Source organism: Muntiacus reevesi, chromosome 4 (assembly GCF_963930625.1).
Source record: "Muntiacus reevesi chromosome 4, mMunRee1.1, whole genome shotgun sequence".
In the NCBI taxonomy this organism is placed as follows: Eukaryota; Metazoa; Chordata; class Mammalia; order Artiodactyla; family Cervidae; genus Muntiacus; species Muntiacus reevesi.
The window spans coordinates 169,646,819-169,890,611 of NC_089252.1; the positions used below are offsets into that span (position 1 = coordinate 169,646,819).

General features: G+C 50.2%; 16 protein-coding genes across 46 annotated transcripts in view; 5 read left to right on the forward strand and 11 right to left on the reverse strand.

Annotated features, from left to right (window-relative positions):
- Positions 1-32,727, reverse strand: part of OS9 (OS9 endoplasmic reticulum lectin) — a 33,196-nt gene extending 469 nt beyond the window's left edge. Inside the window, exons 1-15 of one of the 3 annotated variants that reach the window (XM_065934756.1) lie at positions 32,532-32,727; positions 31,931-32,107; positions 31,024-31,087; positions 30,818-30,894; positions 30,538-30,636; positions 4,407-4,617; positions 4,204-4,305; positions 3,897-3,994; positions 3,646-3,697; positions 2,889-2,977; positions 2,395-2,670; positions 1,927-2,116; positions 894-1,058; positions 623-735; positions 1-298 (exon numbers count right to left, since the gene is read on the reverse strand). The exon at positions 1-298 is cut by the window's left edge and continues 469 nt beyond it. In XM_065934756.1, the coding sequence (XP_065790828.1) occupies positions 173-298; positions 623-735; positions 894-1,058; positions 1,927-2,116; positions 2,395-2,670; positions 2,889-2,977; positions 3,646-3,697; positions 3,897-3,994; positions 4,204-4,305; positions 4,407-4,617; positions 30,538-30,636; positions 30,818-30,894; positions 31,024-31,087; positions 31,931-32,107; positions 32,532-32,693 (2,001 nt within the window). In that variant the 5' untranslated portion in view covers positions 32,694-32,727 and the 3' untranslated portion in view covers positions 1-172. The remainder of the gene's footprint in view (positions 299-622; positions 736-893; positions 1,059-1,926; positions 2,117-2,394; positions 2,671-2,888; positions 2,978-3,645; positions 3,698-3,896; positions 3,995-4,203; positions 4,306-4,406; positions 4,618-30,537; positions 30,637-30,817; positions 30,895-31,023; positions 31,088-31,930; positions 32,108-32,531) is intronic. The other 2 variants (XM_065934757.1, XM_065934758.1) reach the window with 2 other exon arrangements.
- A 44,897-nt stretch (positions 32,728-77,624) lies between these two features.
- Positions 77,625-83,909, forward strand: B4GALNT1 (beta-1,4-N-acetyl-galactosaminyltransferase 1). Its single transcript, XM_065934771.1, has 11 exons — positions 77,625-77,915; positions 78,514-78,732; positions 79,241-79,405; positions 79,530-79,636; positions 80,099-80,139; positions 80,287-80,467; positions 81,453-81,560; positions 81,682-81,872; positions 82,504-82,644; positions 82,880-83,120; positions 83,692-83,909. Exons 2-11 carry the CDS (start codon positions 78,515-78,517, stop codon positions 83,907-83,909), a joined length of 1,611 nt encoding a protein of 536 aa, XP_065790843.1. The 5' UTR covers positions 77,625-77,915; position 78,514.
- On the reverse strand, positions 83,583-92,086 carry LOC136167279 (solute carrier family 26 member 10-like). Of its 8 annotated transcripts, none has more exons than XM_065934764.1 (18): positions 91,368-92,085; positions 90,794-90,904; positions 90,089-90,246; positions 89,718-89,882; positions 89,318-89,470; positions 88,464-88,546; positions 88,165-88,312; positions 87,938-88,082; positions 86,695-86,772; positions 86,511-86,567; positions 86,008-86,114; positions 85,827-85,889; positions 85,638-85,754; positions 85,464-85,497; positions 85,303-85,385; positions 85,144-85,198; positions 84,921-85,027; positions 83,583-84,615 (listed from the first exon to the last, which is right to left on the reverse strand). In XM_065934764.1, exons 1-18 carry the CDS (start codon positions 91,699-91,701, stop codon positions 84,577-84,579), a joined length of 2,037 nt encoding a protein of 678 aa, XP_065790836.1. In that variant the 5' UTR covers positions 91,702-92,085; the 3' UTR covers positions 83,583-84,576. The 8 variants fall into 8 exon arrangements, with proteins under 8 accessions (XP_065790836.1, XP_065790834.1, XP_065790837.1 ...); XM_065934762.1 differs by having other exon boundaries at positions 86,511-86,606; positions 91,368-92,084; XM_065934765.1 differs by having other exon boundaries at positions 85,827-85,896; positions 87,938-88,051; positions 91,368-92,080.
- Positions 92,087-93,848: 1,762 nt separating this feature from the next.
- Positions 93,849-100,749, reverse strand: ARHGEF25 (Rho guanine nucleotide exchange factor 25). 3 transcript variants are annotated; one of them, XM_065934770.1, is made up of 16 exons: positions 100,678-100,749; positions 100,185-100,299; positions 97,717-97,931; positions 97,493-97,588; positions 97,106-97,182; positions 96,867-96,933; positions 96,583-96,686; positions 96,326-96,395; positions 96,143-96,232; positions 95,953-96,045; positions 95,716-95,766; positions 95,473-95,550; positions 95,085-95,285; positions 94,773-94,953; positions 94,282-94,493; positions 93,849-93,987 (listed from the first exon to the last, which is right to left on the reverse strand). In XM_065934770.1, the coding sequence occupies exons 4-16, from the start codon at positions 97,580-97,582 to the stop codon at positions 93,877-93,879; spliced, it is 1,425 nt and encodes a 474-aa protein (XP_065790842.1). In that variant the 5' UTR covers positions 97,583-97,588; positions 97,717-97,931; positions 100,185-100,299; positions 100,678-100,749; the 3' UTR covers positions 93,849-93,876. The 3 variants fall into 3 exon arrangements, with proteins under 3 accessions (XP_065790842.1, XP_065790840.1, XP_065790841.1); XM_065934768.1 differs by having other exon boundaries at positions 100,566-100,748; XM_065934769.1 differs by lacking the exons at positions 100,185-100,299; positions 100,678-100,749 and adding an exon at positions 98,865-99,231.
- A 335-nt stretch (positions 100,750-101,084) lies between these two features.
- Positions 101,085-106,239, reverse strand: DTX3 (deltex E3 ubiquitin ligase 3). 3 transcript variants are annotated; one of them, XM_065934773.1, is made up of 7 exons: positions 105,940-106,239; positions 105,369-105,461; positions 104,553-104,614; positions 104,296-104,370; positions 103,206-103,935; positions 102,067-102,284; positions 101,085-101,743 (listed from the first exon to the last, which is right to left on the reverse strand). In XM_065934773.1, the coding sequence occupies exons 4-7, from the start codon at positions 104,322-104,324 to the stop codon at positions 101,668-101,670; spliced, it is 1,053 nt and encodes a 350-aa protein (XP_065790845.1). In that variant the 5' UTR covers positions 104,325-104,370; positions 104,553-104,614; positions 105,369-105,461; positions 105,940-106,239; the 3' UTR covers positions 101,085-101,667. The 3 variants fall into 3 exon arrangements, with proteins under 3 accessions (XP_065790845.1, XP_065790846.1, XP_065790844.1); XM_065934774.1 differs by having other exon boundaries at positions 103,206-103,954; positions 105,940-106,231; XM_065934772.1 differs by lacking the exon at positions 105,369-105,461 and having other exon boundaries at positions 105,940-106,238.
- A 1,114-nt stretch (positions 106,240-107,353) lies between these two features.
- Positions 107,354-119,151, reverse strand: PIP4K2C (phosphatidylinositol-5-phosphate 4-kinase type 2 gamma). Of its 2 annotated transcripts, XM_065934776.1 has the most exons (11): positions 118,886-119,151; positions 115,949-116,046; positions 115,177-115,273; positions 114,660-114,803; positions 111,516-111,662; positions 111,316-111,354; positions 110,635-110,748; positions 109,665-109,932; positions 109,397-109,500; positions 109,115-109,214; positions 107,354-108,795 (listed from the first exon to the last, which is right to left on the reverse strand). In XM_065934776.1, the coding sequence occupies exons 1-10, from the start codon at positions 119,057-119,059 to the stop codon at positions 109,134-109,136; spliced, it is 1,266 nt and encodes a 421-aa protein (XP_065790848.1). In that variant the 5' UTR covers positions 119,060-119,151; the 3' UTR covers positions 107,354-108,795; positions 109,115-109,133. The 2 variants fall into 2 exon arrangements, with proteins under 2 accessions (XP_065790848.1, XP_065790847.1); XM_065934775.1 differs by having other exon boundaries at positions 107,354-109,214; positions 118,886-119,150.
- A 5,141-nt stretch (positions 119,152-124,292) lies between these two features.
- KIF5A (kinesin family member 5A) lies at positions 124,293-149,786 on the reverse strand. 2 transcript variants are annotated; one of them, XM_065932193.1, is made up of 28 exons: positions 149,640-149,786; positions 139,559-139,646; positions 139,372-139,445; positions 138,881-138,985; positions 138,580-138,628; positions 138,083-138,138; positions 137,643-137,730; positions 137,229-137,353; positions 136,660-136,764; positions 136,041-136,189; positions 135,789-135,937; positions 135,343-135,518; positions 134,295-134,363; positions 133,713-133,919; positions 133,263-133,409; positions 132,477-132,665; positions 131,995-132,112; positions 131,573-131,637; positions 131,355-131,464; positions 130,876-130,977; positions 130,308-130,368; positions 129,973-130,044; positions 129,709-129,813; positions 126,887-127,103; positions 126,518-126,671; positions 126,124-126,206; positions 125,696-125,723; positions 124,293-125,253 (listed from the first exon to the last, which is right to left on the reverse strand). In XM_065932193.1, exons 1-28 carry the CDS (start codon positions 149,766-149,768, stop codon positions 125,175-125,177), a joined length of 3,099 nt encoding a protein of 1,032 aa, XP_065788265.1. In that variant the 5' UTR covers positions 149,769-149,786; the 3' UTR covers positions 124,293-125,174. The 2 variants fall into 2 exon arrangements, with proteins under 2 accessions (XP_065788265.1, XP_065788264.1); XM_065932192.1 differs by lacking the exons at positions 138,881-138,985; positions 139,372-139,445; positions 139,559-139,646 and having other exon boundaries at positions 149,640-149,768.
- A 3,329-nt stretch (positions 149,787-153,115) lies between these two features.
- On the forward strand, positions 153,116-166,698 carry DCTN2 (dynactin subunit 2). Its single transcript, XM_065934783.1, has 14 exons — positions 153,116-153,294; positions 154,184-154,252; positions 162,151-162,247; positions 162,407-162,468; positions 162,825-162,923; positions 163,195-163,355; positions 163,544-163,694; positions 164,001-164,066; positions 164,274-164,312; positions 164,491-164,568; positions 164,661-164,732; positions 164,920-165,022; positions 165,136-165,227; positions 166,256-166,698. Exons 1-14 carry the CDS (start codon positions 153,259-153,261, stop codon positions 166,340-166,342), a joined length of 1,212 nt encoding a protein of 403 aa, XP_065790855.1. The 5' UTR covers positions 153,116-153,258; the 3' UTR covers positions 166,343-166,698.
- A 152-nt stretch (positions 166,699-166,850) lies between these two features.
- On the reverse strand, positions 166,851-174,508 carry MBD6 (methyl-CpG binding domain protein 6). 6 transcript variants are annotated; one of them, XM_065934779.1, is made up of 14 exons: positions 173,445-173,531; positions 173,270-173,349; positions 172,726-172,789; positions 172,417-172,553; positions 172,076-172,178; positions 171,806-171,968; positions 170,539-171,591; positions 169,702-170,363; positions 169,268-169,421; positions 168,915-169,084; positions 168,379-168,792; positions 168,230-168,297; positions 167,958-168,027; positions 166,851-167,815 (listed from the first exon to the last, which is right to left on the reverse strand). In XM_065934779.1, exons 4-14 carry the CDS (start codon positions 172,527-172,529, stop codon positions 167,741-167,743), a joined length of 3,045 nt encoding a protein of 1,014 aa, XP_065790851.1. In that variant the 5' UTR covers positions 172,530-172,553; positions 172,726-172,789; positions 173,270-173,349; positions 173,445-173,531; the 3' UTR covers positions 166,851-167,740. The 6 variants fall into 6 exon arrangements, with proteins under 6 accessions (XP_065790851.1, XP_065790849.1, XP_065790853.1 ...); XM_065934777.1 differs by lacking the exons at positions 173,270-173,349; positions 173,445-173,531 and adding an exon at positions 173,803-174,508; XM_065934781.1 differs by lacking the exons at positions 173,270-173,349; positions 173,445-173,531 and adding an exon at positions 173,803-174,507 and having other exon boundaries at positions 168,230-168,282.
- A 1,304-nt stretch (positions 174,509-175,812) lies between these two features.
- LOC136167293 (DDIT3 upstream open reading frame protein) lies at positions 175,813-178,377 on the forward strand. The gene is made up of 2 exons (XM_065934794.1): positions 175,813-176,118; positions 178,336-178,377. The coding sequence occupies exons 1-2, from the start codon at positions 176,056-176,058 to the stop codon at positions 178,375-178,377; spliced, it is 105 nt and encodes a 34-aa protein (XP_065790866.1). The 5' UTR covers positions 175,813-176,055.
- A 746-nt stretch (positions 178,378-179,123) lies between these two features.
- On the forward strand, positions 179,124-179,933 carry DDIT3 (DNA damage inducible transcript 3). Its single transcript, XM_065934795.1, has 2 exons — positions 179,124-179,261; positions 179,354-179,933. The coding sequence occupies exons 1-2, from the start codon at positions 179,124-179,126 to the stop codon at positions 179,720-179,722; spliced, it is 507 nt and encodes a 168-aa protein (XP_065790867.1). The 3' UTR covers positions 179,723-179,933.
- On the reverse strand, positions 179,868-198,598 carry MARS1 (methionyl-tRNA synthetase 1). 2 transcript variants are annotated; one of them, XM_065934784.1, is made up of 22 exons: positions 198,426-198,598; positions 197,295-197,385; positions 197,071-197,149; positions 196,858-196,992; positions 196,454-196,529; positions 196,040-196,212; positions 195,770-195,876; positions 191,892-192,008; positions 191,549-191,752; positions 190,630-190,831; positions 188,637-188,711; positions 184,020-184,190; positions 183,761-183,856; positions 183,296-183,413; positions 182,728-182,941; positions 181,896-182,027; positions 181,685-181,789; positions 181,407-181,593; positions 180,497-180,568; positions 180,356-180,379; positions 180,178-180,264; positions 179,868-180,083 (listed from the first exon to the last, which is right to left on the reverse strand). In XM_065934784.1, exons 1-22 carry the CDS (start codon positions 198,532-198,534, stop codon positions 179,937-179,939), a joined length of 2,721 nt encoding a protein of 906 aa, XP_065790856.1. In that variant the 5' UTR covers positions 198,535-198,598; the 3' UTR covers positions 179,868-179,936. The 2 variants fall into 2 exon arrangements, with proteins under 2 accessions (XP_065790856.1, XP_065790857.1); XM_065934785.1 differs by lacking the exon at positions 180,356-180,379 and having other exon boundaries at positions 198,426-198,597.
- A 172-nt stretch (positions 198,599-198,770) lies between these two features.
- ARHGAP9 (Rho GTPase activating protein 9) lies at positions 198,771-211,461 on the forward strand. 8 transcript variants are annotated; one of them, XM_065934786.1, is made up of 19 exons: positions 198,771-199,197; positions 199,943-200,048; positions 204,304-204,708; positions 204,975-205,198; positions 206,140-206,364; positions 206,553-206,666; positions 206,868-206,969; positions 207,200-207,261; positions 207,364-207,454; positions 207,636-207,731; positions 207,887-207,985; positions 208,399-208,540; positions 208,625-208,732; positions 209,077-209,175; positions 209,315-209,392; positions 209,536-209,589; positions 209,831-209,965; positions 210,328-210,433; positions 211,054-211,461. In XM_065934786.1, the coding sequence occupies exons 2-19, from the start codon at positions 200,027-200,029 to the stop codon at positions 211,223-211,225; spliced, it is 2,334 nt and encodes a 777-aa protein (XP_065790858.1). In that variant the 5' UTR covers positions 198,771-199,197; positions 199,943-200,026; the 3' UTR covers positions 211,226-211,461. The 8 variants fall into 8 exon arrangements, with proteins under 8 accessions (XP_065790858.1, XP_065790862.1, XP_065790860.1 ...); XM_065934790.1 differs by having other exon boundaries at positions 206,248-206,364; XM_065934788.1 differs by having other exon boundaries at positions 204,376-204,708.
- Positions 211,462-211,532: 71 nt separating this feature from the next.
- GLI1 (GLI family zinc finger 1) lies at positions 211,533-221,788 on the reverse strand. Of its 3 annotated transcripts, none has more exons than XM_065932194.1 (13): positions 221,677-221,788; positions 218,948-219,172; positions 218,436-218,584; positions 218,134-218,217; positions 217,673-217,868; positions 217,267-217,411; positions 216,839-216,928; positions 216,612-216,749; positions 216,155-216,304; positions 215,296-215,460; positions 214,570-214,800; positions 213,786-214,053; positions 211,533-213,406 (listed from the first exon to the last, which is right to left on the reverse strand). In XM_065932194.1, the coding sequence occupies exons 3-13, from the start codon at positions 218,533-218,535 to the stop codon at positions 211,668-211,670; spliced, it is 3,306 nt and encodes a 1,101-aa protein (XP_065788266.1). In that variant the 5' UTR covers positions 218,536-218,584; positions 218,948-219,172; positions 221,677-221,788; the 3' UTR covers positions 211,533-211,667. The 3 variants fall into 3 exon arrangements, with proteins under 3 accessions (XP_065788266.1, XP_065788267.1, XP_065788268.1); XM_065932195.1 differs by having other exon boundaries at positions 218,948-219,175; positions 221,677-221,746; XM_065932196.1 differs by lacking the exon at positions 216,839-216,928.
- A 2,496-nt stretch (positions 221,789-224,284) lies between these two features.
- INHBE (inhibin subunit beta E) lies at positions 224,285-225,701 on the reverse strand. Its single transcript, XM_065932197.1, has 2 exons — positions 225,284-225,701; positions 224,285-225,033 (listed from the first exon to the last, which is right to left on the reverse strand). Exons 1-2 carry the CDS (start codon positions 225,579-225,581, stop codon positions 224,285-224,287), a joined length of 1,047 nt encoding a protein of 348 aa, XP_065788269.1. The 5' UTR covers positions 225,582-225,701.
- Positions 225,702-230,047: 4,346 nt separating this feature from the next.
- On the reverse strand, positions 230,048-240,346 carry INHBC (inhibin subunit beta C). Its single transcript, XM_065932198.1, has 2 exons — positions 240,034-240,346; positions 230,048-230,793 (listed from the first exon to the last, which is right to left on the reverse strand). The coding sequence occupies exons 1-2, from the start codon at positions 240,344-240,346 to the stop codon at positions 230,048-230,050; spliced, it is 1,059 nt and encodes a 352-aa protein (XP_065788270.1).
- Between the last annotated feature and the right edge of the window lie 3,447 nt (positions 240,347-243,793).

A 243,793-nucleotide genomic window follows, 5' to 3' on the forward strand; every position in this document is an offset into this window, starting at 1 on the left:
AGCAGCGGCGCCTGCCCCACGGCCCCTCCACACCCCAGGAGGGCCTCGGGGTCCACAGCTCACAGCTCAGCTCTCTGCTGTTTCGCCTTCAGGGCCCCGGGGGTTGTGGGGGACAGAGGCAGGGCCAGTCTAGGAAGACTCTGGACTCTTTGGTGAGCTGGCGGTGGCGGTCTCAGAAGTCAAACTCATCCAGGTCCCCGGTGCCCTCCCCGCCGGGGGAGCCCCACACCCGGCGGTAGTTGCTCTCCAGGTCTTTCTGCCGCTGCCGCTCCTTCTGGGCCTCTTCCGCTCCCTGCACCTGGGGGAAGGCCGCAGGGCGGGCTGGGGAGCGGGGATGAGCAGGCCGCAGCAGGCACTGGGGGACGGCGGTGGGGGGCGGGCGGGCAGGTGTTGGGGAGGGGAGGGCAGGAGCCAGCACTCATACGGATGACCTGTAGGGCTCTTGCTGAGGGCTCAACACCCAGAACTGATAGCCTCGTCTTACAGATGAGGAAACTGAGGCTTGGATAGAGGCGAGGCTGGGGGCTGCCTGGAGGACTCTAAACCTCACCCTCAACCCCTCAGCCTGCTGGGGCACAGGGAAGGCGGGAAGGCCAGGACTCAGGGGCGGGGTGCCTCTCACCAAGATATTGAAGAAGATCTCCTTGAGGTTTCTCGTGTCCTCATCAGTCAGCCAGCGTGCATCCTCCTCAGTCCCTTCTGTCCCTGGTCGGACAATTTTGATCTCAATTTTCCCTGGAAAGGAGTGGGATGGGCAGTGAGAGGAGAGGCCAGGGGGCAGCTCCAGTGCAGGTCCTCTGCCCCCTGGGTCCCCAGCCGAGGTCCCCAGCCCCTCCACTTCCGGCAGCAAGCCCTTCCAACAGCTCTGAATCCAGCCCGCCCCCAGGGCCCACCTTCGGCTGTGAGTCCCTCCCTCTCCAGCAGGTCTTTCACCAGCCCCTCGATTTGTTTCAGCTGTGGGTTTTCCCGTTTCATCTCGAGGACAGTCAGATCCTGATTGGGGCCTCCGTGACGGAGCTTGGTGACCCGGACCCGGACTCTGTGCTCAGGATCCTCCTCTTAGAGGGGGAGACACACAGGGAGACACAAAACAGCGCCGTGACCCCAGGGCTGGGGGCCGGGGTGCTCGCCCCTCTCTGGCCGTCAGTTGCTTTTGGCAAGTTATTCCCTCTCAAACAGGTATGTCGTCAGGCTTCAGAATAAATTAGGACCCATCACCCCCCCCACCCCATTCCAACCTATAAAGCTCCCTCCACCGACTGCAGTTTCCTTTCTTCCCTCTGGACCCTATAATTCTGCCCATCACCTACAGGGAAACTACTGTCTTCTGAAGCAAAAATCAGCGAAGTTGGGGCCTGCCTGCAGAGAAGGAGGCTGGAAGACTTTGGTTTGGACCCTATGTTGGGAGTTGAAAGACATTTCAGTGTTTATAATAGAGGTAGGAGGATGGAAGGATTGAAACTAGGACGTTAGACCTGGAACACCTGGTCTCCTGTCCCACAGGACCTGTGGGACAGACACTGGGCCACAACGGGAAGGGGTGACTCTGTCCAGGCGACTGGCTTCTGAGTAGCCGGGCTGGCCATGCCTCTCTGCCAGCTGAGGGCACGCCCTGTGCAGTCCTAGGTGACAGGAGCGTCTTGGGCCCGCACACAACGGTCACTCATTTAATATCTACTCATCGGTCACAAGGTGCCGCAAAGTGCTAGGCACTGGATGTACAGAGCAAGCCAGGGAACAGCCCTGCCAGCGAGCCACACAGGCTCTGAAAGCTGCCTCTCAAACGGGTCACTAGGAAGCAACCCGGCGAAGGGCTAGAGGTGTTGGGAAACAGAGTGGTGTTCCAGAAAGAGCGAGAGGGTGCGCGTTCTCAGCAGGGATACAGGCGATGGACCTGGCCATCTGTTCCTGTCTGACAGCCCTCACCTGTTGGTTGAGGGGGTGGGGGAGGCTTTTTGGGGACAACCCTCCTTTTTCGGTGCTTCTTCATCAGCTCTGGGCTCTGTCTTTCCTCCAGCCTTTTGATGAGTTTGCTGAGAGTAGACGTCAGGGCCAGCATGGCCCGCTCGCGCTCTGACTCCTCCTTCAGCCCGTCTGGGTCTAGCTCTTTCTCTGTCTGGGAGGCCCAAGGTGGGGGTGGAGAGTTAGGGATCTGGGGAGTGAGGGGTCGTCCAAGCTCTACAGGGGAGTAAAGACTAAGTCTCATTCTTCTCACAGATCCCCTTCCCCGCCGTCCCAGTTTTAGTTAAGCAACTAGCAGTTCAGGGCTCCTGGCTGAATGCCCCTGGCAGGCGAGGCGTGGCTCCGGTTCTCTCCCCGCCCCTCGACCGGTCCCGCCTACCGGCGCTGGCAGCTGAGGAAGCTGGAAGCCACAGGCGGGAGAGCAGAGCTCACCTCCTGGATGATGTTCTCCAGCTCCCGCTCCATGCCAGCCTTCACCTCCGCCCGGAGCCGCTCTCGGTCTGATGGGAGCAGTATACCTTCCAGTTCCTTCTCAAATTCTCCCAGCAACTGCCGTTCATCCTCATCTTCGTCTTCATCCTCATCATCCTCCTCCTCTTCCACCTCCTTCTGCTGTTCTGGGCCGCCCTTTTCCTTCACCTCTGGTTCCCTGGAAGGGACTTCTGTAGCACTCTCTCCAGGCTGCTCCTGGTCTGCGTTTGGCTTCCCCTGGATGGGTGAGGATCAGGAGAAAGAGAGATGGCAGATGGTTGGGGTTTCCATAGGGACACACAGTGGAGGGCGGGGCACACAGCAGGGATGTGGTTTAGCTGGGGACTCGTGAGGAGTAGAGAAGTTGAGCCAGCTCTTTGGGCCCAGTTCAGGGTGTTCTGATTGCCAACCGGAAGGGAGAAAGGTTCCATCCTTCCCGGGAGCAGGGCTCATACCTTCCTTGTTCCACCCTTCAGCTCCTCTATCAATCGAATCAAGTCTGCGGGACTCCGAATGACTTTGACCTGTACGTTGTTCTGAAAATCTGAGATGGAGGAATAGGAATAGATCATAAATTAATTCTACTTTGACTTCCTAAGAAGAGGAGTTGAGGAAGCCAAGGAAGGACATGGTCCCTGGCCCGAGCAACTACCTGTCTGGTCTGAGAAACAGCAGCCAACACACCCCTCCCAAGAGCACTTAGGGGCCTAAGGGGGCCTCACAGGTGAGAGAGAAGGATGTGAACAGGCTGCCGCATGCCCTGCTCCTCCCCGTGCCACCGAGGCCTCCCGGCAATCAGCCTGGCTTTTAGGTCCACAGGAGATTCTGGGGCCAAGGGCTCCTCCTCCCTGAATCCTGTTCTCCCCACAAATACAAACCCTGTTTTGTCTGCGCAGTTCCAGGGACTGTACTGTAAACTAGACTCATTCTCATTTAATCCTGTAACAGCCCTCTCACATAGGGGTTATTGCCCACATGTTATGGGTGAGGAAATTGGGCTTAAGTGAAATCATCCAGGACTATAGGGTCAGGCAAGCAGTGGAACCACTGTGTTCTGCTATCCTCCTAGAGAAGCACTGCTGTCTCTAAAAAGGAATCTGCTGCTGGCCCGGCTGCCCAGCCTCCCTCCGAGTGTCTAGGTCTATCCCCATGCCATGCTTGCCAACCTGAAAACACACACGCGCAGATAGGAGACATGGAGCGTTCACTCACCGTCGGGAGAGGTTGGCGGTGGGTCTGTGGCTTCAAGGTTTGGTTCCTGCTCCTGATGGGGAGAAAAGGGCAGAGTCAAGTACGCAGGCTTCTGCATGCCAAGCACACTCTTAAGGCACTGCCTCTGGGTATGTCCTTGCATCCCTAGGTAAAAAGAGGTCATCTCATAATGAACCTCAGCTTGAGTGGCCCTCCGACCCGAAGCCCATGTTCAGCCTCCTTAGAGAAATGGCCAGGAAGCCGGCTCTCACCTCGGCCTGGGTCTCCCTCTCTGGGGGCTGTTCCTCTGGCTCGTGAAGCATCTTCCAGAAATCTGATTCCTTACTGTTCTCCTTGGCTGGACTTGCACCTAGAATACAGAAAACAAGGAGGAACCTGAAAGGAGAGGGAGGGTATGTTTCCCTCTTCTATTGTAAGGTGTCAGGGCCTATAGTCCTCCTTCCCCCACCCCAGAAGTCAGGCTGTGGGGCTGCTGAGGACCACACATCCCTGGGTGCCCGGCAGTAACGCTGAGGAGGAAGTGGAGACGTGCGTCACGGCACAGGACTCAGGCCCTACCTGCTGTCCTTGGTGGCGCCAGCCCGGGCTCGGCCTCACTCCCCGCTGCAGGGGCCGGGGCCGGCCGGCCCTCGACGGCCCTGTCTCCGCGCTGCTTTGAGTCTACCGGGAGACAGCGCGTCGGCAGGACGGGGACGGAGCCTCAGCTCCTCCGCCTGCCCCTCCCTCCGTGTCTCCTTCCTCCCTTCCTCTCAGGCACTCACCAGCCTGCCTCTGGACGTAGGCCATGTACTCCTCAGGCTGCAGGGCGGGGTGGCAGAGAATGGCCTGGGGAGCAGCGCTGGGTGGCGGCCGGAGGAGGGGGTGAGGGCAGAGCCGAGGAGTTCGGATGGTCAGCACGTAAGAACAGGACAAGGGCTCGTCCACTCGGTCAATGTAGTCCCCAGAGATACCAGCGCCCTCGTCACAGAGGAACTGCCAGGACGGGAGGACGGACAGGGATCACCACCAGCCACCACTGTCAGTTCCCAGCACAACTGTCTGCTCTGAGGACTCACAGTCAAGCACGGGCTCCGTGCGCTGTGTATAGGGTGCTATAGATGCACTGTGATTGTTTCGTTGCTACGTTGGATCTGACTTTTTTGCAACCCTGTGGACTGTAGCCCGCCAGGCTCCTCCGTCCATGGGATTTCCCAGGCAAGAACACTAGAGTGGGTGGCCATTTCCTTCTGCAGGGGATCTTCCCGACCCAGGGATGGAACCCCCGTCTCCTGCACTGGCAGGCGGACTCTTTACCACTGAGCCAGCAGGGAAGCCCTTTACACGCATTGGCTCATTTAATTATCACGACAACCCAGTGAGGGAGGTCATAGTTATCTCAACTCTGTGGCTCAAGATACTGGGGTCTGATATAGTTGAGGGACTTGTTCAGGCTGACCAGCTGGTAAGTTGTAAAAATATGAATTGAACTTGGGCAACTTAACTGTAGGTAACCAGCTGATTCCTGTTTCATGTTCTTGCTTTATGTAAATACAGTATGTACATACTTACACATATTTGATATCGATTTTTATATGTATTTGAAATACGTATATTCCATGTGTGTGCATGTATGTGTGTATGATTTAAAAACAGCTTCAAACAGTTCTAAGGTCTTTATATTAATCAGAAAGAGAGTAAAGACATCAATTAATGTTAGCCTTTGCTAAGTTAGGATTCACCATTGTAATTTCTGGGGCTTCCCTGGAGGCTCAGCAGTAAAGGATCCGCCTGCCAATGCAAGAGATGTGGGTTCGATCCCTGAGTCAGGAAGATCCCCTGGAGAAGGAAATGGCAACCCACTCCAGTATTCTTGCCTGGAAATTTCATGGACAGAGGAGCCTGGCAGGGCTCCGTGGGGTGGCAAAGAGTTGGACATGACTGAGCACGCACACACACTCTGTAATTTCTAAAGTGACCATTACAAGTAGAAAACAGGTCCCACTTCTGAGTGGCAGGACAAGGAGTTCTGCAGGTCCACCCCTACTTAAAGTCCATAACTGGCGAACACTTTTTTTTTTAACTCAGGCATTTAAAATCCCTGGAAATTTTACTAAGGACATACAACAAATTAAGAAACATCTATTCAAGAAAATCCACTAAATCTTGAATAGCGGAAGCTTGCAGTACTTGGGCCATGACCCTCCTTTTTTTTCCGCAACCCTGACTTCACAGCTCAGACAGATGCTCCACTCCAGATGAGTAAGGTCCAAAAAAATGGGGCTTCTATCCCCTCAGCATCCAGTCAAGGGATATGGTATGTCACCAGAGGGGCAGGCCATCAATATTCCCCAAGCCTCTCTAGTTACAAGTTGCAGAGAATAAATTCCTGCTGAATATGGTTAAGAGACTGAGGACTCCCTTCCTCCATCAGCCCCACTCATAGGACAGTGGCTGCACCTCAGGTGCAGAAGGACAGGAATACTGGGCCTTGATCACCCTCCCCACAGATCACTAAAAGGGCAGAGGTTTCACAACAGAGATGAGAACTGAGAGGACCAGAGGCTATCACCCCTGCCCAGGTCTCTGCTCATAAAACAGGAGTGTCACTCTGACAGAACTGGGTCAGTGTCTCTGACATCAGCTCCAGAGCAGGGGCTTAGAGATTCTGCCGGGGGGAGAGGCAATCCATTAGAACAGAAAGCTCCAAAGCGCCTTCCAAATGAACTGACTTCTTGTAAAACAGTATGAGGAAGTTTAAGCCTAAGGGCACTTTCCAAAAAATGAAAAAATTGGTGGTAAGCACTAAAGAAGAAGCTGGTACCATCAAAAACAACCCTGGTACAGAAGCCCAAATTTAAGTGGATCAGATTATGGGGCAACTTATGCCCCACATGTCAAAAATTACAGAGCAACTGGCTAGCAATTAATGAGTACGAACAGCTGGGTATGCTTCCAGCAGAGGCAGACAGATCAGCACTTCAGCAAGGGAGACGGCCACAGGGGGCCCACGGTGGCGGTGGGCATGCCCGCGGCTGTGCCGTCAGAGGGGTGACATCAGTGGCTTCACACGGCAGGAGGAGTAGGCCTCATTAAAACAGCCCAGCCAAGTCATGAAAGGAACAAGCAAGTGACCACAACAAGTCTCATGGTGGAGGCCAAGAATCAGTATCCAGACTTGCCCCAATATGTTACCTAAAATGTATTTTAGGTATATTTTAATATATTTTTGTTCACTTTTCAATAAAAAAAAGATGAGATATGCAAAGAAACAAAGTGTGACCCATACACAGGAAAAAAGCAGGCAACAGAAGATGCCTGGGAGAGGATACAGATGTTAGATTTCAGAGAGAAACGTTCTGAAGTCACTATGAGAAATCCAAAGAGCCAAAAATTTAAATCATATAAAGTATGTTCTCCTATAATTAAAAAAGATACATGCACCCCCTATGTTCACAGCAACACTATTTACAAAAACCAAGACATGCAAACAACCTCAATGGCCATTGACAGACCACTGGATAAAGAAGGTGTGGTGCGTGTACACTGGGATCCTGCTCAGCTGTGAAAAAGAATGAAATAACGGCATCCGCAGCAACATGGATGGGCCTCTAGAGATTATCGTACTAAGTGAGGTAAGTCGGAGAGAGAAAGACAAATACCTTATTATGTCACTTACATCAGTCTAAAGTAGGATGCAAATGAACTTATCTATGAAACAGAAACTGACTCGCAGACATAGAGAACGGACTTGTGCTTGCCAAGGAGGAAGGGAGGTGGAGAAGAGGAGGACTGGAAGCTTGGGGTTAGCGGATGCGAAAGTGAAAGTTGATCAGTCATATCCGACTCTTTGTGACCCCATGGACTATACAGCCTGCCTGGCTCCTCTGCAAATGGAATTCTCCAGCCAGAATACTGGAGTGGGTAGCCATTCCCTTCTCCACGGGATCTTCCCAACTCAGGGATCGAACCCAGGTTTCCCACATTTCAGGTGGATTCTTTACTGTCTGAGCCACAAGGGAAGCCCAAGCAGATGCAAACTATTATATGTAGAATGGATAAATAAGGTCCTACTGTATAGCCCAGAACTATATTCAATATTGAACTATATTCAATATCCTGTGATAAACCATAATGGAAAAGAATACGAAAAAGAATGTATATATATGTATAACTGAATCACTTTATTGTATAGCAGAAATTAATACATTGTAAATCAATTATATTTCAATAAAATACATTTTTTAAAAAACAGGGACAAAGTATGTTCTCTAACCACAGTGTAATGATATTAGAAACTAATAACAAAGAAATCTGGGGAATTCATAAATATGTAGAAATTAATACACTCCTAAGTAACGAATGGCTCAAGGAAATAAAAAGAAAATTAGAAAATACTGAGATGAATGAAAACACAATGAAGACATAATTTATCAAAACTTATGGATGCAGCTAAAGCAGTGCTTAGAAGAAAACTTTTACCTGTAAAGTATAAAGAAGAAGAAAGATATCAAATCCATAACCTGAACTTCCACTTTGAAACTAGAAAAGGAAGAGCAAACTAAACCCAAAGCAAGCAGAGGGAAAGAAATAATACAGATTAGAAAAGAAACGAATGAAATAGAGAACAGAAAAATAATAGAGAAAATAAACTAAGAGTTAATTTTTGAAAAGATCAATAAAAGTGATGAAACTTTAGTTAGACTGATCAAGGAAAAATGAGAAGACTCAAGTTGGCACAATTGAAAATGAAGGAAGGAACATTGCTACCAGCCTTCCAGATGTAAAAAGGACTGGAAAGAATACCATGGTCACCTATGTACCGATAAATCAGGTAACTCAGATGAAATGGGCAAATTTATAGAAAGACACAAAACACAAAAACTGACTACAGAAGAAAAAATCTGAATTAGACCAGTAACAATTAAAGAGGTTAAATTAGTACTTAAAACAACTTCCCACACAGGGGAGCTTGGGTCAAATGGGTCTACTGATGAATTTTACCAAACATTTAAAACATAAAAATTCCAACTGGTCTCAAACTCGTCAAAAAATAGAAGCGGAGGGGCCTCCCTGGTGGCCCAGTGACTTGTACACCCCATGCAGGGGCACAGGCCTGATCGCTGGTCAAGGAGACAGACCCCACATGCCGCAGGTAAGAGTCTGCTTGCCACAACTAAACGTCCTGCACGCTGCAACTAGAAGATCCTGCATGCCTGGCACAGACAGACAGATAAATAATGCATTCCCTGGTGGCCCAGTGGTTAAGAACCCCTGCCAGTGCAAGGACATGGGTTCGACTCCTGGTCCGGGAGGATTCCACACGCTGCAGGGCAACTGAGCCCGTGTGCCACGACTCCTGCGACTGAGCTCGAGAGCTGATGCTCTGCAACAAGAGAAGTCCGGGCACCAAAACTAGAGGGGAGCTCCTGCTCTTTACAACTAGAGAAAGTCCACGCACAGCAACAAAGACAGTGCAACCAAAAATAAATAATGTTTTAAAATAAATAAATATTTTTTTAAAAAATCCAAAACACAAAAAATAGAAGAAGAGGGAACACTTCCCAACTCATTCTATGAGACCAGAGAATTCCCTAAACCAATGATGTTTCCATTTAAAAAATAAATTTAAAATGTAATGTTATAAAAACAATAGCTAACTATTAACATCCACTATTTCAAAGGCAAAAAACAAAACAAAAAACCCCAAAACTACAAAACATTGCTGAAAGAAATTAAAGATTTAAATGGAAAGATATCCAAGTTCACAGATTTTAAGACTTAATATTGTGAGGATGGCAATACTCCCCAAATTGATCTTCAGATTTAACTGCAATCTCCATCAAAATTTCAGGTGCTTTCTTTGCAGAAGTTATGTTCGTAAAATTCACATGAAAATTTAAGGAACTCCACATAGCCAAAACAATCTTGAAGAACAGGATTGGATTTCAAATCGTACTTATGGATTTCAAAGCTTGCTACAAAGCTACAATATTAAGACACTGTGGTACTAACGTTAAGTATACAGACCAATGAAACAGAACTGAGTCCAGAAATTAACCTTCACTATTATCATCTTTCAATAAGGTTACCAAGATGATTCAATGGGAATTGTCTTTTCAACAAATGATGCTACGTCAAAAGGATATCTACAAGCAAAACAATGAAGTTTGACTCCTACTTCATACCATACATAAAAATTAACTCCCATTGGATCAAAGACCTAAAGGTAAAACTATAAAACTCTTAGAAGGAAACATAAGTGTAAGTCTTCTTAGCCTTAAATGAGGCAATGATTTGTTAGATACAATATCAAGAGCACAAGTAACAAAAGGAAAAAAAAGATAAATTGGAATCCATCAAAATTAAAGGCCATTGTGTTGTAAAGGACACCATCAAGAATGTGAAATGGCAATCCACAGAATGGGAGAAAATATTTGCAAATCATGTATCTGATAAGGAACTTATATCTAGAATATACAAAGAAGTTTTACAACTCAATAATAAAATGACAATGCAATTTTCAAATGGGTGAAAGATCTGAATAGACATTTCTCTAAAGAAAAAAGACAAATTGCTAATACGCCCCTGAAAAGATGCTCCACATTGTTAACTATCAGGAAATGCAAATCAAAACTACAATGAGATGCCACCTCATAGTCGCTAGGAAGGCTACAGTCAAAAAGATGAAAAACAGGGCGTCACTGGTGGTCTAGTGGTTAAGAATCCACCTGCCAATGCCGAGGACACAGGTTCAGTCCCTGGTCTGGGAAGATCCCACATGCCGAGGAGCAACTAAGCCACAGCTACTGACCCAGCAATCTAGACCCCAAGAGCCACAATAACAGCCCATGTCCTGTAACTACTGACCCAGCAATCTAGAACCCAAGAGCCACAATAACAGCCCATGTCCTGTAACTACTGACCCAGCAATCTAGAACCCAAGAGCCACAATAACAGCCCATGTCCTGTAACTACTGACCCAGCAATCTAGAACCCAAGAGCCACAATAACAGCCCATGTCCTGTAACTACTGACCCAGCAATCTAGACCCCAAGAGCCACAATCATTGACCCACCTCCCGCAACGACTGAAGCCCTCCACAAGAGGAGTCACCTCAGTGAGGAGACCGCATACTGCTATGATGACCCAGCGTGGCCAAAAATAAAACAAAATTCATTAATTAATTTTTAAAAAGATGAAAAAACAAGTGTTGATGAGGATGTGGAGAAATTCAAACTCTCACCCACCACTTGTGGGATTATATAATAAAACAATTGGACTGTTTCAGAAAGAGTCTGGCAATTAAATATAGAATTTAATGAAAGTCTGGCAATCTAAAAATATTAAAGTCTGGCAATTTAATATAGAATTACCATATGATTCAGCAATTCTATTCCTTGGTATATACTGAAAGAAAAAACCACACAAAAACCTGTTCACATATGTTAAAAGCACTGTTGTTCATAATAGCCAAAAAGTGCAAACAACCCAAGTGTTCACCAACTGATGAATGATATCGATAGAATGTGGAATGTTATTTGGCAATAAAATGTAAAGCAGTACGGGTACATGCTACACACAGATGACTCTTGAACACATGGTAAATGAAAGAAGCCAGATACAAAGGTCACACGTTATACACATCCCATCTACAGGGTGAAAGAGGAGAGGTTGTCTGGAGCGGTGGATGGGGTGGGGAGTGGAGGTGGACTAGAAAGGAGCTGCTCAGGGGCAGAGGACTTCTTCCAGGGTGATGACAATGGTCTACAATTGACTGCTGATGGCGGCACACCTCTGAATACATGAAAAAACCACTGAGATACACCCTGAATTGTGTGCTCGGTGACTTATTTCTCCATAAATGTGTGATTTTAGGAAATAAAGAGAGCAAAACTTCCCACTGAGATGAGAGAAAAGTGTCATCATTAAGATAAACCAAAAGCAAGGAAGGAGAGAAAAAGTGGAACAAAGGAAAGCATAAAATAAAATGTTAGACTTAAGTCCAAATATATACACACACATATATAAATGGCTAAAAATGTTTTAAATACAAGTACGTGCTATTTGGGGACACACTTAAAACATAAGAATATAGAAAATGTAAAAACAAAAGGATGAAAAAAATCAGTAAACATAACTCACTGAAAGCCATTACCGCTGTGTTATTATCACACCGGAGACTTAAAATAAAAAAAATTACTAAGATAGAGGTCAATTCATAATGTGAAAACATTCAATTTATGAGGCATAATAATTTAAATTGTGTGTAATTCTTTATCTTCCTTGTCTGTCTCTCCCAAAGAGACGAGGCATTTTTGTCTCCTGTTCTCTTGAAATATGTCTAGCAACTAGAACAGTTCCTGGCACATAGAAGCACTTAATAAACATTTGCTGAATCAATTGATATGTAGCCCCAAGATACAAAAAGCAACAGCTGACAGAATAATGACGAATAAATTGAAAGAATAATAAGTGAAAACAGACAAATCCATAATTATAGTGGGAGAGAGATCAGTAAGGATACAAAAGATTTGAACAGCATGACCTAAAAGACATAGAGAAAACATCATGCCTCCCAGTAGAGGACATGTTCTTTTCAAACACAAAGAACCATTCATAGACACTGACATACACGTACTGTACCCATCTCACCAAATTTGAAAGGACTCTAATGGTATAACCATGAAAGTCTATGTAACTATGATATATATATATATATATATATATATATATATATGTAAGATAATCAGGGAAACTTGAAATGATTGACTATTTGGTGATAAGAAATGATGGTTAATTTTTTTAGTGTGATATAGTACTGTGGTTGTATTTTTAAAAGAGTGCTAGTCTTTTAGGGATAAGACAGAAATATTTAAGGATGAAGTGAGATGATGCCTGCAATCTGCTTTCAAATAAGCTGGGAGTGGAAGTATAGTGCATGGAGGTGGGCAAGGGGATAGATGAAACGAGACTGGCCATATTGGTTGAAGCCAGATGATGAACAGGGAAGTCACGGGACAATTCTGTTTTTATGTTTCTCATTTTCTATAACTGAAAGTTTTTACAGACAATCTTTAAATATATATCACCTGCACCCAGCAATTATACTTTTAAGATATAGTTACACATACACATATGTATAACAGAATTATCTTTTGTAATGACAAAAAGTAGGAGGGAAATGAGTTTAAGCATACAGTAACGGTGACAAAATGATAGAACATTCATATGATGGAATATTATGGAAACATGAAAACAAAGAATAAAGTTCTAGATGTACTGCCCCTGAAAGATCGCTAAGAATTATTGTCAAGATGTATAAAAATAAGGTGGTACAAAGAATTTTTAACATCCTGCGCATTGTATGTTTAAAAAACAGGGGGAACAGGAAATAAAAATCTCTAATCACAACTGCTTTTAAACACACAAAGAAAGGCTGGAAGGCTACGGAATGATACGAGCAGGGTTACTGAGTGCTGGGGGAGGGTGTGATGGGAAATGAGCAGGTGGCAGGTAAGTTTGGGAGGGGAAACTTATCACACACCTTTATACTTTCTGGGTTTTGAGTTATGGGAGAGTATTATCAATTTGAAAATTAGATTAAAAAACTTAAAATAGCCTCATAAAACTGTAACATATTTGGAGTAGTAACTGGAGAGAAATTTATAAGAGATGTAAAAGAGGAAAAGCTGGAAATGCGTTAAGTACTCAAGAAATCAGGGGAGGAAAGCAAATTAAAGCTGAAAAAAGTAGAAGGAAGGAAAAGAACGATTAGCCTGGAAATAAATACAGTGGAAAACAAACATGATACAGAAGCTCAACGGAGCTGAAATTAGTTCTTGGAAAAGTCTAATAAAACTGACCAGCCTCCCGAGACTGACCAGTACCAAAACCTGGTGCTGCTGTTAGTCACTCAGTCATGTCCAACTCTGAGACCCTATGGACTGTTGCCTGCCAGGCTCCTCTGTCCATGGGATTCTGCCATTTCCGTTTCCAGGGGATCTTCCCCACCCAGGGACTGAATCTGCATCTCCTGCTTGGCAGGTGGATTCTTTACCACTGGGCCACTTGGGAAGCCCCATACTTCCTTTAGCATTTTTCAAACTCATTACACTCCAGGGTTTTCCCTAAGTATGCATTCTGATGTGATATACTCTAATAGCTGTTTTATGGACAAAGGATTTCCACATTCATACATTCATAAGGTCTCTCCTCTGTGTGAATTCTCAGGTGTACTCCAAGAGCTGAATTTTGGGTAAAAGCCTTTCCACGTTCACTACACTCATAGGGTTTCTCTACTGTATAAATTCTCTGGTGTGCACTAAGATGTGACTTCTGGGGAGAAGGTCTTCCCACCCTCACTGCATTTTTAGTATTTTACACCTATGTGAATTCTCTGATGTACTCTGAGGACAGAATTACATGCAAAAGGAATAACCTGAAAAAAGGAACCTAATTACTGATGCTGCAACAGTTAGAACTGGACATGGAACAACAGATTGGTTCTAAATAGAAAAAGGAGTAAGTCAAGGCTGTATATTGTCACCCTGCTTATTTAACTTATATGCAGAGTACATCATGAGAAACGCTGGGCAGAATGAGGCACAGGTTGGAATCAAGATTGCTGGGAGAAATATCAATAACCTCAGATATGCAGATGACACCACCCTTATGGCAGAAAGTGAGGAACTAAAGAGCCTCTTGATGAAAGTGAAAGAAGAGAGTGGAAAAGCTGGCTTAAAGCTCAACATTCAGAAAACTAAGATCATGGCATCTGGTCCCATCACTTCATGGCAAATAGATGGGGAAACAGTGGAAACATTGGCTGATATTATTTTGCGGGACTCCAAAATCACTGCAGATGGTGACTGCAGTCATGAAATTAAAAGATGCTTACTCCTTGGAAGGAAAGTTATGACCAACCTAGACAGCATATTAAAAAGCAGAGACATCACTTTGCCAACAAAGGTCTGTCTAGTCAAGGCTACGGTTTTTCCAGTAGTCATGTATGGATGTGAGAGTTGGACTATAAAGAAAGGTGACTGCCGAAGAATTGATGCTTTTGAACTGCTGGAGAAGACTCTTGAGAGTCCCTTGGACTGCAAGGAGATCCAACCAGTCCATCCTAAAGGAGATCAGCCCTGGGTGTTCATTGGTAGGACTGATGTTGAAGCTGAAACTCCAATAGTTTGGCCACCTGATGCAAAGAGTTGACTTATCTGAAAAGACCCTGATGCTGGGAAAGATTGAGGGCAGGAGGAGAAGGGGACGACAGAGGATGAGATGGTTAGATGGCATCACCAACTCAGTGGACAAAGGTTTGGGTGAACTCCGGGAGTTGGTGATGGACAGGGAGGCCTGGTGTGCTGCAGTCCATGAGGTGGCAAAGAGTCGGACATGACTGAGCGACTGAACTGAACTGAACTGAACTAAACTGAACTGACAGAGATGAGAACAGAAGGAAATAGGCAACTTTATACCAAGAAATCGGGAAAATGAAACAAACTAGACAGATTCCTAGAAAATACACTAAAACTGACCCAAGTAGAAATGAAAAAGCTTTGAATATTCCTAAAACTAGTAAAATAAATGAATCATAAGTAAAAATCTTCCTACAAAGATAACCTAGACCAAGATGATTTTCCAGGTGAATTCAAGCAAACATGTAAGAATAAAAAATTACAGTCTTACACAATCTTCAGAATACAGTAAAAGTGAACATTTTTTAACTGATTTTTTGAAGCTAGCATAACCTCGTCTGAAGCATGATAAGGACAGTACTGGAAGGAAAAACTCAGGGCAGTCTCTCTTAGGAGATGTTTCCAAGATCCTTAAAAACGTCACAAACTGACTCCAACAAGATAAAAAAAGGATACTCAAAGATAACACATGTGAACTTCCCTGGTGGTCCAGTGGTTGGGAATCCACCCACCAACGCAGGGACAGGGGTCTGAGTCCTGGTCCAGGAAGACTCCACCTGCCCTGGGGTAACTGGGCCTGTGCTCCACTAGAGAGTCGCCCCGACTCCTCGAAATAGAGAAGAGCCAGCATGCAGCAACAAAGACCCAGTGCGTCCAAAAATAAATAACTAATAGTATTTTTTAAAAGATATTTTTAAAACTGGATGCATCTGAGAAAGCAAAATTGGTTTAACATTAGAAAATCAATAAATAACTTAATGTCAAATCACAGATACAGAGAACAAACTGGTGGTTATCAGTGGGGAGATGAAAGCGGCAGAACGATATAGGGGCAGAGGATTAAGAGGTACAAACTATAATGTATAAAATAAACCACAACAAAAATATTTAAAAAGTTAAAAAAAAAAAAAACCACAAGGATATCCTGAACAACACAGGGAATAGAGCCAATATTTTATAATAACTATAAATGGATATAACCTTTAAAAATTGTGAATCATTATACTGTACACTGTAATTTACATAATTCATAATCAACTATACTTCAATTAAAAATTTTGGGGGCCTGGGAGGGAGGCTCAAGAGGGAGGGGATATAGACACACATATAGCTGATTCGCTCTGCTTCACAGCAGAAATTAACACTGTAAAGCAATTATATTCCAATTAATTTTTTAAAATTTTTAAAAAATTAGAGCAAAAAAAAAATCTCTGAGTGTAGAAAAGAAGCTAACAAAGGTTACTTTTCTATGGGGATAGAAACAGAGTGATGAGGGGAAAGTGTGTTAAGACTTTTCTCCGTACACTTTCTAAAGCATTTCTATATTAGAGCTATGAAAATTCATACCTATCCAAATATTAAATATGAAATTTTCTAAGTGTGAAAAAAATCTAAGAAGTCAGAAAGAGAACAGAACTTAAAGGAAGAAGGAGGAAATAAATGATAAAATAATGCAGATGTTCCCCCGCATGGATCACTGCCTTGTCGTGGCGAAGGGGCCTCTGTAACTTGGATACGCCACGAGCCGATCCACACAGGGCCCCCAAGGGCACAGGTCATAGTGAGGGTTCTGACAAAATGTGCTCCGCTAGAGAAGGGAATGGCAACTCGTTCCAGCATTCTTGCCTGGAGAACCTCATGGACAGGATGAAAAGGCAGAAAGATGCAACACCGGAAGATGAGCCCTCCCCAGGTCGGAAGGTGTCCGATACGCTGCTGGGGAAGAGCAGAGGGCAATGAGCAATAGCTTCAGAAGAAGGAACAGCCGGGCCAAAGTGGGAATGACGCTCAGCTGTGGATGTGTCTGGTGGTGAGAGTCAAATCTGACGCTGTAAAGAACAATAGTGCATAGGAATCTGGAATGTCAGGCCATGAATCAAGGTAAACTGGATGTGATCTAGCAGGAGACAGCAAAATGGAGCACGGATGTCTTAGGGATCAGTGAACTAATATGGGCAGGAATGGAAGAATTTAATTCTGATGATACAGATGACCACTGTATCTACTAACTACTGTGGGGAGGAATTCTTAGAAGAACTGGAGTAGTCCTCATAATCAACAAGAGTCTGAAGTGCAGTACTTGGGTGTGGTCTTAAAAACAACAGAATAATCTCGGTTCATTTCCAAGGCAAACCATTCAACATCACAGTAATTCAAGCCAATGCACCAACCAATGATGCAAAAGAAGCTGAAGTTGACTGGTTCTAAGAAGACCCACTAAACCTTCTAGAACCAACACCAAAAAAGATGTCTTTTTCATCATAGGGGATTGGAAAGCAAAAGGAAGTTAAGAGATACCTGGAATAACAGGCAAGTTTGGCCTTGGAGTACAAAGTGAAGCAGGGTTAAAGCTAACAGAGTTTTGTCAAGAGAACATGCTGGTCACAGCAAATACCCTTTTCCAACAACACAAGACTCTACACATGGACATCGCCAGATGGTCAATACTGAAATCAGACTGATTATGTTCTTTGCAGCCAAAGACGGAGAAGCTCTCTATACAGTCAGCAAAAACAAAATCTGGAGCTGACTGTGGCTCACATCATGAGCTCCTTATTGCAAAATTCAGGCTTAAACTGAAGAAAGTAGGGAAAACCTCTAAGCCATTCAGGTATGACCTAAATCAAATGCCTTGTGATTTTACAGTGGAAGTGACAAATAGATTCAAGAAATTACACCTGATAAGAGAGCCTGAAGAAGTATGGACGGAGGTTTGCAACACTGTACAGGAGGTGGTGACCAAAACCATCCCGAGAAAAAGAAATTCAGGAAGGGAAAGTGGTGTCTGAGGAGGCTTTAGAAACCGCTGAGGAAAGAAGGGGAGGGAAAGGCAAGGGAGAGAGGGAAACTTACACCCAACTGGATGCAGACAAACAGCTGTGAAAAGAAGGGAAGCGGAAAACAAAGGAGAGAAGGAAAGATATTCCCATGTGAATGCAGAGTTCCAAAGAATAGCAAGGCGAGGAAGAAAGCCTTCCTTGATGATCAGTGCAAAGAAATAGAGGAAAACAATAGAATGGGAAAGACTAGAGATCTCTCCAAGAAAATTAGAGATGCTAAGGAATATTTCAGGCAAAGATGGGCACAATAAAGGACAGAAACGGTACGGACTTGACAGAAGCAGAAGGTATTAAGAAGAGGTGACAAGAATACACAGAAGAACGGTACAAAAAAGATCTTCACGACCCAGATAACCATGATGCTGTGATCACTCACCTAGAGCCAGACATCCTGGAATGTGAAGTCAAATGGGCCTTAGGAAGCATCACCACGAGCAAAGCTACTGAAAGTGATGGAATTCCAGTTGAGCTATTTCAAATCCTGAAAGATGATGCTGTGAAAGTGCTGCATTCACTATGTCAGCAAATTTGGAAAACTCAGCAGTGGCCACTGGACTGGAAAAGGTCAGTTTTCATTCCAATGCCAAATTGTGCAACTACCGCACAATTGCACTCATCTCACACACTAGTAAAGTAATGCTCAAAATTCTCCAAGCCAGGCTTCAACAATACATGAACTGTAAACTTCCAGATGTTCAAGCTGGTTTTAGAAAAGGCAGAGGAACCAGAGATCAAATTGCCAACATCCGATGGATCATCGAAAAAGCAAGAGAGTTCCAGAAAAACATCTATTTCTGCTTTATTGACTATGCCAAAGCCTTTGACTGTGTGGATCACAACAAACTGTGGAAAATTCTTCAAGAGAAGGGAATACCAGACCACCTGACCTGCCTCTTGAGAAATCTGTTTGCAGGTCAGGAAGCAACAGTTAGAACTGGACATGGAACAACACACTGGTTCCAAATAGGAAAAGGAGTATGTCAAGGCTGTATATTATCATCCTGCTTATTTAACTTATATGCAGAGTATTTAATGAGAAATGGTGGGCTGGATAAAGGACAAACTGAAATCAAGATTGCTGGGAAAAATATCAATAACCTCAGATATGCAGATGACTCCACCCTTACGGAAGAAAGTGAAGAGGAACTAAAGAGCCTCTTGATGAAAGTGAAAGAGGAGAGTGAAAAAGTTGGCTTAAAGCTCAACCTTCAGAAAACTAAGATCATGGCATCTGGTCCCATCACTTCATGGCAAATAGATGGGGAAACAGTGGAAACAGTGTCAGACTTTACTTTTGGGGGCTTCAAAAATCATTGCAGATGGTGACTGCAGCCATGAAATTAAAAGATGCTTACTCCTTGGAAGGAAAGTTATGACCAACCTAGACAGCATATTAAAAAGCAGAGACATCGCTTTGCCAACAAAGGTCCGTCTAGTCAAGGCTATGGTTTTTTCAGTAGTCATGTATGGATGTGAGAGTTGGACTATAAAGAAAGGTGAGTGCCGAAGAATTGATGCTTTTGAACTGTGGTGTTGGAGAAGACTCTTGAGAGTCCCTTGGACTGCAAGGAGATCCAACCAGTCCATCCTAAAGGAAATCAGTCCTGAATATTAATTGGAAGGACTGATGCTGAAGCTGAAACTCCAATACTTTGGCCACCTGATGCAAAGAACTGACTCATTTGAAAAGACCCTGATGCTGGGAAAGATGGAAGGCGGGAGGAGAAGGGGGTGACAGAGGGTGAGATGGTTGGATGGCATCACCGACTCAATGGACATGAGTTTGGGTAAACTCCAGGAGTTGGTGATGGACAGGGAAGCCTGGCGTGCTGCAGTCCATGGGGTGGCAAAGAGTCGGACACGACTGAGCGACTGAACTGAAGTGAACTGAATGCAGACTTGCAGAGAACAGCAAGGAGACATAAGAAGGCCTTCTTAAATGAACAGTGCAAAGAAACAGAGGAAAACAACTGTGGGAAAGACCAGAGATCTCTCCAAGAAAACTGGGGATATCAAGGGAACATTTTATGCAAGGACAGGCACAATAAAAGACAGAAATGTTAAGGACCTAATAGAAGCAGAAGAGATTAAGAAGAGGTGGCAAGAACGCACAGAAGAACTGTATGAAAAAGATCTTAATGACCCGGATAACTATGATGGTGTGGTCACCAACCTAGAGCCAGGCATCCCAGACTGTGAAGTCAAGTGGGCCTTAGGAAGCCTCACTGAACAAAGCTAGTGGAGGTGACAGCATTTCAGTTGAGCATTTCAAATCCTAAAAGATGATGCTGTTGAAGTGCTGCACTCAGTATGTCAGCAAATTTGGAAAACTCAGTAGTGGCCAAAGGACTGGAAACGGTCAGTTTTCATTCCAATCCTAAAGAAGGGCAATGCCAAAGAATGTTCCATTACCATACAATTGTGCTCATTTCATATGCTAGCATATGCTCAAAACCCTTCAATCTAGGTTTCAGCAGTATGTGAACCAAGAATTTACAGAAGCATAAGCTGGGTTTTGAAGAGGCAGGGAACCAGAGATCAAATCGCCAACATTTGCTGGGTCATGGAGAAAGCAAGGGAGTTCCATAAAAATATCTGCTTCTGCTTCAATGACTACACTAAAGCCTTTCACTGCTGGATCACAACAAACTGTGGAAAACTCTTAAAGAGATGGGAATACCAGACCACCTTATCTGTCTCCTGAGAAGCCTGTGTGTGGGTCAAGAAGCAATAGTTAGAACCAGACATAGAACAACTGGCTGAGTCTTAATTGGGAAAGGAGTACAAGGCTGTATATTGTCACCTTGCTTATTTAACTTATATCCAGAGTACATCATGCAAAATGCTGGGTTGGATGAATCATAAGCTAGAATCAAGACTGCTGGGAGAAATATCAACAACGTCAGATATGCAGATGATACCACTCTAACAGCAGAAAGTGAACAGGAAGTAAGGGTGAAATAGGACAGTGAAAAAGCTGGCTTGAAACTCAACATTAAAAAACACTAAGACCATGGCATCCAGTGCCATCACTTCATGGCAAACAGATGGGGGAGAAAATGGAAGCAGTGATAGCCATTTTTTTCCTGGGCTCCAAAATCACTGCAGACAGTGACTGAAGCCATGAAATTAAAAGACGTTTGCTCCTTGGAAGAAAAGCTATGACAGACCTAGACAGTGCCTTAAAAAGCAAAGACATCACTTTGCCAACAAAGGCCTGGATAATCAAAGCTATGGTTTTTCCAGCGGTCATGTATGGATGTGAGAGTTGGACCATAAAGAAGGCTCAATGCCAAAGAATCGATGCTTCTGAATTGTGGTGCTGGAGAAGACTCTTGAGAATCTCTTGGAGTGCAAGGAGATCAAACCAGTCAGTCCTAAAGGAAATCAACCCTGTATATTCACTGGAAGGACTGATGCTGAAGCTGAAGCTCCAATACTCTGGCCACCTGATGAGAAGAGCTGACTCATTGGAAAAGACCCTGATGCCGGGAGGGATTGGGGGCAGGAGTGGGCGACAGAGGATGAAGTGGGTGGATGGCGACACCGACTCAATGGACATGAATTTGAGCAAATTCTGGGAGATAGTGGAAGAGAGAGAAGCTTGGCATGCTGCAGTCCATGGGGTCACAAAGAGTCAGACACAGCTTAGTGAAGAAAAACAACAACAAAAGGAAGATGTTAATGAAATAGTACTCAGTGGTAACAGTTATTCAACATTGTCGATGTGCTTACTGCTACTGTATTGCACACTTAAAAATTGTTAAAATGGAAACTTTTAATGTCTGTGTTACTATAACTTAAAAAACAATAATTAAAAATAAAGGAAGAATGCCTTTATGTTAAAAAGACACTGAAAAAATGGGCAATGCACCAAATTCACCAATAACATCTGCATTCCCCATAACCCAGTGATTCTAGCAGGTATTTCCCTGGAGAAACTCTTCCCATTCACAGTGTGGTCTACATGCCAGCACTGTGTCAGAGCAGCAGAGCTGAAACCCGACTGCTCCTCAATAGACGATGGATAAGTAACCAATGAAACACGATGCAGCCATTAAAACCACTGAACTGGATCTCCACGTCATGCCACAGAATGGTAAATGCCTCCATTGGTGGAAAAGCAGAACTACGCTGACGCACAGCTTTGAAACACAAAACTATATGTATTGCCTGTGACACGTGTAGCACTAATAAAAGTACAAAGCAACCACAGAGATGGTTCTGGCTGTTTCTGGAGACAAGACAAAGAAACGAGATGGTGGGCTTTAACTATATCGTTAGCATTTTATTCCTTTTATTTAAAAAAAAAAAGAAAACAGATCCGAAGCAAATATGGCAAAATGTTAAACATCTGTTTAACTTGTCTATGACATTATTTCCTGTATGTCTGAAATGTTTCATAATTAAACATTTTAGTGGAAAAAAATCTTAGATCTCTCTGAAATCCTATTTAATATAGGAATTGAAACAGGGATCCAAATTTATTTAATTCCAGATGGCTAACCCACTGTTCCCAAACTCCATAGAAAACACACTTTTACCAAACTCTGTGCACACTGCTCCCACCAAGGAGGCATCTGGAAGATGCAACATCACCAGGCCGGCCCTGGAGTCGGGAATTCACTGAGTCACTAAAGCTATTAACTTGGGGGCCCATCAAAAGCTGAAAATGAGAAGCAGTCAGATAGGAATACTATCAATTTTCTGCCACCAAAACCTTCAGACTCCCCAGAAAGTATGCTGTCTTTGTGTTCTAGTTACAGTAACAGTTCCCTACTCAGATCCCAGCCCTGCCCACACTCTGTTCTCATTCCTTCTCCTGTACCTCAGCCTACCCTCCTTTCTACTAAGGCCACCGGCAGGTAAACCTGCTCCTACCTTAACACGAGAAACGACAAGCACCAAGTCCCACCCTCCCAAGCCCACAGGCGTCCCCTTCAAATCCAGACTTCTTCAAAGACTTCCACTTCCTCACCACGGTCCTCACCAGCTCAGCTTCACCAGCCCGCGGAAACTGCTCTGCAGGAACCCTCCAGCAACCTCTGGCACTGAGTCCAACCGAGGACTGGTCAGGGGAGGCTGGGAACAGACGACTGACCAATTTTCCTGTCCCTATCATCCAAATTTTTATTTCCATGTTTGTGTGTTGCTTTTATTAAAATAACAATTCCTATGATCGCTCACAAGCAGTTTTTAATTCTCCACTTCCTTGCAGGTTCAGACGCAGCCAACACCAGGGGCCAGTTCCTCCTCGAGACATGTCCTCCCTAGGTTCTGCGTCAGCACAGCCTCCTTTCTGGCCCCTTCTTCTTGGCAGAGACCCCTTCTGCCCAGGCTTTCAATGATGGCTTCCGTGAGCTCTGTCCCACTTTTCTCACAATATCCTGTCTCTTTGGGTGGGATTTTAACCATACCACAGCTCCAATTATAACCAGTAGGTTGATGGATCCAAGCACTCTGGGTTCAATTTAGATCTCTCTCCTGAGCTGCGAACCCAGAGATCCCACACCCCCCTCATATACCTACATGGATGCCTACAGCCACTAAAATCATCCTATTCAGAACCAAAACCAACACTTTCCTTTACCAAACCTACTGCTCTTCCCACCATACCCATCTTGGGAACGGAAACCACCATCTATCCAGTTGTTCAAGCCAGAGACCTGGGAATCTCACTCCGTTAATTTTGCCCCTTGAATCTCTCCAATAATTTAAATGTCTTTAAATCCCCGGGCCACCTTCTTTTCTCACCTGGATCACCATGACCACCTCCTCGCTGGTCTCCCGAGCATTTGCTTCGCTCCAGCCAGAGAACGTCGACATTGTAGGAATCAGCGAACTAAGATGGACTGGAAGAGGGGAATTTAACTCAGATGGCCATTATATCTACTACTGTGGGCAGGAATCCCTTAGAAGAAATGGAGTGGCCATCATGGTCAACAAAAGAGTCTGAAATGCAGTCCTTGGATGTGATCTCAAAAACGACAGAATGATCTCTGTTCGTTTCCAAGGCAAACCACTCATTATCACGGTTGTCCAAGTCTGTGCTCCAACCAGTAACACTGAAGAAGCTGAAGCTGAAGGGTTCTATGAGGACCTACAAGACCTTCTAGAACAAACACCCCAAAAAGAATGTCCTTTTCATATACGGGACTGGAATGCAAAAGTAGGAAGTCAAGAAACACCTGGAGTAACAGGTAAATTTGGCCTTGGAGTACACAATGAAGAAGGGCAAAGGCTAATAGAGTTCTGCCAAGAGAACGCACTGCTCATAGCAAACACCCTCTTCCAACAACACAAGAGAAGACTCTACAGATGAACATCACCAGATGGTCAAGACCGAAATCAGACTGATTATATGCTTTGCAGCCAAAGATGGAGAAGTTCTATACAGTCAGCAAAAACAAGATCAGGAGCTGACTGTGGCTCAGATCATGAACTCCTTATTGCCAAACTCAGATTTAAATTGAAGAAGGTGGGGAAAACCACTAGACCATTCAGGTACGACCTAAATCAAATCCCTTATGATTACACAGTGGAAGTGAGAAATAGATTTAAGGGGCTAGATCTGATAGACAGAGTGCCTGATGAACTATGGATGGAGATTCATGACATTGTACAGGAGACAGGAATCAAGACCATCCCCAAGAAAAAGAAATGTAAAAAAGCAAAATGGCTGTCTGAGGAGGCCTTACAAATAGCTGTGAAAAGAAGAGAAGCCAAAAGCAAAGGAGAAAAGAAAAGATATACCTATTTGAATGCAGACTTCCAAAGAATAGCAAGGAGAGATAAGAAAGCCTTCCTCAGCAATTAATGCAAAGAAATAGAGGAAAACAACAGAATGGGAAAGACTAGAGATCTCTCCAAGAAAATTAGGGATACCAAGGGAACATTTCATGCAAAGGTGGGCACAATAAAGGACAGAAATGGTATGGACCTGACAGAAGCAGAAGATATTAAGAAGAGGTGGCAAGAATACACAGAAGAACTGTACAAAAAAGATCTTCACAACCCAGATAATCACGATGGTGTGATCACTCACACTCACCTAGAGTCACACATCCTGGAATGTGAAGTCAAGTGGGCCTCAGGAAGCATCACCATGAACAAAGTTAGTGGAGGTGTTGGAATTCCAGTTGAGCTATTTCAAATCCTAAAAGATGATGCTGTGAACGTGCTGCACTCAATATGCCAGCAAATTTGGAAAACTCAGCAGCGGCCACCGTACTGGAAAAGGTCAGCTTTCATTCCAATTTCAAAGAAAGGCAATGCCAAAGAATGCTCAAACTAACGCACAATTGTACTCATCTCACACGCTAGTAAAGTAATGCTCAAAATTCTCCAAGCCAGGCTTCAACAGTATGTGAACCATGAAATTCCAGATGCTCAAGCTGGTTTTAGAAAAGGCAGAGGAACCAGAGATCAAACTGCCAACATCTGTTGGATCATCAAAAAAGCAAGAGAGTTCCAGAAAAACATCTACTTCTGCTTTATTGACTATGCCAAAGCCTTTGACTGTGTGGATCGTAATAAACTGAAAAATTCTGAAAGAGAAGGGAATACCAGACCATCTGACCTGCCCCTTGAGAAATCTGTATGCAGGTCAGGAAGCAACAGTTGGAACTGGAGATGGAACAACAGACTGTTTCCAAATAGGAAAAAGGAGCATGTCAAGGCTGTATATTGTCACCCTGCTTATTTAACTTGTATGCAGAGTACATCATGAGAAACTCTGGGGTGGAGGAAGCACAAGCTGGAATCAAGATTGCTGGGAGAAATATCAATAACCTCAGATATGCAGATGACACCACCCTTATGGCAGAAAGTGAAGAAGAACTAAAAAGCCTCTTGATGAAAGTGAAAGAGGAGAGTTGAAAAGTTGGCTTAAAGCTCAACATTCAGAAAACTAAGATCATGGCATCCAGTTCCATCACTGCATGGCAAATAGATGGGGATACAGTGGCTGACTTTATTTTTTGGGGCTCCAAAATCACTGCAGATGGTGACTGCAGCCATGAAATTAAAAGACACTTACTCCTTGGAAGGAAAGTTATGACCAACCTAAGACAGCATATTAAAAAGCAGAGACATTACTTTGTCAACAAACGTCCGTCTAGTCAAGTCTATGGTTTTTCCAGTGGTCATGTATGGATGTGAGAGTTGGACTATAAAGAAAGCTGAGCACTGAAGAATTGATGCTTTTGAAATGTGGTGTTGGAGAAGACTCTTGAGAGTCCATTGGACTGCAAGGAGATCCAACCAGTCCATCCTAGAGATCAGCCCTGGGTGTTCATTGGAGGGACTGATGCTGAAGCTGAAACTCCAATAGTTTGACCACCTGATGTGAAGAGCTAACTCCCAGACCCTGATGCTGGGAAAGATTGAGAGCAGGAGGATAAGGGGACAACAGATGAGATGGTTGGATGGCATCACCAACTTGATGGACGTGGGTTTGGGTGGACTCCAGGAGCTGGTGATGGACAGGGAGGCCTGGCCTGCTGCGGTTCATCGAGTCACAAAGAGTTGGACATGACTGAGCGACTGAACTGAACTGAGCCAGAGCAAGCCTCCAAAACCAACACTGAATTTGTCAGCATCTGCCTAAAAGATCAGGCTGGCAAAAAGTTCATTTGGGTTTTTCCTAGGACAGCTTATGGGAAAACCTGAATGAACTTTTTGGCCAACCCAATACTTCATCGGTTTCCCCTCACTTCTCAGATTGTCCAAACTCCTGCACACAGCTGCAGAGCTTCGTGTGACGTGTGACTTGTCCCCTAGCGACTGCCCAGCCTCACCTCCCATAGTTCCCTCCGGTCACCGTGCACAGCTATCCATCCCTGCCATCTCCAAGCCTTTTGAACTCAAAGTACCTTCCACCTGGAACACCCTCTCCTTCCCACTCCTCTGCGGCAGCTGGACGGACTCCTCATCCTTCTACTGCCAGTCCAAAGGTCACGTTCCCCAGAGGTCTCCCCTGGACCTGGCTTAGTTCTTTCACTGTGTGCTCCCCTGAAAAACACCCCCCCATCAGAGAGTGCGCCCACGCGCCGTGGCTGTTTGTACGATGTCTGTCTCCTGCCAGCAGGACTAGGGCTCTCAGTCAGCATTTCCTCTCCAGTTTCCATCACAGTGCTTGGCACAGGGGGTACTGTCAGCAACTATGAGGAAAATGAAGTCTTTGCCTTCAGTTCTCAGTGTTACTGAACATACGAACAAGAAATATATAGACTACAATGAAGTAAGTGCTATAATAGATTATGTGTGTGTGTGGGTGCTGTGGATTGCTGTCGTCTGAATGTCTGTGTCTCCCTAAAATCTGTAGGTTGAAATCCTAATGCCCACTGTGACAGTATCAGGAGAGGGTCCTGTCGGAGATGCTTAGGTCATGAGGATGGAACCCTCATGAATGGGATTAATGCTCTTATGAAAGAGACCCACAGAGCTCCTTTCTGAGGATACAAGAAGTCTATGACTGGAAGAGGGTCCTCACCCAACCTCACTGGCACCCCAATCTCAGACTTCCAGCTTCCAGAACTGTGAGAAATAAATTTCTGTTGTTTATAAGCTACCTAGCCTGTGGCAGTTTGTTATAGCAGCCCAAACAGGCTAAGATGTGGATATATGTGGACGCGGATGTGCTGATACATGAAGCTCTGAAACAACACAGTGAACGTTCCAGGCTAGCCCAGAAAGGTCACAAAAAATAAAGCGACATTTGAAATGGCTCATCATTCATTCCATTCATTCAGTGAATAACCTCTGGGCATCTACTTGGTGCCAGGCACTGTGGAAGACGCTGAGGATACAGCAGAAAATAAGACAGTCAGATATTGTCCCTGACTTCCTGGAGCTTATTCTAGTGAGGACAAAGAAATTAAACCCCAAAAATAAAGCTAATTTCAGGAAACGACACATGCTTTGAAGATATAAAACTCCATAGGTGTTTACCAGGATGAAGGCAGAAGGGGGTGTGTCTGTGGGCCCACGTCAGGTCTCCCTGCGGAGGTGTCACAGGGATACATAATCTGAATCAGAGGATGGGGACAGCCTTTCAGAGATCTCTAGGCAGGGGAAGTAGACTCAGTGGTTCAGAAGACAGGAAGAGGGACTTCCCTGTGGTCCAGTCACAAGACTCTGTGCTCCCAGTGCGGGGGGCCTGGGTTCAATCCCTGGTTGGGAAAACTAGATCCCACATGCCCCAACTAAGATCCAGTGCAGCCAAATAAACAAAGTTTTTAAAAAACAAACAAACAACAACAACAAAAAAATCAAAGGGCAGGAAGAAGAGCCGTGGGACAGAAATGCAGTAAGATTTTATATCTCTAACCCAGACCCTGTCCTGGAATTCCAGAGTTAGAGAGCCAACTACCAACTGACCATCACCACTGGGATATCTACTAGGCATTTTGACCTTCATGTGTCCACACCAGCCTACTTTCCTCCTCCACACCCGTTCCCTCCCACTTAACTAAATGACAATTCCATTTTTCCAGCTGGTCAAGCTAAAGGCCCTGGAATCATCGTATATTCCCCGTCACATCCAATCCTTCAACAAATCTTACTGGCGCTATCTTCAAAATCTATCCAGAATCTGGCTGCTTCCCACCTCTGCTGCTACCACCCCAGTCTGCTCTGAAGTATTTGGCTCTTATCATTTGTGCCAGGCAGAATTGTTGAAGGCTTTCCAGAACTCGGTAGAGAAGTAACACTTGCTCAGAGTGGTGTCAGAGCCCACTCAGGCCAGTTCACAAGAGCTGACTGGTCAGTTTTCAGGAATGTTGCACGATGATCGACGTTACAGTGATAGCATGCATTTGTCCACAGTGGGGATATTTATACCATGGATATTGGCAGACATTACACCTGGGCTCCCCCGCCACCACCCCACCCTACCTGGGCGATCCTCGTGTCCCACACTTACCACCACACAACTGCATGTGCAAATCTGTATTACATAAAGAGAACTGTTGTGTCCTGGCTCTCTACAGGTGTATATGTTTGTGAATTCACATTAGAATCACCTGAGGAACTTGGCCTACCAGACAGCTGCCTGCCTGAATTCCTTTAAGTACCATGATATCAGGAAACTTTGTTAAGAGGCTGCTGGAGGTGATGCAGGTGAGAGATGAAGGCATGAAGCATAGGAAAGAAGAGCACAGCTATGAGAGGAATGTAGAAGTAGAATGAAGGAGCTTTGTTATTGACTCTGATTCCTTTCCTTTCCATCACTTCCCAGCTTGTAATCACAGGCTCATTTTTGTGATTCTTTAACCTCTGCCTTCCTCTTCCGCCTGCAGTCCATGAGGGTAGGGGCTGCATGTCTGCCCACCACTGCATCTCCAGAGCGGAGCCCAATACCGACACCAGCACGACCTCAGTGCAAGTCAGCAAGTGAAGAAAGGAGAACAAAGTGAAGAGGAGTTAGTAATGAAACTCAGGTGTCCAGCTTAGGTGACAGAAGGGACAAATACAGATAAAAGTGTGGTTGGTTGGCGGGGATGGAAACTGATGCCACCACTATGGAGAACAGTATACGTGTGCGCTAAGCCGCTTCAGTCCTATCCCACTCTTTGTAACCCCATGGACTGTAGCCCACCAGGCTCCTCTATCTATGGGATTCTCCAGGCAAGAATACTGGACTGGGTTGCCATGTCCTCCTCCAGGGGATCGTCCCAACCCAGGATGGAATCCAAGTCTCTTACATCTCCTTCATCGACAGACAGGTTCTTTACCACTAGCACCACCTGGGAAGCCCGGAGAACCGTACAGAGCTTCCTTAAAAAACTAAAACTACCATATGATGCAGCAATCCCACCACGGGGTGTACACCCTGAGAAAACCATAATTCAAAAAGACATATGTACCCCAGTGCTCAGAGGAGCACTATTTACAATAGCCAGGACATGGAAGCAACTTAAACGTTCATCAACAGAAGAAAATATAAAGAAGATGTGGTACATATACACAATGGAACATTTGGCATAAAAAGGAACAAAACTGGGTCATTTGTGGTGATGTGGATGAACCTAGATTCTATCATATACAGTGAAGTCAGAAAGAGAAAAACAAATATCATATACTAATGTGTATATATGGAATCTAGAAAAATGGTACTGATGAACCTATGTGCAGAGCAGAAACAGAGATGCAGACATAAAGAATGGACTTTGGGCGCAGTGGGGTAAGGAGTGGGTGGGGTGAATTAACAGAGGAGCACTGACACGTATACATTTCCATGTGTAAACAGGCAGCTAGCGGGAAGCTTCTGCACAGCGCAAGGAGCTCAGTTCGGGGCTATGCGACCTTCTAGATGAGTGGGCCGTGCGGGCAGGGACACGGGAGGCCCCAGAGTGGGGCATATGTGTATGTACATATACATGTGTACATGCGTGTACAGGTACACAGCTGATTCATGTTGTCAGAGAGCAGAACCTAACACAACATTGTAAAGCAATTATACACCAATTTAAAAAAAAAACAGAAGTGCCTGTGAAAATGGAGGCAGGGACGCAAAGCTGGAAATACGAGTCTTAAACTGAGGGTCTAGAGCCTGGAAGAGGCACTCTTGCCTGTACCGCACCGCCCTGCGCCCTCCCGTAGACTCCGAGTTCTCTCTGTCGGAGTGTCAACGTCCCTCTCCCAAGACTCACCCGAACCTCGGCCTCCCGGGGCCTCCCGTTGAGGTCGCACTTGGACCCATTGCCATAGGTCTGGCTGTGGTAGCGTTTCAGGCGATGCTGCTTGGAGGCCTGGGGAGGACATCAGGCATGAGGGAGGGGTGTGAGAAAGACAGCAAGGAGGAAAAAAGAGCACTCTCTCCTAAGACGAAGCCCAGAGAAACAAGGCAGCTAACCCTGACCCTCCCCTTCTCGACAGGGCTCTCATCTGCAGCCCAGACCCCTCTCTCTCCCAGTCCCACACTCCCGTCACCTTTGCTGTTTCATCATCCCAGTCGAAGGCCGATTGGTAGTAGCCGAGATAGAGGACTTCACCTTTGATCTCTGAGTCTGCAAGGGAGAGCAGAGTGAAGCATGGTTACCCTGTTCTCAGAGGACTGGGCGGGAAGAGAACCGGGAGGCAGGTCACCTTCCATGACAGGCTTCTGAGGGCTTAGGGAAAACATAGGTGGAACTCACCTTCCATGTGGTACTGCTGGATGTGGCGACCATAACAGAATTCATATGTCCACCAGTCCTTGGTCTGACAGTAAAAGAAAAAAAGATCAGTCAGGGGGATGGAGTGCAGACATCTCATCTTAGAACCGAAATCTCTCCTGGCCCCAAAACACATAACCACTGATTTACTTCTCATCTCCCCCTTATTCTTAATCCTCCAGATTCTTCTTCTGTAACTTGGAGAGAGACCTCCACAGCCTAGTTGGTTTACTACTCTGCTCTTTCTATTTTTTAAATTTTTTTTCTTTGTAAATATTTTTTTAATCCTTCTTTGTTGTCCATAAAGATAAGAAATAATGATATCCTTGAAGCACTCAGACCAGGGAAACATGGAATATCAAAGTATTAATTGAACTTCCTTGTACTGTTCTAGCTACTGTGGATACAGCTGTGAACAAGATACATTCTCTTTCAAATTCTGATTTCACAGACTTACGTTCTAGTACTAGGACTCAGACCAAAAACAAATCACCTGATAATTCAGTTAATAATTTCAGATCATGAGAAGTGCCATGATGAAAATAAAACAGGACACTGGGCAGAGAGTGACGGGGAAGGGGTGACTTAACCAGGAAAGTTTCTCTAGGGAAGTACCCCGACTGCCCCAGCCTGGCCCCCTTTAAGCACCTCAGTATTGGTTTAATCTTTATTGTGAGATTTTCTAACACTCCTCTATAATCAGCAAAGCATCATCACTGGTTACAGCATTCTTTGTTTCTCTCCTGTCTGTACAATAGGCCTGCTCCTTCAATGGCCTTCTTAACTCCTTACAGATACCCCTCATTCACAGACACACTGTGGCTAGATAACTAGTTCCCAAACAGATAACTCGTTTCCACGCCCCTTCCCTTATCCCAGTTCCTTTCACCTTCAGCAGGCAGGGCGCATCTTTCATCGGGCTCAACAACTCAGGGATCCCAGGCCCTTGGTAGGCAGGTGCCTCCTCCTCCCTCTCACGCTGGAAGTGAATAGCTCCAGCTGGCAGGCGACATTCATAGCGCTGCTTGTACTTAGAGGAGACAATCACCACGTCCGAAGCCTGGTTCTGGGAAAGAAGTGGGGGTCGGGGGACAGGGCGGCAAAGAGAGGGTGGGGATCAGGGAGGACAACGAGGTCCCTCTTCACACAATGGGTAAGAGTCCAGTCCAGACAGAGCGAGCCACCCGTCCTCCAGCGGAGCTCGGCGGGTGAGGGGAGACGGCACGCCCACTTCTTCACGGGGAGGAGTCTGGGCGTTCCGATGAGGAACTGGGACCCGAGGTTGACAGGGGGAAGCCCCACCCCTCCCAGCCCCTGGCCCCGAGGGAATGGGTCTTTGACCACGCTCCTCAGGCGTCCTCATAAAGCCGCTGCTTACTCTGCCCGATTCTCCTCAGGCTTCCGCCACAGACTCCACAGGGGCCCTTCTTCCTCCACCTTCTCCTCCCTCCCTTCCTGCCCAGGTCCCTCGCCCCTCTACGCCTCCTCACCTGGCCTCCCATGACAGGCAACGGCAGTATCTCGATCCCATAACGCATCTCACTCAGCTCCTCCAGGTTCAGGCTCCCGACCCCGCCGGTCAGACTTGCGGGTAACAGGAGCCCCAGAAGTAGCAGCCCCAACAGACTGGACAGCAGCGTTTCCGCCGCCATCTTTCGTCCCCCTTCTCATCCAGAACAGCTCCTTCCGCCCTAAACCTGGCGGCGGCCTCATCCCGCCCCTAACGCCGCAAGGTCTTATTGGCCAAACGTTCTGTCCCTCCCACGTGCCGCCTTCCCATTTGTCAACGTAGCTCTAACGCCCACGGGGAGGTGTATCATGACAATTAGCGAAATCACCCGCTACGCGTGATTGGTTGAAGAGGCCAACCAATCACCAATGATATCCGACCCCCTCCTCCCGTCTCCCAGTTCCAGGGAGGCGCGGTCTACACGCCGGGCCCCGTGAAGCAGTTTTGGTTTTTTTTTCGGTTCTAGCCCAGCTGTTGTACGCATTTCTGATTGCTTTTAAGTCATCTTTTGTATTCTGTCTGGCCGCCGCCAAGCGGATGTTTGAGGTGGACGGGTGCGTGCACACAATACTCTTGAAAGCTACTTAATACTTGTTACAAAACAAGTTATTGTATCGTAGCATTCCTCTCTTCTTATATACATACAACTTTAGGGTGATCTGGTAATTTGTGTCAAAACCTTTCTGGACGATCCTGCAGTTGTCTTCCAATAAAATTATCCTAAAGAAATAATGGGAACTTACAGTTGAAAACTGGGAGCTAGAGAGCTGCGAGTAACTAACGTAGGTATTGTCCTCCAGGCCACGCAGGAACAAACGGGAAAGGAGGCAGCAGCAACGTTTCAGAAGCTAGAAAGCAAATGGAGGAATGGGAACTGATTAAGCAATCCTGAGAAACTGATTCCTAACCAACAAAAACAAGAGCATGACTATATCTTTGGAAAAACTTATCTGCAGACCCTGTCCCGCCCAACAGAGAAATCCCAAAGATATTTTCATCAGGGTTCTCTTAAAGAAATAAGATGAGTTAATCCTACATTTAAGTCCTTGGCCGAGAATCCTGCACTGCAGGCAGATTCTTCTCTGTGCCAGCCACCGGGGAAGCCCTCACGCCCGAGCCGACACACAATCCTTCCAACCAGCTTTTTGATAACCTCACTCCGAAATATAAGCGGACAGCCAAGGATCATAAAACATTTAAGGAATGTCTTTAATATACAAAGAAGAAAACAAAACAAGCAAGAAGAAGAAAAACAGCAACTCAGAGGAAACAAATTGCAAGGGAGAAAAAGCAACCGAAAATTAATTCAAACAAACAAAACCCATCAGTAAGAGCCTCAGAGAAATAATATATTGTGTGCATAAAATTACAGCAGAAGCAGGGCGGAGCGAGCACCGCAGACCTGGGACCCGCGATTGATCGCGCAGTTCTCACCGCCTTGTTTGGCGGGCCGAGGAGGGGACCCCCAACCGCGATCCCCGTGGCGGGGTGTTTTCCCTGTCCCACGGAGGCCGCGCCTCCCTCGCCGGACCTGGAAGAGAAAAGGGCAAAGCCTGCAGAGGATGCAGAGAGAAGACAGAAGGAGGCTGCATCTCGGAATATTCTGAATGTTCAGTTTGTGGAAGAAAAGAGAAAGAAAAAGGGATAAATAGAAAAAGAAATGGCTACATCTGAACCCCCACCAGAAAGTGGACTTAGACGGAGAGTTTTATAAAGCCTGAGTGTAAGAGTCCACTGCCAATAACTGTACCTGTAATCAGGCGGACATCCTCAATTTAATCTCTTCTCTTTGAATAAGTGAAGATTCAGACTTTGATTTTAGTGATCTTAAGTGCAGTGCTTTTTCAAAACTGAATATTGAAAATGCTTTTGATTGTCAGACTTGGAAAATGGCCAGACCTTTCAATAAATACTGATTTTCCCTACATGTGCTCTTCCGCAGACAGTGGGTGATTTGCCATTTTTCAGTAGTTAGAACATGGACGTAACTGTGAATATATATTTATATATTGCACGGAAAAACTTTACGTACATCTCAAATATTCAAATTTGCACTTGTATTTTCCCTCCTTTATAAGGTGATCTAGCTATTTTTAATTTGTCGCTTAACTTTATATCTCATTATTTCATTATATGTGAAGAGTTTTGCTAAGACACTCAGTGCCTTTTGAACTGATCATCAGGGAAATTCTTGAAAAATTATTTGAAGGGCTTATATGAAGGAACACTAAATTTTTAGAACTTATTAAGAAATTAATATTTCTAGAAAACATTAAACTTCTTATAATTTATTTTCTACCTCTGTAGCTTATAAAATTGACATACTCTGTATTACATTATAATAAAGTTTTTCTTTTGCTTGCTTAATTTAAAATTATATATTGGTGATGCCATCAGAGGGCAGTGATATACAATATACAGTATTAGATTCAACTCTATAAAGATCTTTGTAGTAATTGAATGAGTCAAACTAAGAATCTGGGTGGGTTATACTTAGTGCTAATGTTGTTTGTCCAAATTTCATAGGTGTTTTTATTCTTTTGTATTTATTAAAGAATGATTATAAGATTTTTATAGATGTGAAATTGCCAAAGCAAGTATGAATGTATGAAAGAAATATGTAAGTACTGTATTTAAAAAGTCTAAACAAAAATATTGCAAGGTAATTCTACGTGATGCATTGCCATGAACTTTTTAGATTTTTGTTCATTGGTAATACATATAAAATTTTTGGTCTTTTGAATTTTTAATATATAATAAGCTAAAGTAGAAGAATTACTGCATTTTTTTTAATTTGGTTGCTATTTTGGATGATAAGGCCAAAGTCTGAGCCCTAAATTAGAATTTTCAGGTATTAAGTGCAATAAGGATTATAAATTAAATAGACTTACTCACCTTATTTACAAAAAGGAAACTGAACTACTATCTTGCTCATTCCTCCTACAAATCTTGTGTTATATTGCAGTATATTACGTATTTTAATTTTAAAGAGTTTGAACTGTAATATAGATCTCTTGACTTCTCATTGGAAAAATCACTTTCTTTGATTATTGAATGAAATATTCTGTGACTATCCAGGCAAGATATGTAGTTATAGACAGGTTCAATTTTCCTTATCCTTTAGAGAATTGTTGGTATGTTTCTTCATGAAAGATCGTGAAGTCATTGGATTATATTTTAGAAATAAAATTTTTGGCTTAAAAAATTTACAACAGGAAGCTATTTTTTATTAAGGAAGTAATTTTTTTAAAGCAGCTACTATTCAGACAAGAAAAAAGAGCTCTTGGAAATAAAAATCAATAAAAATAAAAATAAATAGAAATTCAATAGAAAGACTAGAGGATAAAGTTGAAAACTAATGGTTGGGAATCTGCCTGCCAATGCAGGAGACACAGCTTCAATCCCTGATCCGGGAAGATCCCACAAGCCTGTGCACCGCTACTCCTGATCCATCGCTCTAGACCCTGGAGTCTGCAACAGGAGAAGCCCCTCCAGTGAGAAGCCTGAGCATCACAATGAAGAGATCCCTCTCTCCACAACTAGAGAAAGGCCATGCATGCAAAAGTGAAAACCCAGTGCAGCCATAAATAAGTCTTTGAAAGAAAGAAAGAAAATGAAATTTGTCCTACTTTAGGAGAAGATTAATAAAAAGCCAAGGATCAGTCCAGCAGGCCCAGCATCTGAATAGTGCGTACGTGCGTGCTCAGTTGTTTCAGTCATATCCAACTCCTTGCGACCCCCATGGACCACAGCCCAATCAGCTCCTCCGTCCAAGGAATTCTCCAGGCAAGAATACTAGAGCGGGTTGCCATTCCCTCGTCCAGGGGATCTTCCCGACCCAGAGGTTGAACCTGGGTCTCCTGAGTCACAGGTGGGTTCTTTTCCACTGAGCCACCGGGGGAGCCTCTCTGAATAGTGAGGGTTTCACAAAAAGGACAGAGAAGGGAAGAAATAACCACCAAAATTATTCTAAAGTATTGTGTTATCCTGAAATGAAGACAGTCTCTAAATTGGAAGGGCACACTGATAGCAAACCCACACCAAATCCTTCCTCATAGAATTTCAGAACATTGGACACAGACAAACAATTCTAAGAGCTTCCAGAGAAAAGGACAAGGTGCATACAAGACCAAGAATCAGAATAGCATTTGGCGTATCAAAACTCTGTAAGACAGAAGACAGTAAAGAATGGCTTCAAGATTTTGAAGGAAACTGTTTCCAATCTAGAATTCTATTAATACACACAGCCAAACTGTGATCTAACTATGAGTCCAGGATAAAGACAATTTCAGACACGCAATTCAAAATACAGATAGTCCATGCATTGTTCTTCAGAAAGTTAGGAGGGGATTTATTACATCAAGACAAATAAATTAGTCAAAAGAGAGAAAGGTATGAAATCCATGAAACAGAGCATCCACACAAAAGAGAAAAAGGAATCCACAAGGTGATGTTAAAGGGAGATTTCAAGTTGGAGGTCAGGACCAGAGTATCAATTCATCAAGATTAGAGAAATTCAGGATTCAGGAGTGATTTTTTTAAGAAATAAAATTTATAGAATACTTAAGACATTGGAACTTACTGAAAAGAGATTTGCTTAACCAGAGGAGAACTTGGGGATATATTAATGAAAAGTATGTACAGGAGCCTAGTGGGGCTACAGTTCGTGGCATGGCAGAGTCAGATATGACTGAATGAACCCCCCCACACACATGTAGAGAGTTAAGGGGAAAAAAACACATTAATTCTGATGAAGATAAAAATTGTGCCAGAAAAGTGAAACAGACTTCTGTTTTCTTCAACACAGATGGTTAACCTTGCACTAAAGATGATTTAAAATGCTGAGGGAAATATAGTTATCTTCCTTCTTAAAGCATGGATAAAGCCAACAAAACAGTAAAGAATTAACAGGCCAAAACCTAAATTAAGTCAGAAACCTAGAGAGGTATTCAAAACCCTGTAGTCACATTTGCTTGGAGGGCATTTGCCAAATTTGCAGAATTAAGCTTTGTTTTTTTAATGTATGTTTTGAACCCTTTTTAAATTGAAGTATAGGTGATATACTTCACCTATATCAGAGGAGGAGAAGGCAATGGCACCCCACTCCAGTACTCTTGCCTGGAAAATCCCATGGATGGAGGAGCCTGGTGGGCTGCAGTCCATGGGGTCGAGAAGAGTCAGACATGACTGAGCGACTGCACTTTCACTTTTCACTTTCATGCATTGGAGAAGGAAATGGCAGCCCACTCCAGTGTTCTTGCCTGGAGAATCCCAGGGACGGGGTGGCACAGAGTCGGACACGACTGAAGTGACTTCGCAGCAGCAGCATAGCAGAGGAGGAGCCTGGGAGGCTAGAGTCCACGGGGTCTCAGAGTCGGACACAGCCGAGCCACTTCACTTCACTTCACTTCACTTCATAGGTGATATACGAAAATTATGTAAGTTACAGGTGTACCGTATATCGACTCATAATTTTTAAAGGTTATACTCCACTTATAGTTATTATAAAATACTGGCCATCTTTCCTGTGCTGTACAACATACCCCTGTAGCTTATTTTATGCCCAACAGTTTGTACTTCTTAATCCACTACTCTCTATTGCCTCTCCTCCCTTCTGTCTCTGCACAGGTAATCACTAGCTTTTTTCTCTATACCTGTGAGTTTGCTTTTTTGTTGTTGTTATATTCTCTAGCTTGTTGTATTTTTTAGATCTGATATATGTGATATTATACAGTATTTGTCTTTCTTTGTCTGACATTTTACTTAGCATGATATGCTTCAAGTCCATCCATGTTGCTGCAAATGGCAGATTTTCATTATTTTTTATGGCCAAGTAGTATTCCATTGTATATATATACATATTGCTGGATCATATTGTAGCTCTATTTTTAGTTTTTTGAGAAACCATACTGTTTTCCACAGCGATGCACCAATTTACATTCCCACCAACGGTGTGCAAATGTGAGCTTTGCTCTCTTGAGAAAGGGAAAGAAGATCCATTGGGGGTGGAGTGTTTGAGGAAAGATTCTGCTGGTGGACCTGCCCCCAGCTCCGCAGCCCCAGAGACCTGCAAGGAAGGGAGCCTCAGTGCCAAACAGAGACGGAGAATGTGCGATTACAAGTAGGACTTTAAAAATTTTTACAGAACAATTTCACAACATTTAATTTTTTTTTTTTAATCCAAGCTATAAATTTAGATTTAAGTGGTCCCCAGGAGGAGAAAATGATGCTGTAGGCACTTAGCTGAAGTAAACGCAAATTCACTCTGGAAAAATGTCCCCTTCATCCCAGGCCCCAAAGAACTACAGATCATTTTCCAAGGGAAGTCAGTGACTCATAATGAAAAATAACTAAACCCCAAAGGAGATAAGACACTGTGAATGAGAACCAGAAGGAACAACAGCAGAAACTGAGCTTCGAAGACTTCAGATGTTGTAATTATCTGACACAGATTATAAAATAATTATGTTACTATACTTAAAGAAATACAAGAGAAACTTGAAAATATATCAGAAAACAGGAAGCTATAAAAATAATCTAACATTTAAAGTAGAGGTTCTAGAAATAAAATTATAAAGTTTTAAACTAAAAACTGAATAAAGTAACTAAGTAGTTTAAGAAGCAATTATTCTTCATGGAAAAATTCTAGCTAATAAGAGCAGAAGGAATTATATATCATCATCATTTTACAATCCTAATGAAATGATCTAGGCAATAGTCCTCAACGACTATCAGAAATATTAAGCAAGAGGCTTAAACATGAATCAAGCTGACACCATGTGCATATACTGATAAAACTAAACATTACGAAAAGAGGAGAATCCAGATAGTATGTGCTTCTTGATGGGATACAATAGGAAGTACAGAGCATTTTCTACAAAGGATTCTTGCCCAAAAAAACACAAGGCTATAAATATAATACCAGTTTTACAGGAAATATTAGAAACAGGACAATATGTTAAACACCATCAGAATGTAATCAAGAATAAAACAGGATCAGTGCTCCAGTTTCTTCAACAAATACATTGCAAGCAAAAAGGGGGGAAAGAATTGTTATAGTTTAAAAGAGGTTTGAGAAACCTATCTGTCAAATGCAACATATAACTCTTGTTTGGATCTTGAATCAAACTATTATAAAAAGATTTTTATGAGTCAGGGAGATTCAGACCCTGACTAGATATTATATGATATTAAGATACCATTGTTAATTTTGCTGATGTAAAGGGCATTATGGTTATGTTGAAAAGATAGTTCTTATCTCTTAGGGATTGCATACTCAAGTATTCACCAATGAAAGGGTGTAATGACTGCCATTTGCCTTAAAATAATCCTGTGGGAGTCTAGGAGAAGTGGTGGGAGCATAGATGAAACAAAATTGATCATATTTTTAGTTGAAGCAGCATGACAGTACATAGAGATTCATTATACTTAACTTTGTATTGTATTTGAAATTTTTTCATTTAAATTTTCTTTTTAAAATCTCAAAGAGCAGTTTAAACTTAGATGAAGATATGGTTAGTGAAGTAGAAAATATATTGGAAGATGTTACCCAGAATGAAACAGAACAACATATAAACATTCAGAAAACTAAGATCATGGCATCCGGTCCCATCACTTCATGGCAAATAGATGGAGAAACAATGGAAACAGTGAGAAACTTTATTTTCTTGGGCTCCAAAATCACTGTAGATGGTGACTGCAGCCATGAAATTAAAAGACGCTTGCTCCTTGGAAGAAAAGCTATGACAAACCTAGACAGCATATTAAAAAGCAGAGACATTACTTTGCCAACAAAGGTCTGTCTAGCCAAAGCTATGGTTTTCCCAGTAGTCAAGTGTAGATGTGAGAGTTGAATCATAAAGAAAGCTGAGCGCCAAAGAATTGATGCTTTTGAATTGTAGTATTGGAGAAGACTCTTGAGAGTCCCTTAGACTGCAAGGAGATCAAGCCAGTCCATCTGAAAGGAAGTCAGTCCTGAATATTCATTGGAAGGACTGATACTGAAGCTGAAGCTCTAATACTTTGGCCACCTGATGTGAAGAACTAATTAATTGGAAAAGACCCCGATGCTGGGAAAGATTGAAGGTGGGAGGAGAAGAGGATGCCAGAGGATGAGACGGTTGGATGGCATCACCAACTCAATGGACATGAGTCTGAGCAAGCTCCAGGAGTTGGTGATAGACAGAGAAGCCTGGCGTGCTGCAGTCCGCGGGGTCGCAGAGAGTCGGACACCACTGAGTTACCGAACTGAGTTGAACTGATCCCCTACCCCAGCCCCTGGCAACCACCATTATGCTTTTTGTCTTTCCCATTGTGACTACACTAAGTACCTCATAAAAGCAAAATTTGTATTTGTACTTTGGTGACTGACATTTCACTCAGTATAAAGGCCTCAAGTTTCATCTATGTGAAAGCATATTACAGAGTAATAGTTCATTGCCTGTATATGGCACATTTTGCTTATCCAGTCTTGTCTTGATGAACACTTGAGTTGCTTACATATTTTAGCTACTGAGAATAATGCTGCTATGAACATGAGTGTACAAATATCTTTTTTTGTTGATCCAGTGGCTAACACTCTGCATTCCCAATGCAGGGGGCCTGGATTAAATCCCTTGTCAGGAAGCTACATTTCATATGCTGCCACTAAGACTTTGCATGCTGCAACTAAAGATCCTGCATGTGGTCACGAAGATGGAGGATTCCAAGTGCTACAACTAAGACCTGGCGCAGCCAAATAAATGAATAAAAATAAATATTGAAAAATCTCTTTGAGGCTCTGCTTTTTTTTAAAAGATATTCTTTTTCATTATGGTTTATCATAGAATATTGAGTATAGTTCCCTGTGCTATAGAGTAGGACTCTGTTGTTTATTCATTATGTATAGAATAGTTCACATCTGCTAATCCCTAACTCCCCCTCATCCCTTCCCCAAATCCCCCCACCCCCTTGGCAAGCACCAGTCTGTTCTCTATGCCCATGATTCTACTGTTTCACAGAACATAGGTTCATTTGTCATGTTTTAGATTCCGCAGATAAGTGACACCGTATGTTACTTGTCTTTTTCTTTCTGACTTAGTTCACTTACTATGATCATCTCTAGCTGCATCCATGTGGCTGTAAGTGCGTTATTTTGTTCTTTGCAGGGCTGAGTAGTATCCCATTGTGCACATGTAGCACATCTTCCTTATCCATTCGTCTGCTGATGGACATTGAGGTTCCTTCCATGTCTTGGCTATTGTAAATAGTACTACTATAAACACAGGGGTGCATGTATCATTTTGAGTTACAGTTTTGCCTGGGTATATGCACAGAAGTGGGATCGCTGGGTCACATGATGGTTCTGTTTTCAGTTTTCTGAGGAACTTCCATAGAACCTCCATTCTGCAGGACTTAACCAACTTACATTCCCATCAGTGTAGGAGGGGTCCCTTTTCTCTACACCCTCTCCAGCAATCAGAAGCTTACTCTATATCAACAGAGGTGATTATGTGACCCCTTCCCTTCATTTTGTTAATGTGGCATATAACATTGATCAATTTTTTTATATTGAATCATTCTTGCATTCCAGGAATGAATCCCACTTAGTCATATGTATGATCCTTTTCATAAGCTGCTGAATTATTTTCTTTTTTTAATCCAACTTTGCTTTTGGGTGTGTGACTGCTTTTATTTTTTCCTTTTTGGTTGCGCTGCAAGGCGTGCGGGATCTTCGTTCCCTGACCAGTGGTAGAACTCACGCCCCCTGCCATGGAAGAATGGAGTCTTAACCACTGGACCAGCAGGGAAGCCCCTTCTGTTGTTGCTGAATTCTATTTGCTAAAATAGAAAGAATATAAATCTTTATTGAAGATTTTTGCATTACGTTCATTCATACGGGATACTTGTCTGTAGTTTTACTCTAGTTCTTTGTCTGGGTTAAGTATCAGGGTTACGGTAGTGGAAGTGAAGTGCTGCTAGAATTAAAACCAAACTATAAAGCACTAACATAGCAACCAGGCGGCTGCCAATGAGAAAATTATACTGGAGGCTCAAAGGATGGAGATTGATTTGTGTTAGCAAGCAAGATGGTAAACACTGTTCACTTAAGAAAACAGAAGCAATTCTGGGTATCAAATAGAGGTAATTTAATACAGAAAATCATTTACAAACTGTCACAAGGGATGGAGTAGGAAAAAAGGGGAAGATAAAACTATTCAAAGATTAGTAAGTCCAGGAAGTCACTAACTCCCAGAGGAGCAAAAGGGGAAATGGTGTTCCCTAGAAGCGACCACTGCTGAGCACTGAGGCTGCTGCTCTTGAAATCCAGCTGCCTGCACAGGGACTCAGGACCCCACTGCCTCCTCTGTCATCAATCCGGCTCCCTTCACTGCTGTCAGAACCTAACAGGAAACCACATGATGAGGAAAGTAGTCTTACTTGATATTAGAAAAGATGTTCTAAAAGGATAAGTATGAAGCTGAGAGACCAAAGACACTGTCTGGAATATCATGTTACATGGTGACAAAGTCCTTGGTAAAATGATGCCCGAAGTAATCGGGAAAACACACTCCATGCTACTGAGCTCAAAAGAAGGCGTTGAAAAGAATCAAATGGCCAGCATATATTGGAAGATTTTGGATGCATTACAAAAAAAAGATGAGTTCAGGGGAGAACTGGCCGTTTTTTTTGCAAGCAAATATTAAAGGGAAAAACATGTCCAGAAACATTAGGTCTTAAAAGTGTTGGGAAACTCTATTGCTTCAAGACTTAAAAGAGTGGGAAACAAAATTGAGAAGGCCTTGATCAAAAAGTCTCATGAGCATCCTGCCTTGTGGCAAAACACAGATTAATAATGTGTCCTGTCTTGAATTACAAAGGCATAAAAATCTCCTCTAAGTTTTTGCATCATTGCACCGCATAGAAAGCACAAACAGTCTCTGACGGTTCAAATGTAAAACCACTATAAGGTGTCCAAGTTTCTACATATAGGAAGTTGGCTATGAAACTTCTACAGCCCCAGGGAGAGAGTATTCTCCAAAGCACTTGGGATGCAATCAGGAGGATAGGGAAAAAAAGTAAGCTCCCACCCATGCCAAAGGCAGATCCATGGGTCATGGAGAATAAAGATGACAGCGTTTATTCAAATTACAGAACCAGAATATAATCAGAGAAATTGTCAGCCAGCCCCGCGGGATGCCTGTGTCACTAAGCTCCATTGGCCACAGCTGGTCTTCCTTCCATTCTTTCTTTTCCTTGTGTGAGTGTTTCAGTTCAGTTCAGTCACTCAGCCGTGTCCGACTCTTTGCGACTCATGGACTACAGCACGCCAGGCCTCCCTGTCCATCGCCAACTCCCAGGGTTTACTCAAACTCATGTCCATTGAGTAGGTGATGCCATCCAACCATCTCATCCTCAGTCGTCCCCTTCTCCTCCTGCCCTCAAGCTTTCCCAGCATCAGAGTCTTTTCAAATGAGTCAGCTCTTTGCATCAGGTGGCCAAAGTATTGGAGCTTCAGCTTCAGCATCAGTCCTTCCAATGAATATTCAGGACTGATTTCCTTTAGGATGGACTGGTTGGATCTCCTTGCAGTCCAAGGGACTCTCAAGAGTCCAGGTTCCAGGTTCAATGCATGAGACAGGGTGCTCAGGGCTGCTGCACTGGGATGACCCTGAGGGATGGGATGGGGAGGGAGGCGGGAGGGGGTTCAGGGTGGCGGGCACATGTGCACCCATGGCTGATTCATGTCAGTGTATGGCAAAAACCACTACAACATTGTAAAGTAAGTAGCCTCCAATTAAAATAAACAAACTAATTTTTTTTAAAGTCTTCTCCAACACCATAGTTCAAAAGCATCTATTCTTCAGTGCTCAGCTTTCTTTATGATCCAATTCCCACATCCATACATGACTACTGGAAAAATCATAGCTTTGACTAGATGGACCTTTGTTGGCAAAGTAATGTCTCTGCTTTTTAATATGCTGTCTAGGTTGGTCATAGCTTTTCCTCCAAGGAGAAAGCATCTTTTAATTTCATGGCTGCCATCACAATTTGCAGTGATTTTGGAGTCCAAGAAAACAAAGTCTCTCACTGTTTCCATTGTTTCCCCATCTATTTGTCATGAAGTGATGGGACTAGATGTCATGATCTTAGTTTTCTGAATGTTGAGTTTTAAGCCAACTTTTTCACTCTCCTCGTTCACTTTCATCAAGAAGCTCTTATATTGCAAATTTGAAGAGTAAATCTTAAAAGTTCTCACCACAAGAAAAAGTTTTGTAGCTATGTAGAGTAATAGGTATTAACTAGACTTATTATGGTGATCATTTTACAATATATACAAATATCAAATTATTATATTATACACCTGAAACTCATATAAGGTTATATTTGAATCATACTCAATTTAAAAAATAGCACAAACGCACACAAATTAGTAAACTGAATCAAGCAAGATATAAAAAGGATAGTCAAGGATAATACATAATGACCAAATTGGGTTCATTTCAGGAATACAAAATTGGTTTAACATTAAAATAAATAATATTTAATTTCATCCTAAAGTTTGACTTTAGCATATCAATTAAGTATGTTAGTTTAAATCAGTTTAATATTAGTCAATAAAAACTTGAAATATGATCATCTGTTAGGAATCAGTGAAATGCCAATTAAATTCACAATGAGATACCATTAAACACCCAGTAAATTATTAAAAAATTAATAGTGTGTCAATGCCAAGTATCGGCCAGGATATGAAATGCTGGGAACTCTAATACACTGTACGTGGAGTACAGTTTTGGAAACCAATTGGCATAGACAAATAAAGTGGATATAATACTAAAATAGGATACAGGCTCACCTTCATATCCTACACCCACCAAGGCACTACCAAATAAAATTCTCCTGAAGTAATTTTTGTACATAATATTAGGGGATACTTAAAACAATGCTGTTCATAGAAGCAATTTTTGGTAATAGCAGAAAAATGGAAACAATCCAAATTTCCATGAAAGGTAATTTGGGTGGAGAGATGACAATGAATTATACAAAAGAATATTATGACGGGCATGTTGTGAATGCACTGCAACTGTGGTCATCAACGTGTAGGAATCTCATTAACACAGTGAAGAAGCAAGTGCCGGAAGACTTCTGTATATAATATACTCTGCATGTCTTCATATAATATGATGCTACGTGTATAAAGTTCAGAAAAAGACCAAATTCAGTGAGATGCATACATAGATGGTAAAACTCTAGAGAAAAACAAAAGGATTATTCCCACAAAGTCAGGATAGTGGTTACTTCTGTGCTAGGGAGAAAGAAGGATGGGATGTGCAGAGCACAGAAGAGTTTTTAAGGTTCTGTTCTTGTTCTTCCATAGAGTGATTAAATGGGTATTTCTTTTATTATTATTCACTTTATTATATATATACCTTATTATGATATGTGCATGTTTTATACAATTTTATGTATTGTGATATATTTCATAATTTTTAAAAATGTGATTAGGAAAAAAATGATCAGAGCACTAAGATATAAGAGGAATAATGTACCTTGATGACACCACAATTCTGAATTCATATGCACTGAACACAATGTCAAATTTGTGAAGAAAAAAATTAACAAAACTGCCAAATGCACCATTAAAGTGACAATTTTAACACAACCTTTCAGTAATGTATTGGGACCTGGACAAAAAATTAGTAGAAAATCTGAACAACACAATCAGAATCTTGAACTGATTTTTTAGAGAAAACACATGCTTTTGAGCACACCCAGACTATTTTTCAAAGTTTATCACAAAGAAAGTCTCAACAATCACCAAAAAAATCACTGACAGAATGGCACAAAATAAGAAATCAATAGCAATCATATAAAAGCAGCAGAAACAAAACATATTTGCTTAGAAATAGAATAAGCCAGAATAAAGCCAAGTATGAATCATAAAGACAAGGGAACACTATATATCAAAACTTTAGAGATTCAACCGACACGGTCCTCGGAGTGCAGTGGGTAGCTTCATTTTATTTATTTATTTTTTGGCGGAGCCGCACAGCCTGTGGGATCTCAGTTCCTTCAACAGGGATCAAACCCAGGCCTTGGGCAGTGAAAGCAATGTGGAGTCCTAACCTCTGGCTGCTGTTGTTCAGCCATTAAGTCGTGTCCAACTCTTTGCATTCCCATGGACTGCAGCACGCCAGGCTTCCCTGTCCTTCACCGTCTCCCCAGAGTTTGCTCAGACTCACGTCCATTGAGTCAGTGATGCCGTCCAACCATCTCAACCTTTCTCACCCCCTTCTCCTGCCCTCAACCTCTCCCAGTGAAACAGGAGGGAGGGGGGAGGGCACAACCTTTGAAAGAATAAATTGATAAATTGATCAGAACCAAATGGGTCCAAGAGGGCAGACAAGTCAACTTGGCCAGACCCCGATCCTCAGAACAAGCTCACTGTAACATGTCAGCAAGCCGAATGACACACCCAGAGGCGCCACGGAAGTCCCGAGGTCAACCATCAAAGTGGGCATGGCCCAGGCCCTGGGAATCCCTGCCGCTTCCCCGAAAGAGCTGGAATAGTCCTCCAGCTCATTAGCCTAGGAGATTACCCAGCCATAATGGCTAACCACACTTCAAGGCAGCGTTCACCCTGTGACGGCCAACACTCTGTCTGTGGAGTGTGTTTCTCCCTGAATAAAACCCCCTTCTTACTTACACGCCGTTTCCCACTGAATTCTTTCAGCAAAGAGACACAAAGATCCTGAGCCTCAGTATGTCCAGATACCAGGTGAGTGATTCTAATTAAAAGATTGTGGGTTCAAGTCCCAAGCAGAGTTTTGGCTGGGTTTGAGCCCCGGCACATGGGATCAAGTCCTAATCTGAGGTTAACGTTTTCACCAGTATCAGGGTCTTTTCCAACAAGTCAGCTCATGGCATCAGGTGGCCAACGTATTGGAGCTTCAGCTTCAGCATCAGTCTTTCCAGTGAATATTCAAGACTGATTTCCTTTAGGATTGCCTGGTTTGATCTCTTTGCTGTCCAAGGGACTCCCAAGAGTTGTCTCTAGAACCACAATTCAAAAGCATCAGTTCTTCAGCATTCAGCCTTCTTCATGGTCTAACTCTCAAATCCATACATGACTACTGGAAAAACCATAGCTTTGACTATGCAGATTTGTTGGCAAAGTGATGTCCCTCCTTTTTAACACACTAAGTTTGACATAGCTTTTCTTCCAGTGAGGACGAGTCTTTTAATTTCGTGGCTGCAGCCACAATTCACAGTGATTTAGGAACCCAAGAAAATAAAATCTGCTACTGTTTCCACTTTCTCCCATTTATTTGGCATAAAGTGATGGGACTACACGTCATGATCTTCATTTTTTGAACGCTGAGTTTTAAGCCAGCTTTTTCACTCTCCTCTTTCACGTTCATCAAGAGGCTCTTCAGTTCCTCTTCACTTTTTGCCATTAGAGTGGTATCATCTGCATATCGGAGGTTATTGATATTTCTCCCAGCATTCTTGATTTCAGCTTGTGAATCATCCAGCCTGGCATTTCATATGATGTACTCTGATTATAAGTTAAATATGCAGGGTGACAATATACAGCCTTGACATACTGCTTTCCCAATTTTGAACCAGTTCATTGTTTCATGTCTGATTCTAAGTGCTGCTTCTTGTCCTGCATACAGGCTTCTCAGGAGATAGGCAAGGTGGTCCGGTGTTCTCATCTCTTTAAGAATTTTCAGTTTGTTGTGATCCACACAGTCAAAGGCTTTAGCCTAGCCAGTGAAGCAGAAGTCGATTTTTAAAAATTTCCTTCCTTTTCCTGTGTTCCAATGGATGTTGGCAATTTGACCTCTGGTTCCTCTGCCTTTTCTAAGTCCAGCATGAACGTCTGGAAGTTCTTGGTTCACATACTGTTGAAGCTGAGCTTGAAGGATTTTGAGCATTACCTTGCTTGCATGTGAAATTAGTACAATTGTACTGTAGTTTGAACATTCTTTGGCATTGCTTTTGTTTGGGATTGGAATGAAAACTGACCTTTTCCAGTCCTGTAGCCACTGCTGAGTTTTCCAAATTTGCTGACATATTTAGTGCAGCACTTTAACAGCATCATCTTTTAGGACTTGAAAAAGTTCAGCTGGAATTCCATCACCTCCACTTGCTTTGTTCATAGTAATGTTTTCTAAGGCCTACTTGACTTCACACTTCAAGACATCTGGCTATAGGTGAGTGACCATACCATCACGGTTATCCGGGTCATTAAGATCTTTTTCGTGTAGTTCTTCTGTGTATTCTTGCCACCTCTTCCTAATCTCTTCCATTTCTGTTAAGTCCTTGCTTTTTCTGACCTTTATTATGCCCATCTTTACATGAAAGTGCCATATGTAACTTTTCTACATATGTGATCTATATGAATGTAATGCCTATTAAAAAATTTAATACAGATTCTTTTTAGTGCTAAAAGTAACCCCAAGAATTCGGAAAGCAGAACAAAACATAGAGAAAGGAAAAGGAAAGAAATAATAATGCTAATGAAATGATAGATGATATACAGGATTAAAAAAAACCAAAGGTGGTTCTTAAACTAATAAAATACACAAGCCTCTGGTAAGACAGACCATCAAGAAGAGAAAAGGCAAAAGTCAGTATTAGGAATGGAAAAGGGGATAATCTACAAAAATAGTATTTAGAAAAAGAAAACATAAACAACTTTATGCTAACACATTTGAAAACTCAGACAACAGAAAAATGGTCTAAGGAATTATAATTTATTGAAACTTTTTGATGTACTAAACTTAAAATATTGCATAGCCATTAAATAAATTAAATCAGTAGTAAAAGCCATCCCCATGGGGTCATTTTATTTATTTATTTTATTTTTATTTTATTTTTTTTATTAGTTGGAGGCTAATTACTTCACAATATTGCAGTGGGTTTTGTCATACATTGACATGAATCAGCCATGGAGTTACACATATTCCCCATCCCGATCCCCCCGCCCCCCACCTCCCTCTCCACCCGATTCCTCTGGGTCCTCCCAGCGCACCTGGCCCGAGCACTTGTCTCATGCATCCCACCTGGGCTGGTGATCTGTTTCACCCTAGATAATATACATGCTGTTCTTTTGAAACATCCCACCCTCACCTTCTCCCACAGAGTTCAAAAGTCTGTTCTGTACTTCTGTGTCTCTTTCTCTTTTTTGCATATAGGGTTATCGTTACCATCTTTCTAAATTCCATATATATGCGTTAGTATGCTATAATGTTCTTTATCTTTCTGGCTTACTTCACTCTGTATAATGGGCTCCAGTTTCATCCATCTCATTAGAACTGATTCAAATGAATTCTTTTTAATGGCTGAGTAATATTCCATGGTGTATATGTACCACAGCTTCCTTATCCATTCATCTGCTGATGGGCATCTAAGAGTTCTATTAGTACCAAATCTCTAAAGAATAGATTAATGCCTATCTTAGCAAACTATTCCAGAAAACAGGAAAAGAGGGAAGCTCCTGAAGGCATTTTATGATGCCAAAATATGCTGACTCCAAAACAAATAAACAAAAAAAGGACAGTACCAAAAAAAAAAGTATGGCCTTATCTCATGTATGAAAGTAGTTGCAAAAATAAATTAAAACATTAGATACTGAATACAGCAATGTACTAAAAAAATACTTTATGACCATATTATCACAGAAAATTCAAAGATAAAAACCCTTAGAAGATTAATTAATTTAACTAGCCATACTTAAAAAATTAAAAAGGGGTGGAATGGTTATAGAGTTTCAGTTTTGCAAGATAAAAAAGTTCTGAAGATTCATTGCACAATAGTATACCTTAAATATAATTAATACTACTCAACTGTACACTTAAAATGGTTAAGATGACTTTTTTCCCATTTATTTTTATTAGTTGGAGGCTAATTACTTTACAATATTGTAGTGGTTTTTGCCATACATTGACATGAATCAGCCGTGGATTTACATGTGTTCCCCATCCTGAACCCCCCTCCCACCTCCCTCCCCATCCCATCCCTCTGGGTCATCCCAGTGCACCAGCCCCGAGCACTTGTCTCATGCATCCAACCTGGGCTGGCGATCTGTTTCACACTTGATAATATTCATGTTTCAATGCCGTTCTCTCTGATCATCCCACCCTCGCCTTCTCCCATAGAGTCCAAAAGTCTGTTAAGATGACTTTTTAATTTTAATTTAATTTTTAAATTTTTAAATGAAAAATCTAATGACCATCTCAGTAGATACAGAAAAATCTCTCCAACTCCTTCTGCTGCTACATCTTTTCTGCTCCAAACTGGAGAAAGTTCTCTGCTTTTAAGAGCTTATGTGACAGAATGTGGTCGACTGGAGAAGGGAATGGCAAACCACTTCAGTATTCTTGCCTTGAGAACCCCATGAACAGTATGAAAAGGCAAAATGATAGGATACTGAAAGAGGAACTCCCCAGGTCGGTAGGTGCCCAATATGCTACTGGAAATCAGTGGAGAAATAACTCCAGAAAGAATGAAGGGATGGAGCCAAAGCAAAGACAATACCCAGTTGTGGATGTGACTGGTGATACAAGCAAGGTCCGATGCTGTAAAGAGCAATATTGCATAGGAACCTGGAATGTTAGGTCCATGAATCAAGGCAAATTGGAAGTGGTCAAACAGGAGACGGCAAGAGTGAACATCGACATTCTAGGGATCAGCGAACTAAAATGGACTGGAATGGATGAATTTAACTCAGATGACCATTATATCTACTACTGTGGGCAGGAATCCCTTAGAAGAAATGGAGTAGCCATCATGGTCAACAAAAGAGTCCAAAATGCAGTACTTGGATGCAATCTCAAAAATGACAGAATGATCCCTGTTCGTTTCCAAGGCAAACCATTCAATATCATGCTAACCCAAGCCTATCCCCCAACCAGTAACGCTAAAGAGGCTGAAGTTGAAGGATTCTATGAGGACCTACAAGACCTTCTAGAACTAACACCCAAAAAGATGTCCTTTTCATTATAGGGGACTGGAATGCAACAGTAGGAAGTCAAGAAACACCTGGAGTGACAGGCAAATTTGGCCTTGGAGTACGGAATGACGCAGGGCAAAGGCTAATAGACTTTTGCCAAGAGAACACACTGGTCATAGCAAACACCCTTTTCCAACAACACAAGAGAAGACTCTACACATGGACATCACCAGATGGTCAAGAACGAAATCAGACTGATTATATGCTTTGCAGCCAAAGATGGAGAAGCTCTATACAGTCAGCAAAAACAAGGTCGAGAGCTGACTGTGGCTCGGATCATGAAATCCTTATTGCCAAATTCAGACTTAAATTGAAGAAAGTAGGGAAAACCACTAGACCATTCAGGTATGACCTAAATCAAACCCCTTATGATTACACAGTGGAAGTGAGAAATAGATTTAAGGGACTAAATCTGATAGACAGAGTGCCTGATGAACTATGGATGGAGGTTTGTGATATTGTACAGGAGACAGGGATTAAGACCATCCCCATGGAAAAGAAATGCAAAAAAGCAAAGTGGTTGTCTGAGGAGGCCTTACAAATAGCTGTGAAAAGAAGACAAGCCAAAAGCAAAGGAGAAAAGGACAGATATACCCATTTGAATGCAGACTTCCAAAGAATAGCAAGGAGAGATAAGAAAGCCTTCCTCAGTGATCAATGCAAAGAAATAGAGGAAAATAATAGAATGGGAAAGACTAGAGATCTCTTCAAGAAAATTAGATATACCAAGGGAACATTTCATGCAAAGATGGGCTCGATAAAGGACAGAAATGATATGGACATAACAGAAGCAGAAGATATTAAGAAGAGGTGGCAAGAATACCCAGAAGAACGGTACAAAAAAGATCTTCACAACCCAGATAATCACGATGGTGTGATCACTCACCGAGAGCCAGACATCCTGGAATGTGAAGTCAAGTGGGCCTTAGGAAGCATCACCACAAACAAAGCTAGTGGAGGTGATGGAATTCCAGTTGAGCTAATTCAAATCCTAAAAGATGATGCTGTGAAAGTGCTGCACTCAATATGTCAGCAAATTTGGAAAACTCAGCAGTGTCCAAGGACTGGAAAAGGTCAGTTTTCATTCCAATCCCAAAGAAAGGCAATGCCAAAGAATGCTCAAACTACCACACAATTGTACTCATCTCACATGCTAGTAAAGTAATGTCCAAAATTCTCCAAGCCAGGCTTCAGCAATATGTGAACCATGAACTTCCAGATGTTCAAGCTGGTTTTAGAAAAGGCAGAGGAATCAGACATCAAATTACCAACATCGGCTGGATCATTGAAAAAGCAAGAGAGTTCCAGAAAAACATCTATTTCTGCTTTATTGACTACACCAAAGCCTTTGACTATGTGGATCACAACAAACTGTGGAAAATTCTGAAAGAGATGGGAATACCAGACCACCTGACCTGCCTCTTGAGAAATGTGTATGCAGGTCAGGAAGCTACAGTTAGAACTGGACATGGAACAACAGACTGGCTCCAAATAGGAAAAAGGGTACATCAAGGCTGTATATTGTCACCCTGCTTATTTAACTTATGTGCAGAGTACGTCATGAAAAACACTGAGCTGGAAGAAGCACAAGCTGAAATCAAGATTGCCGGGAGAAATATCAATAACCTCAGATATGCAGATGACACCACCCTTATGGGAGAAAGTGAAGAGGAACTAAAAAGCCTCTTGATGAAAGTGAAAGAGGAGAGTGAAGAAGTTGGCTTAAAGCTCAACCTTCAGAAAACTAAGCTCATGGGATCTGGTTCCATCACTTCATGGCAAATAGATGGGGAAACAGTGGAAACAGTGTCAGACTTTATTTTTGGGGGCTCCAAAATGACTGCAGATGGTGACTGCAGCCATGAAATTAAAAGACGCTTACTCCTTGGAAAGAAAGTTATGACCAACCTAGACAGCATATTAAAAAGCAGAGACATTACTTTGCCAACAAAGGTCCGTCTAGTTAAGGCTATGGTTTTTCCAGTGGTCATGTATGGATGTGAGAGTTGGACTGTGAAGAGAGCTGAGCGAAGAAGAATTGATGCTTTTGAGCTGTGGTGTTGGAGAAGACTCTTGAGAGTCCCTTGGACTGCAAGGAGATCCAACCAGTCCATCCTAAAGGAGATCAGTCCTGGGTGTTCATTGGAAGGACTGATGTTGAAGCTGAAACTCCAATACTTTGACCACCTCATGCGAAGAGTTGACTCATTGGAAAAGACCCTGTTGCTGGGAGGGATTGGGGGCAGGAGGGGAAGGGGACGACAGAGGATGAGATGACTGGATGGCATTACCGACTCGATGGACATGAGTTTGAGTAAACCCCGGGAGTTTGTGATGGACAGGGAGGCCTGGCGTGCTGCGATTCATGGGGTCGCAAAGAGTCGGACACGACCAAGCGACTTAACTGAACTGAACTGATGACTATACTGGGCCCACCCAGATAATCCAAAATAATCTCCCTATTTTAAAGTCTGTAACCTTAATTATATCTACGAAGTTGCTTTTATTATGTAACAAAACATATCATAAGATTCTGGGGATCTGGGTGTGGATAACTTTGAGGGATTTTATTCTGCCTACCACAGCCTTGTTCTTTATTTTTTAGATAAGATTTTGGACTGTGTAAATATTTTGCAAAAAATAAGCCTAAATAGGTCTCCCAACCCCTCACAAGAAACTAATCCCTAAAATTAAAAAACAAAATTAAACAAATTAGCCTAACTATCTATCCATTTGGTGGCATAACTACATGGAAGAAACAACCCTAAGTGTCTTTCAAACACAATATGTACATTTGACCCACAAAATCTTTAACTGTTTTCAGTAATCACAGGATTAGAGTTATTTTACTTTTACCCTACTTTTTTGTGTATATTATATGATAAAGCAAATAAGTCATCATGCTGGCATTGTTGCAATAATTATAAAACCTTATATGGTGGGAAATGTTCAAATGTGTTAATAATTAATGGGTCAAAGTTGAAATCATAATGGAAATTATTTTAACTGAATAATAACAAAAGAACTGCATAACAAAACTTGTGTGATAAAAGTAAAATAGTCTGTAGAAAGACATTCATAGCCTTATGCATTTATTAATGCATATATTAATAAAGAAAAAATGTTGAAAATGAATGTGTTCAACTCCCATCTCCAGAAATCAGGAAAAAAGGCAGCAAAAATAAAAAGAAAGCCAAATATAAAAGATAAAACACAGTAGATTGAAGGCATTTCCCTGGTGGTCCAGTGGTTGAGGCTCCACAGTTCCAGTGCAGGGCCATAGGTTTGATCTCTAGTCTGGAAACTAAGATCCTACACACCACGTGGTATGGCCAAGAAAGAAAAAAAGAGTAGATTGAAATATAAAATAAACACTCAATAGAGAGGATCAACAAGTCAAAAGTTAATTAAATCCAAATTCTAATAGAAATAGAAACAATAGGTCTGGAAAATGGAACATGGCTAAAGGTGCTGCCAACATGAAAAAGATACTGTGAAACTCAAGTCATACACATTAAAATGCATAATAAATGTCAACCATTCCTCTTTAGTATAAATAAATTTTAGGAAATAAATTCATATATAAATATATATGAATATATAAATTTGTATGTAAATAAATCAGTATATATGCAAATTCCTAAAAAAACTGTCAAAACTGACTCAACTTTTAATTGATTTGTTTATTTATTCTTAAGTTTTGAGAGTTCTTTGTATATTTTGGATAACAGACCTTTAGCAGATATATCTTTTGCAAATTTTCCTCCCTGCGTGTGGTTTGCCTTCTCAGTCTTTTGAAAGACTCAATATGCTGACAATTCTTCCCAGATTGATGTATAGACTAAGTGTAATCCATAGCAAAATCCCAGCAGGATCTTTGGAGAAATTAGTAAGTCTGCCCTAAAAATGCATGTGGCAATGTAAACGCTCATAGTAATCAAAATAATTTTTAAAAAGAAGTTCAGAAGACTCAGCCCATTTCATTTTAAAACTTATTATAAAGCTACAATAATTGAAAGAGTATGGTTCTGGGGTAGAGGTAGGCATACAGATCAATCAAACAGATCTGAGAATTCTGAAAAAAAATCCTTATATTTATGGTCCACTGACTTTTGACAAAGATTCCAAGGCAGTTCAATGAGGGGGAGATAGTCTTAACAAATGGTGCTGAGACAATTCAATATCCACAAGCAAAAGATTCATTTAGACTTGCCACACTCAAAAATCAATTCAAAATGAATCACAGAGCTAAATGTAAAATATATACCTATAAAACTTCTAAGAAAAAGTATAGGAAAAATTCTTTATGGCCTTGAGATAAGCAAGAATTCTTAGACACGACACCAAAGCATTACCCATAAAATGAAAAATTGGTAAATTAGACTATATAAAAGTCATCATTAAGAAAATGAAAAAAAAAAGCCTGGGAGAGCATATTGATGCATATCAGAAAATATATAAAAACTGTGCTGTCAATAAGAAGAAGATAACTCAGTGTAAAAGTGGACTGGGGCCTTTCCTGGTTTTCCAATGACTAAGACTCTGAACTCCCAGTGCAGGTGGCCCTGGGTTGATCCCTGGTCAGGGACCTGAATCCCACATGCTGCAACTAAGACCCAGTGCAGCCAAGGAAATAAATAAATATTGTAAAATAAAAATTTAAAAAATTTAAGTGGACAGAAGATTTGAAAAGATACTTCACCAAAGAAAATAAACAAATGGATAATAATAAGCACTTGGAATTATGCTCAGTATCATGAGTCATTAGGGAAATGCAAATTCAAACCACAGTGAGACAGCACTACCTACCCACTAGAATAGTTACGGCTGTAAAGCTATCTAATGAGAAGGACACAGTAGCTAGTACTGGCAAGACACAGAGAAACCGGAACTCTCTTAAATGTCTGGAGGGAATGTAAACTGGTACAACCACTTTGGGAAGTGATGTTTTCTTGGAAAAGTAACGTAAACTTACCCTGCAAGCTCTCAATTCCTTTTTTCAGTATCTAGCCAGCGCTAATGAAAGCATGTGTTCAAAGACTTGAGAACCAATGTTTGTACCAGCGTTATTCATAGTGATTAAAAACAGGAAGGGCTTCCCTGATGGCTCAGCTGCTAAAAAATCTGCCGGCAATGCAGGACACCCATGTTTGATCCTTGGGTCGGGAAGATTCCCTGGAGAAAGGAATGGTAACCCACTCCAGTATTCTTGCCTAGAGAATCCCATGGACACAGGAGCCTGGAGGGCTACAGTTCACGGGGTCGCAGAGTCGGATGTGACTGAGCGACTAACAATAAAAACAGGAACCAACTCAAATGTCCGTCAAGTGATGGATAAACAAAATGTGATATATCCCTACAGTGGAATATCATTCAGTACTAAAAAGGAAAGAGCTGCTGACACATGCTGCATGAATGAATCTCAAAAATATTATGTGACATGAAAAAAGTCAGATGCAAAGGATTACACATTTTATTATTTCGTTTACATGAAATGCCAGAGAAAACAAATCTTGGAGAAAGAAAACAGATCAGGGGTACCTGGGCTGGGGGTAAAAGTGAGGGTTGACTGAAAATGGCGGGTGGGAACTTTTGGGGGTGATAGAAATGTCCTGAAACTGATTGGCCATGATGGTTGCACAACTATTACTAAGTAAAAATTATAATATTGTACACATATCATGGATGAATTTAATGGCATGTAAATTATATCTTAATATAACTGTTTAAAATGCTTGCCTATTTAAAAGTGACATGAAAGAAGGCTAAGACTGGGTCTTAGGCAAGTCTATCATGTTTAGGGAATCACATTTGGAAATTTAAACCATAACCATAGGGAGATGTAAGGAAACGGTTACTATAAAAATCAAGATAATGGTTTCCTTTAGTGGAGAATAAGGGCTGGAAAGGGGCACAAGGATGTCATCAGGGAATACCTGATAAACTTCTATTTCTTTACTGGGATGGTATTTACAAAGACTTTCACCTTAGAGTAAATCATGAAATTGTACCAATTTTTGGGGGGGAGATTTTTGCATTTGTATTTTATTTCATAAGAAATTAAAGGAAACTTTCTTTTCTTTTTTTTTTGGGGGGGGGGCATGCCACACAGCATGTGGGGTCTTAGTTCCCCTACCAGGGATCAAACCCACACCCCTTGCGTTTGAATCTTAGTGTCTTAACCACTGGACCACCAGGGAAATCCCTAAAGGAGACTTTAAAGAGGCTACTAGGACGAAATTGGTATACAGAAGTCAATCAAATTTCTATATACTACTAAAAAGTAATAAAATTAAATGTCTAAAACAAAGCTATTTACAAAGGCATACAAATATAAAGTGCCTAGTAAATCTAACAAAATTGTACAAAATCTCTGGGGAGAGAACTATAAAACCTCATTTTCAACCATTAACAAGACCTACTAAAAAGAAAAGGATACTCATTCCTTCTTTGACTTTTGAGTTACTAAGAACTATTTCTTTAATTTCTAAAGGTATGGTATTTTATGAGGCTCTTTCTGTTATTGGTTTATAACAATTGCTGATTAGGGAAGTTGGCTTTCTATGATACTAATAATTTGCCTATGCCCATGGATTGGAAAAGTAAATACTCAAAATATATTAGTTCTTAAACACATCCATAGATTAAAATGAAATCTCAGTTGCATCTCTATTTTGCATCACATACAAAAGTACATACCAGAGGATTAAACACACATGTATAGACACACAACCACACACACACACACACACACACACACACACACACAGTTTTGTTTAAAGTTTGAAGAAAATACAAAAAATTATTTTGAAATGTTGGGATGGGAAAAGCTTGCATCAGCATGACCCCGAACCTAGAAACCATAAAGGGAAAGGTTGAGTGATCTGACTACCTAAAAATGTAGATCATCTACAGAATAAGACACCATGAACAATGTTAATTGAGGTAAGAAATGCATGAAAAGTTGCACAACACATTTTAAGTGAAATGAAAAACAGAGAAAAGAAAGAAATATCAGTCAGACTTAAGTTATTTCTGTTGCTCCTGATGATCTGATTCTAAAATTTGTATGGCTGAGTAGCCATGAAGAATGACAAGATGGGAGAACTTACCCTACTAGGTATAAAGACAGTTTTAAAGCTATAGTAATTAAAACAGTATAATACCAGTGCAAGGAAACATAAGTGGAAGAACAGAAGACCAAGGAGAACCCAGAAACAGACCACACATACAGACATGATATGGCAGAGGAGCACTGCAGATAGACTTTTCAGTAATTGATATCGGGACAACTAGAAGTCCATAAAGAAAATAAATTATATCCCCTACCTCACATCATCCTCAAAAGTCAAGCCCAACAGGAATTACCAACATCCACTGGATTATAGAGAAAGTAAAGAAATTCCAGGAAAACATCTACTTCTTCTTCAATGACTATACTAAAGCCCCTGACCGTGTAGATCAAAACAAACTGTGGAAAATTCTTAAAGAAATGGGAATACCAGGCCACCTTACCTGTCTCCTGAGAAATCTGTATATGGATCAAGAAGCAACAGTTAAAAAAAAAAGTTAAAAAAAAAAGAAGCAACAGTTAGAACTGAACATGGAACAACTGACTGGTTCAAAATTGGGAAAGGAGTACGTCAAGGCTGTATATTATTACTCTGTTTATTTGACTTATATGCAAAATATGTCACATGCAAAATGCCAGGCTGGATAAATCACAAGCTGGGGTCAAGATTGCCAGGAAAAATATCAACAACCTCAGATATGCAGATAATGCCACTCAAATAGCAGAAAGTGAAGAGGAACTAAACAGCTTCTTGATGAGGGTAAAAGAATAGAGTAAAATAGCTGCCTTCAAACAAGACTGAAAAAGACTAAGATCATGGCAGTCCTACCAGATGGCCAACACCAAAATCAGATTGATTATATTCTTTGCAGCCAAAGATGGAGATACAGTCAGCAAAAACAAGACCGGGAGCTGACTGTGGCTCAGATCATGAACACCTTATCGCCAATTTCAGACTTAAATTGAAGAAAGTGGGGGAAACCATGAGACCATTCAGGTATGACCTAAATCAAATCCCTTATGATTATACACTGGAAGTGAGAAATAGATTTAAGGGGCTAGATCTGATAGACAGAGTGCCTGATGAATTATGGACAGAAGTTCATGACACTGTACAGGAGACAGGGAGCAAGACCATCCCCAAGAAAAAGAAATGCAAAATTGCTGTCTGAGGAGGCCTCACAAATAGCTGTGAAAAGAAGAGAAGCCAAAAGCAAAGGAGAAAAGGAAAGATATTCCCATTTGAATGCAGACTTCCAAAGAATAGCAAGGAGAGATAAGAAAGCCTTCCTCAGTGATCAATGCAAAGAAATAGAGGAAAACAACAGAATGGGAAAGACTAGAGATGTCTTCCAGAAAATTAGAGATACCAAGGGAACATTTCATGCAAAGGTGGGCACAATAAACGACAGAAATGGTATGGACCTAACAGAAGCAGAAGGTATTAAGAAGAGGTGGCAAGAATACACAGAAGAATTGTACAAAAAAGATCTCCACGACCCAGATAATCACAATGGTGTGATCATTCACCTAGAACCAGACATCCTGGAATGTGAAGTCAAGTGGGCTTTAGGAAGCATCACTACAAACAAAGCTAGTGGAGGTGATGGAATTCCAGTTGAGCTATTTCAAATCCTAAAAGATGATGCTGTGAACGTGCTGCACTCAATATGCCAGCAAATTTGGAAAACTCAGCAGTGGCCACAGGACTGGAAAAGGTTAGTTTTCATTCCAATCCCAAAGAAAGGCAGTGCCAAAGAATGCTCAAATTACCACACAATTGCACTCATCTCACATGCTAGTAAAGTAATGTTCAAAATTCTCCAAGCCAGCTTCAGCAATATGTGAACGGTGAATTTCCAGATGTTCAAGCTGGTTTTAGAAAAGGCAGAGGAACCAGAGATCAAATTGCCAACATTGGTTAGATCATCGAAAAAGCAAGAGAGTTCCAGAAAAACATCTATTTCTGCTTTATTGACTATGCCAAAGCCTTTGACTGTGTGGATCACAATAAACTGTGGAAAATTCTGAAAGAGATGGGAAGATCTGTATGAAGGTCAGGAAGCAACAGTTAGAACTGGACATGGAACAACACACTGGTTCCAAATAGGAAAAGGAGTACATCAAGGCTGTATATTGTCACCTTGCTTATTTAACTTATTTGCAGAGTACATCATGAGAAACACTGGGCTGGCTGAAGCACAAGTTGGAATCAAGATTGCCGGGAGAAATATCAATAACCTCAGATATGCAGATGACACCACCCTTATGGCAGAAAGTGAAGAAGAACTAAAAAACCTTGATGAAAGCGAAAGAAGAGAGTGAAAAAGTTGGCTTAAAGCTCAACATTCAGAAAACTAAGATCATGGCATCTGGTCCCATCACTTGATGGGAAATAGATGGGGAAACAGTGCCTGACTTTGTTTTTTTGGGCTCCCAAATCAATGCAGATGGTGACTGCAGCCATGAAATTAAAAGACACTTGCTCCTTGGAAGGAAAGTCATGACCAACCTAGTCAGCATATTAAAAAGCAGACATTACTTTTCCAACAAAGGTCCGTCTAGTCAAGGCTGTGGTTTTTCCAGTGGTAATATATGGATGTGAGAGTTGGACTATAAAGAAGGCTGAGCCACTGAAGAATTCACACTTTGGGATTGTGGTGCTGGAGAAGACTCTTGAGAGTCGTTTGGAGAGTGAGGAGATCAAACCAATCAATCCTAAAGGAAATCAACACTGAATATTCATTAGAAAGACTGATGCTGAAGCTGAAGCTCCAAATCTTTGGCGACCTGATGTGAAGAGCCAACTTTCAATCTGGAAAAGACCCTGATTGAAAGATTGAAAGGCAAAAGGGGAAGATTGAAGAGGCAAAAGGAGAAGCGGGTGGCAGAGGATAAGATTAGAGAGAATCACTGACTCAGTGGACATAAAACTGAGAAAACTCTTGAAACTCCAACACTTTGGCCACCTGATGCAAAGAGCTGACTCATTGGAAAAGATCCTGATGCTGGGAAAGACTGAGGACAGGAGAGAAGGGGACGACAGATGATGAGATGGCTGGATGGCATAACCGACTCAACGGACATGAGTTTGGGTAAATTCCGGGAGTTGGTGATGGACAGGGAGGCCAGGTGTGCTGTGGTTCATGGGGTCGAAAAGAGTCAGACAAGACTTAGTGACTGAACAACAGCACAGAGACTGCCTTGGTGATCCAATGGATTAAGAATTCACCCTGCATTGCAGGGGGTGTGGGTTTGATCCCTGGCCAGGGAACTAGGTCCCACATGCCACAGCTGAAGATCCTGTATGTCCCAATGAAGATCAAAGATCCCAAGTGCTGCAGCGAGACCCAGTACAGTCAAATAAATATTTTTAATATATATACATGTGCTTATATATATACACATTTACATGCAGGAGTTGAGATTTAACAAAATTCATGGTATTTACTGCTTTATCAAGGGCATTATCTTTTTAATGTTTTAAGTCATTTGTTTACTTTCGGCTGCACGAGGTCTTTGTTGCAGGGCAGGCTTTCTCTGCTTACAGAGAGCAGGGCCACTCTCTAGCTGTGGTGGAGAGGCTTCTTGCGGCGTCGTCTCCTGTGCAGCACAGGCTCGAGGCGCTCTGGCTTCAGGAGCAGCAGCACGCGGCTCCGCAGCTGTGACTTGCTGGCTCCAGAGCACGGGCTCAGCAGATGCGGCATTTGCTTCTCAGCCTGTGGACTCTTCCCAGACCAGGGATCCAATCCACATCCCCTGGATTGGCAGGAGAATTCTTATCCACTATGCCTCCAGGGACGTCCAAGGACATTCTCAAGTGAAGCTGGCATTACTGACTGCAAACATGTGGCAGTGAAGGACACGACGTATAGTGCAGTTTGCTGCCACTGCCTTGACTAGTGCTAAGAGGCCAGCAGTTACCTACCAGTGTTTCTGTACCCTCAGTGCAAATGTCAACCCAGTGAGAAGGGCAAACGACATCTTAGTATATTATGAAAGCAGCCCTGACCTCATGGATTCCCCAGAAAGGGTCTCAGGGACCCTCAGGCATACACTGACCATACTTTGACAATAGCTGCTTTAAAGGAATAAGTAATGTTTTATTTCTTAAACCAAATAGTAGGTATGCAAGGGTTACTTCTGTCATTCTTCTTTCTAGTTTGTATATATGTGTGTGTTTCTTTATATATACTTTATAATAAAAAAAAGAACATGGCTCAACAATGTGGGTAGAGTGCATCAACATAATAAGTGCTTGCTATGATGAGCCCAAAGCATCCAAATAAAAAAGGAAGAAATTAAACTGTCCCGATGACATGATACTATATAGAGAAAATCAAACCTATTAGACCCAAACCTATTAGAACTCATCATTGGGTACACTAAAGTTACAGGATAGAAAATTAATACATAGAAATCTGCTGCATTTCTATACACTACCAATGAATTATCAGAAAGAAAAATTAAATAACCTCATTTACGATTTCATTAACGATGCATAGGAATAAATCTAACTAAAGAGGTAAAAGACCTGTACTCAGAAAACTGTGAGACACTGATTAAAGAAATTGAACATGGCACAAACAAATGGGAAGATACACTGTTCTCATGGGTTGGAAAAATTAATATTGCTATTAAAATGACCATATTACCCAAGGCAATCTACAGATGTAATGTAATCCTTATAAAAATGCCAATAGCATTTTCACAGAGCTAGAACAAATAATTCTAAAGTTCGTATGGAAATACAGAAGACCCTGACTAGCCAAAACAATCTTGAGAAAGAAGACCAAAGCCAGAGGTACTCTGGTGCCACACTTTACTACAAAGCTACAGTAATCAAAATAATATGGTATTGACAATAAAGCTGACAAATAGATCAATGGAACAGAAGAGATAGATCCACGATGTATATGTATTGGTCAAGTAATCCATGACCAAAGAGGTAGGAATCTACAACAGAGAAAAGGCAGCCTTTTCAATAAATGGTGTTAGGAAAACTGAGCAGTTACATGAAAGGAATCGAACTGGACACTTTCTCATACTATACACAAAAATAAACTCAGAATGGATTAAAGACGTAAGTGTAAGACCTGAAACCATAAAACTCCTAACAAGTAACATAGGCAGTACATCTTTGACATACCTTAGCAATATTTTTTAATATATCTCCTCAAGCAAGGGTAGCAAAGGCAAAAATAAATAAATAAGACTACATCAAGCTAAAAAGCTTGAGAACATCAAATTATCAACAAGTGGAAGACTGCCTACTGGATGGGAGAAGGTATTTGCAAACAGCAGACTTGATAAAGGGTTAATACTCCAAACATACAAAGAACTCATATAATTCAATAGAAAAAAAGCAAACAATCCTATTTAAAAATAAGCAGAGGACCTAAATAGACATTTTTCCAAAGAAGACACATAGATGGCCAACTGGCACATGAAAAGATGATCAATACACTAATCATCAAAGAAATGCAAACCAAAACTACTGTGAGATATCATCTCACACCTGTCAGAATGACTATTATCAAAAAGATAAGAAATAATAAGGGCTGGTGAGGATGTAGGAAAAAAGGGAAGTCTCATTACTATTGGTGGCAATGGAAATTGATGCAGCTACCATGGTCTTCCCTGGTGGCGCAGTTGGTAAAGAGCCTGCCTGCAATGCAGGAGACCTGGGTTTGATCTTTGACTCAGGAAGATCCCCTGGAGAAGGAAATGGCAACCCAATCCGGTATTCTTGCCTGGAGAATTCCATGGACAAAGGAGTTTGGTGGGCTACAGTCCATGGAGTCACAATGAGTCAGACACGACTGAGTGACTAACACTTTCACTTTCACTATGGAAAACAGTATGCAGATTCCTCAAAAAGTTAAAAATAGAACTACCATATGATCCAGCAATTCCACTCCTGGGTATTTATCCAAAGAAAACAGAAACACTAATTCCAAAAGCAAGATGAACCCCTATGTTTATTGCAACATTATTTACAATAGATAAGATATGGAAGCAACCATTGATAGATGGATAGATAGATGGATAAAGAAGATATATATACACAATGGAATATTACTCAGTCATAAAAAGAATGAAATCTTGCCATTTGTGATAACACATATGGACCTAGAGAACATTGTGTTCTGTGGAATGTCAGACAGAGAAAGACAAAAGATTTCATTATATGTGGAATCTAAAAAGAAAACAAAGAAACAAACATAACAGAAGAGAAACAGAGTCACAGATATAGAGAATAAACAGGTGGTTGATGGATTAGGGGTGTTAAGGGGATGAGGAAAATAGATGAGAGAGATGAACAGACTTCCAGTAACCAAATAAATGAATCATGGTTGTAAAATGTGCAGTGTGGGGGATATAGTTGATAATAATGTAATATCTTTGTATGGTGACAGACATCATGGTGATCATTTTTTAATGTATAAAAATGTTGAATCACTGTGTTGTGTACCAGGAACTAACATAATAAATCGTTTGTACTTCACACAAATAAACTCATAGAAAAAGAGATCAGATGTGTGGTTACCAGAGGAGGGGGTGGAGGCAGAGGGAATTAAAAATGAAGGTAGTCAAAAGTGACAACCTTCCAGTTATAAGATAAACAAGTACTAAGGATATAATGCACAACATGATAAATATAATTAACCCCATTGCAGGTTAAATATGAAACTAGTTAAGGGAGCAAATCCTGAGACCTCTTATCACAAGAATTATATATACATGTTTTTTCTCTCTCTGTTATTTAGTATCTATATGAGACGATGGATGCTCACTAAACCCATTGTGAAAATTATTTCATGATGTATGTAGGTCAAGTCATTATGCTGCACACCTTAAATTTACACAGTGCTGTATGTCAAATATATCTCAATAAAACTAGAAATAAGGAAGGAAGCTAAGTGATGAGAAAAAGAAAATGGCAAAAGTGCCAAGTAAATATCAGCAATACAACATGGTAATGCTAGCACAAAAAAGTGAAAATGTCTTGTAGTGACAGCAATCATGACAGCTAACACTCTTTGGACCAGACACTCTTTGAAGCATTTTAGCTATGGTATATCCATACGACAGAATACTAGGCAGCCTCAAAAACAATGATGTAGTATTTGGAGGGAGTTTAAATTAATACAGTCTTTCAGGAGAACGATTTGGCAAAGTGAATTCTTTCTGTGCTGAGATATAAACAATGAGAGCTCCTTGGAGTCCACCACTACCCTTGAGACACGTTTCTGTGGTTTCAGTAGCACAGGGCTTTTCAGCTTGCTGTTTAAATGATTAATGTGCTGGTTGTTCATTAACTTGTCAATTGAGAATAAATCTGTGTGTGGAAGCAACAAGTGGCTCATAGTTTTCTTGGTTGCTTCTTCAGACTGACGTTTTTGGACGGGTTCTTCGTCATAACTCAGGTCAAAAATCTAAATTAAACGTGCTCTTACATATAATAACTGGCATTTAGTTTATATAAAGCAGACATATTCACAAAAGTTCACTTAGTAGGTTTATTGCATCACTGTTGGTAAAGGAAACAAGATGTTAATCAGGACTGTCTAAATATGATATATTCATATAATATAAATAATATGCAGTCAATTTTTAAAATGGGGATATATTTCCATATGTTCTTATAAAAAGACATCCAAGATACATGTGTCATGTGAAAAAAAGTGTACGGTTTTTTAGTGCTCCAGTTTCTGCCACAGAACCAGATACATTAGAAAAAGGTGCTAAATACACCGATCCATTTCAGAGTTGTAGGTTTCTCTCTCTCCCACTGCATCCGGCCCTACTAAGCGGTTTTGTGACTGTCTCCCCAGTCGAGAACCATAGTCAGTGTTGAACACGCAGGGACCTGATTGAGGGCGATGTTGCAATCCTGTCCTCTGGACAGGATTATAGTAGAGGTCAAGCGGTTCTTCGATAAGCAGTGTATGGTTCAGTGAGTATAATACAACCTTTTCTCTGCTTAAAAAAATCTGCATAAGTAGACAAGTTTTTTTTTTTTTTAGGTAGACAAGTTTTATAGGGTCACTTCCTATCAAACAGACTGAGTGAATTTTAGAGAAAAATTTCAAACAGATAAAATAATAAGACTGATGATGCATTCCAAATGTGTATTTAAAAGGCAACCCATTTTAAAACAAAAACAAAATTAGAATCTCCATGAACTGGAAATGAAAACGCGATAGCTGGGGAGTGAACCTACAGGACCAGTATCAGCCGCCTGGAACCAGCTCCTTTGGCGTGTGTCCAGGACACATGACAGGCGGCTGCATGCTGTTGCGACTGTGACTGGGCTCCATACATTAAAACTGCGCGTCTGTGGCTTCCCTGTCAGCTCAGTGGTGAAGAATCTGCCTCCAGTGCAAGAGACCAGGTTCGACCCCTGGTCCAGGAAGATCCCACGTGCCAAGGAGCGACTAAGCGTCGCTCCACAAGTACTGAGCCTGTGCTCCAGAGCCCGGGGGCTGCAACTACTGAGCTCATGCGCCAGAACTACTGAAGTCCCAGAGCCCGAGAGCCCCTGCACCGCAGCGAGAGAAGTCTGCACGCTACAACGAGAGAGTAGCCTCCGCTGGCCACGACCTAGAGAAAAAGCCCACGCGGCAACAGAGACCCAGTGCGACCCAATAAATAAATAAATAAAATGTTTTTTTAAATGCTTGCCTGGAGTGACTGCAAAGAGCAGAGAGGATTAGGCTACCAACTCCCCAGGCTACTGTGGTGAATAAACCATACCCACGACTGGCAGAGGGCAGGATTGCCACATCGCCCTCAGTCAGGTCCCTGCGTGTTCAACACTATGGTTCTCTACTGGGGAGACAGTCACAAAACCGCTTAGTAGGGACAGATGCAGTGGGAGAGAGAGACCTACAACTCTGAAGTGGATCAGTGTATTTAGCACGTTTTTCTAATGTATCTGGTTCTGTGGCAGAAACTGGAGTACTAAAAACTGCCTTTCTCCAAATCCCTTGCAGCTAGCCATTCCTTTATCAATTAGGTGCATGCCTAAGAAATCTGAGTTGGGATAGCCTTAAATTGGGGGAGGAGGGATGTGACTATAGTAGAGGTCAAGCGGTTCTTCAATAAGCAGCTTCCTGTTTTCAGAATTTTGTTGAGGTTGTGACCTCCATTTTGCTGATGGTAGAGGCTCAGGGCTATTCCTTCAAGTTGTGCCTAAAGCAGTATTTTCAACAAGTTTGTGTCAGCATCTAGGGAAGGACAAGTCTTTGTCGCTTAGGCTTGTTCTATTAATTTAACTTAGCTGACACCTGCCCACCAATTGCTACGAGCTTCACCAGTCGCTGTCAGCACCAAAAACGCCCCACAAATTTCCAAAAGTCTACAGAAGGCCCTATCCCTAGTGCAAAACCAGCTCCAGAACGACACTGTCAGCCAACTGATGCTGAGGAATAGACACCCAATCTACAAAGACACGAACCAAGACACACGTGAGAAAGAAACACAAAAGACAAGCTGGCAAGCTAAAATTTCAGAGCTTGTGATGAAAAGCACCACCGCGACAGACAGCCAACAGACCGAATAAAGAGAAGAATTCACTCTACCTAAATGGAAATAAGAGACAAACTTAAAAAATGTTTTAGATAAGTCTGTTTAATATCCTCAAAGATAAGAAAAGGAAAGGGACATGATAAAGAAATACAATAAGCACTCCTTGATTGAGATTCTTTTAAAAGCTTTCAAGGGCATCATTATGACAACTGGAGAAATTTAACACGGATTGTGTATGAGATGATTTTTTTTTAAATTTGGGATTCTCTGGTGGTTCAGATGGTAAAAAATCTGCCTGCCATGCAGGAGACCCGGTTCGATCCCCGGCTCAGGAAGATCCCCTGGAGAAGGGAATAACTACCTACTCCAGTATCCTTGCCTGGAGAATTCCACGGACAGAGGAGGCTGGTGGGTCACAGTCCACGGGATCGCAAAAAGTTGAACAGGACTGAGCAACTAACACTTTCACTTTTTTTCCTATCGGTAATAAACCTCCTCAGTTTGACAGTCATATTGGTTACTTAGGCGAATACCTTTGCTGTTAGGAGATAGATACTGAAGCATTTAGGTATTTAGGAGTTAAAAGTCACAACTAACTCAAATGGCTCAGCAAAAATAGTGTGTGTGTGTGTGTGTGTGTGTGTGTGTGTGTGTCTACAGGGTGATAAAATCAGGATTTAGCTGAAACTAAATATCTCCATCAAAGACTGAAATGTTGAGATACAAAAAATAAGATGAAACTGAATTAGAATGCTTATATTATTTCATTATTAACAGTTTTTACTTGCCCCTTTTTATAAGTGTGACAGTAATATGCTGAAACTGTTCCTTAGCACCATCACTAAATTACTAAATAGATGCTCACTTTTAAATAAAGCAGTGAAGAAGCAAATTTTTTTTTCTTTTTAAATTTTTACTTTGAAACAATTTCAAACTTAGAAATTTGGAAAATACATACAGAGTATTCCCACATATCTTTTTTTCTTCTTTCACCACTTTCATTAGCAGAAGGAGAGTCTGGAGACCCTTCCTCCAGAAGGGAGGGCCTCAAGGATGAAAAGAAGAATCTAAGGTCTTACCTGTTGCAAGAAAGTTTATTAACAATCAGGAAAGAAAGCGTAGGTTGCAGAGTTGGATGTGAGTTGTTGTTGTTCAGCCCCCAGTCGTGTCTGACTCTTTGCGACTCCATGGATTGCAGCACGCCAGGCCTCCCTGGCCCTCACCGTCTCTTGGAGTTTGCCCAAGTTCGTTTCCATCGCATCGGTGATGCCGTCCTGCCATCTCATCCCCTGATGCCCTCTTCTTCTGCCCTCAATCTTTCCCAGCATCAGGCACTTTTCCGATGAATCAGCTGGTTGCATCAGGTGATCAAATATTGGACGCAAGTGAGTGTTGTTATGCCCGATGTCCGAATCCCCGAGTGGGAAGAGAGAAGGCCTCCAAGACAATGCAACTCGCAAAAAGGGAAGTTTATTACTGACTCGAGTCAGGGCTCCTGCCGCATCCAACGCAGTGGTGCGGGGTCAGAGAGCCCCGAGCCCAAGCTGTTACACAAATTTATAGGGTGAGCACACGCCGTTGGTAGTTGGTATAAGTGGATTGGTTACAAGTTTGCAAAGCAATTTCATTGGTCAAACACACTCAAAACTTTCAAGGGCGCGGGACTTTCCTGGGGGTTTCCGCCCCGTTCCTAATTGGCAAACAGCGATCAGTGTTAAGCTGATTGGTTGTATCCAGGTGGCCTGATAATCTTATCACCCAGAAGTAGGAAGGCCTACTCCTAATCTAAGCTGCCTGCCATGGCGTTACTTCTGCTCGCCTCACAATGAGCTCACACAAAGAAAAAACAGAGAGAATACCTGAAGAGAGAGATGGGCCATGCCAAGGGAGGCAATGGGCCTGGAGAGCTGGGGTACAGTTTTTAAGGCAGGATTATTTGCATAATCCAGGGGGGCCATTGATGGACAGCTATGACTGACAACTGCAGGTTATATAACAAGATACGCTACCTCACATGTTCTTCCCATAATTTGGTCTGTTATAATTAGACGTATGTATTTGTGGAATATTGCGAGCAGTTAATGAGTCCAGGGGCCACGGAAGATCACTTTAGTGCAGGATACTGTGAAGGGTGGGCATGTGCTAGAGGTAGCGCCAGTCCTGCCAGCCCGGTGGGTGGGGGTTCTACAGCCCCCTGACCCTTTTTGGAGTGCTAGTGAGCATATCACTGAGCAGGGCTGGAAAATTGCTTGGTGGGGTTAGGTGCCTGTCCAACAGTGCGCTGAAGGGGCCGCCTCTGGTGGCTCTCGGATAACTTCCTGCTTATCACTTTTCTCCTATCCAAGCCATGTATCTTTTATGCAGCTTCACCAATTCTGGACATTTTGTCAAAATTTGTTTTATCACTTGTTTCTTTGTCATTCGTTTTTATCATTCTCTATAGATAAATTCTATATAGTTCATAATAAATAATTAATAATTACATTCTCTCTCTACTAAGTCACTTCAGTCGTGTCTGACTCTGTGCGATCCCGTAGACAACAGCTTACCAGGTTCCTCTGTCCTTGGGATTCCTCCAGGTGAGAATACTGGAGTGGGCTGCCATTTCCTTCTCCCAATAATTACATTAATAAAATATAAACTGTATATTGTATATATCACACGCACATGTATATACAACACATTCTATTATTTAAATTTATTTTTATTTATCTATTTACTTATTGTAACTGCTCTGGGCCTTAGCTGCAGCACACAGGATCCTTGATCTTTGTGGTGACATGTGGACGCTTTAGCTGCAGCATGTAGGATCTGGTTCTCGGACCAGGGATTGAACCTTGGGCCGCTGCACTGGCAGGGTGGAGTCTTCACCACTGGATCACCAGGGAAGCCCCAATTATTTCTTTTTCTTGAGTCATTTGAAAGTAGGTAATAACATACATCATGTCACTTTATCTCTTTAACACAGCAGAGTACGTTTTCTAAGAACAGGATGCTGGTAACCAGTTACCAACTATGGGAAATTTAACATTTACCATCTCTCTCTTAATTAACAAAGATAAAACAGTGGCTTTAAGCTACCATCCATATCCCAATTTTGTCCCCAAAATGTCTGTTACAGCATTTTCTCCCCCTCGAGGACGGGACTCAGTCTGGGATCACAGATTGTATTTAGGTGCTTCTTTAGCCTCCTTTTTTCCTGGAACAGTTACTCAGCCTGTCTTTGTCTCTCATGATATTAATATTTAAAAATAAAATACTGGCCAGCTTCTTTTAAAATACAAAATATTCCTCAGCTGGGGCTTGTGTGCTTTCCCATATTGAGAATCAAATTATGCGCCCTCGGCCAGAATACTGACCAAGTGATTCTGTGTCTTCCTTGGGGTGGGGACACAGATCTGGAGGCTCACAACTCCCTCTGCCTCTCATTAGTAATATTAATTTTGCCCACCTAGTCAAGTGCTGTCTGTTTTTCCCACTGTGCAGTTATAGTTTTTCCTCTTATAACTAACAAGCAAACTGTGGGAAAACACTTTAAACTATGTAAAACACCTTATTCCTCATGAAACTTCCTCCCTTAAAATTAGCACTCATTGATGACTCTTAGCCAAATCAACTTTTACTCTGATGGTTGCAGAATCATTTTCTACTTCCATCATTTCCCTTATATTTGTCAATCAGCAATTTCTCTTTTCTTGCATTAATTTATTCAGTCTGACATTCCAAGTTCATCTTTAACTTCTCCTGTCCCAACCCTGGGATAGGACCTGGAATGAATCCAAGGACCCTGGTTCCTTTTAGTGGAAAAGGGTATTAAAAGATCTGGGTCTCTTGTTGATTGTTACTGGGTACATGTTTATTTCCAGGCACCTTTGTGTATAATGCTGTGTCATTTCAGAGCAATATGCCTTATAATGTTGACACTAAGTTATTCAGACATTCTTCCTTTCTAAATGCACCTAATTAAGCAACATTTCCTGCACTTAAAGATTTTGTTATTGGTGATAATGGAAGATTTTAAATGGTCATGGGACTTCCTTTGTGGTCCAGTGGTTAAGAACCTGCCTCAAAACCAGGTTCAGTCCCTGGTTCCGGAAGACCCCACATGTCTCAGAGCAACTAAGCCCATGCACCTCAGCCCATACATCCCACATGCCACAAATGTTAAGGCCTGAGTGCCAAGAGCCTGTGCTCTGCAACAGAAGAAGCCACCACGATGAAAAGCCCGTGCGCCACACCTTGAGAGTAGCCCCTGCTCGGTGCAGCCAGAGAAAGTCCTCTCATAGCAGTGAAGACCCAGCAGAGCCAGAGATAAATAAAGAGACAGGTGAATAAATAAAAATTCATAAATAAAGTGGTCATAAATGTTTTGCATTTATATCCATCAAGATGGGGTGTAACCACTCCTTGAAGCTGGGATAACCTGATAATTTGCCTTAGCACCTAAATATACTTGAGAGAGAGGGTGGGGAAGGAACAATGTTGTGTGAATTACAAGCAAGGCTTCCAGAGAGCTTGAAGCTTCCACTCTCACCCACTGGCTGTCCTGAGATTACCATGAAACACCACAAGGAGACAGAGGTTTAGCCAAGAGCACCAAAGTCCCGTCATGTGAGAAAAGGCAACTTGCGTCATCCAGCCCTCGGGGACCTGCCAGTGGCCCACGCTACCTGAGCAACCCAACCTGACTATCCGAAGAACCACCCCACTGAAAGCAGGTGCACTGCTTGAAGAAAAAAGCTTCTGAATATTTTCAAAAGCAGGCTACAAGTGTTGTCTCATATTTTTAGGCTGTGTTTTCATGTATAATATACATACAGGAAAGTACAGCTGACAAGTATTCAACTCTGTATATTTTTACAAATTAAGCACACGTGAATGCAGAAACACAACTTTACTAGCACCCAGATCGACCCCTTCTAGTTACTACTCCATGCCTCAAAGGTAATCACAATTCAGACTACAAAGATTAGTTATGCCTGTATTCTACTTTTTTAACCAAGAAAAAAATTCTAAATAAAAAAATCCATGTAAAACTTTATAGTCAGTCCTCAATGAATCTGGGGTTCTGCATTCATGGATTCAACCAGTGTTGGATCATATCGTATCATAATATGTATTTAGTGAAAAAAAAATCCTCACATAAGTGGACTTGCACAGTTCAACAATACCCTTGTGCTGTTCAAAGGTCAACTGTATAGACTGAGAAGAAATGGCCTACAGCTATACACAATAACTCCTAATGCTGAAAGAAAAAGAGTCAAAACAGAAGACTACATTCTGTATGATTCTCTTTATTAAAGTAGAATACAGGCATTACTCTAGGAGATGGATTGAAAAAGATATTGCTGCAACTTAAATGGGACCTAATCAAACTCAAAAGCTTTTGCACAACAAAGGAAGCCATAAACAGAGTGAAAAGATAACTCACAGAATGGGAGAAAATATTTGGAAATGATGTGACTGACAAGGGATTAGCCTCCAAAATTTATAAGTAGCTCATGTGGCTTAATATCAAAACAAACAACCCAATCAAAAAATGGGCAAAAGACCTAAATAGACATTTCTCCAAAGAAGATATACAGATGGCCAAGAGGCACATGAAAAGATGTTCAACATCACTAATTATTAGAGAAATGCAAATCAAAACTATAATGAGATATCACCTCACACCAGTCAAATGGCTATCATTAAAAAAATCCACAAACAGGGACTTCCCTGTTGGCCCAGTGGTTAAGACTCTGAGCTCCCAATGCAGGGGGCCCAGGTTCGATCCCTGGTCGGGGAACTAGATGGCACATGCTGCAACTAAGACCTGGTGCAGCCAAATAAATGAATTAAAAACAAATCCACAAACAAAAAGTGTTGGAGAGGGTATAGAGAGAAGAGAACCCTCCTACAGAGTTGGTTGGAAGGTATATGGGTATAGTCACTATGGAGAACAGTACGGAGGTTCCTTAAAAAACTAAAAATACAGCTACATGTGATTCTACATTCCCACTCTTGGGTATATATCCAGAGAAAAACATGGTGCAAAAAGATATAAGCACCCCAATGTTCATTGCAATACTGTTTACAATAGCCAAGACATGGAAGCAATCTAAATGTCCATCAACAGAGGAATGGATAGAGAAGATGTGGAGCATATACACAATGGGATATTACTCAGCTGTTAAAAAAATGAAATAAAGCCATTTGCAGCAATTCGATGGACTTAGATATTGTCATACTAAGTGAGGTAAGTCAGACAGAGAAAGAAATATCGTATGATATAGCTTATACGCAGAATGAAAAAAATGATACAAATGAACTTAATTACAAACAGACTCACAGACTTACAGAATGAACTTAAGGTTACCGGAGGGAAACGTAGAGGGGGAAGGAAGGGATAGTTAGGAAGTTTGCTACCTGTTTTATTTAAAATGAATAACCAAGAAGAAAAAAGTTAATTAGAATTTTTTCTTGGTAATTTATTTTAAATAAAGCAGTGCCTGTAACCCCTTCATTGTTCAAGGCCAACAATATAATATTCTGAATTAGTTATCTATTGCTATGTAATACATTACTCCAAACTCAGGGGATTTAAAACAGCAAACATTTATCTATCAGAATAGTAAGAGAGAATTATTGTATCACCAATAAAATTCTGTAAATACAATCCTTTTAAAATCTTTATAGTTCTCCTGTGAATCTTATTGATGTTAACTACATCACATGAAAGCCATATTCAGAAATATTATCGAGATAAACCCTTCTCTTCCTTGGGCTTCTTTGATCACTGAGGGTCCTATTGTTTAATGGAACCATTCTGAGGCAGTGCCCTAACTCTTTCTATAACGGAGGATCTATGTTTATATCCTTGGCTTCATTTTCAGACAATAGTTTCTTGGCATGCCTTAGATATGGCCTTCCCCTGGAAGCCGTGGGTTCTTTTGGCGGCACTGGGTCTTCCTTGCACCATGCGGGCTCTCGCTCGTTGCAGTGAGCAGGAGGCTGCTCTTGCTTCCACGTGCGGGCTTCTCACTGCGGCGGCTTCCTTGTGAAGCACCGGCGATGGAGCGCAGGCTTCAGCAGCTGCAGCTCGTGGGCTGAGCAGCTGTGGTCCACTGGCTTAGTCGCTCCACAGCACGTGGACTCTTCCCGGACCAGGGATCAAACCCATGTCTCCTGCATTGGCAGGCGAACACTTATCCACTGCATCACCGAGGAAGTCCTGGAAGCCATTTCCTAAAATTCTAGCCTCACTGGTCCTTGGAGGGGCTAGGAAATTTCAAACCTAACAATCCCCAGCACTTTTTAAATTGGCATTCCTTTCTTTCGCTTATCTCTTTCTTTTCATACATATTCTACCAAAGGTGACAAGGAGAAACCAGAAGTCACCTTCAACATTCTGCTTGAAAATCTCAATGAGATCCCCAACTCATTAGGTATGTGTGCGTACATGCTAAATCGCTTCAGTCATGTCTGACTCTTTGCGACCCCGTGGACTGTAGCCCGCCAGGTTCTCTGTCCATGGGATTCTCCATCAAGATTACTGGAGGGGGTTACCATGCCCTCCTCCAGGGGATCTTCCCGACCCGGGGATCCAACCTGCCTCTCTGAACATCTCCTGCATTGGCAGGCAGGTTCTTTACCACTCGTGCCACCTGGGAAGCCCTTCGATTTCCCTACCTTCCTCACTTTTCTTTATCAGCAGCCTCCTCAAAGGACATGAGGCTTCTACTAATATGCTCTTCAATATTCCTCAGTCTTTCACTGACACGCCTAGATTCCTTCCTGCTTCTACCCAAGACCCAGTTTCAAATCCATTCCCACATTTTTAGGGTTTTATTATGGCAGCACTTCATTTCTAGTATTTGGACAATCCTAGAAGCTAAAACCCACACTCAGGAGTCGACTATATATGTTCTTGTTTATTTTGCTTAACAGCTTTGGATATCATCCAGTAACAGTAGATATAGATTAATACAGTGTCCCACTGTCTGATTGAATCATGTCTTTAAAATTTTAACTTACAAATATTTAAGATTTAAATGATTAATATTTTAATTGTTAATAGATTGGCCAATGGCTCTAAGCTGGGTCCATTTACACTCACAACAGAATATGATAGTGACTGTTTCTCCAAATACTTGACCACTTGTGTTAGCAAACTGTTTGACCTTTACTAACTTGCTAAACAAAAACCATTTCATTGTTATTCTAATTTGGATTTTATTTATTATGAATAGGGTCAAGTGTACGTTCATACATTTGAAAAGCCATTTTTATTTTTTCCCTGCACTGCCTAATCACAATTTGTGCCCATTTGGGGGTGACTGATAATTTTTTCTTGTTGATATTTTATAGCTCTTAAGAAAAATAGACCTTTATCTGTCTTACATGTTGCACATATTTTTTCACAGTTTGCCATTTCTCAAGTTTGCTTATAGAAATTTCTTACCTCAAGCTTAATATTTCCTTTTATATCTTAGAAATCTCTTCCCCACTCCAAGATTAAAAAAAAAACTCCATGAATTATTTTACTACTCTTTGTGGTTACATTTTTAATAATAAAATATTTGATACATCTGGAATTTACTTTGGTGTAGAGGGTGAGAATCTCACTTTCCCTCCAGCTGATTAGTCATTTCTTTGTGCACAGTTCATCCAATAACCCATCCTTCCCTCTCCCCTGCCCCCACATTTTCATTATGTTTTACATTTCTTATTATATATTTTTTCCCTATTAAATTGTGACATCTTTTATTAGAATCATGGAACCAGAGGAACCATGGAACCACTTAGGGCAGCATGAAGAATCCAGCAACAGCTAAGGGAGTACAGGTCTGCGGCTTGCACGCGTCAGTACCACCAATCCAGGCACAGTCTGGGGTTTCTTCCCTTCTGCAAGTCTGCAACAAGGAGCAGTCAGAAGCAGCAGGCCCTTGAATCACCGAGTGTTTGTTACATCGTTGAGTATCGTTAGATAACTGGGGTATGCGGGGGCTGGAGGGCGCGGGAGGCGAGGCTGGGAGGCAGGCTGTCAACTTGTCTTTGTTAGCTAGGCGGTCTTTATTTCCCAGCCTCGTCTGGGTTCCTTCCTCTCACCCTAAGTATCCACATCTTCCTTGAAATGGGGCTACAGGGCGTCCCCACCCCATCGCTTCCCAAAGCCTTGTCGCCTGGCCTGGCCTACAGTCCCGATGGAAAGACGGCTCCGAACGAACAGGAACAGTGACTGGGATCGCGGTGCGGCGGGGGCGACGCCGGGGTTCGGAGGCCACGGGCTGGCGGGGAGCGAGGGGGCGTGCAGAGAAGGCCCTCCGCGCGGCGCTGGCTTCGCGCCCCGCAGTGCCCTCCGCGCCCAGCAGAAGGCGCCCCGGCGCCCTCATTCTCGGCGTGTGGCCCGACGCTCCGCCGCAGCCGGCATCCGAGCCGAGCCGCCGCGATCGGGAAAGCCGGGCGGCGGCCCGGGCTCTCCCGGCCGGGACAGGGTCCCAGGGAACCCCGGCTTTGTCTCTGGGATTGGGGTGCGGCGGTTTCTCGACTCCGATCCCCGCACGCCGCAGGAACCACCCCAGCGCGGCGGTCTACAAAGCCCGGGGAGTCCAAAGGCGGGAGGGGGCGCGCGCTCGGGAGGCAGGAGCCTCGCTCTCAGATTCTCGCCCGGTCCCCCATCAGGCCGCCTCCAGCCCCATGAGGACCCTCGGGCCGGGGCCGAGAGCCTGGCACAGCCCTGACCGAAATCTTGCGGCGGCCCTAGAGCGTTGAGACAGGTCAGTGCCGGGGCGGGACGCGGGGCTGAGCCGGCGGCGGGAGGAGGCGCGCGCTCCGGTCCACCCTGGCGCCCCGCGCGGCTTCGCCTGGCCACTCACGGGGTCACCTCCGCCGGGGCCACGCAGCAGCGCGGGCGTGATTCTGCATTTTTCACGACAGGCAAGGTGTGGCGCTGCCCTCTGCAGCCCACCCGGGCCAGGTGATGCTCGGACTGAGGGGGTGGGGGGTGCGTGGGCCGAGGGAGGCGGCGGGCTCCGGAGCATCGGCTATTCTAATAAAACGGTGCTTTTTCTACTTACGAGCCGCCGCGTCGAAACCGCTACCTCCAAAGCTCTCTTGCTTCATCGAGACCTCAGGCCTCGGGCGTGAAAGGAAGGCGAGATGTGGGAGGGCGAGAAGAAAGGAGGCTCGGAGACCCGAGGCCCGGGGAGTGAGGGGAGGGGAGGAGGGTACCCATTCGCTCTGCAGATCCTGGCGCGCGAGATGCGAGAAGCCCCAGCCGCGCCGGCTGGAGTCTGCGGAACCGCGGGGGCCCCGAGTCTCAACCCACGCTTTCGCTGACCACCTGCTCACCCTCCCACCCCTTCGCCCACCCAGGATGCGGCTGGGCCGCCGGGCCCTCTGTGCGGCCGTCCTGCTGCTCGCCTGCGCCTCGCTGGGGCTCCTGTACGCGAGCACCCGGGTCGCGCCGGGCCTCCGGGTACCTCTTGCGCTGTGGACGCCCCTACAGGGCAACCCCAGGCCAGAGCTGCTGGGTCTCGCCCCTGAGCCCAGATACGCACACATCCCGGTCAGGATCAAGGAGCAAGTGGTGGGGTGAGTGTGAGGAGCCGGGGCGGCAGCAGGCACTCGCTGGGGGGTAGTCTGGGAAGCTTCTGTTTCCTCTGCTGCTGGGCTCTGATGCCTGGGTTCCCCGGACCGGTGGTGTGTGGGGGGAGGGGGGTGAAGTGGGAGGTGGAGGGGGCTGCTGAGTCTTGTGCTTCGGGGGTGGGGAAGCGAGGGTTGCAATCCGGGGAGGGCCCTGACTGTCTGAGTCCTGGTCATTCCCTGTGAAAGGAGTCCAGCTGGGGTCCTGATGGTGTGGAGGCAACTCTGAAACCTTAGCATTTGGTCTGTTCTACATCTCTGTAAAATCCAGATGTAGAGGACGGGTCATCCCACGGGTGGTCCCTCCTCCGGGGGACTATTTGAAGAGCAGTGATTAAGGGGACAGATTTTGGATGAACAGGGTGGAACGGCCAAGGTGCCGTTGCCGTGTCAACCTTCCAGAGGGTGAGTGAGCTGTGTGGCTGGGCTCTGAGGACCCTTCCTCCCGGCTCCACAGGCTGCTGACTGCCAACAATTGCAGCTGTGAGTCCAGTGAGGGGAGCCTTCACCTCCCTTTCCAGCGGCAGGTCCAAGCCTTTGACTTCACCAAGGCCTTTGACCCTGAGGAGCTGAGCAGTGTGTCTGCCTCGAGGGAGCAGGAGTTCCAGGCCTTCCTTTCAAGGTACCCAGCGGAAAGGAGGGTGTCACTGCCTGTGGGGAGCCGTGGGGGGCTGGAGGGAGGGTGTGGTAGGAGGGAGGAGGCTCCCCTTGACTCCCCGTCTGCCCTCCCCCTCCTCCACTGCCAGGAGCCAGTCTGCTGCCGACCAGCTGCTCATAGCCCCTGCCAACTCCCCGCTTCAGTACCCCCTGCAGGGTGTGGAGGTCCAGCCCCTCAGGAGCATCTTGGTGCCAGGTGGGAGGAGAGTCCAAAGGGAGGAGCTAACCCACTGTGGGGGTGGCAGAGCCCAGGCTGGGAGAGGAAGAAGGAGGGGAGGTTGGAATGCCAGGTGGGGGTTCTAAGGAAGGGAAACTGGAGGTCAGGGAGGGCTCATGAGGTGGGAGATGGAGGTGGGGACAGAAGGGACTCTAGGATTGTGGGGAACTGCCGAAGACAGCTGGAGAGGTTTGGGGAGAAGGGTGTGTCTTGCTGACTGGCTGAAGTTAGATGGACAGGCAGGGCAGGCCACACAAGACCTACTGCTTTGATAGGAAGGAGTGAGAAATCCTTACCCTGGGCTATGCCCTGCAATGGGCCCTGCTGTGGCCTCAGCAGGAGGGCTGGGTGAGAAGTCCTGCCCTGTGTGAGGGGAAAGAGGCAGGAGAAAGGGAGGACTCCCAGGCTGTCTGTGACTCTGGTTCCTCCCCTTGCTTCCAGGCCTGGGCCTGCAGGCCACTTCTGGTCAGGAGGTATACCAGGTGAGAAGGAACAGGACGGTGGGGAGGCCAGGTGGGCATTCATCACGCAGGGAGGGCAACAAGGCTGCCAAAGCAGGGATGGAAGAAGCAGGGAGGCAAGAGGTGAGTCAGGGGCATCACCCTGCACTCGCCAATCCCCTCTCCCAGGTGAACCTGACTGCCTCCTTGGGCACCTGGGACGTGGCAGGGGAAGTAACCGGAGTGACTCTCACCGGAGAAGGGCAGCCAGATCTCAGCCTCGCCAGCCCAGGGCTGGACCAACTCAATCGGCAGCTGCAACTGGTCACTTACAGCAGCCGAAGCTACCAGGCGAACACGGCAGACACAGGTGCGAGGCCTGGGTGGACGTAGTAACAAGCTGGGCGGACACAGGAAGCCAGAACGGCAGGAGTGAGCAAATGGCAGAGGGTGTGGGAGACACTCGGGCAATGGCCAGAGCTGCCCAGACACACAATGGACATTTCAGCTGGGCCAGCAGGGCCAAGGAGGGAGAGAAGGGGCCTTTGTTCAACTGGGGCTGGAACAGGCCGGAGGGAAACCCGAGCCTTGGGTGTGTCCCCCCTTCAGGCCAACCATGGGGGCCCCAGGAAGTGACCTGACCCAGGGACTAGAGGATTCAAGCTCTATTCCCAGCCCACCACTTACTAGAGGGCAAAGAGCTTTCTCTCCCAGAGCCCCTAGTTCTCCTCTGGCAAAAGGGGTTTAACAGCCCTCCTGCTTCTCTCCAAGGCTTCTGTACCAATCCTACTCCCACTGGAGGGCCTTTGCACTTACTGTTCCCTCTGCCTAGAATACTCTTCCCCTAGATTTTTGCAAGGCTGGCGCCTTATCCCTTGGATCTCAGCTCAGACGGCTCCTCTTCACTCTCACAATACTTGTCTTATTTTCTATTCAATACTTATCTGTATCTGAATTTTCTTATTTACTTAACCTGGAACCAGACGGACTAGGTTCCTACCCCAGCTTGCTTGCCTAAGAGTTGGGTAATTATGGACAAGTTAATTCCTCTGTGCCTTCTTTTTCTGTAGTAGGAATCTACTTAATAGGGCTATTGTGAGGATTAAGTGAGTTCATATAGTTAAGGTAATTTTAAAAGTGCCTGGCACATAGTAAATGCTCAATAAAGGCTAGCTTTTAATGAAAACTTTTATCATCTTTCTCCCACCCATTAAAATGTAAGTTCCAGGGGGATAAGAACCTTGCATTCTTATCTAACAGGGCCTAGAAAAGTGCAACACAGGGCAGGCACCTAAACACTGACTTACTGAAAAGAGAATGTTATCCAAGCCACATCTCATGTCTTTTCTTCCCAGTCCGGTTCTCCACCGAGGGACACGAAGCTGCCTTCACCATCCGCATAAGACACCCACCCAACCCTCGGCTGTACCCACCTGGGTCTCAACCCCAGGGAGGTGAGACTGGTATGCTGAGGGGCATAGACCCAGCATGGCAGGAAGAAAGTTGGGAGCGGGTGGCCCTGGGAGGTGTCCTTCTCCTCACTCGCCACTCTGCTCGGCGCCCCCCTCTGCGCCTCCCTCCTAGCCCAGTACAACATCAGTGCCCTGGTCACCGTCGCCACCAAGACCTTCCTTCGTTACAATCGGTTACGGGCACTCATCGCCAGCATCCGCCGCTTCTACCCAACGGTCACAGTGGTGGTCGCCGACGACAGCGACAAGCCAGAGAGCATCAGAGGTCCCCACATCGAGCACTATCTCATGCCTTTCGGCAAGGTGCAGAGCCACAGGGCACCGGGAGGGGGCATGTCCGCAGTCCGCAGTCTCCAGGGTAGTGAATCCAGCAGAGGATTTCTGAGATCTAAGCTCCAGGGCAGCAGGAATCCTGCTGTCTTATTTGAGCTGCCTTCTTAGAATGGTGCTCAGCACCTAGTGGGGGCTCAATAAATAGCTGATGAATGAATGAATGAATGAACGCATGAATCAAATGCATTCCAAGGCTCTCCCCTAGAAGACCCACTCAGAGCCTCTGGCAGTGGGAAACTGCATTTTTTTAAACGTAGCTCCCGGCCATTCGTAAGCACTTGCAAAGTTTACAGAGGGGCACAGACTGTTGAGGGCCTTCCCAGGGGGCTCACTGGTAAAGCATCCGCGCGCAGGAGATGCAGGTTGGATCCTTGGGTAGGGAAGATCCCCTGGAGGAGGAAATGACAACCCACTCTAGGGTTCTTGCCTGGGAAATCTCATGGACAGAGGAGCCTGGCGAGCTACAGTCCATGGGGTCGCAGAGTCGGTGGCAGCACACACGCACAGAGGCTGTTGAGAGGGGTCAGGAGTGAGGAGGAGAGGTGGCAGAGGGCTGCGTGCTCTCTCGACAGCATCGCCAACCGTGCTGACCCTTCCCCAGGGCTGGTTCGCAGGCCGGAACCTGGCCATATCCCAAGTGACCACCAAGTACGTGCTGTGGGTGGACGATGACTTCGTCTTCACGGCGCGGACGCGACTCGAGAGGCTTGTGGACGTGTTGGAGCGGACGCCGCTGGACCTGGTAGCGGAGGGCCCGCGGGATGGAGGGTGGGAGGAGGGCTTCCGGCAGGCTCAGGCCGAGGCCGGAGGCCGCGAGCAGCCAGCCCCGGGACGGAAGCAGGGCCTGGGCCACCGTCTGGGCCCGGCGGGGTGGGGCGGGAGGGACCCAGCAGGGAAGCCCCCTGGAGGGGAGAGGGGGCCCAGACCTACCCCTCCCAGAGCGCGGCCGGCCTGCAGTCACCCTCCCGCCCCGGCAGGTCGGGGGCGCGGTGCGCGAGATCTCCGGCTTCGCCACCACCTACCGGCAGCTGCTGAGCGTGGAGCCCGGCGCGCCAGGCCGCGGGAACTGCCTCCGGCAGAAGCGCGGCTTCCACCACGAGCTCGTCGGCTTCCCGGGGTGCGTGGTCACCGACGGCGTGGTCAACTTCTTCCTGGCGCGCACTGACAAGGTGCGCGAGGTCGGCTTTGACCCGCGCCTCAGCCGCGTGGCGCACCTGGGTGAGTGGCGCCCCCTCCCGGCCGGGCAGGGACCCTTCGGGGCTCGGGCCCAGGGACCGCGACCACCCCGCGGCGGCCACAGCTGCCACCGGGGTCCCTAGAGCAGTTCTACGAAGACTTACCAGGACCTGTGCCCCGGCCACAGAGACAGCTCCAAACATCCCAGCCCCAAACAGCATTTAAACCTCAGCGGCCAGACAGCCACTGGGTCGGCCTTGAGCTTCCCCAGCACTGGCACCTCGGCCTCTATCCTGCTCCCAACCGAACCTCCTGGTTCAGGCCACCCCGGAGCAGCCTAGTCGGCATTTATTGAATTTTGGCCGGGGAGGGGGGAGGGGGTGTTGCGGGAGGGAGGAAGGGAGGGAATCAATTTTCAAGGCACAAGGTAAGGATATTGACTCCCATTTTATACAAGACTCAGAAGGGTTGATTTACAGGCCCAAGGTCCTTAGAGATGGAGTCTTTGCATATGCACCCACCATATCCCAAACCTCAGTTCTCCTTCAGGGGCAGCGGTGCCTCTGTATCCTCAAGACCCTTCACTGTGTACTCCCTTTCCCTCTGCCCCCAGAATTCTTCCTGGATGGACTTGGTTCTCTTCAAGTGGGCTCCTGCTCAGACGTCGTTGTGGACCACGCATCCAAGTTGAAGTTGCCTTGGACCTCAAGGGATGCGAAGGCAGAGACTTACGCTCGGTACCGTTACCCGGGATCGCTGGACGAGACTCAGGTCGCCAAACATCGCCTGCTGTTCTTCAAACACCGGCTCCAGTGCATGACCTCAGAGTGATGGCCACTTGGGGCCTTTCGGCTGTCAGACTGGCCTGCCTCCTTGTCCCTGCCAGGAATTCCTAGCAAACCCCACTGGCCAGCGACCACTCTGCTGACTGTCCCCGTCTCCTTCAGAACTTGACCCCAAACAGGGGCTTGTCCTGGTGTCACTCCTTTCTGCAAGTGCCCAGGGGCATGCTGGAGCCATGACTGGTCCCACAGCCAGTGCCAAGTCCCCCCCCTTCCCCTAGGGCAGGAAGTGGGGGGCTGCTTTTCAAGTGCCAAAGAGCCCAAAGGGGGACTCTGAAAACCTAAAGCAGAAATGCTCTCCTCCATGTCCTTGGTACTGAGGGGCTGAGGAAGCCCCGTATAGTCCCAGGGCTGCGCCCCTCTCTCTGGGTCCAGGACTCTGCGCGGTGACTGCAGCCTCACCCCCATGGAGAGAAAGGAGTTGGAATGGGGGCTGGTGAACATCCCGGGGAAAGCCATTTCTAGTTGTGTCTTTGCAATGCTTTGGGAGTGGAGGAAGGGGCGCCAAGGGTCCATGTGCAGACACCCAGACTCATTTCAAGAACCCCAGGGGCTCTCAGCTTCATTTTATTAGTCACATGACGTCAGGGGACTCGGGGGCCGTGGCCCGCCTCACACATGTCTCGCTGGGGCCCTCCACACACCAGATGACCGGGTCAGACCCACACTGTGCACGTCTTTGGACCACTGAGCTCCTGGAACAGGGAAGGGACAAGTCAGAAGTAGCATCGGTGCTCCCCTCCCTCACCCACCATTTGGCAGGCCTCGCAGGGGCACCCTGCCTGCCTTGGAACTTCAGTTCCTCAGTTCTTCGCCCACAGCTGGGCCAGTCTCCCCAGGTTAGTGTTACAGTGACTAATCATCTCATCCTCATCCCTTTCCTTCATCTTCCTCCTGAGCCCCCTCGAACATCCCTCTGCCAGGCCTTAGTCACTGACTCACACCCCCCTCCCATAGGCCAGCCCTCCCAGCTTCCACTCCGCTGCTACCGCGGCCTCACCAGCCTCTCCAGGGCGTGCGCAGCTGCATCCTGGACACTCACAAACAGCTGTTCTGGGGTCACTCTGTCCAGGAGTCCTGCCTGGGTCAGCGTCCCCCGCACTGAGGCTGTGTGGAGAGGGGGTCAGGCCTCCGGTCCTGCGTCCACACCGCGTCCTCTTCCCTCCCCGCCAAGTGCCCGGTCACTGCCGTGTCTCCAGGCCCCTCCAGCCCGCACGTCTCACCGTTGCACTGAGCCAGGAGGAGGTGGATCCCAGCGTCTCGGCATCGACTGGCCAGCTGCGGGGGTGGGGGTGCGGGTGGGGGAGGGACTTAAGTCCTACATCAGAGGGTGTTCATGAAACCACAAGGGGGCTTCCTCCTGAGCCTACCCTCTCGCTCACCTGAACCACCTCTCTGGCCCCTGCAGCGTCTGCAAAGGTGACACCACTGCAGTCTAGGACCGCCACCCTGACAGGCTCGGCAGCTAGGATGGGAGACGGCGGGAGCACTCAGATGCCTCCGTGGGTGGCACCAAATCTCCCTCCTTACCCTCCCACCTCACCTGCACCAGGTGGGCCGTCTGTCTTTGGAGCCCCCTGTGAGTAGAGAAGGGGAGTCACCACCTCTGAGCCATGAGCACAGACGTGCACCCAGTGAGCCCAAAGATCCCCCTTGGAACACCCACCTGCCTCCCAGCCCCAAAGAAGTCACACTTCCCTTTGACCAGGTCCCTCACCTTGCCTCCTTCTCCAAGCCCCAGATGCCAGTCCAGGATGCGACGAAACTGCCCCCGGGTCCCAAAGTAAAGCGGTGCTGGATAGCTCAGGATGCAGAGCCCCGGAACCTGGAGGAGCTAAGGGGTCAGCGGGTCAGTGAAACATCCAAGTCTAATCTTCCCCTCCTTCTTTGGCTGTAGCCCACCCACCTTGTGGCTCTCTCTGAGTGGCCTGTAGAGCTCTGTCCCCTCAGCCAGTCCAAGTGCCAGGCACTGTACCCTGGGCAGGAAGCGGGGGTCAGACTCCCAGCCTGATCTGGCTGGAGAGTCAGCCCAAGCACTGTCTTCTCTCCCCTCCTCTCATCTTGGCGCCCCTCATCTCTGCTCCCACCTCTGGGTGCGGCAGACCACAGTCATCAGAGAGAAGAGCACGCCGACAGCCAGGCCCAGGTCCACACTCAGAGTCACGACAGCCACCCACGTGACCGCCCACACAGCCTGCAGGACACGCGTGGGAGTGAAATGCCCGGCCCCCACTGCTAGGGCAGGAGGGCCAGGGGCAGTGACTGCCGGGGCAAATGATGCGGAGGGAGGGCCCGGGAGGAAGAAGGAACGACAGGAGGAAGGGGCGAGGCTGGCCTAATAGGGGGGGCACAGCAAGTGTAAGGACCTCACGCCTGGAGCCACCTGGGGGGTTACAAACACTCAGGCCTGAAGCGGTTCCGGCTTTACCCTTCACCTTGTCTCTGAGTAAAGGCATTAGGAGGTATAGAAGTCGAAGGTGGGTAGGCCGCAGGACTCAGGACTGGGACACTGAACTCTGATCGAGGGCAGAGGCCGGGGACGCTAGGAAGGTGGGAGGGGGCATCTGAGAGCCACGCTGCCATTTCTCACAAAGTCCACGCGGCTGGTGCGCCACAGCTGAGGGAGTTCTCGCATCTGGAAGAACATCTGGCGCATGCTGGAGATGTTGATGCAGGCCAAGACAGCCTTGGGGCAGAGGAGGCAGGCTGACCACCCCCATGTGTGGGGAGGGGGCCACCCTCCCGGCCATCCCTCCGCCTGCTCTGCCGCTTACCTTGGGCAGGTAGTAGAAGAGGGGCCCCAGCCACAGCAGCACGGACAGCACGACCAGGCAGGAGAAGAGGCCCGCCAGCTGGAGGGAGCGGGACAGGAGCAGACGGGAGGGAACCTCGCCCACTGCTCGTGAGATGGCCTCCTGCCTCTGTGTCAGCCTTCATGAAAGTCTCCCTCCTCCCCAAACCCCCTTCCACGCTGCTGTTCCTCTCTCCTTAACCCCTGCTTTTTCCCCCTCACCCAATTAAACACCTGTCATTTGTTGGTTTCCCCCAAGATACAGTTCAACATCCCTATTTTTGTAGCCTACCTCCATTTTATTATTATTTTTTTTAGTCCTCTGAGGCATTTTATTTGTATGTATTACATCCCTAGAAAAAGAATCCATGGATTTTCCCTCCTGTATGTTTTCGTCTTGCTTCTTCATGGCCCCTGATGTCAGCTGAGGTTGTCGGTACAGTGAAACCAAACTGACGGGACGGGAGCAGGTTATTCTGCCATTTTTCTAGATCTTTGAGTTCTACATCAAATCTGGGGCTGATCACTCCACACTTAGCCCGCCTGTGAGGTTCACAACAATTTTCCCAGCCCTGTGATCATCAATGACTTCAAATTCGCCAGTGTAACCATGCTTCATCATCACTGTTCGGACGGAACCTGACAGTGACTTTGGAGCTCGGCCTAATAAGGACCTGGCGCTTGCCTCTGTTTTCGGCGTCGTTGATTCTCTTGAGAACATCAGCCAGGACATTCATGTGTACCATTCTGGTGGCACGGAAAGATGGTGGAAAGAGCCCTACCTCCATTTTAAAAGCCCACTGTTGGATGACCCTAAAAAGCAGGCTAACCACATGCTTAGGACACCAACAAATACAGGAAACCAAAAATATTATGGAGAGACTTTAATATGTGACATTTCTTTGAAAAAGGATATGTCCTCACAAGGAAAGAGTCCAGAATTTTGTTTCTTAAATTTATTTTCCAGATTAGTATTGTCCTTATCTTGAACTACATATAGGACACCATGCCCTTTCTCAGTGCTTAGAATCTACAGAGGTCTTAACGAACCTTTCTTCCCTAGGTTCTTCCCAGATGACCCCATCTCCGCACTCACCTTCCCTCACAGATTCCCATCGTCCTCTACAGGACTGCCACCTGGTATCTTCCAATCTTCCGCCTGTTCCACCGCCACCCAACATGGATGTCCCTCCCCGCTTCTCCTCACCCAAGAACATGGCTCTTACCTGGGTGTTCCCACCAGCATCCACTAGGAGGCTGGTCGTGGCCAAGGTGGCAGAGTTGGGAAAGCAAGAGAAGAGGGAGGAGACGAGGTTGGAGACCCCGTGAGCCAGGAGCTCCTAGAAGGATGCAGTGAGATGAAGAGGAGAGCTACGAAGGCATGGCTAGAGGGGGAGTCACGTGCGGGGGCTGTCCGTCTCCCGAACGAGCCCGGCACCCTCACTAGTCACACCTGGTTGGAGTCAACGGTGTAGCCGTACTTGTCGGCATAGATGGAGGCCAGGGAGGCGGACACCGCAAAGGTGACCAGCGCCATGGGCAGCGAGTCGGCCAGAAGCCTGGGCAGCTCGGCCAGGCTGGGGAGGAGAGGTTGGGGAAATCTGGAGAAAGAGAGGAATCTGTGGTGAGGGTGGGTTGGGAATAATAAGGATATGAGGAAGAGAGAGGAAATAGTGCAGGACAGAGCAGGAGGGGGCGTTGAGTGGGAGAGTTGTGAGAAAAGAAAACAAGCGCTTTTCCCCTCTCTCTTACCCTCCGGGCAGCAACCCAACTATCTGGACATTGTATCTTGTGTCCAGGGAAGAGGTGAAGCAGAGCACAGAGGCCAGAAGCACCTGGGAAAAGAGCAAATTGGAGTGTGGGTGGAGATGGGCCCCAGCAGAGGCTAGAAGGGACTCAACCTGAGAGGCCTGTAACTCAGGATTCGGGGTTGCAGGAGGCCAGCACGGAGGGAGCTGGGGTGTGTTTGGGATGGGTGCCTGACAATGGTTAGGACTCTGTTCTCTAAGGAGTCGGTTCAGTCCCTGGAGTCGGGGAACTGAGATCCTGCAAGCCATGCAGCAGTTAAAAAAAAAAAAAAAGAATGAAGGAAAGAGAAATGATGTGTGCCTGGAACTAGGGAGAGAGATGGGCCAGAGGAAGTGAGAGGGGACTGCTGTGAGGGATGGTGGATATCGAGAGGTACAACCGAGCCATTCTAAGCAGGGAAGCTGGGTTACCTCTAGGGATGCATGGGGCATCTGTGCGGTATGTGTGGGATGCTGTTTGACTGAGGAGAGAGAGAAATGTAGGGGGACGGGAGGGGAGGGAGGTGAGCCTTGAGTTACGAAGGCCGGGTGAGAGGAGACAGAAGACGGGAGCGGAGGCGCTGTGGCCAGCGACACCGCAAGGCGGCGCTGTAAGGAGAAGGAGGGCTTCCTTAGAGGCTCACGAAAGGCGAGCCCGTGGTGGGGGATTCCCGAGGGCCACCGCGGTCTGAGAAGGCGCCTGGCAAAGCCCGCGGCTGAGCAGGACCGCGCTCCGCGAGGGCGCGGCCGCGGCCACCTCCTACAGCGCAAGCGGGGTCTGCGCGGTGCACGGGGCTGGCGCCCGGGGGCCGTCCTCACCATGGCGATTTCCCCCGGGATGGGGGTGGGGAGCCTGTCTCTGAATCTCACGTTCAGCTCCTTGACCGGCACGAGCAGCGCCAGGCTGAGCGCCGAGATGGTCAGCTCGGCGGGGCTGCTCCGGGGCAGCGCCGTCAGCACGGCGGCCAGCGTCTGTGGGCAGGGCAGCGAGCAGAGGGGCCTGGGGCCGGGGTCGACTGCCCGCAGTCCTGATGCCCAGACTGAGGCAGGCCTTCCCTCCTGGCTCCCAGTAGAGCTCGCACCTCCTCGGCGACCCCTACTGCCCGCCCCCCACCACCACCACCACACACTGGCCCCCCACTGGCCCTCCTTCCTTCCTTGGCGGGTTTCCCTCTTCCCGGGACCACTGGGAGCATCCTCGCTGCTCTCCCACCCCCACCTTGAAAAGAGCGAAGCAGCCAATCTGCCGCGGCAGGGGCACCCCCAGAAGGCTAGGCAGCTGGGACACCAGCACGTGCAGGGCGGCCCCGCTGGTCAGCGCTTTGACGACAGGCTCCGACAAGAAGGTGGCCAGCACGCCCAGCTGCAGCGCGAACATCCCCAGCTGCAGAGGAGAAGATGCCCGGATCGCCACGGGAGAAGAGCAGACCAGTCCCGGCATAGGCCCACCGGCTTCTCCGCGCACCTCTTCTGCCTAGACCGCCGCTGGACACTTGCCCCTCCCTCTCCCCTGGCCCCCAGCGTGGACTCCCCCCAGTCCTTCCCCCCACCCCACCCCACCCCACCCCACCCCACCCCGTCCTCCCTCACCATCAGGGCCCCGCTCCCGAAAGCCACTGCCGCAGCCGCACCAACCCGCTGAGCATCCAACTGTTCCCTCTCAATTCCGCTCAGGTTCCCCGAGAGGGGTTCGGGCACCAGCCGCTCCACGGCCGAGCCCGTCATGAGGCTGAGGACAGCGAAAGTTCCTAGGGCCAGGGGAGAAACGCACAGATCCCCAGATGTGCTGGCCCAGGCTCCGGGCACTCTGCCAAAAGGCTGCTGTCAGACCACCTCTCTTAGAAGGCTGGCTGCTCAGGTGAAGACTGCCAGGCCAAGAGCTGGGGCAGCAGCCGGATCCAGCGGGGAGCGGGGAAATCAGGACCGTGAGAAATTGCCCCCCAACTGCATCCCTGCCCCTCCTGCGGATGCTCTGCGGATGCTCCGCGGACTACGCCCTCCTCTGGGTGACAGTGCATCTCTTTTCCCCTCTTTCAAGTCATAGAGATGTTCTTTTAAACCAGATATCAAGGAGAGGAAAAGTCCGAGTAAACTCCCGCCTCTTTGCACCCCCCCCCAAACCCCCAACAGGCACTGCCTAGGTCAGAGGCTCAGGGCAGTCCAGCAGGGGATGGGGGAAAGGAAGGTGAGGGGCTGAAGAGGGGAGGAAGAGCGAGGGAGCTTCTAAGAAGCGAAGCCTCAACCCCCTGTCCATTTCACCCTACAGAGAGGGAAAGGAGTGCGTGGGTCACTCACCAGTAGACAGGTGTCTCCCAGTACCCAACAGGGTGTAGATGAGGACGGGAAAGAAAGAGGTGTAGAGTCCGATCACTGGGGGCACAGCGGTCAGGAGGGCGAAAGCCATGCCTGGGGGCGCGGTGGAAGGAGAGGTCTTTGGTGTGTGGGTGAGGGGCTGGGGGCCCACCCCCCAGGACGGCTCTTCCCCTCCCACACTCTTGGAGGCTGGCACAGGCAGCTACATCACACCACAGGAGGGAACTCAGGGGTTAACAGGCCTCGGTGGGTGGGAGGTCGTGGGGCGGTCAAGGTCAGAGATCCGTGTCTGCGGCATCCTGGGGGGGCAGGCGTTCAAGCTGAGAGGTCTCTCCAGTTCCCAGAGCCAGACCGTGGCCAAGACTTCGCGCAGGATTGCACAGATGAGGGGAGCTGGGGGTGGGGATCTGATGGCGCTCCACTGGCCTTACCCAGAACTCGGCCTCGGGTCCCTGTCGCCGAGCCCACCCGCTCCGCTCCCGGTTGCCAGGCCCTGTGCCCACCCGAAGCCCCCTAGAGCTTGGACCCCTGCCAGGCTGGTGTTGGGGCCGCTCACCCTGGGGCACGTGCACGATGCCCACGGTCAGTCCGGCCACCGCGTCCCCGAGCAGCCAGGCCCGCCAGCGGTAGTGGGGCAGCCAGCGCAGGGGGGGCAGCCGCGCCAGCAGCAGGCGCCACGCCCCCGGTCCGGAGCAGGCGCGGGCCCGCCGCCGCCACAGCCGGGACCAGCGCGGCTCCGCCAGCAGCTCGGGCTCCTGCTCTGCGTCTCCGAAGAGCTGCTGGAACCGGGTCTCGGTGAGAGGTTCCCTGAACTTGGCGCCCAGGGGGGACTTAAGGTCGGAGGCTTCTCCCGGACCTGGGCAGGTCCTGGCGCCCCGTAGCCCACTCATTTCGCCCTTGGCCACCTCCGCCTCCGCCCAGACTTAAATACCCCTGGGCCCGCCGGCCCCATGGCCCGCCTCCTTGGAGCAGAGTCCAATCCCGTCCCGGCGGGAGCCCTCTCTTGGGGACCTTCTACAGTCAGGAGACAGCTGCGCCTTGGGGAGGGGGCGTCTCTGTGTTAGGCGTTTCCCTCAGACATCCTTGGCCCGATCGCTGGCTCTGGAGCCTGCAGTGGAGGAACCAGAGAGAGAGGCCAGAAAACCAACACACCCAACACCCACTGCCGCTCCTAGGTCTTTGGACTCCCGCCTCTCACTCCGGTGGTTTCTTTCCGCATTAGCACCTGGGGCGCAGACAGATGCTGAGTCCTCTGGGGTTGCTGGTCAAGCTCAGGGCTGCGAAATGGCCCACGAGAAAGTTCAGCGGTGTTCCAACCTCCCTTTCTCCCCCCAGACCCTAATTCTCACGGGCAGAGCTTCGCCCCAGAAAGTGTAGGGGGCTCCATTGGCCTGAGCTGTCTCACAGACCACCTAGATGGGAAGACGCCACATGCATTGGATAGGGACCTCCCTATCCAATCCCTCCCTAGAGGGACCTCCCACCCCACACCTCTGCTGGGAGTGGCTGGGCCCAGATTCCCAATTCAGGGCCTCAGGGGGAAATACTGAACCGATAGCAAGTTTTGATTCTATGGTTCAGAAAGGCAAAAACACTGAAGCGCTATTTATTGCATTCCAGTGCTATTCACAAAGTAGGCAGTCAACAATACGTATGTGGTTAAATTAAGTACGAAAGGGTCACCCACCCACGTCATGTACCCCTGAGGTTCCTGAAGAGATACAAAGCTCCAGAATCCTGCCAGTTGCCCCATCCCCTCCTCCATTCACAAGAATTCTTAGCACCCCTCCCCATCACCCTCTGGTCGCTAGTCCCTGACCCCAAAGCCCTGGGTGTGGGGTACAGTGAGGGTGGGTCTCCCCTCTTCAATTCCTCCTATTGTTCCCCAGAAGTCTTATCTGGGCTGTACGTCCTGTCCCCCCCTTAGAGGTCCCTCCCCCCATTGTGGCCAGGGAGACCTCAGGCCCCAGGGAGGCTCCAGCTCCTCCTCAGCCTCCCGCCCCAGCGGTCTATTGTCTGCTGAGGAAGCTGAAGTACGCGTGACTGGGCCCAGGGGACGGATGGACACAGTGGACCCGGCGATGCCCAAGGACCCAGGAGGCCAGGGCACCTGGACGCGAGTCTCGGCACGTTCGGGTCTCTCTCCCGGGGGCTGTCCCTGAAGTTGGAGGGGTGAAGACCTCCACTCTTAGGTCTACGGCTTGAAGAAGAATCCCTTCCTGCTCAATATGGATATGCTTTGCGACCTCCCAGGCAGCAAAAATAAGGGGACCCAGAGCCAGAAGGGGCCAGAGTCTCCCAGCATCCTCTCCACCTCCCCATGTTCCCTCAGCTGAACATGGTGGCCTCAGAAAGGTACTGTGGGCATTCAGTGCTTTGGCATCTGGGTGTTGGGGGAACGGTGGGAAGTCAGCCCACAGCGGGCTTTCCCAGTGGCGTCTAGAACAGAGACCAGACAGGAGGGAAAGGGGCTGGGTAGAAGGGAGGATGCAAGCTTCTAGGGTTTTCCTGTAGCCCCAAGACCCGGACTGAGAGATGCTGCAGCTGCAAGTGAGGGACAGAGATAACTACATTTTTTTAATCTTACACCCTGCACCCTTCTCCTTTCACCAGACCCTGCCTCCAACGACTGATTTGAGGGGGCCATCTGATTGCTTCCACACTCCTTTACCCCAACTTCAGCTTCCCCTTCCCTCTGCTAAGACAGCAGCTTTAGTGATATAACAAAACCTTTATTCTCAGAAAACAGAAAAATCAAAAACAAAACCAGTCATTTCTATCTGGCCCTTGCCCCAGCCCTCCCACCCACCCACCCACATATCCTCCTTTTGGGGGGACCTGTGATGCATGCATAGGGGTGGGAGCTGAAGGAACCTGTGTTCCTCGGGCAGAAAGAAGTCTTTTTGAATCTAGGTACCCTCCTCCAAGTTGACACCACTCCCAGCCTTGCCCACCCTCCAGACACACCAAGAGGGAGGAATTCTGGAACGGTGCCGAAGGATTGCCCTGAAGTTCCTGGAGGAACAAAGTGGCTGAGTCAGCACCACCCCCGTGGCCTTCACCAGTTACAGCTCATCTTCATCCAGCTTGGCGAGTCTGGCTCGGCAGGGTGGGGTGTCCGGAACTGGTGGAACTGGAGGAGGGTCATGAGGAGCCTGGGGGGCGGCACTGGGAGCCTGAAAAGAGACTCAAGTCTGAGAATCAAAGAAGTTCAGGCATCCACCCTCACTCCTGTCTTGTCAGTGTAAGCCCCGAGTCACACCCTCTTGCCAGACATCTTAGATCATCTGAGACCATCAGCGTCTCCCAGGTTAAACTGGAGTGGGGGAGGGCAAGAGCTGGGAAGTAGGAAGGGGGAGACAAAAGGAAGGTGGTGGAAAAAAGAATGATATGGGGGTTTGGGGACCCAGAACCGAGAGGGAGGCCCTCCGCATTCTGCCCTTACAGCCAGGGAGCTTCATTCCTCATACCTGCGTGTCCGGGCGCAGGGGGGCTCTGGCCACCTCCCCTTGGGGCGACAGCAGCAGGGACGGGAGAGAGCCATTCATGGGTGTGTGTGTGCTGAGCTGGGCCCGGTCTCCAGGCCGAATTCTCCCGGGGCTCCCCACCCCAGGCCCTCCTGGCCGCCCCAGGCTGTTGGTCTGACTCTCCCGTCTCTGGTACTCGATGGGCGACTGCAGCGCTGGGGCAGAGAGGGCACAGAAGGAGGGTTACAGCAGAGACACGCCCTCGCCAGGGACTCTGCTCAGGCCGTGTTCTCCCGCCCTGCCCTCCCCGCCCAAGGACTGTCAGCCAAGGTAAGCTGCTTGGGGCTTTAGGGGGATTCCGAGTTACTCAGTCTTGAGTGAGTAGTGGAAAAGTGGAGGTGAGGGGAGAAGGCAGGGATCAGAGAATGCGCAGGGAGGGATTCGGGAGATCAAAGGGCCGAGAGAGGATGGGAAGGAGTGGGGCTGGGCTTCACCATTGAGAAAGTCCCGCTGGCTTTCCAGGATCTGAGCCACTTGCTTGATCCAGGCCTGACTGACCGCAGGGTCCGCAGCCTGCAGGACGTAGCGCTGGATCCCACCCTCTGGCCCTCTGGAGGTCAGTGCAAACCGGCAAGGGTCACCTTGGAGGTTTGCCTCCAGTCCCAGGCAGCTCACCTGGATTGGCAGAGAGGAGGCAGCCCCCAACATTCTTCAGCCCCTACTCTGGATCCTGCCCCCTCCAACAAATATCCAGAGCCAGACGTCCTCTCAGAGGCCTCCCTGACCCCAGGCAGACCCCTCCCCACCTTGATGCTGCTCTTGTACACATAACCAGGCTGCGCTCCACCTCGTACTCCTCCTCCCAGGGCCTCGCTGAAGATGACGATTTGCTCGAAGAGGAAGACACGCCTCTCTCGGCCCCGGGAAGAGAGCAGCCCCCCAGCCTCTGGCTCCGTGACCCAGAATGTGTCCTGGCCCAAGAGCTTTCCCTGAGCAGTCAGTTTGCCCTGAAACCAAAGGAGAGTGGCCTTTGAGAGAAACTAGAAGAGAAGAGGGGGCAACTCTCTGCTCCTCCCTCCTTCCCCTGACACTCTGACCAGCCAGCTCCTGTCAACCCCAGGAGAGGAAGACAACTCCCTTTAGGGACTCCCGAAGGCTCAGCCTGGGGCCAAGAACTCTGCTCCATCCCCGTACCTCAAACCCCCGAAGTCTCCCCAGGGTCATCATGTCATTGCAGCGCTTGGGGACGAAGCACATGACCTCCACCGCTTGCTGGGACCCAGGTAAAGAGAGGAGCGTTGTCAACGTTGGGAAAGAGGCCTCTTCAGACCTCTTCAACCAGCCTCCCCCTATAAACCAGATAGCGCTATAAAGGAACCCAGGAGACTAAGAAGATAGGTGTGGCTGGTGTGTCCTATGAGACATGGGAGCCCTCACCTCCAGCTCTTCAGTATCCATCCCAGCTCTCCTATAATACTTGAGAAAATCCTAAAACACAGAAAAGAAATTCTCAGGGAGGTCACGAGGACATCCTCAAGACCCCTCGCACCCTGCCCTGAGGACACAGGTGAGGGCCCCCAGGAAGTCCAGGGGGAGCCTTAGGAACCTGGGGAGATGAATGAAGAAAAGGTGGTCCCAACCTGCTGTGCCCCCCAGGAAACAGGGGGCCCTGACCTTGAGCAGCAGCTGGTATTTCATGATCCTCTGCACTGGTTTGATGAGGAGGTCGTTGAGCTGCAGGCGGTGCCCCAGCTGCTGCCGGAGCTCCTGGGGACAGGGACAGACGGGGTGGCTTTGCAGCCTGGAAAGCCCGCTGGTACTGACGATTCTGTCCCCCTTTCCCCAAAGTATCTCAGCCACTGACCTCAAAATAGCTGTCCCCAAATTCTGATACCACATGCTCTGATTTGGGCTTATTCTGACAGTACACCACGTACATATGCAACCGGCGCTCCTAAAAGGCAAATTTTAAGAAAGAGTCGAGGTACTGAGGCCTGATCCACTCCCAAGCCCCTCCCCTTCTGGACGCCACGCCCTCAAGCCTCACGTGTTTGATAAACAGCTGAGCCAGCCAATCAGGATCCTTCAGACAGCGCTGCAACTCCCGCAGGAAATAGCTGGAGGGGTAGCCGGGAAAAGGCAGGTCAAACACCCCATCCCAGGCAAGTTAGAGCTGTCTGCCCCGTGGTGTTCCCCAGGAAGTCTCTCCAAACATTCCTCAGGCCACGGCGGGCCCTTGGGGAGGACACAGAGGCCGCCAGACGGGTGCCCCTGCCCCTTGCTCTCAGGGGATCCATCACTTACTCTCGATGCCACTCATAAATCTGCTGGATGTTCCCAAACACAATCCTGTCGCGACCTCGAAGATTCTCGGGTACCCCCTGAGCAGCCATGGTGGCCATGTAGCCCTGCGGGAAGGTGGGAAGGGAGCAGGCGAGTGTGGGGCCCATCCCAGGGGGAACCTCAAAAAGTCCAGGAAGTCTGGGAGAGTGGGGAGGTGGGGCCGAGGAGCAGCGAAGCATCTCCTGACACAGCCCTGGGAAGAGGGGAAGGGCTGGGCCAGAGCTGGGAAGGGAAGAGGGAGCTACCTCCACAATCTGCCCCAAGTCGTCCACGTACATTTTCTCTGTCTCTACCAGTTCACTGAGGACATACCTGGGGAGAGAACAGGTTTAGCCACTTCCTCTCTCCTGGACTAGGAGCCCCTTCATTACCACGGCCAACCTCGGAGGAAATCCCAAGTCTCAAATCTAGAATGTGAGAGACAGTCCTCCGCAAGTTGTGTGATTGGAGGGGGAGGTCAGGGAGAGAGAGTGTGGACACTTACATACTCCTTTCCAGAGCCTTCTTCTTCTGCTCCTCTTCACTCTCAGGGGCTTGGGACAAAGTCTCCTCTTCAGGGGGCTGGAAGGAAGAACATCTCAGAGTAAGCAAAAGGATGACCCTTGGGTGAGGGAAGCCACCCCAGACTTATTTCTTCATGTACGCTTAGTCTCCGGGTCATGTCCAACTCTTTGCAACCCCATGGACCATAGCCCCCTGGGCGCCTCTGTCCATGGGGTTTTCCAGGCAAGAATACTGGAATGGGTTGCCATTTTCTTCCCCAGGAGATCCTCCCGGCCCGGGATCCAGCCCACAGCTCCTCTGTGTCTCCTGCATTGACAGGCAGATGCCTTATCACTGAGCTCTCTGGGAAGTCCTTGTTTCTTCATACCTGTGTCTTAGCCCTGGGGCCCCCCAACAAAGTGGTCAGCAGGTTCAGTTCTGGCAGCTCCTCTCCTGTGGCTAGGGCTGGTTCCAGCATCCAGTTCTAGGGGCCAAAGGTCAAGTCTCAAAGGTCAGGGACAGTAGCTGTGTCTCCCCGTGACCAGTGACGCCAGCCGCCCGCTCCCAGCGTTCCTCAGGGATGTCGTACATGCCTCTGTGGTGCCTGCTCACCTCACCCGGTCCGGCCCGGCCACTGTCTGCCTCCGTCTCCACACTGAGGCAGTGTGTGGGATGATCCAACCATCTCCTCAGGCCCCTGGCTGGCCGCGGGGGGCCCGGGGAACAGGGGCCAGAGCTGAGGCCAGAGCTGGGGCCAGAGGGGGCCGCCAGACCCGAGGCAGCCGAAGCCGAGATACTCCCCTCACTGCCAGCAATAGAGTAGGACTCTGATGGGGTGGGGTGGGGGTGGAGAAAGGGAATGACATGTTGCTTCGGCTCCAGATTCGGGGTCCCCAGGGAGCTCCCGGAAGCTCCATTCTGTGATGCTCGGCCCCTCTCCCCCAGGGCTCACTCTCTCGCCATCCTCACTTGACCCGGCCAGGAAGAAAATTTCACCAGGGCACCCTTGGGGGGAAGGACAGCAAACACCTGGCTCCCTATGCCCGGCACCCCCAGTTACGTGTGGGGGCTCCTTCATATCTGAGCATGGCAGTGGGGGCAGCCATCTGGGCACACTAGAGGCTGGGGGTGGCCATCTGCTCTCCTGTAACCCTCCCCCTTGCAATGGGTACAGACCATTCTCTGAGAAGGGGGGACAAAAAGAGCTCAGAGCCCATCTGCCACCCCCAGACCCCTCCTCCACCAGCTGCTGTAACCACTATAAAAAGGGAAGACTTCTGCAGCCCACCTCCCCAACACGAGCACAAACCCAACAGAGGGGGCAAGTGAGGAGAGCTCATCAGAGTTATCCTTGGCCTGGCTCAGGGACAGAGGAGCTGAGATTTGTCAAAGAGCCCCTGGTAGCCCCCTCATCCCTCATTCCTACACCCTCCCCCCCACCCCGTCCCTCTACAGATCTGAAGTAGATTTTCAGCAAAAGGATTTGAGGGTAGATGTGGTTCTAGGCCTAAGGGGATTATGAGTGGGTTCTTCTCCTGCTCAGTTGAGAGAAGTCCCTTGCCCCTTCCCCAATTTCCTTAAGTTGAACTGATAGAAATGAAGGCAGAGAAGAATCTTAGAGATCAGCTATTAAGGCACTCTCCTTGAAAAGACAGGTATAGTCTCCAGCCTCTAAATCCCTAGGGCCGGGACGAACGCAAGTCTTGAACCCCTCAGCCCGCCCCCGACTCAACACTGAGCCCTAGCGACCTTACACTCACCACGTCCCCCCCGAGCGAAGCAGCAGCCGCATTTTGCCAGCACTTTTCGGATCACATGGGGACAGGCACAGCGACCCTCCTTCTGCCCCCCCCGCATGGCGCCCGGGCGCCCCCGCACCTCCCACCCGGGTTGGCCATGCAGGGGGAATCACGGGGGGCGGGGACGGCGCAGGGTGCACACCCCCCCTCCCTCCTACCCCGCTCCAGGCTGGGGGAGGGGGGGAGGGAGGGAACAGAGAGCGGGGGTCCAGGGGTAGGCGGAAGTCTGGTCTGGAAGAGGGCTGGGGGCTCTGCAGAGAGGGCGGCGCGGGGCCCAGCCGCCGAACTGGGCGGGGAGGGTTTCCGGAGCCGGTGCGGGGCCCAGGGTGGTCCAGATGTCCAGCGGGGAGGGGAGGGATGGTGGAGGAAGCTGGGCCGGGATGCTGCAGCCGCTCCCGCTCCGTCTCCGGCCTCTCGGATTGGGGGTGGTTCTAGGCCCGGGCAGAGGAGGAGGCGGGGGCCGACTCCCCGAGTCACTGGCGCGGCGCGGGTCCCGGCGGAGCGGCGAGCGGAATAACAGGCCCCGCCGCCGGGCCGCCGCGGGGAGGGGCCTCCGCGGCCCAGCTCCGCCCTCTCCCTCCGGTTCCCCCTTCAGCCGAACCCCTCCTCCCCCAGGCACCACCACGTTCCCACTCCACGTCCCCGGCGCCTCCGCCCCTCCCCTCTAGCCGGGGCTCCCCAGCCCCCGGGTTCCCCCTCCCTCCCGTATCTCCGGCTCCGGCTGCGGAGCACTGGGGTGGGGCTTGAGCCCCGCGGCGGGGTCTGCCGGGATCGCCCCTCGGCCTCTGCAGCGGAGAAGGGCGCGGCGGATGGGGCCTTGGCCTGCATCCCGGGGGAAGATGTCCCGGGGTTGGGACTGTCCCAGGCCTTGCGGGAGGAGGGCGGGCGGGGGACAAGGTCCCCCCGTGGAGGGTGCGTGAATGGGGAGCTCTTTGCGGGGAACACAGCCCAGGTGCCGCCCTCTCGCCGGACCCTTCTTTCCTCCAGGCCCCGGGACTCCAGCTGAGGCTAATCACCAATTAAGGCGAAGTCCCGGAGGCTGGGCTGGCGAGGGGCCAGGGGTGGGGCGCGGGGACACTCCGCCAGCGGGGCTCGGGACCCGCTGGGGTGGAGGACTCACAGCCGACTGGAGGGCGAGAAGAAGCGTGGAGGTCTCAGCGTTTCTAGGAGTCTCATGCAAATTAGATGCGAACCTTTATGCTAATACGAGCAGCGTATTTTTTAATTCGCCACTTTGCGCAGGATGGCAAACTGGGCGCCACCCCACCCCCAGCTTCTTACCGAGCAGCGGAACCCAGGCGGGGACCTCACGGTCGCTCTCCCCTCTCTGATCCCCTTCCGTCCAGTTAGATTCTGGCTCGGTACCCCCCGGCCCTAGGGGGCTTCTCTTCGAGGGCTGCGGGGACAGAGCAGTCCTAAGGAACCCGCCCTCCACCTCCCGCTTCCCCGTCTGTCAAAACCCACTCTTTACAAAAGGGTCGCCGAGGCTAGGGTGGAGAGAGCAGTTAGTTCACCCAAAAACGTGCCTACGCTCCTCTTAGTGGAACTCTGAGTTCCTGCGACTACTCCGCAGAATTCTTGTCTGCGGGTATATTGAGCTGCGGGGTGCAGCCGTCTGGAGCCCGCTAAAGACCCCGACCCCACCTCGGTCCCCCTTCTTACCCCCTCCTGCCCGGGTAGGGCGCATGCGCGCAGCATGCCCCCCATGACCCCCAGTATCCGGTCCGTGCGGCCAGGGCCGGGGCGATCCGGGGGCTTCATGCTGGACCCCTACCCTCCTCCAAGTTGCAGAGCCGAGGGGGCACGGAAGCCGGGGGGCTCTGAGGCCTGCGTGCGTCCGGGGAGTTGCCGCCGCCGAATCCGCCCCCCTTCCCGGCTCCGCCCCCACTCCCACCCCAGCCAAACTTTTCTGAAGGGGTAGGGTTGTCGCTTTCTCCACCACCGGCGTTCGACAACAAACAAACCTCTCTTAATCCCAAGTCCTCCGTCGAAGCACGACCCAGGGGTTCGCTGTGTTACCCGGAGCCCACGGGACTGCGTGCCGCGGTCCCAGGCCCTCCGGGGGCAGGCAGCCTGGCGAGGCTCCCCGGGAGCGCCCCATCACCGCCCCCGCGCCTTCCCGGGTCCAGCCCCCCCCACCCCACGCCTACCCCGGCCCGCAGAACAGAGGGGCGCGGCAGCGAGAGTTGCATGTTTTATTTTTATTAAATTAAAAGCTACAGTCTGGCGGCGATTCCAGAAGGGGATGAGGAGGCTCCTTATAGGGGGCAGAGAAGAGCGGGAGAAGGACTGACAGAGACAGAGGCTGGAGAGCAAGGACTAGGCTCCGGACGAAGGGGGAACCGACTCTGAAGAACGCACGCAGCCGGCCCCACGGTGCGCCCTGCGGCGGCCCCTCCCTCTGCACAGAGGTTCAGCGGGGGTGCGGGTGGGAGCTTCCGGAGACCCTCCCTTCCCACCCAGGCCCTTTCTCAGCGGTCCCTGGAACACAGCACGTACCAGAAAAAGCCAAGGGCAATGGAGGGGGCAGGGCGGCTGGGAGTATGTACACGCGGAGGAGGGGAGCAGAGCCCGGGACGGCCCTCTGCCAGCAGGGAGTGGCCCACACGGCACTGGAGCGCGCGGCCGGTGGGGGGCTGGGGGACGGATCGCCCCTCCCTCTGCAGACTCCTTCCCCGTCAGACAGTCCCCGGCAGGAGAGGCCAGGGGGGCAGAGGGAGAGAGAACAGAGGCTTCCGCTGGGTCCTGCTGGAGGGGCTGTCCTTCAGTCATCCGTGATGCCCTTGGCTCTCAGCTCCTCCTGCACCCGGGTCAGGTAGGTGGGGTCCGGGTACCCAAACCTGGGAGCAAAGAGAAGTGAGGGTCAGGCTTACTGAGATTGCCCCCGTGCTCACCCTCATTCTGCTGCCCCATTCTAGCCCCTCCCCACCTTCCTTAAGGTTATCCAAACCCAAGATCACTGAGCCCAATTCTGCAGATTTTTGTAGGTTAAGCTGGGCACATCAGGACCAGGATGATTACAGGACACACTGGGATGGACAAGATGGTTGAATAGTTTGGGGGTGGCCCTCTCCAGTTAGGAGGCTCCCACAGAGAAGGGGTTCCCTCTGTTGGAATGGGGAGAAGGGGTAGAGCCAGGGGAAGGGAAGAAGGAATGTCGCACAGCTGCGGTCCCCCTGTGCAGCTGGTCTTGTGGTGGATGTCGTTCCAAGTGATGACATTCGGTCTCCCTGTGGTCATGGAGGTGCCGATGGTGAAGGTGAGACGCTGGTCAAACGCCTTGCGGAACAGGGTCAGCACCTTGTTGCCCTCGGGGCAGTCCGGGAGGTAGGCCACCCGGGTAGTGCCAGGATACCGAACTCCTGGGTTTGGGTGTTCAGCCTGGGGGAATGGGGAGGCAGAATGAGCAGCTGTGCATCTGAAGGCCCATGGAGGGTCGTGGTGGCCAGCCTTCTGGCTGTGCACCCCCAGCTAATGCTGCTGGGGCAGTGACAGCCTTCCACGAAGGACCAGCTCTAGGGTCTGGGCACCAGAAGCCTGTTTCCAGACAAAATTCTCATCATTCAGAGGTTCTTTCTGCTCTCCCAATCCTGCGAGCAACAAACGTATTCTCGAAAGTGGTGGAAGGTAAGCTGGGTCTTACTCTGCAGACAACTCAGCAGAAATGTGAAGACAGAATCATTTACCTGTCAGCTTTCCCTTCTCCACCTGAAAGCGCTCCCCATGCATCCTCCACTGTCTAACCTGTTCCATTTTTCTGTTCCTCTCTTTCAGAGCTCCCTCATCTTTCTGCAAACCAGAACTGGACATTACCCTTTGCCAAGCAAGAAGATACCTATAGGCTCTTGGCCGCTCCTGTTTTAACCTTTGACTGTCTGTAACAAAGTTTTCTGTCTCATAAACCTGGAATGGAGTTAACACTCCCAGCACTGTTGAGAGGAGGTCAGACTTTTCCCTCTGTGCTGGCCTGCACCTGAGCCGCCATCCTCACAGACTTCACCTCTGCTGACAATAGCTGTCAACATCCAAGTTCATCAAGGAAAGAGAATTCGATTCCTTTCTTTCATACCTGATTTTCATGGGTGCCTTGGGGTCGTGGGGATGGAAAAGCTAGGCTTCAAGGGGGCCTCTTGCTCCAAGGCACTGAGCTGAGCGGGAAGGCATCCCAGGAGACAGACCGCACGACTCTATCACATCTAACAACCACACTCCCCTCACACCCAGCTTTCCTAAATCAGAGGACAATCAGAGCACAAGGAGCCCGGGGAAACCGAAGGGCAAGGGCAGCCGCCCTCTTCTTACCCCCTGGACGCCGGGCGGGAAGACGTACTGGATGACGATGGTACCGTACTTCTCATAGCTGGGCAGCAGGAGCGTGGCGTCCTTAGAGACCAGCATCCGCCCGTTCTGGGGCTGGTTGCCCACCAGCTGCCCATAGAAGCGGCCACACATGGGGCAGGCCTTCTTCACCTGCAGAGCCCGGGTGATGCAGCCCTCGCAGAACGAGTGCCGGCACTTCTCCAGGGTCTTGGCGTTCTGGATCTCTCCCAGACAGATGGGGCAGGTGCTCTCCTGCTCCTCTGCCTCTTCCCGAAGGCGGGGAGGGAGGGGAGGGGGCAGGGCAGGAGGAGGTGGGGGAAGCCCCCGGGCCCCTGGGGGCAGGAGTGGGGCTGCCCGGAGAGGGGGCGGGCCTGGGCGGTGCAGCTCAGGGTGCTCCCCTCCACCCCCCAAAGCCAGGCAGCCCATAAGCTCCCCCTGCCTCTGAGCTTTCTTGAGCTCTTTCTCTGCCTCCTTGAGCAGCCCCTTGAGGGCCTTCCTGGCCAGGTAGAGCCCATTGGGAGGGGCGGGGGGCGGCCCCTGAGGGGAAAGCTGGAGAACATAGATGTCAGAAGTCTCGCCGTCTATGAGAATGGACACGTGGTGCTCCTCCCGAAGCCGGGCCAGCCGGGCGGGGGTCTCCTTGCTCAGGAAGTCCCACACAGGCTTGGAGACGGTCACTTTGTTCTTGCAGGTGCCTCCACAGGCTGCCATTCTGGACAGGACGAACGACACTGCCCCCAGGGTGAAAGGGACTCAGGGTGGGGGGGTCCCCATTTCACAGATACCAGTGCCTCCTCCTGCCCACTCCTTTCCAGCCCTAGATTACCTCCACTCTCTCAGAGCCCAACCCCCAACTCCTCCCCCCAAGTTCGTGTTCCAGTTCCTCCCACCTTCAAACTCCAGCACCCCCTGAAGAGCAAGAAAGCTGCCCTAACTTTATTGTCATCTAAGGTAAGCATCAGTCTTGCTTCTCCTACACTCCTCCCTAGATCACAGAAGCATCCTGGCCCTCCCCAACTCTGGACTGGGTTCTGTAAAAGGAAAGGAGATTTCGACCCCCCTTTTTGCTCACTTTGATCCTGAAGAGCTTAGAATTGGCATGCAGGCGCGCTCTCTGTCCTCACTCCCTACTTGTAGGTTGTGTGACCTGGTGGGTGGAAGGGAAAGGAGTGGAAAACCCCTTCTCCCATTGCCAGGTGCCCCCACCCAGCAGCCCACGAGACAGACAGAGCCTGGGGGTCCATCTCCTGGGAATGGGATTACTAGGAACATGGAATGGAGGAAACTAATTTAAGGGTGAGAGTTGGGGTTTCCATGAAAGGCAGATACCTGGGAAGCCCATGGACGGTGACAGCAGAATTCCCTCTGTCTCCACACTCAGCTCACCAGGACTAGGGGAGGGGGGCGTGGGGGAGGAGGGGTTAGGATGACAAACATTACTGTTTCCCCCACTCAGCCCAGAAGCAAAACAAAAACTCCTCCTTCCATTTCCTCTCCCTGTCTTTTGCAGGATTTCATCCCCAGCCTCTGGCCAAGTTCCTAAAGAAGGAACTTCAACAAGCTAACTTTCCTCTTCCTCAGCTCTGGGGCTCTTAAGAAAGCCTAGGGACACAGATTAGAGAAGTCTGGAAGGGAAAAGCCCACACACAGAAGGTCTGTGTTGCCACCTCCCTCAGATCACAAGGACAAGAATATCTCCTTTGCTCCCCAGCTTCTCGCCCTGCTCCACATTTTGCCAATAATTCCGCTCCTAGTGCTAGGGAGCCTTCCTTGAGTGTTAACCCAGTCCCTTCTGCTGGAGTCTATTTGGAATGCGGACCGAGTGGCAGAAGCCCCTGCAATAACAAAGTTCTCCCTGTCACCTTTTAAACCCAGCGCACGAAGTCCAGGCCTGCCAGCCACCTAGGCTGCATTCCGGGAGGGGTGGAGCTCACGCAGGGGACCCGCTGGAGCACCCTGGTGTTGCCCACCACCCCCTCCCTGCACCCGGTCTTGCTGTGTTCAGGTACAGAGCCATCCCTACAACACCTCCAAATGCGGCCCAAATAGAAGGGCCGTTCGTGTGACCTCCATTCCCTGACTGATCCAAAAGGGAGCCGCTCTCCGCTCGTGCCTCCTTCCCAGTCCCCTCAAGGCCAGATGCACCTCAAGATTCAGAAAGCCTCGGCTCGCACCCAGGTGGAACACCCCCTCCCCATCAGAGAGAGGCCAGGACCTAGGTGTCCTTTGCTCCGAGTCCTGCTGGCAGAGGGAAGGGAGGCGGGGCCGCAGCTCTGGCTGGGTCCGATTCCTCTGGGGCACCCCCGGCCGGACACGGGGCCAGTCCCGCCCGCCCGAGAGAGGCCGGCGACAAGGGCGGCCGGGAAGGGCCGGGGTCCCTGGGGGCGTCAACGGGGGCATCAACGGACGCACCCCCTCCCCCCACGACCTCCTGCCAGACGCGACCCGGAACCAGCTCCCGCACCCCGGCTCGGCAGAGCCCCCGCAGCCCCGCCGCGGGGTGGGGATGCATGTCGCCGGATCGCGGGGCCCAGAACCCCCAGTGGAGGCCCAGGCCGGAGGGCAGCAGACAAGAGGGCCGGCGGGGCCGGGCCGGGCCCCGGCGCCGCGCGCAGGACAGCGAGGAGGGGGCGCCGGGGAGGCGGGCGGGCGCGCGGGGCCGCGAGCAGGGCCCGGGGGGCGCGCGGCGGGTGCGGGGGGCGCCGGGCTCACCTACCTCCCGTCAGCGCCGCCATTGCCGGTCACATGACTGAGGCTGTTGCTGGGATGACGGTCTGGGCCTTGGCAACAAGGGCGGGGTGGGGGGAGACCCCGGGAAGGGGGGGGTTGCAGGGGTGCAGGCCGAGGAAGAGGGGAGCAGGACGGCACCCCTCCCCGCCCAGGCGGCAGTCACCGGCTCCTCCGACCCGCTTCCATCCGCACGCCCCTGCCTTCCGCCCCGAAGCAGAGATGGAGGCGCCGTCCCCGTCCTCGGAGGCGGGGGTGGTGTCGTGGAGCCCAGGGCGGGAGGTAAATCCCTTGAAGACGCTACCCTTCCCGCTTTCCCCTCCGGAGAGGGGCCCTCCCCCTGTTCTTCGCCCGCCAGCTGCGTAGCAGCTTCTGGAAGCTGGTGGCAGATGGGTGGGTGAGGAGTGTCGGTTTAGGTAGGTGGGGAAGAGGGGGCAATTTCTCTGTGATCCTTTTTCTAGAAAGGCCTTTGAGGAATAGGAGGTTGGAAGAAGAGTCATAGTAAAAAGCACTGGTTCTAAAAAATAAATCCAGGACTAAGACGGTTCCCTTCTTTATTGCTAGCCTTTCCCTAGATTGTTACCCTCTGTCAAACCTGTGTTCACATGGGTGTTGATCTGATTTTTCTCTTTACACTGAGGCTGGGGCAGAATGAGAAGTGAATACATTTTGTCCAAAAAAAAAAATGCCTTGGAGTGATGGTATCAAGTCTATGGTTGAAATAGAGTTAAAAACTCACAAAGGGGTGGGGGGAGCCCTCTTCTGCTTCCCACATCAGAGCCAGCAGACTCCGCCCCCAGTCCAACTCACTTCCCTGGGGCCACATCAAGCCAGGTTTCTCCAAGGGTCAGAACTCCTTGGCCAAACAGCACTGGATGGACCTCTCAGACTGGCCACCGCCTCTGCTGATCCACGCCCTTTCTTCACTCTCTCTCCAGGCTGGATGGCTGGTCACTTCCTTCTTTCCTTTCCCAGGACCCTGATGTACTCTTCCTGTCCCCCACACAAAGGCCATCTTTCCCAGGAAGCTGGGGAAACACTGGGCTCCCTCTTTAGCTCCTGTGTGCTCGGTGCTGTTAAGACTCGCTCACCTTTAGCGACGTGAGTGTGATCTAGCCCAGAACCCTGGGGAAAGTGTGTGTGTGGGGGGGAGGGTCATATCACCTCAATTGGCCCTGCCCCCCACCCCCCCAGAGCTGACTCTTGCAAAACTGGGGAATGTCTTCCATTCCCATGCACACTCCTAGCCACCTTTTAAGCTCATAGCCATCTATATTGAAACCCACATCTTTAGGGACCCAACACCTTAAAGATCAGAGTTCTTTACTTGGTTGCTGCACCCCTAAGCCCAGGCTTCCAAAAAAGAGGAGTGGGGGAGAAAAAAAGGAATTTCTGTGAAGGAATCTGAATTCAATAATTTATTTTCCTTATAGTGACAGCAATGGGAGTAAATACATGAGATCTATTAATAAAACAAAAAAAGATGAAAAACAGAAGCAACAAATGAAAACCATAATGCTTATGATACATCAGCCAGAAATGGGTCAGAAAACCCATTTCTCAAGAACAAAGTTGCTGGTGTCATGGAGTTTTATTGCATTCAACAAGGGAAAGGTAGACAGTGGAATGAAAAGCATCCATGAGGCTCCTGACAGGAAAATTTTATAGGGGCTCCAATCCTCAACTGAGGACTCCTCTTGTTACTTGCTTTGGAGCAGAAGATGGAGGGGCAGGAGGAATTCTTTATGACCTCATGACTTCTTGTGAGACAGATCAGTCCAGTCAGATACAGAGCAGAGTCTTTGTATCCCTACAGGCCACCTGCTGGGGCCCCATCTTCGTGTTCCAGAGAAATGCAGGAGCCCCAGGGGAGACGCAGGATCACAAGAATGGCTGCCTGAGCCCCAGAGGCATTGCGGGGAAGCGAACTATCCCAGCTCATCAGGGTCCACCGCATTCTGAGACATCATGCATCAGCTCGACTCTTTGGAGGGGGCTGGGTGACTGAGTTACGGCTCTGACTCCTCTCTGGGGGTGGAGAGTGGAGATGACAAAGAGGGCCATCTGTCCCCTGGGAGACACAGTAGCAGTTAAGATGGACAGAAAAGAACAAAATAACAAATCCAACTGGGAAAAGGGTTTGAGAAGGGGCAGGGGAGGAAGCGTGCTAGGGGCACACTTCCAAGGAGCAGAGGCAGCCCCGCCATGTGAGACTCCCGTTCTCTTGAGATGACCAGGGTTAACCCAAGTAGAGGTATTCCCTTCTGCTGGGACTCAAACCTCCGGGATGGCTAGACATGAAGAAAGGAAATTTAACACAGGGAGTGAACCTTACACCCTTGGCTCATCCGTCCAGCCTCCAGAACTGACCACACCCCCACTGAAGGGTTCCAGCCCAGGAGGGATGTGAGGTCCTGGGGAAGAGCAGCAGCAGTCAAACAGCTTCACCCAGGATTCAACACTGTGGCCATCTCTAGTGGGGGCAGGTGGAGTGAGGGAAGAGACCTCCAATTCCCTAAAGAATCACAGGAGTCCTCATAGGTCCCACCTCCACGAGCTGCCAGCCCACCAACCACTCTCCACCCCAGCTCGGTAAGACTGGCCCTATCCCAATGTATGTGTGCATGCTGGCACCCACATCTGTAGTGTCTTGAAAATCTTCCATCCCAGGGCCTACTAGGAAGGAAGCATGCCACAACGAGTTCTATAAAGTTATCAGCAAAATTCAGATACTCTTAGTTCATCCCACACAGCAAAGTGCATCGAGTTAAGTTGCTTGAGCCAGGTCCATTTGTCCAGTCAGGTCTTGAAGATGGCCAACAACCCCCTTCCCCCAGCTCCTCCTCTGTTATGGAAACAACAGGACATTTTACAAAGATCAAGGCACTTGGGAGAGAGTCAACAGTAAACACTCTAATGAAGCAAGCCGACTTGGTGGGGAAGGGAAAGAGGGAAGGGAGAGAAGGGAAGGAAGGGGAGGGAAAACAATGCATCGGTGTGTCTGAGGGCCAGGAAGGGCCTACTCAACAAGATGGAGTTATTTGGATGGAAGGAGCCTGTAGCCTGAAGTTAGCAGAAGAGGAAGAGAAGTTAGTGGCCAGAACATCCACAATTCCCCCATGCCTCTCAGACCCCCACCACCTGAAACACAGAGCAGCAGTCACCATGAAGTCAGGCAGTCTCTTAGGCAAAGATGTTGGTAATAAAATCCAGGAACCGCTTAGCATACTGCTCAGGATGGACGGTAGAGATCTCTGCCCCCGCCTGTGACAGGAAGGTGTGGAACAGGGTGTCAGCGCCCGCAGCCCGCCCCGCTCCCTGCCCTCCCCTCCTCCCCGCTCCCTCCTCCACACCCAGCCCTCCATCCTTCTGCCACGCCACTGCTCGGGCACAAGAGGCTCTTGAATAGTCAAGACAGGAAAGGAAAGGCTTCAGGGAGCCCTCACCCCATGCTTGACAGTTTTGGCTGCATGAGCTGCTTTCTTCTTGGCATCATACTGCGTCAGGATGTCAATAAGGCCCATGAAATACACCTCCTTCTGAGGCGCCCCTGGGGAGAGAGGCCAGCGATGAACACCAAGTACAGTCCCAATTCCCTCCCCCCAGGAACCATCAGATTCTTCTGAAAAGCTAACCGGCCTCTCCAGCCACCACCCTGGTCTCTGTCCCCCAGGGACTACCCTCCCTGCCCTTTAAATTTCCAGGCTCTCTCACCCTCAGCACTCCGGATGGCGTAGACATCGATGAAGGATTCAAACTCTCCAGGGCCCAGGGGCCGGTGGGAATGGATGTAGCCGCCGATACCCTCAGGGGAGGTGCCATAGGAGCCCACCGGAGCGGGAGGTCCCGTGAGGCCACAGTCGCCATCCCCCTCTGACTCCTCCTCCCGCACTGGCCCGTCCTCCTCTGGCTCAGAGCCCCGAATGATGTCGTGGATGCCCAGAAGAAGGCTGTAGTCCATGATCTTCAGCTGCACTAGGAACTGAAGACCCCACCGGCAGGTCAGAAGCCCCAGATGGCTCTCTCCATTCCCATGTACCACTCTTATACCTCCCTCTCTGAATATCCAGGGCCCTCCTGGGGAACGGAGGTGTAAAAACGGAGGGCTGGGAGCATACCACTGCTCTGTATTGCCTAAATGTCCTGGCATCGCAGATCACTGTGTTTTAAAGAACTCTTTTATGATCATTCTTTCAGTTCATACCAGTCACCCCCTCCAAAGGTCACCTCTAGATTTTCATGAAAGTGAAAGTGCTCAGTCGTGTCCAACTCTTTGGGACCACATGGACTATACAGCCCATGGAATTCTCCAGGCCAGAACACTGGAGTGGGTAGCCAGTTCCCTTCTCCAGGCGGTCTTCCCAACCCAGAGATTGAACCCAGGTCTCCCACATTGCAGGCGGATTCTTTACCAGCTGAGCCACAAGGGAAGCCCAAGAATACTGGAGTGGGTAGCCTATCCCTTCTCCAGCAGATCTTCCTGACCCAGGAATCAAACCGGGGTCTCCTGCGTGCAGGCGGATTCTTTACCAACTGAGTTATCAGGGAAGCCAAAATCCCCTACAGGCAGAGAGCCCCAAGGGAAGGGGATGAGTTCCCTCATACTGTAAATGGACAGCTGACGGCGGGGAGGGGGAGCAAAAAAGAGAAGCAAAGTCATTTCCCAGAGCACCCCAATCATCACCTCCACATCTCTCTTTAGCTTCTCTAGAAAGACTTTCTTCTCCTCTTCGCCAATATAAACTTTCTGGTTCTTGTTGAGAAAGTCCATATCCTTAAGGGTGGGCAGTTCCTTAACCTGAGAACAGGTAAAGCGACAGCTTGGGAATGCAGGCCTCCCGACCACCTCAGCCAGTGAAGCCTGCTCTATGTAGGGCTGTCTCTCGCTCTGGGGCCCCGAGGGGAGAGGGTTACCGCCCCGCTCACCTGACTTTACTGGGAGGCTGCCCAGAGTCTGTTCTTACCTCCAGTACTGCCCCCAGCCTCAGTCACTGCAGCCGTATCCCAAATCACACCCCACTCCTTTCTGCCTAGGGTTTTCAGTTCACACTCCATTCTGACTTTTCTTTCTTCTTCTTAAGCAAAGACAGCTGGTTTGAATGAAAGCTCAGGATGGGAGTGGTTGGTGAGCAGTTTGCTCGTGAAGTCTGGCATTTTCACCCATTCCCAAACCCAAGACAGTGACAAGAAGGCCCTTCCCACTGCCCCTTCCAAAAAGCCCCTGGATCAGGAAAAGTCTACATATCTCTTCTTTTTTGATGGTCTAAGAATTAATATCCAAGGACCCCTACCTCCCTATCCTAAGAAGATCCCTTTCACCTGCCCTCCCTCACCCCTCACACCCTGTCATCTAGAATTATATCACCTTCTCCTTATCGCTGGCTTCCCGGGACACTAGGGAGCCCTGTGGAGAGATCCAAAGACCAAGTCAGCAGAAGGGGTAAAGGCAGAGTCGGAACCTACCTCCTAAGCCAAGTCCTCAAAGCCCAGCCTTCGTCCTCTAGCACGCGGCACGCAGCGCCCTCCCCGGCCGCCCCGCCGCGCCCCGCGGGCGCCTCTCCCGACCTTGAGGTCGTATTTCCTGTGCACGGGCAGGCGGTGGCTGAACATGTTGCGCATCACCAGCATGTAGCTGTCCTCGCTGTCCACGCTCACGCGGTACATCCCCAGGAACTGGGGCAGCAGCGTGCTGCCGTGGCACTTCACGACGTACTGGGGTGGGAGGCAGGGAGGAAGCGGGAGGGGAACAGCTCAGGGGCGGGCGTCACAGGCTCCTGCTCCCCAGAGAGCCTGAGACTCCACGCGAACAGGCTGGAGAGGGTCAGGGTGGTGAGGGGCTTTCTGAAGGTGCCCCAGGCTGTCCATGCAGCTTCTGAATCCTCATTTCCTCTGGTTTATCCCAGATGTTTGATCTCTCTTAAAGCGCCTTCTTTGACCTTTATCATCCTTTGAGATGGGGAAGGTAGGTGTTGTTATCCTCGTTTTGACCCTCTTTATTCATTGAACCAGGAACGGAAATTACATCAACAGAATGATTTTACCTAGGCTGATATTTCTTGGTGGGCTAGATTCCCACAGTAAAACCGTTTGCATGAGAGCCTCTAATTTGGATTCCTAAGAAAACCCCCTTTTCAGTGCTCCCGTCTCTCAGGGTTGCTGCCTTTCTTTTCAGAGCCAGCCTTCTCAGAGCATTAGTCAGCTATCAGTCCACTTTCTCTCATTCATACCTCTAACCAATGAAATCAGATTATACTCTCATTTCTCCTCTGAAATTTCTCTACTCTTCACTGCCTCAAATCCCTCAGCTGCCAACTCAAACAGGCATCTTGTCATTGTCGTATCTCAACTGGCTGGTACTTGACGCTACTGACCAGCCTGAGCTCCCATCACACCACTCCTCTCTGTCCTCAAGTCCTGTGTGGAATGAAGTAGGGCGTAAATCATTAAGAGCATCCGACAGCTCCAGCCAAGAAGACCCAAATGTGGTGCTGGCCCTTGGGGCTTCAGCCTCAGCCTCACTGGTCACATGAGGGTAGGAGCTCTCTAGATCTGTCCCCTGGCAGGAACTTCTGGGGCACAGCTGGGGACTGAGGCCTGGCGGGAAGAGGAAAAAACCACCACAACAGAGCCTCTGGGCAGCAGTGACCATGTGGCCTTGCTTGGTCCCCATCTCCCCTCCTTTTTTCCTTCCTTGGGGTCATGGTTGTGGGTTTAGAGAGCCTGGGTAGTCTAGTCACTGGGAGGAGCAGAAGAAAAGGTTTTTGCTCCTTTAAACCTGATGGGGGAGGCAATTTGTATTTGGAAAATGCTCTATTCTTGGGGACTGCCTATACTTGGAAGATTTCTTAAATCTTAGTATCCTATTCTCAACCTCCAACGTGTATTGATAAATTATTTGTCTGTATTTTTTTTCCACTAGTCTGTATTTTTTAAACCTTAAAACTTTTTTTATGTGCATTTCACGTCAACTTTTTTGTATGTATCAAAAACAACAAATCTGGCCTCACATCACAGTGTACCTTGGAGAGGAGCATTCTGTTATTTTTACAAAGCGGGAGTTAGTGGAGCTGTTGAATTAAACTTGGCAATCACATTAAAAAAAAAAAAAAGGCATCCCTTAGTCTCTTTTATGGATTCTTTACTTGCCCAAGGTTCTGTCCTCAACCTTCTTTTCATTTCACTCTACATTTCCATAATCTTATCTATATTCATGGTGATAAGTACCATCTACTCACCTGTAGCTCTGAAATCTAGACTAGAAAGAAATCTAAAATTAGAAAGAGATCTGATTCTTTCTCCCGAACTCCATACCCCAACCACTCACAGGACATCTGTATCCGGATGAACTGTGGAAATCAGAAACTCAACATGCCTAAATCACAACTGTCTTCCTCCAGAGACCTGCTTCTTTTCCTGCTTCCCAACTGGGCACCCAGGAATTCGGAGCCCCTTTGCCTTAATTCCTGCAATTCTCCCAAAGGTCTTCCTTTCCACCTTCACTACCATCACCCCTCGAGGCTCATGTCATCTCTCACCTGGACTGTGTAACACCTCGTCACTGGTATCACCACTCTCAGTACTTCCCCTCTACAATCCATTCAAAATTTTGCCACAGGGCTATTTCTAAATGACATATACATCACTCCCCTGCAAATCACCTTTCAGGAAAAAGCCCAAACTCTCTGTGTGGCTTAGAAAGCCCTTGCCGCCTCGCTCCTGCCTAAGTGTCCTTCCACAATACCTTATCCTGGTCACAGTGAATCCCTTGCAGTTCCGCAACATCGAGCCCGCTCATGGCTCTGTGCCTTTACAAGTGCTGGCTTCCTTTGCCTAGAGTGCTCTCTTCCACCATGCCCAGTGCCTGGTCCCCACGAGCATGCGTGAATGCGCTCCCAGGATACTCCCTCTGAAAACTCTCCTGGAGCACCTCTTGCCCCAGATGAGCTGGGATGCTCTTCCTCTGCCCACCCAGAGCACTCCCTACATTCCTCCACTGCCTGCACACAGCCTGCTGTGTTAACTGATGCTAGCTTACCAGTCTCTGCCATTAGAACAAGAGATGCTCAACGGCCAGGGCCATTTCATTCACCTTTTTCTTTACTGTCTGACATAGGACCTAATAACAATAGACATGGGTTAGCTGTTGAATAACCAAAAACTCTTTTAGAATCTTTCATTTATTCCTTGCTCACTGATTTTGGTAAGATTTTCCTTCAGTAAAAAGATATTCAGGTATTTTTTATTCCCAAAATATTCCAGAAACTTCATATGCCAAATTCATCTGCTCAGGCAGAATAGCTTCCCTAATCTCACTTACGGCTGGTTATGATCATGGCTTCTTCCCTCCAATTTATCCCAATGGTACACTCATCGTGGTTTTCTCCCCAGACTGCATTTATTCCTGATAGTACATCTGATGTTGGCACTTCATCTAATTCTGACTTAGTCTAAAACTTATACTTTGCTATTCACGTACCCTTTATGTATCTATTTAGATTAGAAGCATCAAATGAGAAGGAACATGTCTAAACTCTCATTTAATCAAACACAAATAGGTATGCGAAGGCTCTCTTTTTGAAATGCCTTGTTTTTCAAAAACATGATGTTGAGTGCTATAGGGAGGAAGAGGGATAGGAAGTCTCCTAAGTGCTCTGAAGCTGAGTTATGGGTAGGGAGGGGAAGGGAAGAGTGGGCTGAGAGAGGTCTGACCTGGTGGTAGTTGGACAGGTTGCTATGCATGTCAGCAATATCCTCACTGGATACTTCTTTGATGACCAGAGTCCGATCATAGGAGATAAGGAAGCGACCATCACTGCCTTCACTTTCGGTTGGGGGACTTCGGGTAAGGGATACCTGGGGACACAGAGAGACTAGGAGCTCTTTTCCCCCCCCGTTTACATATGGATGCATAGGACAGTGGTCAACTGAACACATCCACAAGTAGATAAAACCTTGGCATAAGAGGATGAAAAAGGGTTCTAAATCTAGTGTCCATACATAGACTGAATGAAATGAGCAGCAAAGTTTTTAAGGCATCTACATTTCTCCCCAAGGACAGGCTTTATACCTTCCTTCAGATTTTTGAAGGCGCCTGACCACAGGATAGTAATGACCACAGAAAGGTGAAGAACACCTGTGAAGCTCCTCATTCCTCCAAACACGACTGCCCCAAGGCGTCCCCTTGTTAGGGAGAAAGACCTGCCCTTTCCCCAAAATGGACACTCACCAGGTAATCCTGGTCATCAATACCAAACCGATCACGAAGGTTCCTGAAGACTTGGGGACAGTACTCCTTGAACTTGAAATGACTGGGCAGATTTTCCCTGCAATAGGGGTTTTCAAGATAGGAAAACAAAGTAACAATGTTATCTTACATTTATAAAGGGCTTGACAGTTTATAAAACACCTTCACACATATTACCTTATTTGATTCTCATAGAACCCATGTGAGGTCTTTTATTAAGCGTGTTATTCCCGTTTTATAGAAAGGGAGACTGGCTTAGGGTGGCGGAGTGACCTGCTTAAACCACATGACTGGTAAGTGGCTTAAGTAGAGCCAGGATCTGCTGCCCATCCAAACAGCAGCATTTCCCAAATCTCAAGCAAGTCAGAGACATCCTTAAATCAGCAATAGGTTTTGAATGGCATCTTCTGAAATTAGGAGGGTTTATGGGACTCAGGTATTTCTTTCAGGGAGTACGTCTCAGAAGCTAATGGTAATGGCAACTAAATGTATTTACCCTGTGGAATTTTCAGGCTAGAGGAGAGGCAAACTAGTACACATAGACAAGTGTGTAGGGAACACTGGAAATTATTTTAGTGGTTTCTTTACAAAAATACTGAATTTCTGCATTGGGAAGAAGTTTAAGCAATATAGTAACAACTTGTAAGTTGCCTTCTAAATCTAAAACCTTCAACTCATTCAACCTTAACTCTTAAAATGATCTCTTCTCTTTTCTAGGAAGGTTGACAAGAGCAGAGCAGGGATTCCCACATACCTGTGGAAAAGGTGATTGTTGACCTTGATCTTGGAGCTAGCCTTAAAGTCATCTGGCAGCAGCATCACCGGGGGAGGCACCTGGCTGAGCTCATTGATCTGATAAGTCAGAATAAGAATGGGAAGGCAGTGAGGAGGGGTGTGGAGAGCTACTTATACTGTGTCTGGGAAAGAGTCAGGAAAGGGTCACTGGAAGGACTGCTGCTGAAGCTGAAGCTCCAGCCAGTATTTTGGTCATCTGATGTAAACAGAGGACTCATTGGAAAAGTCCCCGATGCTGGGAAAGACTGAGGGCAGAGGGAGAAAAGGGCGTCTGGGGATTAGATGGCTAGATGGCATCACCGATGCAATGAACATGAACATGGGCAAACTGGGAGATGGCGGACACGCTGCAGTCCATGAGGAGATGATGGACAGCGAGGCCTGGCGTGCTGCAGTCCGTGAGGTCGCAGAGTTGGACGCAAGTGGGAGACCAGACAACCACCACCTCCTTCCTTTAGATACCCTGGTAACGCACATGCCTGACAAAGGTGCGTATGTGCTGTCTTTACTGCCCAAAGAGGCCTGCAGCGAGCAACCCTCACACACGGCCCCTCACACCACCGCCCCCGTGGAACTTCATGCTCACAACAGCCATTTTATATTAGGCAAACTCTGTAAGCAACTCTGGATTATTTTTAAAGCTGTGAGAAATCTAGAAAAAAAAAAAACCCTCAGCCGACTCAAGACATTCAAGACAAACAGTTCCATGCTCCGCTGGAAACAAAACAAAAGATGTTTTCAAAGTACAGACAGTTAATGGGACTCTGAGGGGTCAACAGCAGCAAGAATGAAATGCCCATATCCTTAAGGAGGCATCTTCTTACAAACAGGATCTGTTCTTCCAGATCACTCTGCCCCAGTTCTTGGAGTAGGTCCCCACCTGCCTGCATGTAAGGTAAGGGAAAAACAGCTGATTTCCGAGGGAATGCGGGCAGGCAGAGGATATGAGCTCGTTTGTTCACCAAAGTCAAGCCAACGCACAGCCCAAAGCATGCAAGCGCCACATGCTCTCCTCAGCCCCAAGAATCAGCAGTCTGCTAATTCAGGGTGGAAAGGGGCTCCTGGACCAAGAATGCTCAGCTGTGCCTTCTCCCCAGTGACTGACACGGGTGCCGCAGTATCTTTCGCACACGCTCACTAGTCCGCTTACCACTTGGCTCTAACCGCTGGTTTATGTGAGCTCCCCACCCGGCTGTGAGCCCCAAAGGACCAGTTCTCGTCATCTACATCTTTCAAGTGATTAGCACAAAGTCTGGCACACAGTGGTCCCCAAGTGTTTATTAACCAAATAAATGGATGCCTTGCCTTTTCTTACTTGATCATGCGACAGAAATTCAGTCTAACCTAAATCCCATACACTGCCATGAAAAACCAGCTCATCTCATTCTCAGTAGAAAAAGAGGACAGAACATATTCCTCCAGAAAAAAAAGAAAAAGAAGCCACTAGAGATTTCCAGCCTAAAATTCAGCTATAGTTCTTCATGGCCCCCTCCTCGCCACCTGCTGTTGAGGCTGACTCATCACTAGGACATATGTTCAAGGAATGTCTCCATTCCAGACCCTTTAAGTAAATGTGTGCTGGCTGGAGGTGGGGTGTTGGGACTAAAGTAGACATACCTAGGGAAGCTGAGCGGGTCTTCTGCGTAATTTCCCCAATCTTTACCAGAAAAAAACACTCCTTCTCAAACTTCCCGAAGGGATGGATGGATGAGTCACAAGAGAGGAAGCCCTACTTCCATGAGCCTCGCCCATACCAAGTGGCATAGACTGAATACTCTCCGATAAGACATTATCACCCAGGGACCTGGGGACCACAAATGCAAAAGGGAGCTGACAGAGTCCATACAACTTCCTAAGCCCCAAACTAAGAACGACAAAAACTGTATTCTTCCCCATTCCATTCCATCTCTGCAACACTATATGATGGCTATAATACAACACTCCGTATGACTAGAATGTTTCAAGGAAATTGAATTTTTTAAATTCTGCCTGTCACATTCAAGATCGCTGCACTCCTCCCACTCCAGCAATGAGAGAAGGGAGGGCAATGGCTGTGCTTTCTTCACTTGAGGTATCTTCAGGAGCCAGAGATGCACTGGCCTCTCCGGTCTCCTCCTGATTCCCAGGCCCACGGTCTAAGCAGCTCCCTGACTCTAAAGTTCACCACCATAATGTCCCCATGACCAGAACTCCTGAGCCAACTCTTCATTCAAAGATGACCCTCAGTTACACCAGGTACCATTGGTCCAGCCAGCAACAGCGTGCAGGTGAGACCAGAGGCTTAGACACATTAAGTGCTGAGTGAGAGCAACCACTGCGTTCAGGGCAGCGGAGCCTCTCTGGAACGCTGTGCCTCTGGAAGGGAAAGGGACATGCAGGATTAGAAGATCCAGGAAGCCTGGCGCTTCCCCTCAGAGCCAAGGTTCCAAAGTCAAGGGAGGCGGCTGGGAAGCAAGGTGCAAAGGAGAGTAAACAAAAGAGCTATTTCCCTTCAAACAGTTCCTCTTCCCGCTGCCCTTGCACACGCACCCTCTCACGGGGACCCCAGCGCCAGCAACCTATTGCAGTCACTCCCCTAAAGTCCTTCCAGACGGAGCCAGGTCCCGGCCGGCTCCGTGGCCGGGGGCTGCAGCTGGAACTGACCGGGAGGAGGCAGGGAGCTGGGTTTCAGGCGAAGAAGGAAACACAGTGGAGGAGTAAAGGGCGGAGGAAGGGACAAAGCCTGCGCTAAAAAAGAAAGAAAACGCTTTACAGCACGAAGGCAGGCTGGGAGACACCCGAGGGTGGGCGGGCCGGGCCCGGGGCCGCCCGCTGCAGAAGCGGCGGCCTGCGGACGGCACGCCCGGAGGAGCCGAGCGGCGGGGGCGGGCCGCGGCGGGCCGGGACGGGGGCTCACCGAGTGGGCTACGCCCCAGAGGAACACGCCCACCAGCGGGTCGGCCGCCCGGAACACCTTCACCTTCTGCTGCACGAAGTGCTTCTTCTTGGTTTTGGAGGCGAAGCCGAAGCCCGCGCCGGGGGCCGATGTCGCCGCCGCTCCAGCGGCCGGCGGGACCGAGGGGGCCGCCATAGCCTCCCGGAGCCCGGCCGAGGGGAGCCGGAGCCGTCTGGCCGCGGGTGCCCGGCCCCGGAAGCGGCGCTCACCTGCGCCGCCGCCACGTGACCGGAGGCCGGCGCGCGGCCGGCTTGGCTCCGCCCCTGCCGGCCGGCCGCGCCCGACGCCTGCGCGGTGGTGGGCTCACCTGCGGCCGGAGGCGCGCGGAAGCTCCTCCCCGAGCGCCGCGAGCGGCCCGCGAGGCCCCGACCGGGCATCGGGCCTTGGGGTTGCCGCTGGGGCCGGAGCGGTTTAAGCCTGTGGTCGAGGCTTCGGAGCTGTGAAGTGGCCGCTTTGCAGTCTTGCCCGGTTTCTAGGCATAGCCTCCCGGCGGAGGCGAACCTGGAAGCGTTCCTTTACGAAGCAGCAAATGCCTTAAGTGGGGTTTGTGCTTTTAGAAAGACGGCTCAGGCACCGTTCTGGAGGGCGCCCAGGGTACTGCAAAAGTCTGGGCGCGAGGGGAGCAGCTGAAACAGTGACTGTTGCGACGGAAAGAAGCGGGTGGGTCTAGAGCTTCGGGTTGACGTTAGTGCGCGAAAGGCAGAGGCCAATGCCGGGACCCTGGCGTAGACCAGCCTGGGGGAGGCTCGCGGGGGAAGCCTGAGAAGGGGCGGCCGGGGAAATGAGAAGGGTGAGGAGGGCAGGCTCCCGGAAGCCGAGGGAGCTGAGCTTCCAGGAGGAGGGCGTGGAAAGCGGCGTCCAGAGTCCTGGAGAGGCAACGCAGGACAAAGGGGAAGTACTCCGCCTCCCCCCGCTGACTTGGCAACTAGGGGCTTCTTTTTTCCTTCTTAGTAGGCTGTGTTGTGTAGCATGAGGAATCTCAGGTCGCAGAAGGGGAAGTGAACACATGCTCTCTAAAGTAGAAATGCAGAGTCTTAACCACTGGACTATCAGGGGAGCCCCACAACTAGTAACTTTGGGAAAGCACTTTCAGCAGAACAAGAGCCCGATCAGGATGTGCCGAGGGATCAAGAGGAAGTGAGAAAGAGGGGAGGGAAAGCTTAAGGCTTCTTCAGGAAATCTGGTCATGAGAAAACCTGGCAGGGAGTGTCTTACAGAGAAACACATGGTAAAACACACTTTTTAGGGATACCTTGCCAAGGAGAAGAGACAAAATCGTTAAAACAGAAGCTAACATAAAAAACGAAACAGAACTGCCATGTGACCCAGCAATCCCACTCCTGGGCATACACACTGAGGAAACCAGATCTGAAAGAGATACGTGCAGCCCAATGGTCATCGCAGCACTGTTTATAATAGCCAGGACATGGAAGCAACCTAGATGCCCATCAGCAGACGAATGGATAAGGAAGCTGTGCTGCATATACACCACGGAATATTACTCAGCCGTTAAAAAGAATTCATTTGAATCAGTTCTAATGAGATGGATGAAACTGGAGCCCATTATACAGAGTGAAGTAAGCCACAAAGATAAAGACCAATACAGTATACTAATGCATATATATGGAATTTAGAAAGATGGTAACAATAACCCTATATGCAAAACAGAAAAAGAGACACAGAAGTACAGAACAGACTTTTGGACTCTGTGGGAGAAGGCGAGGGTGGGATGAGCTGAGAGAATAGCGTTCAAACATGTATATTATCAAGTGTGAAACAGATCACCAGCCCAGGTTGGATGCATGAGACAAGTGCTCAGGGCTGGTGCTCTGGGATGACCCAGAGGGATGTGGGGGATCGGGATGGGGAATACATGTAAATCCATGACTGACTCATGTCAATGTATGGCAAAAACCACTACAATATTGTAAAGTAATTAGCCTCCAGCTAATAAAAATAATTGGAAAAAAGGAAACAAACAAACAGAAGCTAACAAAGAAGATGCAAACTCCCCAAGACTGCATCGCTTTTAGTTTCTCTATCAAGTCTATGTAAAGTACCTCAAGAAAGAAAATCTAGAAGGGCCTTGACTTAGTCCAGAGAAGGGAGATTTCTCACATGTCAGAAAGTAGAAACAAAAGGGATCTGTGTAGATAGAAGTGTGTAGGGGTGTGTGTTGGGGGGTGGCGAATGAAGAATATCACACTCCATCACCTTAATTTACTTAACGCTTTAAAACAGACAAAGTTATTGCCTAAGAGGCGAGTAAGAAGGGATTTAGGAAGGGAGAGTTTAGACCAGTTGCTCTGGGAAGCAGGAGAGAAAACAGCGGAGATACACAGAAGGAATGTTAAGCCAGCGCCAAGGCCGGTGAGCGCTGTGGCTCTCTGCTTTTCACGGCCCCAGTGTTCTAGTTGTGGGGTTTTCTCTGTTCATCGCAGAGGCTTTGAGTGAGAGCAGAGAGCACAGGAGGGCTGTGCCCTGGAGTGGGGAGTCAGAAGGGGGACTGTGGTGAACAATCCTGGGCCCCGAGAATTGAGCTCTTGGCAGGGGAGGGATGGAACTGATGCTGGGGCTGACGGTGGTCTGTGGGAGAACAAGGAAGAAAACAGGATCCCATTGTTATTAAGAATTACAGACAACCTGGACAGGTGTCCACCAACATTGAATGGTTGAATAAATTATAGGGTAAGTTTGTGGAAAAAATACATGTATATTTTTTACTGAGGGAAGTATGTATATTGACATGAAAAAATCTCTAGGATATATTGTCAAGTGGGGGCGGAGGGGAAACCTGCATGCAACTCTGTGGGAAAACACCTGGAAGACTGTCATAATGTCCTACAGTGTCATAATGCCATCACCTGCAGGAAAGGGAGGGAGACTGGGGAGGCATAAAGATTCACAACACTGGAGAGTCATCACTGAGTTTATTTTATTTTAAAGATATCTATGTACATCAAGTAAATACACACGGGGGTCGGTGCGGTTTGGTTTGTCGTCCACGCTGGCATGCAACATTTTGGCAGAAGTGAGTGAGCAGGCCAGGTGCCCCAAGTGGAGACCCTGGCTCTCTGAAAGGAAGGGGGCGAGGGGGCGAGGGGAGGGGAAGGAGGAGGACGGCCGAGGAAGGCTTTGTGTGTTCCTTATTTACGTAAGTGAATTCTATTTCCCTTACATCTCGCTCAAGAGAAGGCTGCTCCCTCTGTCACCTCTCTCCTCATCTGCCCGACACAGAATCATTTCGTGGCAAGAGCACGTAAACCCACTGGCGCCTCGGGGGCCCTGCGGGCCGGTATGCGCACAAGCCTCCGGGTACACAGCAATCTTCCTTCCTCCTCACCGGGGTCTGGAGACGGCGTGGCTCGCTGACCCCACTCTCTCCCTCTTTGCTTGGGGCAGGGGAGCCAGATTACATCCCTTTCCTCTGAGCAGTGGTTTTCAAACTACTCTACAGGAACCCTCGGGGTCTCTTAGCATCGTTCAAGGGCTCCTCAACTAATGAACCATTTTCCATCAAACAGTAGAAATGCAAAATGCCCAGCTCTGCGTCACTTCTAGTTACTCTTTATATCAGGGTTCTATTATGAGATTGGTTCTGAAAAACATTTGAATATCACCGCCTTGGATTTATTCCATACCCCTCTGGTATATATTTTTTCCCTGCATTTCTCTTTAGTTGCTGAAAGGCCCAACAGGCGACGGGAGAAGGGACTTCTTCCCTTGACGGAGTCACGGGCCACACAGCCTGTGTTTACCAGCTGACACTCACACTGAGCTTTCTTTCCTGGCTAAGAAACTAGGTGATGGGTGGCCTGCTACCCTGTTCTTCTGTCCCAGATAAGACAGGCCATCTGGACTCGTCCTTGATTTGGACTGGCTTGTGACCTCCACTCTGCACCCCTGCAGTCACCTGGAAAGCCCCCTTAGCACCATGTGGTAGGAAAGGATATGAAGACCAAACCACAGTCCTGTCAGTTACATGGGAGCAGGGGAGGCCCCCCATGTCCCGGGTCCAGCCCTGGGGCTCCTCCACCTCTGGAAAAGTTGCCCCGCTCCTTTCTTTAAAGTGCACTTAATGCCTGAGGAGGGCATTATAGAAGGAATTCTTTGAAAAAAAAAATTTTAATGTATATCATCAGGGAAAAGTCAGGCTCCAGTCTGAAAGGAAGGCATTTCGAGACAGCTATTTTGCCAGTGAACTGGAAGCCCCCACACCAAAGGTGGAGACATGGAAGAACATGCAGCCCAATATGGGACAGAGAAAGGAATCCAGCTCATCACTGTGGCAAAAAACACTTAGTAATTTTCCAGCCTGTTTACCCCCAAAGCCAAAGAAGCAACCCTACTGCTTCTGCTTGGCTAGAACTATCCCTGTGGACAGGTGAGCAACCATCTGACAGACTGTTGGGAAGAGGTTGGCCTCCTTAACTTTGCAAAATCATTTTAAGCAGCTTTGGCTTCTAGTCAGGAGCTCTGGGATAGAGAATGCCAATAGGAGTTTCACGGAGAAAGGGAAGTGGTCCCTTGAGCAGTCCATGTTCTTGGTTTTCTAGGAGGAATAGGAAGGAGGCAAAAGGCAGACTTCAAGGGGCAGAGGTGCACACCCAGAACCCCTCGGTTCAGGTGAGCGGTGTCTGAAGAAAATTCTCTGTATAGTTCAAGCAGTCCTTCCATTTTATCCTCCTCTGTGCTAAATGTGGAAGAGGAGGGAAGAAGAGGCTATTTCTGTATCTTGTGATGCTAAGACATTCTTCTGCTTAAGGCTTCGTGTGCATGCGTGTGCGCGTGTGTGTGTTTGTGAAGGATCACAGCCCTCTAGCGCCCATTTTCCTTTTTTTAATCATCTCCATGACTAACACCACTCAGTGTGAGAGACGCATATATGAGAGAGAGAAGAAACACTGACCCTCCTCCCTATGGCCCCAAATGAGGAGGGTATCCTATGCTTAGAAATTGCTAAATACATCATTAGATACTAGAGAGTAAGACAGAGAGGAGAGAGAGACACGTAGCAGCTTCTGATATATAGATACAAAGATAGAGGGGAAGAGAAGACATCAAACATAGTACAGTCGAACAACAGGGCTTGCTGGGGAGGGAGTGAGTATCAGAGACCACAGGTTTGCAGCATGCTGAGAGAAGAGGCCTCAGTCCCTCTTAGAAACTGGGGAAGAAAGAGAAAGAAAGTGTGAGGAGCCGCTTTGCAGCCTGGCTCCTCAACAGGAACCGGGCGGCATCGAGGCCAGCTTGGGTTTACAAGCTGTTCGTGTGACACCAGCGACCAGATGCCACACTCCCAAGCCCCTGCTCCTCCACCCCCAGGCCTTCCCTCGCTCTTCCTGCCCCATTCCTACTGCTTGCTTCTCATGCCTTTCTGCCTGTGCGTGTGCCTGGCCTGTTATTCTGGAAAACCCCGGGAAAGGGCTCAGCCTGGATGCCGCCCAGTAGGAGGCCATGATCTCGGGTTTCTTATTCTCCAAGGATCCAAGGTGGACAATAAGACAGGATCCCCGTGCTCGGTTCTGCCTTCGGGTTCTGGGCCCGAAGGCAGCCCTGGTGAGGCAGGAGAACCAGGAAGGGGCCTGCGCTGCCAGCAGGGCGCAGGGGACAGAGGTGAGGAGGGCTCGAAGGTCGGCGTGTACAGTTTCCCACCTCCACTGGCAAGATGGGAGCAGACTGCTGATGCAGCAGCTAGAGGAACAGAAGGTTCGCTTCCTGGTGCATTTCCTAAAGCGTGATGGTGATACAGACAGACAGGAAGAGCGGGGGACACGGAGCTCTTCTAATCACTGCTGCTGTTCAGGCGCCCAGGCGTGTCTGACTCTCTGTGACCCCAGGGACTGCAGCCCGCCAGGCCTCCCTGCCCCTCAGGTCTCCTAGCATCTCCCGTGCATAGATTCTGTGACCCTCGCTGGTGCTGCAGACCGACATGGCCCTTGCCCGCTTCTTCTGACATGTTGCAGTGACCCCTAGTGGCAGAAAGGCAGGACTGTGGCTACCGCTATCACCAGGCCCAAGGCAGGAGGGAGGGGCCCGTGTGCAGGGGACGCCGGGCAGTTCTGCCGGAGCCCCTAGGAGGGGGATAGCAGGAGTGGAGGGACAACGATTTAGTAAAAGTTCTGAGATGATTAAAAAAGTGGGAGAAACAAAGAAGACGAGGGCTAGGAAGGAAGCAACCCGAGGCTGCTCAGAGGAAGCGGCCTGAAGCTACCTGAAAGTGCAGGTCCGCGGCAGCCCCCGTAGGAGATTAGCTGGCCGCCGTCTCTTGGTGGAGAGGGAACAGCTTGGCCTGGTCCTCAGCCTCGTAGCCGCAAGGCAGGTCACTCCTGGAAGCAGAGAGCCAGCACAATCACAGCGCTGTCAGCTCCCGTATAAATGACAGCATTCCCGTCACTTGGCTCTCCCAGCCAGCCTGTGAGATAACCAAGGGCAGCAACACCAGGCAAATCAAGGCCGGAGGGATGGAGCTGATCTGCCCAGGGTCACAAAGTTCCCCACCACAGGAGAGAAACCCAGGTCATCAGACGTCCAGGGCGGTTCCCCCCACCCTCACAGCTGCAGTGGCGAGGAGCCATCGGGCGGACTGGAGGACTGTTCTACACAGAGGCAGGGGCAGGGCTGGGCCTCCCGGACAACACGCTGATGGTGAGAATGACTCGCATTTCCTCCTCCTCTCCCCAGAGGCTCTGGGGAACCCCTAAACTGGGCACAAGGGAAACTTCTCCTGTTCTCACCCAGAGAGCCCAAGAGCGGTGGGGACTGGCGTACCTATTGTCATTGATATCTGTGGCATTTCCTGCAGAGATCACCGTGGAAAACACAGGATTGGAAGAAGGGAAAAAAGAGACGTGTTACAAACCACCTCCTCAAACCCTCTCTCATCCTAACTCCTTGAAGAGAAAGGTAAGCATCTTGGGAACATAGTTGCCATCTTGGTCTGTGGCACTCTGTCTTCACCCACTCTGAGCTGCATCATTATTTTGTTTGACAATAAGTCTCCCTGAGCCCTCACACAGGAGAGGAGAAGGGGAGGGAAGGGAATGGTGGGGACAGGCAGGAGACCCCACTTCTAAGAGTCCCAGACCCTGAAGGGATGCAGAGTGTCTGAGCTGCGGGCACAGGGTCACCTATTCTTCTGATACTTTCCAGTGTGCCCCGGGGCCCCCAAAGGCCGGATTCCCGTCTTGTCCACTCACCATTGTCCATGTTGGCCTTCTGGTAGGAAGTCAAGGGGCCGCCAGAAGATGTGGCCCCACTGCTGGTACAGGAGTTTGCGAAGCTGGATGGAGAAGAGGAGAGAGATACAACATCTAATACCCACCTTCCACTATTCCAAGGACCACAGATCCACACTCACCCTCAGGGATGGAGCAGTCCACCCTGCCCCCAAGACCAGAAGACAACAAACATCGCCGAAGATTAGGAGGGCAGATGCCCACCTTCTAATCAAAGGTCTGAAGTTGAGAAAGGGTTAGAAATGAAGCTACTGAGGGGAAGAATTGCATCTCACCCAACAATTAACCCAACCTCATGTCTTATAAGGTGCAGAGAGCCTCGGGGTGAGGCTCGGCCTGCGCCCACAGTACTCACTACATATCTGAGGCGGAACTAGGCGCGGCCTGCAGGTACAAGTTCTGGTAGTTCTGGAAGAGGCTGTTGGTGTAACTGATGCACTCGGGGCTCCGGGTGCCGTAGGGGTTGGTGGGTGAAGAGGCCGGGTAGTGGCCAGGCCGGACGGGTTTGGCTGCGGCAAAGAGAGGAAAATGACCGTGAAGAGACTGCCTGTTGCTCTGCGGTCACCCTGGGCCCCTGAGCCACAGGTGAACTGAGTTGCTTATAAGATAGCAATTCACTTCCTACTTTTTGGGGTGGGAGTGGTGGGGTGAGGCTGGGGTGGGGTTGCTTAACATCGAGGAATGTGCCAGGACGCCCCGGAGTGTGGCCCCAGCGCCCACGCACCGATCTGGGCGGAGTGGCCCCGCTTGCCGGAGCTCTTGTGCCGCACGGCCTCCTTGATGCGGTCCACCTCCTGCTGGTACCGGCGCTTGTCCTTCATGGCGCCCTCCTTGGCCTCCTTCAGTGCGCCCTCCAGGGCCTTAACTCTCTCAGCCGTAGCCCTAAGTCGTTTTTCCAGTTTAGGAAGCTCACAACGCAGATCTGCATTGTCACGTACCAGCTGTGCGGTGAGCCCCGGGTCAGAGGTGCCGGAGATGGAGGAGCAGGCAGGAGAGAGGACACAGAAAAGTCCCATCAGGGAAGGTGGATGCCATGTTTCCTCCAGAGGCCTCATCCCCTTTACCTAACTGCTGCTCTGGAAAGTTGTTTCCTTCCTCCTTCAGCAAACAGGGGTCAGGCATTAAAAAGTCACATCGTTTTCTGAGCAGCAAAACCTGTCAACTCCTCTGTAGCCCAGAACTCTTTTTTTTTTTAAGTCACTTAAAACAAAAAAAAATTGAACCAAGGGATGATGCATGCTACAGATTAATCTTCAGTTTTTCGCCTAGAACTCGTCTGACATGCCCTATTCTTGTCTCCTCCTGGCCTGAACACCACCAAACCCCCAGGATCCCCCAGCTGGTGCCCCAGGACACCCATGGGGACGAGGCACCCCCTTCCCCAGCGACGGCTGTGTGGGCATGCACAGGGCAAGTCAGCGAGAGCACGGCAGCAGTCTGGGGCGGGGATGTGGGGCCAGGCACAGGTTCGGTGCAGCGCGGAGCAGGAGCAGAAGCTGGAATTCAGGCGCCCCCCCACACACATCCACACATCCACACGGTTGCCCCACAGGAAGGAAAGAAAATGTTTGAGGTCTCACAAACATCTGTGCTCATGACCTTCACATTCGAGGACTTCCTGGGCTGGCCCTCTCCCCATTACAATTAAGCTAGAGCGATGGTAGCAACCAGTTTGCAGCCAGAAGAGACTGCCTGACCTTTTCACAAGGTCTCACACGATGACTGGGGGCCTACAGATTGCAGAAGCAGCCGGCCTTGGGAGATATCAGGTGCATCGATGCAGCAGGGGACGCTGGGAGAACTGTCCCTTTCAGTTTGGACAACTTCCAGATCATAAACGATGTTTTTGCTGTGACAGTAACTCAGTTCAATTTGTCACGGGCTGTAGCCCTGGCTATTTAAGGTCCTATTTAACTGAGAGGTTTCTACATCTCTGGTGTTTTCCTTTCTAGTCTTGTGTCCCCTGAAGGATGAAATTAGGAGGAGTCCTAGCCTATAGGTGAGTCGTTTCTGGTCTTTGAGACTTAGAACAGAGGCATGGGGTGGGGGTGGAGAGGGAGGGAGAAAACGGCCTGTGATATGCTGAAGTGTGCCACAGTGCAGGTGAACTTGGAGGACATGATGCTAAGTCCAGTGAACCAGGTGCAGAAGGACAAATTCCAGGTTACTGCACTTAGATTCTACTGAGACTCTTAGTCAAAGTTAAAGAGGCAGAAAGTAGAATGGCAGTTGGCAGGGGCTGGGGAGAGTGAGGAATGAGGTTATTACTTAACAGGGATGGAGTTTCAATTCTACAAGATGAAAGGACTTATGGAGCGGGATGGTAGGGATGGTTGCACAACATTACGAATGGATTTAATACGACTGAATGGTACACTGCGAATGATTAAAGGTGGCAAATTTTATGTTATGTGTATTTTACCACAATAAAAAGTTGCTGGGGGTAGGGAGGGAGGCAATGTAATATGTACTTGGAGAGAGAAATAAAATGAACACAGAAATTTAAAAGAATGGCAAAACGGATTACAAATGTTTGCCTGTCCTTTAACTTCTCTATAACGTTGTCACACTGTTGGATAGTAAGCACAGGGGAAAAGATGGTAGTAAGGCCTTCTGCAGGTCCAAATAAAATAAACCCTGTGAAGCATCATTGGGCCACAGCTCTAGGATTTTTTTTTTCATTATTAAAAAATAAGAAGGTGTCCTGGGTATTGACTGTATATCCTGGGTATGGCACTGTGAAGAAGAAAAGCTGAAGCCCCAGCTTAATGAGAATATGAGCGTAAAAGGCATTTTAGGGTGGATTTGAAAGGACAGGAATGAAGAATCGGTCAGGGTTTATTTTCACAATTGTCTGCAGAGCCAGCTGACGGCGTGCTGCGCGGTCTTCAAGGCCCAGCCGTCCGGCTCCAGGGGGGCCACCTGCTGTGTGCGCCAAACATTTCCTGTCCCGACTCCTTTGGACTGCCCCGCCACCTCCCAGCCCATACCTTTGAAACCCAGGCTTCCACCTAAGGAACCGCAGCAAGGAGGGGGACAGAGAGGCACCGACTTAATACACAGGAGCTTTCACTGGCCCGACCAGGGGCTGCCGGGGCCTCGGGACGACATCGCGCCATTTCTCTGCGTGCCTGCCCCAGGCCCAGGCAGATGGGCGTCCTCGCCGCGAGAGAAAGCCCCGCTCCCTGGCCGCCTCTAGCTCGGTGCTCCCCACTCCGGCTAAGGTCTGCCCAGCGCCCCTCACACAGCCCCAGGCCCACGCCTCTGAAACTCCTATCGGTTTCCACCTCACCCTCCAACAACACAGGCCTGGGAATTCCACTTGAGCAGAGGCAGGCTGGGAGCTTTGGGAAAGGGAAAACAGGCATAGAACCAAGAAGAGGGTAAACGTGGAACCAAATACAGCACCGAGAAGGGGTCAGTGGGAAAGGGGAGAGGGAAAGGGAAGGAAAGCATGCAAGAAGAGTTTTCTAAAGCCAAGGGCCTCTGAGGATTTAGGGATCCCAGGCCTCAAGAGTTCCCTTCACACCTCGCCCTCACCCTCACCTGTTTGTGAACCTTTGTAAGCTGTTCCAAGTTGTTCTCAAGAAAGGAAATCTTCTGCTTTTGGGAGTGAATCCCCCCACTGTCCTCGGGCTCCATTTCTGCACTCTGAGAAGAGACAGGGCCGGGGAAAGACACGGCCATCCTGAGGCCAGGCAGGCCCCACTCAGGCCGGGCCCAGAAGCCCCAGGGAAGGCCGCAGGGGCGGGAGAAACCTGAGGCCAGGAGGGGGACACGGGGGCCGGGAGACCCCGAGGCAGCACTCACTTTCTTGACTCGAGTCGTGACGTCTTGAACGAACAGTTTGCGAAGGTTGTGGAGGGTCTGGAGTTCCCGGGCCTGCAAAGAATGATGAAAAATCTGGGGCCACCAAATAAGGGGTCACCATTGCCCCTCCAAAACTACTGGATCCTTCAGTCTCTCCAGACAAGTGAGTCACTCATCTTTTTACAAAAGGTGTGTCCTGATCATACCACAGACTTACTTCACAGAAAGGCAGGAGAAATAGGGTGCAGAAGAAATCAGGGGGCGGGTTGGACACTAAAGCTACCCCTCCCCACCCCCCACCGCCGTTGACTTGGCGCAGAAGGGAAGTCACTCACAACTGTCTCCTCCAGACCCTTGAGGTCCTGCTTGGACTGCTCATGTCGCTCGTACAGAAATCTGGAGGAAGACAGAGACAGAAAAACCATTCAGGGCCACCCTGCCCCTCTGTCCTTTCTCCTCCATTCCTTGATTTATATTTTATTATCACTTACTATACTAGTTACCCATGTTCACAGTGCATAAATTAGACAAGTAAGATGAGTTCCATAAGAAGCCCATGAATCTACCCCTTACAGATCAAACCACCATGAGCATTCTGGTATCCATCTTTCCAGACTCTTCCATGCATGTGGATCTCACATAAATGTTACGAGATTACACCATTCCTACTGGTGATAACCTGCCTTTTACACTTCACGGAACATCACCCACATCTTTGCACGTCAGCTAATACCGAACAGGAGTCTAGTCTATTTTCCGCTTCTCCATCAAGTTGTCCTTTTGAGGACCTTGCTTCCTGTGGTCACCACATTCCCGTCTGGACTGTGTCCTGCCCCTGACGCATGTGGAAGCAGCCGTCTGGGCCCCTGTGGTCTCAGGCCTGCAGGCGGACCCGTCACTCACGTCAGCTCCTGGAGCTTGCTGCTTTTCTCTTGCTCTTCGTTCTTCAGCTTCTCGTAGTCAGCCTGGAGCTTCTCCAGCTCTAACTGGAGCTTCTGATTCAGGCTGCGGAGGGCAAGGAGGCGTGGGGAGAACAAGGAGATGTCAGCGAGGGACAGAGGGAAGACTGACTCCTTCAACACTTTCCTTCCCGTACACACGAGTCCTCGTGGGGTGGACGCATCTACCTTGGGGTATCAGAGGCAGACTCAGGCTGCTGCGTCCATGGCAGAATAAGGGGCCCTGAGCTATCAATTCAGAGAAGCCTGGAGCATAGGGACTAGTCCTCGCTCCTTGTGCCTCCTGGAGCTGGGCTGCAGAGTCATGTGGGGCATGACCCGTGCAAGTTAAAGAACCGGATCCTGGTGCAAGAGGGAGTGTGAGCGGGCCCAGCGAGGCACGGGGACCAGGCGGAGCCTGCAGCCGCCCTGAGGAGCTCTTACTCTCTGAGCTCGTCGATGGTCTTCTGCTTCTCATTGATCTCGTCCCGGAGCCGGGCCAGCTGCCGGTGATGGGCCTCCCGGTGGCTCTCCATCTGCAGCTCCAGGGCCTTCTGCAACACAGCCCCACCCCAGTTCGACGCCAGGCTCCCAGCCCCCGGCTCGGTGAGGGCCAGCACGGCCGGCCAGGCCCCGGTCTCCCCAGCACTCTCCCCACTCGCCTTCACGTCTTCTGTGTCCTGCGTGTCTGGTTCCTTGTCCTTCAGGGCCACCTCGTGCACAGTTTCTGAGGGGGAGGGAGGAAGCGGTTTACATCACACCCACCACCTCCAGACAGAACTTCACACCGTGACCAGACAGCCAGGCGATTAGAACGGGCCCACAGGGATGGTCTTCTGGGTGAGGATGGCCTAACTTCATATAGCAGGGATAGAGGGTGATGGAGGGTTTATGGTTCATATAAGATGAGCTACATGCAAAAGCGGGCTAAGCAGCATGTGAGCGGGACCCCAGGATTTCAGTCTAACGCCTCGGTGAGCGTGCCGACAGGCAGGTTCCTGGGATGATTGTTGCTTCGCCGCCCAGCACCCTCTCTGATCTCAGATCCCAGGATGGGTGGGTTGGAAGTTTCAGCAGGCCTCACCTTGGGCCTGGAGCTTGGCCAGCTCATCACTCAGGGAGTCATAGGACTCTTCCAGGTGCCGTTTCTTGAGTTCCACGCTCTGCATGTATTCTGTCAGGGAGCGGATCTTGGCCTCATGCTGGTGGGGTGGGCGTTGGTGAGAAGAAGAAGATGGATAGAGTCAGGGACCCAACTCCACGCAGCACAGACCTCCACCAGCTCCAGCTCTCCCCCCTTCCTGCTACACCTTCCACCAGGACGCAGGGTCGAAGGCCACTCCTCTGGAGACCCTCGCTTTAGACTCTCTTGGCTCAGAGGGCAGCATCCCCCTGTGCCTTCAATTCTCTAGCCTGGACGCTCTCCTGCCTCCCCTAGCTCTTCTGTCCTTGACTTCATTGACCCTAGGCCCTTGACAGAAACATGGGTGCTAGCAGTCATCCCACAACCACAGAGTTGCCCGCCCTCTCCCATGGCACCCAGGGGCTCTCGACCTCTGCGCTCACCTGGGAGATGAGGAGTTGGCAGGATGAGAGCTCCCGCCCAGTCACTTCCATCTTGCGGTGACACTCGACCTGAAGGTTCTCCAGCTGCCGGCACCGCTTGACCACAGACTTGACTTCAGATTTGATTTTGCTGATGTACAGTCGGGCCACTGTGAACTCCTCCTCTATGGCCCCGCTGATCTCCACTGGCTGTGGGGCGGACACGGGAGGGAGGAGGTGCCTCTTTGCTCCTGGGACGCCCCTTATCCATTTCCTCCCACTCGCCCTAGCCCCGCACACACCCCCAGGCGCAGGGACTCCAGCGGGACAGGTATGTTCCAAACAACTTTTAGCAGCTCTGTACCACCTGGCTTTTCATACTGAATCCCCCTGTCTGCATTCAACGATCTGTTCTGACAGTCACCCTCTTCCCTTCTATAGAAAAGCAGGATATTCTGTAGTCAGACTGATGCACTTGATCACCCAGATGGGGCATCGTCACTGGCACAGATCTGTCTGTATCATTCCTAACTCTGTGCCCCATCTCCAAATCCCACTGAAAGCACATCTCCACCGCTTCCTTATCCAGCAGTGTGAATCCCACCGGGTATGCAGATCTGAAATGTGTGTTTCGGCTGAGTCTATGCAAACCTCTGCATGTTTTCCTGTGTCTAGTTTGGAGATGTGCTTCCTGGGTCTTTGTCCTCCTCCCTCAGTATCTCTGAGGACATGACTGTCTCACCTACACCTCCCACCGGTGCCCAGAACAAGAAAGCTCTGAACAAGGCCGCCACGTCCTTCACTCACCAGCTTAATCTCCCCGTTGCCCACGATGACACTGAACTCACTCAGGTCCTTCATCAGTCCGTTCAGCACCTCAGCAATCCGTTTCCGCTGGTGTCCACTGACCTCCTGCAGCCGCTGCAACTCGGACTCCAGGGACAGCATGGTGGCCTGGGGACAGTCCCGCAAGTCATGCCCGCACCATCTTCCTGCTTCCCTCCCCCACCTAGGCAGAGGCCTCTCCCTTCATGTATGACCCTGACGGTTGCTACGAAGAGAACACAAGCCCTGCAGGAGGGTCTGGAAGAGAGAGTGGTCAGGAGGGCAAAGTGCAGTGATGGAGTGGGAAAGGGGCCCACCACCAAGTGAAGGACAGCACAGAGGTGCCAACACGGTACCACCCTCGGAGGAAGCAGGGTTCCCTCGGACGCAGAGGGTGTTCTGAGGTCAGGGTGCTCCTGGCTGGCCACTCACCACCTTCTGAGACAGCTCATCCACCAGAAGCTGGTTCTGCTGGCTCTTCTCCTCCACCTCCTGGGACTTCTGGTCGTAGTTCATGGCCAGCTCCTCCAGAGCCTGCAGCACTTCCTTCACCTCATCCTTCGCGGCGTCATTCTCTGACTGTAAGTGGCTCAGCTCCCGCTGGACCTTCTCATTGTCTCCTCGAGTGGACACCAGCAGCTGCAAGGGAGGGGCGGGCCATGGGCAGGAGCCCTCTGCCAGTGACTAGCTTGCCAGCTCCTTGGCCTGGGGAAGCTGAGCCCCCCTCAACCCAGGTATAGCTCTAGGAGAGAGACAAGGGTCAAAGCCAGAGTCACGAGGAACGGGGCTTTCAGCTTCATAGAAACAGGGTACCATAATGAAGGAGCACCCAGACTCCAGCTTCTGTGCTTTAAGCAAACCCCTAATTAAGCCCCCAGATTTCTATTGTCTCTAGGGGTGACTAACTGCTAGGCAGAATGCCCCTTCTTCCATCTTTCCAGGAAAGGTCTTTTGCGCGCCTCTTGGGGACGGACAGAGCCCTCTCCTCTCACGTCTTGCCCTCCTTCCCATTACCTCTTCCTGGTCCAGCATCTGCTGCTTGAGCTTCTCTATGAGTTGGCTCTGCTGGTTGATCTCATCATCCTGTCGGAGGCAAGGGGATAAGACAGAATGAAGGGAAGCTGCTCGCTCCAGTTTAGACTTGGGAGCTTGGGCAGATATGGATCTTGATAAAAACTCAGCTAGTTTAGGCTTTGAGTTCAAAGCATCCTAGGCCTTCCGTGGTAGTCCAGTGGCTACGTCTCTGTGTTCCCAAAGCAGGGGGCCTGGGTTCAATCCCTGGCCGGGGAACTAGATCCCACAGGCCACAACTAAGAGTTCCCGAGCTGCAACTCAAGATCCCTCATACCGCAGTGAAGATCAGAGAGCCTGGGTGCTGCGACTAAGACCCAGCACAGCCAAATAAATATCTTAAAAGGAAAGAAAGGAACTCTATATCCTAAAAAGAAAGCAGTCTTTTCCTCAGCTTCTCTCCTGCCCTCACTTTTTAATTCCTTTCTTTCTGGAAGTTAGTGTAACCTTTACAGGACACACCAGAAGCCTTCAGAGGTTCACATCCTTCAACTGAGAAATACCCCCGCTCGCCATGCTAATCAAATCATTCCAGAGCAAAGTCTTATGCACAGGAGACAAAGACAGTCACTTCAAAGTTATGTTTAACAGCAAAAATAACCCACTAACAAAATACAAAACCGTAGAAGGCCTGTAAATAAATAAATGGTTAAACGCATCCTGATAAATGGACTGTAAGGCAGCCATTTAAAAATACTTCAATGAAGAACTGTTGACAAAGTAGGAAGCTGCTCATCATATAATGCGGAAGGAAAAAAATCAGATGTGAAGTTACACAGACAGTATAATCTCAGTTGTGTGGCTTTATTTCTGAATGGTGGGAGGAGGAATGATGGAAATTTTCTTCAACATGTTTTTATTTACCTTCCACATTTCAATAACAAACATTCATCTCTTTTAAAAGCAGAAGACAAGTCAGGATAAGCTCCGTTTCTGATCCCTCCCTCACCACCGCAGCAGGCTCGCCCCCGGGCCCGCCCGGCATCCTCACCTTGTCGTCAAGCTGCTTGTAGAGGCGGCGGATCTCCTCCTCGTACTTCTGCCGCTCCTCGGGCGCGATGCGCACCACGATGGAGGAGTTGTCGTTCACAGGTGTCTCCTCACAGAGCTCGGTGCCCAGGGCAGCATCCTCCCCGGCCAGGCGCTCGGTCTCGGGCACGTTCTCTCCTGGCGAGGCGGCAGAACAAGGTGAAGGACGGGGGCAGAAGCAGCTGCCCCCGCGGGCCCTTCCTCCCGCCCTGCCCACCGCAGAGCCCTCCTGGCCTCCACGTCTCCTGCCAAGTGGACCGTCCACCTCTCTGGGGTGGGGAATAAAGGCAGTCAGCCCCTCTCGCTTTCCCTCATGACGGCTCTGCCGCGTCCCCCCAGAAGCACAGACCTCCCTGGAGGGCGGAGGAGCCCCCTCTGGCTCCCTGCACCCGCAGGACCCTCGCTAACCGCTGCGCCACCGGCTCAGCTCTGCCTCCAGCTTCGCAATCGTCTCCTTCTGAGCCTTTGTCTTCTCCTTCTCCTTCTCATATTTCTTTTTCCACTGCTCAGCAGTCAACTCCAGATTCACGGAGGCAGTGTTCTTAATGGTCTTTGCCCTGGTGAGGGGAACAAAGAGATGAGGCTCCATTAAGGCTCCTGAGGCCCTGAGCAGAGAGCACAGCAGGGGCTGGGGCCGGGAGCCGGGGGCCCGCCACTGACCGCTGCCCGAACATCAGCGTCGACTTGGTCTCCGCGTCGTTGTAGCTGGACGGCGAGCAGCAGATGAACATCGTTGTCCGGCAGTTTCCTCCCAAGGAGTCCTGGAGAATCCGTGTCATTTTACTGTCACGATACGGGACGTAGCTTTTCTGGAGGAAAAGGGAGGCCTCGAATCAGAAAAACTCAGCAGGGGAATCAGAAAAGATGGTGAGGGAGTTTCCTGGCGCCTAGTGGTTAGGATTCCAGGCTTTCACTGCCACGGCCCGTGTTCAGTCTCTGGTTGGGGAACTGAGACCCTGCAAGCTGCATGGCATGGCCATAAAAAAAAGAAGAAAGAAAGAGAGGATGGGACTTCCCTAGTGGTCATCCAGTGGTGAAGATTCTGTGCTCCCAATGTAGGGGCCCTGGGTTCAATCCCTGGTTGGGGAACTAGATCCCACATGCCACCATTAAGACCCGGCGCAGCCAAATAAATAAAATAATTTTTTTCAATATTTTAAAAAAGAAAGAAAGGATGGTAGTGCTTATTAGGGGTGGAGCAACCCATGAATCGGGCATGATGAGGTGAGGGCATTAGGAGAAGGCAGAAGATGGGGTGAGGACCCCAACGAGCACTCACCGTGCCCTCAGCCAGCGCCGAGATCACGTTCCCCAGGGCCGACAGGGACTTGTTGATATTCTTGGCCTCGTCCAGCACGGCTCCCTCAGCTCCAGTCTTGCTGACCTACCAGGGCACAAAGGGTGTGTCATGAGAGGGTGCAGAGCGAGTGGGCTCCCCCCTCCTCTTCTCCACATAAGTTGGCTTAGTCCAAGGAGAGGGGGATAGGAAAAGAAGATGGTCCCCTAAATGTTCTTGCTACAGACTGTCTCCCCTACACACACAATATTGTACAACATTCCATTTATGTGAAATGTCCAGAAAGTCAAATCCAGAGTCAGAGAGGAGATAAGTGGTTACCAGGGGATGAGGGATGGGGGACCAGGGCGTGACTGTTAACAGGTGATGAAAAAGTTCCAGAATCAGTGGTGATGACGCACAGCCTCGCAAACACGTTGAATTGTATCCTTTAAAACGGTGAACTTCACGGTATGTGAATTCTAGCTCAATGAGAGTTATTTTGATTTCTAAAAAGGCCACCCCCCCAAGGCTTCCTTCCCTGCCCCCTTCACCCTGGCAGGACCCCTCACCTTCTCGCTTCCTGCCAGGTCCACTAGATACAGCTTCCCACTCAGCTTCTGCTCAGTCTCCATGTTCTCCTGCTTGATGTTGATGAGGAAGATGCTATGGCTTCGAGAGCTGTGTTCATTCATGTCTGTAAGAGGCAGGACGAGACAGTCCTTATACCAAACTGTGGAATGAAGCCCTCAGTCCCCAGTTTCCATGGACCACGGCCCCCACCCGCTGAGAGAGGGGGCGTCCGCCGGGACTAGTCCAGCCCCTACGTATCCCTGGCAGCAGGGGCGTAGGGTCTAACAGACAAGCATCTCTCCTCCGGAGGAGGACACAGCCTTCCCCTGCTCACTGTCGAGTCCCTCAGCCCCCTTGGGCACAGAGGAGAGGCAGACGCCAGACTCAGGAGCCCCTGATTGTCCCCCACTCACTGGTAACGGCCACGTGACGGTTTGACTTCCCTTCATCGATCACATCTAAAATCTCCTCCGGGCTGGACACAAAGCGCTCAGTACAACCCTGCAGGCGGCAAATGGACAGTGACCCGTACACTTTGGTCTACAGATTAAATTGCCCGCACGGTGACCAAATGACCCTTCAAGACAGTGCCTTTGCCCAGGCCCCAGACTCTTCCCCAGCCCAGGTTGTCCGCCCGCCGGCTTCTGGGCCGTGGCCTCCCCTCCTCCTGCGCCCGCACGCACCATACCCTGGCCCCACCCGCTTGCCCCAGCCCCACGCTCCCCCAGGCCCCAGACTCCTCCCCAGCCCAGGCTGTCCGCCCGCCGGCTTCTGGGCCGTGGCCTCCCCTCCTCCTGCGCCCGCCTGCACTCACCGTGCCCGGCCTGCCTGCTTGCCCCGGTCCCACACTCACCTTGACAAACGGCACCCGGTTCTTATCCTCGTGTACCGACAGGTTTGTCTTGCTCACTGAATTGAGACAACTCAGGGTGAGCAAGGCCAGCACTTCCATCCCCCCACCCACCCAACCCCCGGACCCTGGAGTCTGCGCCCACGGATGACTCTCGTGTGTTCCAAAGGGAAGAGGACGCCCCTGTGAAGCCTAAACTCCCGGCTCACTCTGAAGGCCGTTCGTCCTCCTGCAGGATTCCAGCCCCAGCTAGGGGCTGAGCTGGTTTGTATGTGGGCCTGGGCATCTAAGCTCATCTTCTGACCCTTTTGGTTTTTGGAGATTCTTTGTGAGTGAAGGCAAGGTTCACGAGTGCAAGTGTGTGTGTGTCCTCGGATGCCTGCTGCCTCTCTCACCGCACATCACCTAAGCCCCAGAGGCCACGAACGCTGTGATCATTCTCTTCCTTGCCGTCCTCCCCCCTCCCCCCGACCCACCCACGGGGATCACACACCACTCACCATCCAGAAGGTCACGGATTTTGTCCAGGTAAATCTCAAAGTAAGAAACCTGGGTTAGGAAGAAAGGAGAAGTATACAGTGATGGGGGCCTATCTTAAATCTGATTCAGGTATCAGAGGCTAACGTGACCCACTCAGACAGTGGTGGTGGGAGGCAAAAGGCAGAAGAGACTGCTTTGGCAGAGAAGAACTTGGGTAACCACAGGGGAGGATAAATCGGGTGCCCAGGACCTCGGTGGGTTCATGCTGGATCCTCCCCTCCCAGCCCCATAAGAGGATGCCCAGCGGTCATGCCCTGACACCTTGATGTGGAACTCAAGATTCTCGTCCATGGAGTAGATGTGGTTGAAGATGTCTCGGGCGATTCGAGGAATGATTCCCATCAGCTGGGGGTCATGCAGCTTTCCCTGGGGAGGAAGGGTATTCCGCATGAGGCTGGGGCTCAGGAGGAGTCACACAGTTCAGAGGGAGGCGGAACACAGAGCTAATAGCTGCTAAGAAGACCACCCTGACTTAGGGGACGGTCACTGCCTTTAGTGGAAGGAAGAGGGAGCTGAGCAGCCCTTCGAACGGTCATTGCTGCTGCTTTTCCAGGTAAAAGAAGAAAAGTGGCGTAGTGGAAAGGGGGCGAAGTGCAGCAGGCTGAAGCGAGTGCACTAAACTTCCACAGGAACGCTGCCCTCCACCCACCCTCTGTACCAGGAGCCCTCATTCCTAGACCTCCCCCACGAGGCTCCTTGGCCCCCCATTAACACTCCCAGCTCCTCTCTCCCACGAAAGTCAGAACCCTGACCTCCATGGTGTGTGTCTTCCCTGAGGATGTCTGTCCGTAAGCAAAAATGGTGCCGTTGTAGCCAGCTAGGACATCTGGAAGAGACGGCAGAGGAGAAGGCCCCTGGTGGGGGGAGCAGGGTAGGGAATGGGGAGCTTGAAAAAGTACACTCTCAAAACTGTATTTTACACTCGACAATCTGCATTACCTTTGACAATCTGCATGGCACAGGCATGATAGACTTGCTCCTGAGTCGTGTTTGGGGGAAATACGCGGTCAAAGACATATGGCTTGCCCTGGAGTGGAAATAAAGGATGGCAGTATCAGCAGGGAGGTGTGGGGAAGCAGCAGCTGAAAAGGCACCTGCCCCTCAGCCTTCCGTATTCACGGACAGTCACGGGGACGGGGGAACCAGGGAGAAGCAGAGCTGAGTGCTGACACCAGGAGCTGTGCCCGCGGGCTAGAAGGCCACCGAGGAGTGTCACAGGGCAATACTATGGGAGGACCGCAGCCTTGGTGGGACCAGCTCACCATCCCCGACCCCCGGCCGGGGAAGTCAAATGAGAAAAGACAACAGGACTACCGGCTGCAGAGAGTGAAGAACAATATGCCGACATGAAACATCTACCACCAAGTTAAAAAGCATCTTCCTCAATAGATCCATATGTTCTGATATGAAAAGATATTAAAGATGTATTATAAGTGGAAGATGCAAAGTTAGGGACAGACGTATAGTGCCTGCTGTGTAAATGAAATATACAAATGGAAATATTAACACAAGCTCTCTCTTTGTGAAAAAATATACGAAATCAGAAAAACAGTTCTCCCTTTAGGGAAACAGCTTTAAGTAAAGTGAAACTGCGAAGCAAATCACTCAGACCTACAAGTATTTTGTTCAATTCAGGTAATGTTATATATCATGTGTGCTGATAAGAATGCTAAAGATACAAAATATTTACAACCCAGGGACCCAAAGAGAATAGATTTGCTATCTGATCATATTAAAGGGAAGATCTCTGGTACAATTCAATGAGACTCTGCTTGCTTTCCATCATAAGTGACAACTTTTCAGTCATATTTTCCCATTATTTGATATAAAGAAACTACGACATAGTTGTCAAATTATTTTGCTACAAAATCCATCTTTTTCCAACTGATAGGTTAACCTCCAAGTCTCTAGACACCAGAGTTTGGGAGACATATTTTAACTAATTAAGACAAATCATAAGCACTGGAGAAGGCTGGAGATGTGGGTCTGGGCATATCTACAATATTGCATTGACATAGGTAAACTTTTTTTCCAAAAGGAATTGTACAAAAAATATTAACAATGATTACTTTAGGGACAGAAACTGGAAGGGAGAGGTGGCTTTCATTTTTCATTTTGTATCCTGGAAAGTTTACATTTTTAAACCAGATACAAGTAGTATATTTTTTATTTTTTAATGCCAAAGAGAGTGAGAAAATAGTGTATTTTTTGTTTTTCTTTTTAATTCTTTGCAAAAAGGATATTTATACTAATAAATATTGTCTTTAATATTTAAAAGAGTTACAAAATCTGATTTATGATAAAAGTCAACCAGGATTATTTATCTGGTCTCTCTGTGGTGAGGGATTCTGAAGTCCCAAAAGCAGAATCCATAAAGAGAAAAAAGTTGTGAAAGCGCTCTGCAATGAAGGGAGTAGTGTAAACTGACAGGGCCTTTCTAGAGGACAGTTCTGTTAAGTATTTAAACGTCCATACTGGTCACACTCTGTCCCACAGATTTCAATGCTAGGAATTCATATTGCAACTTGTTTTAAGCACTTAATGAGGTGTGTAGATGGATGTTTACTGCAGCTATTTGTATTAAAGAAAAAGAAGAAACAATTCAAACACCCATCAAGAAGATATTGGTTATGATACCTCCATAATCTACTCCTGTTACAATGAGCAAGTTTGGTTTACATGTCCAAGATCAAATACATGAAAAAATAAAAACAATTCATATAACGTGATTATATATTTTAAAAAAAGCATAGGGATAGAATAGTCTTAGAAAAAAGATATGGAAGACTGTATATAGATCTGTTAATGGTGATTATCACTGGAAAGCAGAATCATAGGAACTTATGCTTATGACATTTTTTCTATGACATGTAAATATTTTACAATGACATAGTGCTTTGAAATTAAAGAAAGAAAATAGTACAGGTGAGTTACAGAAAAATGTATAATAACATGACAAGGTACACACAAAATAATTTTAAGGAAAAGGTGGTTTTTAAAAGAGTGTGCAGTGTAAAACAAACACACAAAAAAGAATATGAAGGATTATTCCATTTCAGTAAACATGCATTGTATTAGATATGTATACAAGGTATGTATATTGCATGTATGTGTATATGTGTGTATATATGTATGCAAGGTATGTATATATGTACACTTTGCATAGAGAAACATGTTAACAGCGGTTATCCTTGGACAGTGGGACTTTAGGAGCTTTTTGTTATTGTTGTTCTTTTTGATTTAGATTTAAAAGTATTCTAAAATGAAAATATATAATTTTTAAAAAAGAAAATTTTTAATTTTAAAAACAAAGAGATTAATACTCATACTATATAAAGAACTCTCATAAACTAGTAACAACAACAAAAAATTAACAGAAAAAACTAACAAAGAAAACTAACCAGAAAAATATGGACAAGAGTTAGGTACTAACAACAGAAGAAACACAAATATTCAATAAACATAAAGATGTTTAACATTTTTGAAGAAAAAACAGTAACATCATTTTCCACCTATCAAACTGGAAAACAAAAACTTAATTGTAATACCCAGCATAGATGAGGGTTCAAGAAGGTATAATTTCTGTCAAAGAAGCGCCTTCATTCTTTTCTGGTAGGACAGTATATCCATACTTTTAAGGAGCAATTCAGAAATGTATAATCAAAAGCCTTGAATTGTACATATCCATAAACCCAGATATCATACTCCTAAGAATTTGTACTATGGAACTATCTATAGCAAATATTTGGCTACAAGAATGTTTATTATCAACACTGCTTATAGTAATGAGTATTTGAAAACAACAGAAAGAAGTTACATTTAGGGGACTGGTTAATACAAGGAATTAATTATACTATGGCATGTACATATGTTTTATTCTTCACTACTATTTAAAAGGATGACACAATAGAACACCAATAAATCTCAAAAATGAGTTGAAAGAACTCAAAACTCGAAGAGCACAAAGTGTATTATTCCCTTTACATAAAGTTCAGGAGTAAACAACACTTATCTGTAGTGATGGAACTCAAAGTAGCGGTTGCCTTGGGGTGATAACTCACAGGAAGGGGGCAAAACGGAGCTTTCAAGGGGCAATCAAAATGCTCTAGATCTCAACCTGGGTAGTGGTCACATAGGTGTCCAAATACCTTATAAAATTCATACGACTGTTTGCACAAGATTTGCGCATTCACTGTAGTAAATTATACCTAAGTGCTATCATAAAGTATAACATCACAAGATGATGTGATAATGGCCCTTAAAATATGAATTATGCACAAACTCATTGTTAATAAGAAAAAATGAATATTAGACTGTATTAGCGTTTTAATCTATCAAAGTGGCCAAAATAAAACAGTTTGATGATGGGACTTAACTGCTAGGCCTGTCAATTAAGATGCCTTCTCTAGGGGAATTCCCTGGTGGTCCAAAGGTTAGGACTCAAGGCTTCTACTGCAAGGGGAATGGGTTCAATCCCAGGTAAGGGAACTAAGATCCCACATGCCGCAGTGGCCTGGCCAAAAATAGTCTGATGATGCACTGCACTGGCTGGGCCCCTAAATATATGAGTACATACGGTCATTCAATTGTTTGTAATAGCAAACGACTAGAGCAAACCAAAATATCCATATCTATCAGCAGAGACCTGGCTAAATAAATTATGGCATATCTCTACAACAAATCATACAGTAGTTAAAAAGAATGAGATAGATACTTATGTGCGATATAGAAGGATCTCCAAGACTCCTCGTTAAGTAAAAAAAGAACAAGGTACGGAACAGTCTGTATAGTATGCTATCATTTGTGTAAAAACAAGTACATGCATATATTAAATACATATGCATTTGCTTGTAAATGAGTGGTATTCTTTTAGAAGAATCTATAAAAAACTGGCTATAAGGCTGCCTTCTGAAAGGGCAACTGGGTGGCTAGGAAAGAGGCGTAGGAAGGAGACTTTTCACTGTGTATCTTTTTTATATCATTTGAATTTTGTTACATGTGCATGTAAGACATTCAAAAATTAATTTTTTTAAATAAATAAAATTATGTAAAATATTAAATGCTGGTGAAATAGTCATGGTATTTTGTTGGTGAAAAATAGGTTATAAAACAATGTAGAGTTTATGATACACTTCTACTAAAATCATTATATGTATATATGTAGGAAAAATACTGGAAACAAATACATCAAATTGTTAACACTATTTTGCGGGGGGCAGGTTTTCAGTGAGTTTTAATCTCTTCTTGGTGCTTTTCTTTGTTTTCAACCTTGTCAACAACCCTGGGTTGGGAAGATCCCTGGAGAAGGGATACACTACCCACTCCAGTATTCCTGGCTTCCCCGGTGGCTCAGCTGGTAAAGAACCCAGTGTGGGAGGCCTGGGTTCAATCCCTGGGTCGGGACAATCTCCTGAAGGAGGGCATGGTAACCCACCCCAGTATTCTTGCCTGGAGAATCCCCACGGACAGAGGAGCCTGGCGGGCTACAGTCCACGGGGTCGCAGAGTCGGGCATGACTGAGCGAATAAGGACAGCGCAGTGCTGTGACCGGGTTATGTTTACTACCATTAAAGAAAAATCTACCTTGATTCTTTTTTTAAGGTTGACTGAGTTTACGAATTATTCATAGGACTTCTGTAAATTTTTCACCATTTTTAAACTATTTTTATCTATACAGTTCATCATTACACTTTATTACAAAGAATAAAATTCTTATTACATTGAATAAAATCATACAGTGTTTCAATAAATAGATTTAAAGTGGCTTTAATGCTTTTCCTTCCCAGTGGTAATATCTTTTTAAAAATTTTGTTTTGTTTTATTCTTTAACTGAACCTTGATTCCTGAATTGTAATCTAACTCAGTATTTCTCCCATCCAGCCGCCAAGAAACAGAAACAAACAAAACATGTCCATCTCAGCCAGTGAGTTTCACCTCTTCTCCATCAGTGATGTCTATCCGTGCTTACTGAAGCCAGGCATGCAGCCAAAGGGGGATTAAATATAACTCCCAAGCCAACCCCACCCTTCCCTTCTTCCCTGCTGGGAACCTGGGGATCGATGTTCTAACACTCCCAGTTACAGGATTCCAGGGGCTTCCCTGGTGGCTCAGATGGTAAAGAATCTGCCCACAGTGCAGGAGACCTGGGTTCAATCCCTGGGTTGGGAAGATCCCCTGGAGAAGGTAAATGGCTATCCACTCCAGTATTCTTGCCTGGAGAATTCCATGGAGAGAGGAGCCTGGTGGTCTACAGTCCATGGGATCAGAGTCAGACACGACTGAGCGACTAACACTTTCTCTACAGGATTCCAGAGGGTGCTGTGGGCGCTTTAAAAGGGAGGGCGCTCTCCAAGTGCTGAAGGCAATTTCTGCCCAGGAACTCATTTTCCTGAGCCTCGGCAGGGAGAGATCAGAGAGGGAGGACGCGTGGCATTCTTGGAACCACGAGGATAAAAAATATCCAAGAGCTAAAAGTGGACGCACTTAGTAATCTCATGAGCAGAGAAAGCCATGTTTACAATTCTGGGGTTTCTGGGAAGGCCTGCTACCATCTTCCTACGCTTGGTTGGGTCCTTAAGTTTCAAACCTAGTTCACTTCTTTTTCCTAAGATTTTTATATCTGTTAAAGTATGAACATCCTTTAACTTTCTATTTATTACAGGATGAATTTGTTCTGTCAGATCTTTTTAAAAGAATAACTAGACCAGTAGTTTTCCACGTTTTTTTGCCTCTAGACTACTCACTTGGGAAACGTCACCATTATTTACCTCTCTCATGACACATAATTATTCTGAGTCAGACTGTAGTATGTTGTGGAGGATTTCTTATCAGAACCTGGGGAAGTGTATGCACAGGTAGCAAAAGCCATTTCCGACGCCCCCTCCCAGGACTTTGGCCAGGCCACTCCACAGCCTGGACTACCACGTAAACCAAGAGCTTCCTGAAGACAGAGGTTCCCCTCTCAACCCCCAACAAAAAGCACAGTTCCTGGCCCACCGGAGGCTCTTCATTAATGTATCTGTCGAAGAAACACAGATAATGATGGAAGAAGAGAGCAAGAAGGTCCTAGGGACCTGAATCTCTGGATGAAACAACCTGCAAGAGGGGAAATGTTAACCACTTCCCAGTGGTGTCAAAGGCGAGCTGGTGGGGAGACAGCCCATCTAAAATAAAAATAACATCTAACTCTGATTGGGAGTTTATGATGTGTCTGTCACTATGCTAAACAGTTTATATACATAATCTCACTTAATGCTCACAGCAATCCTAGGAGGTAGGTACTATAATTATTATTATATTTCATAGATGTGAAAACTGAGGTTCAGAGAGGTAGGTTTCAAAGGTAGGTAGAAGAAGGTTTCAAACCCAAGCAATCTGATTCCAGACCCACACTGTCAAAGTGATCCCAGGACCGACGTGCCAACACTGCGTCAGAGCTTTATCACGGCTTCCCTTCCCCTCCTCCCTCCATGTGGGCGTTCCTCCAAATACTTCTGGGCAGAACTAAAGCCCTTCATCACCCTCTTTTTGCAACCTCAATCCCTTTCTCAGAAGAAGGCAGTTCTCACATCCATCCTCTCCAAGGAGGTACTAATCCATGACTTCGATTAGTCAGGCACTAGAAGACTCGTAAGTTAGAAACATTCAGGGAGACCTTCCACCTTTAAGGAATGCCTCTGAGGTCCACAATGTAAACCGCCCCTCCAGAGGGCTTCTCTTCAGAGTCCCACAGCCCAGGACTCCGTGTTCTCCTCTGACCCGCTCCAAGCATCCCTGTCGCCTGTCCCACTGTGTCTCCCAGCACTTTCTGGTGTTTTCCACCAAGGGTGCTGACTAAAGCTAATGCAAGGGCCTAAGATCAGGGGTCCACAGTTACCCAACCTTTTCAGCCTTCACTAAAGCGCTTGGCAGAGACTGAACTTGAGAGCACCAGGAAGGATTTCCATAGTGACACTCCTGGGGATTGTTGCCATGGCGACGCTGCAGAGACACTGACCACAGGCAACATCACCTCCCCTCTCCGTTTTCCTTGACAAGACTCCCCCAAGGCTACGGGGAGAACTGCTCCTCTCGGCCAGACATCAAAAGAATCCTGGGCCACCTCAGATGATACTGACTCTGCTCCAGTAATGCTGCAGGCCCCAACCTGGCTTTGCCAAATGAGGTACTTGGTGGCCCCGGTTTGCTGCCTCGTTAAAAATCCACCCCGTCATCAGGAAATTGAAGGGAGACGGAACACGGTGGATACCTGCAGGAGGGAGGGCGGGGAGGGGAGAGAGGAGGGAAGCAGAGCGGGGCGGAAGGCAGAGAGGCTACGGGTCTCCTCACTGCCATTCTCCCGTGTCTGGTATGGATGCACAGCTAAGACACAGGCACAGAGACACATAGACGGGCACACTTAAAAAGTCACGGTGGATTCCCAGCGACCCAAAGAGCAAGACGAGGTACACAGCACACAGACAGTGACCAGACACCCTTCCACTATGACTCAGGCCGTTAACGTGGGCTAAGCCCCATCCCCCAGATTCCAGGGAGAAGTCGGGGGTGGGAGGGGGATGAGGCTCACGGAGCTGTCTTCCCCGCTTACTCTCCTACATGCTGCCCAGCAGAAAAAGCCCAGAGCTAGCCGCAGTGCAGAGCGGAGAGCCATCACAGGAGGAGCAGGGGCTGGGCTTGGAGAGAGAGAAGAGCCTCTGCCACCTTCAGCCTCCCCAGACATCCTGAAGCAGCTTCCTCCATTAACTCCTCAGACCGTTCCCACACACGGGCCCCAAAGGGAGCTGGAGGAAGACAGAGGAAGGGGGGTGGGGGACGTCCTTCCCTTTGTTGGGACCCTCAAGGCACTCCTCACAATCACCTCACTTGCAGCCCTCATCCTCCTGAAGGAGGAATGAACAGAAAGCCTGGGAAGGCAAGCACCAAGGACGCTGCCTGAGACAAAATGGCCCCCCATTAGCTCTTATCTTGGCAAGAGACGCTGAGAGGAAGGGCGAGGGCAAGGCAAGACGCAGAGCGAGACAGAGGTCCAGCCCTGCAAATATCAGAAAGAAGGAACAGCTGTGGAGTAAGATAAAATCTGCACTGGCAGGGGGCCCTGGGCCTCTCTTTATCTCTCCCCCCTCCCACCTCCGCCGGGTCTCTCCTATTTAGCTGGGAATGAGATGGATCAACACACCTCCTCCTCCCAACATCGCCCCATGCCCCGCGCCCACCATGCCAGGAGGGATGCCCCCGAGAGCCTAAGGGAGCTGGTTCAGGTAAACCTAAACACCCTAGAGCAACGAAGTTAGGCTTAAAAGTGGAAGTCTTTGGTGGGTTTGTTCCTCCATAACCACCTTGGTCCTCCTTCTCAGCCTTTCTGTCTCAGGCAGCCCTCAAGCTCTAACTCTCATGGCTAACACCCACTGTCCAGACTATTCAGAAAGGAGGCCCCAAGGGTTGATCCAGGCATTATTTCAGCCTGGCCAGACAGATCAGCCTGCAAGGCCTAAGGTTCCCGAGACAGAGAGAGACAGGGGCCCTCTATATGTGGCAAACACACACACATAAGCACATACACGAGGCAGAAGCACCCATCTGAGTCCACAGTGGGGGTGAGAGGGACTGGGGACAGACTAGAGCCCCTGGGGACAGGCCATGTCGGCAAGTCTCTTCCTAGGCGTGTTTACTCAAAGTCCCGTTCTCACCGACTCCGAAGACCCCGGCTCCCTCCTCTTCTTTCCTTCATTCCTTCAACAAACAAGTCCTGTGCCAAGCATTGTGGATCAAAGATACATAAGAAGGGCCCCTGACCTTGAGGATGGCCCTTACATGGGCTCTTCCCTTCTTGAACCAGCTAGAGTGACCTGGCCCAGCACCCCTCAAGTCCTGCTCCCTACTGGATTCAACCCCAAATCCTTTCACCCCATAGCCTGACAGTCCCAACCGGCCCAGGAAAGGAGGGGAGGGGAGGAATTCCCTAGAAATCCCTTGGGGGCTACCACAGCTAAAAGTCCAGAACCGAAATCTGTGGAGGTAATGTCATACAGAAGGAAAGATGTGAGCTTTGGAGTGACAGATTTAGGTTCAGATCCGTGAATTAACAGTGTGACCTTGAGAAAGTCATTCGACTTCTTTGGGCCTCAATTTCCTCATCTGTAAAGTGGAAATATTAATACCTTCTTCAGAGTGTTGTTTTGAAGACCAAATGATGTATGTAGAGTAAAAAGCACAGTAAATACTAATTCTCCTTCTTCATAGTCTCTTCCAGGGTAGGGGCTGTCAAGACAAGGTAGGTGGCTTGCTACTTTGTATTGGATCATCAAGAGAAAGGATGAATAAGCAACTGCTTGATAGGATCTCAGGGTTTGGTTATTTTTGTTAGGGTGAGTTGAGGAGTCTGAAATCCTCTTCCTACCATACCTGGGAGGGAAAGGCAGACATTTCTTTAGGACCTAGAGGACCCCCCTCCCCAAACTGGGTGTGGCACCAATGTATTTCCTTCTCTGAAAACCCTTCACCAAACCGGTGCCCTCCCCCCAAGTCCAAGTTGTAGCTACTTCAGGGGGTGATGGAGGCCTCGACCCCAGGGTTCACCCTCACGTGTACCTCGGCAGAGACCCTGGACAACCCGCCTCCCATCTAGCCAGTCCACTATCTTCCCCCTCCCTTCCTGGGAGGTGGGGGGTAGAGATTCTGAGCCAATAACAAAGGGAAGATGCGCCTTCCCTAGGGAACAGGGAAAACGTCAGAAAAACACGGGACTGGCCCTAGGGGTGGGGAGGCTGCAGGGAGCAGCAACGGGGAATCCGGTCCCCAGATCGCGGGATAGTAGCCCCCTCCCACTCTGCCGGGACTCGGCCGCCGGCCTGGCCAGGCCACACCCTGCCATCCTGATGCAGGGAGACGAGGGGCTGCGGCTAAAAGGATGGAGGAGGATGAGCGGCGGGGAGAGGGAGCTGAGACAGGCTGGGGGCTGAGGCTCGGCGGGGGTAAAAGATCCTGCCCCCTCTCCGAAATTCCCCCCAGGGGCGGCACTCACCCCAATAACGACGCTGTCGTCCCCTTGGAAAATGGGAATGAACTTGTCCCCCCGCAGAATCTCGGCCTGATTTAGGGGCCGAAATCGGCAGAGCACCTTGATGCTACATTCGTTGTTGGTCTCGGCCATGGTGGTCGCCGGCGTGGGGCTGGGGCACTTCGGCTGCAGAGGTCGCGTGTGCTCCGGGAGGAGAGGGGCTCAGCTGGGGCCCAGGCGGAGGACAGGTGCTCGGTCTCCGGGGGTGCAGCAAGCTGGGGCGGGCGAAGGCTGGGGAGCAGGGCCGAGGCGCGCTTCCTCTCTGCTGCGGCACCGGGATGCGGGCGACCTGGGCGTCTGGTCCTCCTCGGCGCTCTGCCTCTCCGCCCCTCGCGCTGCAGCGCCCGCTGCGGGCCTGGGCGGGGCGGCGCGGAGGAGCGGGGCGGGGCTTCGCTGGCTGGGGGCTGCCGCCCCGGGGCGCCCACCGACGGACGGCGGCACCCCCGCTCTCTCCTCGCCTCCTCTCCCCACTCCTGACGCTCGCAGACTAACGTGTCCTCACCCCTTCCCCACCCGAGTCACTCACTGGGTCCCACCCTCACAGCCCTGGCCCGTCTGTCCCTCCCTCGGGCTCCACCCCCCTTGGAAGGGCTAAGGGGTCGGAGGTGGGCCCGTCTGCCCGTCGGAGGCAGGCAACAGCGCTGACACCGCCTTTATTCCAGGGCATCCTTCACCTCCATCACAGTCCTCTCTCCAGACTGGCGGCACACGTCTCCTCCTCTCTTTCCCCACAACCCTCTCAGCTCACTCAAGCCTTCAGGGGCAGCTACGTGTACCCCTATGGAGGTGGGTGTCCAGGGTCCATTTTTCAAAGAGGAGTGTCAAGGGAGGTCTGGTTCTTCCCTTCCCCTCCTACATCCAAAAGGACTCTACTCTCTCCCCAACATAGACACTAGGTCCCCTATTTTGGCCTGTGGTCTCCTATTTTGGCCTGTCCAACTCTTGGCGGCCCCAGGGACTGTAGCCTGCCAGGCTCCTCTCCTCCATGGGATTCTCCAGGCAAGAATACCGAAGTGTGTTGCCATTTCCTTCTCCCCAGCATTTTCCCCACCCAGAGATCGAAGCTGCATTGCCAGGCGGATTCTTTACCAGCTGAGCTACCAGGGCTCCTATTTTGGTCTATCAGAATTCAAAAGCAGGTAATTCTCATTTTTGCCTCATAGTCTGGGGCTGGGATGGTGGTGGCCCAGAGGAACTTTTGCAAGAGGGAGGAAGTCATAAAGCAGTGATGGAGGAGAGACGATGGTGGTGGGTAAGGCCAGAGGGGCTTGAAGAAAGGCCCTCTAGAGCTGACATCTGCATTTGGGCTTCAGGCAGGTTTAGGCAGTACTGTTGAACCGTCCCAAGACTCCAGCCCCTTTCTTAGGCCTTTCTTCTATTTCTCCCCCTTCTCTGGCAAAAAAAAAAAAAAAAAGATAGAGACAGAGCCAAGTCTAGAAATTCCATGTCCTTCCTCCCCTCTGGTCAGCTCCTGCTGCAGCCCCTGGGCAGAACCACCTAGAAGCTGGCGGGATTGATTTTTCTCCACGTCACAGGGCCTCTGCTGGCCAACAGAGTTAGACTGCAAGAGTTGAGACTCTAGGCCAGGGGGAGGAGCAGGGTGATGGGAGAACAAGGAAGGAGGGAGAGAGGTTCTGCCTAGCAATTGTCTGGTAAGTGTCTAAGGTCACTTGAAGCATGAAGGAGAGAATGATGGCCTGGCCAAACAAGACCTAACCACTCAGAACACAACTAAAGGGTTCCGAGTTGGACATATACCCCTAACCCACCTTGAATGCTTTTTTTTTTTCCCACCTTGAATCTTAAAGAAACTGAAGGAAGGGGGTTCAGCATAAGAAACTGGATGGGAAGGCAGTAGCACTGTGGAGAGAAAGGCCTGGCGAGGAGCCAGGAGAGTACACACAGAATGACAATGAGTTCTAAACTCAGGAAAACAGGCATCTCTCCAGTCACTTGGTCTGGCAGTATTTCTAATTGTTGCAGCATCCTGCAAGCTCAGGAAATATCCCAACCTTGGGCCCCCAGGGGCTCCAGGATGACATCCTTAGTGAAGGGGTTTCAAAATGCTAGTCAATGCAGGGTCAGACAAAAGTTTACTGTGCATGGATCCCTCCCAGCAAAAAAAAAAAAAAACACCACACAATGTGAATGCAGTAGGTTTTTCATAAAGCTGGATTTGTTTCAAAGGAATATCTTTTATTCTGAGAGTACTGTATGTCCTTCTGTACTTTTCTACCAAGTAATGATGGTACTAGTAGGGAATAGATTTGGCAAATACTTACTTGGCAAAATAAAAAAGTAGCAATACTATGCCTATCCTCAAAAAGGTATTTGATATTAATTGTACTAAACTGTGAAATTCAAAAGTCTGAAAACCATTAGTGAAGGGATTAAGAGCACAGAGGGTGCTACCAAGTGTTTATTTATGAACTTGTGGTAGAATTGCCAGATTCAAAAACAGGATGCCCAGTTAAATTTGAATTTCAGATAAAATAGTAAAATGTGTCTATTTTATGTGTATGTCCTACATATCCTATGGGACATACTTATAGTGTAAAGACTATTAGTTGTTTATATGAAATTCAGATTTAACTAAGTGCTCTGTATTTTATCTGACTGCCCTAACCTGAGGTTAGTTAACATTCTCATTCCCGACATAATTAAATCTCTATTAAATTTACACATTGTTGTTTCAAAGCCCTGGCTGTGCCTCAGCATACCGAATTGTGTTGTTTTTACCCAGTCATTTAATTTCTGGGAGCTTGACATGGTTAGATAGCATCACCGACTCAATCAATATGAACGTGAGCAAACTGCGGGAGATAGTGGAGGCCAGAGGAGCCTGGCGGGCTACAGTCCATGGGGTTGCAAAGAGCTAGACAGGAGCTGGGAGAAGGTAATGGCAGCCCACTCCAGTCCTCTTGCCTGGACAATCCCATGGACGGAGGAGCCTGGTGGGCTGCCGTCTATGGGGTCGCACAGAGTCGGACACGACTGAAGCGGTTTAGCATGCATGCGCTGGAGAAGGAAATGGCAGCCCACTCCAGTGTTCTTGCCTGGAGAATCCCAGGGATGGGGGAGCCTGGTGGGCTGCCGTCTGTGGGGTCGCACGGGGTCGGACACGACTGAAGCGACTTAGCAGGAGACAGGAGTTAGCGACTGAACAACAAACTTATCCACCGAAAACCAGGAATTGTAAAAGCTCGTTCACAGACTCGCTAGAAAGACGGAAGAAAATAAGTTACGTGACACAGCTCCCAGAGCGCGCTAACGTCGGTCCCGCCCAAGCCGGGAGGGCCGAGACTGCATATCCCACAATCCTAGGCGGCGGCTTCCGGCCATTACCTCATTCGCGGCCTCGTTCTCGCCAATCCCTGCCTCTCCAGGGGTGTGGTGGCGGGCTGTTCTCGCGACTCTTGGCTTCACCCTTCCCCTGTGCTGCTCCTGTCGCGAGACTTCCTGCTCCGCCGCCGCTCCCTTCGCGGCCGCCTTAACCCGGACCAGGACACATCCTCTCCCCAACCCGAGCACCGGTCCCGGCTCTGCCGAGGCCCCGGTCCCCCAACCCCGCCTCGCCGCCGCCATGGCGGACCCTAAGTACGCCGACCTTCCCGGCATTGTGAGTACACGGCCGGCCCTGGCTCCCCAAGACCGCGCCCCCAGCCTCCTAAAGACCCCCAGCAGATACCAACCCGTGGCCTTTTCCGCCCGCACCCCCCTCAGCCCCCAGGGCTCCTGCCGCCAGCTCCCTGACCGGCCCCAGCGCCCTTCGGACTCCGGCCCGACTGGGCTGGACTCTGCGACGGCCTACAAGGCCCCTTTCCGGCAGTCGCCGCCGGTTTCTCGGCCCAGAAACGGTCTCCAGGCACTTACCACTCTTCTCTCGTGCTTATCCATCCGTGTCTACACCTCCCGCGTCTCCCCAGATATTCCCATAAGACCCCCACCCCCACCTCAGACACACAAACCAGGTCATTTGGTGATGGCCTTCACTCTGCAAAGAGTGAGGAGGTCACCGTGACAGAACCCCAGATAGAGAACTCTTGTCCTCTAGGGAACCTCCTTCCCAAGCCCCGCACATGCCGGCCTGTACCTCCCTTTGTGTTGTCGCCTTACTTGCATGCACGGGGTGGGGGCTTGGAATAGGACCTTGTGTACTGAGGTCCTGAGTCACTCTCAGCCCTTGTGCCAGGGTAGTGTGTGCAGGGCCTGATGACGGCTCCTCTCCTACTTCTGATTGCCGAGGACGCGTCACCCTTCAGATGCAGGGTGACATCTTTGTCAATCACTTAACACTCACCATTTACCATCAGTCATCGCCACTGTTATCCCCACCCCTGTTAAGACATGGGAAGTGACATGCTGTTCACCCAGCAGGTGAAAGAAGGGGCAGAATCCTGGCATCACAGGCTGACTTCTCTGTTCACTTGTTCAGATGGAGTGCGGTCAGGGGTGTGGGTGGGTAGTGCTGGGTAGTGAGGTTGGATGGTCACTGCTTTTACCTGCAGGCCAGGAACGAGCCAGATGTTTATGAAACCAGCGACCTGCCTGAGGATGATCAAGCAGAGTTTGATGCGGTAAGACTATGTGCTGCCTCAGGACTCCTGTGGATTCTGATCTCTCTCTACCAGGCAGGCCCTTTCCCTCTTCTGGCGAGCCACAGCAATAAGCGGGTATGCCAACCCAGCCTGGGTGGTACGTAGGTTGCAGGACTTGCAAATGAGCAATGCCAGGAAGGAGCAATGCCAGGTCAGTGGAATTAAAACTAAGAGGCCGGATACTTAGGCCTTTTAAATAAAATTGAAATATCTCAAAACAGGCTGGGTGCTAGTGACTTAGCCCCAGTAATGCTAGTCCATGGTAATGAATCATGAAGCCTGAGCACTTAAAAAGTGCATGAGTTTAAGACCTAGACCTTCTGTTTCATAAAATATATCACTTACTCAATGTTCATTAACATCCTAACAAGCTAGACTTTGAAGTATAGAGGAATACTCTTTTACATGAGTATCCAGATCCACTAGGCAAGGAAAATGAATTGGAGACTTCAGAAAGATAAGAGAGCTGGTCAGAGCAGAACGAATTTGACGAAGAACATAGATGTTTCATATTAGCAGAGGCAAGGACTTGATAGCACTTTCAGATTTAGGAAGAACTCAAGAGGAAGGAATTAGCTGTAGAAACATTTTAACCATAAGGGAAACCACTTCGCATTGTTTATTGATTGTGTTCATTTTGTGTTGATTTTTGTGCAGTACAGAGGAAAAAAATGTCCCTGCCCTCAAAAATCCCCCAGGCTAATGGGGGAGTTAGGATACATGTAGGAAACATGAAAGAAAATAATTGAGTGAATGAAGTGAACATAGTGGAAACTCTGAGTGTAAGTGCCAAGGGGAGCAAGGATCTGTTCACATGTCTTATAGGATGTATTTTAGGTTCTATAATTTGCAAGGAGAGCTGGGCTAGGGTCACATTGATGGTGTGAGATCTCAGAAAAGTGGTGACCAAGAGTCAGTGGGAACAGGCTCTGTATGTGTGTCTGTGAGTCCTGTGGCTACGTCTGTGGGGCTGGTTAGTTCTGGAGAATGCTGGTTGCTGGCTTATAATGTATGGCTTGGCCTACTCACTTATTCCTTATTTAATTTCCCCTGTGTGGAAGTGGTTCCTTCTTTGTGGGGAACACCTTCCTCGTCCCCTCTCTGAGTGGTGTGTTCTTGTTGCTTCTGTACTTGCTGGCATGTCAGTCTGTCCCCCACACTTGAGTATCTGAAGATAATGCAGATGGTGTCATTGCTCAGGACCTAGGTTATTAGGTTATTAGGTCCTATCTTATTAGGAAGCTGTCTCTGACTCAAAGGGCAGGAGTATGTATACTGAGGACTCCATTCTGCTACCATAGTTCAGAGACTGTTCAGCTCTGGCCTAGGGCTCTGCCTGTAAAATATCAAGCCTTCATGGTGAAATAATGAATGGAAGTTTGTCCCTTTGTCACTGACCATGATCAAACAGGTAATATCATAGCAGTCCCCTTTCCAAACCAAAAAATAAATTGTAATTTTCCTTTCAAAATCATGGACTATCTCTTAATAAAAAGACATGACCTTCATCCCAGGCATGGAAGAACCTGACTCTTCTGCCCCGATTGGCTGACTCTCCCTGCTGAACCTGAGCAGCCTATTATAATAGCATCTAGTGGGGTGGCTGATGGGCTGATGGGCTATTCATTTCCTGCAGCTTGTAGCCAGAATGCCAGTATAGAAGTCGATAATAACTGAATGGTAAACAAAAGAGGAACTAAGTTGCCTAAGGCCCAGCAGAATGACACTATCACTAGGGAGGAGTGGGCAGGGTCGGGAGACGCTCAGCAACTTCAGGAGCCCCAGCGGGAGTGGGGGAGGCCTGAGATGTTTCCTGATGTCAGCTAATGTCTCTGGCCCCTGCCTGTCCCTGTGGGTCTTACGAGGGCAGCTTTCGGGAAGTCAGCTGACTAATGGTTCTGCCCCTGCTCTTAATACTGACGCAAGTGTGCAACTTGAGGAGCAGTTGGTTGTACTTGGACAATCCAGCATCCTCATTTCCTTGAGGCCTGGATTCTCACCAGCAGCTGGTCCCGCTCTCATCTACCTTCCCAAGACCCAGTATGGGTCACAGTGCACGCCACCACTATTGTGGCTGAACCACGAGGTTTCAGTCACCTTCTTAACTCCAGTGAGAGCATGCTCTGCCTTAGTCTCCAGATTATTTGGAACTTTAATTTTATTAGTTTTTAAAATAGGTAATATATGCACATAGAACAAAAAGCGTCTGTTCCCATTGCTGCCTCCCAGTGCTCAGTTCCTCCCTGGAGACAACCAATTTGATCAGCTTCTTAATGGGACCTTTCAGGGCAGTCTCCAGATTTTTATTTAAAGAAGTAGTCAAAGGATATTGACGACCTTCGCTGTCTCTTCACCTTCCTTCGATCGCTCCACTTTGGAAGAAATCGGACTGCCGAAGGAAATAATACCCTGTAATATACCCCAAAAATTGTAATTGCTCGTTTAACTTAAACAGGAAAGTTTGCCATTCCCATATTGGGAAGGATGGAAGAGGAAATAGTAGAAGGTTTTATTTTAGGTAAAAATGGTCCTGATTTTCCTGCTATCCCTTTAAAACAATTTTAGCAGGAGCTAAAATATTCTAAAGTGAATGGGCCAGAAAACCACACAGGCTAGCCCTTTCCTCCTCAGTGTAGGAGGATCCCCTCTGCGTATCAGACACTCCTGGGTTGATTTGGGCCATGAGCTTTTTGGAAGCTTTTCTTAAAATGTCTTGTCAGGAAAGCTAATTCCCAGTTGGAATTCCCTCCCCACTGAATCCACAGCCTACGTTTGGGTCTGTGTAGGCATTCTGTTCCCGGCTTTTAAAGTGCTGGAGCAAGGGGGAATAAGTTTAGAAAACTCACTAGAAACAGGATTAGTTCCTCCCTTTATGCCATACCTATCCTGATGCCATGTGAAAGGGGAAAAAATGACCTAGCCTTAGTTTGGTGGGGCCCTGGCAGAGGCGTCCGTTCTCCAAAGGGTAAATAATGCCAGACCCTCCACCAGCCTGAGATGGGAAATAGTAAGTTCTCTTCCTTACAGTTTGGGGTATCACAGAGTATGCTTGATTGTGTTCATTGACTGTTGGCGCACTTGAACTTACCTGAGTTTTTCCTAATGCTTCCCCCATCCTCCCTCCTCACCACCCTGCCTGGACACTAGTTTGCACAAGTAAGACCATTCAGTGCTTCTTCTCTGCATGTTTTTTTCATTTGCCATCTCGCATGCCATGCTGTCACTGTGCTGTTGTCGCAGCTGATTGTTTTAAATTCTGATGCATCTCTCGCCGGGTCACTAAGGGGCCTGCTGGCCTCATGGTTAAAGATTCTTAATCAACGTTTAGAAACACAACTGTGATTCATGAATCATTGTCTCTTCCCCTGTGAGGTCTGCAGAATAAAACTGTCCAGTGGAGGATGGGATAGAAACATGGAGACAGGGAACACTTCTGGACATGGGGATTTAAGAGCAGGAGTTGGAAGGGGCTTGCCTTTCTCCTTCACAAACTGAATTGGAGTTAAGAGAAAAGGAGTGGCTTTTAGCCATTCTGGACAAGGGTTAAGAACAGGGGGACAGCAGCAGCCCTCACTTCTTAGCAGTGTGGATTATACCTGATTAAGATGAAAACTTCATCTTAATATTCCCTTATGCTAAGCCTTTAGAGGAAGGTAAATGGGCTAGGAAAGGGATGTTACATGCATTTTAAGGGACTAACTTGGATCCTTTGTGCTTCCACAAGTCTTCCTGTTTCTGTACCCCTCCTTTAGAAATGGTTGGATGGTCAGCACTGTGTTGGTCCATCCTGGACAGTTTCATTCTACAGCACTATCCATCTTCCTTGTCGTCATGGTTCTGAAGTCCCCCTGGCTGTGGTGTTGGCAAAGAGCCTGAACGGGCTAAGGGAGCGGCAGTGACCTCTTCCCGTTTCTGATCTAGAACCTCAGGTCTTGCCCTCTGAGGCACAGCCACTTAGCCAAACAGCCCTGGGGAGTCTGGGGGGTTATTAATGAGAGGGACTGGGGAGTCATGTACTTGGGGTCAAGGCACTTAGAATTCTGATCAAGTTGGCTGGGTTTAGTAGGCTCCCATGGTGACTGTTCCTACTCCAGGTTCCAGACATTGTTGCAAAAAATCTCTTTTCCCAACCCACCCACAGGTCAGACTTGGAGGTGGTATGTATGACTTACAAATTAATATACATATACCACTTTTCCTTGTTTACAGTTTTCTGTCCTCCCCCATTCTGCTTATTCCTCATGACTTGGACTTGGACTTATGGCCCATTGTCCTCTCTTTTCCCTTGAGTTTTTAATCAAGCTGCCTCTAGCTTGGTGAGGCAAGAGAAAAGTAGAGTGTGTGCGCCTCCCCGCGCGTGTTGGCATGTGTGCACCCACGAGTGCTCACATGCTCTCTGCAGAGACCTCCCCGCCTTAGGCCACAGGACCTGGAGCCCCCTCTGCCCTGAACTGAGCCAGGAGTCTTGGCTGGGCTGGACCCTGGCATGAGAAGGGAATGAAGAGGTTGAAGTTCTGATGCATCTAGCTGAAATCTCTGGGGCAGCATGTAGTTGTTTTTATCCCATCTTGTCTCTTCATACACATATATCCATCCTTTCCTGGCAATTCTGTAACCAGTCTTGCCTTGGAGTGGAGCCTTATCTGTGTGGCTTGGGCTAAAATAAGGCCTCTTTTTGAAAGACCTCACTTTTCCGCATTGTATACCCTCCAACCCCTGTGAACAGAGGGTTGAAGAAATATGTTCTGCGCGTGTCTGGTAGCTGTGAATCTGGGTGTCTTTTGGACTCTGTGCTAGCGCGTCATGGCAGAGTTGCTTTGGATCCCTCAGAGTGTAGGGTGAGTTTCCAAGCACTCAAGATGGATACAAACACAGCAGACTTCACGAGGGACCAGGATTTGCCCTGCCTCTCCTCTGGCAACTAAATGAGGATGGGGCTGCAGTTAGGTTCTTCGCATTTCATTGAACTTACCATCTGTAATCTAGAAAGTTCATTTTGTTCTGCTTAACACAAAGTCACATGACACCACCTACATAAGCACCCGCATTATGATTGATTCTGCCATTCAAATGCCTAATTCTTCAAAACTAGAGAAACTGAGAGACAGGAAGACTTGAGCCATGAACTATGCACCTTAATAATCATGGACCCTCAATCAGCTACGAGCCCTCAGACTCTTATCTCCACATCCTCTGCTTCACATTCTGCCGTCTCTACAGCTTCTCCCTGCCTCCCGCAGCCTCCTCTGCCCCCACTTCCTTCCACGCCACTGTCTCGCAACACCTAACCCTTAGTTCCCAGGTGATCCTGAATTGCTGCTGTTCACGGCAAAGCTTCACGACATCCTGACCACCAGAGAGGAAAGGGCCCCAAGCTCTTCTTTCTCTTGGGGTATGCAGTGACCCCCGCTGGAATTTCTTGGCCCCCAAATTTTGTTAGGCTCCCCTGGGCCCTGTGATGCAGTATATTTGAAGACTGTCATGTAGTGCATGTGACAATTTGCTAATAACAATTTTGTCTTTTTTTTTTCCCCTCCCTCACCCCCATTTCCCCACTCCCTTTCCTTTTAACTCTTTTGATTTTCTCACCTCTGGGGAAACCACAAGGAGCTGGTAAGAAGCCTGACCTTTCATCTGCTTTTTAACGGGGTGTGCTGTGATGGGCATTGTCCTCTGTCCTTTGGTCTCCTGAGTCTCCTGTCCCTCTGTTCAGCCCCAGCCGCAGCTGACCTTTCCCATCTCGTGAATCACTGTAACGGCACTACCTCCAGCCCACGCCCCCAGCCCTCCACCACACTGGCAGAGGCGGTGCCTCTGAGGGGCTCAGGCGTGCTGCCCACCGGGGCCTTCGGGGCCGCACCCTCGGAGAGGCTCTGGGAGGGTGCCAGCGCGGGGCAGCCCTCCTGCCCCAGGACGCGCTCCTGCCGCAGGGCCAGTCAGATGAAAGCGCTGACCGCGCCTGCCGTGTCCAGAGGCTCCGGCGCTCGGGCTGTGTGGTGACCCTTTCTCACTCCACACAGTCCCTCTTTAGAAAACTAAATGAGGAGTACGTTCGTGTCTGTGTGGTGCCTGGCCCGTAGTCAGGGCTTAACAAAATGGCAGCTGCGATTCCTGTCCTTAGTCTGTAGACTCTGCCTTCCAAAGAGGGGTTTTTTTTTTCTGCCTCATCGTCAGAGGGAGGAGTGGCATGTTCTTACTCTTGAGGGTGAACTTGAGAGAGGGTGATGTTCTCTCCTGAACGTGAGTCCATCTCAGACAGACACTTTTTAGAGGCCTGAGACCACATTTATTTGACCAGTGGGTGCTCTGGCCATAACGCTTCAGAGAAGGTTGAGAGAAGGATTTGTGGCTCAGTTGTTTTTTCCCCTAGGCACTTTGATACGGGAAACCTTTTATTTCCCCTTAATCTTTTTTAGCTCTTGCCCATCTGCCCAGCACTTCCCTGAAGAGGTGAGAAGCAGAGTTGATGTTCCCTCCTTACCCCCCCTCCTCGTTTGTAAAACTGCCACTCACACTGATTCCTTCTGTAAGAGAGCAGAGGTGGACGGTGGAGCCCGTGCCTTCTGCTCTCTCTCCATGTCTGTCCGTCATAACCTGTCCCGCCCCCGTCCACCCCAGTACCCACTGGCAGTCAGAGAGTCTGAGTCCGGGACACATATTGGAATGACCTGGGTAGCTTTAGAACTGGCTCACTGCCCTGGCCCTACCTCAGAACAATTCAGTCAGAATCTACAGAGGTGAGCCCATCCCCCTTTTCTCCCCCACCCCTTTTCTAAGTGATTCTATTATGCAGCCAGGGTTGAGAACCATTGTTGTGGTTAAAAGGAAGAACACTTTCTTTGCCTTCCTCCAGTAGAAGGTGATGTCCACCCCAAGAGAAGAGGCTTTCCAGGTCTCCTCCCACTGCCTTCAGTAGCATGATGAGACCTGTCGGGCTGCTGACATAGAAGGAGAGACGTGCGGTCTGGAGGACTTGGTTTTGGTGTCGTTACTAGAATCTGAACCGCTAACAGAAACGTAGTAAGGAGGGAACCTTTCTGCCTCAGTTTCTAGGGTGAAGTTTCTTTCACTTCGTTTACCATGTCCCCTCCTTATGGAAGAGCTTCATGCTTGAGAAACAGCAGAGGGTCAGGGAGAAGGGGCAAGTGCTGCAGCTGTCTCTGTTTCAGAATGGACATGTGGCCTTTGCCCATGGGCGCTTTTGGCAAACAGATACAGCTTATGCTGTTGCTTCCAAGATGTCCCTTAAAAAATAACACAATATCTGCCTCTTCTCTGTATCCCCTGCATTCCCTGACTTCACGGCAGTCTGGAAACGGCATCTGGCCAGGTCCTCTGCCAGCCTTCTTTTGTGTCTAAAAGCTGTTACCTTCCCGTTAGCAGCGCACGCAGGTTCTGACGCTCAGGAGCTAGTAGCCTGATGGCTCTTCTTTCCCTCCAGCAAGGACGGGAGGTCAGCTTGAAAATGGACTTCCTCAGCAGCAAGGAAATTTACTTTTGGGAGGGGAAGGTTAAAAGAGGTCAGGTTGGTTTCTTGCCCTGAGTGCATCGTGTTGCCAGATAACAGGGAGGGCCCAGTTGGACTGGGGAAGGGGAGGGGATGAGGAGGCTTATGTGCACAGTGGGTGGGGAGGTTGTGCCGCCTCTGTTCCCAGTGGAATCAGGGTGTTAATATTCATACAGCTGAGACTCCAAACTTAGCAGGAAGCTTCCATCTCCTAGGGTGAACCTGGGTCGGTAGCTTGGACTGGAGCTGTCCTCCTTCCCCCTTGGGAGAGTAGAGCCCAGTCCCCTAATGGTTTGGGGCTCTGGGGGGCTCTGGGAAGTTCCAGGGTGGGAATGAATCTGCCCCTGGCCTGAACTGCCTGTTTCTGCAGGAGGAGCTGACGAGCACCAGTGTGGAGCACATCATTGTCAATCCCAATGCTGCCTATGACAAGTTCAAAGACAAGAGAGTGGGCACCAAGGGACTTGGTGAGACTGGTTGGAAATCGGATGGGGAAGCCTGCCCTCAGGCCTCACTGACCTTTGCTTTGGGGAAAGAGCCGTCTTACGGAAGCCCTCACAGTCACTGAGACCATGACTGCCGTGGGTCTTGATCAGGCCCTCAATTCCATCTTCTTTTCTTGGCAGATTTCTCAGATCGAATTGGAAAAACCAAAAGAACGGGATATGAATCTGGAGAATATGAGATGGTTTGTTGTTTGTGTGTTGATGGGAATAGTGCAGTGATCCTATCATGTGGGCATTTAAGAGAGAGCGGGGATATAGGTGGGATTCCGGGTTCCTCTCTGGTTGGGGGCCCTAAGGAGCCCAGCTAGATGCAAAGGAGGATGCTGTCCCCCTGCTGTTGGCGATGGAGCGTCTCAGGCCTCCAGCTCTCTGCAGGTCTTCTGAGTGAGGATGATGGTGGATTCTTAGCTGGGTATGATACCCTTACAAACTCGGACTGGGTTTGGATACATTCTTGTTTGTTTGGTTTTTTTTGGATACATTCTTGAGGTTCCCTGTTCTAGGAGGTGTGATGTCACCGTCTGTGCTTGGTCTCTAGCTTGGAGAGGGTCTGGGAGTGAAGGAGACACCCCAGCAAAAGTACCAGAGACTGCTGCATGAGGTCCAAGAGCTGACAGCTGAAGTTGAAAAAATCAAGGTGACTATAGACTCTCCTCTCGCCTTTCTGCTATAACCTACGTAGCAGAGGAAGACCTCCCAGCAGGAGGAGAAAGATTCCCTAAGCTCCTCCCTAAGGGGGCTGAGGTTTTCAGAGTTTGGGAATGCACATGAATTTATAGTTAGTGCTGTAAGTGGGTAAGGAGTAGCCCAATGACTTTCAGCCACAGCTATCTTTTAAGGGTCTTGATCTGTTTTTTCCCTTGACTCACTCTTAACCACCCCTCACTGTCTGTTTGTTTTCATACCAGACAACAGTGAAGGAATCAGCCACTGAGGAGAAGCTGACCCCCGTGGTGCTGGCTAAACAGCTGGCGGCCCTGAAGCAGCAGCTGGTTGCTTCCCATCTGGAGAAGCTGCTGGGACCAGATGCCGCAGTCAACCTTACTGACCCCGATGGAGCTCTGGCTAAGTGGGTGCCAGACTTTGCTGGGAAATCATTGCTCATTGGGGTGTGGAGGGACTCCAGCCAGGTACTGACAGGGCTGCGAAGGGGGAGGTGGCCCGGCTGCTCCTTAATGCTGACCCTGAGGCAGAAGCAGGTGACCGGGCAGACCCACATCCTCAAGTCGTGATAACGGTGCTGCTTCTTTGATCCAGGCGCCTACTGCTGCAGCTGGAAGCAGCAAAGAGCAGCAGAGGGGCTGGTTCAGGGGGCAAGAGCACCAGTGGGAGCCCCCCAGAGAGCAGCCTGGTCACTTACGAGCTGCATTCTCGGCCTGAGCAGGACAAGTTCTCTCAAGCTGCCAAAGTACGTGTGTGTGTGTGTCTGTGTATGTGATGTTGGTTAAGGGGCCAGGGAAGACATGGCTCTGGAGACTTTCTTGTTGGCCCTCCAAGGAATCACATCTGGGGAGAGGGTGCTGGGAATGCTTGATTCCCCTTGATGTCTCATTTAAGACTGATTAGTGCTGTGTTCCAGAGAAAGAAATCCCTTGGCAGAGTGGTGGGGAGAGGGGAGGGGAGGGCATGCAGACCAGCCAAGAGCAGGATTGACCTCCCACTGAAGCTGGAGGGAGGGAGGTGGATGGCCAGTCTCCCCTTCTCCCTCCCCTAGGTGGCAGAACTCGAGAAGCGCCTGACGGAGCTGGAAGCCACTGTACGCTGTGATCAGGATGCGCAGGTCGGGTGCTCTCTCACACTTGTTCCGACCCCACATCCTGAGTCCTAGGGTGCACTGCCTTCCACAGAATCCGGGGAGGAGTCAGGAACAGGTTCCAGTTACAGGAGCAGCCAGTAGTTGCCTCCTGGAACCAGAAAGGATGGGAGAAGGTGGTAATCACCTGGAGAGATGAGAACCACTGACTTCTTTGCTTCTTTTCCCCATCAGAATCCCCTTTCAGCAGGTCTGCAGGGAGCCTGCCTCATGGTGAGTGTAAAAGGAACTGGAGTGTTTGGATGACAGAGGGGATATCATGATTGGGTTTGCTTAGAAAATTGTTTTTGGATCTGTAGCTGTTTATTCATTACCTTCAGTGGAATATGAGGTGGCCTCGTCTAGTCTGATTCTGTCTGCTTCATGACACTTGTCCTGACCCCGCCCCCAGGATACTGTAGAGCTGTTGCAGGCGAAGGTGGGTGCCCTGGACCTTGCAGTTTTGGACCAAGTGGAGGCTCGGTTACAGGTATTAAGTGGAGGCAAACTGGATTACAGGCAGCTAGTGACTTTGGAAGGCCTTGATGCCCTTACTACGGACCTTAAAATCTGTGCTTTCAGAGTGTGCTGGGAAAAGTGAATGAAATTGCCAAGCATAAAGCTTCTGTAGAGGATGCAGATACACAAAGCAAGGTCAGGAAGAGATCTTCCCTCCCGTCCACACAGCCTGTCCTGCTCCCGCACGTGCTGTCCCTGCTGGAACCCTCAGCTCACCGCTGAGCGCGGGCAGTGCTTCCCCGTCCGCACGCGCACTTGGCGGGGCCCTTGTCCCACCCTGACGGTGTGTCTGGCTGAAGGCTGGCGCCTGCCGTCCCTCCAGGTGCACCAGCTTTATGAGACCATGCAGCGCTGGAGCCCCATCGCCACCTCCCTTCCTGAGCTGGTGCAGAGGCTCGTCACCATCAAGCAGTTGCACGAGCAAGGTGGGAGGCCAGCCCCAAGGGGCGTCAAGGGGAACTGGAGAGGGAGCAGCCCCGTTCCCTCCCCTCTGGCCTTGGACTCTTAACGCCGTGCCTGCCCCTCTGGCCTCCCACAGCCATGCAGTTTGGCCAGCTTCTGACACACCTGGACACCGCACAGCAGATGATGGCGTGCTCCCTCAAGGACAACGCCGCCCTCCTGACGCAGGTGAGCGCGCCTCTGCTGGTCGGCTGCCTCCCCTGCCCAGCGCGCACAGGCCGGGTCCTCCAGCTCCAGCTCCGGAGGGTCCTGCCTCGGCCCATGTGGTGGCACAGCGGTGCGGCAGGAGTTTGGTGTGAGTCTCCACACGGTTTCTCAGTTGCCGTGAGACGCCCGACAGCTTACTTAACCTGTGACCCTCCATCTCGCCATCTGGCAAACTGTGCCTGCTTCAGAGTTGTATGGCTTAGGGGAAGTAATAGGAGTGAATGGTAGCTCAGTGCGCCTCCATTCTCCCTGTAAGACCTACCGTTTCTCTCTGTGGTCTCAGCTGGGTCTGTCCTCCCTGGGTCCTCAACCAGACGCTCCTGCGCACAGCACACTAGACGGGATGCGTGCACTGCACCCCGGCGCCAGGCTCCCGGCTCTGCCCTTTACTTCCCAGCGCTGAGCTGTGAGCGTCGCCTCTTCATTTTCTGAGCAGGGCCCAGCACACAGCAAGTCCTGTCTCTGGTGGAGGCATTGTTCTCAGTGCCGAGGGAAGCTCTGCAGTTGGGAGTCTGGTATCCCAGCACTGTCAAGATAGAGTGCTTGGCATATGTTCTTCCTCCAGAGTAGTTTTCTAAAATTTTGGACAAGTGAAACCCTTACTTCAACAAAATCCTATTTTCCCCTCAGTACATAAAACAGATGAAAGAACTGTTGTGGTTAAAGTCAGGATGGGAATTCTTAAGAGGCCTGCGTGTTTAGCAGATCCCATGCTAGGTCCATGGTGCTCCAAGTCCCCTTCCCATTCTGGGGCCCACAAGCTGTTTCCATTTCTTTTTTCTAATTTGGCTTTGTTGTCTGGCTTGTGGGATCTTAGTTCCCCAACCAGGGACTGAACCTGGGCCCCAGCAGTGCACGTGCAGAGTTCTAACCACTGGACCACCAGGGAATTCTCCTCCATGTCTTCTCTCTTCTCCAAGACAATGCTTCCGGTCCTCACCCAGGTGAGCGCCTGAACCTGACAGTAAAGCAGCTCTCTCGCCTTCCAGGTGCAGACGACGATGCGTGAGAACCTGTCCACAATTGAGGGGAACTTTGCCAGCATTGATGAACGGATGAAGAAGCTGGGAAAGTGAGCAGCTCTGGGTGACGGAGGACGGGGTAACCCCTGCCCCTTCGCACTCCATGATACCTTACACAGGGTTTCCCCTTAATCCTAACTCTTGCGTCCCGTTTGACACTGGGGCAAGGGCTTCTTGCATGTGGGGCTTAAACCCCCTCCTCTGAAGAGTAGTGGAAGCTGGGGATGTTAAACGGTGGTCTCCCCTTAGGCCACAGGGATGAGGACGTGGCCCGGCCACAGGCCAGCTCCTGCCCAAAACTGCTTTGCCTGGTGTGGGGGAGGACTGGGTCCGGTCCTCCAGCACAGCTTCTGTGGCTGACTCTTAACACTGTACAACTGTTTCTGACCATTAAATGCTGTTGTACTCGGTGTGGCCTCTGCTGTTTCCTGGGGAAGAGGCAGCACTGAGAGAAACATACACAGCCAGACAGACAGTCTGAGCACTCTCTAGCACAGAAGGATTTAAATTATAATCTGTTCTTACAATAGAACTAAGGAAAAAATGAGGACAGAGTCAGAGCCAGAGTTTCAAAATATTCTCATCTGTTAAATTAAGAGTGTCTCCCATAGAAAAGCAGTGGAGGCCCCACAGGGCAAGTACAAAACAGAATTAAAACTCCCAAGGGTCTTGTCTTTACAAAAGAAAAGGCAGGAGGCAGCCCCTGGACAGCTGGTCATGCTGGCCGCTCCGGTTGGACCATGTTGCATAATCCTCAGTCGCATCGTCACAACGTCTCTGAGCGTTTTGATGGGGAGAAGGGGCAGTGTAGTGTGTGTGGGGAGAGACCCAGAGGGCTCTCTTTGCCCCCTTACCCCCTCTTCATATCCCAGAGGAAAGTGGAGGGAAGCTGGCTACACCTTGAAATGAGGCTATGTGTTTCAAACCTGGGGACAGGGGTAAGAGGGGGATCTGTGCTTTGAGCAACCTGAGCCAGAGGCAGAGGGGTGTTGGCAGGGGTGAGGGGAGGACGCATGATGCTTATTGCTTTGTACCTTTCATTGGGAAGGAGGGCAGCAGCCAGCAGTAGCTCACAGGTTTGTAAACTGAGCCTGCTGGCTTCAAGAAGGGAGGCAATGAAGTCGAATTAAATATAAAAGAGTCATTTGTGCAAAAATAACTTAAACAAATAAAAGACCTGGGGGAGGGGGTTTTCCCCTTAGCCTGGTGGGGAGAGGGCCATACACCGCCCCCCCAGGCCTCTTCAGTGACATGGCTTTGGGGGGGAGGGGGGAGCTTCCCTACCCCCTGCAATGGCTCAGGACGGGACTGGGGGGAAGGGGTTGTGTTTGTGCTCTGAGTGGGGAGGACTGCCCCACCCACTGTCCACAGGTGCAGGTGGCTGGCGGGGCTCCCGAGGCTCAGCACTCAGCTCTCCCCAGCCAGGGTCAGCTCCAGCTCCAGGTATGGCTGCTATGGGGCCAGTTTCCTCCTCTTGTTTTTGGCAGGACGGCCAGGGCGGGCCCGGGGAGGCAGAGGGACAGCCGCCTACACAAGAGGGGAAGTCGAAAGAAGTGATCAGACAGCTGGGTATCAGGAAGTCCTTTATTTTCTCCCCACTCCCGCTAACCTCCTCCTCCTCCTGCCTCATCCTTCATGTGCACTCCCACCCACCGACGCAGTGACGCACACTTACGCGGGGTGTGGGGCTGGGGTCCAAGCTGATGTCCTGGCGGGAGCTGTTGCTGTTCCGGGTTGGGCTGCAACAAGGGCACAGGTGGATCAGGAACACCTCCCCGAGCGCCAGGGGAATTTCAGAGTTTGGGTGGGAAACTTTCTACATGTGGATAGTATAGGCATGACATCCTTATTCATATTCAAGTAAGTACTTTTCAAAAGCCAAATCACTTGTAACAATTGCTATAAACCCAACAAGAAGCCGGAAGCAGCCAGTATACTCACTTGTATTTTCTCCTGCGGCCACGACGAGACTTTCTGACCACCCCTGGGGACACCTGAGCAAAGACGGACTGTGTGGGAAAAGGCACCTTGGCCTCAACCTTTCCTCGGGGCCTTTGTGCCCGGACAACCACTACCTAATCCACACTCACCTTAAGGTCCTCAGAATGGGGCCCGGGAGGGCATGGATCCTTGGGCTCAGCACCCCCTTCAGCCAGCTCCCCATTATGCTGCCAGTGGTGGGTCCTTCTCGGGGACCGTTCCATTTGTCCATTGAAGCCACCACGTGCCCCCCACTTGAGGGCCAGTCTGCCAGGCTCCCGCCGGCTGCCAGGCTTTCGACCCCGGCCTGGCCTGGCCTCACCGTTAATGCCCCTAAGTCCCCCTCCTCCCCTCCGGCCCCGTTTCCCTGACCCCCTCCCTGCGAGCAGCTCAGGGACGGGGGGATCGGGAGAACTGTGGGGTGGGGCTAAGGCACTGAGGGGAGGCCGGGCAGGCTCCGGTTCGAGGGCTGAGGTGGGGCTCTCAGGGGGCAGGCAGGGGGCTTCTGGCTGCTCTGGAGGGATCTGCAGACAAAACACATCTCTTGTCAGTTTCAAATGCAGTTCCAGCTACTTTAACTTGAAATGTCTGTATTTCCAGTTTTGGAAAAAAATTCTCTCCCTGACACACACACCCATCCCCTCACCTGGAGACTCTGTAGCAGGCAGGCTAGGGGACTAGAAGCCTCTGAGAGGGGTGGAGGAGCTCCCCCCCCAGGGAGGAGCTGCAGCCCCAACTGGCCAGAGAGAAGAGGGCCGGGAGGCTGCAACAGGCTGGGGAGGGTTCCAGGGCTGCTGGTCAGCGAGGACAGGTCACCTGTTAAGGAAATGTAAAATCAAGGGTCTCCCTGGGCAACCCAATTAGTCTGAGCAGACCCTATTCTTTTAGGCTTGACTCAAGTGGTCACAGACTTTCTTCCCTAATTCATCTAGTCTCTTCTCCCAATTTTTCTGCTTCCTTTCTTCTCTCCCAAACCACAGAGTCTTCCCTCAGACTCACCCAGCAGGCTGGCACTCAGCAGAGGGCTAAGGAGTTGAGGGGGTCTCCCTGAGTTGGAGGGGGCCTTGCCCAGAGAGGAGGCCCCCGGGTCAGTAGTTGCCGTGGTGACACTGGAGGTAGGTGGTCCAGGTTGGGGGGCGCTCAGGACACAGGGCTGAGAAGAACAAACGGCTGTAACATCTCCATGTGTAAAATCTTCAATAAGTCTACAGTACTTTCACGTATACAGTCTCACTGAAGCCCCACTGAAGCAGGCCACGCTTATTAAATACAGACCCAGTTCTTACCGTCCATCCTACCCCCAGCTAAGAACTAAGCCCTCCTCAAAGGCCCTAAGGAAGAGCTCAGACATCAAACTGAAAGCCTCTGAGTCCCAGCTCCCATCTCTGATTCTACCTCTTTTTCTGTCCCACCCACTCACGCCCTATCCTCACCTGGGGGGGCGTCCCCGAGGGGGGATCCAGGCTGGCAGCCAGCAGCGCAGAATTTAAAGCTATGAGGGTGGGGGGAGCTGAAAGTGGGGGGAACAGCAGGGGGGGCAGGTCTCCCAAACCTGAAAATGTCTCCCCACTTGGACCCCCGGCTCCCTCTGCAGATCCCTCCCCATCCCCAGCTGTGGGGCCCAGGGCCAACAAGGGCAGGAAAGAGGCTAGGAGGTTGCTAGGAGGTGCAGAAGGGGGTGGAAGAAGGTCTGACGGGGGTGGTGGAAGCAGGGAAGCCACCAAAAGTGAAGGCCCTTCGGGCTCACCTGGGGCTAGGGGAGGGCCAGGTCCCCCTGGTGGGGGGAGCAGGGGCTCAGGGGGAGGTTGTCCCCCTCCCCCAGCCAGCACGCCAAATAAACTGTGGCTAAGCAATGGAGAAGGTGGAGGCTGTCCCAGACTCAGAGGAAGGGGCAAGGTCCCTAGCATCCCGGGGAAGCCGGCTCCACTCAGCGCCAGGCCCTGCTCAGGGCTGGGGAAAGGGAAAGCCTCCCCACCAGCCAGGGGAGGCAGAGGGCCGGCTGGGCCGGCCCCCATCCCAAGCGCTTCAGATGGGCTTTGAAGCACAGGGCTGGGGACTAGGGGGGCTTTGGAGGCAGCTGGTGGGGCAGGGGCACCTGCAAAGAAAAAGAGAGGTTCAGCTCTAGAGAGACCCTTTCTCCCAGTGTCTAAAGAATCCAAACTCCCTGCCCCCCAACCCAGAAAACCGCTAGAGCTCTCAAGTTCTCCCTAGAGTGTCTTGGCGGTCGCTCTGAACCCGAAGGTTGGAAGGGCTCTGGTGCACTCACGTACCTGGCACACTGCTGAGGCTGCCACTGGTGGTCCCAGGGAGGGTGGGCGGGATGGGGTGCGTGGGTTGGGGAGAGCTCCCTGAGGAGAGGGTGGGGGGAGGAGGAAGGTGTGCATCTGACCCCAAAAGGTTAAAGCTTCCATCAGAGTGGGAAGGGCCAGGGGTGGGGAGTCCCAGCAGGGACAGCACAGAAGGGAGAATCGGCTGGGATGGCTCCGGGAGAGGAAAAGACTGGGGGGTGGGAGCAGGGGCCCGAGGACGGCTCCGCCTGGGGGCTTGAGGGCCCCCCCCTTCTAGCAATCGCAACACAGTCGGGGGTCGGCGGGGACGACGCTGAGAGGGACGGGGCAGTGAGGAGTGGGAAGCTGAGGGTGCCTGGGCACGGGGCCTTCGGCCCTGTAAAGTGCTGGGAGGGGGGAGCTGGGGGTGCTGTGCCTTGGCCGCTGCAGAGAGTAGGCTGCTAGCAAGAAAGGGGGGTGCCCCAGGCCCCTCCACCGTGGGGGCCCCTCCCAGGGGCCCCAGGACCAGGGGCAGGTGCATAGTGGCTGAAGACACTGGTGGCTGAGTGGCAGGACCAGAGGGGCCGGGGGGACCAGGGAGATTATTGCTTGGGGGCAGGGGAGGGGGTGTTAAGGCATCACTACGATGGAAGAGAGGAGGGTCCGAAGGTGGTGAGGAGGAGGCATGGGGGGCTGGAGGAGAGCCCAGGTCAGGGGGCACCAGGCTGGATCGGAGAGCAGCTCCCCAGCTGTATGAGGGGGCGTTGAGGCTGATAGCAGGTGGAGGAGGTGCAGCTGGGGAGGGGGCATTGCCCCGCGGGAGGAAACAAGGGCTGCTGCTGCCTCCAGAGGGGACGGGGTCAGGAAGCCTTGGCTGTGGGAAGAGCCCCCCAGGGCCTGCTAGAGGGGGGAAAGCCTGTGGAACTGAGGCTGGTTCTGGGGGAAGGGAGCCAGGACCCCCATTGAGTGGAGTTGTAGGAGGGACTCGGCAAGGAGGGCGGGCAGAGGGAGGCCCTGGGGACACAGTGTGGAACATTTGGGGGCTCGTTCCCTCTCCTGCAATAAATGAGAAACGAAGGATCAACCTGTGGCTCCCCTTCCAAGAACTGCGTCTCTTCCATGCCTCCCCCCAGGAACGCCCAGCTTTCCTGGGCGCCCCCTCACCAAGCAGTTCCCCGCCCCATCCCTCTGCAGAGCCCCTCCCACCAGCCATCTCTCGGCCCCTCAGCGTCCCCCAGTATGGAAAGTGCAGAAAGTGCAGAACACGCACCCGGAGAAGAGTGTGAGCAGGTGGTCTCCATGCTGCGGTATAGAGTCGCCATGGCAACAGCTTTCCGCCGGTGGTTGCACAGCTTGGTCATGTCCTCCTCTGATGCTGGCCCCACCCCAGCCCCACCCGGGGTCACCGGGGCCAAAGGGTCAAAGTTGAAAACCTGTAAGGTGGAAGGCACAGACAAGGACCATGAGGGAGCAGAATCGGAGCAGAGCGACTTCTCGGTGCCGGCACTGAGTCTGACAGCCGCACCCTCACCACTCTGACCTTGGGGACGTTGAGTGGACACTCCAGACCGCACTTGCAGGTCCCATCGCTGAGGAGGTAGCTCCGGGTTTGCTCCAAGGAAGACAGCTCTGTGCCACTCGGACTGGGAGAGGACAGAGTCAGGTGTGAGGTTAGGTAGCACTGAACTGGAAGGCACTCTGAGACCTCCCAGGGACGGCAGAACAAGCGCACAGGGCCGGAGGCACGGGGGGCAGGAAGGCTGAGGAAGGAAGGGGAGCGGAGAGCAGCAGGGCGCCAGCGGCCTGGGCTCTGAGCAGAAGGGATGGCAGAGAGGAGACTCAGGCAGCTGAAGGGCCTGGGGACAAGCCGGGGAGCCGCACCTGATATAGAGCACCGCGCCCTCTCGAACACAGCGCTGCCAGCCGACGGGGACAGACGCGGCCACTGGGCCCCCAGCACTGTCTGCTCCGCTGCTCTCATTGCCCCCATTCATTGTGTGTGATCAGCTCCCACGCGCCTGGTGACACGCACACGGCGTTAGCGGGACTGCACTGGGCGGGGTACCCGAGGGGGACTCCCGCGAGGCAAAGGCTGTGGGGAGACTCCAGAGAGCGAGGGAGCAAAGGGGAACCCTCAGAGAGCTGGGAGAGAGGGTGAGGGGGAGCCCTCTGCCAGCCCACCACGGCTACCTGAACATGTCTGCAAACATTGTGGGGTCCAGTCTAAAGCCGGGGCCGCCGGCTTAGCCCACACCTGCAACACAGGAGAGAGAAAGGACAGTCAGCAATCTGCCCAACCCACTAAAGACCACAGACCAGGATACTCTCAAGGGGAAGATCCTTAACAACAGGCGCTAAGTACCCAGAAAGATCCCGGGGATCTGGTGGCTGAGTCCACAACCATCCTGTCCACGTTCAGTCCCTAGGGACCAGAGGGTCAAAGCCACAACTTTGAGGGACTGGGGAACCACAGCCCAATCCCTAGACATGTAAAGGGCAAGGCCCCCTCAGCCCACCAAGGACAGAAACCTTCAGCCAGGAGTGCGGGTTAATTCCCATAATCTCTAGGAAGTTTCCCAGAGAGGCTGGCCGCTGCTGTTCCCTCAAGAAGATCATATAAAAAGTAGGGGTCGCCCCGCAGATCACCAGGCAACTGCCCAACCGCTCGCTGGGGTGGTACCAGCGTGACTCCCCCATGGCCTGGCTGCACTAGACAATCACTGATCTAGTTCACCTGGGTCTTCTTAAGAAACGTTGGAATCACAGTTCTGTCTTCTCCCACTATTCTCAGAAGCTCCGGATTTTCCCCCAAGCCTAAGGCAAGAAGAGTCAGCACCTCCTGTCCCCCTGGCTTCAGTTTAGCCCCAAGAGGGATTCTCCTCTGATACATATGGGGACGCCCCACAAACCTGCGAGTATTCTCTCCAGCCCCAGCATCGCTCCCACCCCACACTGGCGGCTTCTAAACTTTCCCTCATAACGAGGCGCCCTGTCACCCGGCCCGCTTCCCTCAGCCTGGGGAGGAGGGGAAGGCGCTCGAAGTAGGAAGGAACTTGGGGAGAGGGCGGGCGGAGGGTGGGCGAAGCACCAGGGGAGGGAGGTGAGGAAGGCAAAAGTCAGGCGTGCGAGGGCGAGGCGGAGGGAGCAGGTGAGGGCGGGGAGCGGGGCTGGGGCCGGGGAGAGGGGCCAGGAGGACGCCGAGGGGGCAGAGGCTGGGGCGGCGGGGAGGGGGAGGGGCGAGGTGGGGGGGCCGGGCCCTGCACTCACCGCGGCCCATGGCTCGGCCGGCCCCGCCCTGCGCAGTCGCGGCCCAGAGGGTGAGTGGGAGGGAGTGGGAGGAGGGTCGGTGGAGCCCGAGCCTCCGGTACAGCCCCGGCCGGTCCTAGCAGGAAGCGCCGCCGCCGCTGCCGCGGATCACCGAGCGGCCTCCCGCGCATGCGCCATGGGGGCCAGGGGCAGCCCTGGGGATTCCGTTCCCAGAAGGCACCGCGCAGGCTGCTGCCGCCGCCGCCGCCGCCGCTGCCGCCGCCGCCGCCGCCACCGCCGCCGCCGCCGCCGCTGCCCGGACGGGAGAGGGGCGGGGCCGGGCCCCCGCCCAGCGGACAACGACGAGCCAACAGGAGGGGCCGCAGTGCGCATGCGGGAGCGCGCCTGCCCCTCCCCCACAACCCCCCATTAATCCCCAAGAGAACAAACACCCCACGCGGGGCCGCCCCCCGCCCTCCGCGGAAGGATCCGAGCCTCTGCCCAGGCCACCGGCGGCCAATCCCAGCCCTCCCCGGGGAGGGGCCCCTTCCAAAGCCACAGTCTGCTGGGGGAGCCAGGAATGCCAGGTCCAGGAGGAGCCGGCCCCGAAAGATGAAAGTCGCGACTTGCCCTGCCCCGCCCCAAAGGCTTCCCGGGCGGTGCGCCGGGCCGCGACCCGCCTCCCCAGGTCAGCGTGTCAACACACGACCCCGGCCTGTCAGGTCACGTGACTCTCCTGTCACTGACAAGCTGGTCCGGTCTTCGGGCCAGGAGAGACCATCTGGCCCAAGCCGCCCCCACCCCCGTGTACGGAAGGCGAACTGGGAGCCCTGGAGCAGCGGTGCAGGCCTGGCCAAGGACCTGTCACCGGTCACGCAGCGCCTGTACTTGCCATCCAGCCACAGCTGGCCTTGTGACAGTCTCCTAGGGCAAACTCTGGCTGCCCCCATGAGGACACGACAGGATTGTAACAGGCCACCACACGGCCTCCGTTTTCCACCTCATGGCACTTGAAATAGAGTTTGCATTTTCCACCGTGCTTCTCACTGTTGTTCAGGCTGCCTCCAAGTTCGTAATAATCTCATTTTACTTCCAGCACGCGATCTTTCATTTACGAACAAGGACGGCGAAGCGCGGCGGGACTAGGTATCTGGCCATGGATCCCTGGGCAAGTGAGGGACCGCTGAGGCTGGAATCTGGGCTCCTGACAACCCAGTCCCAGGCATTCCTGCGCTCACGTGCACGCAGTGTTCCAAGGCTCTACCGGAGCCCAAAACCTAAGGCAGGACGCCTGAAGCCCAGCTCCTCACAGCAGGGACTCGCGGGACCTGCGGGTCTGAGACTCCGAAAAGGGCGGGCCTGGTCCTCGGCGAAGGGCACCAGAGCACCACTGGGGGGAGACGATTAGGCGAAACACCGGGATCGGGGCCACCCGGCACAGAACAGGAATTCTGGCATGCCGAGGGCTCATCAGAAACTTTACAAAGATAAAGTTTAAGGGTGCTCTTCAGAGAAGAGCTGAAAATGACTACCAAGGGGCGTCAAGCTCCATGGCTTCTTTTGAGAGGAGACCCCTTTAAGAAGACTCGAGAAGATGCAAACAATCCTGGTGGATGAATGCAAATTTTCGAAGGTGGGAGGTTTAAAAGACCTGGTGTCCGTTAGCAGGGAGGGGATCAGGGGCAAGGAAATGGGACTTTTTTTGGTGGAGATAAAACGGAGGCTAAAGTCAGATGGGCGGAACAAGAGCTCTGGAGGGAGACAAGCTGCAGTGAGCCTTCAATCCGCAGCCTAGGGGCGACCACAGTTGAAGCCGTTGGGGCCGTTGGGAACCGGGAGCTGGCGCCCCGCCCTCTCTCCTCTCCCCCACCCCCCCTGCACCGCCCACCACCCTCGTAGTCCCCTGCGCGTGCGCGCGCCGATACCGGTTGCCAAACATTGCATCATCCCCGCCCCCCTTTCCTCCCCTCCCCCTCCAGCTCTCCCCTCCGCGCGCGCGCATGACTCACTCACCTCCTCCGCGAAGCCTCGTGACCCAAAGCCACTTCCGGGTCCAACACTAAGTCGACCCCCAAGCGGGAGGGAGCGACGGGGGGCGGTGCCGCGGGGCTCCTGAGTGGCGGATGTGAGGGATGAGGCGGGGCCAACGCCGGCGTGCCGCTTCCTGATTGGTCGGCCTCTGGACCCGCCCAGAGAGGAGGGCAAGGCCCTGTTAAAAGATCTCAGTTCCGAGGATCGAGGTCAGAGGCTTGAGTCTAAGGCATAGAGTGTATCATGTTGAAGATGAGCGGGTGGCAGCGACAGAGCCAAAATCAAAGCCGGAACCTGAGGAGAGAGGCGAGTACTGATTCTGTATCTACCTTGTACCCCGCCATCCTCGCGAACACGAGTTGTCCCCTTAAAGTTAGGGCATCCGCTCTTATGGGTGTAGCCCCACCCCCTCCGCCAAGAAGAGAAGTGACTGTCCCGGGGAGGGATGAGGAGAATCCTTTATTCGAAAGAGTGCTTACGAGACAGACACCCCGTCCTTCACACGACCGCACCGTCCTACCCCTGGCCGGAGCACAGGCCCGGGTCTGTGCTGTTAGGCGACCGGGCCCCAGCTAGGAAGATTTATTCTCCCGTTGCTGACCCTAAGCCTCCTTGTTAGGCCTGTCCGGTGGGAGGCGGGGCAACAGGACACACCCCCGAAAAGCCTGGTGACCCAGTGGTTCGGGCCGCTGCAGCCGCTTTGCCACCGGCGGCCCTCCCCCTACCCTACCCTCAATCCTGTCTCGGCCTCAGCGTCTCAGGGCCAGCATAGCCACGTCAGTAGCTGGGGCTTCTGGACCTCCGCGGGACATTCTTTCCGCACCCTTGCAGAGAGCAGAAAATCTTAGGCCGGCACAAGTCTTCGGGAAGAGGGGTGTCGATGGACAGGGAACGGAGATGAGTTTTCCTTTCCCCAAAGGCCTCTGGCCTCCTACTCAGGAGAGCATCTTGGATCTTTTAAGTGTGGGAAGCCACTTGGGGTCTCCCAAGTGGGTTGCCGTTCCCCTGGGATTGGTACATGCCTCTTTCCCCTTGTCCTATCTCCCAGCTAATCTCTGTGTAACCATTGCATCAGGCTAGCCCCCTGTTTGGTTCTGCAGCCCTCTGGTCTGGGGCTCCACTGCTGATGAAAGCCTTGTCCCACACACGGGAAGGCAAGAAGGGCTCCTCAGGGAGGACAGCCCTGCAGAGAAAGACTCAGGACGATATTGCATCTGCAGTCCCCAGGGGGCAGGCAGCTGCTGCTCTGAGCGCCATCCTCCTACCCCTGTGAGAGATTGGGAGAATTTATCCATTCATCGCGAGTACTTAACCAGACCTACTATGTGCCGCGCGGCTTGGTGCCTGGCATTCATCCACAAGCAAGAGAAAAAAAAATGTCTGCTCTCTCAGCGCTTACATTTCAGCGGGAAGAGGCATACAGTAAGCAAATATGTAAAGTGCCACAGAAAACATTAAAGACGGAAGGGTAGCGAATGCTGAATGGAGGTTACAGTTTACACTGGGAGGTTAGGGACTCCTTCACTGGGTGACATTTAAATGAAAGACTTATGTGGGAGGAGAGAGCTTTCCAGGAGTAGCGAGAGCAGAAGCCCTAAGGTGGGAGCATGTATAGTATCTTTAGGGATCAGGAGGCCAGTTGGCTGGACTAGAGTGAGCAAGAGCTGGGGAGGTCAATGAGAAAACAGGGCAAGGAAGGAGCAGGTTGTGGAGGCCCTCTAAGCCATTTAAAGGGCTTCAGCCTTTGATATGTGTGAGGTTAGGTTTTAAACAGGAATGACGCACCCTGCCTTTAGTTTTAAAAGGTTCACTTTGGCTGCTGTTGTGAATAGACTCCAGGATGGGTTGGTTGCAGGAGCAGAAACAGAGACCTTCTGCGGTCACAGAGGAGAGAGTAGAGTAATCTAGATTAGAAAAAATGGAATTGGTGAGAAGTGTTTAGATTCTGGGGTTTTGAAGAATGAGTTTAAGTTTTGCTGTTGGTTTGGACTGGATTGTGGGGTATGAGAGGAGAGGAATCAAGGATGATACCAAGGTTTTTGGCTCAAGCAACGAGAGTTGCTGTATACTGAGATGGGAAAGACCTTGGAAGGGGAAGATTAGCCAGAGTTTGTCTTGGGACATATTAAGTCTGAGATGCATATTAGATATCCAGGAGGAGGTCCCAGGAGAGGTCTAAACTGAAAATACACATTTGAAGGTGGTCAGTGTGGGAACAGAATTAGAAAAGGCCACTTGAATTGTTCCCGTCCCTGTAGTCCAGTCCTTACCCTGGCAGATTTGAAGACTGCCTTGAATTTAGAAAAAGCTGAGTTGGCCAGGATTTTGCTATTATGTAATCAGAACTACAAATGTCAGCAACTAAAAATAAAGGAAGTCAGGCTCTTCTCTGTCCTTGGAAATGGCTACAGAGACTGATAACTATCAATAGGAAGGAAGGAAGGACCAGTAGGAAGCTGGAGGTAAAAAGAACCTTTCTCCACCCTTCCAAAAACGACTAATATTTATCTTTGATCCCCACAGTGTTCCAGAAGGAAGTGTATCTTCATACATCACCACACCTGAAAGCAGGTAAGTTTAACTGACCGTTTCCCCAAACCAGCTCTTAAGAGTTGCTGCTTATGAAGTTATGAAAGCACCTAGAGAAGACAGGAGAGGAGGGTTCGAATCTGAGCAGGTTTTTGCTGTTAGGCCACATCATCCTCCTGGCCTGCCCTTAACGAGGTGACCAAATCCCTATTCTTAGAGCGTGTCCTAATTGAAAGCTGGCTCTGAGTGCACAGTCAGCAGTCAGGGGAGGTCTCACCACACCTCATCCCCACCCGAGGGTAGGTGAACCCAACAACTGTTTGCCCGAGCTCCCCCCACAGGAGAAGGAGTACAGGTGTCTGGTAGCTGCCCCTGGAAACAACCAGTGGAGTTCCCCAAGGGAAGCTGAAGACTTTTACTAGGGACCCACGAGAATGCCTGTCCAGGTACTTGCTTCTTCAAGTGCTGGGCAAAAGTGAAAAGGGACTCTCATTCTAGACCAGGGGTTGAGACGTTTTAAAGGGCCAGACAGTAGATGTTGACGATGTCGAGGGCCTCACAGAACAGTCTCTGTCACAGCTGTTCGTCTCTGCTGTTGTAGCATGAAAGCAGTTGTAGAACAACATGTGAGTCAACAGCTGTGGCTGCTCCCAATAAACCTTTATCTCCCAAGACAGGCAGCAGGGCAGTGTGCTAACCTTGTAGACTGGCTGGTGGACCTTCTTGCCTCACCCCCACTATCCTGAGTATGTCCTTTTCCAGAGCCTGACCCAGCCACAGAGATGGCAGCTGAGTCGCTGCCTTTCTCCTTCGGGGCACTGTCCAGCTGGGAGCTGGAAGCCTGGTATGAGGACCTGCAGGAGGTGCTGTCCTCGGATGAAAACCGGGGCGCCTATGTCTCACCCCCTGGAAACAAGGAGGTAAGAACGCTAGGCCTGTTGCCGGGGGAAGAGGAGGTACTGCCCTTCCCTTCTCAACTAACTCATACCTGCCCTGCCTTATCTTCTTGAAGGAAGAATCAAAAACCTTCACCACTCTTGACCCCGCCTCTCTGGCCTGGCTTACTGAGGAGCCAGGACCAGCAGAGGTCACACGCGCCTCCCAGAGTCCCTGCTCTCCAGAGTCCAGTCAGAGCTCCCTGGCTCAGGAGGAAGAGGAGGAAGATCAAGGAAGACCCAGAAAACGCAAACAGAGTGGCCAGTCCCCGGCCCGGGCTGGCAAGCAACGCATGAAGGAGAAAGAACAAGAAAATGAAAGGAAAGTGGCACAGCTAGCTGAAGAGAATGAACGGCTCAAACAGGAAATCGAGCGCCTGACCAGGGAAGTGGAGGCAACTCGCCGAGCTCTGATTGACCGGATGGTTAATCTGCACCAAGCATGAACAGCTGGGACCAGCACTTCCATTTCAGGCCACTTCTGACCCTTCCTGGAAGTAGCTACTGACCACGTCACCAGTGCCAACGACATACCCCACCACCATCAATTCAGTAGGGGAGAAGCTTCAGAAAAGGGCCTCAGCGTGTATATAGAGATTGTACATTTATTTATTATTGTCCACATCCATTAAAGTGACTTTCTATGATAAGCTCTCACTTTCACTTTTTCTTCTTGCCTTTAAGGGTTTCCAGGGGTCTCCCCTCAGCTAGAGCCAACTGCTTCTTCAGATCCAAGAGTTTAGCCACCTCTGCAGCAATCTGGTTCTTGTCTGCCTTCTGTGCCTTCAATTCTCGGACAGTGTCGCCCTGCGAGGAGAGGGGGCGGGGGAGAGACAGTGAGACCAGAGGGACCTGTCTAGGAGCCAGCCCCTCCAGCTTCCCGTGGGGCTCAGCCCCGCACCTGCTTGGCCACGTCCTCCATCAGCGCTTGGACCTGCTGCGGTCCCGCTGCTGTCAGTCCCGCTGCTGTCTTGGGGGATGCTTTTGCCTTGAGAACAACGACAGGACAGTTAGCCCCTGCTACCATAAACATGCCCTGACTTCAGGTTTGATGTAAGATCGCAGGAGCAAATGATTACCTTTAATGCCAAGGACTCTTCTAGCTAAGACAGGAAAGAAAAAGTAAGTGAGGAAGCGGCAGGGCCAAGAGAGGAATGAGTGAGGGCTGCTGAGGGACATGGAGGAGTGTTGGTGGGTGAAGCAGCCTTTAGCTTTCTCACCTGGCCCCCACTGAAGCGTTGCTTCAGGCTTTCAATCTGGTCATTTTCCAATTTTTGGAACAAGGGACTGACCTGTGAAAAAAAATTCCAGAATCATCCATTGATGGGGTATAAATTCTTATTCGACTATAAAGAGGGCCTCTCCACCCCAGCTTCTGACATTTAGGAACTCAACGTTCCAAAAGAAAGGTTGAGTGTACTGCTGAGCAAAATACATGCTGATTTCAGCAAAGAATCCAGAAAAAGCACTGGCATTCATTAGGATCAGAGATTACTTAGGCTATTTACGATGCTAAGTTGATGCAAAAGCTTACAGCAGTACATACGTATTTTTATCACCTTTATCACCTTTCTCAAAAGTGGCTACCCTGTACTTTCCCTGCCCCCTGGGTTCTGGCACAAAGGACGGTGAGGACATAGGGGCTAAAGAAAATATTGGGCTTGTAAACCAATACCAAGGGCTTCATATCAGAAACAAGCCTCAAGTGCAGAGTGGAGGTGAGGGTGGAATGGGTTGTGAGAACAGCTATGAGAGTGTCACACCCAAAGTAAGTTCCTTCCTAAGCCCTCCTCCAAAGGCTGCATGGCAAGGCAGAAATACTGAGGGACTTCCCCAGTAGTCTAGGGGTTACGACTCCATGCTTCCAACACAGGGTGCAGGTTCAATCCCTGGCCTGGGAAGATCCCACATGCCCTGGGACAACGAAGCCCATACACAACAACTACCGAGGCCATGTGCCTAGAGCCAACCAGAGAAACCACCAAGAGGAGGAGCCTGTGCACCACAGCTAGGCGGCAGCTCCGCCTGCCTCAACCAGAGAAAGGCGACAGATTCAATGTAGCCAATAAATGAATAATTTTTTAAAAAGAGATTCTGAGAGAGGTTGGCTCTTGCAACTCTCAGACCTACCGTGCCAATCTGGTGTCCTGCTGGTAGGGTGCATAGAAAGCCTGTGGGCAGGGCCCTGCAGGCTGGAGGGGGGAGCTGCAGCTGGGCTTGGATGGCGGCGCTAACTGTAGGCATGTACGGCTGGAGCATGACGGAGAGCAAGGCGGCTATGTTCACAGCCAAGCCTGTCACTGTCCCCGCCCGCTGCCTGGGGAAGAAAAAGTACTAGTCCAGACCTCCAAGAGGACACATCCAACCAGTCACTTTATTTCTGCGGCCAACCCTACCTTCTTACCCACCTGTCAGCTTCGCCGCCTTTAATCCGCTTCCAGGGCTCGTTCACCTGAATGTACTGGTTGCCATGGCGAGAGATGGTGAGGATGCTACGTAAGGCATCCCGGATCCTGGGAAGTAAGGATGCAGGCCAAGGTGTAAGGTCCTGGGGTACCAGTGTGGGGCTGTCAATGTGCCAGCAGATCCCGCAGTTGAGACAGAGCTGCAGATACTTACCGAACCTTCTCTAGCAGCTGGTGGTAGTGCTGGAGCTCCAGGGCGACATGGGTCAGCAGGCGCTGATCATCAGAGGTGAGCAGCATCTCAGGCACAAAACCCCCAAAAAACTTGGACACAAACATCCCAGCTCTGGATGGGAGTAGGGAAGGAGAGGGGGGAGAAAAGAGTTACTGCCCAGTCTCCTTACAGAAAATTAGACACGGTTTTCATAATTTTACATGTTCTCAGAACGGAAACCACCTGGCTCCCTCAAGCTGGAAAGCAAAACTTAATTCCTTACTTTCTCCTTCCCCTAAGAAAATGTCTGCACATGACAAACATACTTTACATACAGGCATCCCTCATATAAGGTTTTCAGTAACCATTTGTTTTTCAGAAGTCAGTAACTTGAAATGATCAAGCTGAAATATCCATTAACTGATATCAAATGAATATATTCTCTAGCAGAGGCTACCTGATCATTGTGGTTAATGACCAAATCTGAAAGGGTGGGTAGCCACAGAGGTTACTTTAGATTGCAGAATAGCTGAGATAGGGAGCAATAATGGAAAGTGAGACTGAAGTAATAAAACTCCAGTCTCCTACCCCTGTGCTAAAAAAAAAAAACCCCTTTTTCAGTCAAACTTTTCAGTGGCCTGCAAGTGAACTTGCACTAGGAAAGGACACACTTCCAATAACATTAATAAAATAATTAGCAAAAATTCACTTTGTGACGAACTCTGATAAATCACATTTCTACAACTAACTTCCCCCCTTACAAGCCTCCACCGCACGCCCCCGCCCCCACGCTCCAGCTATCTGCTGCCTCTCACCCCTCACCAGATCCCACCTGTTGATGAAGTTGCCCAGGTTGTTAAGCAGCTCGGAATTATTCTTGAACAACATGTCTGTCCAGGAGAAGGCACTGTCCTGCCCCTCAGGCCGAATGTACAGCAGATAGAAGCGCCAGATGTCAGCAGGGATCCCTGTGTCCTGGGCCATGTCCCCAAACACTCCCACACCCCGGCTCTTAGAGAATTTCCCATCCTCGTAATTCAGATATTCTGGACAGAGAAGGAGAATGCCAACCATCTGTTCAAATCACGTCCTTCCTCCCTGACCCACTGACTCTTCTTTCCTCAACCTCAGCTCTAGAGCAGCTGGCCTGCATAGAACTTGGGGATCCTTCCTCTCCAATCTGATCTTTCCCGTTGCTTCCGCCCACCACAAAACTCAGCTCGGAACTGCTGCTCTCTTCAGGTCCTTGCTTCCTTTTTCTGGGTTGAGCATCCCTGTTCTAACCGTCTCCTATTTCACCCCAACCCCTAACTCAAGACCCTGCACCTCTGCAAGAACGTCTTCCAAGTGCTGCCTCGGCCCTCCCCCCGAACACCCCCGTCTTCGGTCTCCCAGGGTACCTGTAGCAATGAGGTGGCTGACCAAGGTGTAGTTGTCCTCAGCTCCGAGGGCTGAAGAAGGGAAGACTATGCCATGGAAGGGGACGTTGTCCTTGGCCATGAACTGATACAGGCTCACCTATCAGAGGTAATTGGGAGACGGAGCTCCTGAGCGCCTCTTCGAGGCCTGAGAGAGACCAGCTACCCGACCCCAGCCCCCCGGCACACGCCACCCTTCCGACGGGCAGCGGGTGTGCGTGCTCGGCGGGCTCCAACTCTCTGTGACCCCGGGGGCGACAGCCCGCCAGGCTCCCCGTCCATGGCGTTGTCCAGGCATGAGTACTGGAATGGGTTGCTATATTCTCCTCCAGGGGATCTTCCCAGCCTAGGGATCAAACCCGCATCTCCTACATCTTCACTGGCAGGAGAATTCACCACTGTGCCACCTGGGAAACCCCATGGACAGGCTAACCAAGAACTACTCACTTGTTCTGGGTTCTTCCACCACTTCTCCCACTGGTCTGTGTAGTTGGCTGTGATGGACAGGTAGCCAATGGTGGCGTCAAACCAGACGTAGAACACCTGGAGGGTCAGGAGGGGGGAGACACGGTGGATGCAGGCAGAGTGGGACACCGCCACCGAGTCCAGGCGGAAACAGGACACCATCGCGGTCTGTTCTGCTTGCCCAGGGTTTCAGCCCCAAAGCGGAATAATGTGAGGTCTGAATAAAGCACAGTGTTTTTACCTTGTCCTCAAAGCCTTCTAAGGGCACAGGGGTTCCCCACTTGAGGTCTCGGGTTATGCAGCGGGGCTTGAGGCCATCTCGGAGCCAAGAACGAGTGATGAACCGGGCGTTGGGTGTCCAGTCACTGCCAGGCAACGTCCTCTCCAACCACTCCTCCACCCGCGTGCCCAGCTGATAGAGAAGCAGAGAGCTGGTTTATGACAGCTGCATGTGTGGTCAGAACAAGCAGAAATACATACAAGCTTTCTGGAGTAGTTTATTGATATAGAATTAAAATTATATATGACTTTGCCATAGCAATTCTACTTCTTGGGATTTTTTTCAAAAGTAATTTTCACATAAGTGTGTATAGATGTATTTATAAGAGAACTGCACCGCTCATCACACCAAAAATTAAAACTAATTCATTTGGTTCAGTAGAATTTAAAGAACTATGGTATATCAACCAGTGAAATACTTATTAAGGCTTTTAAAAAGAGCGAGGAAAACCTGTATGTCTTGATATGTAAAGATCTCAGAAATACATTAAAGCAAACTTCAAAATAGTAATATAAGATATAATCCTATCATTATAAAAATAAGTAATAGTAATACACAAATTAACATAATCCCCAAAAATATATCTTAGTACTTTATTCTCACATGAGATTAGGGGAAACATTCACTTTTTATACCATCTATTTCATTTTGAAATTTTAAAAACAAGTGTTTATCGCTTTTGTAAGCAGAAAAACAAAGATAAACCTTTCATAAGGGATGGTGCACATGATTCATCCACAGAAACACCACGGCACTGGAAGCCTAACAACACACTGTCCTGGTGAGGCTGTGGCAAACAGGTGCACACCACACTGGGAGGGAAGTAAAACTGAAGACACCTACTGAGAAAATCCAGGCCATAAACTACAAACACATTCACTCTGGACACAGCCAGTGACGCCTTAAGGAATTTATCCTGAAGACAGACTCCCCACAACACAAAAATACATGTGCACAAGGCTATTCACTGCGACAGTATTTTTAACTGCAAAATACTGGAAACTACCTAAATGATGAACACAGGAAATTGGTTAAATAAACTATGGTACCCACACAGAATGCAGAACCATGCAACTGTTTAAATAACAGGGCTTCCTTGGTGGTCCAATGGTTAAGGATACACCTCACAATGCAAGGGACACAGGTTCCACCCCCGGTCCGGGAAGATGCCACGTGCCATGGAGCAGCGAAGCCTGTGCAGCATGCTTAGAGCCTGCGCTCCGCGGCAAGACGAGCACCACAGAAACAGCGGCCCCCACCTGCCGAGATCAGACAACGCCCTCACACGGCGATGGACACCCACCACAGCCAAGATATGAAACAAGCAAATACAATTTAGAGGCAAAAACAGAGAACCCCGTGGTGACCAAGTGATTAGGGTTCCACTCTTCCACCACAGGGGACACAGGTCTCACCCCTGGTCAGGGAACTAAGGTCCCCGCACGCTGCCGAAACAAAAACTAAACAAGCTTGAGTGAGAATGATCTTTATGAACTGACATGTATGGAGTAGTCCTGATACGGAATGATTTCTAGAACATACTGTTGGGTGAAAAATACAAAAATGCAAAACAGTATGAACAGTATGCTATATTTTGTATAAGAAGGAAATAACAGATACATATGTATACATACATTTATCTACTCATCTTTATATATATATATGTTTTATATATATATACGCTGCTGCTGCTAAGTCACTTCAGTCGTGTCCGACCCTGTGCGACCCCATAGACGGCAGCCCACCAGGCTCCCCCATCCCTGGGGTTCTCCAGGCAAGAACACTGGAGCGGGTTGCCATTTCCTTCTCCTATATATATGTATATAAAAGCTTATCTTTACAAAAATAAACACACTAAGGCTAAATCAGAAAACAAAGCCCATCACCGACAGGAGACAGGAGAACGGGGAGCATGGACAGGAAAGGGAATGACACTTATCTAAGTATTTTGCTGTTCAGTCGCCAAGTCATATCTGACTTTGTGACCTCACAGACTGCAGCAAGGCAGGCTTCCCAGGGTTTTGATTTAGAAGCATATTAATGTTCTACATTTTCAAAAAACAAGTATGAGGAGAGAAAAAAAAACTAGAAGCAAATGAGCCTAAATTATTGGCTTATTTCAGTAACATAACCATACTGAAGGGAAAAACTGAGCCAAGACAATGTTGAGCACATTTGATTACACACCCTCAGTTGGACGGGAAGGAGCAGGACTGCAAACTAACCCAAAGTCACCTTAATAGGTTTTCTGGTAGCGGTGTGGGTGAAGCAATTCTGAAATTATTTTTAGGTGTACTGTAGGATCAAATAAATGAATAAATAATGTTGCTGGAAACCAGAGTACTTACTGTGTAGAGGACAACAGATAAAAAAATATGGGATGAGGGAAAGTGAAGAAGAACGCCATGGGGCTGGACTGGAATGGCAATGTCAGTGGAACCTAAAATAAATGCCTAACTTTCTGCTGACAGGGCTAAGAAGCAAAGACACCCCAGGAGCAATGAGCACAAAATTTGGCCTCTAATACTGTTCCCTACTTAAAAAAAAAAACACGGCTTGGTGGAGAAATGGTTGGATCCCAGGATGGAACAAGATGAATCTAGAATATCCTGCTATGCTAGAAAATACATGCTTAAAAATGATAGGAGAGAAAAAAAAAAGATAGGAGACCTCAGAAATGCCCAGAGAAACCACCTTGAGGCGCCCGTTGGCCAAATAAGGAACAATTAGAACATCAAAATTATTTAGGACAAGAATCAGTTATAAACCATTGAAAAAAATTGGAATCCATGAGTCAACACTGATAATAAATAGGTAAACAGATAAATGAATGAATGAAGGAGAAGGTAAGTGTAGAGAGACTGGTAGAGTTGGCAAATCTTTTTTTTTTTTTTGAGTTGGCAAATCTTAATAAAAATCCAGTCAGGTAAGAATGATTAGATAAATGGATGCTAAATTCAGAGGGAACCTTTCAATGAAGATCAAGATACTTGCATGGTCTTAAATGTGCATTTACACAGACTGTTTTACGTTGCAAGGGGGAAAATATTAATTATACAGTGGAGAAGCCTAGTAACATCTTGACTGAACAAAATTTACATCACTGATAAGGGGGAAATGGCCACCACGAGCCTCCAGAAAGAATACGGTATCATCTACGCAATATTCCAACTGAGGATGCGTAATCTGAATCTAATCATGAGGAAAACAGTCAACAAATGCAAAATGAAGAATATTCTGTTTTGAAAGGGGGATCAAGGTTTATATTCTTAAAAACAATGTTAATATCATAAAAGATAAAGACTGAGGAACTGTTTCAGATTAAGGGAAACTAAAGGACAGAAAATCTAAATACATTATTCAGAGCCAGATTCGGTACTACAGGAAAAAACATGCTAGAAAGCATATTATTGGAATAATTGACAAAACTGGAATATCGATGGTAGATCACACAACTACATTAATGTTACATTTCTTTAAGCTGTTAACCGTACTGTGGTTATGCAGGAACACGTCTTTTTTCTTAGAAGATACACAATGACGCATTTGAGAGTACAGCGGATCTGTAGGTACACACACACATGTACGGGAGAGAGAATGTGCTGAGGCAAATGGAGCAGACTCTCAAGCGCCAGGGAATCTGGGTGACAGGTACACGAGGTTCTTGTGGGCAAAGAACACAAGGTTCTTTGTTCTAGGAACTGCTTATTCCCACAACTCTTTCTGCAAGTTTGAAATTATCTCCAAATAAAAGTTTAAAAGGAAAAAAAAGGGACTTCCCTCGTGGTCCAGTGGCTAACACTCTGAGCTTCCGATACAGGTGGCCCTAGTCAGGGAACTAGATCCCGCAAGCTGCAACTAAAACAGAAGATCCTGTGTGGGGTGCAACTAAAACCTATGACCCAGCGCAGCCAAATAAATATTTTTACAAAATAAATAGGAACCTCCGTGGTGGTCCAGTGGTTAAGACTCCAGTTTCCAATGCAAGGGGTCCAGGTTTGATCCCTGGTCAGGGAACTAAGGTCCCACATGCCACAGGGTATGGCCAAAACTTTTAAAAACAAATAAAAGGAAAAAAAAGACAGATCCACTAAAGTGAAAAATTGGTCAAGTCAAATTGTGAAGTAAAAGAAAGTAGACTGCAGAATAATATGAATGCCATGATCTAAACTACATTAAGGAAAAAACAAAAGGCATAAAGATACTTTCATTCAGCACAGCACAACCAGAAAGTATCTCCCATTCACAACCAGAGAAAGCCAGATTGCAGCGACCCAGTGCAGCCAAAAATAAATAAATCGATTAAAAATAATAATAATCACAAAAATAAAAATAAAACGTTCACATGCAAGTGCTATAGAGGAAAATCAGCAGCAAGAACTACCTCTTGGCAGATGGGCCTGGGCCTTTCACTCTGCTCTTCTCCTGTTACATCGCTTTACAGTAAGCATGCATGATTTTAAAATGGTAATTAAACACACGGGAGAGGGATTTGGCACACAGCTGCCTCTGCCTGTCGCTGAGGCAGAGCGTGCAGGGGCGGCCGTGCAGACCGGCTTGAGGGAAAGGCCCACTCACCTTAGGCAGGTCCAGAAACAGGTGCTGAGAGGACCTCACCACGGGGCACGAGCGGCAGACTTTACACTGAGGCTTCTGTGGGGGGAAACGCAGGAGAAGGTCACCCAGGGCGGGGCCGTCGGGACCAGGCTGCAGGCCAGGAGCTGGCCAGGCGAGGGCAGAGGCGCAGAGAGCGGAGGCCCCGGTCGGCCACCACGCCTCCCCTCACTCTCACTCCCCGCCAAGGAAGAACGACTGACTCCCGGCTCTGAACTTGGAGACTCAGGTCACAAGTTTCGCTACAGAGTTTCATGTCTGTGTCCTTCATCCCCAAGAACAGGAAAAAAGCACTCTCTGAGCACAGGCTAGACAGACCCAGGCTAGACAGCCTGCAGCTGTGTGAGCAAGGAAAAGAGCAACCCCAGAGAAGACGCGGCTCCTCTCCTCGAGGGAGCCCCGTGCAGGCAAGGAGGGCGGGCTTGCTGAGAACAGGCGCGGGCCTTCCCAGGGCAAGACGTCGAGAAAGACTTCTCTTCATGACACAACCTGACCACAAACAATGAGGCATGACAGCTAAAGGAGTAACGGTCGGGTGGGGCAAGTCAGTGCGAGCCTGGGAGTGGGTTCTGACCTGGGGTTTTGAAGGTGGGAATTCATAAGTCTCCAGGACCTCTCTCCCGAACTCCACATGCCTGTACCAACTGCCTCTTGGATGTCTGAGGAGGCATCTCAGACTTGACAGACGCAAACAGTGTCACCACACTCCACCAGAAAGCAACTCACGCAGTCTCGCCCGTGTTTGTAGACAGTGCTACCAGCCCCCCAAGCTGCTCAAGCCAAAAACGTAAAGTCTCTGTTCTCCTGACTTACCTATCACTTCGAATACCAGTCTGTCCAGTTCCACAGAGTCTGCCTCCAAAACATATCTCAAATCCTTCCCTGCCCCCTCATCCCCCTGCTATTAACCTAGTCCAAGCTACCATCACTCCATTTCTGAGCTCCTGCCACTCTGGCCTCCAGACTGGTCTCCCTGCCTCCTCTCTTGCTTCCCTCCCACCCCTTATCCACAGAGCAGCCTGCCACTCCACTCCAAGAGGGCTGACTGGGCCCGGAAATCTGCTCACTGCCCACGTCTTTGACCTCATCTCAACCCACCACCACCTCTCCACCCCCACGCACCGGGAGCCACGCTGGTCTTTTCAATTCCCCTTTCCATTGCTCTGCGGCCTTGGGCCTTTGCATTTCCTGGTCCTTCTGCTTAGAATACTCTTCATCCCACCTATCGCCTCCTGGCTGCCCCTCATCCTCCAGTTAAACTCTCAGCTCCAATGTCCCCTTCTAAGAGGACTTCCCTAATCACCCAGCTCAACTCTTCTCCCCGGAAGTCGCTCTCTGTGACACCTTCCGGGCAGCTTACAGCAAGGCATTCTCTCTCTAGTGCTGGTCTTCGCTCGCACTAGATAAAAATCTCCTGTTCACTGCTACAGCCTCAGTACCCAGAACTGTGACAACGCTGCTGTAAAGACTCAGAAAGTCTGTTGAATAAATGAACAATTACCAAAGGAATAAACATGAGTCGAAGAAAGGTGGTATTTATGGGAGAAAGGAAGAACCAAACAAGTGCAGAACAGCTGGTGTGAAGGAGGAAAAAAGGTAGGAAAATATGACTTCGACTTGTCTGTTTCCCAGCACAATGCCAAGCACATGGTAAATGCTCAGTACGAGTGATCAGCTGCTAAGACTAGAGAAGAAAGGCCTTGAATGCTAAGTCAAAAATCCTATGACAACACGGTCCTCCTGTAGAGCACAGGGAACCATGTTAGTGTCCTGGGACAAACCGTAATGGACAGGAATATAAAGAAGAATGCATATATAACTGAATCACTCTGCCGTACAGCAGAAATTAATACAACATTGTAAACCAACTAAGCTTCAATTAAAGAAAATCCTAAGTGACAGTCCCTTAAAACCACACTCTGTCTCCTCCCAGGCTCCCGGGAGACCCTCCTCTTACCTTGAGCTCGATGGCATTGATGAGCTTGCCACACTTGTCACACTGATCACCCCGGGCCTCCTCGTAGCCACAGAAGGGACACACCCCCTCCACAAAGCGGTCAGCCAGGAAGCGCGCACACTGCTCACACCGCAGTTGCTCCACAGTATCTTGCAGCACAAAACCTCGGGCCAACAGCCGCTGGAAGATGTCCTGGGTAATTCTGACGAGACGTGCGAGGGACCAGGGAGGTCAGAGGAAGCAGTGCGCCCGTCCTTCCTGCCAGAACCCAAACTCACCCAGTCCAAGTGCCGAAGAAATCAGGCAGAGGCCCTCTAGTCATCTGCAGGGAGTTTACTGACGAGTCTAACCCCTCACATAAATTCTCCAACTCCCCACGTCATCTCTTTCTTCAGCACTCTAGAATTCACTATGGTCAGATACAGATTTATCTGTTTTGTATTCTTTGTTAACAAAAATCTCCAAAAGGACAGGACTGGTTAGTTCTTTGATATGTCCTAAAAGTTAAATCGGTCCAACTGCTCCTAAAGTGCACAGCACTCTCTGGCAGCCTACCAGTGTAGTTTTTATAGGCGTGACAATCAGGCAGAGGAGAATGAACGTTTGCTATAAACACAGAGGAGTGGGCGGGGCTGTCCTAAGACTCTAAGAGGAGGGAGGCGGGAGAAGCGAGGCAGATCCTTCCCGGGAGCCTAGGTCCTGTCTCTCCCGCCCCCTCGGTGGCTCCTTCAGCCCTGGTCAGGCTTCTGCACACAGTGAATCCCCGTCACAATGCCTGAGACACATCACACTTCAGGACGATACCCGGATGTTTGGGGGCGAGGGGAGCAACAACTTCGGTCCCTCCGGTCTTTCTGTCTCCTCCGTATTCCCACTGCCCCCCACCCCTTCCATTTCTGATTGATCAAAGGACACCTACTTGGTCTGCTGTGCAGTGGTAGTCCGACCGAAAAAGTCAAACGAAATGTTAAACCAGCGGTAGATGTCGGCGTGGACGGCGTGGTACTTGTCACAGATCTCCTGGGGGGTGAGGCCCTCCTCCAGGGCCTTGGTCTCTGTCGCTGTGCCGTACTCGTCCGTCCCGCACAGGTAGAGAGTGTTCCACTGACGGAGCCGGCAGTACCTGGAAGGGGAGGCAGCGGTCACGAGGCCCCATCTCGGCCCCCTCCACGGGCCCAGCATCCTTCCAGTCTCCCCACTTGAGGCCTGTTTCCCTGGGGCTCACTGCTCCCTCGGGGCCATCCCCCAGAAGCTGGCTGCACCTTGCAAAGACGTCCGCACTCAGCACGCAGCCGATGATGTTCCCGAGGTGGGGGACGTTGTTGACATACGGGAGGGCACTGGTGATGAGCACGTTTCTCTCCCCAGCCACGGGCAACCTGGTAGGGGAGAAGGAAGAGAACAGTCCAGGGGAGATGAGAGGGTCAAGAGGGACCCAAAGTGCACGGAGCAGCCAGATATATCTATGCTGCCGCCCAGGGTCACGTCCATCTGAAGTCTTTCCACACACGAAGCTGCTGGAGCTTAAACTTCCCCGGAAGCCATGAGATCCCTCCAGCTGCGAACACAGGGCCCTGCCCACAGCAAGCAAGCCTCGTGTACCGCTCCTAAGCAGCCTCGTTCCCGCACGGAACTCTGTCCCTCTTTTACAATCCTAAGTGCTCCTTTTCCATCAGCCGGTTCTCAGGCTCCAGCCTCCCGAGTACTGACAACTCTCCCCACGCTCTCTTCAACCATCATTCACTAACTTCCTGGACTCTAACACCACCCAGGAACACCTTCCCAGCACTGACCTCTCCCCTTCTTTCCAAGCGCTATGCTAGCATTACCTCTAGTCAAGACCTGAAATGCTTACAGTTCACGAACCCACACACAAGCGTTCCCAAGTCCTCTCACATCCCATGACTCTCACGCCCTAACCCGTGTGGGTTACTTCCTCACGGCCTGTCTCAAACCAGCAGGCACCAGCCACTGCCTCCATAGCCATAATCTCCTCCCCACTTTCCCAGGATCACTCCTAGTCATGCCACGCCATCTGCTGCCAGAAGCCACTCAATCTGCTCTTCTTTCTCCAGGCTCTGTCACCCACGAAAGCTTGGCTGCACACATCCTATATCCACCGCCCTCCCCAGCACTGACACCTCACTAGGGTTCATCTTTCCAATCACTCTTTTTTTTCAGTTTTAATATTTTTTCTTGACGTATCATTGATTTACAATGCTATTTCAAACCATTCTTAACTTAACTAACCATTCTTAACTTACAATTGCCAGCTCCCATCAATTACCAGGCACCTGCAGGCTCACCAAATCTCGGAATGTCTTACTAACAGAGACTCCAATCATTTCCTCCTGTTAACCCCACCCTTCTTCCCAGCTGCATGCTGTACATCCGGTTAGACGGTCCATCTACTTCCTGGAACATTTTACAGCTTATCTCCTTTAGAAAGTGCTCACCAATCTCTCCTGCATTCATCGACTCTTCTCCCCATGACTGAATACCTTAATTTTCTCTGAAATCCAGCTTAGAAATCAGCTCCTTCAGGAAAGCCCTCCTTGACGGACAATCGGCCGTCCCCCGTCATCCTCGCACCCTGAGCCCGAGCAGCTGCAGCGCGCGTCGCGGGGCTCCTTCTGGGTCGCCCTGTGATGTATCTCTCGTCCTGCGTGCTTACCACAGGGGAGACATACAGGTGAGTATGCCCAGGGCGCTGCCCTCGAGGAGGGTACATTCTACCACAGAACTTCTGACTGGGGTCAGTGCGATCAGAGGTACAAAGTGCTCACAGAGGTCAAAGGCAGCTGAGCATCTCCAGCCCAAGACCCCACAGAGGGACCTCCCTGGTGATCCAGGGGTTTAGAATCCACCCGCCAGCGCAGGGGACGTGGGCTCCAGCCTTGGTCCAGGAAGAGTCTACATGCCGAGGCGCAGCTAAGCCCATGCACCACAGCGACTGGAGCTGCGCTCTGGAGCCTGGAAGCCGCAGCGACTGAAGCCCACGTGTCTGGAGCCCACGCTCAGCAACAAGAGAAACCCACGAACCACAAACGGAGAAGAGTCACACGCAGCAATGAAGCCACCCCAGCCAGAAGCACAGACAGACTCCACGGAGCAGGCCTACCGGCCTGGGTTCTCAGGAATGGGCGAGGATTTGCCCGACTCAAGACTCTGGGGGCGCGCTTCAGTCAGAAGCAAGAGCATTTGCTCCAGTGCCTAACACCAGCTGTCTCCTACTCTAAGTACGCATTTAAACGTCAGCCTGTACAGACACCTGAGAAAGTCTACCTCCTATTCTTTATTACCTCCAAATCAATCTTCAGTAGGTACTCACGGGAATATTCAAAATGAGTGAATGAACAAAAGTGACTGAACTTTGATTAACTCATTCAAATTTTACCACTATCTACCAAATACTTGGCCCTGTGCTAGAGGATAGGCCATGTAAAAGAAAAGAGAGCCCCAACCTTCAGTAAGCTTACAGGTTAGTGAGGAGACAGACACGCAGAGACAATGACCGTAAAATGTGACAACGGGAGCTGCCAGAAGATGAAGCACTGAAGACTCTCAAGCTGCACAGAGAAGGGAACGGCAGACCCAGTCTCTTGAACAACTGTCCAGCAGGTAGGGGAGACACAGGCCTTCCAGGAAAAAGAGCATGAGCAAACACACCAAGGTGTGAGTATATGATCGCGGCCTGCCTTCCTCTCGAAACTCCTTCTGACCCAGCTGTCCCCTGACTGACCAGCCTCCAGCCACTGGCCTCTTAGAAACTCCTGATAAAGATGCTTCCTCTATCTGAGACAGCCTTTCCCCAGGCTTACCCTTGCCTGACTAACTCCTACTCATCGTGCAAGTCCCAGGTCTCCTTTTTTTGGTTTTGGCCGTACTGCACAGATTGTGGCATCTCAGTCCCCCCACCCGGGACTGAACCCAGGCCCTCAGCAGTGAAAGCATGGAGTCCTCACCACTGGACTGCCAGGGAATTCCCACAAGTCTTAGTTCAAATGTTGCGTTTTTCTGAGTTAAACTCCTGTGACATTTTCTCACAGCATCTTGCTCTTTTCCTTCATACTGCTTACAGTTTCTAAAATGCCTGTCTCTAACACTAGACTCAAAGTGGCCTGACAGCAGTCTTGCCTGTTTGCTCCCCTTGTAGACCCAGTTCCCAGCACACAGGGCCTCACAAGGAGTGGACACTTAAATCTTTATTAACAACACGTTCAGAACTACAAATACTTCATTTCGATGGAAAAATCTACATACGGGTGTGATTCGTTTTTTTTTTTGGCCACACCACACAGCTCTCTGACCATGGATCGAACCCGGGCCCTCACCAGTCAAAGCACCAGTCTTAACCACTGGACCCAGCCAGGAAATTCCCAGTATGTATGTGAGTATTATCTTAGCTATCAGAAGAGTGATAAAACATGATGCTAAGCATGCAGGCAGGAGCCAGATCATGAAAGACCAAAGTACACAAAGAAACCATCTGTAGAATTCTGAAAAGGAGGACGAGATGATAATATGGGCAGTTAAGCAGCCATCTGGTGACAACATGGAGCACAGGATGGTGGGGAAAGAGAAGGTAAGAGATGGCAAGGCCCCACTTCAGGTAGCAGCAGTGAGGACAGGGAGGAGGGATGGATATAAGGACTCCTTAGGAATTAGAATCAATGACCTGGTAATGGGTAAATGATACAGGAAGAGGTGAGAAAACGGTATAGATAGATGACACCAAGATTTCTGGCCTGGATCTTTAGGTGGAAGGTGGAAGTCACTCACTAAGACAAGTGACTAAAGGAGAAAGAGAAGCTGGCAGGGAAGGTAAGAGGTTTGGTTTTGGACATGATGAGTTTGCAATGCCAGTGGAGGTGGAGGAATCAAGGAGGTAGTCTGACAGATGTCTAGAGCTCAGAACAACGATCTGAACAGGAAAAACAGACTAAGGTACAATCAGTAGGTAGAAAGTAGCTGAAAACACAGGTGTGGGGGGGACAGTATGTCCAAAGTATCACCCAAGAGGTTAAGAGGATAGAAAATTACAGAAAGGTCAGCAATTGGGGATTAGACAGGCAGGTACTGGCTCTGTCAATAATTTCCACACAAGAAACCAAGCCCCACTCAGCCTGTGCCTACTCACACTGGATTCTGCTGCGGCCGAAGCGGGGGCAAGCCTTCCAGGCCCTTCTCCCAAGCAGCTACAGCCACGGCGATCTCCTCCTCAGACAGAGTAGCCAGTTCCTCCTCCTGTAAGAGTGGACAGTATCCCTCAGCAGGTAAGGAGGGCACACAGAGGAAATTCTCTCCAAGAACCGACAGAGTTAACAGCTGTGCTCAAACTCCATCCCCCAGCCACCCCCGCCACCTCAGGCACTGAGGCTGTGTGGGTACCCCTCTTCTTTGTCCAAACCTCAGGCTCATTGCTGACAACCCTGCCCTCAAGGGAGCAGGGCTGGGGCTGCTTCTGGAGGTAGGGCCGGAGCGCCAGGACACCCTGCTGCTTCAGCACGGTCTCTGCAGCTCGCTGGCACGGCTCCTGAGAACTCAGCGTCTGGAACCAGCTGTGCAGGGCACCCAGCTCCTCTGCGGGCATGGGGGAAGGGCAGCAATCAACAAGACTCAGAATGGGGGGCTGGAAGGGCACCTCCTCCTCTTCTTCACGAAGTTCCTACAGCTGCCTCCCCGGGTCCCTCAGCCATCTTTCTGCTATAGTTGCCCTGTCAAGGTACAGCTCAAAATAGGTCCTCAGTAGTCTACTGCCCACTCTGTAACCCCTACACCCAGTTCCTCAGGCTGGCGGGGAAGTGATATGCACAGTTCTCACCAGGGAGATACGATGGGTCTTGGAGTAACGGGTAGAGCGCTCCCCACAAAACAATATCAGCTAGAGATTCTGTCTCCTTTGTTGAGAAACAAAAAGAAAAAGTACACAGGTGAGACATTCCGTTTCTTCCCATGGATGTAATACTGTACATTTCCTAAACACTAAGTATCAAACACCGTGTTAAGCATTTTAAATTATCTCAATTCTCACAATAACCCACTGAGAAGGGTACTAATATTACTCCCACTTCAAAGACAAGAAACAATGAGCATTAAAGAGTTTATGGGTTTTAAAGGTTACACCGCTATTAAGGGGCAATGGGGGGGGGGGTGGACTTTGAAAACAGTCTTCCTCCTTAATTCTTATACAGCTTTTCCCAACCCCGATCTCAAGGCCCAACTCACCCCAGCCAGGAACGGAGAGCTCCGACGACTCAAGCTGTGGTCAATATGCATCAGGGCTCTCCGAACTGGGCCAAGAACATCTTCTCCCTTCTTCCCTTGGACCACTAAATAGTACAGGGCAGTGGACAAGGCTGGCTGGAACACAGGAGACACGGGTCAGGACCGCCGCGCAGAGCAACAACGCCCCTGCCACCCGCCACACCTCAGCCCTACCTGCAACTCTGTGGCCTCCCATTCCAGCCACTGGTTGGTGAGGTCATCTTGCTCCCAGCCAGATAACAGAAAGAAGTACCTATCCAGGCAGAGCGCAACAGAGGGAGAGTTAAAGGGGCTCGCTGGTCGAGTCCACTTCTCACCCCGGTTGTAAATAAGGCCACACAGAGGACAGTAACCCGATTTTATTCAGCCACCTCCCTGCATCAAGGAACGATACTGACCGACAGATCGCACTGGTGGAGAAGAGGTAGTTGCCACTATCCAGCTGCAAGACAGGGACCCTAGGCCGGGTCAGGAATGGGACCACACACTCTGACACAGGGGACGAAGATGGGTGGAAAACAGAGAAAAGAAATGCTATGTCAACTTAAAAGAACATCTTCACGGTCGCGGGGGGACTGGAGGGGCAGAGGGGGTGCGGGGGAGATGGGCAGTCACAAGGAGAGGGTCCAGGATAGGACCTCTGAAAGGCGGTGGGTCCAGAATGAGCTGGAGAGACAAGCAGGTGTTTGGCTGAGACTGCCAGCTAGAAACAGATGGGGGTTGCAGAGAGGACGTGGTGGTCCTGGGGTAGTGCTGCAGCCAAGAACTGCAACAACTGAAAATAACTAGGGTATCTGAAGTTTTCCCAAGTGGCTCAGTGCTAAAGAATCCACATGCCGATGCAGGAGACATGAGTTCGATCCCTGTGACAGGAAGAGTCCCTGGAGAAGGAAATGGCCCCCACCCCAGTATCCTTGAGTAGAAAATCCCATGGACAGAGGAGCCTGGCGGGCTATAATCCATAGGGTCATAAAGAGTTGGACACACCTGAGAACCTGAGCACAAGCATATCTGAAAATGATCTGAGTTACCCCAGGAGGGCAAAATTAAGACAACTGGGAGGTCTGACAAGAGAATGGCTTAGGAGTCACACAGACAGATGGCTGGGAATCAGGAGCGGTAAAGCGAAGGGAGTAAGTGTGACTGTGCGCTCAGGAGAGAAAAGGAGGCTTTCCTAAGAAAATCTGGGGGTTATCAATATGAAGGACGGTGGGGAGGGTACCTAGCAGGTGTGGGAGAAGGCTGGAGAGGGGAAAGAGGTTCACTGGAGTGAGACGCGGTCCTGGGAGACGGAGGGGAGACCAGACATGAGAGAAGGGTACCCTGAGGCTAATTAAGGGAGGTGAGTGATGGAAGATGCCACTGGGAAGGAAGAAGGTAAGGGGTGCTGAAGGATAACGTGGGAGGAGGCTGACGGGAGTGCGTGGTGTTGGGGCCTGGCGTGCTGGCGAAGACAAGTGTGGGGTCGTCGTCTCCGTGTTCCGGTCCCGCCCGTCTCATCCACCGCCCACCAGCAGCAGCCCGACTACCTTCCGGGCCTACAGTGCTGACGAGCAGCTCCGCTCTGCCCTGGGCCCTCCCGGCCGCCGCCAGCACAGGTAGACTCCCCGGAGCGCCCTCACTCACGAACAACCTCATTTCGCCGTGGACCCCACGCTGATGCAACCGGAACCGGTCTCCCGCCAGAGGGCGGGCCGACCGCCGCGAGGCACGCCGGGAAATGGAGTCCCGCATGAAGCCGTTCCCCTGGCCTGGCTCCCGGAAAGCTGACAGTTTCTCCCATCATGCAACACTAGAAAACAGGAAAGGAGTGTCATAGAGACGGAGAGGCCGCAGACGCGCTGCCAGAGCGACGCTTTACTGATGGGAGGACCGGAGGAGACCTTAGCGTGTGGGGCCCAGCGCACTTTAATCCTCTAAAGCAGCCAGAGGCCGGTGACGGAAAGCGAGGGCCCCGCCTTCTTGCTGAAGTGGCGCTGTGATGACAGAAGCAACTCGCAACGGCTGACTGTAGAGTCGAGTTCATAAGAATCAGAGCCTAGAGTTGAGAGTCACGGTAAACTCAGGCTGTGCTGGGCGCTTAGTCACCCAGTCGTGGCCGAGCCACTTAGGTTAGGGACACTAACTTAACGTTGAGTGAAGTCGCTCAGTCGTGTCCGACTCTTCGCGACCCCATGGACCGTAGCCTACCACGCTCCTCCGTCCATGGGATTTTCCAGGCAAGAGTACTGGAGTGGGTTGCCATTTCTTTCTCCAGAGGATCTAGCCCATCCCAGGGATCGAACCCTTGTCTCCCGCATTGTAAGCAGACGCTTTACCATCTGAGCTACCAGGGAAGTCTAACTTAACGTTAGTGACAAATTAAAAATTAATGTAAATGTCTTATCAACAAAAGAGAACGTGACTATTAAATATTGATTTAATACCTGTCTGAAGCGCATATGCAGACTGGCAATCTCATTAAAGGGAAGGGAGCATGCATATGGAAAAGTAGGTTGAGGGGACTATGAAGGCTAAGAGTTGGGCAATTGTTGTTTAGTTGGTAAGCAATGTCCAACTCTTTTGTGACCCCATAGACCGTAGGCTGCCAGGCTCCTCTGTCCATGGGATTTCTCAGTCAAAATACTGGAATGGGTTGCCAGTTCCTTCTCCAGGAGATCTTTCCAACCCAGGGTTAGAATTCACATCTCCTACATTGTCAGGTGGACTCTTTACCACTGAGCCACCAGGGACAATAAGTATATTCTATTCTGGAAGCACATATCAGTAATTGAGAAAGAGACCTTCTTAATCATCTTTGAATCCCTTTAAAATTAATTAATATCTAATATGAGTACAAAAAACTCTGTGGTGGTTCTGGGCCTTTTGAAGCTAAGCCATAAGAAGCCTTGCAGCTTCTGCCCAGGCCTCTTGGAACACTCTGATAGCATTGAACTACCATGTAAGAAGTCTTACCACTCCGAGATTGCCATGCAGGGGTGGTGTCATGTTGACATGCTGGCTGTCAGTGCTAGCTGATCCCAGCATTCCATCCATCGTTATCAAGGTGTCAGGTATGTGAGTGAAGCTCTCCAGACCAAGCCGTCTATCTGATTGTTGAATACCACCACGTGATCCTAGTCAACACTACATGGGACAGAAGAATCACCCAGGTGAGCCCTGCCCACGTCTCTGCCCCATAAAATTGTGGGTTCTAAGAAAATAATTGTTATTTTTTAAGTTACAAACTGTGAGGTAGCTGCTGTATTCTCATTTTTCAAATGAGGAGACCTTTCTACCCTACAGAGAGGTTACTTTGAGCTATATAAAGCATTGAAGATACAATTGTTCACAAAATAGGCTTCTACCTTAGCAGAGTTCACACACTTTCTGGGAAGTCAGAAAAGTCAAATAACCTTTAAACTGTCATGAAAGTTATAATGAGGGAATGTAAAGCTTGCTGTAGGATCTCCTAGTTAGGGCCCCTACTTGAGTGTTAAGAAGTTAAGACTTTCTTGTGTAAATGACCTTTCAACTGAGATCTAACTAATGAGTAAGAATTAGCCTGATAAAGATTGGTGAAAGTGGAGAGAGGAAGTGTTTCAGGCAGAAGGAACAACTTACGCAAAGGACCAGAGACCTCAATGCATTTTAGGAATGTGAGGAATTAGCATGTGGCTGGAATATGGAGTTTGTAGGGGGAAGTGTGAAAATGCTAGGCTAACAGTAGAAAGTCTCTGTAAACCGTACTGTAAAATCTGGACTTTACTCTGAGGAAAATGGGACCCCTTTGAATGGTTAAGTCAGGGGAGTGGCAAGGCATTTTTATGTTTTGGAAGCATCACTGTGCCAGGAATGGACTGGAGAGGAGCAGAACTATATGCAAGGAGACTAGCTCAGAAATTATATTATCTGGGCTTAAAAAGGCAGTAGTTATAGGGATTAAAGGAAGTAGATTGCAAAGATTTAGTAATCAGCTAAATACGAGTGCTGAAGAAGCATGACAGGGCTGGCTGCTAGCTTTCTGACGTGGGCAATTGGGTTAGTGTGTGCTCTGTGTGCTCCAGCAGATGGTAGCGCTTCCCCTGGCATCGTGATCATCACACTGTATTTTAATCATTAACGAGAGGGCAGCAGTTTCATTTTTGACTATGCATCACAGCATGCAGAATTTTAATTCCCCAAACAGAGATGGAAGCCCTCCCTCCTGCAGTGGAAGGGCCAGGTCCTAACCACTGGACCACCGGGGAATTCCCTAAGAGAGGGCATCTTAATTGATAATGCCTAGCATACCGTCTGGCCCTGGTATGTATGACAGTAAGCATTCAATAAATATTTATAAATTTAAACTTAACTTGGGAGTTCCCTGGTAGCCTAGGTTTTGGGATTCTGGGCTTTTACTGCCATGGCCCCAGTTCGGTCCTGGTCGGTGAAGATCCAACAAGCCGCATGGTGTGGCCCCCCTCCAAAAAAAATTAACTAATTAACTTAATAGTGGTACTGCGAGAGAAACAAGTCTGTGGGGGAAGCTGACAAGTTCAATTCAGAACATACTATGTCTGTGGTACCTGTGAAAAACCCAAATGGAGTTTTTCAGTGGACAATGGGTTAGACTGGAGCTCCAGAGAAAAATCTGGACTGGAGATACAATGCCAGTGACATATGGAGGTCATTTGAGCTGGGGAGAGACTGAGACCACCAACGGTATATAGAAGGCAAAGGGCACAGGATCTTAGACTTCTGGGGTTTGAGAAACAAGCCAAGTTGTTCCTTATGCAACAGAGAAGAGAGAAAGAGAAGTCGCTCAGTCGTGTCCGACTCTCTGCGACCCCATGGACTGCAACCCACAGACTCCTCCGTCCATGGGATTTTCCAGGCAAGAGTACTGGAGTGGCGTGCCATTGCCTTCTCCGTATGCAGCAGAGAAGGAATTGCTAAAAAAAAAAAAAGGTAAGAGGGATGCCAGCAATGTTTGTAGGAGAGAAAAGTCAACTGTGCTGGCTGTTGCTGAGATGTCGAGCAACACAAGGACTGCAGGGTGTCTCTGCAGAGGCAGGCCACACCCTATGAGGAGTGAACTTGCAAAGGTGAGGGAATGAGGGAGAGGAAATAGAGACCTCCACATGTAGGCAGCTGTTTCAAGAAATTTGACTCTGAAAAGGAAGAAAGAGAGAGAGTAGCAACTAGGGAGTACAGTAGATGAAGGGAAGTTTGTCTAAAGATGGGAGAGACTTTGATGTGTTTAAAAGCTAATGGTAGGGTTTCCCTGGTAGTACAGTGGATAAGAATCTGTTAGCCAATGCAAGGGACACAGGTTTGATCCCTGGTCTGGGAGGATTCTAAATCCCCCAGAGCAGCTAAGCCCATGTGCCACAACTACTGAGCCTGTGCTCCAGAGCCAGGAGCCACAGCTGCTGAGTGCTGCATCTACTGACACTCATGCACCTGGAGCCTGTGCACCAAGAGGAGCCCCTGCAGTGAGGAGCCCATGCACTGCAACCAAGAGGAGCCCCTGCAGTGAGGAGCCCATGCAATGAGGAGCCCCTGCAGTGAGGAGCCCATGCACTGCAACCAAGAGGAGCCCCTGCAGTGAGGAGCCCATGCAATGAGGAGCCCCTGCAGTGAGGAGCCCATGCACTGCAACCAAGAGGAGCCCCTGCAGTGAGGAGCCCATGCAATGAGGAGCCCCTGCAGTGAGGAGCCCATGCACTGCAACCAAGAGGAGCCCCTGCAGTGAGGAGCCCATGCAATGAGGAGCCCCTGCAGTGAGGAGCCCATGCAATGAGGAGCCCCTGCAGTGAGGAGCCCATGCACTGCAACCAAGAGGAGCCCCTGCCCACTGTAACTCTGAAAAAGCTCGAGTGCAGCCATGAAGACTCAGTACTACCCAAAGTCAGTTAAATAAATAATAAAATAAAAAAAGAAATGCATTTAAAAAAATTAAAATCAATGGTAAGGAGTCAATAAAGAGGAAAAAGTGCAGGAGAGAAGGCAGAAGAGGATGAGATTTGAGCACTTAACAACCACCAGACGAGTGAATAAATGAATAAGGAAAAACATGTTAGTCGCTCATTCGTGTCCAAGTCTTTGCGGCCCCATGGACTGTAGCCCTCCAGGCTCCTCTGTCCATGGGATTCTCCAGGCAAGAATACTGGAGTGGGTAGCTATTTCCTTGGTCACTATTTTGGAAGTGGGAAGGGAGAGTGGAGGGGTGGAGCAAACTAAGGAGAAGATCACCAAGGCAGAATCCAGTACTGGCAGCCCGGGGCCTCAGATCATGTGTCAGGGGAGGAGAGCTAGCTCTCTGATGTCACCAAGAGGGTGGGGCTCTCCCTACTCCAAGTCTCCAAAGCCAGAGAGCAAGCCTGTGTCTTGCAGTAGAGAAACTGGGTGAAAGGGAGAAGAGGAGTGATCAGGTAAGGAGGAAGCATGAAGTTCTGGGGCTTAAAGTTCTGGCAATAGACGGTGGGGGTCAGTTCCCACTTTCCACCAGGGAGAAACTGACATTAATCCTCCATCCACCCCCATAAGCGGTCAAAGAATCCTGGGCTGTCTGTCCATAGTCCCTGATTCAATTGTAATGAATACATTTATTATGTCATTAGTTGATATCTGTCTTTAAGCTTTGAGAGGGCAAGGGCTGTGTCTGTCTCCTTCCCTTCTCTTACCTCCAGTAGCTGACGCTGTTCTTTTCACACAGGAGGTAGTCAACCAACCCTTGTTAAGAGCATGAGGGAATGAACCCACACACTAAAGTCGGGTCCCACCCAAGAGGCTTACGTACCAAGGATCATATCAGTGTTTCTCAGCTCCCCAAAATACATCCTAAATTGATTTTACCTTTTCCTCAAACTGAACCCCTCTTTGTTTTTCCTAACCACTTTCTCTTTCTCTCCAATTTGATCTTACTATTTCTCTGGCTCTCTGCTTCTCTGTGTTAATGTTTTTCTGAATCTGCACAGGAAGCACACAGCTTCAGGTCTGTGGCCATCAGAAATGGAAATATTGGCCCTTGTGTAAATTTAATAAAGGGTCACAAATTTTTGTGTCTTGGTCACCCTTTAACTCTCTGCCTGTATTCTGTCTCAAACCTGATTCTTTCTCTTCATCTTCCTGTGTCCAGCTCAACAGTCCCACCACCATTCAGGGCCAGCTCCTCCTGTCCCTAGATCTTCTGTTGGGCCCCGGAAGGTACTTGGAGGAAAATCACCCAACTAGACCCCTTCTCTGATTTCCTGCCGTGCTGGTCCCCCAGCGCTGCTGACCACATCCTCTCTCACCTTAGTTGTGTACTTCCTCCTCAGACACATCACCCAGGACTTCTCAGACCCCAAAACCTCTTACTGACCCCCATTTGGGTCTTCTGCCTTACCGTCTCTTCTAATGACAGGGTTTCTGTTCTTGTCTTCTGCCCCAAACTGCTCTTAGAACCATGTCTCTCTGCCTGCAAGCGGTCAGTCCTGTCTTTTTCTGGATCTCCATCACCCCGTTTTCCCACAGGTGATGTACTGACAGCAATGCTATCGGGCCGGTGGTGGCCGAGCACCTGGGGACACCTGGGGCTGGGGTCCCGAAGCCCTTCTCGGGGGTCCCAGCTCTGTGCCCTCTATGCCTTCACTTACACGGGGGCAGATGGCCGGCAGGTGTCTTTGACTGAAGGAGACAGGTTCCTACTGCTTCGAAAGACCAACTCAGACTGGTGGTTGGCAAGGCGCCTGGGAGCACCATCCACCTCTCGCCCCATCTTTGTCCCAGCTGCCTACATGACAGAGGAATCTAGCCTTTCCCACAGCCCAGCGGCCATCACCCCCAGCCCATCTCTCTGGACTCCTGGTAAGTAGGTCCTCCCCCATCGCCTTCCTACCTCCCTGGCTTCTGGGAATTATTTGAAAGATCTCCTTCCCCCAAGCTTCTGCTGACCCTCCACTCCTACTCCTCCCCTCCGTGGTGTCCCCATTGCCTCTCCTTCCTAGTCTTAAGCCTTCTAGATTTCATGTAATTTTCCACCTGCTCTTTACCTGTGAGCCCCCAGGATGGGGGACCTAGCCAAGAACCCCAGGGGGACCCTGCCGCCACTCTTTCCATTTCTCTGTTTCCAGGGCCAAAGTTATTTCCTGGCTCCCTGGAGGAGATGAACCTGTGTCAGGAACCCCCAGGCAGAGCCCAGGCTACATGGGAGCAGCCTCCTCCCCTTCCCCCTAAAATGTGTAGAAGTGTCAGTGTGACCAACTTGAGGCCCAGCCTCCTGAAGCCCTCCCAGGAAGGACCGAGTGGAAGATCCCTTTCCCAGGAAGACTTGCTGACAGAGACCGATGCCGACATGGTGAGTCACAGTACCTCACTGGGGCAACTGTCACTGCTGGGCTCGGTTCTGGGCACACTGGGAAACAAGACAGACAGAATCTCTGCCCTCCAGGGATCCCCATGGGGATGATGAACACACAAATAAGATAGCCTTTGAAACTAATAAGTGCTACCAAGAAGCTAAATGTGGTGAAGGCTGACTGGTCTAGGGAGGCATCTCTGAGGAAGTGACGGAGTTGAATCTGAATAAGAAGAGACAGCCCTGAAATATACGAGACGAGAGATGGAATTCTAGCTCTGGGACAGCAAGCAGCAAAGATCCTGAGGGTATGTGGAAACTAGAAAATGATAGGGACTGAAAGGCCTGCTCAGCTCTGCTCTTCTTGTCTCAGCCTCCTGACTCCTGGCCCAGTGCAGGGTTGTTTTTTTGCTGTGTTCTGTCTTACTAGCTCAGGTTACCAGCAAGTTTCCTCTAGAGATGTAACTCCCTTCTCTAGAGATGTTAACTCCTTTGATCTTCCTGAAGATTTGGCTCCTCACCTCCCTCTTACTTACTAGTGGGTGAAAAATGGCCCCTCTCTCCTGCTCTGCTAGCTAGCAGGGCTCTCTGACCCCTCTCTAGCTCCTCTCACCCTGGAGGATGTGAGGGTGGGACGCTGCCCCGCCCTCCACACTCTAGAAAAGCCTGTTCCCCTTTCCTGAGGTCCTCCGGTGGGGGTGGGGTGGGGGAGGAGGGAAGTTGGCAACCGGAAGTGAGGAGAAAAGCAAAGCCTGTGAGGGAGGGAGCCAAAGAAAAAAAAAACACAACTGCTGGGGACTAGGGTTTCCTCCTCAGTACCTGGGTCGACCCAGACAGGAGCTGGCGGTGAGAAAATGGAGGTGGAGAGAGGAGGCGGTGGTTAGAGAGGAGACTGGGGGGGCAGCAGAATAACGGCCTCTTTCTTCCCCCTTTCCTTGTAGGCAAGAGCCCAGACCCTCATGTCCAAGGCCCCTGTGTACTGCAACCTGGTGGACCTTCGCCGCTGTCCCCGGTCCCCACCCTCAAGCCCTGTATGCCCCCCACTGCAGAGGCTGGACGCCTGGGAACAGCACTTGGACCCCAACTCTGGACGCTGCTTCTACGTAAATTCGCTGACTGGCTGTAAATCCTGGAAGCCCCCACGCCACACTCGAACCCGAGAGACGGTGAGACCTTCCCTCCTGCTTGTCCCTTGTCCCTTGAGTCTCCTCCTTTCCCCTCCTGATCCCAGAGTAGTATGCTTTCTCACTGGGACTCTCGGAAGATCAGAGGAATCAAAGAATTGTGAGAAGGGCTTTGAGAGCCGACGGAGGTGGCATCTCGACGGGTGCAGTTTTACCTTTCCCTCCCCCAGAACCCCGGCTCCATGGAGGGGACACAGACCTTGAATACGGACAATGGTATCCTGCAACGTCAGCCAAAGGACGTAGAATCTGGTCCCAAGACATCAGAACTTTTCGACTCCCAGGTGAGATCCCTTCCTCCTGCTGATCACATTCAGAAAACCCACCTTTTAGACTTTCTCTTTTACTTGAGACATTCTGTTTGCTGGAGACATTACCCCAGCAAGCCCCTGCCTCACACCCACATCCGCATCCCTCTTCCTCTTACAGCCAGGGACTCCTAAGTTCAAGGTTTCCCCACCTGTTTCTCCAACCCCCTCCCTCAGGGCTCACCCTGCCTCTGCAGACGCACCTCCCAGCTGGACCCCGGCAAGGCTTCATCCTTGCAGTGCCCTCGGCCTCTGCCGACAGTCCTAGATGACCCCCACGTAAGTCTGTTTTCCTTGTGAACGCCAGGATCCTCCCTGCCCCAGCCCCCAGTTCTTGCTCCTTCAGAAACGCCTTCCTCTTTCTGAGTGATCTCTGGGTACCCTCTCTCACCGAGCACCGATCTGGTCAAACCTTAAAGGACCTCACTCCTGGGAGATGCCCTGGGGGAAAGCCCTGGTGACTGGGGGGGGCTGGGTGACTTATTGAGGCCCTTCCTGCCGCTTCCCAGGAGGTGGAAAAGGCGGGCCTGCTCAATATGACCAAGATCGCCCAGGGCGGGCGCAAGCTCCGGTGAGCTGGGGCTGGAGGCTTCGCGGGGAGCGCGGAGGGTTGGGAGGGGCCCTCTCCTTGCGACTCTCCGTGACCTTTGCTCTGTTACCACCGCCCCTATAGGAAGAACTGGGGCCCCTCCTGGGTGGTGTTAGCGGGTAACAGCCTGGTGTTCTACCGAGAACAGCCGCCGACCGCCCCCTCCACGGCCTGGGTGAGTGTGAGGGAGGGGCGCAGCGGGGAGCTGGGGGGTTCCGGCACCCCTCCTACTCGCCTCGGGCCACCTGCGGGGGCGGAGGCGGGGCGGGCGAGGTCGCCAGTCCGCAGGCCTCCGGGTGGGAGGGAGGCAGTGAGGGGAGCAGCGCCCTGGCCTCAGTTTCCCGCCTCGTTGCCAGGGACCAGCGGGTAGCCGGCCCGAGAGCAGCGTGGACCTGCGGGGGGCGGCCCTGGCCCACGGCCGCCACCTGTCCAGCCGCCGCCACGTGCTGCACGTGAGCGCCTGCCCTCTCCTTCCCCGCCCCAGTGCGCGCCAGCCCCGAGGGCGCGCCCCCAATTTCCCACTCGGGAAACCCAGCCCGCTCGGCCTCCCTGCTTGTCTTGCTCCTTCCCGCTGACCCCCGCCCGCTTTCCCCCGCGGGCCCCTCAGATCCGCACGGTCCCGGGCCACGAGTTCCTGCTGCAGTCTGACCAGGAGGCTGACCTGCGAGCCTGGCACAGCGCGCTGCGGGCGGTCATCGAGCGCCTGGTGAGAGGGGTGGGAGTGGGCGGGCAGAAGGAGTGGAGGAGGAACTGTAGGATGCGGGGGTCATGGATGAGGGTCGCAGTATCCTCCTGGTAGAGGGTAGGCCTGGGAGGTATGGGACCCCAGCAGCTGGGTCGGCGGTGCAGATGTCGCTCCTGGTTCTCTTCCCACCTCTGATTCGGCCCATCTTGCCGTGCGGCTTCCCTGGTGGCACAGACGGTAAAGAATCTGCCTGCAATGCAGGAGACCTGGGTTCGACCCCTTAGTCGGGAAGATCCCCTGGAAGAGGGCTTGGCAACCCACTCCAGTATTTTTGCCTGGAGAATCCCCATAGATGGAGGAGCCTGGCGGGTTACAGTCCACGGGGTCGCAAAGAGTCGGACACGACTGAGCGACTAACACTGGTGCGGATCTAGGATCGGGAGAACCCCCTGGAGGGGCGTCTGTCCGGCTCGGGACCTGCGGAACTGGAGGAGCTGAGCCCCGGGGAGGATGAGGAAGAGGAGTTGGAACCAGTGTCCAAGTCTCTGCTGCGGATCAGCAGCCGCCGGAGCTCCAGTAAGGGGCGGGCCTGGGGGCTTTTCCCTCGCTCCTCGGGGCGCCGCGGCCACCGCTGCTCTCACGCTCCACTTGCCGCCGCAGGTCGGTGTCCCGAAACAGCAGAGCAGAACCGCGTGCGGAACAAACTAAAGCGGCTAATCGCCAAGAGACCGCCCCTGCAAACTCTGCAGGAGCGGGGTCTGCTCCGAGGTGAGGGGGCTGGACCGCCTGGTACCCTTCTCCTTCGTGCCGCTTTAGTGTTTCTGCTGGCACTTTTGTTTACGCTCCGGATCTGGGCACCAGCTTGTTTCCTGGGTGAGAAAACTTCAGCAGGCTCAGGGTAGAGCTTCCCAGAGCTAGATCAGCGGTCTTCTGAGACCAGTACTTCCCCTCGGCTTGCTCCCTACAGCTGATTGTTACAGGGAGGGGGTGTACCTCCTTGCCCAGGCAGGCAGGAGAGCCAGCCCAGCTTTGGGGTGAAGACCTGTGCTGGAAAGAGCCTCCGTGGGTGACGCCGTCACTGGCTTCCCGCCTCACTCTGTGCCCCCCCCCAGACCAGGTGTTCGGCTGCCAGTTGGAGTCTCTGTGCCAGCGGGAGGGGGACACCGTGCCCGGCTTTGTGCGGCTCTGCGTTGCTGCCGTGGACAAGCGAGGTCACTGTCCCCACGCGTCTACCCCTTCCCACCGGCCACGCCCTGCCTCCCCCGCCCTACTGTGCCCTTTGCCTCTCCACCCTCACCAGCACACGTTGTAGATCAAGAATCTTTACCTGCTCCCCGCCTCACCTCCCAGGTCTGGATGTGGATGGCATTTACCGGGTGAGCGGGAACTTGGCAGTGGTCCAGAAGCTTCGCTTCTTGGTGGACAGAGGTGAGAAGGCTGTGGGCAGGTGGTCGTACTAAGAGCTTCATGTCTCAGAACCCAAAGGTTTGAGTGAGGGAGCTGGCAGAACCGGGGAGGTCTTCTGGCTGGAGCTACATGTCTTAGCTCTTGATCTCTTTTACTTGTTGCAGAGCGGGCCATCACTTCCGATGGGAGGTACATGTTTCCGGAACATCCAGGACAAGGTACTTCCATGGAAGGCCCCTCCAACCTTTAACAGCCCTCCATACCATCCCTGCTCCCCGTCGACTCCCCCATGTCCTGCTCCTGTTTTCTCATCCCAGTCTCTGCCCCACTGTGGACCCCCCCAGGTGTTCTGTGGTCTGCCTTCCCGGGATCTTTCCCTAAACTCCTGATCTCTTAGTCTCTGGGTCCCTCTAACCCTCCAGGAGCCCTGAGCCCCTCTGTACCTCCTTCTCCTTCCAGAAGGCCGATTAGATTTGGACAGTGCCGAATGGGATGACATTCATGTGATCACGGGAGCCCTGAAACTTTTCCTTAGGGAGCTACCCCAGCCTCTGGTGCCCTCACTACTGCTGCCCGATTTTCGTGCTGCCATTGGTAAAGGCTGGGAGCTTTGGGCAATAGCCTTGATATGGGGTGGAGGGCGGGGGCGAGCATGAGTGATAAAAGATAGAGCAGAGGTTCCCTTCCACTCCTCTGTTCCAGCCTGAGTGCAGAGATGGAAACTAACTTTCAATTAATGTGCCCACCCCAGTTTGTGTGTGTGTGTGAGTGAGTGAGTGAGTGTTTAGAGGGCTGAGTTAAAAAGAATTCTAAGATTGTAGTTGGACTCAGTGAAAAAGAGTCATGATCGATTAATGATGTCTTCCCCAAGCACCAGAAAGGATACTGAGGTTACCCACTCTGCCCTAACACCTTTCCTAAACTCACTCCCATGCCCTTCCTGTCACTCTTTCTAGCCCTCACTGAATCAGAACAGTGCCTCTCTCAAATACAAGAATTAATAAGCTCAATGCCAAAGCCCAACCATGACACTCTGCGGTACCTCCTGGAGCATTTATGCAGGTCAGGAAGACTGACTCTTTGTTCATGTCAGGGGAGGGTGGGGTGGGGCCTGCAGCCGGGACTCTGTGCTCAGATGGGGTGAAGGTAGGGAAACACCTAAGGTTAGTGGGTGACTGAGGAAACAGGCACCCCCTGTGCAGAGGACGTATTGCCAGGGTCAAGTCCTTTTTTGCTCAGTCAGCATCAAATGAGGACTAGGGAACAAGACAAGTCCAGGGATGCTGTGAGAAGTAAGGAAAAACCTCACCTTCCTTCTGCCTCTTTGTCTTTCACTGGGACAGTGGGGATGACTTATTTGGCAGAGCTGGACAGTTACCTCTGAGAGAGGATAGCCATTTGAGTGAAAGCCTTTCAGATGATGAGCAGAGAGGACTCCAGGGGCAGTCTCTGAAGTCCGGAAGAGGCGGGCATACCCTAGATGGCGACCTGAAGGTTGAATCCTGAAGGTTTCTCCACTGGTCTCAGCTCTGTCCCCCTGAAGGCTCTCTCCTTGGTTTTCTTCAGCTACTGCATGGAAGGGCCCCCAAAGTGGACGCGTCCTCAAACCTTTGATGGGCTAGATTTATTTGAAGCAGCAAAGCTGCTATACTCTGGCCCTGTCTCTTGGCCTTTGCCCACAGGGTGATAGCACACTCAGACAAGAACCGCATGACCCCCCACAACCTGGGAATTGTGTTTGGACCAACCCTGTTTCGGCCGGAGCAGGACGCATCGGATCCAGTGGCCCATGTCCTCTACCCTGGACAGGTCGTCCAGCTGATGCTCACCAACTTCACCAGACTCTTCCCCTGACTGGGGCGAAGAAGAGAAAATGTATTTCCAGTGATCTCTGTTGGGTAGCCTTTGGTGGGGCAAGGGTGGGGGGTGTTCTGTTTTGAGGACATCCCTTTAAATCCTGTTTCCTAGATGACCGTCTCCACCTTTGTGAGTCTGACCTGAGGGGCTTCCTCTAAAGAGGAAGGTGTCTGGATTAGCCCCTGCTTCTCTAGCTCCTGGTCATCACCCTTCCCCCAAGACAGTCACATTATAAAGCAGGGCTTTTTCTGATGCAGTTCCTTTATTATCAGGAAGCAGTGTCATTATCAAACTCCTCCCCAAGTATATTTGGACTGTGTGCAGCCCCAGCCCACCCCTCCCATCCCTGGGGCACCCCAGGGGGCTGTGGCTCCTCCTCCAGACTTCCTGGTGGGGGTGGAAACCCCTCAGGAAATGTGGGTCTGCGGTCCCCTACTCCTTAAGCGCTGGAGTTGAGGAACTGTGTCTCCCCAGGCAGGGATCCCAGTAACACACTCATGTTGCCCACGGCCATGTTGGGGGGCCCAGAGGGAGGTGGGGTGTGTTCAGAGGTGTCCCTCTCATGGTGAGAAGGGGGAGGACTCAGCCCCTGGGCCTCATCCAGAATAGCCACAAAGTCCAGCTGCGTGTTGTCGAGATCAAGAGAGTCCAGAGGGTTACAAACCTGCCCTTCAGGAGGAGGGTACAAGGCGGGGCCCCCTCCCAGTCTGCCCGCCTCGGGATGGCCACAGCTGGGGTTGGTGCCCCCTGCCTTGAGGGGCCCATAGCAAGCTGGTAGTGGGGGCAGAAGTCGGGGTGGCGCTGCTGCCCTATGGGGGGCCTTGTTGGCCCCTGCTGCAAGACTTTCATGGCATGAAGGGGTCGGATAGGAGCCCGGCTTGTGACTGGGCATGTTAGGCGCAAAGCCAGGCCCATATGTGGCTACTGGGGCCTTGGCAGGGCTCGGGCTGACCTGGGAACCCCCCAGAAACTTGGGACTGTGATAGAGAGGTTCTTGGACCGGGGGGTCTCCCCTGCCCCCGCCCTCCCACAGCAGCTCCTGTTGAGACTGAACATAATTACACACGAGCTGCGCCTTGAGGTGTCCTGTAGAATGAGTGGGGGACTCGAAGTCCAGGCCGGACCTGGCTTCTGAAGGCAGATAATCAGGAGGTGGCTGGGCATAGGCACCTGACTGGGGATACTGGGGAGGGGGAGGCTGTGGGTAGTGGGAGAACAGAGGCTGTGAGCGTGGAGGCCCCTCGGGGTGGGCACTGAGGCAGGGTGGCAGTCCTGTGGCGTCAGAACCTCCTGGGCAGCCCTGTTCTGGCTTCACATGCACTTGTCCGTAATGTTCAAGACGAGGATACTGGCTGTAGGCTCCCGCTGGAGCCTTGGGGCCTGAGCAGAGCCCAGAGTGGGAGGGGAACTCACTCCATGTTTCTGGGGTCGGTTCAGGATAGGAACCCTGCTGGGGACAGGGGTTGGGGCCATAGCTGGTGGGTGGACCAGGCCCAAGAGGCAGGGAGCCTGGCCCTCTAGCTCCATAAGGCTCAGCTGCTGCCGCCTCAGGCCCTCCATATCCCAGAGTATCAGCAGGTGGGAAGTCCATATAGGGGTTCAGACCACTGCCCATCATGGAGGTCCCAACCTCTGGCTCCTCCCGTAGCCCTCTGGTATCCATGGAGACATTCTCAGTGATGCTGGGGGGCTGTGGTGAGTAGACAGAGGTTGGGAGTTGGGGGTCGAAGTTCTGTCCTCCTCCTACCACTGTCGGGGGGTTGTGGACACAGCCCAAGCTCTTGAATCGCTGGACTCTGGCTGGGGCAGGGCGGTCAGCTGACCGGGCTGGGTCACTGGCCCTCCGGGCGACCCCTGCGTTGGGGTTGTATCCTGGGTACCCAGCTCGGCTTCTCCAGGGAGGTGCAGGAAGAACCCCCGTGCGATCCAGGCTGGGTGCTGCGGTGGGTGGGGTGCCACCTCCCCGGGCTGAGGCGTGTCTAGCCCGGAGCAGGTGGTGCTGGGCAGGCGTGAGGCCAGGCAGCGAGGATGCCCCGCTCTCTGGCGGGGAGCCAGGGGGGAAAGGGGAGGCAAGGGAGGAGCGGCGGCTGACAGTATAGGCTGAGCTGACACTGCTGGAGCTGCTGCTGCGGCGGTCAAGAGATACCGGGGGGCCCAGACGGCGAGAGCCAGGAGTGCCTGCAAGAACAGACAGGCTGGCCAGGGATCCCTCTGAATTTCACCCTGCCTCCCCCAGGGGGAAGCCTTGTCCTGGAATTCCAGGGAAGGCTCCTTAACTCTAACCACTCAGTTCTCTCCCCTCCTTCTCCCGTTCCCTTTCTGCTTCTGGGTCACCAGGGATTCAGGGTCGCTGTGAACAGTCCTACAGGTTGTGCACTGCACAATCACAGGGGACAGCATTCAAAAGACAACAATTTTCTGATAGATGGAAGAGTATCTTGATGAAAGGGGACCTTTTTCTAATGGTACAGCAGCCCTGAAAGGTGAAGTCTTCCTTCCATTCTCAGAGAAGGGCCAGATCTCAGCCCTGCAACCACGCCCCACACCCATCACTCACCGGTGTGGGGCAAGCTGGGCAGTTTCAGGCCCCGGGGCCCCATCGGCCGGAACTGATGTAGCTGGTCCAGCCTGAGGTTCTCAAGGCGGCGAAGGGTAGACAGCCCAGTTCCCGCAAGGCAAGGCCCCTCGTCCAAGCTGGACAGGTCCTCCGTGCTGCCCCCCGCGTTCCCAGTCATTTCCACACCGCTGTCTGTATTGGCCGCGCTGCCTGCGGGGGAGTGGTCACTGCTGCAGGACGACTGGGCCCCAGGGCTCGGCTGCGGCTTCTGCGGGGAGGAGGAAGGCTGAAGGTGGCGCCCCTGCTCCCTACTCGCGGCTCCGCACCTGGCGAGTGACCGGAGCCTGTGTCCCGGGGACCGCTTACAGGTGTAGAGAGGGCGGATCACGCGAAAGACAGGGCTGGATGAGGGGAAAGCTGCTGATGAGCAGAACCTAGACTGCCTAAACTCCAAGCTGTGCTCTATGACCTTGGACAGTTTTTCTGGGTTTCTTCATCTGAAAATGACAAGATTCAGTTCCTTTGTCATGAGGTTGTTTGGAGGCGTACTGGAATTATCCTGGTACAAGGCTTAAAGTAATACACTAATTCCTATGTGAGCTTGTCGGACCCAGGCACTACTAAACTAGATCTGAGATCTGAGGTAGCCTAAGGAGCAACACTCGGATGAGGGACCGGGGGCCAGCCGCAGAAGAGCGGTGAGCAGACGGAGACGGGCCGGTGGGAAGGGGCCGGGAAGCTGTGGGCAGGGCAGGCGGGGGACGGAGGCAGGGCCCGGCCTCACCATGGCGCCCTCCGGCACCGCCAGCCTGCTGTCCTCTCTGACGGGGCCGCCGTCCCGCTCCCTCTTGGGCTCCACCGAGGCGGGAGCCGGAGCCCGGGGCAGGGGGCCGTCCCCGCGGTGCCGCTTGGTCACGTGGGCGTCAGGGCCGTGCACCGTCTTGACGTGTTTCCTGAGCGAGCTGGGGTCTGTGTAGCGCTTGGTGCAGCCGGGGAGCTTACACACGTAGGGCTTCTGTTGCGTGGAGAGAGGAGGCCGCGGGCGAAGAGGACCAAGGCGGGACAGTGCAGAAGAAACGGGGAAAGTGGTGGCGTTGAGTGAAGGCAAGGGGACTCAGGGAGGAGCGCGTCGCACCCACGGAAGGAAGGAGTGTAGGGCCCTTGGAGGAGAGGAGGAAAGGATCAAGGGGAAGATGAGGAAAACGGACGGGCCTGGGAAAGGGGAGGGGATGAACCCGGGGCTGGGAGGCCTCATAAATTCAGGGGGTTGAAGGTACCCTAGTTAGAATGGGTCTGTTTTAGCTTAGCCCTTTGACGGGTTAGAGGTGGGGGAGGGATGGGAAGTGGAAATTCTTGGTCTCAGAAAGACATTCTCCAGGGGAGTTATGCGGGTGGAGGGGAACTCACCTCTGTGAAGTGGGTGCTGGGCTAGGCGATTTCCTAAAGGGGACGCCCCCGAGTAGGTGGCGTCTGTAAGTGGGGAGCAGGGCCTCTGGAGCGGGGCACTCACCTCATTGGAGTGGGTCCGGTTCTGGTGCTTGGCTCGGTCGCTGGCGTTGCTGAAGGCTTTGCTGCAGCCCTCGTGCTCACACATGTATGGCTTCTCACCCGTGTGTGACCGCAGGTGCGTCTTCAGGTTCTCCAGGCGCGAGTATGACTTCCGGCACCCCTCAAACTAGGGGACATGGGGTCAGAGGATGTCCCTCAGACAGAAGGGCATGGAGGTTAGCGGAACCCTGGGTCTCAAAAGGGACGTACATCAGAGACTATAACTCAAGCGTGGGACTCCCCTGGTGGTCCAGTGACCAAGACTGTGCTTCTAATGCAGGGGACTTGAGTTCAGTCCTGGTTGGGGAACTAAGATCCCACAGGCTATGCAGTGCAGGGGAGGAGGGGGAGATGGGAGAGTGCTGGGCCTGTAGAATTCCCGAAATTCAGGGACAAGGGTAGGCAAGAGCTGAGGGGACGGGAGTAGCTGGAGGCACTCTGCCTGCAGGGATGTGGAGATGAGGCAGCGAGGACGCTGGGTCAAGTCAGAGCACGTCTCCCCGCCCGGGAGCCCAGCCTGTGTTACGACGGGGTCATCTGCGAGTGTGTGGCCTCCGACCGCGGCTTCTGCATTAAGCCCAGTTGCGAGCACAGTGCCTAGGTCCACCGTACGGTCTGGTGCCCACAAAACGCTTTTACTTTCTTTTAAAAACGGGGGGGTGGGTGGGTGGTGGAAATTAGCTTTTTAGGTCCAAGAAAGTGTTGTGAACATGTAACGTCAGCATGTTCATCTTTACAGCAAGGCAGTCGATAAAGCGCAGTTTGCAAATGTTGCAGGAAGGGGCCGCGGCGGCAGCGCCTGGGCCCGCGGGGCGCCTCACCGTGCACGCGTGCGGCTTCTCGCCCGTGTGTCTGCGCATGTGAACCACCAGCATGTACTGGGCCTTGAAGGGCCTCAGCTCCCTGGAGCAGCGCCCCCAGCGGCACACGAACTCCTTCCGCTCTCCATGGATGTGCTCGCTGTTGATGTGCTGAGGGAGAAGACGCAGAGGCTCTCCGGGGTTCCCCATGCCCCTGAGATCCAGCACAGACCTCCTCTCGACCTCCCCCCCACCGTATCCCGCCACGACTTCCTGCCACGGGGAAAGGAAAGGCAGGAAGACGATCAGAGCCCACATCTCCGTTCCTCTGCGTTGCTAAACAAAGCTGCAGCCCCTCTGAGTCTCCGCCTGCCCACTGGATAGTCCGGCTCTGCCCCCGGCCCTTAGCCTGACCCCGCCACGGCCCCCAGGGCGTGCTACAGGCTCCAGCAGCATTCCCGTTCTCCACGGCACTCACGTGCACCAGCTGCTCCTGGGAGTCGAATTCCTGACTGCAGCCGTCCCAGCGGCAGTCAGTCTCATACACAGAGTCAGGCTCAGGCTTCTCTTCTCTCTCCAGGTCCTCCCGCCCGTCCAGCATCCCCAGCAGCGGATCCTAGGGCAGGAGAGAAAACCCCAGGGTCACCTGGCGCCAGCTTTTGTTTGGCTCAGGTTCCAGAGGTAAAGCTCCCCGCTCCCCATTACCTGTGTGCTCATGGAGTTGGGACTGGACATATCACCTTCCAAGGGCTCCTCCGGGCACTTGTTAACCAGCACACCCAGCTCAGACTTCAGCTTTCCCAAAGGAAGGTGAGGATGACGAAGGCAGAAGTGGGAGGGAGGAAGAGGGACCCCAGCCAAGTCTCCCAGCCCTGAGTGTCCCACCCTAGCAGCTGCAGCCCCTGAGTTTGACTTCCTCCTTAGACTGCACTGGCGAATGGGGTGAGCAAAAGGTGGGGTCTCACTTGGAAGAGACTGACTGAACCTCAAGGAGTCAAGCCCCGGCACCCATACTCCTTTATTTTTCTGGCACTGAAAACCTTTACAACCTCTCTTCTTCCTTCGCCTTTCCTCTAAAAAGAAAAGACCACCACCCATCCACCCTGAACTGAGGGAAATCAGGTGATTCTCACCTGGCAAGTTGGGAGGGGTCCCCGGGACTGAGGATGCGGCATCATCCCACCCTGCGTGGGGTCATGGGGACCACAGGGCTGGACCCCGAAAGAAGGCGAGGTCCCTTTCTGGTGGTTCATCTGGGGTGAGAATCCCAGAGATGGGCTGTGAAGGAGGAGGAGGAGGAGAGGCAATTACTTAGGACTGTCATCTCAGAAAGCCTTAGGAGTTCCTGGGCTCTTTGGAAGGTTTCTGGAAGACAGTGTGGGAAGTGGTGGAGGCAGCCCAGGGGAAGTACTGAGGAGGACTTCCACATCTTTTGAAACGATAAGGATTCAAAGAGGATCAGGTGGTTTGGAGGGCTTTGAGGTTTCTAATGGGGTTTGGCAGGGTCTTAGGGGCCTCTTAGCTCGAGGCTGTCTGCACCTCATGGTGCCGATGGAGAGGTGACCATAGGAACCCCCCGGAGAAGCACAGCGTGAGTTGATGAAGGCCACGAGGGAGCTGGGCGAGGTGCGGATAACTGTCTGCAGGTCCAGGCTGGCGTCCGACAGCGGTGAGATGGAGAGTGCCCGCTTCTTGGTCAGTTTGACTGCACTCCGGGGAGGAGGAAACAGTGGCGCTGGGGCAGGAAATAGGGGAGGCAGATACGGTAAAGGAGTAGGCCCCTCATGCATCCAACCCATGAGGACGGACTCTCAGCAAAAAGAAATAACACTAGACTCTGTCCTGTTGGCCTCATCTGTGACCTCCTGATCATGCTCTGACTCCTTGATCCCATCTCCAGGCATTTCCTCTTCCAAGGTAGGTCCCCTGCCCTCCAACTTTCTTCCTCAGGACAGATCCCAAAGGGGCAGAAAGGGGAGGCAGATTGCCTGAGGCCTCACCCTCCGCGCAGCTGTTGGCGTCTCTGGCTGGCCCGTAACTGTGGGGGCCGGGCATGCGGGTGGTCTGATGACAGAAGGGCAGACCTGGCAGTCATAGGAGAGAGATACAGCTGGACTGGGGCACGGGAATGAAGGACGCATACAGTCCACCCTGAAACCCCAAGTGAGGCCCAATCCCTTGTGGCACGGGACCTCAAGTCTTCTGGTATATAGGAAACTGGAATGGGACAGAAGAGGGGGCCCTGGCGCTGGGTGAGAGATCTGCCAGCGGTCAAGGTCCAGGGACTGGTGTATGTACTGACCTTCTGTCCCCATGCCGGGGGCCCCCTGACTGGGGAGGGGGCGCAGACAACAGGGCTCGCCATAGCTACTGACTGATGGAGGGGTCATCGAGTTGAACATGGTGTCTCAGAGGAGAGTGTGGGGGTCACTGCAGGAGGGGAGGGGAGACCTGCAAGTCACAAAGGCAGGAGGGAAATACGGAAGGTCAGATAAGGCACTCAGGCCTGGAAGCCTGGGCAGATGACCTCCAAGACATCTGCCGTGGGAAATCAAGTGGAAATGAGCATTGCTCAGCTAGGGGAGGTTAAGGAGAGAAGTCCCATTGAGACAGAGGCAGTCTTGGAGATCTTTTTAGGAACTAGGGAGGAGCTATGCCTGGATGGAGAGTGTGTGTGAGTGTGTTGGGGGAGTGTTGTGGACTAAAATTGTGACTAGGAGCTTCGAGTGCTTTTTATACCCTGGGTCCTGTTTCTTCTGACCACGGGGCCAGCCTTCAGGGATGGGATGGGGGAATTCAGGAGGAGTGACTGACCTCAAGCTCTGGGCTGGCTGATCAGCCTGAGGCCCTCTGCCTCTCCATCTGTTGCTCGTGGACAGCCGGTCTACAACCTCTCCCGTGTCCAGCAGAGGGAGCCCTCGCCACAGCCCAGACAGGCTCACGGGGCCAGGAGGGAGCCCAGAAGATCTGCCCTTTGCTCTGTAAGGCAGAAAACTGCGCGCGGAAGGGGAGCGAGTTTCTGCGGAGAGCCTCCCAGGTCTGCTGGTGCAAAGGATGGAAGCTGGTGTTACTCAGGGGTGGTTTCAAGCTGGGCGCTGACCTAACTCTTTAGGTGTGTTTTGGAGCAACAGGAAAGGAACTTTGAGGAAAAGCTTTGGGAGGATAAACACAGACATTCGTGGGCGCACTCACACACAAGTCATCATCCGTTAGAGAGCAGAGGTAGTGAGGGAGAGGAGGGCGCCGCTGTCCACTTTTCTCCTCGGGCTCCAGATTCCGCTCCACCCCGGGTTTTCCGGCCTCCCGGGAATGAGGGTGGGGTGGGGCGGGGTAGGGTGGAGAACGGCCGGGAGCGGGCCGGCCGGCGCGGTGGGTGATCCCGGGATGCTGGGATTTAGGGTGAGGGCGGGGTAAGATGGGGAGCGGAACCCGGACCCCAGCACCCAGCCGATCCCCGCAGCCTGGGCTGTACCCTTCCTAACTCCTCCTTTACTAGCGGAGATCCGGGCCCTGCAACCAAGACCTCCCAACTCGACCTTGGCATTACGGGGGCGGGGGGGGCACAGCTGGCTGGCAGCTGGATGAGGCGACACTTCTCCCGCCTCCGTCCTCTATGACTCATCCAAGGAGGCGGGGGCTAGCAAACGACCCCCCAAATCTAGAGACTCCCCCAAACATGCCTACCCAGTCACCTTTCAGCCCCCATGTCCAGCCACAAGGGAACCGAGACGGAAATGGGGCGATATCCCTCCTCACCCACGCGAGCCACAGCCCACCCGCGTCTCCCCTTCTCACTGGTGAAAGGAACATTTCGCTAACTTTTCCAGCTACAGAAAATGAAGGTTTTCTGGGGTGTGGATGAGAGCGCAGGATGGAGCAGAAAGCTCTGGGGTCCCCTTGCTGGAGCCCTGAACCACCTTCTGCGTCTCCCAGTTTTCCAGAGCCCCCCCCCGGCACCCCCGCTCCCCAACTCCCAGGAGCCGGCCCCGCCCCTCCTCCCGGCCCCGCCTTCCCCGCCCCCGTGCCTCCGCGGCCCACCCAAGTCGCCGCCGCAGGCTCCGGCTGCAGACGGCCCCGCTTCCCCCGCCCGCCCCGGGAGCCTGGTCGGACGAGCCGCGGCGGATGGGGGGGTGGATTGAGAGGCGGGACACATTCTTCCCTCCTCTCCACGGAGTGTCCAGAGAGCGGGCTTTGGCGCCCGTGGCGGAGGTGGGGGGCACTGCTGGAGAATGGGAGTCCCCTTGGTGGGTGGAAAAGAAGAATCCAGAAACTGCACGGAGAGAAAGTGGCTAGGGTCGATAAAATGAGGTGTGTCTGGGGAGGGGGAGGGGCCAGGACACCTTGGGTTCCCGGGTATCCCCGCTGGCTTCCTAAGGGTTAACCCCTCCAGACCCCCGGGAACCCCCTAGTGACGTCAAGGGCGGGGTCTGTACTCCGGGTAGGGGATGCCTGGGAGACAAGAGGGGGGAGGGTATCTCGACCCCGCCTCCAAGGAAAACCAGCCTCGCGCTGGCCCTTCCACGTTCCCCCTGGGAAACTGTCCGGCCTTCTCCGCTACTGGACCGTCCGGACCTAGCCTACGAAGACCCCAGTTCCCCAGCGCCCGAAAACCTTCAGTCCGCAGTCTATGGGCTTCCCTTTCCCTAATCCTGTCCCCAAAGCTAGGTGCCCAGGGCGGATTGTTTCGGGGTCACGGGGCCTGAAAGAGGCTTCAGAGCGGGGAGCAAGGGCAGGCAGGGTGGTCTGAGCCAGAGGAGGGGCCTCAGTCCCCAGCTCCCGTTTGGGAGGGGGGCCACGGGGATGCACAGTCAGGCGGCGGCCGGCGGTCCCGCCCCGTCCCAGTAGGGGTCTCCTGGTGGCTGCCCTCGGCTGCCCCGGTGGTCCTGAGGTCAGAGGGTCAGGACCAGGTCTCCTCAGCTCCTCCTTAGCACCCTGCCTGCAGCCCTTGGGACCCAGGAGTCCACCTTCCTTGGAGAATCTTTCTCGGGCCTAAGCTAGAGACTGACTGCCTCGTCCCCTTCCGACCCCAGAAGACAATTCCTTTCCCTCAAAACACCAGCGCCAGCGAGCACATCTGTCACAAGACCGTCAGAGGTGCAAGCCCAGCCGCCCCCCGGGGTCCTGTCGCTCACACAGCCCATCTAGGGCTGTCCAGGGCTGTCCCCTCCTTTCAGGGGCACTGGTGTCTCCCTGCCCAGCGCTCATGGTCACACCTGGGGTTCGCTCTCTACCACGCAGACCTCCAGCTAACCGTCCTCTCAACTTCTTCATCCCAACCTCATTAACATGAGATGTGTCTAATATATGGGAGAGGCGGAGACAGACAAAGAGATCCACGGTTGTCTGAGACAGAGACACACAGACTGTCAGAAGGAAAAAAGATAGAGAAAGGCAGATACATTGGAGAAAATTCTCCAAACTTTCCAGTATTTTATCCCAGACTCTCCCACCCCTCTTTTGCCTCTGCGCCCCTGGTCCCCCCCTCGGCTGGGCAGTCCCTCGCAAGTAGAGCATGGTGGTCCCCCGCCTGCCCCCCTTCTCACCTCCGTCTGGGCGCAGGGCTCGGGATGCACGGTCCAGAGCTGGAGTCTGGGCTGGGGGGTGTGCGGTGGGGAGGGGGGGCGGACAGGGCTACAGCAACGCAGCCTCAGGGCCACCCCCACCCCCCCCAACCTGGCCCCCAGCCCTCCCGCCGGCCCAGCCCGCCGGGCCGCGAGCCGGGACCACCCGTGAGAAGCGCAAACTTTTTTTTTCCCTTTTGCAAAAACTTTTTCTCGCTCTAGCCGCTGGCGCGCCGCCGCTCTTCCCGTTCGCCCCTCACCTCCCTCCTATGTCCCTCCCTCTTGCAGTTCTGGAGGATGAGGCGGGGTAGCTGGAAGCAAGAGAGGGGGTGCCGGGCTTATTGCACCCCCAGGACCCCCAGGATCCTCCCCCTCCCTTGAGGGACCCTACACTGCCTACCCGCCCCCCCCGCCCCGGCTGAACACGCTGCTGGTAGTGGGTGGTAAATCCCGGCCTGGATCCCTGGATCGGCTGCCCACCAAGAGGTCCTGAACCAGAGCCAGAAAAAACAAATTGAGAAATAGATTGGGGGGCGGAGGGAATGACCAAAAAACTCACCCGGGAAAAAGAATACTGGAAGTAGGATCGTCGACTTTAGTTGGTGCTAACTGGGCATTCCACAGTCCTGCAGTCTTTCTGCCGGCCTCACCCCTTGATTGAACACGAGGGGCTTGGCACGGAGTTGGGCCGGGAGCCCTGGGCGGAAGGTAAGGGGTCCAGGCAGTACAAAGGGGCGGAGCAGCGGCTGCGGCACTGCGTGTAGGGCAGGGTTTGTGTTCACAACAGCCCTGAGGAACTCTGAGAGCGAAGCTCTGGTCCCCGAGAACTCCTGCTTTCCTTCACCTCGAAGTTCTGGAGGCGGGGGCCACCTCTGCACCTCTAGGCGGCCCGCGCTCTTGCAGCTCCGCAAAGCGGCCTGCTCCCTCTGCTGGTCCTTCTGGCACATGACACCTTCTCCGAGTTGGAGGCAGAGGAGAATGGGGGAGGCTTAGATCCCCCCACCAAAGCCCAGCTGGGAGCCCGCGGAGGGGTCATATGAGCCCAAAGAAACGGAGGGCGACACTGGCAGAGCCTCCTGCTGCGGGGCGGTGGGGTCTGATAAGGGAGTGCCCTTTCTGTAGGACTTGCGTTGCCATGGTTACCGGATGCCCGGGAAGGGGCAGCTATTTTAGTCTCTCTGAGTTTTCTTTAGGAGAAAGGGGAGAAGACATGGGTGGGGCGAAGGAGCCTCTTTCTTCTCCATCACCCCTCAGATAGACCTCCCACATCTTAGTTCTGCTTTCCAGAACCACCCCTTCTTGGGTTTGGAGGGTCAATCAGTTAACTGTCCAGTCTGAGGGTCAAGGGGAAAGCTGAAACTAGTCAGGGGTCTGAGGCCTGACAAATATGTCTAGTAACTGTGGGAGGACAGATAAGGAGCCCTCTTTTAACCTCCCTCCCCCACACGACTTTGACCCAGACACCAGTTAAACCCAGAGGGTCAGGCAAGATCAATGATGACTGGAGGAGGGACCACGCGATGTTCCTTCCACTGGAGTTCTTTCAGAGTGCACTGCTTTCTCCTCCCCAGCCAAGGCTCTCGACCAGCGATTCTCAAACAATTTGCTTCCAATATCCCTTTACACTCTTCAAAACTATTGAGATTTTGTTTATGTGTTTATATCAACTTACCATGCTAGACATTAAAACTGGAAGAAAAAAAAAAAGCTGTAACCCAAGAATACACAAGCACACATCCCATTAACAAAGATGCCAGGAAGATGATGTAATCACATGTCCTATAGCTTCTGGAAAACGCCACTCTAGACTACTGAGATGTTGAGAATGAAAAGGCAAGTACCATCTTAATTTCATTGTGGAAACAGTCTTGGCCATGTGAAAGGGTCTCAGGGACCTCCTGGGAGTTCCACACTCTGAGAACCATTGTTTTGGACCATCATCCCAGCCCTTCATGATTCACACTTGCTGATGTTTTTTTTCTTCATTTTTATTAGGAAAGTATAAACATTTGCCTCCCCGATGGGTCCTGCCCCAGAGAAAAACCAGGAAACTTTTCAGGCTTAGCACCACTCTCTCTGGACTCCCATTTCTGGGGCTTTCCTAAACACCTCCCCTTCGCCCCTTGCCCAGGTCCCTGTTGAGCCTCCCTTCTAGCACTTCCACAGCCACTGTCCTTGGCCAGACCGCCTCCCCCATCCCAAGGCTGCTGGGTTCTTGGTTGCTTCTTCCGTCCCTTGCTTGAGGACCTTCTCTTCTCTGGAGAGGCTGAGGGATTTTCCCCTGCGTCTCCTTCCCACATTCCCTCCCATCTTCTCGGACAGCTTAGGGCAGGAACTCATGCTTTCTGGATAGATTCCTTTATAGGACACATTTTCCCCATCTCCCCCACATATCAACCAGCCTGAAATGGGCCAGAGACTGGACGCAGAGGTGCCCATTTGGGTCTCAGAGGGGTCAATCCAGTCATACTGCCAGATGACCCGTGGGGTGGAGGTGAGGGTCAGGAACCTGATGCCTCCAGCCACAGAGGCCCTCTGCCTGGGGACCCCCTAGGTTGATCTCTTCACTCCAGACCCCCAGATCCTCTTGCTAGCTGCAGCCACAGGCCTCTACCACCATATCCGGCACATCTGTCTTGACCACGTTGCCATCACGGTCAAGGTAGAGGAGAGAGAGAGGCCTTCGGGCAGTAGGGACACAGCAGGAAGTACCCAAGGGCCAAGGGTTGTTGGCCTTGAGGAGGCTGAAGACAGCAGAATGGAAGGAGGCGGCAATGCCGGGGCTGCCAGCCAGGTGGGGGGGACACTGGCCGCTGCAGTAATTCAGCTGGTACCCCTCGGGTTGCAGGATCCAGTCCCGCCATCCCAGCTCCTGGAAGTCTACGTAATGGTCTCGCCGACAGCATAAGGGGGTCGCAGGCTCACAGCTGGGGGTCCTCCTCCTGGCCCGGCCTGCTCCAGGCCATTTGGGCCGGGTCTTAAGTTCTAGGAAGGGCCGTTGCTCTCCTGCTGTGTCCAGGAGCTGTGGGGCGACGGTGCAGTTGCCTTCCAGGGGACTGCAGTCCAGTCGGAGTTTCAAGACACCAGACTCCTCGAGCTTCAACCCGCTAGAGGGCAGAGTCAGGGCGTGCCAGCCCGGGGTTGTCAACCGGTGCTCAGCCAGAAGGACGCGGGACCCGCGGCCTCTCCTCCTGCCCCCCCATCGGAAAATCCTCAAGGAAAGTGGGCCGGGAAGGGTGGTGGGCACAGACAGCCAGAGGCGAGCATGATACAGGTGGTGGGACCGAGGGGCGGACAGGTGGAAGGCGAGCGTGGAGCTGCAGGTGGCGGTGGAGGAGCCTGCCAGAAAGATGGAGACGGGATTGGAGAATGTGGGCGGAGGTGATGCTGTCCCCGAGGCTGCCGAGAGCCCTGCCCGCCGCGCTCCCCAGCTCCCACCTTCGGGAGAAGCAGGGACTCCGAGGCCAGTCCGGCTGCAGGTCCTCCTCTCCCTTCCAGACCCGGCTCCCTCTGCTCCTGCTATCATTGTCACGTGCCCCTTCTGCCTCCCCTGCCCCATCAGCTCTCTGCCTGTCTCTCCCTCACCCACCTGCGAGGACAGCAAAGCTGACGACCCGCTCCCCACTCGCTGGAACCGCTCTTCCCCGCTGCAGTCTCTGGAGGGCTCTGGTGAGCGCCGCCTGCGGTGGAGGATGGGTCATCCGGGGACGACTGGCCAGCTGGAGCCCCTCGAGGATTTGCTGCTTGGCCAGCATGAGGACCAGAGCTCGCTCTGCGTGGGGTGCCAGCGCGGGGCCCCCACAGGAGGGACACGCAGCCCCTGCCACCTGGGCCCACACCAGTGCCCACAGCAGCACCAGCTGGAGCTGGACGCTGGGGAGCCCCATGGTCCTGCCGAACGGCCCGGGGTCACGTCGGGGGCCTCGGAGGGCCGGTGCTCCTCCTGTTGGGTCTGGCTGCGTGGAGGCCAGTGAGGAGGGCACGGCGGCTGCAGCCAGCAGTGCCACACCTACCCTCGGCCAAGGGTAGGGCCACCTGTCTTCCGTCGCCTGGAGCTCGGGAAGGCAGACAGCGGACGGTCCAATGCGTAGCGATGTTCAGTGCAGGCTGCCAGTTCGACCCTCGCGGCTCACGCCTGGCTACTGACCGGGGCCTCTCTGGAGCCAGCAGGCTAGGGCTCCCTCACCTAGTGGTCAGCAGGCAGACCTACCCTCTGAGCCCCGGGATTGGCCGGCTGTGCTGCCCATCAGGCCCCTGCCGTGGGTGGAGGTTCCCCCCTGGAGCTCAGGTTTCACCATCTGGCCCTGGTCACGGAGCTTGAGGTAGGGGTGGGGGGGAGTGGGGGGCGATGTGGACACGTATGATGCAAGACGGAGGAGGATTTCACAGGCTCAGTCCCCAAGGTCTGGGGCTCGGGGGAGGGAGCTCCATGTGAGCAAGGTGGGAAGGTCACTCCCCCCCATAACTCCAGTCTAGCTCCTGGCCTCCACTGTTGCAGCAGTTTCCATGAGGCAGCTGGGAATCCCAGCGGTTATTTTCCTGGGCTAGAAGGAGAGCTCGGTTCTTTTTTATTTCTAGCGATGGGGCTGGGGCAGGGGTGAGGGGCCGGGGGGCTGGTGGTAGGAATGGAGTCCTCTTGCCCAGGCCAAGGTGGCGTGTCATGGGGCACAGAAGTTACCTCCTGACCTTGCCTGTGCTGGCTGCCCAGAGTCCAGTTGGACCGGAGCACAACGTGGACGAGGGCTGGAGCCTGGGCGGCGGATGGCATGTCGCTGTGATGGCTGGGGAAACCTGGAGAGGTGGGGGTGGTGGTGATGCAATGTTACATCAGGGCAGAGTCCATCAAGGATGGCAGAAGGGCATGAGACTTGGAAGGACCTGTCCCAGACACTGGTTCTCTTTCGGGGGACTCCAAGAGCTGCCTAGATTTGGGGTATCCTAGGAGTGGTGCCAGCCTCAGTTAATGGTGGTGGGACATGGGAGATTTATGGCCTTTTTAAGAACAAAACATGGCCAGTATAGCAACCTGAGTCCCAAACCCAGCCTTCCTTATCACACTCCTCACTGCCTTTAAATGGGATGACCAAGGCCTCATGTCATCAGCCTTTCTCCTTATGCCCCCGTTTCTTCACGAAGCTGGGAGGAAGTGAGTGTGTTTTGGGAAATGGGCCCCTATTCCAGTTTGTTGATCTCCTGGCTATTCAGCCATTGGGGGCTCTCAAGAGAGACTGCTAGATTCCGGCCCCGGGGAAGAGAGGCGGCGCCTTGGGGGCCGGGCGCGGTACCGCCGGTGTCCGCCATGGGGCAGCGCTGAGCCGCTGGGCGGCGGCGGACTCAGCGCTGACCGGCTCCCCGGGAAGGGGCTGCTCTGCGTGGTGCGGGGATTCAGAGCGCTTGCTTCCCCGCCCCTCCCTCTGGGGACCCTGCCTCCCCGCCAGGAGAAGGAGCAGCTGGTGCCTCAGCGCTCTCCGCTCCCGCTGCCGGAAAGCGAGGCAGTCATCGGGACCACACCGCCGCTGCCGTCAGCTCGCCTTTGGACCTCATCACTGCCACGTGGCCACGGAGGGCAGCGATGGGGGCCACGCGGCAGCTCCTTGGTGGGGAGGGGGCCAGTGAGGCTTCTGGACCCTCTCTCCGCCCTGCCTTTCTCCCTCGACCTGGCGTCACAGTCAAGTCCCTCTGTCCAGGGCTCTCCCCAGCGGCCAGCGCCCTCTCTGTCGGGCAAGGCTGTGAGTGACAGCCCTCTCTACCCCCTGGGGTCTGGACCCTAGAACTGCAAAGCGGAGGTTTCTGCCTGGGGCGCGGTCTCCGAGGGCTCACCGGTGGGCGAGCCGAGTCAAGGAGCATCCGGAAGGGACTGCGGGAGTCACCAAGCCCGGTCCTGCCCTGACCTCTCCATCAGGTGCCCCGATTTCCAGCTCCTACCCTCTTGCTGCTGTGCGGCCTGCCCCTACCTTCCCAGTGACACTTACGTCAGAACCCAGCTATAAATATGCTCTTAGCATCTTAGTCACTTTTCCCAAGAAGTGCTCCCAGGTTATAAATACCCCAGCCATCTGCCTCACAGGCCCGCCCTACCACCAACCTGGCTGGGGGCTGGGGGGTAGCGACAGGCTTGAGAGTGGGTGAGGAAGTAGAAGGAGCCCGAGTGAGTACCTTGCCCTACAGAGAAAAGCCTGAGGAGCCTAGTGTCAGGGGCCAGGGAACACTGGAGAAAAGGTTGGGAAGAGGACAATTCCCCTCTTTCTTTTTTGTGAAAAGCAGAACCAAAAAAGAGAACGAATAATACTGATTCCTGTTACATTTAGTTTATTTTAAAATTTGCTATTCTGTTCATCTTGGATATTTTTGCATTGATTTTTTAAAAATATTGCATTAAAATATTATTTATCTTGACTGATGGAATTTTTGACATCCCCTTAAAATTCTGTCTCCAAGGCAAGTACCTCACTTCACCTCACCTTAGTGTTCACCCTGGGGACTGAAGCTATAGTTGGAAGGAGGGCAGTGAGATCTGAGAGGGGCTGGATTTGGGGTGGGAGACAGTGGTGGAAGAGGGCGGCCAAGCACCAGAAGGCTTCCTTAGATTCTCTCCTTAGGTGAAGATCTCATAAAGTCAAAGGACAGAGACCTTCTGGGCGAGTAGGCGTTTGCTCACGAAGCCCGCAGCTCAGATTTGCCTTTCTCCAGGAGGTCTCTTCCACACTTTCTCCTTTGCGGTGCCTTTTCCAGGGACCTCAGACCTGGATAGGAGGGGGTTATACGCTGAGCAAACACAGACATCACGCTTCCCAAAGGACACACAGGTCTTGCACAATCTCGGCCTTGGGTTGCAGACAATATCGACCCCATGGTTCAGGGCTGTCCTGCTGAAGCGGGGGGGGATGGTGGGGGGAGAGGGCAAAGGTCTGGAGAAGACCCAGTCTCAGAGCAATGCCTCCCTCTCCTCTCCCCAGACCTTCCTTTTCTTCTCCCCATCCCAATCAAGTGGCCCTTGGCCAGCTCCATCTCCCAGACAGGACTCCTGGTGAGAGCCCTGAGGGTCGGTGAATGAAGGCTGCCTTGTCTCTGCCTCCCACCATGTGCATGCCCACAGGTTGTCACCTACTTGCTGGTTGAACAGGGATCTGTCTCATCTCTCGGAGCGAGGACAGAGGGAGGCAAGGAGCAGGTAAAGCCCAGGACTTTATTAGCCGGAAGACCAGAGAGGATGGTTCTAGGAAGCAGGACGGGGCCTAAGAAAGGAGGCAGCCTGGGGAAGGAGGAGTCATGATGTATGGGACAGACAGAAAGTTCAGCCCTAAGGAGACTGCGAGGAGAGAAAAGTGGGCAGGGCAGGCAGGCTCTGCGCATTCGGGGGGTGCCCATCAGGGTCTTGGCAGGAAATAGAAGACTCACTCAGCTGTCGATGTCTGCATCACTAAGAAGACTCAATGAAGGGCCTCTTTTCAGAGGTATGGGCAGGGTTAAGGGGACGGAGGAGGGATGTTGAAGCACCCAGGAGCTCACAAAAGGCAGATCAAAGGCTGAGAGGAGACAGAGGCCCTCGTGTTTCTTATTCCTCTCCCTCCGCCTAGGTTCCATGGTCCTGTGTGACTGTGGCCATGTCTATATACCTACAGCTCCTTTCCAGCTCCCCACTCCCTCCACAGCTCCAGCTCCGTTCTGGTATCCCTGCTTCCACGCTCTTGGCTTGTAAGAGCTTTCCATTCTTGCTAGTTTGCTAGGCCAGTCAAACTCAGCAGGAAGCCAGAGGCCAAAGGAACTCAGGTGAGTCAACCCCCAAGGGTACAGAGCCAAGTGGAGAAGGACAAAGAGTGAATGAAGACATGCCAGAGAGGCTTTAGCAACCCACTGGGCAAGTCAGAGGGAGAAGGGCTCGAGACACAGAGAGGATGTAATGTTTAGTGACTCTAAGGGAGGGACTCTCTGGAGATCCAGGAGAGCGGGGGACGGGGCTGGCCAGCTCATCCTGCAGCGGGGGACGCGCAGCAGAAAGGGCAGGAGGTGCAGGGGACTGCGGGCGGGGCTGCAGCCGGGCTGTGGGCGTCTGTCTGGGACTCGGATGGCCCTGCTCACGGTGGGAGACGCATCAGGGTCCCTGGGGTGGCGGGTGAGCACATGGGGCTTGCTGAGCGGACTCTGCTCTAGGAGAGGGGCTGGTCATCATGACGACGGTGCCATGGTTCTCCTTAGATCGCAGTGGCCCCCCCAGATGAAGGGCTCGTCACATCACTTCCCCGAGTTGCTTCTGGACAGAGGCAGGAAGAGGGCCGCGCCGTACTGTGGAGGAAGAGCAGCTCCGTCAGGGCGTGTTTGCTGGCCCCCCACCCCAGCTGCCTGCACCCACAGACTAACTGCACCCACAGGCCTCGACCACCATGTCCGGAATGTCGGTCTTGACGATGTTGCTGTCTCTGTCGTAGTAGAGCAGAGAGAGGGGGCGCCGGACGGTGGGCACACAGCAGGACCCGCCTCCGGTGGAGCCGGCTGCCGTGCTGGCCTGGAGAAGGCTGAGCACCGAGGTGTGAAAGGAGGCGGCGATGCCAGGCATGCCCGCCACGTGCAGGGGGCAGTACCCTGCGCAGAAGTTCATCGCGTAGCCCTCAGGCTGGATGATCCAGTCGTGCCACCCGATCTCCCGGAAGTCCACGAAGAACTCCTGTCGACAGCACATCCTGGACCTGCCCTGGCAGTCGACGCCTCGACGGCGAACCCGGTGCCTGCCCCCGACTCTCACCCGAGCTGCCACGAAAGGCCTGTGCGCAGCCCCCGCCAGGATGACGGGGCTCCAGGCCGCCTGCCCTTCGGGGGCCAGCTCCAGGGCCAGGTGCCCCAGGCTACAGGCAGTCTGAGCTTCAGGCCCCAGGAGAAGCTGGTGCCAACCGCTGTCGTCTACCTCCAGCAGGTGCTGAGTGGCCAAGGTGAGGTTGGTGTCACGTGGGCTGAGCTCCAGGACCCTCACCTTCAGAGTGCAGCTGGTATTGGGGGGGAGCTGCACAAAGAACATGAGGCGGGCCTGCTGGACCTCCAGGCCGCCAGCTGAGCTGTCGGAGGAGAAGTGGAAATCCAGACGAGTCTGGGTGGTGTTGCAGAGGCCTGTGGACACAAGAAGCCCCCGTCATTCTGCCCTTCTTAGTGTCCGTCCTTCCTGCTACCTCCCCGTGCATTCCTTCTCAGCCACAGTCCTGGCTTGTTAAGGACCCTTTCCTTCTTAAAGATCTCTTCTCACAACTCTCTTGGGATGCTTAATTTTCTTTTTTTTTTTTTGCTTAATTTTCCTTACTGGCTTTTCTTTCTCTGACCATCCCTCCAGTGCCAGAGTTCTTTGGTCTGTCTTTGACCTCCACTTCCTCTTTTTTTTTTTTTTAACCCCTATTTCCCCAACCAGGGATCGAGCATGCCCACCCCCCCTAGAGTGGAAGCTCGGAGTCTTAACCACTGGACCCCCAGGGAAGTCCTGTCTCCTCTTACCCTACACTGAGGGGAGCCCTGACCCACAGTTGCGGGCAGCCAGCGCAAATCCTATGCTGGTGATTCCTGAATCTGTCAGTCCAGTCCAGACCATTTTGCACCTTGCAAATCACCAAGCTTCAGGCCGAAACTTCTAACTGCTTAATTTTGCCACATTCTGTAGAAATGCAGAAATCACTGTTTTCCTCCCTACACACCTCTCTTTCTGTTCTTAGAATTGGTGGCACCATTGCTTTGCTTATCATCTTTAGAAACCCTAAGATCACCTCCCTTATTCTCCACAGACAGTTCCTCACCAGAGTGGTTCTGATGACTGGCATAAGGACTTACCTAGCTGTCCAGTGGTTAAGACTCCATGCTTCTAGTGCGAAGGGTGTGGGTTCAATTCCTGGTCAAGGAACCAGGATCCCACATGCTGTGTAGCTCAACCAAAAAAAAAAAAAAAATGGCTCTGCATTTCTTCCTGTACCTATTACTCTTGCCCGATTTCCTCCTGACCTGCTGAAACACATTAATTGGATTTCCGTTCCCTCCACTCCTGCTCTTGTCAGGATCACTAACACCCTCCATGTTGCTGTATCCAGGTGGTTTCATCTCTATATTCGCCTTACCTGGACTTCAAGCCCGTGTTTGACACAGTTGACCGTTCCCTCCTTCTGGAAATATTTCCTTCCCTTGGCTTTCGTGACTCTGGCTACTCTATCTTGGTCTCTTTGGCTGACAGCTCGTCTTCCTCTGCCTGACCTCTAAACGTTTGGAGGTCCTCAACTCCCTTCTCTTCTCTATCTGTACTCTCTCCCAGAAAGATCCCATCAATTCCCTTGGCTTTCAATTTCATCTATATGCTGATAACTCCCCAGATACCTATATCTGTGGCCCTGACCTCTCCCTGAGCCTCAGGCTTGTATATCCAGCTGCAGATCTGATATTCCACTAGGATATCCAAATGCTATCTCAAACTTTTCAAGTTCAGAGAACTCTAGGTTTATCCTCCCCGACCCCCAACTCAAACCTGTTCCTTCTTCAATCTTCCCTTTCCCTATAAAAGTATTGCTTAAACCAAAGTCTTGCTTGCCCTCATTCCCTTCTTTGAAATAATCTGCAGACCTGTCAACTACATCTCCAGTTCATAATATAATTTCACTTAACCCCACCTCCTCTACCATACATTAGTTCAACCCACAATCATCTTTTTCCTGAACTATGGCAATAGCTTGCCAAGTGGTTGGTTCACTCTTGCCCACAAAACCACATTAGTCAGAGTAATTTTTTTTTTCTGGCTGTGTTATGTGGCATGTGGTATCTCAGTTCCCTAACCAGGGATCGAACTCACACCTACTGCAGTTGAAGCACGGAGTCTTAACCACTGGACCACCAGGGAAGTCCCAGAGTAATTTTTTTAATAGCATAAATCTGATCTGCTTAATCCTCTCAGCCTAAAACCCTTCAAAGGCTTCCCATTGCTATTTGAATAAAATCTAAACCCCTTAACAGGGACTTCCCTGGTGGTCCTGTGGTTAAGAATCCACCTTCCAATGCAAAGGACGTGAGTTCAATCTCTGATCCTCGGGGAGCTAAATCCCACATGCTGTGTTGCAGCTAATCCCTAGTGCCACACCTGGAGAAACCCAGTCACCACAAGGAAGAGCCTGCACACTGCAATGAAGACTCAGAACAGCCAAAGTTAGAGTAAATAAACCCCTAACATTCTTGCCTAGAGAAATCCATGGACAGAGGAGCCTGGCGGGCTATGGTCCATGGACACTCAGAGTCAGACACAACTCGAGCAACTTAGCACACACACACAGCCTGGAAACTTGTATGATTAGGCATTCTGCCACTTAAAGACTATATTCTACCTGTACTGGTTTTTTTCTGTTCCTTGAACTCTTACGAAGCATGGACCCACCTCATGATCTTTGCACTTGCTATTTCCCCTGCCTGGAATGTCTTTCCAAGAATGTTGAATGACTGGCTCCTTCTTGCCATTCAGCTCAGATTTGCTTCTTTAGAGGGGCTTCCCTGACTGACCTAGCTAAAACAGCCTTCAACTTTACCCTCATCTCTTTAATACGCCATCCTGTTTAACTGGTCTTTACAGCCACTGTCACTCTCTGTAATCATCTTGACTTTTTGTTCATTTGTTGACCATATGCTTCTCCCTCCCGCTTCTTCCCCCATCCCCACTCCCAGCCAGAATGTAAACTCCACAAAGCTACAGACTGTGTCTGTGTGGCTCTCCACTGTATCCTTAGCACCTGGTACATAATAGGCATTCAATAAACGCTTTTTGAGTGGATGGCTTTTCATTCTTTTTTTTAATTCTTTTTTTTTTGAATGAACCATTTTTAAAGTCTGTTTTGAACTTGTTAAAACATAGCTTCTGGTTTATGCTTTGGTTTTTCAGCTGCGAGGCATGTGGGATCTTAATTCCCTGAGCAGGGATTGAATCCCCATCTCCTGTGTTGAAAGGTAAAGTCTTAACGAAAAGACTGCCAGGGAAGTCAGGTTTTTCATTCTTATTTTATGCTGACATCAGAATTATTTTCCAAAAGGCTAGATCATAAAATTCATAGTTTAAAAAGACTTATTGATGAATACACCTGTTTTAGGAGGCAACTAAACGCCATTATGCTTTGGCCTTAGTGACCCCTTTTTCAAATTTAAGTAAAGAATGCTTTATTGTGGGAATGTCACTGATACGCTCATGGGCGTAAAAGAACAGAAACTAAAATTCAACTAGACTTGGTGAATTGTAGAGCCTGGAATATGGTTGTTCTAGACAGCTCTGGAAGTCTGCAAGGTCTCAGCCGTCTCAGTTTCCCTGTGGAAGTCTAGTCCCTTCTCCCCTTTCCGTGGATCTACCTCTTCTGCCTCGCTGTGAGCTTCCTCGGGTCTATAAACGGTGGCCCCGGCTCCTGAGTCTACAGAACTTTTAACTTAGCTCTTCTGAGCTAAGTGATCTGATTCTTTAGTGTTCCAATTCCAAAACCCTAAAAGAAGAGCCTGACTGGCTCAGGTAATCTTTTCTTGTTAGGTCACTAAGCGCCCTTACCTTTCAGAACCTCGTAAGTCGCCCCAGTCACGGCACGCAGACACAGAGCCAGCAGGGGCCGTGGTGGACCTCTACACTGCTGACCGTCGGTGAACAACGCCTCCCAATACTCACGGTTTCGTCCAAACCCTTCCCATATTAACTCTGGGCTTGGCCCGTGACTTGATTTGGCCAGTGAGAGGTAGGCAAGCACGGTGCAAGTAGATGCTTAGTAAGTACTCTGCGGCTTCCCCCTCTTGGAAGGAAACCTTTATTTTATTTATTTTTTATTCTTTTGAAACCTTTATTTTAAATTGCTTTTTTTCATTTGGCTGCATGTGGGACCTTAGTTCCCTGACTGGTTATTGAACCTGCGCCCCCTGTATTGGAGGTGTGGAGTCTTAACTACTGGACTGCCAGAGGAGTCCAGGAAACCTCTAAATGCTTTAAAGACACTTGGGCTAGACTACGGAATGGTGAGGATCCATGTGGAGAGAGACTTCGGAAGATCAGAGGCCCTCCTAGAGATTTCAGCCCCATCTGAGAACGCAATTACTTGAATGACCTCAGCGATCCCACATCAAGTGAAAGAACTGTCCAGAATAAGTCCAGTCAAACTACAAAATCACAGAAAATACTGATTTTTTTTCCCTTTAAGCCTCAATGTTTGAGCTGATCAGCTCTAATAATGGATAACTAAAACAGAAATCAGTATCCGAAGTGGGGTACACCATAGCGAAGGCTTAAAATATGCAGCACAGGCTTAGGGACTGGGCGTCAGACAAGGGATGGAAGGACAGCAGGGAGAGTGTTAGTGAAGGCAGGAAGGACAGTGAAGGAATCGCTGTTGGAAGCTAGAGAAAGGGGAACCTGTGTTATGTATTGGCTATCGTCTCTGGTAACTTGGAAGCTAGAAATGGTATATAACAAAGTTGTGAATTTAGCTAAAGATATTTCTGGGCAGAACGTTGAAAGTGCCAATTGGCTTATTTTAGCTGCCTATGATAAGGCATCTCAAGAGTGAGATGAACTAAAAAAGGAATTGTTCAATGTTCAAGCAGAATTTAGAGAAAAACTTTCCAACAGGACTTGTTAGATTGAACAATAAAATATTTCTTCATTCCTCAACTCTGGCAAAAGGTTCTCAAACTAAGAAATGGTCTTAGGGCAAAAATCAATCCCAGGACACTGCAGGTAAAACATGGCTTCAGAGTTATGATCAGAACAGTAAAGGGTAAGCTCTAAGACCTTTTGTTAGGACCTAACATCTTTGTTAAGATCTTTTTTTTTTCTTGGTCACACTAGTTCCCCAGCCAGGGATGGGACCAGTGCTCCTGCAGTGGAAGCACGGAGTCTTAATCACTGGGCCACCAGGGAAGTTCAAAGATCTAAAACGTAAGATGTTCCTCTATAGATTCTCTCAGCTAGACAGAAGGGCTTCTAAGAATCTTATCCCCCAACACCCTGACTTGTAATCTAAAGACAGGCATCTGTCTTGATAGAATGGAGTGCCTTTTGTCTGACTGAGCAGACTATAATTTGTTATTTAGAAGGCTCATAGAGTGTTAAAGAGAACTTCAATAGTGAAAGCAGCACCAGTTTGGCCTAAAAGAGTTAGAGATGACGCAGAATGAAAAGAAGTCTCCAGGCCTCCAGGCCCCCAACTCTTTTGGGCAGATGCAGGCTGAGAAAACTGCTCAGCTGCAAACACAGGCCACTTTTTATTTAATAGGAGAGACACCTGGGGCTGGCACTATGGGTTGAGAGAGCGGATCTAGAAGCCTAGGAGAGCGATGGTGGGCTCTTCTTAAGAGGAGAGGAAAATCGCAGAGAAAGGCCTTAACCAAGGAACTCCAGACTGAGGGTAGAATTTTCATGGACCAGTGACTGCTCTGCATCTTCCTCCCGTCTCCCATTTTGAACAGGTGTATCTACTATGGTTATTCCATTCCTGTCTCAGCACTGTACGTTAGGTATGTGGGAAGCAGATAACTTGAATTTTTAGGTCAAAGGCAGTGTTGTGCTGGTAAATATTTAACAACTGGATTGCAGAGTGGGGGGGAAAGGCGCTGACTAATAGCGTTAGCCAGTTTCTGAGGAATACGTCCTCCTCCACTGGCCAATTTCAGACTGCCAGTGTGGTACCACTGCATGCACAGCTGGCAGATGTTCACCATCAGGCCTCAGGAACCAGTCTGAGCCAGTGTCAGGGCACCACCGGAGGGTCTTCCCCTGGTTTCTCGGGGCCCCAAGCTCCTTCTCTTTGTATTTCCAGCAAGAATCATTCTCAGATCTTCTCTTTCACACAATGGTGGAGATGACAGCTTAAGTTGGAATGAAAACTTGAAACTAATAAAATATTTAAATGTAAAAGATAGGATCCAGGGATCAGTCATTCTCACCTCCAAAGTTCATTTTGGGTCACACCCCCCTCAGCCTGAATGTGGTATTCATTCATTGATTAGCAAATATGAAAGGATATAGACTTTAAAGTCAGAGAGGACTGTGTTTGAATTCTGCACTTTGTAAGCTGTGTGACCTTGGCCATGTAAATTATCTTCTTCGAGTTTTAGTTTCTGCATTCTTAAGATGGGAATGATAAAATGTTAGCCGCTCTTTGCGACCCCGTGGACTGTAGCCTGCCAGGCTCCTCTGTCCATGGAATTCTCCAGGCTAGAATACTGGAGTGGGTTGCCGTTTCCTTCTCCAGGGGATCTTCCTGACCCAGGGATCGAGTCTGGGTCTCTGGCATTGCAGGCAGATTCTTTACCGTCTGAGTGACCAGGGAAGGATAAAGTCTACTTTATGCCAGGATTAACTGAGAGGAGGCAGGTACAATAAACACCTGGTAATGGTCATTCCTGCCACGGTGTGCAGGACCGGGGCCAAGCATCAGGGACACAGAGGTGAGAAAAGCCAACCAGGAGGCACAGCGGTGAGGAAGCCACCTGCCAATGCAAGGGACAGGGATTCGACCTGTGAGCTGGGAAGATCCCACATGCGAGGAGCAACCAACCCCATGAGCCGCAATGACTGAGCCCACGCTTGGGAGCCCATGAGCCACAAGGACTGAGCTCACGCGCTGCAACCCCCGAAGCCCTCACGCCTGGAGCGTGCGCTCTGCGACAAGAGAAGCCACACCAGTGAAGACCCAGGGCAACAAAAAATAAAATAAATACTGAAAAAAAAGAATTCATAAGGCTTAGTAGCAGATAGGATGGTAACAGCAATAAATAACAATAAAAACAACCAGGATTGTGGTGTTCAAAGGACTCAAGGTTTCATGGCCACTGTCCACTTTGTGTTCGTCCACTCCAAACTGCCTTCAGCTCCAAATGCAGTCCGTTTCTTCAGATTTTCACTTGTGTGTTTCCGTTTAGGATGTTGTTGACCATTTTTCACCCACTGACATTAGACTTCCTGTGCAATCTAGCCTGTCTGTAAACTTCTGAAAGACTCGCCTGTCCTGCCAGGCCCAGTGACTGACTTCTGGCCATCAAGTACCTGTGTCCTCATCCAGCGTTCATTTCATTCTGCCTTGTATTCTAAATAATTTATTCCTAGCAGTATCAATTAAACTCTTCATGGGCAGGAGCTGAGTCTTCTAAGTTCCCTGGCACCTTCTCCGTTCTAAGTGAAAGAAAGTGAAAGTGTCAGTCGCTCAGTCGTGTCCGATTCTTTGCAACCCCACGTACTGCAGTCTGCCAGGCTCCTCTGTCCGTGGGTTTCTCCAGGCAAGAATACTGGGGTGAGTTGCCATTCCCTTCTTCAAGGGATCTTCCTGACCCAGGATTGAACCTGGGTCTTCTGCATTCCAGGCAGATTCTTTACTGTTTGGGCCACCAGGGAAGCCCATCCTTCCTGAGTACATTAATTAGTTCACTTAATTCTCTCAACTATCCTCTCATTATCTCTGTTCTGCAAATGAGAAAACTATCAACAACCCAGGACATATATTAATAAGTGGCTGAGCTGGAATTTGAGCCCAGTTTATCTGACTCCAGAGTCTGTGCTCTATATTATGAGCAGAAACCCTTTTTTGAGCTGGAATAGGGTCTCATTAGTCACTGGGGTCTCTAGACATGGTCAAGCTGACCTACAGAATGGTTTGGTTGTTCGTCAAGCATCCACTCTGTTTGCAAGAGGCAGAGTGGTATGATGGTCAAGGTCAAGGATTTGAGACCTAGGCTGTCTGGTTCCACCTCCTACTGGTCATATGACCTTGAGCTACCTACTCAACCTCTTTGAGCCTCAGTTTCGTGACTTCTAAAATACAGACAACAATAGTATTTGCCTACCTGACTTGCGAGGTTCTTAAGGAGTTAGTATCTGTAAAAGGCTTAGAACACTGTAAACATTGTACGTGTGCGTGTTTAGTCGCTTCAGTCCCGTCCGACTCTTTGCAACCCTATGGACTGTAGCCCGCCAGGCTCCTCTGTCCGTAGGATTCAGCAGGCAAGCATACCGCAGTGGGTTGCCATGTCCTCCTCCAGGGGATCTTCACGACCCAGGGATCGAACCCGAGTCTTGTGTGTCTCCTGCATTGCAGGCAGGTTCTTTACCGCTGAGCCACTGGGGAAGCCCAAATATTGTATAAGTGCTAGTTTTTCTACTATATACTAGTCTCTGGTGATAATGTGAGGAATAAATGACAGTTCCTGAACCCAAGGGGTTGAATTCTATGGGAAGACAGACTTCATAGAAAACCTGGAAACAGGCAATTCCACAAGGAAGGTCCAGGTTCCGGGCGAGGGTATGGGAGCCACAGGAGAGCGGGCCCCTCAGCCTCAAGTCAGGGTGGGCATTTTCAGGATAGGAGTGCTGGGTCTTGAAGGAAGTAAACGCCGACCAAAGGAAAGGGACCAGGATTGGGAAGGGCCTTCTAAACCTAAGACAAATCTTGCAAGAAGCTCAGAGGCAAGAGAGATCATTTGTTTAAGTTCTTTCTCAGATCCTGTCTCTGAATTCTTTTTTTTGGCCCCACCTTGAGGCTTCTGAGATCTTAGTTCCTCAGCCAGGGATTGAACCTGGGCCCTCAGCCATGAGGGTGCAGAGTCCTAAGCCACCAGCATGCATGCTGTCACGTCCCACTTTCTGTGACCCCATGGACTGCAGCCCGCCCACCAGGCTCCTCCATCCACGAAATTTTCCAGGCAAGAAAAATGAAATGGGTTGCCATTTCCTACTCCAAAACCTCTGGACCACCAAAGAATTCCCCTGTCTCTGAATTCTTGATATTCTCTCCAGCTGCCCACTAAATTCTCTACCCCCATCCCCGTTTTGATCTATCCTTTAAATATCTTTCTGAGCCCCATTTTGACCCTGTTCTGATGTGGACCCAAGATCATCAAGCAAGAGGACAGGAGTCGGTGGAGCAAAATTGTAATTGGAGTTTTTCACTTTTCTACCTTTTACCCAAATGAGGTATCTGGGGGGGACAGGGTACAGACAGGCTGGATCCTGGGCCAGGGGAGGGACAGACTCTGCAGTTCCCAGACCCTGAGTCCAGGCTCAGGGAGTGGTTGGGCTCACATCACAGCCTGTGGAAGTGTGTGGGGCCTGCAGAGAGAGGAACCAGGGGAGATGGGGTAGGCAGTCTCAAAGAGAAGTGACAGGTACCCACTTCTCAGGTGCCCAGGGGTCAAGTCTAAACTATAAGGCAGCGCTTGGGTGGGTGGGGGTTGGGAGCCTGGGATTAGGAAACTATAGGCTGTGGGAGGCCAGATTGGGATGGCTTTGGGGAGAAAGTCAGAGGTCAGATATCGGGGAGGAAGCTTTTCGTTTCCTGAGGAGATCGGGCTTGGGGGAAGACATACAGGCCAAGAACCCACCTGTCTCGGCAAAGCTGATGATGTCATACTCCTGGCCCCCGTCGGCTTCCGGAAGCGGCCCCTGCGGGGGCCCGCGGAGGCGCTGCAGGGCAGCCCGCAGGGCAGCTCGGGACACAGGCCGGCCCAGGGTGGGGCGCTGGCTGAGGCGCAGCTGGTCCAAGATGCGCCTCTTGGCCAGGTTAAGCAGCAGCTCCCGGTGGCTCTCCACGTCCAAGGCCAGCTCCCCGCAGGCTGGACACTGTCTGTCAGCTCTGGGAGCGGCCCCCATGGCTGCAGCCAGGACCAGCACGGCCAGGAACAAGGAGCCGATCATCGCCAAGGGGCCTGCTTGAGCTCCCGCCTGAGACAGAGCTGCAACCCCGGGCTGCAGGGTCTCCAGCTGTGGTCTCGGCTCCTTCCCTGCCGGCCGCCGGGGGCCCCGGAAGCGGAGTGTGTCCAGCTGGCATGAACCCTGGCTGTAGGGGGTAGTGCAGTCAAACCTCCAGTTCGAGAGATGAAGTCAGTTACAGGTAGAAGCTGGCAGAAGCCTCATCGTCAACGAAAGTGCAGCGTGGGGGATGTGAGGCGAGGTTGGTTCGGCTGTCCCTCGGCCAACTTTGGAAGAGAGTGGGTTACCCGTGTGGGCCGCCAGGCCTGGGGACAAAGGTCAGAGATGAAATCCCTCTTCGGATTGATAGCCTTGCTCGGAAGCCTGGCAGCAGGGGGTGGGAGTGGGGTGTGGAGATCAGAGGTTTAAAGATAGAACGTTAGAACATGGCTTTCAAACGTGAGGGGGTCATTGGCAGGACGCCGTAGGTCATTGTCACGTAGGTTGTGGAGAGTTCATTTTCCGCTGCCTGGGCCTTCTCAAAGCCCTGCCGCCCTCTCCCCCCTCGCAGAGGCTCACAGTCCACACTCCTTTGTAGCCCCGGGTTGGGTTTTGCCCTGTGGGGCTCACAGTCACCTCCGGTCTGCTGGTTAAAGGAGGGAAGGGCACTGTTCTAGCCAGGTCTTCTGGGTCCTCAGAGGGAGGTCTGAAGTGGAGAAGGAGCGTGAGATCTAGACTGCCTCAGACTTGGGGGTTTCTCCTCTTCAGGAAAATACATTCTGAGACTTCTCAGAATTCCTGGTGTTCTACCCCAAAGGTCCTGAGTAGCAGGTCTCCAAGGACAAGCCTCTGCGTCCACAGCCGGGATTTACCTGGCAGGGGTGGGCAGGTGAATTAGGAATAAAGGTTTTCAAGCCAGATGGCCTGGGTTAAAATTCTGTGTCTTCCTTTCATAAGCCGTATGACTGTGCGCAAGCAACCTGACCTCTCTTACTTCAATTTCTTCATCAGAGAAATGGGAAAAATGATCATTCATGATTCCAAAGTCCAAAAAACCTTGTAATCCATACTACTTTGGAGGTAGTTCATATGGCAGCTAAACCTGCCCTGAAGAGAAGTGTGGTTATTTGTGGTCTTTTAAAAACTCATCCTGGAGACTATGTATGCATTCTTACTCCAGAAATATTGATTATGGATGATTAATATACATACTATTTTACTTTTCTATTTTTATGTTTTGGCCACATACCCCATGGCTTGTGGGATCTTACGTCCCGGACTAGGGATTGAACCTGTGCCCTTGGTAGTGTAAGTGCAGGGTCCCAATCACCGGATTGCCAGGGAATCCCCCATTTCACCTTTCTGAAACCGGAAATTTCCCGAACTCTGAAACATGTCTGGCCCTATGGATTTTGAATATGGAATTACAGATCTTTAATGATTTTCTGAGAGTTTTGAAATTTAAATAATTTTATAAGGTACTTACACTGGCTGGCACAGAATAAGTGCTTAATTAAAGGTGGTTTGCTTTTTTTTTTTGGCTTAAAACAACAGAAATTTATTCTTGCACAGGTCTGAAAGACAGAAATCCAAAATCTGTATAGTTGTTGTTTAGTCACTAAGCTGTTTCTGACTCTTTATGATCTCATGTAATGTAGCCTGCCAGGCTCCTCTGTCCATGGGATTTCCCAGGCAAAAATACTGGAGTGGGTTGCCGTTTCCATCGTCACAAAGTTCTTGGTGGTTGTTGTTAATATTTATTTTATTTTTTTGACTGCACCAGGGTGTTTTTGTTTCATTTTTTGGTCACTTTTTGCGTCATGTGGGATCATAGTTCCCCCACCAGGGATCGAACCCATGCCCCCTGCATTGGAAGCACGAAGTCTTAGCCACTGGACCACCAGGGAAGTCTCTTAATTAAAGTTTATAATTATTCTTGCTACATACTTTTTTTAAAAAAACATTTTAACTTTGCATTGGGTAAAGTTATTTTTAAATTTTATTTATCTTTGGCTGTGCTGCATTGCTGCGTGGGGGCTTTCTCTAGTTGTGGAGCGTGGCTTCTCTTGTTGCAACACATAGGCTCTAGAGCAGAGGCTTAGAAGTTGTGGAACATGATCTTAGTTGCCCCCTAGCATGTGGAATCTTCCTGGACCAGAGATCAAAACCGTGTCCTCTGCATCGGCAGGCAGGTTCTTAACCACTAGACCAGCAGGGAAGTCTGCTACATCGATTTGTTTGTGGGCCAGAGTACCCTCACCCCTAGACGTGCTGAAGAAATTCTGCCAATATTTGTCCTCCTGGACTCTGCTTTCTTGGATGCCGTGCCCCCAGTTACCATCTGCGGTGCAGTCACTTAACAAGTCGTCCGCTGCCTTTATACTCTTAGCACTGCACACAGGAGGTCAAAACACTTATTGGATGAATAAATGCTAGTGTACAGACCGGTTATCAGAAATCACACATGATTGAACTTTTCTGTGTCACAGCTTACTAGCTCTTCAACAGGGGCTCATCTTTTCTTCTTCTTCTTCTTTGTTTTGCCATAAAGTGTACGGGAATTTAGTTTCCCGATCAGGAATGGAACCTTCACCCCTTGCATTGAAGCACACAGTCTGAACCACTGCACTAGTCCCTCTTCTGTTTTCATACCTGTGATAGAAGCAGATTTATTAGTTTCTAGTATAGGTTTATTTCTTTATAAAAAATCGGTTTTACTGAATTTTAACAAAAAATTCACATAACATAAAATTCACCCTTTAAAGTATATAATTCAGCAGTTTTTAGTACATTCACAGAGTTCTGCAAAAATCACTGTTATCTAATGTGAGAATCATTTCATCATTCCCCAAAGAAAACCGGTACCTGTTAGTAGTCATTTTCTAGTAATCTTCCAACTGACAGGAATTGATCTTATATCTAACATTTTAATATTCCTAATTTCATTCTTGGATATAACTTTACCTGGAGGTTGGGAGAAATAGCTACATTGCTATTTGTTTCATGTCTTAACGACATTATGTACTTCCCAGACCCCCTCAGACTCTAAGATGATTTCAGCTGCTCCTCTTCTGTCTGACAAACAGTCGGGAGATAAGAGGTCGGCAAACGCAGGAGAGCAGGGTTCGCTTTGCGTTTCTGCCTTAGCTGTTCTTCAGTTACTGCACGTGTCCCTGAAAGGCCCTTCCGATGCACTCTGCCTTATGACACACAGATCCTTTGAAACCTGCCCTTTTCACTCACGTTTCTTTTTTTTAAATTTTATTTTATTAAAGTATAATTGCTTTACAATGTTGTGTTAGTTTCCGCTGTACAATAAAGTGGATCAGCTGTATGGATGCATACATCCCCTCCTCGAGTCTCTCCCACCCCACCCCACCACTCCAGGGCGTTACAGAGCACTGACCTGACTCCCCGGGCTAAGAGCAGCTTCCCAGTGTTTCACACATGGTG

Excerpts from the sequence above, each read along its gene's own strand:
- B4GALNT1 (XM_065934771.1), top strand. The coding sequence starts at position 78,515 with ATGCGGCTGGGCCGCCGGGCCCTCTGTGCGGCCGTCCTGCTGCTCGCC. Across the intron at positions 79,406-79,529 it reads TTCCAGGCCTTCCTTTCAAG|GAGCCAGTCTGCTGCCGACC; the intron begins GTACCCAGCGGA and ends CTCCACTGCCAG. Across the intron at positions 81,561-81,681 it reads ACCCCAGGGAGGTGAGACTG|CCCAGTACAACATCAGTGCC; the intron begins GTATGCTGAGGG and ends CCTCCCTCCTAG.
- LOC136167279 (XM_065934759.1), bottom strand. The coding sequence starts at position 91,701 with ATGAGTGGGCTACGGGGCGCCAGGACCTGCCCAGGTCCGGGAGAAGCC. Across the intron at positions 85,755-85,826 it reads CACTCAGAGAGAGCCACAAG|CTCCTCCAGGTTCCGGGGCT; the intron begins GTGGGTGGGCTA and ends CTGACCCCTTAG. Across the intron at positions 85,028-85,143 it reads CCTCCTGGCTCAGTGCAACG|CCTCAGTGCGGGGGACGCTG; the intron begins GTGAGACGTGCG and ends CTCTCCACACAG.
- ARHGEF25 (XM_065934768.1), bottom strand. The coding sequence starts at position 100,664 with ATGAAGCCCCCGGATCGCCCCGGCCCTGGCCGCACGGACCGGATACTG. Across the intron at positions 96,396-96,582 it reads ATTTATGAGTGGCATCGAGA|CTATTTCCTGCGGGAGTTGC; the intron begins GTAAGTGATGGA and ends CTACCCCTCCAG. Across the intron at positions 93,988-94,281 it reads CCCTGCGCCCGGACACGCAG|GCTCCCAGTGCCGCCCCCCA; the intron begins GTATGAGGAATG and ends GTCTCTTTTCAG.
- DTX3 (XM_065934773.1), bottom strand. The coding sequence starts at position 104,324 with ATGCCAATTCTAAGCTCTTCAGGATCAAA. Across the intron at positions 103,936-104,295 it reads CTAAGCTCTTCAGGATCAAA|AATGGCAGCCTGTGGAGGCA; the intron begins GTGAGCAAAAAG and ends CGTCCTGTCCAG. Across the intron at positions 102,285-103,205 it reads TCCCGCCCGGCGTCCAGGGG|GCTGAACACCCAAACCCAGG; the intron begins GTAAGAAGAGGG and ends CCATTCCCCCAG.
- PIP4K2C (XM_065934776.1), bottom strand. The coding sequence starts at position 119,059 with ATGGCGGCCCCCTCGGTCCCGCCGGCCGCTGGAGCGGCGGCGACATCG. Across the intron at positions 115,274-115,948 it reads AACAATCACCTTTTCCACAG|GGAAAATCTGCCCAGTCATT; the intron begins GTATGTGGGAAT and ends CCCCTATTGCAG. Across the intron at positions 110,749-111,315 it reads AAGCCAGCGATAAGGAGAAG|GTTAAGGAACTGCCCACCCT; the intron begins GTGATATAATTC and ends ACCTGTTCTCAG.
- KIF5A (XM_065932193.1), bottom strand. The coding sequence starts at position 149,768 with ATGGCCGAGACCAACAACGAATGTAGCATCAAGGTGCTCTGCCGATTT. Across the intron at positions 130,045-130,307 it reads AGGGTCTGGAGGAGACAGTT|GCCCGGGAACTCCAGACCCT; the intron begins GTGAGTGACTTC and ends CATTCTTTGCAG. Across the intron at positions 125,254-125,695 it reads ACAGATATCAATGACAATAG|GAGTGACCTGCCTTGCGGCT; the intron begins GTACGCCAGTCC and ends CTCTGCTTCCAG.
- DCTN2 (XM_065934783.1), top strand. The coding sequence starts at position 153,259 with ATGGCGGACCCTAAGTACGCCGACCTTCCCGGCATT. Across the intron at positions 153,295-154,183 it reads ACGCCGACCTTCCCGGCATT|GCCAGGAACGAGCCAGATGT; the intron begins GTGAGTACACGG and ends TTTTACCTGCAG. Across the intron at positions 162,469-162,824 it reads AATCTGGAGAATATGAGATG|CTTGGAGAGGGTCTGGGAGT; the intron begins GTTTGTTGTTTG and ends CTTGGTCTCTAG.
- MBD6 (XM_065934777.1), bottom strand. The coding sequence starts at position 172,529 with ATGAATGGGGGCAATGAGAGCAGCGGAGCAGACAGTGCTGGGGGCCCA. Across the intron at positions 172,179-172,416 it reads GGCGCGGTGCTCTATATCAG|TCCGAGTGGCACAGAGCTGT; the intron begins GTGCGGCTCCCC and ends GTCCTCTCCCAG. Across the intron at positions 168,793-168,914 it reads GCCTGCTACAGAGTCTCCAG|ATCCCTCCAGAGCAGCCAGA; the intron begins GTGAGGGGATGG and ends TTTTGTCTGCAG.
- LOC136167293 (XM_065934794.1), top strand. The coding sequence starts at position 176,056 with ATGTTGAAGATGAGCGGGTGGCAGCGACAGAGCCAAAATCAAAGCCGG. Across the intron at positions 176,119-178,335 it reads GCCGGAACCTGAGGAGAGAG|TGTTCCAGAAGGAAGTGTAT; the intron begins GCGAGTACTGAT and ends TGATCCCCACAG.
- DDIT3 (XM_065934795.1), top strand. The coding sequence starts at position 179,124 with ATGGCAGCTGAGTCGCTGCCTTTCTCCTTCGGGGCACTGTCCAGCTGG. Across the intron at positions 179,262-179,353 it reads CACCCCCTGGAAACAAGGAG|GAAGAATCAAAAACCTTCAC; the intron begins GTAAGAACGCTA and ends ATCTTCTTGAAG.
- MARS1 (XM_065934784.1), bottom strand. The coding sequence starts at position 198,534 with ATGAGGTTGTTCGTGAGTGAGGGCGCTCCGGGGAGTCTACCTGTGCTG. Across the intron at positions 197,150-197,294 it reads TCCACCAGTGCGATCTGTCG|GTACTTCTTTCTGTTATCTG; the intron begins GTCAGTATCGTT and ends CTGCCTGGATAG. Across the intron at positions 191,753-191,891 it reads AGTGCGGACGTCTTTGCAAG|GTACTGCCGGCTCCGTCAGT; the intron begins GTGCAGCCAGCT and ends CTCCCCTTCCAG.
- ARHGAP9 (XM_065934786.1), top strand. The coding sequence starts at position 200,027 with ATGGGACAGAAGAATCACCCAG. Across the intron at positions 206,365-206,552 it reads ACACTCGAACCCGAGAGACG|AACCCCGGCTCCATGGAGGG; the intron begins GTGAGACCTTCC and ends TCCCTCCCCCAG. Across the intron at positions 208,541-208,624 it reads CAGCAGCCGCCGGAGCTCCA|GTCGGTGTCCCGAAACAGCA; the intron begins GTAAGGGGCGGG and ends TTGCCGCCGCAG.
- GLI1 (XM_065932194.1), bottom strand. The coding sequence starts at position 218,535 with ATGTTCAACTCGATGACCCCTCCATCAGTCAGTAGCTATGGCGAGCCC. Across the intron at positions 216,929-217,266 it reads GACCCCTCCCAACTTGCCAG|CTGAAGTCTGAGCTGGGTGT; the intron begins GTGAGAATCACC and ends CCTTTGGGAAAG. Across the intron at positions 216,750-216,838 it reads CCAACTCCATGAGCACACAG|GATCCGCTGCTGGGGATGCT; the intron begins GTAATGGGGAGC and ends CTCCTGCCCTAG.
- INHBE (XM_065932197.1), bottom strand. The coding sequence starts at position 225,581 with ATGGGGCTCCCCAGCGTCCAGCTCCAGCTGGTGCTGCTGTGGGCACTG. Across the intron at positions 225,034-225,283 it reads CAGCTTTGCTGTCCTCGCAG|GCTCCTCCACCGCCACCTGC; the intron begins GTGGGTGAGGGA and ends TCTTTCTGGCAG.
- INHBC (XM_065932198.1), bottom strand. The coding sequence starts at position 240,346 with ATGATCGGCTCCTTGTTCCTGGCCGTGCTGGTCCTGGCTGCAGCCATG. Across the intron at positions 230,794-240,033 it reads CATCAGCTTTGCCGAGACAG|GCCTCTGCAACACCACCCAG; the intron begins GTGGGTTCTTGG and ends TTGTGTCCACAG.